This window comes from Spinacia oleracea, chromosome 6, assembly GCF_020520425.1.
Source record: "Spinacia oleracea cultivar Varoflay chromosome 6, BTI_SOV_V1, whole genome shotgun sequence".
Lineage (NCBI taxonomy): Eukaryota > Viridiplantae > Streptophyta > Magnoliopsida > Caryophyllales > Amaranthaceae > Spinacia > Spinacia oleracea.
The window spans coordinates 141,919,624-142,167,310 of record NC_079492.1 but is presented as its reverse complement, the minus strand read 5'-3'; the positions used below and the strand labels follow the sequence as shown (position 1 = coordinate 142,167,310).

At 35.1% G+C, this 247,687-nt stretch overlaps 21 protein-coding genes, 1 long non-coding RNA gene and 1 pseudogene across 26 annotated transcripts; 11 read left to right on the top strand and 12 right to left on the bottom strand.

The window, feature by feature from the left end:
* Window positions 1-14,760: 14,760 nt before the first annotated feature.
* LOC130463666 (uncharacterized) lies at window positions 14,761-15,378 on the bottom strand. Its single transcript, XM_056832868.1, has one exon. It carries the CDS (start codon window positions 15,376-15,378, stop codon window positions 14,761-14,763), a length of 618 nt encoding a protein of 205 aa, XP_056688846.1.
* Window positions 15,379-24,698: 9,320 nt separating this feature from the next.
* On the bottom strand, window positions 24,699-26,377 carry LOC110784374 (probable sugar phosphate/phosphate translocator At1g12500). The gene has a single exon (XM_021988826.2). It carries the CDS (start codon window positions 26,154-26,156, stop codon window positions 25,065-25,067), a length of 1,092 nt encoding a protein of 363 aa, XP_021844518.1. The 5' UTR covers window positions 26,157-26,377; the 3' UTR covers window positions 24,699-25,064.
* A 3,323-nt stretch (window positions 26,378-29,700) lies between these two features.
* Window positions 29,701-32,735, top strand: LOC110784375 (guard cell S-type anion channel SLAC1). Its single transcript, XM_021988827.2, has 3 exons — window positions 29,701-30,519; window positions 31,069-31,874; window positions 32,245-32,735. Exons 1-3 carry the CDS (start codon window positions 29,908-29,910, stop codon window positions 32,588-32,590), a joined length of 1,764 nt encoding a protein of 587 aa, XP_021844519.2. The 5' UTR covers window positions 29,701-29,907; the 3' UTR covers window positions 32,591-32,735.
* A 91-nt stretch (window positions 32,736-32,826) lies between these two features.
* On the bottom strand, window positions 32,827-41,331 carry LOC110784376 (protein TPX2). Of its 2 annotated transcripts, none has more exons than XM_021988828.2 (18): window positions 41,060-41,330; window positions 39,811-39,957; window positions 38,743-38,826; window positions 37,943-38,111; window positions 37,692-37,782; window positions 37,175-37,225; window positions 36,455-36,552; window positions 36,211-36,286; window positions 36,068-36,130; window positions 35,867-35,947; window positions 34,767-34,825; window positions 34,287-34,365; window positions 33,977-34,042; window positions 33,820-33,882; window positions 33,616-33,693; window positions 33,489-33,536; window positions 33,254-33,360; window positions 32,827-33,150 (listed from the first exon to the last, which is right to left on the bottom strand). In XM_021988828.2, the coding sequence occupies exons 1-18, from the start codon at window positions 41,235-41,237 to the stop codon at window positions 33,120-33,122; spliced, it is 1,569 nt and encodes a 522-aa protein (XP_021844520.2). In that variant the 5' UTR covers window positions 41,238-41,330; the 3' UTR covers window positions 32,827-33,119. The 2 variants fall into 2 exon arrangements, 1 of the variants encoding a protein (XP_021844520.2); XR_008923420.1 differs by having other exon boundaries at window positions 33,118-33,150; window positions 33,489-33,526; window positions 41,060-41,331.
* A 4,580-nt stretch (window positions 41,332-45,911) lies between these two features.
* LOC110784378 (probable aminotransferase ACS12) lies at window positions 45,912-49,075 on the top strand. Its single transcript, XM_021988831.2, has 4 exons — window positions 45,912-46,647; window positions 46,882-47,037; window positions 47,802-47,962; window positions 48,042-49,075. Exons 1-4 carry the CDS (start codon window positions 46,186-46,188, stop codon window positions 48,892-48,894), a joined length of 1,632 nt encoding a protein of 543 aa, XP_021844523.2. The 5' UTR covers window positions 45,912-46,185; the 3' UTR covers window positions 48,895-49,075.
* Window positions 49,076-49,154: 79 nt separating this feature from the next.
* Window positions 49,155-53,008, bottom strand: LOC110784377 (probable LRR receptor-like serine/threonine-protein kinase At1g12460). Its single transcript, XM_021988830.2, has 2 exons — window positions 51,148-53,008; window positions 49,155-50,852 (listed from the first exon to the last, which is right to left on the bottom strand). Exons 1-2 carry the CDS (start codon window positions 52,329-52,331, stop codon window positions 49,385-49,387), a joined length of 2,652 nt encoding a protein of 883 aa, XP_021844522.1. The 5' UTR covers window positions 52,332-53,008; the 3' UTR covers window positions 49,155-49,384.
* A 1,604-nt stretch (window positions 53,009-54,612) lies between these two features.
* LOC110784314 (uncharacterized) lies at window positions 54,613-62,058 on the top strand (annotated as a pseudogene).
* A 210-nt stretch (window positions 62,059-62,268) lies between these two features.
* LOC110784380 (DNA-directed RNA polymerase II subunit RPB7) lies at window positions 62,269-64,026 on the bottom strand. The gene is made up of 5 exons (XM_021988832.2): window positions 63,493-64,026; window positions 63,329-63,379; window positions 63,128-63,193; window positions 62,927-62,995; window positions 62,269-62,605 (listed from the first exon to the last, which is right to left on the bottom strand). The coding sequence occupies exons 1-5, from the start codon at window positions 63,826-63,828 to the stop codon at window positions 62,561-62,563; spliced, it is 567 nt and encodes a 188-aa protein (XP_021844524.2). The 5' UTR covers window positions 63,829-64,026; the 3' UTR covers window positions 62,269-62,560.
* Window positions 64,027-67,766: 3,740 nt separating this feature from the next.
* Window positions 67,767-72,543, bottom strand: LOC110784381 (uncharacterized). Its single transcript, XM_021988833.2, has 4 exons — window positions 72,048-72,543; window positions 70,676-70,912; window positions 70,345-70,562; window positions 67,767-68,305 (listed from the first exon to the last, which is right to left on the bottom strand). The coding sequence occupies exons 1-4, from the start codon at window positions 72,330-72,332 to the stop codon at window positions 68,125-68,127; spliced, it is 921 nt and encodes a 306-aa protein (XP_021844525.1). The 5' UTR covers window positions 72,333-72,543; the 3' UTR covers window positions 67,767-68,124.
* A 6,475-nt stretch (window positions 72,544-79,018) lies between these two features.
* Window positions 79,019-88,166, top strand: LOC130463745 (DNA-directed RNA polymerase II subunit RPB7-like). The gene is made up of 7 exons (XM_056832968.1): window positions 79,019-79,239; window positions 81,549-81,644; window positions 83,663-83,684; window positions 83,773-83,823; window positions 83,957-84,022; window positions 87,371-87,439; window positions 87,715-88,166. The coding sequence occupies exons 1-7, from the start codon at window positions 79,055-79,057 to the stop codon at window positions 87,757-87,759; spliced, it is 534 nt and encodes a 177-aa protein (XP_056688946.1). The 5' UTR covers window positions 79,019-79,054; the 3' UTR covers window positions 87,760-88,166.
* LOC130463746 (uncharacterized) lies at window positions 85,003-86,762 on the bottom strand. The gene is made up of 3 exons (XR_008923882.1): window positions 86,126-86,762; window positions 85,860-85,926; window positions 85,003-85,233 (listed from the first exon to the last, which is right to left on the bottom strand). It is a non-coding gene; the product is annotated as an uncharacterized lncRNA (long non-coding RNA).
* A 1,933-nt stretch (window positions 88,167-90,099) lies between the features above and the next one.
* On the top strand, window positions 90,100-97,654 carry LOC110784382 (probable sodium/metabolite cotransporter BASS6, chloroplastic). The gene is made up of 9 exons (XM_021988835.2): window positions 90,100-90,438; window positions 90,520-90,558; window positions 90,656-90,729; window positions 92,021-92,148; window positions 95,250-95,443; window positions 95,517-95,769; window positions 95,876-96,129; window positions 96,243-96,325; window positions 97,199-97,654. Exons 1-9 carry the CDS (start codon window positions 90,288-90,290, stop codon window positions 97,259-97,261), a joined length of 1,239 nt encoding a protein of 412 aa, XP_021844527.2. The 5' UTR covers window positions 90,100-90,287; the 3' UTR covers window positions 97,262-97,654.
* Window positions 97,655-98,372: 718 nt separating this feature from the next.
* Window positions 98,373-101,807, bottom strand: LOC110784384 (uncharacterized). The gene is made up of 5 exons (XM_021988838.2): window positions 101,626-101,807; window positions 101,054-101,192; window positions 100,833-100,961; window positions 100,671-100,761; window positions 98,373-98,994 (listed from the first exon to the last, which is right to left on the bottom strand). The coding sequence occupies exons 1-5, from the start codon at window positions 101,691-101,693 to the stop codon at window positions 98,822-98,824; spliced, it is 600 nt and encodes a 199-aa protein (XP_021844530.2). The 5' UTR covers window positions 101,694-101,807; the 3' UTR covers window positions 98,373-98,821.
* Window positions 101,808-103,145: 1,338 nt separating this feature from the next.
* On the top strand, window positions 103,146-113,694 carry LOC110784383 (uncharacterized). Of its 3 annotated transcripts, none has more exons than XR_002532291.2 (5): window positions 103,146-103,578; window positions 103,811-103,889; window positions 106,165-106,233; window positions 106,354-106,512; window positions 113,351-113,694. XR_002532291.2 is itself a non-coding variant. In XM_021988837.2 (4 exons), the coding sequence occupies exons 1-4, from the start codon at window positions 103,172-103,174 to the stop codon at window positions 106,456-106,458; spliced, it is 660 nt and encodes a 219-aa protein (XP_021844529.2). In that variant the 5' UTR covers window positions 103,146-103,171; the 3' UTR covers window positions 106,459-106,779. The 3 variants fall into 3 exon arrangements, 1 of the variants encoding a protein (XP_021844529.2); XR_002532292.2 differs by having other exon boundaries at window positions 103,447-103,586; XM_021988837.2 differs by lacking the exon at window positions 113,351-113,694 and having other exon boundaries at window positions 106,354-106,779.
* Window positions 113,695-117,646: 3,952 nt separating this feature from the next.
* LOC110784315 (zinc finger A20 and AN1 domain-containing stress-associated protein 4-like) lies at window positions 117,647-118,348 on the bottom strand. The gene has a single exon (XM_021988754.2). It carries the CDS (start codon window positions 118,258-118,260, stop codon window positions 117,781-117,783), a length of 480 nt encoding a protein of 159 aa, XP_021844446.1. The 5' UTR covers window positions 118,261-118,348; the 3' UTR covers window positions 117,647-117,780.
* Window positions 118,349-126,705: 8,357 nt separating this feature from the next.
* On the bottom strand, window positions 126,706-127,450 carry LOC110784330 (zinc finger A20 and AN1 domain-containing stress-associated protein 4-like). The gene has a single exon (XM_021988768.2). The coding sequence runs from the start codon at window positions 127,379-127,381 to the stop codon at window positions 126,842-126,844; it is 540 nt and encodes a 179-aa protein (XP_021844460.2). The 5' UTR covers window positions 127,382-127,450; the 3' UTR covers window positions 126,706-126,841.
* An 11,943-nt stretch (window positions 127,451-139,393) lies between these two features.
* Window positions 139,394-150,801, top strand: LOC110784385 (kinesin-like protein KIN-UA). The gene is made up of 19 exons (XM_021988839.2): window positions 139,394-139,889; window positions 141,026-141,126; window positions 141,210-141,332; window positions 141,695-141,880; window positions 142,043-142,264; window positions 142,411-142,564; window positions 143,101-143,250; window positions 143,415-143,503; window positions 144,344-144,547; window positions 146,003-146,149; window positions 146,247-146,372; window positions 146,468-146,599; window positions 147,500-147,632; window positions 147,725-147,817; window positions 147,920-148,045; window positions 148,132-148,257; window positions 149,011-149,154; window positions 149,959-150,087; window positions 150,178-150,801. Exons 1-19 carry the CDS (start codon window positions 139,685-139,687, stop codon window positions 150,336-150,338), a joined length of 2,751 nt encoding a protein of 916 aa, XP_021844531.2. The 5' UTR covers window positions 139,394-139,684; the 3' UTR covers window positions 150,339-150,801.
* Window positions 150,802-176,930: 26,129 nt separating this feature from the next.
* Window positions 176,931-179,111, top strand: LOC110784386 (AT-hook motif nuclear-localized protein 22). The gene has a single exon (XM_021988840.2). It carries the CDS (start codon window positions 177,600-177,602, stop codon window positions 178,560-178,562), a length of 963 nt encoding a protein of 320 aa, XP_021844532.1. The 5' UTR covers window positions 176,931-177,599; the 3' UTR covers window positions 178,563-179,111.
* Window positions 179,112-184,150: 5,039 nt separating this feature from the next.
* LOC110784332 (putative cyclic nucleotide-gated ion channel 8) lies at window positions 184,151-191,319 on the bottom strand. The gene is made up of 8 exons (XM_056830792.1): window positions 188,808-191,319; window positions 187,827-188,016; window positions 187,016-187,589; window positions 186,716-186,928; window positions 185,735-186,042; window positions 185,519-185,630; window positions 185,200-185,436; window positions 184,151-185,089 (listed from the first exon to the last, which is right to left on the bottom strand). The coding sequence occupies exons 2-8, from the start codon at window positions 187,877-187,879 to the stop codon at window positions 184,376-184,378; spliced, it is 2,211 nt and encodes a 736-aa protein (XP_056686770.1). The 5' UTR covers window positions 187,880-188,016; window positions 188,808-191,319; the 3' UTR covers window positions 184,151-184,375.
* A 326-nt stretch (window positions 191,320-191,645) lies between these two features.
* LOC110784387 (protein DETOXIFICATION 56) lies at window positions 191,646-193,477 on the top strand. Its single transcript, XM_021988841.2, has one exon. It carries the CDS (start codon window positions 191,858-191,860, stop codon window positions 193,370-193,372), a length of 1,515 nt encoding a protein of 504 aa, XP_021844533.1. The 5' UTR covers window positions 191,646-191,857; the 3' UTR covers window positions 193,373-193,477.
* A 71-nt stretch (window positions 193,478-193,548) lies between these two features.
* On the bottom strand, window positions 193,549-199,865 carry LOC110784388 (ATP-dependent Clp protease ATP-binding subunit CLPT2, chloroplastic). 2 transcript variants are annotated; one of them, XM_021988842.2, is made up of 5 exons: window positions 199,500-199,865; window positions 199,375-199,410; window positions 199,160-199,272; window positions 194,465-194,644; window positions 193,549-193,958 (listed from the first exon to the last, which is right to left on the bottom strand). In XM_021988842.2, exons 1-5 carry the CDS (start codon window positions 199,739-199,741, stop codon window positions 193,798-193,800), a joined length of 732 nt encoding a protein of 243 aa, XP_021844534.1. In that variant the 5' UTR covers window positions 199,742-199,865; the 3' UTR covers window positions 193,549-193,797. The 2 variants fall into 2 exon arrangements, with proteins under 2 accessions (XP_021844534.1, XP_021844535.1); XM_021988843.2 differs by having other exon boundaries at window positions 199,160-199,269; window positions 199,500-199,863.
* A 1,054-nt stretch (window positions 199,866-200,919) lies between these two features.
* Window positions 200,920-202,984, top strand: LOC130462488 (ACT domain-containing protein ACR8-like). Its single transcript, XM_056830793.1, has 5 exons — window positions 200,920-201,176; window positions 201,314-201,338; window positions 201,490-201,598; window positions 202,102-202,169; window positions 202,311-202,984. The coding sequence occupies exons 1-5, from the start codon at window positions 201,163-201,165 to the stop codon at window positions 202,740-202,742; spliced, it is 648 nt and encodes a 215-aa protein (XP_056686771.1). The 5' UTR covers window positions 200,920-201,162; the 3' UTR covers window positions 202,743-202,984.
* Window positions 202,985-216,426: 13,442 nt separating this feature from the next.
* Window positions 216,427-219,732, top strand: LOC110784390 (ACT domain-containing protein ACR8). Its single transcript, XM_021988844.2, has 7 exons — window positions 216,427-216,770; window positions 217,209-217,254; window positions 217,355-217,469; window positions 217,565-217,632; window positions 217,768-218,328; window positions 218,428-218,532; window positions 218,848-219,732. The coding sequence occupies exons 1-7, from the start codon at window positions 216,709-216,711 to the stop codon at window positions 219,205-219,207; spliced, it is 1,317 nt and encodes a 438-aa protein (XP_021844536.1). The 5' UTR covers window positions 216,427-216,708; the 3' UTR covers window positions 219,208-219,732.
* Window positions 219,733-247,687: the final 27,955 nt, after the last annotated feature.

The window sequence follows — 247,687 nt, the reverse complement described above, 5'->3', positions numbered from 1 at the left end:
GATAGTCCACAGCACGTCCGGATCCGCCTTAAGATTGACCAACTAGAATCGCCCTTAAGGTTCTAATATTTTCGGTTAGGTAGGCAAGAATATTGGCTGATTTTTCTGCTTAAAAATCTTAGTTTTGAATACTTAAAACTTGTTGTTTAAATAATGACCCCTAGGCCTTTATTTATAGAGTTATGGAAAAGGAATCGTAATCCTAGTAGGATACGAATTAATTGAAATTAGAATCCTACATGAATTCTATTTAATTAATTTATCCAATTAGGAATAGAAATTTAATCATACACTGACTCTTGTAGATTTAGGAATCACGCATGAGCACAAACTCACACACACACGGCAGCCACAAGGGCTGCCCATGCGCGTGCGAGCAGCAGCCCACGCAGCGCGGCCCACACATCCGTGGCCTTGGCGCGCGCTGGGCCTGCCTTGCGGTAGGCCTGGGCGCTGCCTTGACTGCGCGCGTGCTTGCTGGGCGATGCCCCGGCTTCGTGCTGGGCCTTCGTCCGGCAGGCCTCGTCCGATGCTAATTCGTACGATACGCTTCCGATTAAATTTCCAGTTCCGGAATTTATTTCCGATACGAACAATATTTAATATTTTCGATTCCGGAATTAATTTCCGTTTCGAACAAATATTTAATATTTCCGTTTCCGGAATTATTTTCTGATTCCGGTAATATTTCCGATTCTGACAATATTTCCGTTTCCGGCAATATTTCGGATTCTGACAATATTTCCGTTTCCGGCAATATTTCCGATTCTGGTAATATTTCCATTTCCAATAATATTTTCCGATACGTACCATGTTTCCGTTTCCGGCAACATCTACGACTTGGATAATATTCATATTTCCGATACGATCCATATTTCCGTTTCCGGCAATATCATCGTTTCCGGAGTATTCATTTCTTGCCTGTGACGATCTTAGCTCCCACTGAAACCAAGATCCGTCGGTTCCGAATATTCATAGATGGAGTATTTAATGTCATTAAATACTTGATCCGTTTACGTACTATTTGTGTGACCCTACGGGTTCAGTCAAGAGTAAGCTGTGGATTAATATCATTAATTCCACTTGAACTGAAGCGGCCTCTAGCTAGGCATTCAGCTCACTTGATCTCACTGAATTATTAACTTGTTAATTAATACTGAACCGCATTTATTAGACTTAACATAGAATGCATACTTGGACCAAGGGCATTATTTCCTTCAGTCTCCCACTTGTCCTTAGGGACAAGTGTGCATTTCCTAATTCCTTTGTCGCTCGATGCTTGCTCTTGAACATAAGGTAAGAGTTGTCATCCTTATTATGTCCAGAGGTGTTCCTCGGTTTCAGAGTTCAACTGATCAAATAAACAGATAGTCATAGCCTATGATTCATCCGAGCACGGCCATGCATTTCACAGTTTCTAGCTCTCCGAGTGGCCTTGTACAACTTTTAAGCATCTCTTCCCGATTTATGGGAGGACAATCCCAATCTTGCGATCTTGAGATTAGACTTCGTTTGATAGGTGATTACCTGAGCGTTGCCTTTATAGCCTCCTTTTACGGTGCGACGGTTGGTCAACGTCAAAGCAACCAGTTCTCAAACAAGTAATCTCAAATCACTCAGGTATTGAGGATTTAGTGTCTAATAATTTAATGAAATTTACTTATGACAGACTTTCATCTCTTACAGTAAGTTTCATAGGTCTTGTCCGATACTAGTCTTCCCAAAGTAAGTATCTATGCAAATGATTATGACATTGCCATGTCCACATAGTTCAAGAAACAGAACTACTAGTCATCTTGCATTCTAATCGTCTAACGTTTTCTATGCGTCCAGTTTTATAGAAAACTCCGATTAGGGACCATTTTCAACCTTTGACATTCAAGTTCACTTGATAGACATTTCTTAGTCACAGGACTGGTCCTGACAGTCTATCTTGAATATATCGTCAAGTTGAAGGGACTCATCATTTAATAAACCACAAATTAAATGGAAAAATGAATTCCTTTCATTTATTGTGAATGATTAACCAATAATGTTTTACAAAGATTTAAACTCTAAAACTTTAAAACATTAAACAGAGACATCAAAGCCATTCTCCAATATGCTTGATTCCCATAGCTGCAGTGTGCGAGTTGTGCTTCGCTTGCGGCAGAGGTTTAGTTAATGGATCTGATATGTTGTCATCAGTTCCAATTTTGCTTATCTCGACTTCTTTTCTTTCAACGAACTCTCGTAGAAGGTGAAATCTACGAAGTACATGCTTGACTCTCTGGTGGTGTCTAGGCTCTTTTGCCTGTGCAATAGCTCCGTTATTATCACAATACAGGGCTATTGGTCCTTTAATGGAGGGGACTACACCAAGTTCTCCTATGAACTTCCTTAGCCATATAGCTTCCTTTGCTGCTTCATGTGCAGCAATGTACTCCGCTTCAGTTGTAGAATCCGCAATGGTGCTTTGCTTAGCACTTTTCCAGCTTACTGCTCCTCCGTTGAGGCAGAAGACAAACCCAGACTGTGATCTGAAATCATCTTTGTCGGTTTGGAAACTTGCGTCCGTATAGCCTTTAACAATTAATTCATCATCTCCACCATAGACCAGGAAGTCATCTTTGTGCCTTTTCAGGTACTTCAGAATATTCTTAGCAGCAGTCCAATGCGCCTCTCCTGGGTCTGACTGGTATCTGCTCGTAGCACTGAGTGCGTACGCAACATCCGGGCGTGTACATATCATAGCATACATTATTGAACCAACCAATGATGCATATGGAATCCCATTCATTCGTCTACGCTCATCAAGTGTTTTTGGGCACTGAGTCTTGCTTAGAGTCATTCCATGAGACATGGGTAGGTAGCCTCGCTTGGAGTCCGCCATCTTGAACCTATCAAGTACCTTATTGATATAAGTGCTTTGACTAAGTCCAATCATCTTTTTAGATCTATCTCTGTAAATCTTGATGCCCAATATGTACTGTGCTTCTCCTAGATCCTTCATCGAAAAACATTTCCCAAGCCAAATCTTGACAGAGTTCAACATAGGAATGTCATTTCCGATAAGCAATATGTCGTCGACATATAATACTAGGAAAGCAATTTTGCTCCCACTGACCTTCTTGTATACACAAGATTCGTCCGCGTTCTTGATGAAACCAAAGTCACTGACTGCTTCATCAAAACGTATTCCAGCTCCTGGATGCCTGCTTCAATCCGTAGATTGACTTCTTTAGCTTGCATACCTTTTTAGCATTCTTTGGATCCTCAAAACCTTCAGGCTGTGTCATAAACACAGTTTCTGTTAAAACGCCGTTTAAGAAAGCAGTTTTGACATCCATCTGCCATATTTCGTAATCGTAATATGCAGCGATTGCTAACATTATTCGAATAGACTTTAGCATTGCAACTGGTGAAAAGGTTTCATCGTAATCCACACCGTGGACTTGCCTGTAACCTTTTGCAACCAATCTAGCTTTGAAAACTTCAAGTTTCCCATCCTTGTCCTTTTTCAGTTTGAAAACCCATTTGCTTCCAATGGCTTGGTAGCCATCTGGCAAATCGACCAAATCCCATACTTGGTTTTCAGACATGGAGTCTAATTCAGATTGCATGGCTTCTTGCCATTGCTTGGAGCTAGGGCTCGTCATAGCTTGCTTGTAAGTCGCAGGTTCATCACTTTCAAGTAATAGAACGTCATAGCTCTCGTTCGTCAAAATACCTAAGTACCTTTCCGGTTGAGATCTATATCTTTGCGATCTACGCGGGTAACATTTCTAGATTGACCATGATTCTCACCAGATTCTTCTAAAGATCTCTGAGTTTCATCCTGAATGTCATCTTGAGCATTCTCTAGAGTTTGTTGTTCGACTCGAATTTCTTCGAGGTCTACTTTTCTCCCACTTGTCATTTTGGAAATGTGATCCTTCTCCAAAAAGACACCATCTCGAGCAACAAACACCTTGTTCTCAGATGTATTGTAGAAGTAATACCCCTTTGTTTCCTTTGGATAGCCCACAAGGATACATTTGTCAGATTTTGGATGAAGTTTGTCTGAAATTAATCGTTTGACGTATACTTCACATCCCCAAATCTTAAGAAAAGACACATTTGGAGGCTTTCCAAACCATAATTCGTATGGAGTCTTTTCGACAGCTTTAGACGGAGCTCTATTTATAGTGAGTGCAGCTGTATTTAGTGCATGTCCCCAAAATTCTAATGGAAGTTCGGCCTGACCCATCATTGACCTGACCATGTCTAGCAAGGTTCTGTTCCTCCGTTCTGACACACCGTTCCATTGTGGTGTTCCAGGAGGAGTCAATTCTGATAGAATTCCACATTCTTTCAGATGGTCATCAAATTCATAGCTCAGATATTCACCGCCTCTATCAGACCGCAGTGCCTTGATCTTCTTGCCTAATTGATTCTCTACTTCACTCTGAAATTCCTTGAATTTGTCAAAGGATTCAGACTTATGCTTCATTAGGTAGACATAACCATACCTACTGAAGTCATCAGTGAAAGTGATAAAGTAGCTGAAACCACCTCTAGCATTTGTACTCATTGGTCCACATACATCTGTATGGATTAAACCCAATAGTTCATTTGCTCTTTCTCCAACTTTAGAGAAAGGTTGCTTTGTCATTTTGCCAAGTAAACATGATTCGCATTTACCATAATCCTCTAAGTCAAATGGTTCTAGAATTCCTTCCCTTTGAAGTCTTTCTAAGCGTTTCAAGTTTATATGGCCTAATCGACAATGCCACAGATAGGTGAGATCTGAATCATCCTTTTTGGCCTTTTTGGTATTTATGTTATATACTTGTTTGTCGTGATCTAATAAATAAAGTCCATTGACTAATCTAGCAGATCCATAAAACATCTCTTTAAAATAAAACGAACAACTATTGTCTTTTATTATAAAGGAAAATCCCTTAGCATCTAAGCAAGAAACTGAAATGATGTTTTTAGTAAGACTTGGAACATGGAAACATTCTTCCAGTTCCAAAACTAGCCCGGAGGGCAACGACAAATAGTAAGTTCCTACAGCTAATGCAGCAATCCGTGCCCCATTTCCCACTCGTAGGTCGACTTCACCCTTGCTTAACTTTCTACTTCTTCTTAGTCCCTGTGGATTGGAACATAAGTGTGAGCCACAACCTGTATCTAATACCCAAGAAGTTGAATTAGCAAGTATACAGTCTATAACGAAAATACCTGAAGATGGAACGACTGTTCCGTTCTTCTGATCTTCCTTTAGCTTTGGACATTCTCTTTTGTAATGGCCTATTCCATCACAATAAAGACAGCTTGATGTGGACTTGTCCTGCTTTGATTTAGCATTGCCCTTGGACTTTCCACCTTTCTTGAATGGTCTCTTTCTAGCCTTGAGTAAATCTTTGGCTTCACAGTCCAGTACTATTTCAGCCTTTCTGACAAGGTGAATAAATTCTGCAATTGTTTCTTCTCTTGGTTCACTTAGGTATTGTTGCTTGAAGCGACCAAACCCACTGTGTAGTGAATTGAGCAAGACAGAGACTGCCATCCTTTCGCTTATTGGTGTTCCTAGTAGACTTAGGCGATCAAAATATGAACACATAAGTTCCACATGGAACCTCAGTGGGACGCCTACCCTCTGTTTAGTGCGAAGGAGCTGAACATGTGTTTCTTGGACCTCCATCCTATAACACCTGTTGGGAGAACTAACCTTTAGACCAGACATTGATTCAATCAACTCATGGACGTTCAGGTCCCTGTCCTCCGTACTTCCACGACAGATATCCCTCAGATTCTTGATGAGCGTAAAAGGTTCATAGGCTATAAACCTTCTAGCCCAATCATCAGGGATATTGTTCAGCATGAGACTCATAACCTTTTTGAGATCCGCATCCCAGGCGTAAAATCTCTCAGGGGTCATGTCTCTGGCATAGTAGCTTGGCATGGGATGTGATAGTACATACTCAAGTCCATTGAGTTTGACTATTTCAACTAGCTTAGCTTCCCATTCAAGAAAATTTGTCAGGTTCATCTTGACCATAAGCTCAGAACCCATGATGATGTTTTGATTGTTGTTTGCCATATTAAAACTACAATTGAAAAGAATAAACAAATAAATAACCATTCACAGTTTCTCTTAATAAACTTAAATTCTAGCATACATGCATAATTCAATGTTTATTAAGCATTTTATTCAAGTTATGTGTTCCGGCAGGTGTGAATAAAATGATTCCAAGATCCTAAAATCATTGAAGAACTAAGCACAGTTTGTCGACTTAATCCTAGAACATCTTAGGTAAGCAAAAGCCTTTTGCTAATAGTCTAGAAACTATTCTTGGTTGATAGGTACGTCTAAGAACTTATTAGGTAAACCTATCGAATTTGCCACGACATAAAAGGACTCCTTACTTATATCGTTGAGTTTCACCAAAACTAACATGTACTCACAATTATTTGTGTACCTTGCCCCTTTAGGACCAATAAGTAACACCTCGCTGAGCGAAAACTATTACTAGATTGATGTAAAGGATATCCAAGCAAGTGTATATTTTGGCATGGCACCTTTTAACTCAATTTTTAAGTTTGGAACTTAAGGCTCTTACTATGTTGGTTAGATTTTAAGTGAACTAAAATCCTTAATCATGCAACATAATCAAGCTTTTGATCTCATGCATTTTAAGACATATTTAAAACAATAAATAACTTAAAACATGCATAAGATATTTGTGATCTAGTATGGCCCGACTTCATCTTGAAGCTTTGACTTCAAAGTCCGTCTTGAAAATCTCCGTGGGAGGCACCATTTTCTTCAAATAGGATAAGCTATAACTAATTACAACTATTTGATGGTTCGCAGACCATATTTGAATTGAAAAATAACTTTGGTACTTTAGACCAATTACATTCAAATTAATGGTACGCAGACCATATTTTCTATCCTATTTGGGCCATACTAGTCACTTCATAACCTGCAAAACAGTACATATACAATATATACCATTCACCCATTCATTATCATGAATGGCCCACATAGCTGGTTAGTAAAACACATTATGCATCACGTAAACATTTGCAGCAATTAATCAAGGGCACCAATAATCTACCAATTATTCAGTCCTTATTAATTCTAATCAAGTTGTTTTAACCTTAAGGATTTGTAGACCTAATCAAGAGTTTATGACTAAAAAGCGCTCCCACTTAAACCAATAAATTCATATGCTTTACCAATTTTAAACATAAAAATGTATTTCTAGTCTAACCGGAAACATACAAATTTAATTAAAATTTAAAGCTCATATCAATTTATAATTGAATCCAAAAATTTAATTCAATTTCAGTCGTATTTAAATTAATTCATGATTTTAATTTTAGTAAAATAATTAGAATAAATAACATTTATTATAATTATAATATTCAAAATTAAAATCCAAGAAAATAATTCAAATTATTAATTTTAAAATTAATTAAAATTACGTGAACTGAAATTTTCAAATTAAACATTCAAAACGATCTAATCGTAACGCAAACACCCTACGCGTTGCACGCCCATGGGCCGTACGCACACAGCCATTGCTGGCCATGTGCGCGCAGCCCATGCGCTCGTCGCATAGCTGCTGCTTCCCTATCGCAAGCCTCCGCACGCACTGATGCTCGCTGCGCGCGCCAGCGCTCATCGCACGCGAGCTATCGCTCGCAGTGCGTGCGCGCGACATCGCTCGCTGGGCGCGCGACATCGCTCGCTGGGCGCGCGAGCCATCGCTCGCTGGGCGGGCGACATCGCGCGCTGTGCGCGCGAGTAATGCTGGGCGCAGCGCTCGTGGCACGCGAGCTTGCGCTCGCTGCGCGCAAGGCTGCGCGCCCTTGTGCGAGGCAGCGCGCGTTGTGGCGCAGCTCGCTTGCTGCCCACACGCGACTGCCTTGGCTCGCCCTTCGCCCATGCCCATTCGTTCATTGCTTGTGGCACACGACACAAGGCAGGGCTGCTGCCTTGTGCTCGTGCACTACGCCCTTGCTCATTGCATTCGTGCCGCACGGGCGACGAGCTCCCTTGCTCGTCGTCGCATGCCCGCATTATACAACACCCCTTAAGGGTAACACGAAGCGTCCATTGCTTCGTGCGTGCAAGTTTTATGAACGAATCGCATAAAAAATTTAAAATTTATATTTAAAATTAATGACAAATTAATAAATAATATTAATTTCATAATTTTAGGGCGAAAAATCGAAAATTTATTATCCAATTGATTTCCGATTGTTATGGATTCAAGTCTAGGTCATAAAAATTTAAAATTTATCGTAAATTTACAATTTTTATGGTGGTTTTTAATCATAGGTTTCTAATTAAATTACAATTAATTATGAAAATCAAATTAATTCTAAATTATTCTAATTTTCAACAAATTAATCATAATTACAAATTAGATTGCATAATTAACAAGACTAGGCATTCAAACTTGTTAAACATATGCATTAGGTCAATCAAAAATTCAAGATTTATCAACAAGAATCGCAAATATTTAATTTAACATCTTAAATTTACGAAATTTTGCATTCGAAAAACTAAAACCTTCGAAAAGTCATAGTTAGGCTTCGAATTTGAGAATTCTGGGTTCGGCAGAAAAATATTATTTTTGTCAAAATTTTAGAATGCCTTTTACATGCGGAATTGACACAAAAATCACTCAATTCGGATGAGTAACGAAGAAACTGCCGAAAAACTGCGTACGTATAATTAAATAAACGCAATTTGCAATTAATTAACAATTACGAAAATTAATCACCCCTTTTAATTCTTGCAAATTTGTAATATTTAACCATGTTCATGCAATTTAGATTATGAAAATAATAAGGGGCTCGTGATACCACTGTTAGGTTATGATTCATATGACAGTTCATAAATCATGCGGAAAAACCATAAAGCCAGGAAACATATTATTTACACATAATCATTTAGCATAGTTTAGATGCATACTCTTTGTTGCGTGCCTTCCCTAGCTGCGCCCGAACCGAACAAGAACAAGTCTTTAGGACTCCAAGTGTCGTCCCTCCGTAGATAGTCCACAGCACGTCCGGATCCGCCTTAAGATTGACCAACTAGAATCGCCCTTAAGGTTCTAATATTTTCGGTTAGGTAGGCAAGAATATTGGCTGATTTTTCTGCTTAAAAATCTTAGTTTTGAATACTTAAAACTTGTTGTTTAAATAATGACCCCTAGGCCTTTATTTATAGAGTTATGGAAAAGGAATCGTAATCCTAGTAGGATACGAATTAATTGAAATTAGAATCCTACATGAATTCTATTTAATTAATTTATCCAATTAGGAATAGAAATTTAATCATACACTGACTCTTGTAGATTTAGGAATCACGCATGAGCACAAACTCACACACACACGGCAGCCACAAGGGCTGCCCATGCGCGTGCGAGCAGCAGCCCACGCAGCGCGGCCCACGCATCCGTGGCCTTGGCGCGCGCTGGGCCTGCCTTGCGGTAGGCCTGGGCGCTGCCTTGGCTGCGCGCGTGCTTGCTGGGCGATGCCCCGGCTTCGTGCTGGGCCTTCGTCCGGCAGGCCTCGTCCGATGCTAATTCGTACGATACGCTTCCGATTAAATTTCCAGTTCCGGAATTTATTTCCGATACGAACAATATTTAATATTTTCGATTCCGGAATTAATTTCCGTTTCGAACAAATATTTAATATTTCCGTTTCCGGAATTATTTTCTGATTCCGGTAATATTTCCGATTCTGACAATATTTCCGTTTCCGGCAATATTTCGGATTCTGACAATATTTCCGTTTCCGGCAATATTTCCGATTCTGGTAATATTTCCATTTCCAATAATATTTTCCGATACGTACCATGTTTCCGTTTCCGGCAACATCTACGACTTGGATAATATTCATATTTCCGATACGATCCATATTTCCGTTTCCGGCAATATCATCGTTTCCGGAGTATTCATTTCTTGCCTGTGACGATCTTAGCTCCCACTGAAACCAAGATCCGTCGGTTCCGAATATTCATAGATGGAGTATTTAATGTCATTAAATACTTGATCCGTTTACGTACTATTTGTGTGACCCTACGGGTTCAGTCAAGAGTAAGCTGTGGATTAATATCATTAATTCCACTTGAACTGAAGCGGCCTCTAGCTAGGCATTCAGCTCACTTGATCTCACTGAATTATTAACTTGTTAATTAATACTGAACCGCATTTATTAGACTTAACATAGAATGCATACTTGGACCAAGGGCATTATTTCCTTCAATCTCTCCATTCACCGAGCCAGGAGTTGATGCTTTTGCTCCTGGGGTTGCCGTCGCTAATGCTGTTGCCAGGAAGAAGAATAAGTATGAAGCGAAGTGCATAGACAACGGATATAGTTTTATCGCTTTTTCTTTCTCCACCTTTGGAGAACTAGGGAGTGATGCCCTCGAGTTCATGGCTAGAGTCTCACGGGTTGCTCAGAGTAACAGGGCTGCTGCTAACATTTGTTCTTTTCTTTTTCATCGTTTGTGTTTTGCTTTGAATAAGGGTGTCGGAGCCCAATTAATGGCTAGGCTCCCATCCAACTTTGTGTAATCGCTTCTTTATAATAATAATAATAATAATAATACTAATAATAATAAAAATAAAAAACAATAATAACAACCATAATAATAATAATAATAAATAATGAAATTTTAAAAATAATGTTTCTTGGGAGGTTTAAACGATTAAAAATTAAATCATTTTTTTTTTGGAAAACACACTACCACCCAAAAAAGGCAGCTTGGACCATGGTTCAACCGCCCACAATTGACGGCGACGACCATGATGCGCGGCTGAGCCATGGTCGGCGTCGCCAATTGTGGGCGGCTGAACCATAGTTTAGGCCGCCTTTTTTGGGCAGCATATGTTCTTAATGAAAAAAAAGTTTGGCCATTGGCTCTGTTCTTAACACCACCACTCCCTCTCTCTCTCTCTCTCTCTCTCCTGTGCGGCGGCTCCACCCCAACAACAGCCACCAATTACCACGCTCCGACGATGTTCCTTTTTCCACCTTCACGCCGCACCTCTCTTACGCAGAGCCGACCAGCAGCCACATCCCAACTCCAAAAAAAGGGGTGCCGCCCAGAATTGGCAGCCCCGCTATAGCTACAATTTAGGTGTTGAAAGAAATGATTTGTCGTGATTATTATCATAATTGTTGGCTACAATTTAGGGATTCTAATGTCTAAATAAAGTAACGTATACCAACCATATATACAAAATCTTTTACTAAAAATATTAACCATATTTACATAGTCTATTACTATGGTTTTTAAAAGAAAATTAATTTTGGAACAAAAATAACAGAGCAAGTGAGGGGGGAGGGGGGTTTGGGACAACCAGGCGACGTGGTGGGGGGCTGGGCCAAAGGCGGCGACAACAAGACTTGGTCAGAGCAACGACTTCTTGAAGGGGTGAAGGGGAAGGGGATTTTTGATTTTTTTTAAAAGGGTAATATCATACTTTTACCATAAATACACGGGCGTTTTTAGCGAACGAGAACGTCGAATAAAAGCCTCCTTTTTCCAATCATATGGACCTTCAATTTGAAGCACTAAAGATACATGTATCTCATAAGAGTTTATGTTACCATAATTTGTATGAACTTATATTATATGAAGAGTTTATTTTTTGTTTTTCCAGTTATACGTACTGTTAGAATAATGCCTTGTACCGGTTAAGACCTCACTGCAACGCCCTAGCACGAGGGACTTTACGGTATATGTTATTTGTACACTAGGGTTATCTGTTTTGGGCCTATTTTCTGGGCTTTTCCGCATCTATCTAGAGAATAATATATAAACTCTCTAGGTCATAACCTAGTTGTATTTTGTAATATGTACCCCTCAAGATCAATAAAACTTGTCTCCCCTCTGACTGTGAACATAGCTAACACATTGTTAGTGAACCACGTTAAATCTCTGTGTCCTTTATTTACGTTATTTAATATTTCTTTGCTTCCATTATAACACGTACTATAATAAAAATGCAAGGCCAAGTTATACATGGAGCAACATCATATCTAACTTACATCTTTTAAAATCATATCCCTCTTGAAAATTGCTTATTTATCTAAAAACAGTATGCAAAAATTAGACATTTGTGACAGAAGTTTTGAGAGAAGTAATAAAACAATGTAGTCCATTTACTCAAAATAGATAAACTGAAAGTGCAGCCGTAAATATAAACCTAAAATTTGACTATACCGGTGTACAATAAATATCGTAAGGCACATATAAAGTTAATCCAAATTAAAGTAACCCGATATATATTATGAGTAACCATGTAACCCTTTAGAAAACATTACGCATATCCTTAAAAAATTACTTCATAGTAGTAATATAAAGAGTTAGACTCTGTTTGGTAACTTATTTCAGTTAGCTTAAATGATCAGCTAGTAGAAATTTAAATTAGCTTAAATAAATACTTCCTCCATTCTTATTTATATGACACAATAGGGTTTTAGCCACTATTCACACAACCTCATTTGACTTCTTTTTGTGGTTTATACTTAAGTAAAAACATAGTTGCGTGGGGTATTGTTAGATTCGTCTCAATAAATATTTTTTAAATATCAACTTTTTATAATTTTTTCTTATCCAAAATTGAAAATATTAATGTTTGAAATCGTGCATTGGCAAACGTGACTAAATAATTGTGTCATTTAAATAAGAACAGAGGAAGTATATGTGTTTGGTATCCATTTGAAATCGTATTTCAGGAGCTGAAATGCTGAGGAAATGACTGAAATGCAGACTCTCCTAAAAGTAACGTTTGTAAATCAGGTGCTGAAATTCTATCACTACATTAGTTTCATCGGTATTTTACTTCGCTTCACAAGGCCATTAATCTGACATTTTGTTGGTATTAAAGCACTAATATATGACACCTGTGTATATTTGACTGTGATGTAGGTAGTAACTAGTAAGTGGGAGCATAATTTCTTGTATCATTGTATCAACAGTGGGCAAATATATTTGTTAGGAAATGTAATTATTTAATACGAATGATCACTAATTATAGAGTTCGGATCCTCTAGAGTTTTAATAAAACTCTACAAGGTAGAGTTTTATCTAAATCCTACATTTTAAAATCAAGGGCTTATATTGATCAGAAAAAATATGGAAATTTTTGGAAGGATAGTATATGAACCATTAATTTTTCATTCAATGGTTGATATGCTCAAACTCTACCTTGTAGAGTTATTTTAGAACTCTAGAGGATCCAAAACCCTAATTATATAATCAATACATCGTATGAGCAAGTATATAAGGAACAACTAGAAACTTAAATAAAAATATGTTAAAAGTAATGGTCTACTAAATTATAATTAAGAGTTACGAAAATAGGTAAAGTACAAAATATATTATAATAAAAAAAATTCAATACAATGCAAATAAATTGTATAATCATCGAATAATTTAAGTTAGCTAAACATTAAACAATTATCGTAATCAGGTAGCTTATTAGTTCATGTAACTTATTGGTTTCAGACATTACCGTATCAATTTATGGTAACTTATCAGTTTCAGCTTCATTTCAGCTGGTGTTGTCAAACATAGCCTTACTCCATAATAAAAACCTGTTAAAATTTATCAAAAAGTGGGTAAAAGTTACTCCGATATACAATAAATTTATCGTACATTGAATACGTGCATGCAAGGACTACCTGCGGTTTGAATAAAAAGTTGTAACCATCTTTTCAAAACGCAATTGCGTGACCTGCTTTAGCATTCGATCATGAGCATAGTGTGTTAGCTAAATAAGTAATTGGAACGACTTAACTGGATATTGCGTAAGACGAACTAAAACAATTGTCGTGCCGTGGCCGGACCACTGCTCTAAAAGACAATTCCGCGCTACCTCCGATGCAGTAGAACGCTTGCGGTTGCCCTCCAGGGTTTACACGACACCGAGAATTATGTGCACTCACAATCCCCGATTGGAGACCAGAATATTTGCCCAGAAAGAGAGGAATTTGAGAGAGAGATGTGATTGTAAGTTTCTGTATATTTTTGTGGAAATGAACGATGAATTTATAGTGAGGCTTTTGGGAAGCTGTAACATCAAAAAACGGCTAGTGGAGAAGTTACGGGAGTAATGGGGAACTGCAACAGTCATAAAACGGCTAGTGGGGAGTAATGACGTGATTAATGGAGCAGTTTCCAAAGTTAGTGGGTTGATTAAGTCTTCTGACTTAATCAAACCGCCCTTGACCAAAAAGAATAACCCGGCCCACAAAACCCACCCCACGCCCGCGAACCGCAAGGCCCACGGCCGAGCCCGGCCCGGCGCGCGCACGCGTGTGTGTTGTGACCACCCATGCCACTCACATGCTTTCTTAAACAAATGTTTCCCTCAAACCCCCAAATATAAACATTGAATATGGTTTATGTTTTTCCCATGTGGGACTTTTCATATTCCCACATTTTCCCACTCATTTTCTTTTGTTTTCTCACTAGGATTTCCAACATAGTGCAAATTATCAAAGTGGTGGTCCGGTCTCCTCTAGTAATAACTAATAAGGCACCTTAAGATTGACTACGTGCAACAATGTATAAAGAAGATTGACAACGTGCATGGTAAAATGTACCCATGCTACCTTTCTTTTTTTTTTTTTTTTCTTTTTTTTTTTTTGGTAAGCAAGTATTAGTATATATTATGCACAACAATTACAGAATAGTATCAAGTGGAACAACCCTCCACTGAAACAAGAAGACAAGCAACAAGCCAAGCAAACCTACCCTTCAACAAGGGTGCAGAACCAACTACTATCCGTAGTGCTAAGAGCTTTAGGCAACACAGAATGTAACCTATTACATGCACTACTCTTAATCATGCTACACACTTTATCAATGCAGCTAATCTGATTGTTCCACAAAGAATTATTCCTTTCTTTCCAAATATGGTAGACAGTACACCATACAAAGGTATAATACACCCCTTTTCTGAACTTTGAGATATTTCTCCTGTGAATCCATCTGATCAACTGAGGCAGGCTGCACTTAGTGAGACTAATGTGCAGAAAACTGGCAATATGAGACCAACACTGATAGCTAAAGTGACAGCCAAAGAACAGATGGTTATGGTTCTCAGTAGCAGCACCACATAGGAGGCATAAATCATCCATAGACAGCCCAAACTGTCTTAATCTGTCTTTAGTGTTCAATCTTTCTAAAACAGCTAGCCAGGTGATGAATCTATGTTTAGCCTGGCCTAAACGACACCACACAGCACTAGCCCAGTAAACTTTTACAGCAGCAGGAAGAATCAATTTGCCATATGCTTTTTTGATTGAGTATTTCTGAATAGAACATAGCTGAGCCTCAGACAAATGCACTTTCATCAAATCGTGCATGGTAAAATGTACGCATGCTACCTTATTATCTTGTAAAATGATGTACGTAAAGAATGATGCAGATAGATAAGATAGTGGAAGTGGTTTGGAATTCGAGTCTGAATCGTCTGTTCACTATAATTTGTGAACTGCTTTTTATAATTGGTCAATATTTGTATTTGGTTAATTATCCATCTTTATTTTCATAATTAAAATTACATTAAAATCGATAAATAGGATAAAGTGGTACACAGATTGTGAAATTGATAATTTTAATTCGGTTTGGAAATTTTTAAGCTTTGACAGTGAATGTGGTCGTGGAAAAAGTTAAGGTTTTGTTTTGTTCACCTTATTTCCACATTTATTGCAAGAAAGTAAGTTTAGATAAGTTCAGTTAAATTCAGATAAGATAATTTTTTTTTTAAAAAAGAAGGTTGACCAAGTACAATTTATAACTAAAAACTTTAAATAAGTTCGAATAAATTCAGGTAAATTTGGTTGCTTGAACAGGTATATATCGAGGAGCTCCAAAGCTGTATTCGGGTCGGTCCAAAGGTAGCTTTTCAAAGGCTGCCAAAGTGCCGATCCTGCCATACCACGTACTTCCTCCGTTTCGGAAAGTTCTTTACGCTTAGGAATATGTGTCCAAAATATGAAAAATTTGACCGTAAATTCTCACTATTATATACATCAAAACGTTACATGTAAAATCTTGTTAGATTGGTCTCGGTATATATTTTCAGAATATCAACTTTTTATATTTTTTCCACATGCGAAGTTGGATATATTAGTAGTTAAATATTGCATTGGAGTCCGTGCAAATAATAATTGTAAAGAACTTTTTGAAACGGAGGTAGTACATATTAGACCACTATTTCAATTGTAAACTGAATAATTGATGGTTGTTACTCTTGTAGTCTTGTTAGGGTTTGTTTTATTGGCTTTTTTGGGTTCCTTTTACTTGGGATAAAGCTGAAGCATAAACACTGATCTAAAAGAAACCGCATGAAGTGAGATCTATTAGAGTGGGCACATTCCTACACCTATTGCACCTTTTGATTATGAATTTATGACATGATCTCATCAGTTGGATCGGGATATTTATACCCTTACAATTTTATAGTGAATGTTGGAAAATATCCTACCCTTTAGTAATAACCATTTCGAGATAGACAATGACGTCAATGAGTGTTAAATTTGAGAGAATATAAAATGGGTTGGACAACTCAATAAGGAAGACGAGAATTTGGTTCACTTATATGCCTAACGGAGATCAATTTTAGTTATTTTTTCATTATTTTTTTTTTCATTTTTCTTAATAATACTTTATTTTAGTTAATTTGTCATTAAATTTTAGACAGTGACCCCACTGCATATAATTGCATGATTTTCCACTGCCAATTAAGTCATTTGGATAGGTAGGTTTAACTGTACAAGTCAATTTGAGTAGGGGGGATTTGAGACAGCAATAAATTATATTACGCCAAGTGCATGGATGGAAATTGAAAAAATCCATTAGAGTGCTTGATTTACTCGGATTTATTTGCAATAGTTTGACTTTTATCGCTAGATAGCTTTTCACAACTGCTTTAAAAATACTGGTAATAAGACTAGTGGGTAGTGAGTAGTGAGTAACTAATGATTATTGAATACTCCAACTTAGTGAGTAGTGACAAATAATAGTCAAAGTTCGCAAGAGTATGACAATCGAGAAAGTCATTGAATTTGGAGTTCGATCGAGAGAATACGAGCAGAAAAAGAGTGTGGGCTATTAATTTTTTACTGGGCTGGGCCTTCGGGATATGGACTACACTTGGCCAGCAGCTCAAGTACTTATTTTAGTTGTTTACTTATTTGAATAGTGACATAGTGTCTTTTAGATAAATGGTCAACGCTAAGATCCCAAAATCTTATGTTTGACTTGAAAATTAATTAGCTTATCCTCTACAAGGACATGTATAATTGTATATACCAATTATCTGTTGATTCAGTGGTGATTGAGGCTGAACTCGGTAGGGAGGATCCGTGTTCGATCCCCCGCAATAACAATTAGGATGGGATTGAAACCTATCCACCCAGAATTCGCCCCGAATCCGGATTACCCCTAAGAGTGAACCAGGTGCTAACACCAAAAATAATAATTATATATAGCCTATAGCCTATAGGGAGTGCTTTTATGGTGCTGATGTGCTACATGCAAAACCTACAACTATCCTACAACTTGTTAGTTGTAACTTGTAAGTAACAACTTGAGACGAATGAATCAACCAAGTTTTGATCTAGTGAATAAAATTGAGAATTTGTGTACAATTAGTCGCAGATTTGAATATTCTTTCCCCTTATTATAATTTGTATTACCCTTATTACACATTTGCACCCAAAAAAAACCTTCATATGAACGAGCAATTACAATCCGGAAAATACATAATTTAGGTGTGTAGATGCTTCTCAGTGTAACGCCACATGATCTACATTCGCAACACCACCTTAGAGCTGGGTGTGTATCCTGCCTACATACTTGTGTGAACTAGGAGGGTAAATAAACCGAATAGAGTTGGGCACTACTATGCTTTTTTTTTTTTGACGGGGCATTACTATGTTTTTGTTCAAACTCGATTAACGTAGTTGAGATTTAGTTCTACCTAATCATTTATCGATCAAACTTCAGTATTTGTTTATGACAATTTAGCTAGATCAATTCAGTAAACAAGTAGCATATCCAGAAATTATACGTAACGGGGTTACTATTTAAAAATTGATGAAACTTTAACTAAAATTATGTTTTTTAAAAAAGAAAATTGATGAATATTTAACTAAAAGTAAGTATTTTTCTTAGGACCGCTCTACTTAACTCATGCCTCCGCCACTGCTGTAAACGTGTCATGTCTAATATATACATGTTGGAAAACCTCAACACTATAATCTTGTAGGAGATAAATATAATTTTGTGCCTTTCATTGATTATGTTTAGTGCAACTATTTCACGGGCAACTTTTTCTCGTACAAAGTGTATGTCCATTTCAATATGTTTAGTGTGTTGGTGTTGAACTGGATTGCCGAAAGATAGATCGCACTAACATTGTCACAATAAACCAATGTATCTTTTTTAATAGGGAAACGGAGCTCCAATAGAAGGTTTCGGAACCAACATGATTCGGATACTACATTAGCCACTCCTCTGTATTCGGCCTCATCACTGGTTTTGGACATAGTAGGTTGCCGTTTAGAGGACCAAGAGAGTAGGTTATAACCAAGAAAAACACAGTAACCGGAGGTGGGACATCGAGTATCTTAACAACCACCCCAATCTGCATCTTATAGGAGACAAGAGAAGCAAGGGTAGACTTATACAGATGGAGTCCGAAATCAATAGTACCTTGTATATAGCGTTCAATGTGCTTGAGAGCATTCATGTAACCAACTTTCGGATCATGCATGTGGAGGCACACCTGTTGAACAACATAAAAGATGTCTGGTCTGGTGAATGTAAGATACTGGAAGGCACCTGCAAGTGCGTGGTAGTGAGTGGGATCAGCACAAGATTCCCCATCTGAGACGCCGAGCTTGGCGTGTGTGTCAACTGGAGTGTGGCTCGATTTGTTGTTAACCATGCCTTCCCGCTCAATGATGTCTGATGCATATTTTTTTCTGAGATAAAAACATACCACTAGAGGTGCGGGTAACAACAATACCCAAAATTTAGCTCAAAGGAACCAGATCTTTCACAGTGAACTCAACACAGAGTAGAGACATGATAGACTTTCTGAGAGTATCAGAGGAGGCTGTGAGAATTATATCATCAACATATAGCAGAATATAAGCAATATCAGCACCATGACAATAAATAAAAAGAGAGTGGTCGGAACGACTGTGAGAGAATCCAATGGTGTAGACATAGTCAACAAAGCGTTGGTACCATGCCCGGGGAGCTTGTTTAAGCTCATACAACGACTTTTTCAACAAGCAAACATAATCCGGATGATTCGGATCTTTGAATCTCAATGGCTGATGCATGTAGACTGTCTCATTAAGATTACCGTGAATAAACGTATTCTTGACATCCAACTGATGAATGGGCCAAGAACGGGATAATCTAATGCTCAAAACAGCCGAATAGTACCCGGTTTTACGACCGGACTAAATGTCTCGTCACAATCAACTTTAACCTGTTGGAACCTACCATCACCTACAAGACGGGCTTTGTGCCTCTCAAAAGAACCACCAAATTTCTTTTTATGACTGAAAATCCACATAAAACGAATAAGATTGACATTAGCAGAACGGGGCACCAACTCCTACGTCTTATTTTTAAGAAAGAGCATCATTATAATCATCAACCATGGAAGATTTTCAATTCGGATCATTTAAAGCACCTACAGGGTTCCCCGAAATAGGCGAAATAGAAGTAGTAGAGGTGCTTTAATTAAATGGGATTTTGGGCTTTTAAATCCCATGTTGGGCTCTAGTGGCCATACGGGTGGGCTACAGAAGAGGTGGGCCAGAAGCAATGGTACTTGCGCTGATGGGGGACAACGATGGGTGGGCTGGGCTTGGCGTGTACACTGGCGGATGGGCTGAAGGTGCAGAAGCCAGTGTTGACTAGGCAGAGGAAGTGGCACGCTAGACACACTGGGTTGGAGAGGAGTCCGTAATGGACTGGGCCAACTGATTTGTGGGCTGAATGAGGGTAGTAGGGTTGTGGGCAGCAGTGTGGGTTGGTGTTGGATTGGACGGAGACAAGAAATGCATGAGATAGAGAGAGAGTTCGTTGTCCAAAAATTCATAAGAGGTGAAATTAGGAGAATGAATTTTTGAAAAAGGAAATTGTTCCTCATTAAATATGACATGCCTTGAAATTGTGATTTTCTTGCTTGACAAGTCATAACATTTGGACCCTCTATGATTTGATGGGTACCACAAAAAGACACAACGTGTTGATCGTGCTTGTAACTTATTGATAGTGGTAGACGGAAAGAGAGGAAAGCACAAACAACCAAAAACCTGAATATGAGAGTAGGAGGGAGTCTTTTGGCAGAGGATTTGAGTGGGAGATTTATAGCTCAAGAATTCGGATGGGAGAAAATTGAGAAGATAGGTTGTCATCTGAAGTGCATGATGCCAAAAAGATGGAGGCGTAGATGCATAGGCTAGTAGCGTATGCACAATGTTGTTAATGGATTTGATTTTTCATTTTGTCTTACCGTCTTGAGGTGAGGTATGAGGGCACGAAAATCGAAAGTTTAAGCCATTGGTTTTGCAAAAGGATTGAAATGGCCCATTGTCAATTCCCGCCCATTATCACATTCTATGTTTTTAATGTACCGTTCGAATTGAGTTCGTACGAATTCCTTAACAGATTGGAAAATGGAGTAAACTTGGGACTTTGTGGAGATAGGGAAAGTCCATAAAAATTACTGTAATTATCCAAGAAAAATACATAATAACGATGCCCATGAGAACTCAAAACGGGAGATGTCCACAAGCCACTGTGAATAATATCAAATGGCATAGCAGTAATAGAATGCGAATCAAGAAAAGGAAGTTTATTGTGCTTTCCCAAAAGACAAGAATTACAAAATGAAGTGTGAGCCTTATTACAATGAATTAAATCACTATTGCGGAGATAGCTAAGGATGGCGTGGCCCGGATGCCCTAGGAGAGATTGCTATAAATCCGGAGAGGAAACTAAGAAGGTAGATGGTGGTGTGGCTCTTTTGTGGCGGTGAGTGGATAAAGTTCCCCGGTGCTCTCACATCTCATGAGTTGAGTCCCCGCCCGTAAATCCTTCACAGAAAAAACAGGGGATCAAATTTAATAGAAATATTATATCACTAGTGAATTTTCGAACGGAAATGAGATTTTTGATGGCTTATGAGCATGTAAGACATTTTTGAGATGCAAGGGGGGGGGGGGGGGGTTAGGTGGGGTGAGGAAAGTGTGACCATAACCACGAAATGGGATAATGGTATCATTACCAACAACAATACCAATATTTTTGCTCAAATTAAAATAAGACGTGAGGGTACATGTATTGGCAGTCATGTGATAGGTAGCTCCAGTATCCATATACCAATTTTCATCCGGTTAGTGAAGAGAAAGAGAATGCATTGCAGATTCGATGTCCGTAGGTGCATAACCAGAAGAAGGGGGAGCCTGCACTGCATAGGCTTGATGAGACCTTGGTGCTGGGCCTAGTACTCCTGTAGAAAGGTTGGGCCTTGGTGCTCGCATAACCTGCCCTGGCCAAACAGAAGTGGGATAGGGACAAGGAGGCAACGCCCAATGCTGTTGGTACTGCCCGGCAGGCCAGGTGGGATAAGGCCACGGTGAAGCTGCTGCCTAGGCCACATCGAGCTGGTGGTTGCTGGTCTGACCACCATCGTGACCGGGGTTGCGCCCCCGATTATGGTTGTTGTTGTTGTTGTTATTTCCCTTTCCGCGATTATTTTTATTCCTCCTGCCACGATTATTGTTATTTGAATTACGACCATTGTTATTGGAATTACCTCTGTGGTGGTGCGACGGCGGCGGTCAGGCATTATCATCATCCACGAGTAGAGTTGTCGTAGACCCAGAATCACGAGCACGCTCTTTGGCAGTTGTGTCGTGCAACTTCAGCCGTGAGCATCGTTGAGTAAAAGTAGGGAGAGTCTTCTTTTGTTGGATGTTGGTGACGAAGTAAGAATATGCCTTGGGCACACCCGCAAGTGTGTGTAATACCAAACGCTGGTCAGACACAAGGGACCCAACGTTGGCTAACTGGTCAGCAATGGATTTGAGTCGATTACAATAGGCAACAACCGACTAGAACTCAACCATTTTTGTGGTTGTAAGTTCTGTTTCAAGAAATGCGGCTCTGTAATTCTAATTGTCTTGGAAATTTTGATGAACTCTCTTCCAAGCATTTGCGGCAAGGTCATCATCAACAAGGATGGAGTTGTGAATGTCTGGGGATACAGTGGCGTAAATCCACTGGAGAACTACATTATCGAGGCGTTTTCAGAGAGGAAGATCAACAGCTTTGGCGGAAACGGAGGCGGCGAGTTCATTTTCCTCCGTAGGAGGGATGATATGATCTAGTACCGAGTGCACCATGGATTGCACTTTGAATAAAGTCACCCATTCGTGATATTGGCCGATTTCCAGGTCAAGTGTGATGGAGATAAGAGACTTGACATTAGTGACTGCAAGGGCGGAATGGAAGGCAGGTTTTTCTGTCGTTGAAGCAGTGTGCACGAAGGAGAAGAAGAAGAAGAGAGGGAGGGAGGAAGAGGGAGACTACTGAATTAGGGTTTAGGGAAGGTAAACCTAGCTGATACCATGTAGGAAATATAATTTTGTGCCTTTCATTCATTTTGTGAGTGTTTATATATACAAGCTACATTAGGGTTAGCAAGGGTACAACAGTAATTAAATAATTAATTACAAACTAATTATTAACATAAATACATTATCTATCAAATCCGACCCGTTTAATTAAATATGTCGTATTGTGTTGACCCGTTTAATTAATCAAGGTAGAAACCCTTAACAGTTAACACTAACCCCTTTTCGTGTCTCGTTCCTGTTGTGTTGTTATTTTGGGTGAGATCTTTCCAACTCTAAATTTTAGCTTTAAATAGGATCCTTAATGAATCAGTTAACTCACAACCAAACAAATCTAAACTTTAATTTACACAAATTAGTGGAGGAATAGAAGTTTAATTAGAGACAATGAGGCATGGGAAATTGGCAATCATGCAATCATGATCGCAGTAGTAGACTATTAATAGTCCCATGACGTTAACGTTAACGTCAAGTTTTTTAGTTTTAATGAATTAGTTGGGGTTGCCGACAAATTGAACCCAAACATAGGCTTTTAAGGTTTAACCTTAATAAGATATAGCCTACTGGAGTACTGTACATTACTTATTTACTTGTACTGAACTACAGCCCTACAGGACCTTCACTAGGTTTGTGAATGATATGCAGATTTCAACAGCTTTTCGTATGTTTCCATTTACACATCCAATAATCCATACAAGGATTCTAGGAGTTAATTTTTACTTTTTCACTGCTAAAGCTTTACCAAAATTACCAACTACTAGTCTCAACTTTGAACTAAGGGTCGTTAAAGATGCCTGTGGGTCGGGCGACCCAGATCGGCACAAGAACTAAGTCGTAGGCCATGGGCCGCATATTTGTGTGGAAAAAGCACAACAAGACACGTCACAACTCAATCTGACACGATAAAACATGCTAAATTTGATAAAATTAGTTTTAGGCATGACGATCTGATCCAGTCAGGCACAAGAACCCATGAGCCGGAGCCCTGTTTTGAAACTTTTGGTCTGATATAGAGTGGGCTTTGATGTTGGTTAGCGGTTAATGCGTGTAACCCAATGGTTTTAGCCTTTTAGGGTTATATTGTAGACTTGTAGTCAAGGTTAAAAGACCTTTTTTTTTTTATTAAAGCTGAGCTTATAATGGGCATATGAAGTAATTTTATTAACCTAAGATCATTACGTGGTAAAAATGATAGCCTAATACTTTCGTAAATGAAAATACTTTGCAAATAAAGTGAAAATCACATGCTTCGTTCTCTTACATTTTCCTTGCTCGTCTATTGATCCATTATCCACTATTAACCCACAATCACATACATATATTTACCCGCCAATTTTAAACTCATAAAAAAAATATTCCTTTTGACTCTACTAGAACCGTCCTGACTTCCGGCCAACAACCAACTCAGTGCACCTAGAATATCAAGGAAATAATATTGGCACATTAAGACGTTCTCTTTACTTGTTCTGGTTTGATTGATCTAATTTCTTGCCTGCTCTGATGTTAATATTTTCTGTGAGTGTTTTTTGATTTATGATCTGGTCTAATAAACAATAAGAATTAGACGAATAGAACAAGAAGCAGTGGCGCCGAAATCACTTTAATTTCCTGATTGCGTTATATGTGTATCATTATGCTCTCACTAGTCACTACCAATGGCAACTACTTGGTATAAGCTACTAAGACTCACATTGATTTTGCCATCTACCAGTTGGCCATAGGCCCCAAATGCCATTAGTCTCGTCCACCCAACTATCACTTTGTTTGGTGGGCTCATAATAACAACTTATTAAAGGAAAAAGTAAATTAACAAAGTAGGAGAATAAAGTCGATGATAAATTGATGATGTTTTAGGGGCAATAAATAATTATCAACGTAAAATATAGTCTAGGTTTTATTATGCCAAACATCCAAATTATAATTATAATTCCAAAGCAAGTTAATTTTTTCCAAAATTATGCTCATTAATCATTATGCTAAAAATAAGATTAAGGAAAAGAATTGTGCTTAAAGAATTGAAAACGAGAAAAAAGAAATAAGACATTACTCTCATTCTTCTTCTTTTTGGCTAACATTATCTTTTAACTATTGGTCTATACAATTACAAGCCAACCAAATTACAAAATTGACAAAAAAATTACAAAATTGACAAAAAAAAATAAAAAAAATTAATCGAATCTTCTTTAGCTTTCCTTTCCTTTCTTGTTCGTCACAAGTTGCTTCTCCCTTTGGAGAACAGCAAAAAATCACAATATAATATTCGAAACAATATGATTTAAGTATGGAAATAAAAAAAAAATCCTTTAAAAAAACTCCTAGTAACAAGAATATAATTTTTTTATTTTATATCTTTATTTACCAAAAAGAAAAAAATCAATGAATTAATGAGATGTAAGTTTAGATCTCCTTTTCGCTTGGGTGTAAAGCACAACACCCATGACTGTTATTCCAAAACCAACCATTCCCATCGCCGTCACCGGATTCCTAAATATCAACACCGAAACCACCGCCGCAACCGCCGCTTTCGCATTTCCAAGCACCTGCAACGTCAGCGGACTCGTATGTTTCGTCACCAAAAAGTTGGTTAAATTCACTAAGTAAGCAACCGTCGCATTCCCAACCAAAAGGAAGACAATAAACCAATCTTCTTTCGCTTTGCGTATCGTAATCCCTGCAACATTCCCTTCAATGTACAGCGAGAACGGCAGTAGAACACCGGCCGCCATGGGAGCCATATACATCAACAAGTTCATCGAGTTAAGCTTCTCCGATTCTGAGCTCAGTAAAATCCCTTGAACAACTGACTTCAACGCCCGACCCGCGGTCGACCCGACACAGAGGATGAACCCGAATAAGTGAAACAGAGGTTCACTATTCGAAGCCAGAACAATGCCGAGAACAACCGGGAGTAATGATAAGTAAACAATTGGCGCTTCTTTATTACACGTGATTACGAATGCAAAAATGGCGGTGAAAAACGGAGTGGTGGCGCCGATTGCTTGATTAAACGAGACGGGGATGTATTTAAGCGAAGAGTTACCGCAGACGACGGAGAAGCAGAAGATGATTGATAAGGAGAAGATTTTAAGGAGTTGTTTCCGAGATTGAATAACTTGCGCCGGAACAAGGCGGAGGGAGTGGACGGCGAAGGAGGAGTAGACTGAACAAGCGAGCATGTGGAGGGTGGTGAGGAAGATAGGGTAACGGTAGCCGTAAATGGTTAGGAGGTATTTGTTTAAGAGGAGGACGCCGATGTTGGAGGAGTACCATGCTAGGACTATTGTAATGGTGGCGATTGAGGTGGTGGAGGATGCAGTGAGGTGGTGGTGATGGTGGCTGTTAATGTTGTTGTTGTTTCGAGCGTCGGAAGGGGGTGTTTGAGGGATTTCGAGGAGGATTTGGTCGGGAGAGGTGTCGAATTTTGGGTTGCTGTTGCGGCGGGGAGTCCATTTTGTTGGAGGTTCAACCACCATTTGTGGTGGAGGAAGGTGAGGGTATTGAGAGAGAGTGGGGGAGGAGAGAGAAAGTGAGAGGGGGGAAGTGAGGTGGAGAGAAGTGATTGGATTGGGGGGAATTAGGATAAAAGGGTGTTGAGCGTCGGTGATGAAGGCTTGTAGATGAAGGTGTCTTTTTCGTAAAAAATAAATGTGTTTAGAAAAAATGGAATGATTAATTTAATGAAAGAAATTCATGATCTGATCTGAAACATTGAATTGTGATCTGTCTTTGTCTATAAACAGTCGTCACTCTTTTATGGGAGTAATTTAGCACGATTAGTGTAAATAAATATGTAGTGTGAATATTAATAAGTAGAAGACTTTTTAGTACGAAGTATAATCCAATTTTGGGAAGGGGAGATCTTTAAATAATTTTGGAAATTTTAGGAATTTAGGGAAATTTCCCACTGATTGATTTTTGAAATAAGTAAACGTACGAAGATATGGATATTTATGAGAACCATAATTGTTAGGATGTGTATGGTTGACTAAGTAACTTTGTTTCAGGGTCGTTAAACTACGAAGCTAGGTGTGGAGGTCTATTAACGAAAGTTAAGAGTCCTGTTCTGTTTGACTTATTTTGACTTATTTCAGATAAAATAAGTTCAGACAATATAAGTTAAACAAAAATAAGTTTTTTTTAGACATTTTCACACACAAATAAGTTTGTTCAGTTAAGTTCAGATAAGTTCAGATAATATAAGTTTAGTCAAAATAAGTCCAATAGAACGGAGCCTTATTCTCTATATTTGACAAACTAAAATTTAGTTTTGGGACACATACAATTATATTCTTATGATAGTTTTCTCCTCAAGACTGTTTCTTAACTTATCTAAAAATATAAAATAAGAAAAATTATTTACATAAGGATCAATATTTTGATGGTACTCATTTGTGAGTAACTTAAATTAAAGTAATTGTATTACCTACGGAGTATGCAATATCTGAAGTACAAGTTGGACGCAAAAATACGAAAAGAGCTAGTGAACGCAATAAGGGGTAGTCAAGAAATGATTTTGGCATATCCATTATGAGATGCGGTTTTTCATGCTCAATTCACAAGATGGTAAATAATATCGATATAAGGCTCCGTTTAGTAGAGCGTAAAACATTTCTGGAAAATAATTTTCCTATATTTTCAATTTTACATTGTTTGGTTTGCAAAGGAGTGTAAAAACATTTTCCCAATGAGTAAAATTGCTCTCCCCAATGATAGAAAGTGGAAACCCATTTTCTCTTCAAAATGAATGGAAATTTATTTTTCTTCCTTTTCCTTATCTCTGTTGTATACTACTCTCACTACATGCTTACTTTCGCTTTCATTTCATATTTTTTCTTACATGAAACCAAACAACGAAAAATTAATTTTGAAAATTATTTTACATTGAAAATGTTTTATACCCAACCAAACAGAGCCTAAGTGTGTCAAAATCAGTAAACAGTATAGACAGTGTAGTAGTATAGAGTTATTGACAATAGTAGTGTGTTAGGTTGACTTGTGTCCACGTTCTGAGTCAAAAAAGGCTTTCAATTATGCTGAAACCCGTTTTCTACGATATTATTCATACTCGTATTTTTAATGGCTCATGATCTTCTTCCGTCTTTACAGATCACATCTTATTCCTTCCACCGTCTTTATATTTTCTTTATCCTTTTGTATTCTAACTTTGGTTTATTACATACCTAGTACTTGTATTGTTGTATTATTGTTTACAAATTAAACTATAACAACTATATTGGTAGAATATAGTCCGCTAATTCTTGTATTGTTGTATTATTGTTTACAAATTAAACTTAACAACTATATTAAATCGTACCGATTAATGCACGCGAGGTTCGAATTCGATAGGGCTCTTTATCATACCTTTAAAAAAAAGTTAAACCCTGTCTTATTGGATTATCAAGCTAAGCTCGATTTAATGAAAATGAAATCATATTTTTCATGGTTAATTAAGTTGAATGTTTAAGCTCTAGGAACACCTAGGGCCTTTAGGTGTGGTGATTCTCTTACTAAATCCTACTTTTTTAATTGTGTATAGTCCGCTAACTCTGGTCAGGTTGGCTCGATGATAAAGATTGCAATCCGAACAATATCCTCCGTGACTTCAACTCATTTTACCATTAAATTAGTTTTAAAAATATCGGAATATTATTATTTATTGAATAAATTTTGATATGGTATAACTTAAATAGAGTATTTGAGATAGTGTGGAAATATTCCCAAGTATAGTGGATCATTTAATTAATGTCGAATCTATCTTCCATTGATCATTAAACAGATACTTCGTACTCCGTATATACTTTTGTTTTATTCTTGGTTGAGCAAGTGATCTATACTCTACACAACTAATGCTAGCTAAGATCTCATTTGTCACTTGTAGAGTTGTAGTTAGGATTTGGGAAGAACTACTCGACTCCCTTATATCCCTCGCCTACAATTTTTATACTAAATCTAAGCCTATAATATATATTTTCAAGATCGGTCATTTTAAATTAAAACTAATGAAGATATAATTTCACCAATTTCATGCATTGCACAATTATTGACTACTGCATATTCTTGTTTGGGATTTTGTTTGAATCTTCTTGATGTATATCTAAAGATATTTTTGATTATTTTCGCACAGTAAACTTTGAAAACAATTACTTCGTAATAAGTTGATCAAGAAATTGAGGAAATATGATTTAAGACCTTGTTTGGTTGACCTTCAACAACGAGGAAATGGAGATTTATGTGAATTTGCAAATGTAGACAATGAAAACTCCCATATGTCATATGACATGAGAAACTTCCTTGGTCACTCAAAACTTTCATAAATTGCAATTTTCATGATATCAACTAAACAAATCTGAGACATTTACTTTATATATATACTTCATGTACCATCCAAATAAACATTGTCTATAACTCTACAAGTCCCTAGAATGTAGAATCCAAAGAACATATATATGAAGGAGTCTTTTTCGTTGCACATTCGAATAAATACTCAACCCATTATACAGAGTATGTAGCATAAAACACATACTCCGTATTAGTATGGTTTACTTCTAAATAAAATGGATTATTTCCTTGTATTTATACTGCGTAATAAAAAAATAAAAAAAGTTGTTCGAACTCTCAAAATCCTAACCAATTAAAAAAAACACAAAATTCTCAAACACTAAGAATTGAAAGAAAATAAACAACCCATTTCTAAATTTATATATTTTCTATTGTTAGAACGAACAAAATGGGACAGAGGATTTTGATTCAGACCGAAAAGAGCGATTTTAAGTTCAACTAAAAATCATTTGTTGTCAACCTTGATTTTATGATTAAGCCTGCCAAATAACCCGTGAAATCTCTTCTATGGTGTTTCTTATCAACCTCATTGAATGATCATCAACAAACAACCTTTTAAACTTTTAAAGTTGGCACCATTAAATCTTCTACACGCTTAAACTTCACGAGGAAATCTTCCAAACCCTACAAAATTTTCTTCTACCCATAACCAAAAACAAATGGTTCACATTTCATCTTACACAATTTGATCCAACTTTTTTACTCCATTTTCTCGTGATCTTCTTCTTCACACTTTAAAACCTACATTTTCGATCTTTGCAACAACAACAACAACAAAAAAAACCAAAACTTTTGCTTGAATTCACATTATCAAACAAGTAATTCACATACTACATTATAATAAGGATATATCAAACAACAATTTTGTAACATTTTATTACTGCAATGGACAAACCTCCACCCCCTCCTAGACCTACCAACACTCATTTGATTGATATACAAGAAGTAATCTCAGAAGAAGATGAAGAAACGACGAATCTAACAACAACAACAACAACACCAACACCAACAACAACAAAAACACAGAGAACGGAGAAACGATGGAGCAAGGCTCAAGAAGCAGAAAGAAGGACAGGAAACAAGAGTAGCCTAAGTAGACAAGTATCCCTCGAAACAGGATTCTCTGTTTTAAAAGGGAAACAAAGAAATGAAAGAGTTTCTCTTAGTAGGAGTGGGAGAAGTCTTGGAGGGTTTGGTGCACGAAGTAGTGGAGCTGTTGTTGGGGAAACAAAGAAGGGAGATTTTAGCATGTTTAGAACTAAATCTACTCTTTCTAAGCAAAATTCTTTGTTGCCCTTGAGAAAGGAAGCTAATAGTGAGACAGATCATAATCCGAAGATTAATAATAATAACAACAATAATAATAATAATAATAATAATAATAATGTTAACAATAATAATGTTAATAATAATAATGGAACTCAAGGGGGAGATGATTCTGTTCCTGCAGGGAGATACTTTGCTGCTCTCAGAGGTCCTGAGCTTGACCAAGTGAAGGTATTGTTAGTTTGTTACACATGTTACTTTGTTGTATGATATTGGGCAAATAATTCTTTTAAGGATAAATTCACTTCTTTTAAGAAATCGCCTTTGAAAAAAAATATGATTTCTTTGGAAGAAGTGGAATTATACCCTGGAAGAATCACCTCAATGTATGCCATTGGTTTTTAAAGTTTTTTTATACCTCCACAAAAATCACGACTTTTCGAGTTCTGATTCTTAACATATCGTTGTTCAAGCTACTATTTAGGTTGTATGTTTCATAGGTACGTCCCTTACATGTTCGGACACTTAAACACGTCCATATATGTACGTCTTGGCCATCTCAAAAGCCACTACTAGTTGATTTAAAGCCTTCAGTGCATACTCGTTTGAGGTCTAGGGTTGACAAAGGGTTAGGGTCTCGAGTTAAACTTAACTAACATCGAGTTTAAGCTTTTCTCGAGTAGGTGTTGTGGTGTCTTCATTTAGTGTCTCACTGTCTATACAAGGTAGCTGATAATAAATTGTGGTAATGAGAATGAATTTTATATGTAATATTTTCAGGACTTTGAGGACATACTTCTACCCAAAGACGAGACATGGCCATTCCTACTCCGATTCCCAATTGGTTGTTTCGGTATATGCCTTGGCTTAAGCAGTCAATCCATCCTATGGAAGGCGCTATCAATCAGCCCGGCAATGAAGTTCCTCAAAGTAACCCCTTACATAAACCTTGTACTATGGATCCTAGCCCTAATCATTCTTCTAATGGTGTGTTTCACTTACATACTCAAATGCATTTTCTACTTTGAAGCAATCAAAAGAGAATACTTCCATCCTGTTAGAGTTAACTTCTTCTTTGCTCCATGGATTGTAGCCATGTTTATGGCCATAGGGGTCCCACCAGCAATAGCACCAAACACCCTTCACCCTGCTGTTTTCTGTGTTTTTGCCATACCAACGTTCATCCTCGAGCTTAAGATCTACGGTCAATGGCTTTCAGGGGGCAAACGGCGTTTAAGCATGGTGGCTAACCCATCTTCACATCTATCAGTTGTTGGCAACTTTGTTGGTGCCATTTTAGGTGCTAGGGTGGGGTGGAAAGAGCCTGCAAAGTTTCTATGGGCAGTTGGTTTCGCGCATTATCTTGTGGTGTTTGTTACTCTTTATCAAAGATTGCCTACAAGTGAAACATTGCCTAAGGAGCTGCACCCTGTTTACTGCATGTTTATTGCAACACCAGCTGCAGCAAGTATTGCATGGGAGTCTATCTATGGTGAGTTTGATGGCTTATCAAGGACTTGCTTCTTCATTGCCTTGTTTCTCTATATCTCGCTTGTCGTTCGACCCAACTTCTTCACCGGATTCAGGTAACCTCTCATTGAAGTTTTACTAATACGTACAGAAAACACGTTTACAAGCAATATTAAACTATTATTCTCTCCACCTGGTCACTCTGATTTATCTAGTCTGGTCTAGTCTGATTGTTTTCTGTGACTGGCTTTTGGTTTGTATAGTCTGGTCTGATTTTTCCTGTCTGACCTGATTCATCTAGTTTTTTGTCTGGTCTGGTAGTTTCATGTGAGTAGTTTTTGTTTTTTCTAGTCTGGTCTGATCTAATAAACAATAAGAATAAGTTGAAAAGAACATAGTCTAATTTTGTTGTGTGGTTTAAGCAGTTTATAGATTTTGAAGTTCTGAATCAATTTGATGTAATCCTCTGTTCTGTTTCTTGTTCAGGTTTTCAGTATCATGGTGGTCATACACTTTCCCAATGACCACCGCATCGATCGCTACAATCAAGTATGCAGAGCAGGCTCCCTCAGTAGGAAGCAAGGGCCTAGCTTTATCTCTCTCATTTATGTCTACAACAATGGTGGCCATTCTATTCGTATCAACCCTTTTACACGGCTTTGTCTGGAAAACTTTGTTCCCGAATGATCTTGCCATCGCCATAGCAAAGAGGAAACAAGGCAAAGAAAATATCAAGAAATCTTCGAAAAAATCTAATGGTATAAGGCGATGGACAAAACAGTCTCCTCTTTCACTGGTTTCGAATATGACTAAGAGTAACAATGAAAACTAAACACCAGATTTTGATATTTTGATCTTGATTATTTATGTAAAAAGTCAAATTGTACTTATGGCATGATTTCCAATACTGGGGTAAATTGTGCCAGATTCTGTATCATGCTTGTATGAATGCTACATGTAGATCCCTGTTCTATAAACCCGGCCGCAATGCTGTGCAGCTATAAGCTTTTGCGAATGTGCAGAGACTGAAGTAATAGAAAAGCATCTTAATACGAAAAAGGTCAAGAATTATAAGCATAAATTTTCCTTGATGAGAATTAATTTGTTCCTTTTGTTTAAGTACATTACTGTATCACCTCCTAATAAACAAGTATTGGATTAATAATCTATGGCTGTAGGGAAAAGAGGAGGTGCACAATTCTGTACAAAGCATGGTTAAATTTAGTGTAGGAACTCGAAAGGCTAAACCTTTTTCCTGCATCTGTTGTTGTGAAACCGATTCCTCGGTTCTGGTATAAACTTCATCTACAGGCATCTATACATCTTGGATCTTAGGACTATTCTAAGATGGAAAGTATGTGCTAATGTTGTTGTCTGCAGCTACCTAAAGTCCTACAATGCCAAAAAAAAAAAAACAAAAAAAAACTCATGATAAACACATAATCATATATAGTTTGAAAACAAAGCACCCACCTAATTTAGGACGTAAACGCACCTGCTCGTGCCATTTCGAGGATTGACTTCACCAATCCTTCTATTAGTAACAGTTAATCTGTCCTTTCCATTATGAGTGTCTTGTTTTCCTTTTGCCTGATGGGTTATCTGTATAAAGCAGCTTATGAGATATATGCAATCTAAACTTCAGCTAATTTAAACTAGCAAAAGATTGTCGTATAACAAAAACAATGGATCAAAAAAGCCATTTGCAACAAGAGAGAATGTTTACTTACATTTTGATTATTCTTTTGACAAGGTTCCCATCTGTTTTCTTTTGATCCCTTAAAGCAAGAAGTGAAAAGTCAGGAAGATTCCAGGATTACGAGAAAAATGCTTAAATTTTTATGTTTAAGACGGAACCTTTGCAGGAATTGATGTTCTTTGGGGTACGTCAATTTGTGCACAGTTTTTTGGACGGGGTTCACCAGCAAGTGAGAGCTGCAAAGTGTACAAGGAGACAATATAAGTAACAGATTGATAATACTGTTATAGTCTAGAGGAGGCACTATATAAATGCAAAATGAAAATAGATATTCTACCAAAAAGCCAGAAAGAGAAAAACACCTTGCTGAAAAGCTCTGTTGGGAGATTTGGCTGAGTCCTCTTTGCTGTATGAAACTCAAACTCCTAGAGAGAAAAAAAAAACAATATTGTGCTTCATAACAATACATACTTGAACCAAATCAAGATTATGAGATATGCCCTACTACGGAGTTACTACCTTAGGAACTGTAACATCACGCTTATTATTTCTGAAAACACCTAGGTCTCCTCTACTTGTCAATATCTGCATCCAGACAATGTAAACAGCATTCAGCAGTATTTCTATGAACCAGTTCAAATTTCGTTTTGAAAGGGATAAGTTGGATTGTAAAGAAAGCTAGCTCATATATGCATGGTGACTAATCTGAAAAGTTTAAAAAGATTATGGGGATAGCTGCTTCCATGATCAGAGTATTCAAAGTAATCAGTATCTTTAATGACTCCCACAAAAAAAAATTATCTTTAATGACAAAGCACCATTCCATTACCTTCCTATCAAGAGGCCGAGCTTTGAAACTATGTACAACTTGGCGTGCAGCCACTTTTGGGACATCCACAGAGTCACTCCTGTACACAGAAAAATCAAACCAATGTGAGACCTCTGGTCCAGAACAATATTGCAAGCTCAATACACAGAATGGAATAGTTAAGTCACCCTTAACAAATAAGCTTGTGATGTGATTGCATATTCAGTAGCATGAAAAATGATACATGATAATTGAGTATGGACATGTGAATTATTCATTATTAACAGAAAACGCAAAACAAAACCGACAGCTGAGAGAACAATCTGAAAAAGGTGGGAAAACAGGTTCCAAATTATTTCACATGATGAGCGTCTGTACTAACTGCAAAGATTTTCAGTTTATCAACCATCAGACTGATATAAAGACGCAGCAATGTGCAGATCCTCATCAAAACACTACTTGTACGATTTTGGAGACAGATTAACAGATCCTAATACATACCTATTTCCATCGTTATTTCCAGTTTCCAGAGAGCTATCAGCCTGAACTTTGGTCAAAACCTGCAGTCGTAGAGACTTTTAGTTGTCGGGGTCAAAACATCGGCACACGGGTATAATTAATGAAAAAACTACAAATGACAACCAAATTTGCAGAAGGTCCTTTCTCAAACTGGCTTGTATTCACTCATCTCAAGGCATATCCCGTTGTTCCCAGACCAACTAATAGATTGATAAGTTCTGAAGCACCAAACTTCATTTTATTCTCCAATCTTCATACAATTTATACAGGAGGGGCTGAAAAAACCCAACCCCTACCACAGTCAAGGGTAGTCGTTCAGGATATCTCTCATTACTAGACTATTAAACACAGATGTAAGCAAAGCTTTGCTTACATTTGACACCCCCCCCCCCCACCCCACAACACTAAGGCAGAATCTCTGCAGGGCTGTAATCGTTGTAGACTTCTAGCACATTTTTATTCAAAGGACATTTTTCGTGTTAGTCATTCATAGCACATTTCCATCCAAATCTAGTGTGTTATTCATTCATAGCACATTTTCCACGTGTTAGTCATTCGTTTACTCCCACCAAAAACTCATACATCAGTTTGACATAAATACTTTGGCCTATGATCCTTCATACGCAGCAGAAAATCTAATGAACCCACGCCACTTGTTAGGATCCCAGTCACACAAAGCCTGAGTCAATTATCCCAAATGGTAGAAGAACATGCTTACAGTATAATCGCTGACACACACACACAGCAGGCAAAAAAAGGGTCAGTGTCAAGTAGTGCACGCATAACAGTTCAAATATTATCAACGTGATTGTGGTGGTAGTCTTGAGAAAATAGTACAAAAAAGAAGTCCTTATTAGAAGTCAGGGAAACCAGTTCTGACACAGAATTAAGATACTAACAAGGCCTAGAGTAGAAGTGTGGAAGTGAGCTTGGGGAGATCTCATAGGATTGTATTTATAGTACCATTGTAAGGCCACCGAAAAGCAATAAAAATGCATTATGGTGGACATACAAACAAAATTCAATAACAGAGATTAAGCTACGGATCTAGAGACAAGTATTAATTAAGCACAACAAGTAACCTTGTCATTTTGACAAACTGGCGCCGATACAGAAGTGGAGGTATGCTGGTTTGTCCGTCCAGTTGATTTAAGGTGAGAGGCCTATGGAGCAAACAACAAAATTTAGTCAGGAACTCAGGATGGTTGAAGACAACATCAACAACTTCAGACAAGCATAAGGAACAAGGAAAGATAGACAAGGGTAAGGCATTGGTCCCTTACTTTAAGATCTGGCAAATGTTGTGTGATTCTCCTGGGGAAAGAGGGCACAGGAGCCTCAAGAATCTGTACATTACAGCAAGAAACATTTTTATTAAAAACTCAAAAAACAACTGAAATTTCCCTCTCAATGCACTGAAATTAACCTTTCTGGTAAACGGTCTTGCTTTAAATCTGCATGTGGTTGCTGTAGGATTTTCCATTTCTTTAGTACTTGTAGATCTGTTTGTTAATTAATGAATGAAGAATAAGAAAACCATAAATCAATTGTAAAGAACATACAGCTTCTAACATGTATTTTAAAGAGGTTGGATGAATTAGTCCTTCTTCCAAAAGGCCAAAAGCTGCAAGCTACTTATGAAAAGAATATAATGAAAAAAAAAAACTAACCTAAACCTCTCTGCCCTATGCGCAGTTGCAAAGTCTGGCTCCCTTGGAATTGTAATTCTAAGCTTAGTATGTGTATTCATGCCATGCACAGCAGCATCCTGAAAGGATAATCGAAGTTAAGAAGGCACTTGATATATGATGTCACTTTCAGGCTTTCAGCATCACGGATGCAATATTAAGACCACAACAATATTCTTTAGCAATAACACTGCACAAGTGGTCATTTCATTAGATATAGGAAATATCACTTCCAATAAAATTGTATTCCCAGATTGTTTGGTTGAACACTGCTTACGTATAGGGGTCTAAGTAAGCAACTATCTTTCCTAGATGGGAAGAACTTCTCAAGAAATAGAATTTCCAGTGTTTTTGACAATCAAACAACATCAGAGATCTCCACTTCCCATAAATTGTCGACCAGACTACCACCAAGTGTAGTACAAATACAAGACAGATGCAGAAACATCAAAATTCTCTACACCAGCATCAAGAGGAAGGACGTTGCGGTTATAGGACTTGCAGGAACCAAAATGCAAATTAAAACAATATTATGAGAATTTTCAATTTTCTGTCCTTTCCCTTGTCCTATTTACCATCAAAAATAAAGATGGAATACCTCCCATGATTTTTGTCCATAATTTTTCAAAATTTAAACGACAGTATTGTTTTGCGGGAGAAAAATCAGAGACGCGATGGAGAAAACAGGGACCCTATCCTTACCTTCTTGGGCTGCTTGTGAGTTAGATTGACCGGTGTCTTCATATCGACAATCTGTCACACAAGAAACCCAATGTTAAACAATAAACGCATACATCTTAACAAAATATCAACAATTAGAGATCACAAAATCAAAATAGACCCCTTGGCGGCTTGGCCCCTTCTAAAAGATGTGATACTATAATTTTCAGAGTAACAATGCAAACATAGTAAGCACTACATTGAAAGCAATGACTGGAAGATCATACAAATAAGACCAAAAAACATTTAAAATCCACAGATACAAAATTTTATTCATATCTGAAGTGCAAACCACCATCGTAAACCAGCAAAGTAGTAGACCAAAATGGAAAAATATGACATCAGAATAAAGCAGGTAATGGTACACAAATTTCATAATTACGTCTAAGATACGTGAAAAGAATTAACAAACAAAGAAGTGAATGACCACAATGTCCACATTACGACAACTAAAAGAAATTCTCTATAAGAAGCTCAAACAAAGAGAAAGTGTACGCACCCTACGGAGACCCCCATCTAGCTTTTGCCTCTTTGAAGCCTGACTTTCAATCCCAGAATGAGCACCTGAAATGACGTCATTTTTCTGCAATCTGGCAGCATAAATTTCTCAATTAGTAAGCAAAAGCACTTCACAGAATCAAACAAACTATTCAGTCTTCTATGGTTATATCTAATATCCAACCCACTCACAACAAAGAAAGATAAGAACATAAGTAGGATGCCAAACTGAATGTTATCTTTCAAAATCACCTTAAAGTGCCAGAAGCTTGATGTTGTTGATTTTGCCTCGCCAACTGACTCGCGGTAGGCTTCATTAAAGTCGAGGTCTTTCGCGTATATGGCTTAGCAAACGGTTTTGGTTTTGTTTTCTTAACATCATAGGCCAAGTGATTAAAGAAAGTAAAACCTGTAGAGGAACCTGGTATAGACAATAGCAGCAGAACGTAATCAACTAGTGAACGCTTCAGACCATTACTAAATCGAAGTAGGGAATATATTGAATTTTGATTATTTGGAGAATAGATTTTCAACAGCGACACTACCACTGTTTTAGTTCCACTTTTACTTTAACGCTATTCATATATCTTACTTTGACCATATTTTTCTATAGTACTCTATATAAGAAGAAAAAAAATGTTACTATGGCTATGGGTGGCTAAATGTGTTTCAAAATATACTGCATAACACTCTATAACTTGTAATTGTAAATAATTACATATATTTATTGTCAAAATGGTGCATTGGAAAACGTGAAAGTCAAAGTGGATCCATTTTAAGAAAATAAAAGGAGTGTTGATTTAAGAAAACTAGCCAGGCCTGAGTGATCGATGCAAATTTGCACAAGTAAATCACATGCGTTCATAAAAAACTAAAAAAAGGGCTGCCGGTATTCCTTGCTACAGAAAATTTTTGTATAGCGTGTTTTATTTCTACAATTAAGGATTAAACTTTTGCAATAGTTGATAAAAAAACTTCAGAGCATCTTTTGACACGAAATATCATCCTTTTTTATTTTGTACAACATACATTTGAAAAGAAGAATAACAAACCTCCTTGAAAACATTTGGCTTGGTTTTGGGAATTTGGGAAACCTTTATCACAAATTGTTTTCGACAAAGCCTGGCTACTGTCTTCTGCAATAAGAAAAAGAGAAGAAATTTGTAAAGTCAGGCTAGCATTTTAACTTACAAATTCCAACAATATTCAATCAAAATATAATGTCCACAACTTTCTGAACAATAATCTCTGACATGCTTTTAGGCATAGCAACTCTAGAACATGTACAAATGAGAAAAAAGTATAAGACAATTCAATTGTTTGGTAATGTAAACAAGGTCTACAGTGAACTTGCTTCTAAAACATCCCACTTTTGTTAAGAGCTTGCCTCTACAGGACAATTGCTTTCAAGTTCCAACATCAAGGAAGTGTCACATTGAAACAAATCATACTCCTACAAAATTATCACCAAGAGTATAATATGCTTGCTTCTTTATTCGGAAGAAAATTTGACGAACATTTGGCAGTTGGCAAAGCAGAGAAGTCAAGAAGTGGGGTTGAAGAGGATATTAAACTCAAACCACACATACAGTTATATCATGCTCCATGCTGATCATAAAATAGCAACAATGAACATAACACCAAATCATTACAAATCTTGCCATTAGGAGGATCTAGAAAAGTAAAACAGTTGTTTCCAAAAGATGTACACGATCTCCTATTCCACAGTCAACACTACACCTTAGTCAAGCATGCAACATGCAAATACAAAGACAATATAGGTGACATACGCTTCTGTCATGTAGCATTAATTCAAATTCTTACCAACCACGTCGCCATGTGATACTTCATTTCAGTATTTATCTTTCTGTTACCCTTTCTTTCAGAATGAAGGTGTAACAAACAAAAATATAATTAAGTTCCAAGTGTCCACAATTGTAAGCTAGCTAAAAGTATAAATAAGTTCCAAGTGTGTGTCTACAACTGTAAGCTAGCTAATATACTCCTAATTCTTCAGAAGAGTTTCGGACATGAAGACTTAGGTAACACACAAGAATTTAGCAAGCTCTACATTCTATAAGACGACCCTAAATAAAATAAAAATAGAAACTAAATAATACCTCTGCGTGCCTCATCTTGATTGCAATACTTCGTGTGCTCATCAATATCAGCATCACCGTCATCCATCGACAATCTGTCATTATATTTAGACATGGGGGACACATCCACGCGCGGGGAGTTCAAACCATTTAGTTGAGCAATAAAAGCTGTGATGTTGAGTCAAAAGCAGAACATGTCAATTTCAGTAACGGAAAATAAAAGGTTTTGCTAACTGATAATCATTCTATGTTTAGCATTTTCCAAAAAGGAAAATTGGAGTAGTGCTTCTACTTTAAGCTCCTTAAGCATTTTCTTTAGGGCCACAATTAGCCCTAAAGAACTGAAATGATGATGCCAACTAATTGAAGGCCCAAACAAGTGAAAAAATCACTTTATAAAGCTAAGGATTCCAATATTCCAATATGCTACATCATGCAAAAGTCTAATTCTAAAGCTAAGGATTCCAATATTCCAGCATCTTATAAGCCATAATTCAGTACAGCTTTAAGCTGCTACAATTAGAAGACACCAATTAACAATGTAACCCACATCTAAACAACAAGCCAATTACTTCACATTTGCAACATGAAAGTTAAAATTATCCATAAAGACCCTAGAATGGCAGCACGCTAGTGTCTAAAATTAACACCTACTCGTTCGTTTCTCAACCATGATAAACCTTAAAATGAAAACCCTAACAGCCATTTTCCGATAGTCAATTCCAGTCCAAATAGCTAAAAAATACATTTGATTTTACAATGGTAGGTCTTCCTTAACATCCATTATCACATAGGATACTTTTGCAAAATTACACTTAAATTCATCCCTATTACCTCCATTTATTACCACCTACCAAAATGGCCATAATTTTATGTTGCCATTACGTCCTTACTCTACTAATCCGTAATCTATAGACTCATAAAAAGGCACATTTGCATACATTTCCGGCTGAACCATATTCCCTCCGTCCAGAATTAGCTCCGTCCAGAATTAGCTGTGGATTGTTAATCCAAGTAGTAACATTTCAAATTTAGAAATTAGAAAATACCACATTTAACGGCAACAATTACTATCTTCTATCCTAAAAACACAAATTTAGATAACAGAACACTCATATCCCCACCTACATTTCCAATTCACTAATTTCCCAATTCAAACACAAATTTGGTATCTTTTCCAACACAAGAAAATCACAATATCAAAGAATCCAATAAGACCACATTTCAAACAAAAAGAAAGAAAATAATTAGGGTTTTCAGAGTGGCTTACGAGAAGGAGGATAACTAGGAGCTTTACCAAACCACGACTCGGAGAATCGCGACTCAGCTTCCGACTCAGGGCGAGTGAAATCAAAGAACCGAGTCGCGTCGAACTCGTAATCGAAATCAATCTCAAAAACCTCATAAACTTGAATTATCTCCTCCTCCATTTCCATTTCTTCATCCATGATTTTTTTTCTGGGTTTTTGCGCACAGTTAGAGAGAGAAGCAGACAGTAAGAGGAGAGAGAAACAGAGAAATGAGAAAAGGGTAATAGAGTCCGAAATTTGAATCCACATTTAATATGTGAGGAAATTTCCGAAGTATTTTGAAATGTTATTTTTTTGGAGTATTGTTAAATCTCGATTTTACCCCTACAACTATGATTTGTTGTGGGAGTGTGTAGGGGTAATACAGTAAAATTGAGTTGAATTAAATTTGTCTTAATATGGGGTGACAATGGTATCGGGTTTCGAACCCTTGATTTTGGGAGGAGGGGAGGCTGGATGACGAAAATGCCCCCTGAGTATTGGGTGAATTACAGGATTATACCTAACGGTTATATTTGTGTGTGTCAGTTGCAGGGACCCGCTTCGTCTTTTTATTCAAAGATGGACAGTCGTTGGGAGTTGCATAACAAGTAGGGAAGGAAGTCAAGAAAATACAGAGAATAGAAACAACAGTACACACTAGAGTTTCTTCGTGTTCCTTAACCTGATTTTGGCATGCCAAATATCATGATGGTCACTCAAATTTAGTACTGACTTTTTTTGGATTTTTTTACGTTATTCACACAAGTTCAATAAAATTTTTTTTTGATTTATATTTAAGAAAAAATATAATCGTATTAGAGCTTATTAAATTCGTATCAATAATTAATTTTTAAATATCAATTTTTTATAACTTTTTCTTATCTACAATTGAAGATATTAATGTTTGAAATCGTGCATTGGCAAACATGCCTAAATAATTGTATCATCTAAAAACAAATAGAGGAATTATATAAAAGATTTTAGCAAATCAACATGATGTGGATATAGTGAAACGTAGGAAGTATGATCAGAAATCTCCGATAACAACAACAAAAAGAAACCCTAAAACGCCATAACAACATAAAGAAACCCTAAAACGCCATAACAGCATAAAGAAACCCTAAAACGCCATGCTCAAACTCGTGACCTTCTATTTATAATATAGAGTTTTAACCAGTAATTCAATAGTACAGCTTGTAACCCAAAAGTAATAAAAACAAATGAAATATTTCGTATATTCTTATTAATATTCTAACGTTAATGCTTTTTAAAAAAAAATAGTAACTACTAGGCTTGTTCTTTTGGACTTTTTTTTCTTCATAATTTAGTTCATTTCAGTTCAGGTCCAATAATTCCAGTTCAGTTTAAAAGAACATGTTATAGTTCAACTTTATTTATGTTATTAATATTTTCATATTATAACTTTTTCAATTAATATAAAATACGTAGTAGTTGTTTTTATTCTTGATAGTGTCATTACTATTATAATCATTATTAGTGTAACCATATTTTATTTTTATTTAATATTGTTATCATTTTTATTATCCATTATTTTAGACTATTATTTATCGTGTTATTATTATTATTATTATTGTTGTTGTTGTTGTTGTTGTTGTTTTTATTATTATTAGTGTAATTATTAGTATTGTTATTTATTATTACATTCATTAATATTATTTCCAATATGATAGTGGAACGAGCTAGACTTCTTTTCTATATAAATTAACTGTTTTCTATTGTACATCATCTTGTTTTTCTAATCATCTTATTTCATTGTTTTATCAACTCATCATTTCTTCCACTTCGATTTCATCATCATCTTCATATTACACCCAGCTGAATAGATCTTCAAATGTGTGTTTATATAGAATTATGAACTTTAGACATGCCATTTTTTTGGTCTCCAATAAGCATCGATGGATCTTCTCTTTCATGACCTTTTGTACGATGTTGTTGTTGTCCCACTGGTATTGTTGGCGTGCCAGTATATTTGTCCCACTGGTAATCCAATTAAGCGTGTGCATTCGTATAAAATTATAAATGAAATGTGAAAGGGCAAATAATTATTGACTATATATACACTTGTGTGACTTTGGTCATATTATATAGACCCTTTCACCATTTCTTTAACTCCCCAAAGATCATTTCAACGGTAATTCTCAATGATCAATTACAATAATTAAAGTGGTCTGAAATTCCTCTATGGTGCATCCATATATCCGGATGAATTATATCTTGTATCTAACTCATTAATTATTATTCGATGACAAATATCCGGTCATATCCAGTTATCTGAATCGATCTACCACTTAGTATTTTTAATATTTGTTTTAAACTACTTTAATTAGTTTTCACATTTTTAATCTATTGGAATATTATCTCTAATAACATTATACTACCTCAATTCTTAAATGATCTTTACGCTTACTATTTGCACGGTAATTAAGAAACTTTGGTGAACATGAGATGGTGAGGCAACAAATGGGAAAATGAGTAGCTATAATTTGTTCAACAATGTGAGTGATAAAAAATAATATTAAAGTATTGTGAATGGTTAAGTTAATTATGCTGGATTTTCATAATAAAATGTTGCAAACTGCATGTTGTAATGGGCCAAATGGGGGTATAAATGTAAAATTTATATGTTAAAATGGAATAAATTAGAGTGCATAGAACTTTCAAGAACGGACTAAAACGAAAAGAGTAAATAACTTTCAAGAACGGAGGTAGTAGTTATTATTGTTGTTATTATTTTAAATTATACTTTATAATTAGGACAAATTGTTTTTACCACCTATACAACAAATCAAAAAATTGTTTTTTACCACCTTAAAAACTATAACTTGTATTTTACCACCTAAAAAAAACTTGTTTTTTACCACTTAAAACGAAAAAGTGGATGAAACCTTTATGTATGGACCTGTAAGCTAAATGAAACCTCTAAATGGACCTGTAAGGCTGTAAGCTAGATGTGTGCCCGACTGCCCGTGCTTTCTAGCCCGCAGGTATTATGAAGCCCAATGTTACGTTCTGAAATGTGTGGGTGGTTGAGACTTGAGAGGCTTTGGACTTTGGGTTTTTGAATTTGGCTGCGTTGGTATTTGTGGTGAGATTGAAAAACATCCAAAAAAGACCAAAGCTGTAATTTTATTTGTCTTGAAATGTCATTATTTATATTTTCCACCAAAATAAAAATTGTCACTATTAGATTGAGCATTTGAGCCCCCAAGTGGCTTTGATTTGAGGCTTCTCTTATCTTATTAATTCAATTTGTGGATACTCTTTTGAGTTCTTACTCATCATACCAACTATCAAAGGGAAGTGTGATTAGTAAACACATGCAAAAGCATGCATGGACAATAATATTGGGTGTCATTGAGAGAGACAAATTTCAGAAATTAATGTACAATTTTTATAATTTTATAACTCCCATTACGTATTCGCCTACTAGTGAAAACTGATGGCATATGTACGATATGTTACAAATTCGAACACTCACTATTCAAAACCATTAATATATGTATGATGTTCACCGTGTAATAAAAGAGTCCGTAAAAGAACGTGACATCATAATGATAACGTAAATACGTACAAGAACCTCTCCGCACGAGAGTCACTCCTAAGTAGTCATTACAAAAAATAGAAGACATGCTTTGGCTAGTACTTAGGTTGTAATAATGGTTTTTGGAACTTTCTTACCCAAAAAATACACAAGTAGATGCTTCTCTATTCTTCAAAGAGTGACAACTGTTAATTGTCATGTTTATCTCCAAAAGAGTTTCAAACATTTTGTATTGTCACGCAGACTTTAAGGGACAACGACACGATTTTTAATTTGTTTCTTGGTTTTAATTTATAGGTGATATATTCAGAGTGTTTCATCTTCATCCTGTTGTGAATATTGAATATGACATGTTCCTTGCAATAATAAAATTATGACAATTAATTAATGTTCTTGTATGATGCCACTAAAACACTTTGATAATTTGGATGACAACATTTGTATGAACGACAATCATTATTAAAGATTAGGCTGCAAAGGATAACGATTTCCATATGTTCTAATATTAGGTTTTAATACTACTAACTACTTCCTCCGTTTCAAAAAAATCTTTACAGTTACTATTTGCACGAACTCCAATGCAATATTTAACTACTAATATATCCTATTTCGTATGTGAAAAAATTATAAAAATATGATATTCTGAAAATACGTAACGTTTTGATGTATATAATAGTGAGAATTTACGGTCAAAGTTTTTATGCTTTGGACACATTTTTCAAAGCGTAAAGAACTTTCAGAAACGGAGGTAGTACGTAGCAGTTTGTCAAACCGATGGTAAGTCATATTGGGTTGATCGTCTGTTGATGGATTTGACCTATTTGGCTTGGCCGATGCCAAGTCTAATGACCCCTAACACCTCGAGGTTCAACCATCTTTATGTCAAGTCCGCTCACCAGATTCAACAATTACCAAGATGGTATTGGTAAGGTTAAATGAAGCTTAAAAGGGTTGAACTTTGGTCTAGAGTCTAGACACAAGTTCACACAACTTCCATGAGTATTTTATTTGATACATAAGAAGAAAAATACATTATGAGCCCTCCGCTCGAAGGTAACTCCTAAGTTATCACTTTTTGCAATCGAAATTAACTGCTGAATACTACAAGGCTGGATACACATAAAATCTGTACGTAACAATATGTCTACATTTGCTATCCAAAATGCCGTTTCGTTTGCATCTTTTGTAAATATGTTGAATATGCATCCCAATTTTAATTATATATGGGTACAATATGAGTGTATTTGTTACTTGTAAAATTCCAAAAAAGTCCCAAACAAATTGATCTTGGCACTAAAAAATTCTCTCCTCAGAAGTCGTTGAAATAAGCAACTGTCCCAGGGTCATCTCCCGCAATCCAAGAGGCTTCCACACCCACAGTCCACACATACCCAAATAAAGAGCGCCAACTGACGTACACTACTCAATCTAAACTAATTCATTTCCTGCATAATTATTTCATTAATCAATCTTAATTCTTCTTCTTCTCTCACGCTAACTCTCAAATCCACCGCAAAATATGCCGAATCACCACCATCAAACATGACCCTTTTCAAACGCACCGCCGAGAAACCCACCGGAAAACCCACAACCACCGGAAGAACATCCATCTCCGGAGACGCTTCCGGTGGAGGTACAGCGATGAGAATAATTGTTCCCTTACAAGGTGTTGTTCAGGGAAGAGGAGGTCTCTTCTTTGGCTCTGTTATTCCTTGTGCTCTCTTTTACTTTCTTCAGCTTTACCTTCGAAGAAATCGCCCCGATGAAGATAATAATAGTGATGATATTAACTCTCCGCCACCGCCACCGGTGTTGGAGAGGTGTCATTCGAGGTTGCTTCTCTCTCCTAGAGGCCCATCTGGCCCGGCACACCTCTCTTCCCGGGCTGTTAAATCTGTTGACACCTCGCCGTATTTTGTTGGTTTGAGTCGGGCTTCTGATGACCCGTTTGATCAGTCGGGTAATCCTGATGGTGTTATTCAGCTTGGCTTGCCTGAAAATCATGTGAGTTTGTGTTTTATTTATTTATAAAGATTTTTTGACACAATCTTCCATAATTGGACCTCATTTATTATACACATAATCTGTGTTGGTACTAAAAATGTTTGTATTGGGTGACTTGTGTCCAATTTGGTCACAAGCTACTTGACGTTTAGAAAACCTTAATTTAGAACGCGTTATGTGTAGGTCTAGGTGCACTCAAAACAACTAAGAATGTGTAACGTTTTGATGTTGCAGGTGTGTGAAGATTTGGTGAGAGAATGGATGGTGGAGAATGGGAGAAAATCCATATTGATGGGTACTAGAAATGAGTACTGTGGTGGAACAGATGAAATGAGTATAAGTGGGACTGCAACTTATCAACCTTTTCATGGAATCATGGAATTGAAAATGGTATATTGCACAACTTTACTAGCTTCCTTTTTTTTGTTACCACAGTTCATGTGAAATGAAATGATTTCTAACTTTTCACCAGTTATTTCTTAATTGGGAAATAAGGACAATCTGCATTTGCTTATGATTGGTTGACTGGTTGTACGGAATAATATAATCATAGAAACTTTTCAGGTCTGATGAACTTTTTGTGTGTTTTTTTTTTTTTAGTGTTGTTAATGTTTCCTCATTTAGTCATTTTCTTAAACAGAATTGTGAAATACTGAAAGTCTGAACTGCTAATTGATGTTGTACAAAAAAGGGTGGTGTTTCTGTGTTTGATGTTCAAGGCTGATAATGGATTTGAGAATGTAGGTTAAAAACCGCGGATTTCACCCCTACGCAGGAAATTCCAAGAAATGTGATATCTACTTTTAAAGAGTTTTGTGGATTGTGATTAACTGAATACAATATACTGCATTATTCAAGATTTTCACCTTTACAGATTGGTGCAGTATGCTTCTGGGCATTGTTCCAGATATGTATCATGCACTAATCATCGGACCGAATGAGTGACCTCTTGGCACCCTTAAGTTCTTTCTTGGGAAGGTGTAAGTTATAGTGAATCCTAGTTATTCAACTCTTTACAATCAATTAGTAAAGAATATGCCTGTCGTTCGTGGAAATTTCTTGACTGTCAATTTACCACTATCAGTATTCAGTACTATTCGAATTACATTTTTTCCTCAAGCTAAGTCTTACTAGTGAGCAAACTTACATTACAGGCAGTAGCAGGATTCATGTCTGAAATGACAGAAAGAAGGGTCCATTTTGATCCGTCCCAAATAGTTATGACTGCAGGTGCAACCCCAGCAATTGAGATCCTCAGCTTCTGCTTAGCAGATCCTGGAAATGCATTTCTTGTTCCTTCTCCATACTACCCTGGGTAATCACACTTTCCCTCTCTCTACTTCAAACTTCTTTTTTGTTAAATGTTCAGAGGATTTGACTCGAAAAGTCTACAGATTCGACAGAGATATAAAGTGGCGAACTGGTGTTGAGATAATTCCCGTCCCTTGCCGTAGTGCTGATAATTTCAGCCCAAGTATTACAGCCCTTGACCGTGCTTTCCACCAGGCAAAGAAGCGTGGCATGAAAGTTCGTGGGATAATCATTTCAAACCCCTCAAATTCCATGGACAACAATCTCAAGCTTAGTAGAGAAACACTTTACAGCCTCATAGATTTTGCTACAGAGAAGAACATCCACATAATATCCAATGAAAATTTCGTGGGGTCCACTCACGGTGGAGAAGAATTCGTCAGCATGGCTGAAATTGTTGAATCAGAAGATCTTGAGCGCAACAGAGTCCATATAGTCTACAATCTATCAGAAGATCTTTCTCTTAGTGGTTTCAGAGCAGGAGTAATCTATTCCTTTAATCAAAATCTTTTGGCTGCTGCTACAAAAATGGTGCGGTTTTCTCCTTTATCATCTGTAATCCAACGTCTGCTATTCTCAATTCTTTCTGATACAAGATTCATTCAGACATTGATACAGACTAATAGAGAGAGGTTACAAAGATTGTATGAGAAATTTGTGGGTGGATTGAGGGAATTGGGTATTGTATCCACAAAAAGCAGTGGAGGTTTCTGTTGTTGGGTTGATATGAGTGGATTAATTCGGTCTTATAGTGAGAAAGGAGAGATTGAGCTTTGGGATAAGTTGTTGAATATAGCCAAGATCAATGTAATTCCTGGATCTTCATGCCACTGCATTGAGCCTGGATGGTTTCAGTTCTGTTTTGCTACTTTGACTGAGGAGGATATTCCTGTAGTTATGGGAAGAATCCGAAGGATTATGGCCGGAAACATGTAAATCTCATTAGTTGGGTTGCTATTCATTCATTGTATTTAAAAGTGTATAGTCTAGTTCAAAAGGAAACTATATTGGTAGGATAAGGATAAGCTATTCATTCATTGTGTTTCTTGTATTGATATCTGAATCTCTTATTGGAGATGAAAATAATAAAAAGCTGGTCGATATCTTCATATGGAAATGAATGATGAAGATCAACAGAAAGAAGTCTGATATGAGAAAGAAGTGTGTATTTCAAGCAAAAGCAAACAGACTGAATATGATGTACAAAAAATCAATGGATTTATTTCAGAAAATAGGGTGTGAACAACAATGGGGGAGATTGAAAACAAAGAAAAAGAATACAAAAGAATCACTGATATTTCCCCTAAACCTACCTGTTTCTTCAGAGAGCATCTCAACTCCCTTCTCTGCTAAACTACATTGCTTCACTGCACATTGAACATACACAAATAGATCCCACTTAAAACCTTCCTCTTTTTTTTCAATTTCAAGTATTGTGATTCCTAATTGACTCAAGAAACTGGACAACTTCAGCCATGTTAGGTCTCCTAGAAGGGACCTGAGCAGTACAGTAAAGCCCCAGTTTCATAACCTGAATTAACTCACTTTCAGAAAAATTCCTCAACCTTCTATCAAAACAATCTGATGCTGAACCTCCTTCCAACAGTTCTCTTACATAATCGCATAAAACAACAATCTCGCTTGAAGAAGGGCTCTCTACAGGCTTCCTCCCTGTAACCAGCTCCAACAACACGACCCCATAGCTATACACATCACACTTGTCACTACCCCTTGAACTTTGAGCTAACTCGGGGGCAACATACCCAACCGCATTGTGAAACTTTGTCAGACCGTAATTATCAAACATGGGAAGCAGCTTCGATAACCCATAATCAGATAATCTGGGTTCGTAATTTGAATCCAGAAGTATGTTGGTGGATTTTATGTTAAGATGAAGAATTGGAGGTTTACAGTCGTGATGAAGGTAAGCGAGTGCTCTTGCAGTTCCAAGGGCAATCTGAAACCTTCTTCCCCAATACAATTCACTGTAGTATCCACCATGAGTGCTAGAGCTAGCAAAGTTTAAGCTATGCAGATTTTCATACAGGTTACCATTAGGAATAAACTCTGACAGAATCAGCTGCATTGTTGAAGACCAGTAATAACCTTGAAAAGTTGCTAAATTGGGGTGCTGAATGTTTCCTAATTTACCTATTTCTTGCTCAAATTCATCTTGGTTTTTTATCCTTCCCAAAGTCTCGAGCTTCTTCACTGCTATTGAAATCCCACCATCAAAGCTGGTTCTGTACACTGTACCCAAAGACCCGCCACCAACAAGGCGCTCTTTGTCAAGCAAAGCTCGGGTACCAGCCTCCCAATCTTCATATTTAGAGGGTAAACTTTTGCTGAACAAAACCAACTTCCCGATTATGATATTTGATTCAGTTGAAGCCAAAGGAGTGCTTTCTAGAATCATGGTCTCTGTTTCTTCCCTATTCTTTCGTGCCCCTTTATTTAATAACGTAACTATGCAAACCCCTATAAGGATAAGAGCAGCAGCAACAATTGCAACAATGGCAGAAACTGTAAGTGCCTTTGCCCTTTTTGACATTGTTCCTGAACAGCTGTCTAGAGGACGGCCACACAGCCGAGGGTTATGAAAAAATGCTGTATTACCGAAGTTTGTGATGTTCGGAATTTGAGGTATATCCCCAGAAAGAGAATTGTATGAAACATTGAAATGAGTTAACCTTCCTAGATTCCCTAGTGAAGTAGGGATTGAACCAGATAGTAAATTTTCTGAAAGATCAAGATACTGGATCCCTGAGAGGTCTCCAATACTTGATGGAATGCTACCCTTGAGTTGGTTCTTATGAAGGTCAAGAATCAAAAGGTATGTCATATTATACAAGGACTGAGGTATTTCACCTTCTAATACATTGTCAGAAACATCCCTGCAAGAGAAAAAAACATCAGAGAATGTGCTTCAACTTCCATGTTCTATTCAAAACAAGACTGAAGGGTTGTTAAGGCTTTATTCTGTTCACCTTATTTCCACTCATTTCAGGAAAATTAAGTTCAGATAAGTTCAGGTAAGATAAGGGTTGACCAAATACAATTTATAACTAAAATACGTTTTAATAAGTTCAAATGAGATAAGTTCATGAAATATAAGTGAAAATCGGGTGAATAGAACGCACCATAAAACTATAAAAGCAGGTGTGAATACTTGTAATAAGGGTGACTCACAGCTCAAGAAGAAATCGACAACGAGCAACTTCACCGGGAATTTGACCATGAAGATTGAGGTTGTGTAAATTGAGAACTTGTAACAGCTCAATCTCCCCAATTTCGGGTGGGATAGTTCCATCTATCGAGTTATTCCCTAACCGAATGCTTGAAAGGCTCTTCAAATTTCCAATCCCCTTTGGGATATTCCCAGTAAGCCTGTTGCTTTCCAAGTCCAAAATTTTAAGATTTGAACAGCTTGTGATCCATGAAGGAATCACCCCATCCAAGTTGTTCCATGAAGCATCAAAAAACCTCATTCTTTGGCTGCATGTTATCATCTCTGGAATCTGACCATGAAAATCATTATGAGAAACATTGAAATAACTCATATTCACCAATCCAAATCGATCAAAAGGCGCCTCCCCAATGAACATATTGCTACTAAGATCCAAAAACTCTAAGCTGTTGCAACCTGATAGCTTCCCTTGAACACTTCCAGCAAACACATTTCGCCTCAAGGAAAAGAATGACAAATTGGGCAACTCGCAAATTCGAGAAGATAGATTACCACCAAGCACATTGTAAGAAACATCAAAACCAATAAGACTTGTACAGGTGATTACAGAATCAGGAATTGAACCAGTAAGATTGTTGCTAGATAAAGAAACAAACTTCATTTTCCCACAATTTGCAAACAAATTGGGTGGTATTTCCCCTGAAAACCCATTTTTCGACAAATCCAAGAACCTTAAATTCCCCAATTGGCCAACAAATTCTGGGATTGACCCAGAAAGAGCATTGGAACTCAAATTCAACTTCCACAGTGACTTAATATTTCCATATTCTTCCGGGATATTTCCAGTAAATCTGTTCCCAAACAAAGTAATTGAACGCAGCGATTTCAACCCAGATAATGCAGGTGATAAAACCCCAGATAGGCTAGTATTCCACAACACAATCCTAGCAACATTTTGGTTAGAATCACAGGTAACACCAGTATAGTTTCTGCACGGATCAGCCGCAGCAACCCAAGAACTCAACACATTCAGTGGGTCATTTGACACATTGCCTTTAAACTGCAGCAAAAACCCTTTCTCTCCGTCAGTTGCTGGGCAAACAAGAACTAATTCCAGAAGCAAGAAAAACAGCAAAACAAGAACCAAATTAAGATTCTGCTTCTTTGATTTTCTCATGCTCAACATTCTAACAATAATAATACAGAAAACCCAGTTCCCTTAATCCACATTATACTTCCTAATTATCATGTTTAACCTAAATAAATTGAAAAGAATTTTGGAATCTGCAAAAGAAAGAGCAAGACAAATATGACAACCATAAAATAGCAACACAACAAACACTGACATTCTTTCTTTTTGTATAAACAAAAGGGCATTAACTAGTCAATTTGAAAGTGGTCCAAAATCATAATTAACGGCAACAACAAGAACATTAATGTGTGCCTGGGTCACTGGGTGGCTACATTTATGAGCTACACAAATTGGGTATTAGGCTTAATTTTGTTCTAGGGGTCTGGGGTGGGCTACATGAACCAAGAATTTATCTCTCGTGGTCGCCCACAAAGATCGGTTTTTTTTTCTTCTTAGGAGAAAAAATTAAATTAAGGGTTAAAAAAGATGGGAGCTTTTTTAAGAACAAGAAATGGGTTTTGTGTGGGATGTGGCTGGAAAGTGAGGTGAAGCAAGAAAAAAAAGCTCAGAAATGCAACAATGGTGGCCACAAGGTGATAAATGCCCACGTGCTCTGCTCACTTTCTCTCTCTAGATACTGTGGAAAATGAAGTAAGAAACAAAAGAGCCATGCTGTAAAATTTGCTGCTTTTGCTCACTTTCATTTCATAGTTAATGAGGAAGATAGCATTTATTTTAATGGGAACATTTTTGCCAACAACCATAGCAAATTGCATTTACATTTTTTGATAGAAACTGCATAACTCATTATTACATTAACTGCTTCACCAACTACTTTATTCAATGTGAGATGAGTAGAGAAAGGTTCGGTTTCATTAAGTTCATACATTCCAGTTTTTACTTTAAAACATACCAGAAATGACACATATAATTTCCTGGGGAAGTGATAAATCCAAGGAAAATTTTACTTCTTCCAAGGAAATCCACATTATTTTAAAGTTGATTTCCTTGGATGAAGTAAAATTCTTTCTTGGATTTATCATTTCCCAATTTCCTGGTGCAAAAAAATTCCGTCAAACCTTCTCTTTAGATCTAACTAATGAAATCAAATATAAATGTATAGGTAAAACATTCCAGTTAAAAAGTAACCACAAGAAACGCATATTATAAAAGTAATGAGAAACTCGAGTATAAAGAACGCGGTAAAAAATATGTCACGATCACGACAGTGCGACAAAGCATTTTAATTTAAAGATCGGGTTAATGATGAGATCTCCAACATGAAACTGAAAAGACTTAACCCGCCAAAGAAAAATAACCAATAATTTAATGTATTTGGGAATATACATTTTTAATGAACATTGGTGCCAATTTTAATGAACAAACACTACACTACAACACGACACGACACGAACCAGACACGAAAAAGAGAGTTATTGCCAAGAGCTTACAACGCGTTTAATTAAGTGTGTCAACATGATACGACATGATTAATCATACAAATAGGGTTATTGACTTAATATTGAGATTTTCTAACCCGTTTATAATTCGACACAAAACCAGCCAACAAGACAAATTTTCCGCTCTAGTAAAAATAATATTATTTCGTATCTGATACAAGACCAACTTAAAGAATATACTTTCGTATTAAGAGCTTTTAAATGCATCACTTGTTTAGTGTGTGTGTTTTTTTAAATAAATGTATATGGGCAATTTGTAGAAATATTGATAGTCCCTTATTTGATACGTACAGTACGTTGATGGAATAAGTTGAGAATAAGTTTCGTCAATTTACAAAAATAACCTTCTCTACTCCTCTTTTCCACCTTTCTCATTAAAGTCGATATACTTCTTCTGTCCCTTAATACTCACACCGGTTTGACCGGTGCTGAGTTTAGATATTTGAATTGACTTATTAATTTAATGAGTATTATTCCCTCCGTCTCTTTTTGTTTTTTACGTTTGGTATTTTTCACGCGTTTTAACGAATAATTAATTTGCATCGGGATTCCTCAATTTTTTTTATTTAAACAAGATAAATTATTTTTATTTATAATGTTTTCACTTTTATCAAAATTCTGATATTGGGAAATGAGAAAAATTTAATGTCCCAATTGAAAAGTGTGAGAGATTAAATGATCCAATGAATTTAATTGGTTAAAATAATAATTAGCACAAATTTTGATACAATACTAAGTTATTTATGTGATAATATAAAAGGAAATGTAAAGACATTTTGAAATACCCAAAAAGTAAAACGTAAAAAACAAAAAGAGACGGAGGGAGTAGTTGATAGTGTGGTATATATATATTTTTTTTAATATAGATAGTGTAAATGTATAAGGGATGGGGAATGGTGAGTGGGGGTGTGAGTATTTAAATGATTTTTTTTTTGTAAGGAGTAGAGATGTAGGTAGGTTAATAAGTAAGTGTGAGAAATAATATAATATCAGTGAAAAAATTATTTATAGAAACAATGTAAATATTACGGGGACCCGAAAAAGAAAGCAGTGCGAGTAGCAAGGGAACGAGGGAGTAGTCATTTTACACTTTCTGCAATGCGCATTTCGGCATTTCTATTCCCACCCTCCCTCTAATTTGATTTCGCTGTTTAAGATTCCCAGAAATACTCGCAGGCTTGCTGGAGCTCTTCCTCAGGTTCTTCTTCTTCCTTCCTTCTCTTTTCTGGAATTAATTTAGTTTTTCATTTTAATCTATGATTTAGGTTTAGTTCTTCATTTTAAGTTGTCATTTTAGGTTTGATTTAGGTTTTATGCCCTAATTTATCGATTATCCATTGCTAGATACTTGCTTTCCATTGCTAATATTTCTTTCATTTCAAATTATTTTCCTCTAGGACAGAAAGATCCACTCGACTCATTTGTCGAGGCGATTCAATTTTTGAGCATGTCATCTTTTAGATTATCTGGATTTGGCTTTGTTTGTCAATTGCTTTTTTTTTTTGAATCTAATTGATGCACTATGCTGCTACTTTGGTTGCTCTCCCATCACTATAATGATGTAATCTGCTTACAACCGGCTTATGCCGAGTAATTGACCAATTTCAACTTACATGGTTATTGGATTGTTGTCATTTGTGGTCACAGAGATGAAGCATTTTTATAAATACTAGTTTAGAGGCCTGCACGTTGCACAAGTCTTTTGCAAATTACAATTCCATTTGTTGTTGGTTAATAAGATAGTAATAGCTAGATTATCGGTACTGCTCACATTGTCAAGAAATTAGCAAAACCCCATTCACAATACAATTAAAAATGAACAAAAATACTATTTACATCACCAATTACATTTTATGGCATATTGGTGCCTTATAACGGTCGTCATCTATAATTTTTCCATGGCTTTGTTTTCTTGGCTTCCACAGGAATCATCACAAAATAAATGTTACATGCAACGTATGTCATAATTAATCACAACTATTAAGTGTTAAAAGAAGAAAAATACACATTAATTCTTCCACTAATAATATACTTGGCAAGTAGAAGTGTAGAACATGTATGAGTGTGACAAAAAGTGTCAAAAAAAATTCATACGAAGAGAATAGCTCTTTTGATCAAAGATGTACGACTTGTAACCTAAGAGGACTGAAACTAATACTTAGAAGAAACATTCTGTCATGCCTAATAAATATTGTATAAATTTTTCATGGGAAAGCATCAATCAAATTAACAGTTTTGGAAGTAGCTTGAACCACATGCAGGGTATGCTTGTATGAATTAAATCAAAGATGTAGCCTTTTGAGAATCTCAAACACTTGCGGTTTACGTGAGAGAGATTTTGAGAGGGAAACTTTCATGGTTTGTTGAAAAGCTTCCAAATATTATTGTTTCATCATCATTATCATGTTCTTTATAGTGAATTGGTGGATTTTCTTCCGTCAATCTGGTTTCCACAGTAAAATCTTCTTGTCTTCTTCATGTTTGGTTGAATTGCTCAATTGTTCTTCATTATCGTTTTGTTATAACAAATTAGTTGTTACCACGTGAGTTCCGCTTCCCCCAAGAGTAAAGAGGTCACAGCTAATCCAATCTTGCATGGCTTAAGATGCTGTAAATTTTTCATGTACGGTCCAACTTCTGCCTTAGTTGGTGAAAAAGGGATCAATCCAATAAATAGAAGAATCGCCAGGACACCCTTTTTCTTCTTTCCTTGTTCAGTTTCTAAACAAATTGCCCTTCCTCCGTTTTGTATTCATGATCCTGTTTGGTGAAGGCAAATCAGTTCCCTTTTAGGCCAGTAGTGTTGTGAGGTTTTGTTACTGTTTCAGTGAAATTATGAAATAGAATCTTGAATTTCATCCTATTGAAATATGGGAGTGAGGCAGCATCGAAGGACCTGTGATGTATGCATTATAGGCTTATAAGTTTTTATGCTCATTACATCAATACGGAGTACTTTGCAAGCGTGTCGTATAGTCTCTCCTGTGTGACTTGAGAATACATATTGGTGGAATTTTTACTTCACAAGCTATTTTGCTGTTTTGGACCTTTGGCCCTTTGGTATTCTTATTTGTATGTGAATTTGTTACGATGTGAGACCTTGTCTTAGCTGCAACATGAAGTATATTATAATAAAGAATCAATCTAATTTTGATTCTTAAATTCATGTATCAGAGTTCTCCTCTTATTAATTTTTGGGCAATTAACAGGTTGCGAAGTGCTTAGAGAAGAGTAACACTACAATTTTCACACAGATGAGCCAGCTAGCTATCAAACACGGAGCAATTAACCTTGGCCAGGGATCTCCGAACTTTGATGGACCTGAGTTTGTGAAAGAAGCTGCTATTCAAGCCATTAATGATGGTAAAAACCAGTATGCTCGTGGTTATGGAGTTTCTGACCTCAACTCTGCTATAGCCGAGAGGTTTAAGAGACACAGGACTGGCAGTTGATCCTGAAAAGGAAGTCACTGTCACCTCAGGTTGCACAGAAGCCATTGCTGCTACCATGTTGGATTGATAAATCCTGGTGATGAGGTCATTCTATTTGCCCCATTTTATGATTCTTATGAAATTAATCTTTCAATGGCTGGTGCTAAAGTTAAAGGCATCACCTTGCGGCCCCCAGAGTTTGCAATACCTCTTGATGAGCTCATGTCCACAATTTCAAAGAACACCCGAGCAATCCTTATAAATACTCCTCATAACCCAACTGGAAAGATGTTTACTCGAGAGGAACTTGATGTCCTTGCATCTTTGTGCATTGAAAATGATGTTTTGGTTTTCTCTGATGAGGTGTACGACAAGTTAGCGTTTGAAACGGATCACATCTCCATAGCATCTCTTCCTGGCATGCATGAGCGTACTGTAACCATAAATTCCCTTGCGAAGACATTCTCTCTAACAGGGTGGAAAATTGGGTGGGCCATAGCACCCCCACATTTGACGTGGGGAGTAAGGCAAGCACAAGCATACCTCACGTTTGCTACTTCGACCCCCATGCAGCATGCCGCAGCAACTGCTCTGAGAGCACCGGACTCATATTACGAGGAGTTGAAGAAGGATTACAAGGTTAAAAAGGGATTTTCGTGGAAGGACTGAAGGAAGCTGGTTTTAAAGTATTCCCATCAAGCGGGACCTACTTTGTGATAGTAGATCACACCCCTTTCGGCCAGATGGATGATGTTGCGTTCTGTGAGTATCTGATCAAGGAAGTTGGGGTAGTGGCAATCCCAACTAGTATTTTCTATTTGAACCCTGAAGAGGGCAAGAATCTTGTGAGATTTACATTTTGCAAAGATGAGGACACCTTGAGAGCTGCTGTTCAGCGAATGAAGGAAAAGCTAGAAAGAATTCTCTAAAAAAATACCCTTTTTTAATTTGGTGAAAGGTGAGACGGAAGTCTTAATGTTCTTGCCAATTGCTTGAAGGATGTGGATGCTCAAATTATACCAAGGGAGTCCCGAGAAGCGGTTGGAAATTACTGGTACGTACTCCTTCCTTAGTTTAATAATATTGCCCGACTTGAACTTGATTGGGACAGGAGGCCCCAGGAGCCACTGCCTACTATTCCCCTACACTAGGCAGTGGTTCGGTTTACATGTATTAGTAGGTTTTACTGGTAATAAGTTAATTACACTTGCTAATTTTCTATTATCATCCATCGTGACCATCAAGAACCTCGTGTAATTTGTAAAGCTTAGGTGATAGTCAAGGAGAAAGGAAAGTACAGTAAGCGGAAAATTAGTTGTTATTTATCTGTGTTTCATGTAAATTATGGCGGGTAGTTGAAATGTATCTCTTCTACCAAATAGTGAAGTATGATTCTTTTTGTAGGCGTCGTATGCTCTAAAGTATTCTAAGTTATATAAAGAGCTCAGATGGAAATAGATATGTCAGATTCCTAATCCTTATAATTGTCTTTCTCGTAATGTGTAAACGATCTTCAAGTCATGTTCTATTCTATTTCTATGGGACTAGGTTCAAGTCTTTCGTGCTCCATTCTTCAACAAGTTTTCACCTCCCAAAAACTATCTTCAATCTGCCATATGAATGTTGATTCAAAATTCCAAAGACTATACCATATGTATCTCATGTGTCGATAGAAAGAGAATGGAAAGCTAAACCCTTAGATTTACCAAGTTGTTTGTTTTAGAAATAAAAAAAAAATCTCAATGTACAACTACCAGCCTACCATATTAACCTTCCTTCTACCACCACCACCACCACCCTTCCCCTCTTCTCTCTTGCTTTTGCCGCCAATTCCTTATTAGCACTGGATTCACACTTCTGGACAAATTAAATAGTGAAGAACCAAGAGAAGTAGAATTAAGCAAAAGGGAGAGACAAACAAGACATGAAATAGCAGTTCGATCTACTTGTTTTACAATTGAGAATCCACTCAACAAGGAAATCTAGATGGTATACATGAGGGAACTTCAATTTCTTCACCCTTTACTTCACCTTATTATCACCATCTTCATCAACATTTACAAATGGGTGGGGTTTCGATTGTTGGATGGTATTTTTGGGGTTTGGGGTGGGCTGTCGGTGTATGGGTTGTGGTTTCCAGTAGTTTTAGTGTTGCCGGGAGGTTTGGTGGGATTTTTGGAGGTTTGGGGTGGTGCTTTCGGTGGTTGGGGTGGGGTTTCATGGTTGGTTAGTGAGATTTTGTGGTGGTTTTGTTGGTTCCGACGAGGGTGCCGGTGAGAATGACGGCGTTATTAGATTGGACAGTAGTTGTATGGTGGTGTATGGGTGGTGGTTGGGAAGTAGGTGGTGGTGTATGGGTTGTGGTGGTGCATTGGTAGTTTAGGGAAAGGGAATGCAAATACCATGGCGGGTGTGGGGAATCAGTTTAGAGGAGTTTGGGGGTAAGAAGAGCCGAAGAGGGTAAAGGGAATGATTAAAATGACATTACAAACAACAACAAAGGGAATCAACCCATCTCATTCTCATTTTCTTTCCCTTTTCTGAATACCCCATACCAAACTCCCCATAAGAGAGTACTATTACCTTACCTAACGGCCTTGTATTCTTTACAATTATTAAGTATTTAGCCGCGTCACTTTGAAACCTAATTATGTAAAATAAAATTAAAAAAATATTGAAACCCAATTAAACTTATGTCATGTGACAATATACTCCAAAATCACCAAAAATATTATTATTCAACTAAAAAACTAAGAGCAGGATAACTGAAGAGATCGGGAACTCCGCAAAAGCAAAGTACTGTCTTTCCTACCGCCTTTCATCTCCTCCATTTACTTTCGACTCTAACGTACCGCCTTTCTCACCGCCTCCCAACCTCCGACGACCGCTGTCTGTCCCATCACTTCCATCAATTCCGAGGTATAATCTTTATGGGTTTTAGTTGCTGAATTTTGTCAAAAGTTGTAATATTATTTGAATTTTGTCAAAAGTTGTAATTTTATTTGAATTTTGTTTTTTGGTGATTGAATTTTGATGTGGGTTATAACACGGGTGTGATTTAAATCGTTCTGATTGATTGAGTTTGGATAATTGAAGTTGAATTAATTTCGCTCATGTTTTGATATTTTGTATGTGGTTGATTGAAATTTGAATTGGGTAATTGTAAAGGTATAATCTAAATTGGTATAAACTTGATTTTGGCAAAGTGTTCTAACCTACCGTAAATTGGGAACTGATATTTTCTTTTAGTAATTGAATATAGTAGACGACAACAAAGTTATTATATTCATAGTTCATGTTTAATGTGGCAAACCAAATTGGGAATTGGATTTCGTAAGTTAAATTTAAATCTGGAAATCTGTCTGAATGTGCCATTGAATCTGGCGATGATGAGATTAATGTGGCAAACCTAATTGGGAATTGGATTTCGTAAGATAATTCTGTTGAACATGTGATTGTGTTCTGTTTTTTGGCGTGCTTATTGAGCACATAGTGAGTATAGATTAATAGTGTTATTATGTTAAATGGTCTACATATATTTTAAGCATTGGTTTTTGTTGTATCGAATGAGAGGGTAAATGATTGCTTTCTGTATGATAGGCATTCCACCCGACCAACAGAGGCTGATCTTTGCTGGAAATCAGTTTGAAGGTGATCGTACTCTTGCTGACTACAACATTCATAAGGGTTAGTTGAATCACTTATCTGTTATTGTTGTTTTGCCTTTTTCTATTGGGTTGATTACTTAATTGTGTATAAGTATGTCAATCGAGTTGAACATCTGATCAAAATAATTTATATTTCTTGAAAATTTGTAGTGATACACTAAGCACAGTAATTAAACATATTTCTGCATGCCAATTAGTTGAGTTGCGATTTTATTCATTCCTTAGATTTATTTTATTAAGTCTTGTGCAATTGCAGAGTCCTCTCTATCTTCATCTGGTTATGGGGATCAGTGGTGAAATTATTGATGATAGATTTGTAGCAAGTAAGTATCTTGGAGTTGTGTGATGTGTTTTTAACAAGCTTTCAATGCTGATCAGCATTGAGATTATCTGTTGTGCATAGTCCTTTTGCTATTCAGTTGGAAATTCTCATATTACTAAAGACTCTTTTAGTCTTGCAATGAGTATAGTAACTGTCGAGCTTAGACTCAATATTGTGAGCATATGTACATTATGTGTTTGGTTATCAATTGTTATTGCATGTAGGACTTTGATGTTTATAAATTTTGTTTGGCTATGATTGTTTACATTCATTATTTCAATCCTAGAACTTAATTGATCCGGTAAATAGTCCTTTCATAACCGACCAAAATGTCATAGTTGAAATAGTTTATGACTATGACCTACAGAGTATTTGCTAAAGTATCTACTCAGTATAACTATTAACTATATTTTAATCTTTTAGATGCTATGCTCGCTTGCACCTCGTGCTGTAGGAAGAAGAGATGTGGCCACAACAACCAGGTTGGTTTGATATTGAAAAATTGTGTTGTTGGTTTGCAGTTAAGGCCAAAGAAGAAGATTAAGTAGAACAGCTGATGTCCGGGCATATACCAGTTTCCTACCGTAGATATACACACAACTCTAGTTTCCTACCGTAGAAGTTACAAAATGTTAATAAAAAAAAGGTTAAAACTTACACAAAAAAAGGTTAAAACTTACAAAAATTAGGTAAAAGTTACCATGATATAAATTTGTATTATTATTATTATTATATACCGGATGCGCACAAGACATTTTGTATCGTTCTATCAGTCAACTATATATGTACTTTGGTGATATATGTGACTTAAATATCACCGATAGAACAACCAATCGTGAAGTAGGAAAGTGTACGTGTTAATATATATGGTCAGTTGAGGTGTTTAGAATCAAAGCAGAACCACTAGTTTACAATTAAAATGGGATATCTCATACCAGCATATCTCTATATAGCACATTAGCACTAATGTATTGAGCTCAATATTCTCATTAGATAATAATTGTATTTATACTAATTACTTACCCTAGATTACACAGGTTTACTCCAATGGCCAAAATGTAGCATGTAATATCTCAAATACACTTAAACATATAGGTGATGCATGAGAAATAAATCTAATATTTTTTATTTCTTTTAGGATAAAAGGTAAGCTTGTAAAGCGTAAAAACATAAACGGAAGCTTATAACAGGCATAAACCCTCTCTTGAAGGGAAAAAGTCTTACTCGTCCTTGGAGGTGTCTCTCAAAAGAGAACTTTTTATGATTCCCAAAGGAACTATACCTTCCAAGTCAAGAGTTTAGCTCCACTTCCACTATTTAGTACTACTGTTTAGTATAAAACATCTAACAACCCGTACATCCATGAATTAAGAGCTCCATGCATTGCGTCATGTGAGGGTTACTATATCACACCCATGTAATCTTCTTTCATTGCGCCTATGCAAAACTGCGAAATGTTAAAAAAGATTGAGGTAAGTATATAGTTGACGTACTTCAAATATCAGTAATTAATTAATTAAGGGAAGATATGAAATATATTGATAAAACTTAGAGCCGAAAGAACATGCATATATGATGAAATTCAACATCATCCCACAATATCACTTATTATATATACTAATTACTTAGAGGCACATATATACTCATCATATAGTCAATAGCCCTAAACCTAAACGTAAGAAAAAATTGCATATTTTATTTGTATTATAACTTAGACATGCACGGTAAGAACGAATTGGATGAAGGGAAAAATTGGAGGGATGCGTACGATTTCTTTGGTGTCAACCCGAGTACCAATAATTTTGAGTCGAACTTCAGTATCCTTCTTAATCTTAACCTGTTAAAACCGAGTATATAGATTATATTATATTAGATCAAATTGGACACAACGATAAAACTAAAGTTACTAAAAGGAAGATAAACATCACAATTAATTACAATCAAATTCAAAGACAACATATATACATACCAAACCATCTGAAGTAGAATAAGTGGGTGTGTCTGCAGATTGGAATTCCATATCATCGGGTATTAACTGCATTAATTAAATTGTAACAAGAACCATTTAAATCATAAGATCGATCGAACTAACCTAATTAATTAAAAACCAATTTTAGAGTTTTCGATTGAAATCAAGAAATCGAAACGAAAGTAATTAGTAGAAACTTACATGATTAGACACGAAAATTTGAACAGGACCAACCTCGGCAAAGAATCCCATCTACAACAAGTCAAGAATCGATCACAAATGAATTAATAAAAGAATTAAAACTTAATCGATTAAATGAAGAAATTTAGGACTCATTTAGGATAGAATCGAATACAATAACATACCTTGTTAACCATAGTAACAACAGCTTGAACGGTCTCACCCTTAAAAGGACGAAAGACGAGACATTTAAACTTGACAGGGAAAATGACAAAGGCAGTTCCATTATCCCTAATTAAACCTTTGCCAATATCCTCGATTCCTGTAACTGCCACCACAAATCCATGACGTTCGCTGCAAGTACCCTCCACGTCTTTAATGAGTTTGGAGATGATGTTGTCTCGAAGACGATGACCAAAGTGACGAGACTCTATCTCTACAGTTTTTTCTAGAGCTATATGGAAATACATGATTGATGATTGTCGAATATCGATCGAGTAGTGTCTCAGTAGTACTACCATTTGAAGAAAATTTAGACCGAATAAAATACAGTCTGGCCCGGGCCCGTTAAGCCCGGTCCAGAATAAAGTTAGACTAGGCCCAGCCCGGCCCAACCCTTAATTTCAGCCCGGCCCGGCCCTAACCCGGCCCGTTGAACATTTCTAAGTCTCACCAATGCAAGAGTATTTAATTTATGGTACAAATAATCCCTAAACCTACTAGTAATAGGAGAGCTAATATAATATAGATAGTTACTAATAGTCCTAATAATTGTACTATATACGTAACTAGCTTGCCGCCCAAGAAACTACATTAACTTAAAATTAAAAATTAAAAAAGAAATAAAAGAAATAGGAGCTATAAAATACCAAATAATAATTAATAATTAATAAAAAATCATTCATAATTAATAACTAAATAATAATAATAATAAAGGATAAATAATAAATTATGGTAATTAATAATAAATTAATAGTAAATAATAAGTTATACAGTATATAATAAATAATAATAATATATTTGATGATCAAGCAATAATAAACCCAAGCTTTCAAGCATTGAATGTTGAAGTTCTCTCATAGTTGTATACTCCTGTTCCTAAATTCAAAGACAACATATGTCGGTTTATAAAGTAAGTGCGAGTATTTGTGTCCTACGTCGGAAAATTAATTAAAGATCTTATAGTTTAAAATCTAAGTGGGTTACTCCTCTTATTGTCAATTAATTTTACGATAAAACCTCCTTTTGATTAGGTTCGTAGACTTATATTTCCTCCTTGATTCCCCCATCGGTTATAACAATAAATGAATCAACACTTTTTGCTATTATTCTTAAATTCGCATATATGACATAAAAACGTAAATAATAAAAATGACGAAGGTAGTACTAAATAAAAAGTATAGTTCTATAATTAAGGTATCATGATCGTTCATACACGTGTAGTTATTAGTTGATCATGTTTACTGCAGTTAATTTGTGATCATATTTTTTCTAGTGCGAATGAGAACGAAAGCAATATTACAAATAATAAATGGATGCGGAGGATTTGAACCTGAGAGACTGAGATCTATCGTATGGGGGTTATCAGTCTTGACCGTTAGGCAAAGAACTCATAAATAATACGTGAGCATGTTTAGTGAACTAGCCAAAGCTTTTTCTCAACCAAAAAAAAGAGTAACGAGAATAGAGATTTCAGAGCACGCACCTATGAATCTATGATCCACATCAATTCGATGTTGTTGCCTAAACTGCAACATCTCCCGATTCGGTTCGTTGGCCTGTTGCATGGAAGAGGCCTATTGAAAATTGCCTAGCTGGGCCGGCCCACGTGCTGACAGAGGAGATGGAACCTCGGCAGTTGTGGGCCGGGGTGGGGGGGTTGGGTGTGTTGGGATGCATTTTGGGCCACGTTTTGGTGTGGGGGGAATGGCTGGAATTATTTGCATCACAATTTTTCCAATGATAAATTCAATATGGTGAAACTGTGAAAGGCCATTATCTAAGGTGATGTTTGGTACTTTGGTTGACATGAAAAACCATGGAAAGTATAACATCCTATAAAGTGGAAGATTTTAGGTTTGTTTGGTTGACAAGATCATGGAAGTCACACTTCCTAGGAAGTTCTACTTCCTACAAAATGGAGGAAGTTGCTTACATAGGTTCTCCTAGGTGAGTGGAACTTCGCATGGGAATTTACTCCCCTTGTTTAACCAAACAATATCACCAAATTCCTAGGAAATGCTTATTCATGAGATTTAGGAGTATGTAAGTTGGAAACCGGAAAAACACCCTCATCGAATATAAACCTGACAACTAATAGTGATTTTTATTAGACGACAAATCATAACATTGGTAGCCTCTATGGTTTGTAGGATACTCAAGAACACACATGGGAGGAGGGTTGATATGATGGAGTACCTTGTGCGAACGGGAATGGATTTTAAAGAGCTTCGCTCATGTCCCGTATGTTGAAATTAATAATAGAGGTGAGAGAGGGGAAAGAATGTAGCAAAATTAAACTACTATTTCATTCAATCCAATTGATTAAGTTACATCAAACAACCTTTTATAGGCTCATAAAACATACTCCTAGATAGTAGTACATTATGTGGAATAACCCATTACTACCCATAAATAATATAACCCATTACTACCTACTAATAATATTCATGTATTTAAAATTAAGAAATATGATTAATCATGATTGTTGGAGTGTGTTCCTCCAAAAGGGATGCTTCAAAAGAAGGAAAATCAATTGTCCCACATTGATAAAAAAAAACCCACATGCTTCCTTATTTAAATATCCCACTACCCTTTAATGATTTGTTAGAAGACTAGAGAGGTGGGTCTAGTAACCACACATGCGCGCGCGCGCACCGGGCTCGGGCGAGGGCGAGTGGTGCGGGTGTGGGTGGGGCACCTTTTTCTTAACCGTTATTATTTTTGGTCATGTAATCTTTGCAAGATTGACGTAACGGTTAATTGATTTCTTTATTGACGTAACGGTTAATTGATTTCTTTGACGATTTGATTTCCGTCAAAGATATTATTCCGATTTATTGCTTCAGTTACGGAATCAATCAAGGACTAATTGATTGAGCTTCCGTTTTTAGCTGAACCGTTTTGGCTATAAAACACTACCTTCCCTTCCAGAAAAATACACACAGAAACATAATCTCTTCCTCTTCTCCGAAATGAAAACACAAAACCACCATTGTTCTGGGCATTGCTTAAGGGTGTTCTCAATCTAGTTCTTCGTCGTACACCGAAGGATTGGAGTCGTGTATCCCTGGGGGTCGGTTGCTACGAGTCCGCGTGTACTTAGCGGGGCAAATTCGACTTTAGGGCAGTGATTAGTGTCACGCCACGACATTGTTACAGATAAGCTTGTTCTAATTATTGTTCTTATTAGTCATAGTTCCTACAATGATCCCATGATCCATTAACCCACTAACTATAATTTTGGGAGCATTTCCAACACCGTATTAAACTGAGAGAGCCGGATGAAAGGGAGACCCGTCGGTAGAGGATTTTCCGTCTGACTTGGAGTTTGTCATGGTGGCGGGCGAGAAGAAGAAGACGACGAAGGGAGGAAGAAAAGCTAGGCCACAGCGGAAGAGGGGAAGAGAAAACCCTAGCAAGCTGATATCATGAAAGAATTATATTATGTGTCTTTCATTTCCTTAACGTTAGGTATTTATGCATAATACAAATTAGGGTAATTTAGATTATTAGCCATGACCCTATATGCATTAGAATTTAGAACCATCTCCATGAGTAACATTAAACTCACAAGAATTTCCTAATTCATGATAACCCGCGTCTGTTTGGAAGTAGACCTCGCTTCAACATCACCCACCTTCATCCTTCAACCATCATAACCTCCTCCATCATTCCATTCCCCCCCCCCCCCCCCCCCCCCCCCCCGTTCTCCATCCTCGTCCTTCATTCGGCATCCAATCATTTCTCCGACTCTCCCGCAGTTAACGTGGTACTAGGAGAAGGTGAAGCCTCGTCTGAATCAAAGGTGAAGTCGCAGAACCTCCATAGAAGAAGGCGATTCCGGAGAACCATCATGAAAGGGAAACGAATGCTGGCCATCGCAGCTCCCCCTCAGTCCCTCACCCCTTCATGACTCCAAAGAAGAGGCACGGCCCACAATCGTCTTCACAGGTGAGAATTTTGTTTTGAACTTTTTTTTTTTGCTGGTACCGGACAAAGATCCCGTGACCACCATGGTGGTACGGTGGTACCGCTGTGGGTTATTTAACCAAATCGTACCGTACACCAAATCCAAGTCATTTTGTCCGGAATTATGCTTGTACCATTTCAAAGAGAGTAAAAATTGTTGTCGTAGTTTCTTACAAGACTCGCCACATTTTCTATCCACCTCCTTCGATAGTAAGATTCAGACTTAATTACAACTGCAAACAAAGATATAGACCGCAAATCTTGGCCACGTGATAATTATATATGCAAATTAAGCATTGATAAAGATCGGAGTAATTTGATACAGAAGACAAAAACATGATCAACCTGCTGCAACTACAGAGTGGAGAGGTGATTCTATGTACAATATTAGTTTCCGAGGCGCAGCAAAGGAAGATGGGAACACCAAGACGACGATGAATCTCGTCTCCTGCAAAAGAATCTATAACAGAAATAACTGTTGGTTTACTATGTTGTTAATAGTTCACTCTTTAGGGTCTTCTCTCTCTGTATTTCCTTCTCCATATTCAAATCTCCATAAACTGTACAAAATACCAACTAAGTGCTGGAGCGTGGCACCTCTCAAACCCTTTGTTAGAATAAACTGCTTACTGCAGAAGTGGCTCATCCTCAATCGGCATTGTCTTGAGCCGTCTTTTTGCAAGAATTGTGCAGATGATTGTAGTAGCAACTGTCGCAGCAAACCCAACCACGTTCATAATAATCTCCTGTGCTGAGAGTGAATGCTTTTGGCCTGATGCATCTGCCAATGTTTTGATCAAAATACCACTGCAAAAACATACAGAAAAACATGTCTCATTCTGCTACTTAATTGGGGAACTGACCCGGAATTCAAATCACAGAACGATTAAAGGACTACAGAAAATCAAATACAAGCATGGTTTAAGCTGAGGTTCACTTCACAGGCAGTAAGCTATATCTTTTGAAAAAAATGGATTCAGCAGGTGCTTTGCAAACTCACTTTTCAAAGCACTTCACATCCTCTTCGAAATGTCTCAATATAATTCATATGATCCTTCCACCTCTAATCCTTTCTCACTAAAATTTTTATCAAAATGCTAAATTCCGTAGTATCCCTTTTGGTAAACATATAAATACAAAAGAGAACTGGAAAGTCTCTGGAACAACTCTTAAAAAAAGAACAAAGCATGACATTTTGTCTATGCACCTAAACACATGATTGCATGTACCAAGATATTCCAATGTTTTCCTCCTAAAGTATACACCTAGTCTCTCTACCTCATATGAAGCTCCATTTTGACCCCACTCACCTCAGACCCTCTTAATATCAGGGCAAAGTACCTTGAAAAAAACCTAACCTAGTGGCGCATTGTCAAAATAATAATCTTTGGCAACCAGAGTACCAGACACACACGCAATACAGATTAGAGAAATTTCCCCGACACACTTTTCAATCTCATGCATATTAAATACATTGTCAAATCAATGTTTCCTCATACAATTTCTAATTCATTAAGCCTTGCAAAATGCAAATCATGTTAAGCATACAGAACTTGAACATAAAACTAATACATGACATGCGTTGCTCATACCAGAAAAAAATTGCAAGTTAATGTCATATATTCTGTAAGAGTGTAAGCTACGAAACTTACAATAGCACTCGAGCTGTTGTGTAATCACTAGTTAATTTCAGACATCAGTCAAAACAAGACGTGAGTAGGATCAATCATGCCTTTTTTTCTTTAATTAACAGTTTGAGGATTACCTTCCCAACGGAAAAAGTATACCATCCAATTCACAAACACGTCTGACGCTTATTTCGTCCAAACATATGTAGGTAATTTACATTCATTCCAGTCAAATCCGTTGAAATACAAAAAGATTTTTCTTTAAATCAAAAGGGACTAAAAATGCTTGTATACTGGCATTTAACCCTTCAAATACATAAACTGATAAACATTGACCTCTTTTTTGTGCAGGTAGCTACGCCAATCAGCCATATACTGGCATAGGTTGGTACCAATATATTATTCTCATTAGAATCCATTAGCTTGCACTTATATTGATATGGGCTCAACATTCCAATATGTAGTAGTCTGGACTAGTTACTAATCAGGCAGCCTACATCTAGACCTCCCTAAACTCTAACAACAGAGGGATTGATATTGGATTGTTGTTGGTTCTGTTTCTTAATTTTCCTGACTTGCTCCCACGAAAGCATGATCAAAATCCAAAAATTGCTGGAAGATCCAGCCTTCTAACGAAAGATGGATTCTGAGGCAAGTTTATAGGATGAAAAACTATGCAATTGGAAGACCTGAAGATTTCAAGAGAGCCTTTCCTGAAAATTGACAATTAAGCAGTTCAATTGCGAAGAAAGCCCCAACGAACTCGCTATGAGTCCTACATTGAATGGAAAAAGTTATCCTGCATTGAAAAAATAAGCTCAAGTATGCTAGCTATTTATTAATGTGTTGGGTCTGCTAGCAACTGAGTGCAAGCGTCATGGACCAGCAGTTGACCCACTTGACCTTTGATAGAGTATATCAACCAACAGATAACCCACTTGACCTTCTGGGTATAAACTGTGTAGATAAGTTAGAAAGGAAGGAACAAATTGTGCCTCAGGATGAGTATGCTCAGGAAGTCAGGTTTACCATTTTTCTTTAAAACATTTCGTTGAAAATCCTACTCATATAACTGAAACACAAAATTCAGGGCTATGAAGAAACTGAGCAACATACACAAACATAATCAGTGAGACGAACATGCAATGATTGATTTCCAATGGAGAGGTGCCTCAACGCACAACCAAAACAAAGATTTTTAGACGAAAAAAAACTTACGTGTATATCGCAACCAAAACGTCAGGCACATTTCCCAACACTGATCCAAATATATAAGGCCCGTATTTGACATTCGTTGCGACAGCACAATAATTGTATATAATGTAGGGGAAAGGAGAAACTCTTATCAATGCCACAGCACGAAACTGGTCAAACCATCCTCCCTCGCCAGCTAATCTAATGATGGAAGCTCTCTTTGGATACTTTTCCATCCAACCCTGTTCAAGCACGAGAAAGCATTAAATACAAATGATATACAAGAATAAACTCCATTTTCAGACATGATATGGAAAAGAAAAATGTACATTATTACATTACAGCTGATACTCACTTGTATTTTGTGGTAGAAGAGGGAACCGACAAGGTATGGAAGAGAAACACCAATCATCATAGCTGGCATAATTATTAGGAAGCCGTATCCATAACCAAAAGTCATCCCAGCCACCCACATGGAAGGGGATGAAGGCAATAGAATGGTAGGGAACAATGCCACTGTAGTAAAGATTATAAGTGCCAAAACAGGGGTGCTAAACGAAGATCTCTCCCAGTTAAGAATCGGAATTATTCCCTGTAGAGACAAAACATATATCTTTGTGAGAACAAAAGATGCAAGAAGGCAAGAACTCAAATCAAGATAAATACAGTAATTTCCGCATCAATGCTCAAAGATATGCTGCTATGCTACAAGAAAAGATTTTGTCACCAAGGCTTTGCCTACTATAAACCTTTTTTTATTACCAAGGTTTTGCAGTTATTATAGAGGTAAATATTTGCAGTTTTTATTAACAAGAGGTCCTATTTTCCAGTTTTCCGTTACTATATCTCCTCCCCTTCAGACTTAAGCACTAACAATAATGATGCATATTGAAGTTTGATCCCAACCATTCAAGAGAGGCTGTATCATGTATCTTATCAAATACTTCCTTTCTGGAGTATCCTCTTCTAATGCAACTATGCAAGCCCTGCCCCTTCACTTGCTAATAGCACTCATATTCCATCGATGTGATCAAAACAAACCACACTCAAAACGGTGCTATGAAATATGTCACCCCTCATAAGTAATTCCTATTCTTTTTCTACAACCTCTCCACAATATCTACTTATCTCCTTGCTCTCTCAGTTAACAGACACCAAAAAGTTACGATCAATTGTACACTGAGTATAAAAATCACAACATTACGATCCAATTTCCCTTTTATGCATCCATTAACTTTCAAAACATCTTCTCTACTACTTTCAGGTCGGCTAACAGGTAAGTTTGTGTATATCCAGAGCTCATAGACTCAGATTCTGGCAGGATATTTCATTTATTTAAAGAAACACCAGTTTTTACCCATAAATTGGATATGATCAATATATGATTACTAGTTGAACTACATCACATAAAAACAAGCTATGAGCATCTATGACAAACTTAATTAATAAACATCGCCCACAAACAAGACATGAAAATCTTATCTATAAGCAAAAGGGGAAGAAAAGGGTAAATCAGCTACAGCTCCTGAGCAGCTGGCAAAATGGCAACAAATCATAACTTTCTTTTTTCTGGAAATCAACAACAAATCAAATCAACAAACAGAAATAATATAATTCATAATTTCCCCAAATTGTAAACAAATTCTAGAACATAATTCACACATTTTAATAAATTAAATGCAATTGACCAAAAAATCAGGGAAAATTAATATTAAAAAAATGAATACCTTGTCCATTAAAAACGGTGCAATCCATTTGAAAACAACAAAAGCGAGACCAGCAACGAAGACGAAAATGAAGAAAAACTTAATCCATTTACAGAAAAAGTGACATCGTATTCTGGGTGTTGAAGGCTCCGACAAACAACGATCCTCCTCCATTGAGTCTTCTTCTTCCTCGTATTGCACTAAATTAACATAAAACTCATCTTTGTCGGAGACCCTTAAGGTTGTTAGCTCCGGCACGGCGACGACGTCGTTTTTATTGTTGTCTCCGTTGCCGACAAAAGTCATGACCTCTGTCGGCGATCGTCCGGTTAATTCGGTTTCCACTTGTAATCAATTGGAAGAAATAGATGAATTTGCGAACCCTAATTTTGAGGAGAGATATTGAATTTGGGGGAACAACCGTTGATAATGTAGAGAAGGATGGAGGAGAGAGACAAGGAGAGTGGAAGAGGAGACAATCAACGGGAGTTTTTTGGAAGTTTTGAGGATATTATTATTTATTTTTGGGGTGAATTTGTTAAAGTAACAAACTAGCTAACCCCCACTTTTCTCACTCGTTTTTTTGTTGCAATTTGGCAATTTGCCTCATATTGCGTTATTTTGTTCTTTTAAGGTAAAATTAATTTGTGTTTTTTTTTATAACGTATTAGAATTTGGAACCCATCAATTTGCAATACAATGCACGGGTTTTCCTCCTAAAAAATAAATAATTGAAAGTTGGTATAGAAGTTATGAGTTTAATAATGTTAAAGAATTTTTAGTTATATAAGTTCAGAAAATGTTGTGAAAGATTTTATTATTTAAATAAAATACTCCGTAGATAATAGTTTAAGAGGAGTTAACCTAATGTTTGGGGACTCACCTTTTGAGTTTTTCACTCTTTGGGATCTGCACCTTTTTTTTCCACCCTTTGGGACCTCAACTTTACTTTCCGGCATGTTAACTCACCTTTAACTCACCTTAACCATAGCATAAAAAAATTTTTAAAAAAAAATGAGATATGTTTGAATGATTTTACTAAGAAATATAGAGTAAATGCATAGCTACAAGCTTACGATTACGTACATAAGGAAAAAAAAATGAGTGGCTTTTGGAAGTTTGGTAAGAAACAAGCTACATGCTTGGTTGTTAAAAATAAATCAAGCTACATGTTGCAACTAATAATTACAGTGCGTTCGATTTACCTGATTTTTACTTATATTTTTCTGAGCTTAACTGAATTTAACAAAATTTGTTAGAATTTATCAAAAATTCAAAACTCATTTTAGTTATAAATTGTACTTGGTTAACCCGTATTTTTTCTGAACTTATCTTATCTGAACTTTAATGAACTTATTTTTCTTGAAATAAGTGGAAATAAGGTGAACATAACACTACTTTAGGGGAGTATATAGGTTCAAAGTAATTAAGAACAGAGATAAACACTAGAAATAACATTATAGTCTTGTTATCGTTGTTTGCAATAATCTGTATGGTATATATAAATTAGACTTAAACACAAACGTAAAAGCGTCTAATTAAAGTTCGATTGTGTAGAAATATAGTAGCATATGAACCTTGTAACTGATTGAAAGACATCCTTTGTTTTGGAACAGGCAAGTTTTATCGTGTTTTTATAGTTTTAGATTGCATTGAGCCAAATTTATTGTAATGGGAAAGAATTTAGTTTAGTGAAATTGTATTTTAAGGTAGTTCCATATTTTGGGATGAGTGGGTAAATCCTACTTGAGCTAATGAGCTACGAGAATACACAATACAAGTTTAAACATCATTAAAGCTAATACGAAAGAATGAGAAAATAAGGTTTAGACTTTTAGAAGGATGCTAATATTATGCCCGATCATGTATTATATGGCCGTACTTAAATGCTTGTGTAAAAGCGTCTAACTAAAGTTCGAATGTATAGCAGTATATGAACCTCGATTTATATTTGATTGAATAAATAAATATATCCAATTGAAGTTCGATTTTACAGTTGTATATGAACCTTCTTAAGTTTAACCGAAATCCAAAATATTAGGTTATTAATTGTTCCCAAGAACCCTGCTAAGCCAATGAACTAAGCTAATACAACAATAAACATTCTTAAAGCAAATATATAAGATAGAAAATGAGGTTTAATTATTTTAGAAGGGTATCAATTTTTTAACTACGGACATTCTGGATTAAAATGTTAGTCTATCTAAAATTTATTAACCTAAACCCTTTTTATTTTTTAATCAAAGAACAAAACTAAATATGGTTCACATTTGTTTTTTTGGGGACTAACCTTTTAACTATGGGGATTAACCTTTTAACCACAGGGGCTAAACTTTCAGATTATAAGTTGATTTTGGCCGGAATATACTTTATGGGTCCTTAACGGTGAAAAAAAAAAGTTTAGGTCCTTAACGGTGAAAAATTGCAAAGGTGAGACCCCATTCTTTATCTTAACTCAGTTTAAGAGGGTGATATGTGGCATTTACCTATTTATGTTTTAAAATATTATTATTATATTATTATAATAATAGGGTATTGCCATATTGGATCTGTGACCTATCGGCTATCATCCACATATATCTGCAATTTTAACCATCATGGACAATATAGATTATAATTGAGGGCGAGAGATTTGAATGTGTGACTTGTCTAATACATGACGTCAATCTAAACCACTAGGTTAAAACACTTTTTCCTAAGCCTAGCCATGTTAGTTTACTATATTAAGTTTTGTAGGGAGTATATATGTCAAAAACTGACCTAACCCGAAAATCAGACTTAAACTGACCGAATCTGTAACCGATCATGATCCGAAATTTTGGTAAAACGGGTAACCCGTAACTTGGCATGTACCCAACTCGAAAAAATAGATAGTCGATTTTAACCCGATGTTGTATGACCCGAACTCGAATCCGACACCCGACCGAAAGATGACTGATAACGAGCTGACCCTACTGAACAACGATCTGAACCCGATTCAATACCCGACCTAAAATTACCATAACCCGATTATTACCTGGCATAACATGTTTTTGACCGACCTATGGAGTAAATATTTTACGCATGAACATTGTGAGATGACCAAATCAGTTATTGACTCGAAATCCATATTAACTTTATACGGAGTATATGTATAAACAAGAGCACACGATGACCTTACTTGAAATACATTGAACATTAATTTTTAAAATATAAGAAAAAATAATCATAGGTTAAAAATTTGATCAAACCCGATAGTTATCGAACCAGATCTTGACCCCGTATATGGGAGTGAACACGACCTAAATTTTGATCGACCCGATAATTATCCAATCCAAACTTGACCGAACTAGAAACTACATGCTACAAAATTGGCTTAACCCGACTAGATAAAACCCGAACCCAAAATTGAACCCAACCTGAACATGACTCGACATGAGCCTGAAAATGTAAAAATAAACCGACATGACCCAACTGAAAAATTAAACCGACTGAACCTGACCTGAACCCGGATGACAAAGTGACCCAACACAACCCGACCTGATTATAACCTCAGATTCGAGGTGACCCGATCCGAGTAAACTTTTTGACAGCTCTACGTCTAGGGAGTATTTACTTGTACTATGCATTAGAAAAAAAATAAATTAAAGTCATGCCTATTCAATTTCAAACCAAAAATAAATAAATTATACTGTAATAGTACTTGTGCAATGCATATATAATCCAACCATTGCAATAGCTTTGACGTGAAAATGACTAGTCAGAACATTTTTTGTTTTTGGTGGTTTTATACTTGCATTAGCTGATTAGCATATATCTTACCGACTCCATATATATATATCGATCTTTATCTTAGCCACATAATTGTGGCTTTAATCTCATTTATGTCGATAGTTTTTTTTTTAATTGTTTTATATTGACTTAAGATGCTATTCATATATTTCTCTCTTACCTTTGTTAGTTTTTATGCTTAAGTTAAAACATAAGTCATACCGAGGCATGTTATATTCGTCATAAAGTATAATTTTCATATGTAATTTTTTTTTCTTTTTAATTTTATCTAATGGGTAATTAGAGTTATTAATGATCAGCCCTTTAAAAGAAAACAGGTCTAAAAAGTTGTGTTATTCTTAGTTAAACGGAAAATCAGCCATATTTAAGCAGATCGATTAAAGGTTGTATTTTTAGAATCAATTTTTCCTAATTATTAATCCAAAACTACAACTATAAAAACATGAATTTATATTAACACATTTTTGTTAGAAAAGACAATTGTTTGTTTATAAAAAAGAGTACTCCGTATTACTATTTGACAATATAAGTGTATTTAATGATAAAGTATACTCCATAACTATTTGATTAATAAAATGTACTCCGTAAATAGTATTTTTTAACTCATGAGACAACGACGAATTATTAATTAAAAGTTCGTATTGTTGCTTTCGAAGCCGACTACTCCGTATAAAATATTTACCTGAAAGCCATACTAGATTTTTTTATAATCAACATAAGTCAAAATATCTACTCGTATGCAAATCCTCTAAAATAAAATAAAATAAAATAGAAGAATATGCTTTCGAATTTCCAATATGGGCAGAAAAGAAAGAGAAGGGAAAACGACGTCGCTTATATACTGCTAGGAATCTAGTACTCCCTCTGTCCCTTAATACTCGAACCATTTTGACTTTTTGCACTATTCACATAATTCACTTTGACCCTATTTTATTTCTAATATATGAAAACAAATATTAGTATATAATATATTGTTGGCTTCATCTTAATATACATTTTCATAATATTAAAAAAAAATTGGGTTTTTATAATATGTAGTTTAAGATATTGGTGGTCAAAGATGTGCATTGGCAAGCGTGTCCAGTCAAAACGGTGCGAGTATTACGAGACGGATGGAGTACTCTGTATATCGTGGACCCGTAGTAATCCTCTGTGTATATGACACGTGGAATAAGAAGAAAAACACAATACACGTGTACTGAAAAGTAAAGTGGGACAATGCATATGAGCTATAGTACTACGGAGTAGCTAACAGACTGTCCCTTTACCGGCACGTTAGGAATGGAGTATACGCGCTCCAAACGACCAAAGTGAACTGTGATTGACTTCGATTTACTAATATGAGTACCAATGTTGTTCATGGTTAGTTGACAGAAAATATGTGGCTAATTCATACGGAATACAGGTTTCTCTTATATAATTGAATATGGCTATGGGCCGGATCGATTCGAGGCCCGACACAGAAAGAGCCATGTCTGGTACGGACATGAAAAGGCACGATATGATCCAGCACAAGCACGGAGTCATAGGCCATGGCGGGGTCTTATTTTTTTGAAAAACACGACAAAACACGCTAAATTTAGTAAAATTAGGCATAGACACGACGATCCGACCCAGTCAGACACGGAGTCTGAGCCGCATTTTTGAAATTTTTAGCACAACTCGGACCGTACTTTACAAGCGGTTTTGGTGTAGAAAAAACCCGATTGGGCCCATGGGCTCAGCCTGGAGCCCGACCCACAACTATCTTTACTTAGAGCCTGCAAATTTAGATGCTAATGAAGAATAATCAACCCATAACCGAGCAGTCTAAACCAACACAAACACTAATATAAATATATAATTATTAGTGTTAGAGCAAGATTAGCGCTGGTCTGAGCAATAGTCTGAGCAATAGTCTTATTGAGTATTAACTTAAGACCTCCTATTTAAGTGGAAGAGTATGACAAAAGTATGAGCAAGAGTCTTTGAATTCCAAGACTCTACTTAAGACGTTTAAATTGTAAATTCAATCTCAATTATTATTTTTTTATTTTTTTATTTTAGGAGTCTTGAATGAGTACGAGGGTGAAGTGGAAAAATTAAGTAAATCTGAAAGGGTCTCGACAAGAATCTGATTAATAAAAAGATGATGTGGAAGTCTTAGCTTATACTAGTGTTAATCTTGTTCTTAGGGTCATATTCCAATCAATACCTAGTATTTAAAAAGCATAACCATCTCCATTTCAAGGACACATAAGCAACATCATTTTGAAGACATGTGGCAGACACGTAAGCAACATCATTTTGAAGACACGTGGCCTTCAATCCTCCCTTTCAGCTTCTATAACCTCCAAATTTAATTCAATTTAATTCAATGAAGTAATGAATTAATTTCTTCAATTCCTAATCTTCTCCTCTTCTCCCTCCACCTTCCCTTCCAATGTAACTGAATTGAGTTTGTCATTTAACTCATAACATCCCTTACAAATTGAACATCCCTGTAAGTACCTCATTTGCAGATACTCACTTGGATTGCATTTCTCATCCAAAACTATCAAGGCACAATTGAACGTTGTCGGCCGCCTCAAGATCTCTGGTGACTTTCTATCTCTTTCACTCTATCTTAAGTTGAATTCCATTTATATGTATGTATGAGCAGTTTTTTTTTTGTTTTGATGCAAGATGGGGACTAATATAACATATAAATGTATGAGCAGTTGATAGTTGATATTTTTACTGCCGGTTCATAATTATTATTGAAATTAAATCAATGTATAAAATTCAGCAATAAGATATTCTATCAAAGGATTGGATTATAAGGTGAAAAGGGACCATGTTAAACAAGGGGGTGATGAGATACTGTTTTAAATTTTTGGAAAATGGTTTCAGTTATGAGAGACTATTTTCTACAATTTTAGACAACAAAATTATTGATCCATCTTAGATGAAACCATTCTTTTACGGGTTTAAATTGGCATTCTCTTTGTAAATATATGCATTCGTAGGTAGATTGCCGTTATTTTTTCTTTTAAGCATTATAATAACAGCTTGTGCAATTGTGCTTAATGTAACTTATCATTCGTTTGAAAAATTGAATTTCTCCCTCAAAAAAATAGTTTCGAGTTTCAAGTGAGTAAAAGCCCGTGCGAAGAACGGGCCCAAAAACTAGTTCTAGTTGATATAAAACGGTAATTTATAGCGGTTTAGGATTAGTTTTGCACTATAAATACGCAATCTTACATTAATTATCAATAATACTCTACTCTATCATAACAATGTATTTTCATATAGTTCTAGAAAAAACTATAGAGATAGAGTCTCGCCACTTTGGCCATCGGTTTCGCGACAACATCATCTCCAAACTCATTATAGACGTTGAGGGTACTTGCAGCGAACGTCATGGATTTGTGGTGGCAGTTACAGGAATCGAGGATATAGGCAAAGGTTTAGGTTGTGTTTGGTTGTTAGAAGATTCACCAAAAATTAGAGGATTTGGTCAATTTAGAGGTTTGACCAATTCAATCCTCTAATATAGGTGTTTGAAAGTTAGAGGATTGAAATAGAGTATTGGGATGAATCATCTAATTCCAAAAAATTGTTCCATATAGCTTTTTCAATTAGAGGATTGTGTTGGGTAAGTTGAAAAGACAATTTAGTCCTCAAGGTGAAATATGGTTGAAATACTTTTTTCTTTTCTTTATTCACTTTAGTACTTAACTTTACTACTTTACTTACCTTTTTATTTTAAAACTAGACATTTTTTCTAAATAGATGATGTAAAATATTATTTTTTTTAGGCAAAATTCATAAAAACAATCCCAACTATTGACCGTCTTCTCTAAACAGTCCTACCTATCAATTAACTCATGATGGGCCAAACTCTACAACCCATTTTACAAAATTGGTCCCTAGGCAAAATTTACCTGGTATAGCAAGTAAACAACACCCATAGACCCTCACGTGCCCTTCTCCTTTCCTTTCCCTTTCTTTGAACCTGCAACAACGATAACACAAAAACAGTTACAAACAATTACAACATTATAACGACAGCTAGCGTCGGCTAAGTACTGGAGAACAAATGTCGAAACGAGATGATGGAGATGGGGTGGCGCGTCACTGAGGGGGTGAATAATGGTGGCAGAAAGAACAAACAACGACAACCAACTCAATTAAGATGGAGATAGAAAACCGAGAAACTCATAGTTTTGGGTGGTGACCGTCAACTAAGGTTGGCCGATTGGGGTTATTTTCCAGCAAAATGAGATAATTAATGGCCGGTGGTTATATAAAGTTAACTCACAAATGAGAACACAACACATATTATCTTCAATCATCAATCTGGCGAAGCTTCTAAATCATGCCAAGTTGACTCACAAATTGGATTTTTAATTTCATTAGTTTAACTAATAAACTTGATCAAATTGGATTCTGAGGAATTCATAAACAGCACAATGGTGTGCCTAAATATGGCAAAGAGAGATAAATTATTATTTTTGCTTCTTCATCAAGGAATTTCTTAATTTACTTTTTTGTTTTTCTTGGTTGAATTTTTACTTAGTATATAGCAAATTATAGAATATAATTATTTTTAATTAAGTCTCTTTGTTCTTGAGCGATATTTTTTCACTTCGGAAATTTTCTTCCACCAGAAAATGGCAGAGCTCAAAGAGACAAAGATGAATGGAAAAAAATATAAAGGAGAAAAAACAGTAAAGTTAAATTAGAGAAAGGAGCACGTGAGGGGCACATGCGAGTGGTTTACCTGCTGTAGCAGGTAAATTTTGGCAAGGGACCGATTTTGTAAAATGGGTTGTATAGTTCGGTCCATTGTGAGTTAATTGATAGTTGGGACTGTTTAAAGAAGATAGATAATAGTTGGGACTGTTTTTATGAATTTTGCCTTAAAAATAAAAATAAAATTTGAGTTTCTTTTATATTATGAATTTATGTAAAAAAGTATTTCTTAGTCAATTATATTTTGTAAATTAGACACTTAATCATTTATTTTTCGTAAAAGTTGTTAATAGGATTAACAAATTTTCAATTTTTTTTTGAAGGAAGCCTAAAAGGCGCTTAATTTTCATTGCTTAAAACATCACCACTTAAACACAAAAGAACATTGGACAGAAGATTACTACCCAACAAACGCCAACCATTGGCCCACGGCAAGCAACGAGCGATCTCGTGGGCAACAATATTACTACTTCTACCAACAAAAGACCAATAAATAATAGAAAAAATAACTCAACAAAAAACCAAGAAATATTAGGAAAAAAAAATTGGTAACATGATATTTAGGCTATCTAAAACAAGGTGGAAATGGCTCCGCCCTTCCTCGTGCTCGCGAATTGCATTGATCTTATTTACACAGTCACTTTCCACTACTACATTGTTATAGCCATGCTCCATCGCCAACTGCAGCCCCAAGAGCACGAGCTTTGCTTCCCACGGGTCTCCACAATTACATTTTCAATTTTATAAGAATGTTGTTTAATAATTTTTCATGTTACTACTTTTAATTCCAAAAAATCTAACCATACATATTCATATATTTAGCAATTACTAATTCTCTATAATTAAATAAGTCAATGTCCTTATTGGTAATTTTACACAATCAAACAGCTATTATATATCAGCTATTTACCAAACACTTTTACAAAATCAGCTAATATATACAATCAACTAGTCAAACAAGCTAATACCAACAGCTAGTCAAAACTGCTAATACAATCCGCTACCGCTAACAGCTAACCGCTAGTTGCCAAACAGGGCCTTAATTAGGGATAATGGAACTGCTTTTGTTACTTTCCCTGTCAAGTTTAAATGTCTCGTCTTTCGTCCTTTTAAGGGTGAGATCGTTGAAGCTGTTATTATAGACTGCGGGCCGGGCCGGGTTCGGGCATAAAAAATCAGCCCGCTATGTTGGGTCGGGCCGGGCCAAGATTCGGGCAAAAAATTGTGCTCAAGCCACTATTTCCGAGCCTAAAATACCGGGCTTTTCGGGCCATTTTCGGGCCGGGTCAAATTTATAACTAAAAAGTAGACCTGATCAAGATGAGCCCGGCCCGGCCCACCCGAAATTTTTGCGGGGTTGGGCAGAAATTTCGGCCCGGTTTCCGGGCCCGGCCCGACCCGACCCGAAATTTTAATTTTTTTGGGCGGGTTTGGGAAACAAAAAAATACACATTTTAGTTATAAATTTGGCCCGGCCCGAAAAGCCCGGTAGGCCCGGCCCGAAAATAACGGGTTTGGACACAAAATTTTGGCCCGAATCTTGGCCCGGCCCGACATAGCGGGCTGCTTTTTAACGCTCAAGCCCGGCCCGGCCCGCCATTTGATCAGGTCTACTAAAAAGTCTAATTTTGTGTTTCCCAAACCCGCCCAAAAAAATAAAATTTTCGGGTGGGGTCGGGCCCGGAAACCGGGCCGGAAAATTCTGCGCAAACCTGCAAAAATTTCGAACGGGCCGGGCTCAACTTGATCAGGTATATGTGTTAGGTTATGATACCTATGAATAAACATAAATCATGCGGAAAAACCATAAAGCCAGGAAACATATTATTTACACATAATCATATAGCATAATTTAGATGCATACACTTTGCAGCGTGCCCTCCCTAACTGCGCCCGAACCGAACAAGAACAAGTCTTTAGGACTCCAAGTGTCGTCCCTCCGTAGATAGTCCACAGCACGTCCGGATCCGCCTTAAGATTGACCAACTAGAATCGCCCTTAAGGTACTATAATTTTCGGCAATTATGGGCAAGAATGTGACTGAATTTTTGCTCTCAAAAATCACTTTGAATACTTCAAAACTCGTTATAAATTGTGAACCCAGGCCACATATTTATAGGGGTATGGAAAGAGAATTTGAATCCTACTAGGATACGAATTAATTAAATTAGAATCCTAGTAGAACTCTTATTTAATTAATTTATCTTTTAGGATTAGGAATTTAATCATTAAATGAATCCTATACGCTTTAGATTTCGTATGTGAACACAAACACACACACGCACGCACAGCAGCCCACGAGGGGCGCCATGCGCGCGCGCGCGCGCAGCCCACGAGCACTCGCAACCCACTGCCACGAAGCCCACACGCTGCCGCAGCCTTGGGCGCCACTGGCCCTGGCGCAGCCTTGGCTGGTGCGTTGTGGCGCGCGTTTCTCTTGCTGGACGTGGGCCTGGCTTCGCGCTGGGCCTTCGTCTAGCAAGCTCGTCCGATGCTAATTCGTACGACGCGCTTCCGATTAATTTCCCGATTCCGGATTTCATTTCCGATACGAACAATATTTAACATTTCCGATTCCGGAATTAATTTCCGTTTCGAACAAATATTTAATATTTCCGTTTCCGGAATTATTTTCCGATTCCGATAATATTTACGATTCAGACAATATTTCCGTTTCCGGCAATATTTCCGATTCCGGCAATATTTCTATTTCCATTAATATTTTCCGATACATACCATGTTTCCGTTTCCGGCAACATCTACGACTTGGATAATATTTATATTTCCGATACGATCCATATTTCCGTTTCCGGCAATATCATCGTTTCCGGAGTATTCATTTCTTGCTTGTGACCATCTCAGCTCCCACTGAAACCAAGATCCGTCGATTCCGAATATCCATAGATGGAGTATTTAATGCCATTAAATACTTGATCCGTTTACGTACTATTTGTGTGACCCTACGGGTTCAGTCAAGAGTAAGCTGTGGATTAATATAATTAATTCCACTTGAACTGAAGCGGCCTCTAGCTAGACATTCAGCTCACTTGATCTCACTGAATTATTAACTTGTTAATTAATACTGAACCGCATTTATTAGACTTAATATTATATGCATACTTGGACCAAGGGCACTATTTCCTTCACTATGTTATTACTATGGTTAACAGGGTATGTATTGTATTAGTTTACTTAATTTCTTCATTGAATTGATAAAGTTTTTATTGGTTTCTTAATTTATTTTCTTGGAATTTCGTAGATGGGTTTCTTTACCGAGGTTAGTCCTGTTCAAGTTTTCGTGTCTAATCATGTAAGTTTTACTCATTAATTTCATTTCGATTTCTTTATTTCAATCAAATATTCTAAATTGATTTTTAATTAATTAGTTTAGTTCGATCGATCTCATGATTTAAATGGTTCATGTTACAATTTAATTAATGCAGCTAATACCCGATGATATGGAATTCCAATCTATAGACACACCCACTTATTCTACTTCAGATGGCTTGGTATGTATATATGTTGTCTTTGAATTTATTGGTCGTATTTAATTGAGATGTGTTGGAAATCCTTGTGAGAAATACAAAACAAAATGAGTGGGAAGTGGGAAAATGTAGAAATATGGAAAGTCCTACATGGGAAAAACACAAACCATATTCAATGTTTATATTTGGGGACTTGAGAGAATCATTTGTTTAAGAAAGCATGTGAGTGACATGGGTGGACACACAACACGCGCGCGTGCCGGGCCGTAGGCCTTGGTACTTGGCGAATGCGGTTCACGGGCGTGGGGTGGGTTTTGTGGTCCGGGTCTTTCTTTTTAGTCAGTGGTGGGTTTAATTAATTCCAATGGGCAGAAAGAATTAATCAAACCACTAATCCCGTAACTGTCCCATTAACCCCACTTAATGCCGTTTTAACTACCCATTAATTACCCAGTAAACGTGGTAACCTCCCACTACTCCACTACTAGCCGTTTATGGTTGTTGCAGCTTCCCTATAAATACCTCACTTCTGTTTTCCATAAACATATCAATCACAGAAAGTATTCTCTGCATTATTCTCTCAAATTCTCAAACACTGTTCTCGTTTTTCTGGGCAAGTATTCTAGTCTCCAATCGAGGTCTTGTGAGTGCACACAAGTCTTGATGTCGTGTTAACCCTGGAGGACAACCGCAAGCGTTCTACTGCACCGGGGTAGCGCGGAATTGTCTTTTAGAGCAGTGGCTCGGCCACGACGCGACAATCGTTTTAAATTGGTCACCTCGTTCATCACGATATTGAGATAAGTTAATTCTAATTATATTCTTATTATGTTATTGTAACGCCCCGACTTCTAAACACCATTAATTAGGTTAATTATCTTTAATTAGCAGCGGAAACCCTAATTTAGTCGGAGCGTCACTTGCCGTATCTCCCTCGTGGGAAATACAAGGTGTCATAACCTTTTTACGTTTACTGACTACTATTGAGTAACAGTAATTATGCTTCACTTCCATTAATTCTTTAAAATTTACATTGAAATCTAAGTAAACCTTAATAAATATTTCTAACAAGTTTAGACATTAATTTAAAAATCTAACTCAAATCGTGAAATCAAACTTAGAGTTTAATTAATACATCCCTTTATTACTAATGACATAGTTATCTTTATTAAACATCGATCGTGAATTTGATGGTTGCATCCTCACTCTAAGGCATCCCATGATCTTCTTCGTACCTAAAACAAAAGCAACATCGTGAGCCGAGGCCCAGTAACATACTACCCTAACAGCGTAAACTCATTTCAATTCATTTTATTTACTTTGCAATCAGGGAGAATAGAACATAGTAAAACATTTTCATAAATGCAATAAAACATCATTTATAACTTGAAACTTTGATAGTTCCCATTATCTTTCATAAAACCTTCTTTTTACTTGGTAACTGACAAGTTAGCCTTGCGGGACGTCTCCCACCTTGCGATAGTCCTCAAGGAGCACTCTCCCTTGTTGGACATACGCCCGTACCTAAATAGTTTCTCTTTTAGCTTGCGGTAACCCTCAAGGAGCACTCTCCCTTGTTGGGTGTCCCGCGGTACGGCGGTACGTGCACGACCTAGAAATAGTAACCCCACTAACTGCCAGAACCGGTTACACTTGTATTTATCATGTTTCGTATCTTATTATTAACTCATAGACATCGTTCTTATAAAATCATACATAAACATGCTTGAATATAATCATTATAAAACATACTTTATAAACACATTTCATATCCCACAATCCAATAAAAACATATCATATTTCATAATCTCATCGAAACACATTTCATAAGGGGATTGTGGGTGTTAGCAATAGATGTTACCTCAACCGTAGTTTATACTTCCTGTTCGATGGATCGTTCTTCCTGAGCTCCAAAATTGAATATTCGTCTATTTATAAATGACCGAATTAGTAAATTATACAAAAATAATTATAATTAAACCTTTTATTAATAGCCTTTATTTTATTAATAATACTAGATTTTAGTAAAACCTTACTTTTTAACAAAAAAAAAAAAAAAAACATTTCAAAAAGTCTTTTATTTAGTTCCATGGCATAAATAAGTACGGAGTACTCCGTATCACTTACCCAACTTGGCTTTCTTGATTGTTATTGGGTTTGACCCTTTTGACTTAGAATATAGGCCCAGTAGTTCCAAAAATTTAGGAAGTTGAAAGACCAAGTTTGGTCTTCACGAACAGAACACGAACCAAGAGAAGAGGAAGGAGGAAGGAAGGCAGCAACTGGGTATGACTCGTATGACCCACGAATGACGGTGAGCAGAGGAAGCACAAGGCGGCAACAAGGAGGTGGTTATGTGGTCGGATAAGTTTTTCGCCGGTGGTTTGGGCGGTGGTGGTCTGTGTCAATGTAGAGAGAGAAAAGAGGTTGTGCGTGAGTTAATGTTCGGTTTCGGCAACGGAATGCTACAATTCGAGCTTGATATGGGTGAGTAGTGAATGAGCATATACCAGGGGTGGAGAACGGAAAATTTTGAGGGTGGTTGTATCAGGTTGGCCGGCGGCAGAGCTGCGGTGGTGACGGTGGTGCGTGCAAAAACAGGGGATGTTTTTGAGGATTTTCATTGCTAATTTCATGTGTATTCTTTTCTGTGAGTTCTTGCTTGCTATGGAGAATTATGACAGCATACTTGGGGTATTTATAGAGGATGAAAAAAAGGATAAAACGTAAGCAATGAGCTCACCTCTAATGGTTTTCCAAAACAATCAAATTTAATACCATGGGAGCTTTAGAGAGGAAAAATAAAACCATGAAATTTGTACTTGCTGAGTAAGGTTGAGAGGGTGAGTAAGCTCATTTGGGAGTGACATTTGGGAGAGAGCTTTCGTGGCTCATGGAGCTGCTTCCACGGCAGAGAATTGAAGAAGAAGAAGTGGACTTTGGCTTTCTTTGGTTGACTTAGGGGCAAAATCATAAATTTCATTAACTTGGACAATTTCTGATTTTGGGTATAAGTAATTGGGCTAATTGGGCTTAAACTTTGAACTTGACATACTATATTACTACTATTGTCCCAATATTAGTTTTTGAAATCATAAATTGATCAATATATCTTTTTTTTTTCATAAAATATTAAATTATTCTACATATAATACTTTCTAAAATAAAATTTGACGGTTTTAAGCTAATAATAATAATTTAGTATTAATAAAATATGTTATGAAAATGTGGGGTGTTACCGTTATTGTTGCAACATTATTGTTTTATCATATTAAATCGCAACAAGATGTTCCATCAGCTTTTTGGTAACGTACTTTAGTTTTATCATTGTGACCAAGACCAATTTGATCTAATTATGTCCGGTTTTAACAGGTAAAGATTCAGAAGGATACCGAAGTCCGACTCAAAATTATTGGTACTCGTGTTGATACCGAAGAAATCGTACGCATTCCTTTAATTTTTCCCTTCATTCGTTTTAAAAAAAATTGTATATCTAAGTTATAAAGCAAATTAAATATGCAAGATCTACGACTACTGAATGTGTGCCTCTAATATAGTTAGTATCTAAGTGTGTGTGCCTACTTACGGAGTAGTATCTAAGTGTGTTATCATGATGTTGAATTTCATCGCATGTACGTTCTTTCAACTCCTAAGTTTTAACGAATACGTCTTCTATATACTTACCTCAATCTTTTATGATACTCCGTACTTTACAGTTTTGCATAGGCGCAATGAAAGAAGATTATATGGGCGTGAGATAGTAACCCGCACATGACGTAACACCATGCATGGGCTCTTAATTATTCAAGGATATATTGTTTATAAGATGTTTAATACCAAACAGTGGAAGTGGATGTTTTACACGTAGTACTAAACAGTGGAAATGGAGCTTAACTCTTGACTTGGAAGGTATAGTTTCTTTAGGAATTACAAAAGTTCTCCTTTGAGAGACACCTCCAAGGGCGATCGAGTAGGGCTTTTTCCCCTCAAAAAGGGGTTTTTGCCTGTTATAAGTTTCTGCTTATGTTTTTGCGCTTTAATATACAAGCTTACCTTTCATCAAAAAAAAAAATAAAAAAAAATCTATTAGATTTATCTCTCATGCATCTTTTATATGTTAAGATATTAGAGATATTATATGCTACATTTTAGCCTTTGTAAACCTATGTAATCCAGGGTAAGTAATTAGCATAAATACAATTATTATCTAATGAAAATATAGAGCTTTCTTATGTCTCAACACATTAGTGAGAGATTGTATTTTGATTAAAACGCCCCCAACTGACCATATATATATATATATTAACACATTTTCCTACTTATAACGTTCATAGTATGAAACACGATTAGTCATTTAGTTGTTCTACCGGTGATGTTTAAGTCACGTAGTCCACCAAATTATAGATAGAGTCATAGAGTGGATTGATAGAATGATACAATAATTGGTTAGCCGTCATATGCCTCATACTTAAAATTGTTTAACAGCAGTTAAATCTCAAAGCCCCATATCTTTCTACGTTTACCTGACTCGACTATCAATAATTTCTCAATTCACGTACTTGACTCGACCTTCCCTGCAACAATGGCTAAAATCATCATTGAGTAGTGGTTGAATGGACTGAAGGTTGATAGAGTTATAGGTAGGAATGACAATGGATCGGATGTAGTAAACTCCAAATCCGATCCATTTAAAATCCGGACTCAAAAAATTGCATCCATATCCAAATCCATTTAAAATCCGGACTCCAAAATTAAATCCATATCCATATCCATTTACTTACATATCCGAATCCATATCCAAATCCAAATTGCATCTATATCCATAATCATGCATTAACTTTACTTACATAGAACTTGTATTTTTTTAATTTTAAATAAATTAGAATCCTATTTCTCATTTACAAAATCTAATGAGTTTCTATTAAATTATTAAAGTACAATATATTAGATTAAATTGAGAACTTTTTTTTTTTTTAAAAAAAGTTATGTACGAAAAATAATACACATTGAAATTATTTTGGGTCGAATTTGCACTCGGATTCGGGTCGGAGTCTCTGCAGACTCCATATTTGATCCATATCTATTCGGATTCGAAATTTTTTAATCGGATTCAGGCTTTTTTTTCTCGGATCAATTTTTTTCCCCCTTCGAATCGGCTCGAACTCGGCTCGAATTCGGATGTGAGGATGCTTGAGAAAAGTTAGGGATGGAATCAGAATAGTCTACTTGAGACTCTAAGGGGGTGTTTGGTTGGGCTTTTTGGAATAGGTTGGAATGGAGTTAAAATCCATTCCATCCATATTATTGTTTGGTTGAGATATTTTGGTATGAAACTCCATACCCAGGGGTTTCTAACTCCATTCCATCCCCCTAGAATCTCATACCCACCTTACCCCCTAAGATTCATAATTCATTCCACCCAAGATACAAACCCTAACTCCAAAAGAAGGAAAAAAAAAAATTCCAACCCAACAGGTTGACGCACATCACCACCGTCACCGGCTAGACTTTCCTCTTTCTCTGGCGACTTGACCGAGGCATGGGTGACGACTGTTCTTTTAGATAGATGGAATGTATCCTCCGTCTTGTCGGCAATTGAGTATTCAAAAACTAAATTTGTAAATTAAAACTCTAAGATACAAAGAGAAATGCAAATGATGAAGGTGTATTGGTCAATCTTGTTCATACAAAATGTTGGCGATGACGTTACATGGGCGGAAACTCGCAGTGATGAAGTTACATGGCATTTCAGATGGAATAAGGTGATAAAGGAAGGGGTATTTTAATGAAAGTCGAATTGATGATGACCATTGACGATGTATTCTCAGTGATTGAATGAACGGCATAGTAGTACATTAATGGGGGATAGGATGAGGATTGAGGACAAAGACGAAGAACTGACATGGTTAGAGAACTGGAGGTGCAAAACATATACATTATATTTTATTAATTTTGATGCATAATGTACAAATTACATTTGTTATGTTTGGATGTTTAGTATTCCACTTTAAAATTAAACCAAACATTATGAATAGGATATAGTATCCATTTCAAAAGTAAATCAAATAACTTCATACTGGGAATTTGAACCCATACCCCTATGGTATGAGATTCCATACCATTCCATTCCATTACAATTTAGTGAACCAAACGACCCAAAAACAATAATTTCGAATCAAAGAACATAAGAGCATGATCTGAGCTCGTAAAGGTTCCCTACCTTATTTTTTACGGAGAAAAAAAAAAGCCAAAACAGAATCAAATCGAATCAAATCGAAAACAAAACCAAATGGGTTTAGCGACGAATCTGCAGCTCGACCATCTCCATCCTCGCCAAATTCAAGTTCAACAACGTCGTCGCTCAATCTTCTCTCACTCTCTTCCTCGCACATCAAATTCTCTTTCTCTCCTCCCCTCAAAATGCACTCCCTCTTTCTCAGGTTGCCCAACAATTCACCTTTCAATTTTACTTTTTAGCAAAATTTGCAATAATGAAATGTTATTATGTTCAATTTTTGCAGGTCCGAATTCTCGTGTCCTAGATTTCAAGATTACAAAATGTGATTGCATTCTCTCTCTCACTTATCCTTGTAATTTTAATTTTTAAATTAAAATGAATGTTGCGTTAATGTTTTTATTTTATTTTTATTTTTATAGGTGGGAGCTTTCGCAACGTGATGGTCAAATGTGTACCAAAAGATAATGAATCAGAATCAATTGCTGTTCCCGAGGTTAGTGTTTCCTTTTTATTATTTAATTGCTGCTTTTTTTTTCCGCTTTTCTTTAAGCTGGTTGCTTAATTTATTAATTTACTGATCATTAGCTGAATGTATAAGATTCACCCTATGATTGTATGGTTCATTTAGTTTCTGTTTGTTTATGCGGAAAGCAATAATTTTTGTGTGTATATAAAAAAGGATCAATTATGGGAGGGATAATGTTAACTGCGTTTGCGTTGACTCTGACCATGGTTGTGTTATATACAGATATACATGTCCTTTAGTTTCTGGGTTGTGAATGAATGTGTTGTTGACGTGAGCTAACAGGTTATCTAATAGAAATTTGAAGTGTTGGTTTTGCTAATAAAGTTGTATTTGTTTGATGGTGCTTAAAGGAATGATAGCTGGTTTTCTTTTGATGAATTTGATTGCTTGAGTTGTCGAGTGGCCTGATTTATACTTATTCTCTAGGGAGAATTATTTTGAAATACGAAGTTGTTAATAATAGAAGGGTTTGGCGGGCAAGTGGGTAGGGCCGTAGGGATAAAGGAAGGAATTGAACTTTGTGTTTGATGATTGAAGTGGAAGAGAAATGGAAAGAACATGAATGTTTATTAAGATTAGATGATTTATGTCCATGATTTGTGGAAGAGAAATGGAAAGAACATGAATGCCATGGAGAATTTGAAACCTACATTGATCAAGAAAAGTCCGTGATGTGATTTGATCACATTCTTGGGTAACCTTCCGTTTAATAAGAATTAGGATCCTGTCATGGCATACAATAGTGTAGTAGAAGCTTCAGATCAATTACCAAGGACGGAAACAGGACCTATTCTGAACCTAATGCCATTCTGGAATATCTGGATTGCAATGGTTTCTCCTATCATGAAAAGACAGATGATCGTAATGATTTCCACATAGAGTGACTTAACTGGCTTGCATTTAATGTAGTGAACATTGTGAATTTGTGATGCTTTATTAGTGAGGGTGATATAACCTTCATTTAGTGTAATGAAAAGAACCTAATGCCTTTCATTGTGCTTCAAATGATTTCTCCTATCATGAAAAGACAGATGATCGTAATGATTTCCACATCGAATGACTTAGCTGGCTTGCATTTAATGTAGTGAACATTGTGAATTTGTGATACTTTATTAGTGAGGGTGATATAGCCTTCATTTAGTGTAATGAAAAGAACCTAATGCCTTTCATTGTGCTTCAATAGATTTGAATTGAACATGGTGCTTTGTTAGTGACGGTGATATAGTAGCTGATTGTTGCTATTTCTCTTTTGTTTTAGGAAGTTGAGAAGAAAGAGGGGATTTCAGATATCTTGAGCAAAGCAAGTTCTTTTTTGCCGCATGTTGTGCTTGCAAGTACGCTGTTGGCTCTTGTTTATCCTCCTTCTTTCACATGGTTTACCAACAGGTGATTGTTTGTCCTGTTTCAAAATTTTGTCTGGAGGAGAAAGGCATTTGCAATGTTTGTTGGGTAATTTTGTATCTATGTTTCTTTCTGTTGCCTTTAATTGCAATTTTTTGTTAGACAACAGATTAAAATGGTTTCTGAAATTTCATTAAGCTAGGCTCCTGCACGTACTTTATAGGCTGGTAGATTGGCTTTCCATTTTCTCTTCTGAAAACGATTTACTAATTTTGTATCGTTCCTCACTATGTTCTGCTGGTTGCTAAAGGATGTTTCTCTTGACAAGAAAAGATGTGCACGTGCTACTGTAAACTAATGATTTATTGTGACAATACAGCCTGAATAAGATGCAAAATAAGTGGGTTATTGTTGAGACTTTTCAACTTGTTTAGTTAATAATTTGGAATTAACTCACCTAATAATTTGAATTGCATTAAATCATCTTAGATCCTCAGTTGCATTGGGATAATTTTAAGCCTGTACTACCTACTAGTGTAAACCATCCATTTTCCCCTCTTGGAAATAGTTAGTATGGCGCCCACGGTCTCTTTGAGTCTTTCTATCTATCTTTCTTTTTTCAAAGGCAAGCTTTTGGCTTGCAACGCCATTTGTGCTCTTTGGCATGTGTAGCCCAAGCTAGACCCTTAGCAATACTATACATAGCATATCAATTGACTTCATTGGCTCAAACATAATGTCAATTATCAATAAGGCAATAACCATAGGCATAACATGGCTCCTTGAATAGTCAAATTTATTCTCTTTTATACTACTTAGATTGTTCAGATCAAGGGCATCTTGAACTAAATGGGTCATAGTTCGTCATAGTGCTTGACACTAATCCAATAAAGTAAGTTGCACAGGTTTGTCAATTGGCTTGTTGATTATGCATTCTCAACACTTATCTACCTTTTCAGTTTCTAGTTTTGTTGTGTCTATCTGTTAGTTCAAGTCTTCTAAACCCTTGTCAGTTCAAGTATTTCAAACTCTTGGTCCACTTTTTACTCCATTCTAGTATAAAAATCCTCGGAACTTATTAACTTAGATTATACAGTATTAAGCTTATAGTTGTTGACGAATTTGAGATGAGATTATCAGAGTCCCTATCAATTGCTTTGCTTTGGTATCAATCTGTTAAGGTAGTTTTAGAAGCGTTGACTTCTAAAACGTTAACTTGTACTTCCTCCGTCTTTTAATACTCGCAACGTTTGGACTTTTGCCACTATTCATATAATCTACTTTGACTATTCGTAGTGTTTTTTATATAAGATAAAACATAGTCATGTGGGATCTTGTTAGATTCGTCTCAATGTGTATTTTCAAAATATCAACTTTTTATAATTTTTGCATAAAGAGAATTTAAGATATAAATGATCAAAGTTGTGCATCGACATGCGTGAAACTAACAAACGTTGCGAGTATTAAAAGACGGAGGAAGTATTTGATAAGCCTTTTTCCGCGCTAAATTGTATTAATTGTAACAGAATTGTTTACTTGTCAGTTTGTTACAAAGTTGTTACATTCATGGTAGTATAAAACAATATACATGGATCATTTGATCATTCAATAAATAATCTTACTCTTCTACTTCTCTCATCTCTCTATTCTGTATATGGAACTTTTTGAGTTGTGGCAGTAGAACCTAGCTCCTGCAACACAATATATTTCATAGTTTCATAATTGAACCGAAATTTCTCCTCCATTTTCTTTTAAAAGATTTTATCTTTTATTCTAAATGTCTTTTCTTTGCATCTTAAATTATAAAACCAACAAAAGTTTGTTAGATTTTATTAGGTTCCAGAATTTTTTTCATTTAATAATTATGAATAAACGACTCATTAATCATAGATCTGGGAGTGTGAAAAGGGAGAGACTAGGCCCATGTCTTGATTCCACCTTCATATGGGAACCGATCCGGTCGCATTAGTGTCACATATTGGACATAACCATTTGCCAACTCTAGTTTTTGAGTATGCATAGCGATTCATTAATGTATTTAGACTGTTTTCAACTGCCATAAGGTAGCAGTTTGGGAGCGATCGTGCATAGAGTCCAGGATGTCACGTGCTGACCTTTTTCCCTCGGCTAACACGCTGCCTACTAGGGTTATATTCCTGTCGGATTAACTAGTCATGGCATTTCGATGTTCGGCTAATGCTGAGTGATGCTACAAAAGCTTAAATGAGGAAAAGGCTAAGGCACAATTGCTTGGCTTTTAAAGAATGCTTTGTATTATTTGAGAGAGTTGTATAAGTGTTTGATGATCTGTACAAATGCATGCCAAAAGCTATTTATAGGCCCTTTTTGAAGCCCAAAGATTTCTAGCCTAGAAGCTTCTACAATGCTCCCTCAAAGGATTCTTCTCTAACTCTTTAGAAAGTTTCCACCTCCAAAGGAACCAGAAAATACAAGGAGGCTTCTTGAAAATACTATACAATCTGTACAAGGGTGTTCGAAAGTCATCCATGCTAGAGCACTCTAGAGAAACCAAGCTAGAATGCCCAGAGCACTCTAGAATCTTCCGGAGGCATCATGAGAAGCTTGCTGCACCATGGGGCCCTTGCGGGCCTCAAAACCCAAACTTGGCCCAAAAATTGTCTTCATTGGGCCAAAATACGTGGGACCCCCCAGTTTGAGCCAATCCATGCTCATTTGGCCCACCAAACAGCCCATTATTACGTTACTGTCAAGTGGGTGTTCACTAGCAATTTATGCCTAATACAAATTAATCCTCTATAGGGGGTGGGTGCTCCTCCTGCAGTCAGCACCCCTGTGGCCCATGCTGCTGCCTTGCTGCCTCGCGATAGCGCCCATGCGATGCCTCTCGTAGCCTAATTGGCTTGGTGGGGGATATTTTAACTGCCATAAGGTAGCAGTTTGGGAGCGGTCGCGCATAGAGTCCAGAAGCTGTTTTGGTTGTGAGTTTGACAACTCTCAACTGTTAGTACTAAAGTCTTTGCTGATAATTTTTCTCTGCCTGGAACTCTAAAAACAGTTCAGTCATTAGTCAACAAGCTTATTTTTTGAATTCAGTGTGCTGAAAATTTGAATTATGGTTCCACACTCTTATTTACTGCGTCATGGTGTTATTTACGTGACTCCAGGTACTATGCACCAGCACTGGGATTTTTGATGTTCGCAGTTGGACTGAATTCAAGTGAAAAAGATTTCCTTGAAGCGTTCAAACAGCCAGCTGCCATTTTTGCTGGCTATATTGGCCAATTTGTAGTTAAACCTATGCTTGGATTTATATTTGGCACTATTGCGGTAACAGTTTTTGGTCTCCCCACTCCAGTTGGTAATAGTCTTCCATCTGTTTCTCAATAGATATGCTATCATGTAGTAAATAATGTTTCAACTTGTGCCTACAGGAGCTGGGATCATGTTGACATCTTGTGTCAGTGGGGCACAACTCTCGAATTATGCAACTTTCTTAACAGACCCTCAAATGGCCCCGTTAAGCATCGTTATGACTTCATTGTCTACAGCCTCTGCAACATTTTTGACGCCTCTTCTATCACTGCTTCTCATTGGAAAGAGATTACCCGTTGACGTAAAAGGAATGATGACTAGTATTATGCAGATTGTAGTGGCGCCTATTGCCACTGGCTTGCTTCTTAAGAGGTGAAGCATGATTCCTTCTTTGCTGTCCTTTCAACTGTCTTCCAAACCCATTGTAATGCTATTCTTGGTGATTAGCTCATGAGTCATGACTCCTACGTCAGTGCAGGTTATTTCCAGAGGTCTGCAAAGCAATACGGCCTTTTCTGCCTCCGCTATCAGTTTTTGTAACATCACTTTGTGTTGGTGCACCCCTTGCCATCAATATAAATGCTGTTATGTCCCCTTTTGGGTTGACCATCCTTTTACTTGTAATTATGTTTCACCTGTCTGCGTTTATTGCTGGTTATATGATGTCTGGCTTGGTATTTCATGATTCACCTGATGCAAAAGCTCTACAAAGAACACTTTCCTATGAGACAGGTGTTGTATTTTCATCCATTTACATTTTTTTCTTCTTTTTATATATTTCGTACATATTATGATTTATGAGTTGAGCAATGCTTTATTCAAGCTAAATTTCTTTTACCATGTAGGCATGCAAAGTAGTCTACTTGGTCTGGCACTTGCTAACAGGTTTTTTGAGGACCCAGTTGTTGGAGTTCCTCCTGCTATTTCTGTAAGTCGTACTGTACTTTCGATGAAATTTGAAATAAGTGCTTGAAGTAGTCCTGTCACCAATAAGAATAGGCAAACATGCATGATGGATGGCATCCTTGACTTAATCCTTCCTCACCCCCAACTTTTATCTTCTCTATTTTATGTCCTGTCCTGGTACTACTCCTTATCATGCCCTTTGGGGTTCCTGTTAACATTTATAATTGCTTTAAACGAGAAATTAGTCCTACCTGAGCATCTAGCAATGAAAATTTGGATTTATATTTGGCAGATAGTTCAAATATTTCATATTTCAACAAAAAGTCATTCAGCTATTGCTCCTTTCAATACTATGTGCAAAGAGCAGATCATAGATTTAGGTTTAGTTATAATCTTTGATGGCATCATCTTAATGCTGCTGTCTGAAGATGAAGCTTTATTGTACAACAAAGATGATGTGCTACTTGAAAGGTCTGAATAGACAGGAGTCCAGTATAGTCAGCTAATTTCCCTTTTATTTTTCCTATTAAAAAGTTGAAATACAAGCCAGTAAAGTTTAGAAACCTGTAATCCTATTTGGAAACAATTTGCTTCTTTGTTCTGTTATATGAGTTTCCAAACTAGAAATGCCTTGTAGAGCCTCCCAATTGTCTACTGCATAAACACCAAGATCACCATGAGGAGTAACACGAATTATCTCATTAAAACTGCAGATACTGTCATGATCTGATTACAATATCTATCCAATAGTTGGAAAAGAATAACTATTCTGAAGGATAGTCTGTCAAAATCAAGTCTCCAGCTACCTAATTCCTGCTTGAGATGCGTAAAATTTAATACAATTGCAAGCAATAGTTGATTTAACAGTCTAACTTGCAGTCCTTTTATTTTGCAGACAGTTATAATGTCTTTGATGGGGTTCTCTCTCGTTATGTTATGGGCTAAGAAGAAGGAATAACGCTTTCATGTACAACAACAAGTGCCATCATAAGTTATGGAGGAATTGGCATATTTGTATCAACATTAGGAATATCAAGAATACAAGTTTATAATCAAGACGAGGACCCTGCTCGATTGCCACTGATAGTTTTTGGAGAACAAGCACAGTGGCACGTTTGAAATTTTGTATCAAACATTAGGAATAGTAAACCTTAATTACACTCATGTAATTGTTGTCTCTAAAGCAGGTTTAATTTGCTAGATGTCTGAAATATTGTGTTATGCACCTAATAGTGTGTAGGTTCAGGCAGTGGCATATTTTTCCTGTACTGGGAGGCTTGCAGCTAGCCTCTTTTGTGTGTCAACAATTTATTTAATACGAAGTATATATATACAACCATATCTCCTACCATTCTGGTTTTTGCATTATGTTGTTGGCATACTATTTGACTCTCTAGTAAAGAGTAGGTCTCTTATGAAACCGTCTTACACATAAGACCGTTGATGTTATGTAAAGAACTGATAATTTTGAGCAGAAAATTAATGACAAAAATATATTTCGTATTTAATTTGCTTGAAAGATGAGGAACACAAAATGGGATACAAAAGGTAGTGACTCGAGGCTACCAACCTCCAGGTTTAGTGATTTGAGGTCACTCACTATTCTCCAAAGCCTAAGCTTTACCAAATTCTCAACATGTCTCTCATAACTTAATGCACACTTATTTATAACCATTTTACTACACCTACCTAATTTGTCTTCTACCTAATATTACTCACTACCTAATATGCCCTTCCCTTACACTTGATTCATTACATGTTATCATTAGAAAACATATTTATGCAATAACAAAATATAACTATTTGATTATAAAGTACTTCGTATAATTATTTTATAAGAAGTTGGTCTTATATATAAGAGCGGCATTAAGTTTTTGTAAACACTGATATTGGAGTTTTACTTCTTTTTATTTTTATTTTATAGAAATGGATAATTTACATCAAAATTGAGCAAATGTTTTCCTTTCACCCTTTCTTGGGGATGGTGAAATAGTCCATGTGACAAGTTAGAAACACAAACATTGAAGTTTTCATAGATGAAAGCCTCTCTTCTGTATGCTATGAAAATCTATGATAAGAGAAAATAATTCATTCATTAATCATATTCAGATGAACAAGATAATGAGACGACGGAAGGAATTTGAAGCCACATTACTTACACAACCAACTGCTCCACATAAAATGAACTTCCCACTATCACCAACTCTGATATCAAGAAAAGGGTTAGCAGCAAAGGCTTACATCTGATGAAAGGAGCTAATAGTATTACAGTCCATAATACTTGATTGAGAGAGGAAAATCTTCTGGTAAGTGCATATCCATAACTTCCTTTCCGTTTCCAACAATTTTAGCCCTATCGTGCTCTATCAGCTCCATGAGTGAACGTCATCACATTTATCCATAGTTTCCCGATTCTGTCTCAGGCAGTTCCTCAGGCTGTTCATTAGTTTCCTGGTTCTGGCAGGGCCACTGCTTAAAAACCTAATTATCAATTACAACTTTAGAAGTGAAGGCCGGGCTAGGAGTCCTTTTCTGTGACCAACTGTCCGGCTCTTTTGATGTCTTGATCCTTTGGCAGAAGAAAAGGTGGAAGAAATCGAGGTACAGAAAAACCCACTACTACGCATAGCAATGCTAAAGCTGCAACCAGCCAAGCTTCGTGAGGAATGCCCAACATCAGCTCATCACAAACTGTCACAGTTAGGAGATAGGATGAGTAATGGGAGCAAAGAACTAAAACAAATACGAAATAATTATTTGAGTACACATGGATGAGTATGGAAGATAACTAGTAACAAAGAAGAATTTTCAACACTGAACCAAATTATCTGGCCAGTTCACTGTCCTGCAGTAACTGAAGCATCTGGTTAATCTCTATAGTGAACAAGATTGTTCACTCCCATGCAGTGAGAAGGTATTCACAAAGATTCAGAACGCTTATCAGAAAAGAAAGACAGATTGAGTTCATATAAGAAATTGCATAACGGGTGCCATAACTCATAAGCCATAATAAGAACTACTCCGTACTATCTAAAAATGAAAAAGGATTTTATAAACTTAGGGAGGATAAGGAAATCTGAAATGAATTATCCAAAACTTAGGCCATATAACAAAAATCATCCCAAGCTTCACTTATTCTGCAATAATTTCAAGTTTACTTCTCTGCCATATGAGTGAACTAATGACAAAAATTAACGACAGAAAATATATACCCCTTCTCCTTCCCCATGGACCCATCCCTGCTTCAAATGGTATGCCCCTTTTGCCACTGGCAATGAAACCAGCACCACCACTACCACCATCAATCTCATCTTATCTTTTTGCAGCTGAATGAGCAAGGGGGTGGGGAGAGGGGGGGGGGGGGGGGGGGATAGTTACTCTTTTGAGCGACAAGAGAAAACTATCAGAACACCTGAGCATCTGAAACACAAACTATCACGAAGTTCAACCATGATTCCAAGACATTAGCTATCTGTTCAATGATGCAGAAGAGCAGGCAAAAGCTAGTTCATGTCCCTTAATTTAGTATCTTTGTTTTCCCCCTGGTTGACCTTCAGTTAAACAAGACATTACTCCATCTGAGATGCTGTTGATTTTATGGCAGTGGGAAATGCAGCCGAAAATGTGTTGCTGTATAAGTTGCATCATTTTCAGCAAGCATTAACATAGCAGGACTGTCTAGATGTACGGCTGTGCTTCCAACTTTTCTTATAAGGTAACTTTTCTCTATTTCCAATTTGTTTGTTACATAAGTAAAGCTTCATGATTTCTCTGCTCTGTGAGCACTATATTACTCCATGATATATCTATATGCATACCCTCAGCTTGCTGATGGATAATTCTTACTGCAATTCTTAGTTTAACGTATACTGTAAAATGCAAACTATTTCTCTAATTAATAGAATTGAATCAAATCAATAAGTCAGATAACTTTCAGTGATTCAGATCATGTGCTTCCAAAAAGGCAATGACTCTTTGCTTTCCATGAGGGTTATATAAATATTGGTCCATTCCTTACAAATTTGGTTGACACAACAAAATCCAGCATACGTAGCTGAAACATAACCATTCGTGTCAAATTTTCCACACAAGGGCCATAAGCACTGGATACCTAGTAAGCACAGTAAGAGAGAATTTCCAAACAAGCATTTATACTATGCTTCCATGTCCGAACATAATCTTCCTCCAAAGAGGTTTGAGCTATTCATTTACATTGTTTTGGAATAGATGCGAACTCTAAACACCCTAAATGAATAACTAAATGAATGTATGTGAACTCTTAACACCCTAAATGAATAACTAAGCATGATTCAATCTATATGACAACGGGCTATGATTTCAAGATAAAAGACGAGAAAGAAGCATACCTATATTGAACAATATATTCTCCCTTTCCTGTACACCGGGTATTGCAACAAATCCCTCCGGCTCCACAGTTATCAGAACATAAAATCCACCCTGTCCATGATCCACAATTAAAAGCCATAAATCATGAGATGACTATTGATAATCAATAAGCATATTCAAACCTGACGATTAACCTCGTCCAGGTTCTCCGCCTTGAAAATCAGTTTCTCAGTATTCAGCAATTTTCTTAGCCTGTTCATTCCAACACCAGAAACACCTCTCTTCAACTGTAAAGAAAACATAGCCGGTATCTGTAACACAAAAAACACCATCAATAAGCTTACGATAAACAACACCTCGCATAAAACCGCAACAGAATTCAAATGATGTTAAAATTACATACAGAAGCAGGGTATGATATCTTCACTTCATACCAAGTATCAGGTTTCAACCCTTGAAGCAAATAATACCGCGATCCCATTTGGAACGGTAGAGTTTCCTTAAACAGCTCATTCCCAACCATCAAGACCTTTTGATCAACTCTGTGTCATTGGTTAATTTATCAGACATCAATTTCACCCAGAAATGTATCAAAATTAGCTTACATTGCACTAACAAGAGATATTCTAGATTAAACTATCTGTTATGAGCAAAAATTGGGTACATTTTTCTTGGGCTAAAATTTCGAGTTTCCAAAACATCCCAAAATTGGTGCAAAAAACTGATGCGGCAACTTTTCTTGATTGATTATTAGAAACTTCCCAATAATGCACAAAATAAAACAAGATTACAAATTTTTATTTTATGGGGTTGAAACTTTACAGTATGCACAAATTTCACTCAACCAACAATAGTATGAGATTCATTTAGAAGCAAATGAAAATAACGAGGTCGAAAAATTAACAAAGAAATTACGAACAGTATCAAATTGAAATTTTCAAAGTTGCGAAAACAAGTTAAAGAAGGAAGACTAACCCATTTCCAGAAGTTAAAGTTGAGAAGCAGAGGAGAGAGAAGACAATAAAGTTGAGAATCCACACCATTGCGCTTCCTGAAATACTCACAGGACGATGGAGAAGCTCCCCAGAAAAGAGGGAGCGATAAATTCTGCTTTGATTAGGGGTTCTGATGGTTCGATCAAATGTTTTGGTTAGACTAACCGCCTTTACCTTCGTCAACTCTATGCTTTTTTTTTTTGTCCTTTTTTTTTTGGGGTGTGTAGGGGTAGAGATGCAATTTGGATTATACACCCAAATGTATAGTGTTCATTGTGTACCCCTATGAATATTCATCGAGGATATAATGAATATGGAGAATAATTTCATTGTACATGTACAAGTGAAATATTTGATCTATATGTTCTTTGGATTTGTACTATATGTTCATTTGTTATATGTTCTTTGGGAATGAACAATATGTTCTTTGTATTTGAATTATATATGTTCATTTAAAAACAGTGAGCATTGTGCACCTGTGTGCACAAACCATATTTTGAGTAGAGAGAGCTACAAATTCTAACTACAGAGTACTATAAAGCAAATTTAATTAATCAAAAGTTTTCTTTATCAGAACTGGATTATTAAGCGGACGTTATAGTGTGTGGAATGTATCTCGTATGTTGCGCGGGAATATATTGCATTTTCGAAGAGAGTGTATGGCAACTCTGTAGACGTGAAAATGATTTCCATTTGATTTATATAAGCGTATTTAAATAAATGATAACTGTTGCGTTCTCGTATGTTTCTTTATCAATTAACATATATCACAACAATCCATCAAGGGGAACCAACAACACAACCCAAATATACTACAGAGTAAAACACACTAAACCATTAAAGGAGACGTAGGATCACGAAGAAATAAACTTATGACACTTAAAATTATTAAATTTAATAGACTACTTAAACTAAGAGGAATGGGAGAGGGGGGAAAGACAACTATTAGTCAAAACTTGATGCAAATGTGAGGTGGGGACAATCAGATTCTGCTTGGTTTCGCTGGATGTACTACCAAAAGTACAGATATGACTTCAATCTAGCACTATGCACTACCCATGAGGCCATGACAACTATGACTTTTGAAGTTTCTAATTGTCCAATATCCTCCAAGTTATGCTCATACTAGTTGTAAATGGGGCAACTGACGTGAATCTGCAAAATTATGTCCACTATCCCCTAAGTTATGCCATACTAGTTCTAAATGGGATAAATGACGCGAATCTGCAAAATTGAATCTACTAATTATCCAATTCAAAATTAAACCCACAAAATGCCCAAAATTGAAGTCCTTACTTTTCCACTATCCCAAAATTGTATATTCATATTAGTTCTAAATTGGACAAATAACGCGAATCTACAAAAGTAAATCCAGTACATAACAGTACATGTCATTTATTGTAGAATTTTCGCAAGATCAAACCCAAAACCCTCCAAACACTTTAACCTAAAATTTACAATATGATTAGAAATTTACAACCCAATATCAACCTAATTCATACCAAGTTCAAATGTAACCAACATCTATGACAGTACACTTGGAAAGTTCAAAAGATCCATGTCCTCTCAACTTTGAAAGGGGGCAAAAAAAACTCCCGGCAAGCCTAACACCAGCCATGTTATCCTTTGTTTCATCACTGTATCCTTCAAATTTAACCACATACCGCCTTTTCTCTCCTCCAAACCGCCCAATTCTCCGTTTACCCGCGGTTTCTTGCTGCAATCAAACCCCCAAACCCTCCAATATTTGCTCCACTCTCAAAAACCAGAAATGGGTTTCCGGTTTGTTGAGCGCTGGTGTTGCTCTGGCTTTGGTGGGTCCCGCCATTGCCGCCGATTCGACGACATTGTTGTCATCAATTGAGTTCCACGAGCCTCCCAATGCTCTCTCCCTCCCCACCTGGGCCATCCACGTGTCCAGTGTTGTTGAATGGTGAGCAGGTCTCAATTTCCGCCCCTTCTTAATCGCCTTTGTTGATTTTGCTGTTGTAATTGTTAATTTTGCTGTTTAGTTGCTGCAATTAGTTTTTGACAAATGATAATCGTAGCCCTAAATTGTGTAATGTTTATAGTTAGCCGTTAGGGTTACGTATATTAAACCCGTTAATTTTCACTTATCGGCTTTGGTTGAATTATTCTGAATTGCTAATTTGTGTGTTTGGAAGGGTGATTGCAATGGCTTTGGTGTGGCAATATGGGGATAAACCTGGGAATGAATCTTGGAAAGGTCTTTCTTGGGGAATGGTGAGTTTGTGTAACGTGCTATTGCCTTCGTTTTTCTAATTATACCATAGTGACTTTCATCGTTTGCTTCGAACAACATTGTTATTAGTATCTTTAATTATCTATTGATATGAATTTGTCACTGAATCCTGTATAAATTTGTACTCTTAAGTAACTACTGCAAGGCCATGATTTGTCATCGAAGCTTAGGTTAACTTATGCTTTTAGTTACTGCAATACTATGATGATATATATATGATTTTGTTGTCATTGAAGATTAGCTAAGCTCGCGCTTTTAACTATTGCAATTTTTTTTAAGCAGAAATAGGAAATATATTATAGGAGGTAACTAATACTTCATTGCCCAGATAACTGTTTTATAAAAGTACCAAAAGCAGCCCATAGTCATACCCAAAAACTCGTAAATAAGACTATGGCTGAGAATTAGCATAACAAGTTTACCATTACACAAAAGCAAAATAGATGAAGTTAGAGCGGTTAGCAATATATTCATTGAACTTCAACCACGACATGAGACTAGGCATCTGGATATGGAGCCAACTCCTTCTCGTAATCTTTTCTGACATTGGGAGGAGGTTGGAAATGATAAGCCTTGGCAATGGACATCTTCCTACCAATATCTGCAAGACCATGAGCAACCTTGTTCGTCTCACGTTTCACATGAAAAAGTGTGACGCACCAGTTTCTCTTCAGAAGCGAGACAACATCAGTGATAATGGGAGCAAGCTGATGATCCTGGTAGCCTTTAGGATTTTCAAGCATATATTTTAAGGCAGCAGAATCAGTTTCCAACTCCAAATGTGATATCTTTCTTTCCCAGGCAATTAGCAGCCCTTCCTTAATGGCAGTGAGTTCAGCCGAAGCAGGACCAAGAGCTTTGAAGTGGATTGAAAAACCAATGTGCCATAGCCCTTTGTCACAATGTATCACTCCACCACCTTCCGCATTATCGATATCAATCCAGGACCCATCAGTGTTCAGCTTGAAGAAAGAGGTTTGCGGAGGAGCCCACTTCCTTGGCGCAGGGAGATTTTCAGAAGAACTAGCTTCAGCTTCAGAGGAATCAGACTGCAATATATTGTTAGAAAAAGTGTAATCTGCCCAGAATTTGTTATAGAAGCTAGCACTGCTTCCCATTTTTAGTTTGAAGACAACATTATTTCTGTAAGACCAGATATGCCAAATTGCTATGGAGAAAACTCTTTGCCATTCATTAGAACCTTTTAAATTATAAGAAACCCGTTCATGCCAGTTTAAAGAAAAAAAATTGTTTAATTCAAGATCGAAAACTGATGCATGGAGCTGAAGGCTGAAGTACTATGGCAATCTCTGAAATGATGTAAATTATCTTCAATATGAATGTTACACGTGGTACAAATAGGGTTGAAGTTTGGAAGTTTATAGGAAAGGGTTTGAGCTACAGGTAAAATGGAGTGACAAACATTCCAAAGTAACATTTTGTCTTTATAGGGAATAGAGAATTTCCAAAGTTTTTTCCAGGTTTAACTATTGCAATGCTATGTCTTGGGGTATGATTTTTTCATTCAAGCTTAGGATAGTTAGGGTGTTGCTATTGCTTTCGTTGATGTTTACATTGACTCTTGGCATGCCAGAACGACAGCATGGCCTAAGTTTCTGATGTGAATATGTATGTTTCTCTGCTTTTGACGTTGTACTGTATTACCAGTAATGATCATGCTTTGAAGGATGCTCTGTACTCTGTAGTAATTTGGAATATTAAGTGAATATAAAAATGTCATAATCAGATGCTTGTTTGCCGTTAGTATGGAGAACTCCATAGGCTTAAAAGATGATAGCTGGTTAATTTGCACATATATTGATCCTTTGTCTGCTTTGGGCTTCTTAACTAGTCAGGCTTGCTTTCACAGGTTATTTGTATTGTTTTGGTATTTAAACAATCTCTATTAGTAACCGAAGGAAAAGGCAGAAAGCAAGTAATGACAAATTGACAAGGCTTCAAGCTACTTCACCATTCCTGTTTTTAGAACACCAGTGATGAGCTATGACCCAGCTTCAATGGGTGATGCAAAGCTCTTAGACCATTCAAAATTGAATTGCAAATTAATTTTTTGAAGTAAAAAAACCTGTACACGTCTTGCTGTACTGACTACTGATGTATGCATATTATGATTCCTGTTCAGTTGCTCTTGTAACTCTTGTTTAATATTAGATGTTCCTTTGGATGCTTTTATCTTAACTTACTGGTTGCAAATTACTGTCCTTTATAATATCTTGATTTTGATATTCGTTTTAGATACCCTTACTCGGCGGAGCAATGTGTGCATGTACATGGCATTTCTTTTACAATGCTGAGTCACTTGAGGTAATGATACTTTTTCGTTTGTGAATTAAGTTCTGGGAAATTGGCAACTACTCTGACTGCTTTTTGAACTATGCTAACTGATGGAATTCTTAATTAGTTTGTACTTTCTAATGTTTGCAGTTACTGGTGGCACTTCAAGCTGCATTGACTGTTTCTGGTAATGCCACTATTTGTATTGCTGCCTACCGCATATACAAGTCACAGAGTCGCTCGGAAAATTCATGAAGATACTTCAACAGAAACAACATTTAAATATACCCAGAAAGGATTGGATTTGAGGTATTTTTTTCCCCTCTCATATTGGTTAGAGTTGCTCTTCCTGTAATATAAGTATTACTTCGTATAAGATACAATGTTTTTTTTTTGTTTGATCCTTCTCCCTCCATTGTGCTGTATCTATTGTCTGAATTTTATCGAGATGAAAGAGACATACTTGTTTCTTTTATCTGTAGTAGCTATTTTTTCTAGAAGTAGGAATGGACGCAATTGACATTTTGACATCTTTTCTGTTTTCATATTGAATTGAGTAGCACGTTTTTCTTTTAATTATTTATGTTTGTATGATGTGTTTATATTTCTTATAATCCGTGGGTCACTATAACAAGTTTTAGGGCAAGTTACAATTTAGTAACTTACACTATGGATGGGGCAACTCATTCCTTTGTAACTGTTGCCGTTTATTAAATAAGTTTGCAGAAGCTTGGTAATTACTAATTAGTGCTGAGGAAGCTGGATATGTGTGCTTTAGATAGATGGAAATCTTAGCTGTATAGATATCTGATACTATTAGCCACAGCTAATCTGTATTATGGCAACTCTGGAATTGGTGTAAGGCAGAGCACTCTGCCCATTGAAAAGCTTATATTATATTCCTCTTAAATTCAGTGACTTCAGTTTATTTGGAAGGTATGGGGAAGAAATTAAAGAGTTTAAAATGTTTAATGTTGGTTTTTCATTTTTGATTCTAGGAATGTGCTGGAAGGTTTTAGGATGTGATATGTCAGTTTTGAAAACAGACAGTGTATCTTTATGAATGTGGTGTATTCTAATTGTAAGCAGCTGTGTTCGGGGGGAGTTATTGTCTATCGTTGTGGGGCTGAGGCACAGTGGTTTACCCTGTGCAGATGTTAGGGGTTCAACTCCATTGATCTCTAACTCGGGAACTTAACTGATATATAAAGCTAAATGATACTCCGTAGACCGTAGTACCCAATTTTTCCAATTTGTTCGTTCAATTTATAATTCATGGATTATTGATAAGACCCTTCCACTTACAATTAGCACCACCTTAAAAAGGCATGACCACAAGCTTTTATTACCAGAAAGAGTTTGTTATGGTTTAAAGAGTACTATTTTAGACAGTAGTTTGTTATAGGACTAACAAATTCTTTTCATATGTCATGACTCATAAGGTTAAAAACGAAGTAAGTGAGTAAACCATCTATCCATGTTAGCGCTTTTGACAGGTTGTTTATATTAGTTTATTAGGTTTGCTGTTATTAAACAGTGAGTAAACCATCTATCTATAGTAGGAGTTGACCGACCTTCCACAGGGAGAAAAAAGAGAGCAAGGGAAGGGGATGAAATTTTAGTCTTTACTAATCAAGGGATTACCAGTAAGTCAAAAGTTACATTACACAAAATTAATAAATAACAAATCCAAGAAAAGAGAAGGAAAGAAAATGAAATATTCAAGAGGCCTGTAGTAAGTGTAGTAGCGATCAAGGGAAAGACGTATGAGATGGTTTGTTCTGTTGACATTATCACCACAATGAAAACTTTTGGTTTTTTAAATCTTTCCTATCTTACAAAAAAAAAGTACTTGTATTTATATTCTACGTATATGAGATTAAGAAGTATTTAATTTTCCATTTTACATGATTGTAGAGCTCAAGTTTGTTGACTTTCTTTGCAATTATTTGCCTTTTTATGAACTTGCGTTATGCAAGGACAAAATACCTTGTTTTTAGTCAATGTCATGAATGTATAAGTTGATTTCTAAAACAAGAAAAAGTTGATTTGAGAATTGAGAGATCTAGGGGCTGGTAATTGACAACTTTGAGGGGATATGTTCAAGTCCTACGAAATGGAAAGTGGAAACTTTGACAAGAGGGTTAATTGTAGAGTATGTAGACTGCCAAAGTTGATATGATTTATAAGAGTTCTTTAATTCTGCTTGAAATTTTGTGATTGTTTGGAACCATTATAGCAGTGAGGACAGCGAAATGTTAGCAGCCGTTCAACATCCCTCAAACAGCGTCTTCCTAATAGCTTATAGCGTGAACTCAGGATGAATTATATTGAACCTATCTTGCATATGAGTGGTCTAGGTTTTCTCAAATAGAGCATTAGCGACAGTTACAAACGCAAAAGTTAGCTACAGTTTGTATAATGAAGTATTTGTCAGGTTAAGCCTCTAGTTTGTATATTGATGGTGTAGGAAGAAGGATGAGGGTTTGTCTTTGATCTGTTTTGTGTCTATTATACCAATCAATATTATTCACAATAATATTCAACTTGGATTAGATCAAGTACTGTTAGGATGTACCATGCAAGTCTAGTAATTTGAATCAGAAATTCGGTATGGATTATTTTTGTCAGATCTAGTTCTAGCGGACGAAGACCACTTCCATGCATGATACCTAACACCTAGACAGAAAGGTTAATTCTTACTACTGGGTGGTTAGATTACAAAGTGGGAAATGGTTTAAGATCATAGTTATAATGTTATATTAACATATGTTTATTATTTCTAAAAGGGGTCAGGGTTAATGATTAATTTGCCGCGTCTGAAGACTAACTGTTTTTTTTACTAGTCATTTTATAGCATCAATCTTTGTGTAGTTCAGTGTATCTCCTACGTCATTTGGTTTTAAGTTTTTTAACTACTATGATTGCTTTGACTGATAAACTTAGATTTTGTGTTTTTTGTTTAATTATTGGGACAACTTGGATACAAATTTGAAACCATTTCCCAGTAAAATTTCTGGGAAGAGTTTTTTTTTTTTTTTTTGGGTTGTTGTTGTAGTCATGATTGCATTTTGACAAGATGCCCCCTTACTATTTCATGAAAAGGTGAGCAAAGAAAGGTGATTATCACTGGATTGCGAAGGTTGTACTGTAGTACCGACGGAAGTTTCGCGATTTAATACTTTTCATCTGAAAATAGTAGTTGCGTATGTATACTACTTTAAGATATACCAAAAACATTGTTATTTCTCCTAAAATAAAACAATTTATTTCCGACATTTTAAAATAGTATACGTAACTAGATTACTTTGTTTTCTTTTAAGAAGAGTAACAAATTCAGCCAAAGAAAAAAAAGGAAATGCTAAAGTTTCAAAGCATTGTTTTAAAGGTTTTTTAGGAAAAAATATTATGGTGAATTTAATCATGGAGGGATGTTATAAGGATGTGTTATTTGGGGACTTGGGTACTTAGTGTCAAACACTATTACATATCCAATGTCTTCGGTTATTCTGTGAAAATCATCCATCCATTTCATCCTAAAATAAAGTATCCAAGTGTCCACATCCATGTCGGATTGTGGAAATGTACGAATGTATGATATATTGATATGGGTACTTGAGGTGAAATGAAGAGTGACTATTTTTTTTATTAGATTATTTTGCAAATTTCTGCTTAGTATAGAAAACCTAAATACTAGTAGTATGACATTGGACCCATTGCTAAGTAGTAAGATGGAGATACAACAAAAATGAAACACATAGGTACAGTTACTGTTGCTACTTAGTTGTAGTAGCTCTACACCCCCAAAACTTATAAACAGTAGCAGTAGAAGTAGCAATAGCAGTTGTACAGAGTACTAAGATTTTACCCCTTGTTATTACTAGTACGGAGTATTATATTTACCTATTATAACCCGTATATTTCTTTTTAGGTTATCCCCTAATAATCTTCCTACGGATTAATGTTAGTGTTAAAAGAAGAAAAAAACCTTATTCTACTAGGAATTATTAACTTTGTTTTTTATTCTATGCACTTAAACAAGCTACTTGAGCTCGACTTCAAACAACGTACAGAGTATTTGTGAAACAAGCTCGAACGACCAAAAACATAAACGAATTAGTTTTATTTAATTTTTGAATGTTGTGTGATGCAAGTCATGCAACATACTCTGTCCTACATATTGAAGGCAGAGCAAAATAATTTACCCCTTTTGCATAAAAAAAAAGCCTTATTCTTTCCAATTACTACCAAACCCAAAGTGCAAGGGACCCTTTTTGTCCCTTTCTTTGATTTTTCACTTTTGATGCTTTTACATCTGAAACACTCCCTTCATTCACTGATAACTCCAAAGCACATTCAGTGTTGTATGGGCTGAATTCTAGGAGATGTTTTAACCATTGTTCATTATGTTTTCATTGCTACTCCTTTTTAGGCGAATTTCCTAGCAAAAACTTACTCCCTACTTCGTATTTACATTATGTTGTAGGGTTAGTTTCTTCTTTTTTTCACTCCTCTTTTGCCATTTTGTCCTGGTTCACCCCATATCATCTTTTTTCAGATACTGTGATTATTCTTTTAAGAGAATTATCCTTTTTGTCCAATAACTCGAATAAAAAAGCGAGTTTTTTTTTTGAAAAAACATAGGTATCTTAGATTCGAAGGCTTGAAAATGTTTGAGGATTGAACCTGAAGATAAAACAATTAAACCAAAATTAAGGCGTCTCTTTTATGTCGATTTAGGTAGTTTTGTTAGCTGTAAATGGATAGATTGAAAAATGGAAATGCATTTGCATGCAATTGTGGATATTCTTGTAACCGTGCACCTGCTTGAATGCTACTTATATTATGCTAAAATAATAATACTTCTGTATATTACATAAAGCTCTTCTAGTACAAACTAAACATTTTACACTTAATACATAAAAAATTATCAGGATCTTTGGATCATGTTACAAGGAGAGATAGTGGCCAATGAAAAAATTCTCTGATTATTTTTTAATCCACCCCTAATTAACCTATATTAAAAATAATACTAATAAATATAACAGTAGGACTTTGGAATACTAGCAGTCTAGCATATAATACTATATTATGCAGCTCATGAAAATTAGATGACGAGCTTAATTCCTGCTAGCTGATTTGAATTTCTTCTGAAACTGAGAAAGGAGAGCTAGGTTTTCTTGTTGAAGGCGGATAGCCTTTTGCCTTAGCTTTTCATTCTCTTCCAAAATACTTCTGTTCTGTAAGTACAACTTCAGGTTCGTCAGCTCCATGTCTTCCTTGTACGTTCCTTCAAACTTCCTCCTGTTCGACCAAATCACACGTTAAAACCCTGTATAGTGTGGAGGATCATACCAAAAGAGAATCGAAAAATAGGTATAGTATATAGTATAGGCTATAGGCTATAGACTATAGAGTTATTACATGTAAAGACCTACCTTACGATAAGGCAATGAACTCGAACTTTTGATTTCCTAGAGGATCGTTGGCCATTGCAAGGAGTTAGAGGAGACTGCAGCCAATCTTTTGCACAGCACATTGTGTGATTGCTAAGTAAGCCTGGTTAAAATGTTTAGGTATAGAGATAAAGGAAGGATGAAGGTGTTGGTGGTGACGTTTGCTGAGATGAATTGGAGTTGAATGGAAGTGGATTGAAGGGGGGGAAGGTGAGGTCCTTTAAATAGAAGGTATTATGGGATGTAGAAGTGGTGAAATGGTGGGCTAGGTAAGAGAGAGAAAACAAGTGTAGAGAGAGAATATGAATACATATTTTCTTCTTCAATGGTAATGATGGCAAGTAGACTCATGATTACAAAGTTTGGCAATCCCATCTTTGGCACCCAAAGAGTTAATAAAAAAAGCCTAAGAAGATGGAAACACACCCTTGTTGCTCCATCCCTTTCTTGCCACCATTTTGTTCTTTGACATCTCCCACCGGCACCCCCTTCTTAGTAGAGGTTTAAAACCCGATCAACAATACCCCTTATCGTTTTTGTCTGAATTTAGTTGTTACATTACTGGTTCAAAATATGTTATCAAGATCGCAATTAATTTAATATTAAAGACGTTTTATTTTATTTTATTGTTGACTTTGACCTAGTTATTGGAGTATCTAATTGTCTAGTTGATGTGAGAATTTGGTTCTTGTTTGTGTTTGCCAATGGTAATCACGAGCCGGGTCTACTTGCAATTTGCTATACTAAGTACTATTCCCTCCGTCCCGGAATACACGCACCGGTATTTTGAGGCTTACCTGTCATAAGGTACAAAGTTTAGGTAATGGTTCTTATCTAAATTTGAAAAATCGTTAATGATTTTGAATGCTCATGGTGTAATTTCTTAGATTTCTAAGGCCCCCATTTGGTTTGATTACCAAAATTTACTATAGAATATCCCATTAAAGGCCAACTATATCTCTGTCAAAATTTTGCTTTTCTTTTTCAAATTTTTATTTTTATTTTTATTTTTATTTTTGTTGTTTTATTGTTTGCTAAACAGAACGAAGTTTCGGGTGGGCATGGGTGGCCCAAAGAAAAAGAGATATCCACAGAAATAGGATTAGTTAATTAGTTAATCCGGGTCCATGCAGGCTATACTTATGCTAGAAATTATGTGATTTGATTTCCACGTGTGATAAGTGTTTCCGTAATGGAATATTATTAGTAATTAATTAATCATAGTACGAGGCTAATTAAGACAATTAATGAAGGGATCATGGTCTTCTCTCTCTAATTAACCCCATTAATTACCTTTCTCATAATTAATCCTTGTTTCATAATTAGGTTTGAACACAAACATTCAACAGTCAAACTTCTTTTTGGGGGGTCGTTATTAGTCTTATTACCCTTTCTCCTTTTATTTTACCGCGTCCTCCTCTGAATTTGTTGACGAATTGCACGTTTGCATTGCCCTACATCGTGTTTCTTCAGTTTTATACTACGTACTTCGTAGGTTGTAGTCTCTTTGTTGAATGAACTTGTTCTCAAAAGAAAACAAAAAGAATATGTATATACCTATACTTTGGATCATGCAATTATAGAGAAAGCTTATATGGGTTCCTTATTTCATTTTAAATTACTCGCAGTAGTTTGACTTTTAATACTATTTATGTGTTCACTTGACATTCTTTTTATTTTTTATTTTTTAGTTTTGCACATTCGGTTCACCGGAGCTTAGTCATCCGGATCCGACCCGGGTTGCACACATTGTTTATGGTGGGTGAGTCTCCCAATAAGAGTTTCTGCATACGGCGAGACTCGAACCCGAGACCTCCCTTAAGCGGCATCAAGTTGTTTACCACTTGAGTCAACTCTATGTTGGTACTTGACATTCTTTTTACTAATATGTGAAAAATATGTTAGTGTGGAAGATGTTGAGTTTGTTTAAGTACTTCAAAATATAAACTATCTGTTATCTTTTTACTAATAGATAATTAAAGATAATTATTGTTTTAAGCTATAATAATTAATAAATAAAAGTATTTTGTCATAATTATATGGACTTATAGAAGAGTAGAATATAATAATTTAAGTTTGAAAAAAGAATGAAAATAGAGAAGGTTTGATGCCTACACCCACCACTTGAATGCTCACTTATTCCTTCGTTTACCAAATTGATATTCCTTCCAAAAAAACAATCAAAATCAAATACGACTAATTAAAATAAACAAATGATGGTTTGATAATAATATTAGTCAACAAAGAAATGAAGTTGCATGCACTCCCTTACCTTGCGTCTATTTATTCTACCCTGCCCTCAAGTGATTTATATGGATTTCTATCTGTTTTTCTCCCTACATTATATATTGTACGTAGTACTTCACCAAATATTAAAGTATATGAATTAATCATGATACTTTGGCAAAATACATGAATATTTTCAAATATATACTTATGTATATATACGGATCGTTTCTATTGAAAACAACTCTCGCAATGCATAAAGTAAAAGGAAAAAAATTGAAGAATAAAAGATAAATGTTTGTCTGACGTTATTGTAGTTTAATACGTAGTATTATATAAAATTATAAATAGTGATCGAACTGAATGTACTGCCCAAATATTGGACGTATTTCATGGGAAGTGATAAATCCAAGGAAATTTTTACTCCTTCCAAGAAAATCCTCATTTTTTCAAAGATGATTTCCTTGGAAGAAGTGAATTATTCCTTGGATTTATCATTTCTCGTATTTCATATAGTGCAATTTCACATGGAAGTTAATGATGATAAATTGGCAAACTCCATGAAATTGTCAAATATATTGATCGGACCTTTTGGGTATAGTTGCACTAGTAGAAAATTGTATGACATTCATCATATATGGGATAGGGGGGTGTCAACAATGTCATGAATATCAAATGTTTGATGGATTCCCTTCTTCTCTTATGAGTTATGATTATAATCATGTATTTCATAATTCATCATGGCAATTCTTGAACTTGTGTGAGAAAATAGGCCACAAGAAATTGATAAATTTCAACTTTATGAATCATGACTTTTGATTTTTTGGGGGTAAACTTGAGGAGCTGTATTTCCCTTTCTTTTTTTTTCTTTTTTTTTGCTTGGTTATACAATAGCCAAATTAGCAATTATACGTCTTTTGTCTGTGCTCCTAGCCTCCTATTGCACTTCATCATACTCCGTATGAGTTTACTTCGATCCCCTTCTTACTTACAAATTAAACATGTGTACATCAAAACATTAATTGATAATACAAACTTTTATATAAGGCGTCTTACACAAAAGACCGTAATTGTAATATATAAGTTAAGTAATGAAACCAATTAGTTAAGCACTGGAACTAATTAGTTAAGTACGGGAACCAATTAGATAAACACTGAAACTAATTAGGTAAACAATCAAGTAGTCTTTTCGATAAGGCGGTCTTACATAAAAGTTGTCGAATTGATAAAGTCTTAAACAAATGGTATCTAAGATCTGAGTCGAATCTCGTACATTATTTGTTTTGTGACTCTATGTACAACAAAAAAAGAAAAAAAAATAAACCTTACAAATTGAACTTGTAGTCGATTTTGCTATGGTGATGGTTTGATATGAATCTTATTGAGTCATCCCTAGACAAGAACATTTGTTTGACATCATAGCCTTATACTTGGGGAGTTAGGGTAGATTTTGTGACTAAATTTGAGAGTTTTACGGAGAGATAAAAAAAAGGTGTTTACATGATTCTTAACCTTATACAATGTGTTTTGCCCTACTACGATTTTATATTGAATTGGATGCATGACTTGTAGTAGTTGTAAATAGTAATATCTAATTAGGTGACATATTGACATGTACGTTTGTGTGATCACAAATTCTTACTCCTTATTTACAAGTGGTGTACAATAAATATTGTACACCGGAGTAAAATTTGACTCAAAATGCTTGAAAATTACCTTTATATATATATATATATATATATATATATATATATATATAAGTTATCTATTTTTTAGTGATAATTTTTTTTCATTTTAATAATAAAAAAAAATCTTCGAAATCACTAATAATGTATAAAATTAATCATTTAACCTTTAAAATGTTTATCTATCAACTTCTTTTTTTTGAATATAAAATTTATAAAAACTAGGTTAAAGTTACAAAAAACTGCTTAAAAGTTGGTGAGACTAGTGACTTTTTTATTTATTAATTTGACATATTATGAGGTGACTTCTGCTGTAATACCAAGTATGGATTACTATTTTTAAACAGAGTAACAATTCCTTTATCTTTTATGTGCCTCTATTTGACCAAAATACCCTCAACCTCTTTTCCCGCCCTCCTCCCTGTCTTTCCCCTCTCTCCTCCTCCCCTCCCTGTTATACTTCACTGCATTTACTCTGCTTCCCCCTTACCGCATCCACAACCTCGCCGCAAACCTTAGCAATCATCACAAAGACGTACAAGAGATCAATGAAGCTTATTGGAATTATAGTGTTGCATCATTCAATTTTGGATTTTGAATTATTGTGAATTCATTCTACATATATTTGAGGCACTCTGTTTTGCAAGCGTTTTTAATACTGGTTGCCAGGAAGGCAAACAATGTCCTTCCTATTGAAAAGCCCTTTGTTTGTGAGACTTGGAAATTCGTTTTTGATTTCGTGGTCAATCAATGTTGGAGAATACAAGGTAAGTAGATGCTTCTAGTGATCCATAGTAATATAATGAAACTCTTTGTTGGATTTAGTTTCAATCAATTACAGGGGAACTTAACCTAGAATGTTTCGATCAATTCTGGTCTGTAGTTTAGAAGTTTAAATTCTTTTAGTCTGATATGAACTTTCTTATCTGGTTTGGTTATGATCTGGTCTAGAATAAGATGAAGAGAATATAGCCTAATTTAGAACATTAGATATAGTAGATCTAATATTACAAACACCATTAGAATTGAAGAGAATATAGTCTAATACAGAACACTGTACGTATAGTAATAAGAATAAGGTGTTCACTTTATAAAAGAATAAGGTGAAGAGAACATAGTCTAACGCAGAGTTGTTTGAGACTAAATAATGGATCTAATCTTACAAACACCATTAAAAACCAGATCACTAGAACAGCATAATCCCATCTCTGTTAACGGAAATCCAGTGTAAAATAAAAGATTACTCAATACATTAGTTAAAGATGACTGAATATATTGCTGATAAATCTGCTTGTACAGCTCTAAAGCTAATTAGTTATGATTAGTTATAATCCTAGAGTAGGGATTAACATGAGATAAGACTTCTGAAATGGTATTGACAGCATGGTTGTAGGCCTTAAGTCACCGTAAGTTCACACGAACAAGTCATACAAAGTACTTGAGGATTATAGCTTTCTGTTTTCTAATAGTCTTCGAATTTTTGTCGAAAACTTATTGTGTGAAACACGCTTATTTGTGTGTGAAAATATCTTAAAATAACCTACGGAGTATTTTATCTAAATTTATCTGAACTTATTTTGTTTGAAAAAGTCAAATAAACCGAACAGAACAGAGTCGTATATCGCAGACATTACATAACCAGAATCAAGCTAAGTCTAATGTTTCATCTTCGATTCTCCATGTTTACTTCTTAGAGAACGGAGGAGTAACCAAAGAATTTCATACTCTCTTTCCAACTACGGACAGTCTTACAACGAACAAGAAGATTGGTTGTTACTCTCTCTTTCCCTATTTGTTTCCCCATATTTTTGGTAAAAGACAAAGAACACAACCAATGCCTTTATACCTAGAATGAATCTAAGATGGAAAAATTCTCGAATCTTCTACCATAGACAGGATAGCCAATTGTTTCCTAGTTTAAACTATTAAAATTTTGTAGTTGCAAATCTTGCAATTGAATTATTACCTGTAATAAGCAGGGCAATCAGAAGTTTCTTGATGCTTAATCAAGAAGTCAAGATCAGTAATTGCATTAAAAGTTTTCTGAAATTAACTATAACATACGATACGAAGAAATATCATGGAAGAAATTAAAGATTTGTTTTTATTTTATAATAAAAAAAATAGTTTCACAATGGGCGAAATAACTAACTGAACATAACCAATATACTTCGTATTATCTGTCTCCGGATTGAAAGTTTGTGTGATGATCAGAATTTCTGTAGTTTGTCAGGTACGACGAGAGGGTTTTCCTTAGCAATGGCGACTTTACCAGCAAGCTTATGACCAAAGGTACACTTATGTTCTTCAGGGTACCTATGAGGCCCACAAAAAGTACTCCCACATTTGCACGTAAACCCTAAAAGTCCAACCTTCTTGTTACAACACTCGCACCTGTTTTTCCGAACAACAACCTCCTTCACAACAACCTCTTTCTCCTCCTCAACCACCGTGTTCGACGACAATGATAGCACGCTCAAGGACTTCTCAATGGCGGCTGTGACGGAGGAGGAGGAGGAGGAGGTGGTGGTGCTGGTGCTGGTGCTGGTTATGCCCTCTTTGACGCAGTATTCTTTGTAACACTTTGAGCATAGATCCATGGTCGCTGCCGAACCGAAAAAACCGCACCCGTTTTCGCAGTACTTTGGGCTGTCGGATTGCTGGAAACTTGCTTCATGGTTGTTCATCATCTTCTCCGTGTTGGAAATTTGGAATCACGGGTTTTGATTTCGACTTTTTTTTTTATAGAGAGGTTTGGAGGATTGAAGGTATACTTGTTTGATAGCCATTAGCACACTTTTTATATAGGTGGAAAAAAAGATAAGTCGAGTAGGACTCGGGTTAATTAGTTAGGTTTGTTTTTGTTACGGATAAGGAGTTTAGGTTCGGGTAATAGAACAAACATAACCTTTTTTTATCCTATAAAGGATTTTATTCTAGGTCAAACAAATTTAACTAGACTTACATATTTTAACCGTACATTAATCTTTTTATTTAGATGACCTTTATTTCTTGAACTTATCAATCCGAACTTCCGAAGTTGTCAAAATAACCTTTTAATTCTTAAATATAATATACTAGGTTTTAAGCACATGCGATGCACGATTTTATGTTTAATAGTTTTCTTATTATACATTTATAGGAAATGAAGTTATCTATTTGACCATCTATTACGTACCTTACTCTAAAAGTCTATTTATACTATTTTTTAAAAAAAATCAATCTATTTAAATTATTTAATTATTGATAATTTATTGTTTCTAAAATTCTATTACGCGCGTATCGTACATAGTACATGTTTATGATCAATGGTAAATGTGACAAATATGATAAGGTCAGAATATCATGAAAATAAATAATTTATACTCCTTCCCTTCCAAATTAGTCTTTACACTTAGTGTGACATAAAGTTCTATTAATTTATTAGAAAAGTAGAGAAATTAGATAGTGGTATATTATTTTAATTGAATGCGAGAAGGTGTGGACTCTTGCTTTTGATAGTGTGAAAAGAGAGGTACTAAAATAATGGCAGGGTCTTTTCTAAAATAGAAATGTAAAAAACTAATCTGTAACATATGAAAATGAAAAGTGTAAAACCTACAGAGTAATATGGGACAGTGGAAGTAATTGCAAACTGAAATAACTTATAATTGCAGCACCTTAAATTTATCATGTACTCCGTACTTGATGAATGTAATGGAAACCGTTTATTCCATTTTGTTGGGGGGAATAAGAAATATTTTATGGAGTACTCCGTATATGACAACTTCTTTTGGTTTATCAATTTCTTTCCCATTAATTAATACAAAATTGTCATCATTCCTGAAGTTATAGTTTATTGTTATACAAACTCATACTTTTTTCTTATCTCAAACTCTACATATTTATTGATCTATTTTATTTATCTCAAACTCTACATGTTTGAGTACCTATTTAGTTAATTTCCTATACATGGTAAATTTTATCTTTATTGAACTATTAATTAATATCCTCTTTAATATAGAGTAGTTTGTTGACCTAATTTTTATATTCTTAAATTTTTAAATTATTATACTCTAAGTATTCCCCTGATCTAATTTTATTATCTTTTACTAATTATTCACCAATTCTTTGATGATTTAACTACTTTAATAAGATAAAATTTCGAATTACATTATAATTTTCCTTTTTGTAAAATTTATTACTTTGTAGGTAGATTGGTGCAAAGTGCGCGCGATACTTTATGTACTTGGTTACAACCGTCCGTCAAAAAAAATGTAATTTAGTAGAAAATATTAGTTTTATAATTACATAAAAGTAACTAATTAAGATTCATGTTCTTATGATAATGAATACATACTTTAAAAAAATTTGTATTACTCCACGTACTCCTAAATTAAACTGAATATTTCATACCAGTCTTACAGGATTCCAAATATAGTTTGTCTTCCGGCTAATTGGGATTATAGTTAAAAGTGATTTCATTATATGAACCATATATGTAATTCTTAATGACTCAATTGTCGGTGTTTTTATCTTCATATCTTGGAAGAACCATAAATACGAAAAAGACGCATCATTGCTTAATTAACACTGGACAAATTAAATATATACAATATTAGTAATTAATTAATAAAATATATATGTGGCACCTAATTACTTATCTACTTGACACTCGGCCTTTTTAATTCAAAAATAATTTCGAAATCTTATTTTTCATTGGCCAAAATCATTATATTTCCTACGTGGCTTAATATTGGATTGGTGTTTGATTTGGAGTGAATTTATTTTAGATTAATGTTTGATTAGGATAAATATATATGTGGCACCTAATTATTTATCTACTTGACACTCGACTTTTTTAATGCAAAAATAATTTCGAAATCTTATTTTTCATTGGCCAAAACCATTATATTTCCTACGTGGCGCTTTAATATTGTATTAGTGTTTGATTTGGAGTGAATTTATTTTAGATTAATGTTTGATTAGGATAAATTTTATTTTAGATTTTTTTAATTATTAAAGTGTTTGATTTTGGATGGAGTTGTATATATTAATAATTAATTAATTAAAATATCTATGTGACACCTAATTAATTATCTACGTGGCAGTCAAATTTTTTAATTCAAAAATAATTTAGAAATCTTATTTTTCATTGGCCGAAACCATTAGTAATCCTAGGTGGCGCTCTAATATTTCAGCAAATATGCCTCCTTTATATAGATATATTAGATTAGATTCGAAGTTATTAATTTTTACTGAAATTGATTGTTACAGATGGTTGTTAATTAATCTTACCTATTTTTATGTTTCTAGTGTATTTAAATGTAAAAAACAACAATATCTTATTTATTTTGTTATTGTTACAACAGACCTTTACTTTGTTGAAAGCTATTAGGCGTCGTGCATGGTGTACCCAAAGCTATTTCTATGTTCATTGATGAATGATGATCCCTTACACGTTTTCTCCTCACATGCAAGGAGAAATTAAATATAAGATAATGCACCTAATATATTATACTCTATAATATTATTAAATTTATGACTCCGTATATTATTTCGTCTGAGATTATACAAAGTACGTATTATAAGCTTAATACAAATGTTTAAAAGATAGTTTGTGATGGGTTGGCCTTGCTATCACGCAGGGATGAAGACGTCGGGTTTTTTTTCGAAGCAAGCGTTAGACTATTTGGTTCATAAGTGCAACTACTTATGTGACTTTGACTACTCTATAAGAAGAACTATTTGTATGTTGTAAATAATTTATGTAATAGCTTAGGACTCCTTCAGTATCGTTTTTTATTTCCAGTTTTCTGTTTTTTATAAAACTAAAATCAAAATATGAAAACCACAAAAAAGTAGTTTTCAATTTTTTGTTATCAGATTTCAAAATTAACATGTTTACAATAGGTATGACTATTTTTTAGTTGATAATTCAATCTAAATCATATGATTTACAACACCAAAAAAAAAATGGAAACTGATAGTTATACTGAACGGACCCTTAACTAATTTGCTAAAAGTGCAATTATTTGTATTATATTTTAAGGATTTTTCATGAAATACCCGCAAGTTTTGGCGTAATTCAACAAATGCCCCTCAACTTTCAGAAATTCATAAAATACCCTTATTTCAATACTTAGTACACGAAGTACCCCTGTGAGGTCACCAACCCTAATTAATCCACTTAACCCACCCATTAACCCATTTTTCCTTAATTACTTTTTCTTTTCTCTCACTGCCTTCCTTCTTCCTTTCCCTCCTCCACTGAAATATGATTTCACCGACAGCCACCCTCATTTCTTTCTCCTCGCCTTCCTCTTCCTCTCCTCCGTTGCCGGCGTAAAAGTCTCCCCACACACCTTCGGCTTCCTCTTTGACCAAACATACTATGATACATCGTCGTCCCTCCTTCCAGCTCCGCCAAGTTTCTCGGATTAATAACCGGCAGTTGGTGGAAATCAGTAGCTCGACCATCACATTAATTATAAACACAAACAACCGTCTGATTTTCAGTAGTTCTCAAGTTTTTCGGCGTCTCTAATCAATTTTCCCGGCAAAAACAATCAAATTTTTGGGCAAAATCAATCAAATTTTAAGGCGAATTAGAAATTGAAATTAGAATTTGGTGAGGAGAAGGAAGATGATGAATTGATGATAGTGAAGATGGTGAAAGCAGCGAAGAGGACATTGATGTTTACTGGCTCCCTCATTTCCCTTTCTTGTTATTTTTTGCAAGTATTATGTTGTCACTTACATTGAGCTGATTATTTGCCCCATTTGTATCCCTCTATAGTTTTGGTCTAGTTTTATGTTGATCTTGAACTCTTGTTGGATCTGATCTGGATTTTGGAGGGACCATTTCTTGTAATCTATGTCGGAAGCTCGGAATTTGGAATTGTGGGATGAAGGGGAAAGTTATATAGGAAGGGAAGGGGTTAATTAATTAGGGAAGGAGGGAGGAGGAGATATGGTGTTGTTATTGTTTCTTGGTGGCGGCTCGCAAGTCGACAGGGCAGCTGGTGGCAGACATCGGAGGAAGAGGAGATATAGTGTTGTTATTGTTGGATATCTTGATTTTTGGGTGGGTTAATTAGGTTTGTTAATGGATGGGTTAATTATGGGTGTTAATTAGGGATTAGCTAGGTTAATTAGATGTTAATTGTTTGATTCTAGGTTTGATGAAGTCATTAAATATATTTGGTGCATTAAGCTTTGAAATAGGGGTATTTGGTACATTAATTATTGAAATATAGGTTTTTTTATGAATTTCTGAAATTCGAGGGGTATTTGGTGAATTACGCCAAAATTCGGGGTATTTCATGAAAAATCTGTATATTTTAACTACACTATTTACGAACTTAATTATTCAGCTCGTGCAATTATTTGTACTATATTATAATCAACTTAAATAATAGGCTAACTATTCAGCTCATAAGAAAAATGATTTATATTATATTATACTTTAACTATGTTTTGACACCGGATTTTTTGCCTTTTGACGGCAAGACTGCAAACCTTGTGCGGACGAGTGTCTCAAAGCCTTGTAGGGGTACGAGCAAGCGTTTGATTTTGAAAAGGCACTATTGCCTTTTGATGACAAGAATGAGGGTCGATCGAGAGTCGGGACACTTGTGTGCGTACAGCATGCACAAGCGAGATAGACGGCGATAATTTATTTAATTGTGGAATTTATGGTGCCTTATAGCAGCTAACAACAATATTAATGCACACAACAAAATACAAGCAATAAACTATTGGTTAGAATGGAAATATATAAATTTATTTATTCATGCCTGTCATAGAGAGGTTTATTTTGGATTAGCTATAAAATACCATTGAAGACTAGATTAAAAATAACTCAGTAACTATATCTAAAACCTGAAATCTAGAAAATTCCTAAACGCATTAGATAAGCAACACAAGTAAAGTAGATTGAATTCTAACCCTTTGTCACAACTCACAACCTTTCATCAATTAGTATAGCAATTTCCTTTGTCACATACGACTAAAGTAGATTGGATTCTAGCCCTTAGTATAGTAGTATAGCAAGGGCATTATTTCCTTCATGCTCCCACTTAGTCGTATGTGACAAAGGAAATTGCTATACTAATATACTAGTATAGCAAATACAAGTAAAGTAGATTGGATTCTAACCTTTTGTCACAATTCCCACTAATTACAACAAACAAAACTCCAGTTTGCTTAAATAACCAGCATACACATATTAAGTATAGCAATTTAGGTGAGCAAATCTATAACTATTACTAAAAGAAATACTGCTGACATCATCCTACCCCAAACCGCACACGTGTCACTTTCACAATGAAAATTTTCCCGCTTAAATATATTGATCACATTATAAATTTCTATCATCATACAGACCATATTGCCCTTATGAAAGACAATTGTCGCGTATGATTTGATTACTCTATATATTGGAAAATATCGCATGTGATTTGACTGGTTAGTCCTTGACTGCTCTCATTCCTCCCATCCGAATATTTTCACCTTATTTTACCAATCCTCCTTCTGCAATCTACTATGGACTTATGGAGTACCCTCTTCGCGCGCTTATTCTCTTCTAAATGGATACCCTCTTCCTTATTCTCCTCTAGATTTCATTTTGATTATTTTTCTATGAAAAATCTATATTTCAAAATCACTTCTGATATAATTTATTTTCTTCTATGGAGTATATATTTTGATTAATCATCCTGAAATAATTAGGGTTTATGATTTATTGAATCGTGTGCTCATGCTCTGCTACTTTTATTTATTTATTTTCAAATAGTGAATTGAAATTGATTAATGGCGGCGCATCAGATAAAATGTCGAGAATTGATAGAAATTTGAGGACGCACACGGAAGTTTTGATAGACCTGAATAATATAACAAAATTGCATTTTTATCATTGACTACGTTGATAAGAATTGTACAACTATATTTACGAGAGTCCATATATCACTCACGTATCTCTTTTATAGAACACTTGTAGGAGCTTTCTTGATTAGCCCAGCTCTCAGTTTATGCACATACTACATATTTATAGTGGTTGTATCCTAGTTTCTAGATTTTTCTACGCTTGTCTAATATTACACATTTTCACATTAAGTGTCTAAGATATTTCAAATATATCATCACTTAATTTCTCATTAGTCATTACCTATCTACATTTTTCTAGATTAATCTCTACTAAGAATTGCATTGTCGTAGAGAAGTTGCAGTTATGGCGGCGGTGGTTAAGCCCGAGGTTGTCATTACGGCTGCGTGCTGACCAAAGTTTCAGATTCATCGTCGCGTTGAAGGTTTTTTCTCAATTTTTTTCTTTATAAAAAATGCTTTTTTCCCAATTATCTCATGCCATCGATGAACAATTGAATGAATTGATGTATCGGTGCTAGTTTATAAGTAATTTCTCTCCTTCTAACTATTTTGTTTTTTATTATTTAGAAAATCTCCATCTCAATACTAATAATTCAGTTTTAGTTAAAACTATGTCTTTTGTAATTTTTTAGTTTTAAGTTTTGAGGAATTTGTTTTCTGGAATGTGATTTTTAAAATTTAGGAATCTAAATTATTCCATTTTCTATAACGATTGATTTATAAAGACTAATCTTTTCTTCTAAACTGTTATGTGACTTCTAAAGGAGTGATTAACATGTTAAAGTAATTTTCTATGAATTGATAATAATCTAGATTTAGAAATAGTGTAGACCACTTTGTTAATTGTTAAACAAAGAGCTTTGCATATACTAGAACTTTCTAAAAGATTTATGTTGCCCATAATTCAATTTTATGTTTTCTCCCTTTAAATTTTCCCTATTAGGGCATGCTTGAATTGAAGGTAATGTATTAAAGGGGTAATAAAAGTCAAACTAAGGTAATTGAAGGTGATGATGAGGGGATGAAGTGGTGGCAAAAGGAACAAGTTAGTGTTGGCAAGAAGAAAATAAAAGGGAAGGGGGAACAAATACCCTCATCATGGGGGGAATAGTTACCCACCATCCCACTAGGGTGATTATTACCCTCATTTGGGGTAATTACTTCTCCCCTTCCTCCCTTCTCCTCACAACACCACCACTACCACAACTTCTCATCACAATACCACCACACCACCCTCCTTGCAACCACCTCAATTCACCATCATTGTCCTTTTATTATGGTGGTTTGACTTTATTACCCCCATAATCCATTACACTCAATCCAAGCGTGCCCTTAGTACTTTATATGTTAATCCTCATCTCACGGGAGCTAATTTTGTGTCTTTAGAACTTGGATAATTATACTCTGGTAGAGGGGTAGTACTCTGTATGGAACCTGGTTGATAGAGGAATATATTTGTGGAAAAGAGCCAAGAAGACAATGGAGATGGAGTACCTTTGGTTTTGGTGTCATATAAATGCATATACTGTTTGGCAGCCCTCGTATATTTGGAGTAGCTAAGGACTCTATTACACATGGAGCATGTTTGCCATTTTCTCTCTTATGTTCTGTTTGGTAGGGCGTAAAACATTTTCATGGAAAATAATTTCCCCCTTTTCAATCATTTTACGTTGTTTAGTTGGGTAAGGAATGGAAAACAATTTTCCATGACTCCCTCAAAAATGAAATCTCATTTCCATTTGAAAGGTTGAGAAACCACTTTTCCTTATTTCCTCCTTACCTCCTTTCCTTCCTTCCCCTCAACCTTTACCATCTTCTCCTATTTTCCTTTAAGATACCGAACAAAGGAAAACTAATTTAGAATTTTCCTTGAAAAATATTTTCCATGAAAAATCATTTTACAATAAAAACGTTTTACGCCTTATCAAACAGAGCCTTAATGTCAACTCCAGTACGGCAAAAATTCGTAGTTCATGTATTTCTTTTCAATTTGGTTATTGGGGCTTTTTTTAATCTTATTTGTGCACTTCAGAGATTATGCATATAGGCTCCAATTTGCATTTGCTAAACTAATTTCAATTCTTGATGTCTCGGCTTATTAATTGGGATTGTCGAGCAAATGTTAAAATTATCATTTTTTTGAACATTTAATTAATTTATATGGACTGTGTCACTGAAGTAGAATTGTTTTGCATCAAATAATTGTTTTTCAACTAATCTAGTTTAAGGTAATAAAATTGAACCAATTTTCAATACTTCAATGAGAATAAAAGAATAGTAACCGAACCGACATTAAAAAAAACCTCAATCAATCATGGAAGTAATCAAAAGGGTAAATCACCCCATCTAAATTATAACAAGGAAAAGAAAAGAAGAGATTCTTAAATTCAAAATTGAAAAACATCAGAGTCTCTGCAACTTTTCAGCTACAACAAGAGGATTAGCTTTAGCAATGGCTTCTTTTCCGGCAACCTTGTAATCATACGTACACTTGTGTTCTTCGGGGTACCTATGGGACCCACAGAAAGTTGTCCCACATTTACAGTTAAACCCCACCAATCCAACCTTCTTCTTACAGCTCCCACACCTATTCGCAGCCTTCCTCGAACTCCCCACCTCCTCCACCGCCGTCACAACCGCCGACGGTTCTACGGACTTCTTCTTCTCAACGACTGGTGAGGACAACGATTTATCAACTGCGGCTCGCACGGTAGCGGATTGTTCTTCCACCGCCTCCCTCACAGCCACCGCTTCATCGGACTGTGAGGAGGATAACGACTTCTTTACGGCGGCTCTCATGGTGGAGGATTGTTCGTCTTTGAGGTGGTGGTCGCGGTAACACTTTGAGCACATGTTCTTCGTTGCCGCCGTGCCGAAAAATCCGCAACCGTTTGCGCAGTACGTGGCGTTCTCTGATTGGTGGCTGTTCATCATGTTCTCCATTTATCAAAGATCTTGAGCAAAATCGAACGATTGTTAGTTTATGTTTTATGGCAATAGATGATGAAGTTAATGGGATTGTGGGGATTATTTATAGGCAGAGAAAACGTGGAAAAGTCAAATATGACAAGGACCAGAACTTTGTGTTATGTGTGTGGCTGGACGGTTTTACCCCGTTGGATGTTTCTAGATTTTAATAGGATGTTCAAACCGTGTACTACTGTAACGTGGTATGGAAATTTATGTGTATGACAGCTCAAGTTTGTCATGTTTTCGTTACGTGGAAAGTAAGGGCAATTTTTATATGGAAAAGGAATATTGGGATATGTTTTTTTTGGTAATAAAATTTACGGATTTTTCATGAAATACCCTCAATTTTCACGAAATTCACCAAATGTCCCTCAACTTTCAGAAATTCACCAAATGCCCCTCACCTTTAATATAATACCCAAACTACCCTTACTAATGACGCGCCGTTAGTCTGCCGTTAGTCTGCCGTTAGCCTACTTTTCTAATTCACCAAATGCCCCTACAATGTAACTTATTTCACCAAATACCCCTATTTTAAAATATAATTCACCAAATGCCCAAATGTAAAAATTACCTTTTTAAAGCCCAACGGCTAGTTTTTTGGGATTGAAAAATAGCCGTAGCTTATTGTTTTAGTATAAATAACCCTGTTCTGAGTGTTTATTTAGTCACCAAATTGTTTTGTTGTAGTTTCATCTCATTTTGTGTCATGAATTATCATTCAAAATCATCATCCACACATAATGAGTCCACATATGTTAGAGTCCCAAATAAAATCTGTTATCGTGGGAGGAAATTTGTCATTCGTAGCTCCGATACAACACTCATTCCACAAAGGGTATACTACAAGTGTGATCCAAGCAACAATGGCGAATATGCTTAAATATGATGTTTTTTATCAATACTACATATTGTTTCAGTATATCTGTCACTATATGAAGTTATTTTTGAATGGTGAATATGATCATTATGATGTTTTTGAATGGTGAATATGATCATTATGATGTTTTTGAATGGTGAATATGCTTAATCTAGTTTGATAAATGATGTTTTTTTGTGTGTTGAATATGCTTAATTTGTTGCTGATATTTTTAGTACACTTTATTTCTGACACATCTGAAAATATTAGCAGCAGAAATGCTAGATTGATTACAATTTCATGAGGAAGCAGTTTAGTTCCCAAATATGGAGTAATTAACAAGAGAAATACGCAACAAGGCAACACAAGTAAGCATCACGAGTAGCTGCTTCAATTTGTTGTAAAGACAACATAGTAGCACCCCAACTTCCTAGAGGTGCTGCAGGACCTTTAAGCACGTACAAAAGCAATTCTTTACCCGGTGTAAATAGATTCGTCAAATATTGCAATCCAAATATTTTGAACTTTTCATTGGTCTGTTTTTTATCCTGTTTAACAGTTACAACCAATTCACGCAAATCAAAAGCATTCCTGCATTGAATCCCATAATCTCTGTTCAACGCTTTAAGACAGTTGTTCATTTTAACAGCAACAAAGGTAAGCTCTTGTCTTTGGAAGAACTAAGCCAGTGAACAAATAGGTTTATTAATCCGCAACAACTGGATAATCAAGCAATTGTCGAAGAAAAACAGCTTCACTATGGCAACTTTTTCAGCAAGTTGGTGTTTGGTGTCATCTTGACAGTAGTGTCTTTCGATGTCTAGTCCTATTATGGACATGTGGTTGTCGCTAGAGCTACGGATTTTTGACATCAACTTCCCCAAACTATGATTAAGCTCAGTTATGGTGTAAACTAATGTTGTATTCGCATCTAATAATAAAAAGACTCTCACTTGTCTTTAAAAAAATGGAGAGAGAGAACCCAACCCCAACCAAACCCCAACCCCAACCAATGGACAATTGTTAGCCGGAGAAATCACAGAAACGCCACCAATAAATTAGCACGGAGAACCTGCTTCATCAATTTCCTCCCCCATAACACCAGCCGACAAGGACTGTTCCTTCTTTTCGGCCGACATACACATGCCCAAAAACTAGCCGTTGGGCTTTAAAAATGTAATTTTTACATTTGGGCATTTGGTGAATTATATTTTAAAATAGGGGTATTTGGTGAAATAAGTTACATTGTAGGGGCATTTGGTGAATTAGAAAAGTAGGCTAACGGCGGACTAACGGCGTGTCATTAGTAAGGGTAGTTTGGGTATTATATTAAAGGTGAGGGGCATTTGGTGAATTTCTGAAAGTTGAGAGGCATTTGGTGAATTTCGTGAAAATTGAGGAGTATTTCATGAAAAATCCGTAAAATTTAAAACACCTCATTGGTGTAAGGAAGGTTAATAAAAAAATTATATGGAAAAGGAATATGGATTTTATGGTAAGTGTTGTTATCGTCTCTAAAGACCCTAGTGTTGGTTTACATTATTATTTGGGAACTATTTTCTCCGTTCTTATTTGTACTCCCTCCGTCTCATAATATAGTGCCTGTTTTCCTACAATGTTGTCCCTAAATGATGTGCCTATTTCTATTTTAAACCATTAATTTTTACTTTGAAAATTGTATTTTTTGACTTTTATTCAACCCATGTGCTTGATTTTTCTCTTTTTTAAGTCTATTTATTATGTACACACCTTTAATCTCTAATTTCTCTCTCCATAAAAGCCAACTAACATGTACTTTATCTTGAAAGTATAAATAATTATTGTTTTTATTATCAATGTTATCCTTTACCTTAATAACCGTGATTTTGGTCAAACGGGCACTATATTATGGGACGGAGGGAGTATGACATAATTGAATTTTGGACACTATTCACACAACCTCATTTGACTTCATTTTGTGGTTTATACTTAAGAAAAAACATAGTCGTGTGGGGTTTTATTGGATTCGTCTCAGTAAATATTTTTTAAATATCAAGTTTTTATAATTTTTTCTTATCTATAATTGAAGATATTAATGTTTGAAATCGTGCATTGGCAAACGTGCCTAAAGAATTGTGTCATTTAAAAAAGAACAGTAGAAGTATGTTTTATTAGTACAAATTTAGCAAATATCAAAAAAGTAAAAATAAAATAAAATTTAGATGCGTGCTTTTTTTCTATACGAAATAATAAAGTTAAGTCGTTAGTAAAAGAGTCGTAGCTATCTATAATTAAAATCATGATAATTGTCGATGAATACCATGTTTCACATTGATGTATAATACTCCATCCGTTTCTTTTTGTTTGTTACGTATTTTTTTTAGGGTGTTTCACAATGTTTGTTACATGGGAGAATCTTTCATTTTATAAACTTATTATACAATCATTTTTTGTGCCAACTTTTGATTTTAATTGGTCCATTTTTTCAACTCATTAAATTTCTTTACAATTTCCCAAGTATGTTAAGTTAACAATCTTTGGGCTTTTCCATTATTAGTTCATTTTGATAAATAAACAATCTTATTGGTTGTTGTATTTATTAGTGGATTGAGTTACTTGGGTTTATTTTTTTAATAAAAAAGAAAAAGAATCTTTATTATATAAACGTGTAAAAGTCCAAACGTAACAAAAAAACGGAAGGAGTAGTACTTTTTTGTTCTTTTAATTATGTTCTACGGAGTACTATGTATTTTATAAAGGTGTTCCAAAAATGAACTCGGATAAACGGTAGCAGGTTTCAGAAATTCAGCTTGGCAATATGTGACAAAAGCCGATCTGTTGAATCTCGAATGGACAACGAGTTTCCCATCTAAAAGCTGAATGAAAATAATTGAATTCATTCATAGCTAGAGCCCTGGGAAGATCTTGTTGCAGCTTGTTGAATCTGTTCCTTGTGAAATCTTTTGGAAATCGGGTTATGAATTCAATATCAATACGAAACCAAAAAGCAATGCATATCTCCCTTGCCCTTAATCTGAAATGATGACGCACCAGTTTCTGAAAGTTAGATGGTGAGTTCTGTAGAATTCTTACCATGGATTTGTAAGTATACAGGAAAACTCTTAGATTGTACTCACTATTTATATGCAGGCCAGTTCTCATTTTTCCCACTTTATAGCTACTTGTCACGGATGGCCTCCCACACCATCGCATGTGGCGGCATGCAAGGCAACAAGCATCGCAAGACAACGCGGTGCACCGCCAAGGGTGGCGGCAAGGTCGTTGGACACCATCGGACAACGTGGTGGTCCATCGGATAGTGGGTCGTTTGGGGGACCAAACGATATCCAAATGGGACGAAACTTGGGGGTCCCACGTATTTTGGCCCAATGAAGACAATGGTCGGGCCAGAATTTGGGTTTGAGGCCCAGATGGGCCCGGTTTGCAGCAGCTATGCACGAGAGTGCACCGGAAACTTCTAGATGGGTCCGGAAGTGTGTAGCTTGCTTGGATGATGATGGTTCTAGATGGGAAAGGTCTAGAACCTTGCTGTACAGATTAGAGGAGATAATTCTAGAGACCTCCTTGTATAGAGGGTTCCCTTGGAGGTGGGAACATTCTAGAGAATTGAAGGCCATTCTTTGTAGGAGTAGTGTAGAATATTCTAGAGTGTAGAATGTTCTAGGCTAGGGACTTGGGTGCCTATAAATAGGCTTCCCCATTCATTTGTGCAAATCAGCCAACACAAGTGATTCTCAAGCAATAGAAAAACCTTTCCAAACTCTCTTGCTTACAAAGTTTCCTTACTTAGCCATTTTCGTAGCACACTTAGCATAGCTAAAGGGGTGAAGTGCCTTGACTAGTGATCCGACGGGACTGTGACGCTAGTAGGCAGCGTGCATAAGGCTTGAAAATAGTCAGCACGTGACATACTGCTAACTTGCTTATTGTTATGACATTGAAATTGGTCTTTCATAACAACGTTTTTGAATATACAGCAATAGCTGAAGCAAAAGCGATTGACCGGCACAGAGTTTAAGGGACTTGAATTGACTTATTTAATTTAATAGGTAATACTCCATAGTTGATAGTGGGGTATTATTTTAATGTAGTTAGTGGGAGGTGGGTTAAGAGGTGGGGTTGGGGGAGAGTAGGGGTTGAATTTTTAATTATTTTTTGTATGGAGTAGGGGGTAGGTGAGTTAATGGAGGTGGAGTGAGAAATAATATAATATTGTTAGAATATTTCCATTTTTAGAAACAAGTCAAGTATTAAGGGACGGCCCGATAAGGAAAACAGGTCAAGTATTCCGGGACAGAGGGAGTATTATTATTATTATTATTATTATTATTATTATTGTTATTATCAATAGTTATAGAGAGGGGTGGCATTAGTTCAGTACGTAACCTCCCTCGTTTGTCCAATAATGGACGTAATAGGTACCCATGATTAGAATTTTGAACCGCTTTTGGTGGTTTTTTTGGGTAATCAAATGGTAGTTTGAAGTCGAACACGAATAATCCATCTTCATAGGGAGTACCAGGTAAACCTTTGATCATTGCCTGATACAAGTCAAGCCGTTTCGAGTATGTCCGTAAGTAGATGGTGTCTGGAAGGTTTTGTAGGAGGAATACATGTTCCTTGTGCAAAGCCTGGTTGTCATCACGATCAGTACCTTTGTATTTCGCCTTACTGTTTTTGAATTTATTTTCAGAGTAATCATTCACTATCTCAAATAAATTGAACTTGTAATTGGGCAACGGCATTTTCATATCATACTCCCATGTTTCAAAGTACTCCTCTTCTGATTCCTTCTTTCCTAACATCAACAAATTAATGGAAACTATCAAATACCAACTACATAACATTATCCCTCTGCCAGAGTATTACTTACGTAGTAGTACGTACGAAGTACTCTCTACGTCCCGGAATACTTGAAACGTTTTCCTTATCAGGCCGTCCCGGATTACTTGAAACGCTTCTAAAAATGGAAACTTTACATAATATTTTATTAATTTCTCACGTTACCTGATGGCCCACCAACAACCCTACTACCCCAAATAAACATTAAAAAATTCATGACCCCCACCACATCCCACTATCTATATTAAAAAAAATACCCCACTACTAACTACCTTTCAATTAAATAAGAAGTCAATTATAATGAATTAAACTCCGTGTCGGTCAAACGGTTTCAAGTATTCCGGGACGGAGGGAGTATTATTTATTTATGTGGGAGCGAATTAGTTACGAGGAATACATACTATAAATGGTCAGGACTGAGGATAAGAACACGTGACTTATTCGTACAAATTTGTTTATAAAATCATGCTTTTTTGTTATAAACTACCTTATAAAAGAATGTTGTACCTTTAAAATGATTTTCACCATTACTATTTGCACAAATATTAAGACAAAAAAAAAATGTGTAAAAAGTTGGTGAATATAATCAAATATGGATAAAGTATGGTAAATGGGTAAAAAATTGAGTGGGCGTAAGAGGAAAAAAGATAATAAAGTAAGAGAAAGTGAGTGAAAAGTTGTAATATGTAAATGTTGTGGGGTAAGAGGATAAGATAGTAAAATTCTCATGTCCAGAATAAAGAAAAGTGTAAAAGACATTCTGAAACGGATTAAAACGGTAAGTGTAATTATCATTTTGAAACGGAAAGTGTAAATATCATTTTGAAATGAAAAGTGGAAATATATAATAAAGTCAACCCTGTCATTTTGATTTTACGTTCATAATCCAGCCAAAGTTAGTGGTGGTGTTTGATTGTTAGAGGATTGGCAAAAAATTAGAGGATTTGGCCAATTTAGAGGTTTGACCAATTCAATCCTCTAATCTAGGTGTTTGGAAGTAAGAGGATTGAGATGAATCCTCTAATTTCAAAAAAGTTGCTCCAATGAGCTTTTTCAATTAGAGGATTGTATTAGGTAAGATAAAAAGACAGTTTAGTCCTCAAGTTGCAAAAATTACACCCATATCAATCATGCACATACATTTATCATTGGATTAACAGATTCGCAATACCTTAATCAAATAATTACATTGAAGGTAACAACCCTTGCAACAACATACAAGATCGATGAAGTTAAACAATGATAGAACAATACAAAATGTCAAAAATATTTTAGATCGACTCGAACTTTTAAACATCTTGATCGTCCAATGAACCTTCTATTACCGCTTAATAAGTCCTTATATTTGTTAAACTTATCTTATTTGAGTTTAACAACCTTGTTAGATGAATCATGAATGATTTATAATGCTCAACCTATTTTGACTTATTACAGCCAAAAAATTAATGTGAAGATAAATTCAAATAAGTTCAGATATATTAGACAAAATATTTTTAGTGCGACTTTAGAGAAATTAAATAAGTAACTTTAGAAGAAAAAAAATATGCACAAAATTATAACACTGTGCTTACCTTTTCTTTATTCACTTTAATACTTAAATTTATTACTTTGTTTACCTTTTATTTTTATATTATTTAACTAGACATTTATTTCTTAAATAGATGATGTATAATATAATAATGAAAAAAAATTCAGTTTCTTAGAAGAGTGTGCAAACCCTTTTTTTTTCTCTTAGTTATTCCTATTTTTCAAATAATACATTTAATGATTTATTATCGTAAAAGTTGTTAGGGGGATTAACAAATTTTCAATTTTATATAAATGTTGTTTAATTATTTTCATGTTAGTACATTTATTCCGATAAAAATCTAACCATACATATCCATGTATTTAGCAATTACTAATTCTCTATAATTAAATAAGTTAATGTCCTTATTGGTAATTTTACACAATCAAACAGCTATTATATATCAGCTATTTACCAAACACTTTTACATAACCAGTTAATATAATCAGCTAGTAAAACAAGCTAATACCAACAGTTAGTCAAAACTGCTAATACAATCCGCTACAGCTAACACCTAACCTCTATTTGCCAAACAGGGTCAGTATCTTACTACGTACTTATAAGGTAGTTAATTAAAACAAGTTTTCATCTATTTTTCCATCTTTAAGGTGGTATAAACAAATTTTAATTTTTTTAGGCAATAAAAACTTATTTATTTTGTACGGAGTAGGTGGTAAAAAAATAATTTTTCCTCTTGATAAATTTGCCAATAAAAATGTCATGTGATTAAAGGTTTTGGATCCTCTAGAGTTCTAAAATAAATCTACAAGGTAGAGTTTGAACATCTCAACCATTGAATGAAAAATCAATGGTTCATCTATTATCTTTCCTAAATCCCCCCTATTTTTTCTCATCAATATGAGCCATTGATTTTAGAATGTATGGTTTAGATACAACTCTACCTTATAGAGTTTTATTAAAACTCTAGAGGATCCGGACTCGTGATTAAAACAAAACAGACAGAGAATTTTAGGTAAGAATAGTAAATAAAAATACTTGCTTTGTTTTTTTTTATAATGCATTATTGCATTGTTTGATGTTTATGTTTGCCAATACAAAATTTTAGCTTTATTCTAATTATATATATATATTTTTTTTCAAAAAAATTATAAAAGGTTAATGTTTTTAAGATATATATCAAGATGAATCTAACAAATGGTGTAACTATTTAAATAATAATAATAATATAAAAAAAACTCAGGTATATAAGGGTTAAATGGTTGTTTGGTGTATAACGCACAAAAAACATGTGAAAACATACCATAAAAGAAAATGATGCACCTAATATGAAACTTCGAAATAAAAAAACATACCATCATCCTTTGTTCCCGGGTCAATGGTTTCCCATACTTTGTGGACCTTGAGTGCCACCTTCATACGGATAGACCAAACTGTATAGTTTGTGTTATTGAGCATTGTACACTTAATGGATGAAGGTCTGACTTCTTTGGCTTTGATTCCCACATCGTTTTCTTCCTTATCGTCCATGGTCGTTTCTCCTAGGGTTTTACTGTGGTCGATTTCTTCTTCTTCAATTCTCAATTCCTCACGATCGGACTTCTTCTTTGGCTCTGATACCAAATATAAAATATCGAGATTAAGAACACACACGTTTAATAAGAATACCTCTCTTATTATCTTTAAGAAAAATCACTCAAAACTTTAAACTCACAACTTGGTATCTCCTTATATATAAGTCTATTAGATAACTCCTAAATAAAACGGGAAAACTAATCATACTTCGTATTAGATAACTCCTAAATAAAACGGGAAAACTAATCATACTTCGTATTAGATAACTCCTAAACTTTAGATATGTATATTTAGATTCTCCTAAATATACTTGGCTTGAATCTCAAGCTATTTCAAGCTTACGGCAACAAGTACATGCATGGGCCAAAATAATAAAGAATGAAAGAACTGAAATGAAAGGGGGGATAGATCATGGACGTACGATGGATAATTTGAACGTAACATCCTAACTTTACTTTTAAGTTGGTGGGGATAAAACTTTACACCCCCTTTAATTTAATCTGTGTGTACTACCTTACTACTATTGCTGAGTATAACATTCAAAGAACACTAATTGTCTAATTACTTACTCCACTTTCTAAGCTTTTCTCGTGGATTTCCTGCCATGTTATGTACTACTTGTTCCTTCTTTCTTTCTTTAATTTTTATTTTTTATCGTGAATTTATTACTCTATGCATGAGTTCTAAAATTACACCGTAATTGAGTTTTCAGTAATCGAATTTAAGTATAGATGTAAATCTTGCAATAAATCACAATCTTTAATAAGGTGATGATAAAGATCGCAAATTGCGACAATTGCAAATGCATCACAATGTTCTACGTGCTACTATTTTGTTGGTACCATAAGGATGCTACATAAGGTCTGACTCATCAAATTATTTTTACTATCTAACGCTATATTTTAGTATGAATAGAAATTACAATCTATTACGGAGTAATATGTTTTATGTAATTAAAAAAATATACGATTATTTGGTATTTAATACCTTAAAAATACACCACCTTTGAATTAATTACCTTATATAGTCCTGTTTTCTAAATCGGACGTCTCATAATTATAGTTCTATTTCCTTATCTGAACACGAAAAATTTCCCATATTATCCTCATTTGGGACCACAAAACAAAAAGAAAATGTACTTTATTCCTTTTAACATGTACTCCCTCCGATCCGTCCCTTTTTGTTCTTTACGTTTGGTATTTTCACGCGTTTTAACGATTATTTAATTTGCATCGAGATTCCTCAATTTTTTTATTTAAACAAGATAAATTACGTTTATTTATAATGTTTTCACTTTTATCAAAGTTCTGATATTGGGAAATGAGAAAATTTTAATGTCCCAATGAAAAAGTGTGAGAAATTAAATGACCCAATGAATTTAATTGGTTAAAATAATAATTTGACACAAATTTTGATAGAATACTAAGTCATTTATGTGATAATATAAAAGAAAATATAAAGAACATTTTGAAATAGCCAAAAAGGAAAAAGTAAAGAACAAAAAAAGACGGAGGGAGTACTATTTTCTCTTCCCCCATGTACTTTATTCTTTTTTACATGTACTATATTCTAATTTTTCATCATCAATGTACTATATTTCAGTTTCTCACACACTTAATTTCACTTTTCTTAAAATCCGTGTTTTTAGTCAAATAGGACTATAATTTTGGGACGGAGGGAGTATCTATTAAAGGATGCTTTTATTTTAGAATAACTATCACTTTACTAAATTTCTATTTTATAAGATATCGATCTCTTTTGTTTCTTAATCGTTTTAATGATTCAAAGTCCATTCTCCTCTTTTATGTGTAAATATTCTAAAGACACCGTGCTTTTGGAATTATGTAATAGATCAAACGAATTAAAAATATATGTGAACTATTAAAATATTAGTGAAGTATCAAACGAGTTGCTTTTTAAATTAACTTTTCTTTTAAATTTATATACTAATAAGACACCGCGTTGAAAATGTAATTATGTTCGCTAAGATGCTTGAATAGGCGATCTCAAGTATTCCTTTGAAGGGATTGCATTTCAATTGATGCATGTTCTAAAATGTCATAGTTTGTAGGTTTTTATCTTCTAAATCACGATGACTTATAAAGCCAATGTTATGTGAATGTAAAGATAAAAATGAAAGTAACATAATGCAAGTTTTTAATAAAGTCGTCTAATTCCAATATATTATTATATGTTTATATACTTTTCACTTTTGAGCACCTTTCTCTTAAGTCACAATTGTAGTCCAATATCAATGGATTGATATAACATTATTGCTTCATAAACACCATAACTTTTAATAATATGGTTGCCTCATAAACATATATGAAGTGACTATTACAATCGAATTGGATTACTCGAGCCATCAACTATGCATTTGAATTGCATGTGCTTTCACTAACATGATTCACATCATCTCTATGCGTATATGATTGAAATAGTTGCTAGTCAAAGTATCAAATGCATAAATAGTTCACAAATTAGTTTTTTTTTTATATAAAAATCGCAAAAGTATTTTTTTAAAATCAACTAATAAGGCAAGCTAGGTTACTGCTGGTTTGAGGCTACTCAATCCCTTCCCCCCCCCCCCCCCCCCCCCCCCCCCCCCCCCCCCTCACATATATCTGAAAAGGTTTCACTTTAGTTGAAAAGACTATATAATCATATTAAGATCAAAATGTACATCATATAAGTTCATAACCTCATACAAGAGGCAATCCAACTCATTTCCAAGTTAATCAGAAAACCAAACTTAAAAAATAGACCATTACCTACAACATCTCTCCCGATTTCTTGGTTAACGAATAACAAAAGTTATTTTCCCTCAAAAAAAAAATAACAAAAGTTCTTGCATTAAGTGTACAATATGTTTATTATACACCGGGTAACTTTTAACCAAATTTTGATAATTTTAACATGTTTTGATTAACTTTTATATTAGAACTTTTTTTTTTATGATGGATAGACATTTTAAAAGGATACATAGTTATTTTATAATGTTAGTGATTTCGAATGAATAATTTTTTATAAAAGCGAAAAATTCATCACTAAATAAATAAATAACCTGTACTTTATATAACGGGATAAATTTTAATCATTTTAAATTAACTCTTATTCCGATATACAAAATTTATTATACACTTTATTTAAATAATTCCATAGTTTATTAGAGGTCCTGTAGTTAACATAGAAAGTAAATTGTGCGGAGAGGCCGCACATTACCATAATCCCCCCTCTCTCGCACTCCCACTCCGGGAACACGATTTGGTCCACTCTCCCTCTCTCTTTTTCTTCTCTTCCTCCCTCCATTACTTCCCCTCCACCACTCTCTCTCCTCCATTTCCAGCTCTCTTTTTGAATTCCCCAAACTTTCTACCTTTTTCCTCCTCAAAAACCCCTTTTTCCAATCACAATCACAATCCCACAAATTCAAATATTAAAGCAATTCATCGTTTGTATCCAAATCATTTCAAAAATGTCGAACAATACTGGAACTTGGAATCACTCCAGAAATGGAACTACCAAATCCTCCTTGAATAAAACTCTTAATTCTTCCATCAATTCAAACCCTAGGTCTTCTCTTTCTTCTTCCTCTTCCTTTAAATCTAATAAGTCTTCGTCTTCTTCACTTCGCCGGAGCTCCCCTGCTTCTCTCTCCTCCGCCAAAAACGACGCCGCTGGTTAGTTCTTTCTTTTTCATTTTAGTTTACTTTTTCAATTGTTGCAAATGTGATGCTGATAATCAATGTAGTTCACCTCAATTTATTAAGTTCGGGTTAATCACGTGTCCATTGGTGTAATTAATGTTTACTTAATGCTTACTTAGCCGTTAGGGCTTCACTTGATTTGATTCGAATTCTGTTGTTTCAGTGGCTTAAATGGACTGGATATGGTTTCAATTAGGTTTCCAATTTAGGAACTGTTTGTTTATCTGGGAATTAATTTATGTGTTGGATAAATTTGTTTGTAGTTTCATATGACTTGGAAAATTTTAGCATTTTTGCTGTTTGGGTTGTTGTACATTGATTATGGAAGTGATATACACCCAATTTACTTGACTTGAGGGCAAATATCAAATGGCTGTGGTGGACTATAGCATGGGACCTATCATCTGCTTTTTTCATGATATCAAGGGATCGAGGGGCCGAACATTGGTTATTGGGTCTAAATGAAGAATCATAGTTACATAGATGCCTTGTTGTTCTCTTCTTACGATGATTCTGAGAATTATTTTACATGATGTGACAATTGCCGTCATTTCCCAATTCTTCTTTTGGTCTTGTCTCAAAGTTTGTTATGAATTATACAGCCTTAGTGCAAGCCTGTAAGAGTGTAAGGTGCTACTTGATAGTTGAAAGTTACCTTTTTGCTGCAATGCGTTCTTAATGTTACGCTTAAATTGCTTGATTTACACAAGATTATAAGTTAAGAAAAATATCAGTGTCCAAGGTAGCGCGTCTCTGTTGTTACACATTTGTTCTCTCCCTCCCTTGAAAAAAATAATCATTAGTTGGTATCACTCTTACCAGATTATAAGGTATAGGTGAGATTAAGTGATAAATAGTTGGAGAAAGATAATCTACATTTGACTTTCCATAGTTAAAAGCTCCCCAATCAAACATCATTGCCCTTAATGGGTAATTGTAAGTATGTACCACAGTGCCAGACGAGTCACACGGGCTCAATGATGTATAGTTTGTTGAGATAAACTGTATATTCTTGAAATAAAAACTTCAGAATATGTGATTCCTCTCCTGTAGTTAAGTTTCATCTGTGCCTAAACACATCTATAATGTTACCTTTTTGTTTTGACTAGTTCTAGGAAGAGTACGAGTTGCTGTGAGATTACGACCTAAGAACACAGAGGAGTTGGTTGCAGATGCTGATTTTGCAGACTGCGTAGAAGTACAACCAGAGGTTCTATTGCTTTTCTAGAATCAATTTCTTCTTGCTGTCCTATAGAATCTGCCTTTGTCAGTTTACTGAGTTTTGTATCGCAGCTCAAAAGATTAAAGCTTCGCAAGAACAACTGGGACTCAGATACTTATGAGTTTGATGAGGTTCTGACCGAATTTGCATCTCAAAAACGTGTTTACGAGGTTGTGGCAAAACCTGTTGTTGAGGTATGTATTCTTTCTTCTCCATAGTTCATTACTGAAACAACTGAAGAATTAATACTTCTGCTCCAGATGCTAGAGGCAAGTTAGAAACTGAATTTATTGATAGTGATTGCTTATGAAATGGCTGTGGCAGGCTGGCCTGGCAGCCTCATATATATGTAGACAGTCCATCTTGCTGCATAGTATTTGTTGCTAGACTGATAGGTGTTGATGGTTTTTCTGTTGAGGTGTCTGCAAGTCTGATTTACACATTATGATTTAAGTTTTTTCATTTCATTTTTTCGTGTGTGATAAGTCTGCTATGGAAATTATCATACTCCGTACAAAGGACTTAATATGTTTATGTATCTTATCATAATCTGCAGAGTGTTTTGGATGGTTATAATGGAACAATTATGGCTTATGGACAAACTGGAACTGGCAAAACTTACACACTAGGACAACTTGGAGAGGAAGACACAGCTGGTCGTGGGATTATGGTGCGGGCAATGGAGGATATTTTGGCCGGTATTCGTCTGGATACTGATACTGTATTGATTTCCTATTTCCAGGTTTGTATCCATGGAAAAGTTTGTGAAAATCTCTAAGTAAAAGTAATGTATATTATATGCTTTGTTTTGAAACTTTTATCCCATGAAAAAGTTTGTCATGTAAGAAGTCTCTGATTCAATGACTTATGACATGAAATCATTTCTCTCATGAACCCCTTGTAGCTTTACATGGAGACAATACAGGATTTACTTAATCCTAGTAATGACAACATCTCCATCATGGAAGACCCAAAGTCTGGAGATGTTTCGCTGCCTGGTGCTAGTTGTGTTGAAATAAAGGATCAAAAGAGCTTCCTAGAGCTGCTGAGATTAGGGGAAGCACACCGATTTGCTGCTAATACCAAGATGAATACGGAATCTTCTCGTAGTCATGCTATCTTGATGGTAATGAAATCTTTCTCTCTCTGTCTTGGATTGTGATGCTATCTTCTCGTAATCTGGTTGGATTGTGATGTTGAACCTCTCTTTCTGGATTGTGATGCTATCTCTTTCTTGGATTGAACCTTAAATTGTTCGTTGCACTCATGTAGGTACATGTGCGGAGATCTGTCAAGGAAAAGGATTCATCCTTACCAAGTGAGAATGGAAATAGCTCTCATGTTAAAATCCTCAAACCTCCGGTTGTGAGGAAGGGAAAACTTGTAGTAGTTGACCTTGCAGGCTCTGAGCGTATTGACAAGTCAGGTGCTTGCCTAAATTACTTTATTGATGGGATTATTTATTTTATTTACTTGCTTGTTCCTATCCTAAAGCACTCTCTCGGAGGTCAATTGGAACTTAAAAGTTTCCACATTGTGTTCCTATATGTTTCTACCTTTTTCTCATCCTATGCACAACATGTATGGCTAATTGAAGGGTATTTCTGAAGCTTCTCTATACAACATTTATGTTTGATAACAAAAGGGTATTTCGAAAGCTTCTGACTGCGTGTTTAGTGTCAAATAAGTAAAAATACAACCTGTTTTGAGAATTTTATCTTATTCGAGTTCAAGCCAGTCTTTCCAATCAAAGAGGAAAACATTACGATTGCATTCTCATTAAAAGTCTTCTCTCTTGTTCTCGATGTTTGTGTTAATACCTATGGATGCACAGTGGCTCAGTATTGGTTATACTTCTCCTGGTTCAATGTTTTATATTTGTGTTGCGTATTTTGCTCCAAGGGTCAGTTTTCCTCTCATTTGTTGAAACGCCCTAGGTTTTCCTTGCTTCTTATTTTCCAGGAAGTGATGGCCATGCCCTTGAGGAAGCTAAATCTATTAATCTCTCATTAAGTGCGTTAGGCAAGTGCATTAATGCTCTTGCAGAAAATAGTGCACATGTTCCAGTTCGTGATTCAAAGCTTACTCGGTTACTTCGAGATTCATTTGGAGGTCAGCTGTGCTCTTGTTTTTTCTTGTTTGATTCCTTTTCAATCTACTAGGCAGCATCTTGCGCTTTGGAAGATTTTTCATGTAATTCTTGTATGATTTAATTCGCGTCACCAACCGATAAAGATAAACTAGAACGTGTTTCTGAGTCTACTTCTCTGCTATAGGCACTGCAAGAACATCATTGGTTGTTACAATTGGGCCATCCACGCGCCACCGAGGTGAAACAGCAAGCACCATAATGTTTGGTCAAAGGGTGAGTAGCAAACCCTTTGCTTACCTTAACCTCTATATTGGATAAATCAGACTCTCTTTTGTATTCTGTCATATGGTATTCATGAAAACAGAATCATGCCCATCAGTTTTTTCCAGTATTTATTTTAGGACAAATTGTTTCTTACCACCTAAAAAAATCGAAAAATTGTTTTTTACCACCTCAAAAACTAAAACTTGTATCTACCACCTAAAAAATTTAAAACTTGTTTTTTACCACCTAAAAATAGATGAAACCGTTATGTGGAGGGCCACAATAACGGTAATATATCTAATATTTTCTCTTCTTCCACGATTTCATGTATTTAGCACCATTCGTCCATTCTCTTCTCCTACTTCATTTTTTTTTATGAATTCACATGATTTTTTTCTCTTATTAATTTACAAAATTACCAAAATTCAATGGAAATGAAGAGAGGAGGGTGAAGGAGTTACAGAAAATCGCAGAGGAAGTGTATAAAATTGGAGGGAAATTGAATTAGTAAGCCCCACATAACGATTTCATCTTTTTTCTGTTTTCAGGTGGTAAAAAACAACTTTTAATTTTTTTTAGGTGGTAAAATACAAGTTTTAATTTTTTAGGTGGTAAAAAATAATTTTTCGATTTTTTTAGGTGGTAAAAAATAATTTGTCCTTTATTGGTGAAAATTTACTCCTTTTAGGAAAGAGTATATTTTACAAGATGGTATATCTGTTTTGAATTACATGTGGGTCCACTGATTGATATTATGTCCTGGTTAGTGTCAATTTCAAGCATCTAGCTATGGCTATTAGTCTATTTGATTTCATCAACACATGATGATAGGATCATATTACTTTACAGGCTATGAAGGTGGAAAACATGTTGAAAATAAAGGAGGAATTTGATTACAAAAGTTTGTCAAGAAAACTTGACATACAACTAGACAAACTAATGGCAGAAAGTGAAAGGCTACAAAAGGCATTCCAGGACAGGATTGATGAGATAGACACAGAGGCACAAAATCGTGTATCTGATGCTGAAAGAAAGTATGCTGATGCTTTGGAGGTAAATTGGTTTACATACAGTGTATAGTTAGTTATATACAATCAATTTCTGATAAAATTACTATGTGAGAAATCAAGTCAAATTCAGAAATGTGCATGTTTCTATTGATTTTGATTGTGCTGATGTCCTGTTTTTTCTTCTCCTGTTATTGTGCCAGTATTGAGATTTATTTTATTGATATTTTAGGATATGTTTAGGCAGAACCCTGAAAAGTAATTTATTTTTATTTGTTATTGACTTATTGGATGTATTTGTTTCCATTTGCTTATGAAAAGTAATAAGGGCCTGCCACTTTTTTTTGGAAAACAGTGATTAAGTTGACTCCTACTTGTTTGCTTATCTACCTTTTTTTGTTTCCCTTTAAGCTATTTTTTACCGTTCGCTACATAATATTCTAGTTCTTCTCCTCACCTCTTTTCCTACATTATTCGGGGGTGCTCTGCCAATCAGAGATGCTAAGTAATGAGCCAGCCTGGAGCTGTAAAGTAATATTCGTCAAAGTAGCAAAAGACACTGATTTGTAAACTTATTTGCTATTTTCTCTTCCTGCTATATGTACGAGCATGTAAGTTTTTGGTACTAGCAACACTAGCAAGTATGATAATATTTGAAGTTGGTCGTGTCCAGTTGGGAGTTTTAAGTGCTATTTTGCATTCTGCTTGTATTATTTTGGGCGATTGAGTCTACTTACCTGGGTCTACTTACCTAGGCCACATGCTAGGCACATGGACACTTAAATTTGACAGGGGAACATCACATTAAGAAAACACCTCCCACTTTTAAAAGATGTGTGATTGTGCCTCGCATGTTTTACATTCATTAATAGATATTCACGTTGACTTGTTTGGCAGTTCTTGTTAAAATCCTTGTCTTTAGCATTGCACAATTCTTTCGTTGCGTTTTTCTCCATTTTACGTAGTATTTATTTCTCTATCAATATGTGGTTCAGGAAAATTGAATTGTCTATGTGAAAAGTTGGTATGTTGAGTCAGGATATCAAATCCATATCCCTTTTTTTGAGCTTTTAAGACATGTTTGTAAGATTAATTGAATAGTGAAATTTGCATAGGCATGGGCAGGGTAATTAGGGGGCCTCGTGAATTTGTGATCTGTATGATCCAAGCATTTTCTGAGGTGGTGGGGTCAGGAAAAAAAACCCAACTTCTCTAGGGTGGGGCCTCAATCTGAGTGGTGTGGAGGAAGCCACCTTAGAGGATAAACTCTGAAAGCACAGTCTATCAATAATTCATACTTCGTATCTTTTTTTTATTCTACCCTTGCACTACTCTGGCTGGCTGGTTATCCACATTGGGTGCGGTTGTTCTGTTGTACACTGTTATGGCTTTACTACAGTTCTGTGGTGTAAACAGCCAAACTATGCTGAAGTTGATATAATGGTTGACTTGTATCTACTTGTTTCTAAATCCAAGTTACTGATGTAATTTCCTTTTCTAGAAAGAGAGACAGAAATACCAGAAAGACTATATGGAGGCAGTAAAAAAGCTTGAGGAGCAATGGGCAATCAATCAGCGAAAGCAAAGTAATGAAGCCAGTACATCAGGTGCCAAGCACGATTTGTCTGACAAATCATCTACGAGAGAGGTATCCATGTTTAAGTTCACGTTATCCACAAACCAAAGTTATTGTTTTACTCTTGCAGTAATGAGCATTTCTAATGCTTATTTAATGGGCATTTCAGGTGCCTGCTGCTGAAGAACTTGCTGAGGTGAAAAGGTTACTTCAGAATGAAAAGCTTCTGAAGAAGGCTGCTGAACAGGAGGCAGCCAATCTTAAAACTCAGCTCGTGCAATCAAAGAAACAAGAGGTATGTCACTTCAATTGAAATTGCCACCTTATGTCTTGTATTTTCTTCCATTGCCTGTTTTTGACTTCTAGACTGACTATATTCTTCATGTTCAGGCAGCTGCAAATTCTGAAATGTTGAAGCTTCATCAGATGTTGAAGGATGAGGCCTATCAAAGGGAGAAACTTGAGCGTGAGATAGCTATGCTGCAAGGGCAATTGTTGCAGTTAAGCTTTGAAGCTGATGAGGTACGGTGCTCTTTTCAGTCTTTGACAATTATAGAAAACATGCACTGTAGGGCCAGACCACAAGTGAAATTAGTAAGAGACTATGTAGTCTATTTGCTTAGTATATTTCCATCTTTAGAAACGGGGTGACGTATGGTAGCTTTTGTTCCCTAATGTAAAGGATCTTTGTGCTTAAGAGTTAAAATCTGTTATCATTGCTTGTCTCCTATTTTTCCGTGTGCTTCTGTCGAGGCCCTTTTTGTTGTTTGATGATGAAAAGTCTTTAGCTTGAGTTGTTTTTCTTTATTCAACCAATCTAGATCTAGAAGTTCCCTCTATCTCATGTGATATTTTCTAGTTGCTATTACTATTAATATTCTTTAGAAAGCCTGGAAACTATCTACCAATCTTGAATATCTTAGGCAAGGCTTCAGACAACAATTCCCTCTTTCATTTCACCACTGCATCTGGAGTTAACAGTACTGTGTATTATCTTCTTCCATGGCGCTGGTGCTACTGTGCTAGTCTTGGCATGGATTTCCATTTTATGCTAAAAGCTGATAGTTTCGTATTTTTGGCCTTGGTTAAGGGTTATTTTTGCCTTCTTTTCATACTACATGCAATAACTTTTTTGTATTGCATAAAGTATGAACCTTGAGGAACAACCGGAGGCATGGTCCTTTTGTTTCTAATTGCCTCATAATCTAATGAACTTTCAGTCCAAAAAGAAAGTTAGATACTTGGACAAGCAATAACATGGATATCAAAGCAATGCATTTCAGTGCCCTGTGCTATCATCAGTTAGACTTTTGGGTTCCAGAAGCTTGTCTAGAACTTGAATGATTTGCCGAATCTCTACTGCATCATAATTTGGGGATGTACCATTTTGGACCTAAAAAGAATTTGCTTTTGGTTGTATAGAGTAGAGAAAGACTTGACAATAGGACATCTGAAGTTCATGTTGATGTTGATACTCAAGTGTCACAAGTTCGGCCACAAATAGATGATGCAGGAAATGAAGATAAGAGTTCAATAGCCAAGCTCTTTGAGCAAGGTAAGAACCCATTACGTGAATTTCCCTTGGTTTATCATATACAGCTTGTTTCTTGCTCTGTTTTGTTCTAACAAGAATTAGTCTCCTTACAGTTGGTTTGCAGAAGATATTGTCGTTGCTTGAAGCAGACGATGCTGACATTAGAATTCATGCTGTGAAAGTTGTTGCAAATTTGGCTGCAGAAGGTAAAGGGCTCCCGTTGTTAATTGAATCAGCTAAGGAATATATCAATTTTTCCACCTACATTGTTAGAAAACTTCATGATTTGACTCTCTATGATCTTGCAGAAACAAATCAGGAGAAGATTGTAGAGGCAGGTGGGCTTACTTCCTTGCTGAATCTTCTAAGAAGCTCGGAGGATGAGACCATACATCGAGTTGCTGCTGGTGCTATTGCAAATTTAGCAATGAATGGTGAGTTTGGCTAACTCTTTTCCTGGCATTCTTCCATTATCTTTTCCTTTTTATGCTATTAAGTTGCTCTTTTCTTGTCACTTCAGAAACCAACCAAGAGCTGATAATGGCCCAAGGAGGTGTCGGTTTACTATCAGTAACTGCTACTAATGCAGAGGATCCCCAAACCCTTCGCATGATTGCTGGAGCAGTTGCTAATCTTTGTGGCAATGGTAAACCATGAATTTCATAAACGTTTGAGTTCTGAAGTGTCTTAATTGAGATTTATTGTTTTTTCTTCTTGTACTGAAGGACATTGGGGGTTAGATGTTGATGTGAAGCAGTTTCAACTGTAGTTTCAGCATGTCAATAACATATCAAGTTTTGATGTCAATACAGCATTACTTATTGCCTGAATTACAGTTCATCACGAGCCATGTCCATATTGAGCTAGTCAATGCTGTCATTTAATATTGGACCTTTTTTTCTTAGTCAACCGCTCCAACGTGCTGACTATAATCAACACGGGGTGGTTTTATACTGTTTTACTTTATGATTCAAGGGTATCTCGTCTTTATCATAATGTGATGTTGAAGATGATTTACTTTTGGTAGGTATACATGCCCCTATATCTTCTTTCTTAAAGGTCGGATCATCAAAGATCTGAGTTGTATTTGGTTTACATAGTTGCAGCCATTGTGCGCTTGTGCTAGTTTCATTTAATCTTGAAACTATAAAAGGCTGTTGAAAGAAAAAAGATCTTATGGTTATCTTCCTATTAAATTTGTCTTTCAGTATACCAACTAAATGAATAATGCTAAATAGTATGAATTGTTTGCTATTGCTAAATCTTTATAGGTCTTGTATGATATCATGAACTTGTCCTACCAAACTACTATTTGTTTCCTCTTAACTTTTTAGTTATTTGTTATTTTGAAGTTTTGGCAAGGACATGGGTAGAAAATATCTGACCATATTTCTATCAGACAAACTACAGGCAAAGCTCAGAGGTGAAGGTGGTATCAAGGCTTTACTGGGGATGGTCAGATTTGGACACCCAGATGTCCTTGCACAAGTTGCTCGTGGGATTGCAAACTTTGCAAAATGTGAATCCAGGGCATCATCTCAAGGTAATTATCAATTTTAAATATTGAACATCTACCTGTCATGCCTGGTTAGCCGTATGATAAATGAGAAATGAATACGCAAGGCATCAACCCAATTACATGCCCTACTATTTGGGTTGGCATGGCTGGATTGTGATGTTAACTACTTAAGGTTTCTAGCGGGTTGAGACTATTTGGGTTGGCTTAGCTGAGATAATATCAACTACTTAGGTCTCTAGGATGTTCAACAGTAAAAACCCGAAATCTATTGGGTTGATTTTGTGGAATACCAACCTGAACATATTCTTTCTGGTCAATTCAGGAACTTTAATTTTTTTGTCATTGATGAATACAATAGGGTTGGTTCCTTAAGTTGTTTTCTTCTGTGTTTTTGCACTTTTTACTTTGACTTGCACATTTCCTTATCCTGAATAATGCCAGCTTGAAGAAACCACAAGTATGGGTTTACATTCATGGTTGGAGTATGGATTTGAGATTTTAGGCTTCCTTAGATACTATAGGTTACTTTTGTTGTGTTCTGTTTCTCTGTGTTTCCTTTATTTTCCATACAGACCAAAGGCATGAAGGGATGAGCACATTTAGTGTCTAATTTCACTTCAAATTTTGGACCAGACCACAATTGCTTGCTGCTTTTTATTATTGTTTCTGCTTAATATTAACAAACGTAGTTTTTCTATGGGGGTTGATTTTAGGATCTTAAAAAACAATTATAATATTATGCAATTTTGATGGAATGCATTGTAGGAAAATAGTATGAGCCTGTAATTTTTGAATAATCTACCATGAACAATGTCCTCTGAATAACAGGATATAGAACCGGAAGATCTTTGCTGATTCAGGACGGTGCACTCCCTTGGATTGTACAGAATGCCAACAATGAAGCGTCTTCAATCCGGCGGCACATTGAACTGGCACTCTGCCACCTTGCTCAACATGGTATGTGCTTCCTATATACCTCAAACTTTTTTTCCCCTGTGATACCTCATCATGCGTGTTATTTACCATTCATTTAATCCCATTACTCAGAGGCAAACGCAACAGACATGATTAGTGGGGGTGCCCTGTGGGAACTTGTTCGTATATCACGTGATTGTTCTCGCGATGACATTAGGAGTCTTGCACGCCGCACACTTGCTTCTAGTCCCACTTTCCTATCTGAGCTCAAGAGGCTGAATGTAGATCACTGATTTCTGCCTCGTATATACTCAAGTATGGACAACAGAAGCTTATGATTTGTATAGTTGGTTTAGGTAGAATGATTTCCTTTATTTATAACCTCTTATTATTCTCCCTCCTTTTTTTTGTTTTGGCTTGTTGATTTTTCCATATTACTCAAGAAATATGGAAATTTTTTGTTAGATAGGGTTATTTATCATCAATATCATAGGGTGATCTTGGTCAATTAAAATTTTTGTAAAGAACGAGCGTTGCAATGGGTTCGTAGTGCTTGTTTTAGCTGAAATCAGTTTCTCAGAGCTGGTCCTTTTCTTTTGCTGTGGTCTTTCAGGCTTCAGGCATGTATGTAAGTTTGTAACTGATTATTGTATAAAAAGATGAGGTATTGTTATAAATAATCTAGTAATGTCAAGTTGGAAAATTATACATTATAATTTTCTGACATCTTTGTTGAAAAGACAGCTTTCTCCTTCACGCCTGTGATATGGTCCTTGTGGTTTAAGATCATTTGACTTCACTGTAGGAACCCAGAGTTCTGCTTGATTACTTCTCATGTTGGTTTCAGGCTTTCAGTTAGTGCGGTTCCAACACAGGAATCCCTTTTTAGTTCTCTTCTCAGGAATATTTATGATTATGGTTGTTTTCTTACGTTATGTTACTCCTTTAAATTTGTCAAACTATCTTTTATCACACGCTTAGCGGTTAGCCCGAGCCGAACCCTTCTCTGGCTTGGGCTAATTCGCAATGAAATTGTGAATTGTGAATTGTGAATTGTGAAAAGTTTGAAGTGGTAGATACTTTTATATCATACTATTACTCCGTACCTCCAAGACTGGAAGTTGAGATTTTCTGAGGAAATAAGTGATAGATACATATATTAGCTCGAATTTGGTATTTTTTATTCATAATGTAAACAACCCCTCGATGTGTGAGTTGATGGTGCACCTATAATTTTCAATGTGTGATCCTTCATATGATAATTTGTCATTTGTTCTGTAATTTTTTTTTTTTTTAAATCCTATTTTTGGAAATGATAATCAAGAAAATCTATACTACGGAGTAATATTTTAGAATAGAGTAACTTACGCATCATGATACCGCGTGTCCTCTTCCTGTTGTATTTCTATTTTTAGAACATTCATGATTCACCTTTCAAAAGGTCTTGTGCGCACAAGGTGTACAATAAATTTATTGTACACCAAGATAACTTTAACCATTTTTTTTTGTAACTTTAACCTAGTTTTGATTAACTTTTATATTAGTAAAAAAAATTGATAGATAAATATTTTAAATGGTTAAATGATTAATTTTATACATTATTTTTGAAGAAATAAGTTTTACTAAAATGAAAAAATTTATCACTGAAAAATAGATAACTTTTACATATATGCTTAACTTTTAAGCATTTTGAGTTCACCTTTTCTTGTACACCCATTGTAAATAAGAATTTATGTTCACCTTTTCTTCTCTCGTCGTGCTTCATTTAAATTAAACTATCTTGTCTTTTCTTTCACTTTTGTTACTTTTGCATTCCAACTTAAGTTGAACAATTAGGGTAAACTCCATACTTATCTTATCGTTGATTCAAAATTTTGATTTTTCTTCTTCTCTATTACATGAAAAAGTGATGACTTTTTAATTAACAAAAAAATATATACATCGAAAAAACCGGTTATGTTCAATACCAAATAGAAAATGGAAAATAAGAAGGTTAAAACTACATTAAAAAATGACTTTCCTCGCAACCAAACAAATCATAATGATAGTGAATCTCAGCATATTTTGTGCCTGATTATTAAAGATTTAAAGGCCATGGAATTCCAAGCTAGAGCCAAAGCCATGTTTGATTGTTTATGCCAAGGTAAAATAGGGAGACCAAAATTGTGATGACCAAGATATGAATCTTCTTTTTGGAAAAACAAATTTGTGATGCACTCCATCTGGTACTAAACGCCTTAGAACCTGGACAACTTGTATACTTGCATCGTACACTCGTTTTAATAAAAAGTGAAATTAAAAATAAAAAAAAAAACACGAGTAACGATGTACATCCTAATTGATCGAGTCCTTAGCTTCACCCTCACTAAAGAACATTAGTGTTGTATAAATTAGTTAAAAGAGTACACGTATATGCTGTTTCTCATGGTATTTTAATCACTAATTAACTAAGTTGTTAAATAATTACTCTAATCTCGTACTACTATTATTAATCACGTCCGTACAACATAGGTGTGTAGTGTTTGGTTAAATAAAAAATGGTTTCTAGAAAGAAAAAGAAATAAATGTAAAAATGGTTGGTTTTAAGGATAAAGAATGAAGTAAAAGATTCAGTCCCAAGTAAGTTGGAATATTGTCTAGTACCTTATAATGATAGTTAGTGCGAAATTAAGTAGTATTCTCGACTAATTATATAATCCGAGTGGTGTGATTTATGCTCCAAGTCTCCAATTATCTCAACTTTTTAATATGATGGTACCATATTATCTTATCTCAATCGCATTTGCAATCTTTGACTGCTTTTTATGCTGTAGCTAGCTAGTTGATGGAGTATTTAAAGTTTTATGGAGATTTTTGACTATTTCCGGCATAAGAAACCTTAATTTTTGTAACCCTGGGGAGAGACGAGAAGGACGAGGGAAGGAGAAAGTTGTGTTAGAGTTTGTACTCCCTCCGTATTTAAATAGGAGTCATACTTACCATTTCCGACGTATCCTAACCCTTTAAAAAGCAAGGAATGCCTTCTAACTTTCCTTAAGAATAGTGAAATTACCTCCTTACCCTTAATCCCTTCTTGAATTTACGGTCTCACCTCTTCCCCACTCACTTTGTTCCAAGGCTTCCAAGCCAACTTTCCTCCTCAGCAACCCATTCTCAACCTAATTTTCTCTCATCCGCCCTCTCTTATTTGTCTCACCTTCCCTCGATCTTGATGGCAGCTACCGTCATTACACGCTAAACTTCACCCATTCATTGTCCTCCTCTAAAGTGGCTTTCCTTCTGTTCTTGGTTAGAGATGGAGTCCAGTTCTTCCTCATACTATTGACGCGATGTTGGTTGTGGCGATTCTCTGATCAATTTAGGCTCAAGCTATGGCGATGTTCCATTTTCGAATCACTTTAGCCTCTAGCTATGGCGATGTTCAAATTCCGAAGGTAAATTTCAAAATTCTTAACAATTTTTCCCTATTCTCGTCTATTTTGAGTGCCCGAGTGAATTCTAGGGTTTCAGTGTTGTTTTTTTTGTTTAGATTGGATTTACTAGATCTTAGAACGGCTGACGGAGGCGAGATTGTATGCAATGTTTTGAATTTAGAGGTTGTTTCCATTTTCTGAAAATTTTAATTGTGCTCTATTTAGTGAATTTCAGGTTCCTGGTGATTTGTTCATGTTTTATTGGAATTTCTGTTGGAGTTAAATCGGCTATTTTCTGTAATATTGATAAACACACTGGTTATGTTGTCAACTTCATGTACAAAGTATAATTTAGATATCTTTGTGTTGGGTAGAATACGAAGGCACATCTTGCACTACGCATGATCAAAAAACGAATATAATTCTTCCGTAACTGCATTGGACATAGGTACAAGAAATTGGATGGATAGAATATATATCTGGCTAAAAGTTCTGCAATGAGAGTTACTCCGAAAGTTGTATTTATAGCTAATTGATATCACATTTGTGAGAGAAAGAGATAGAGAGGAACTAAAACTACCTTAATTTCCAAGTTCCAACTTTCAGGACTGGAAGACTCCCAATGGCAGAAAATATTGGCTCGAATGAACAACTGTATGTGCTGGCTATATGTGAATTTCTCTATTCATCAAGGGATTTCGGTCGGTCTATTATGAGAAGTCCATATTAGAAAATAGCCAAATATCTGCATTTTCCATATTATCATTAGTTATCGTCCTCCATATCAGGTCATAATTTCCTTAAGTGCTGGACATTAACAGATCATTTTGATTATATGAACATTCACATACCGTCCAAAAATAAATCAAACCAGTCTGGTAATTTGAAAATTAGGATACTAGCAGAGATGTTATAGCTAAATTGTACTTCCTCTATTTTCTTTAACTGTAACATTTTGATTTTTACACTATCCCATACCTCGTCTTGACCATATTTTTTTGCTGACACTCCCTCCATTTTTTTTATTCCTATTTACTCACTTTGTTTTTCATTAATACTAATTCTCTCGCACAAGCTAGTTTAACAGAGATAAAAGGTACGTTGTGATGTATGTGAAAAGTGTGTATCATTGCCAATGATACTTGTATTTTTAAATAGTAGGCGACATTTGACCTTTTTGTACTTCCTCTTTCCTTAAATGAAACGTTGCATTTGGTTAAAAGTTATTTTAATTTTCCGTCATGCACTAATGTAGCCTGTTTTTGAACTTAAGTTAGTGTTTGAAAGGTGATTTTGAAAAGTTAATTTGATGCACAACCTAACTGATATTGCCTGTTAAGTCTTTATGTTAGTCGATCTTCAACTAATATTTTACTTCCAATTGGTCCACAATATTGATGAAAAGGTATTAGGAACTATAGAAACTTTAAACCACTGACTGACTTTCTACACAAGTGCAAGGTGATAGTAAGATTATAAAATGTCCAGCTTATAGTGTAAGTGATGCTCCATTATGATTGTCATTTTCATTCCGTTTTTTGTTCAAAGTGTCAATACCATCCTATAAGATAACTTTCTTAAGGGCCCAATAACAAATTGTGTTTTCATAGGCGCAAGCTCAAGAGGTACTCAAGGCAAACAACCTTATAATACTTGTTTTGTCATGGAAATAGCTCTTCTTTTAAATATCACGAGACGAGATCACACCTCATGCCAAATGACAAGGGGGAAGTACTTTTTGTTTCTTAGGTGTATTAGTATTAGGTAATTTAGTTGTAACTGTGATTGTAATATATATATATATATATATATATATATATATATATATATATATATATATATATATATATATATATATATATATATATATATATATATATATATATATGTAACACCCCAAATTTCTCTTTTTTTTAAACCAACATTTATTTGAATAAAACCAACATGGAGAGAAACTTAGGAGTATTACGCCACGTGATTACGTTAAAGGCTAATTAACTCAACTAATGCAGCGGAATAACTCAAATACTTTTCTTTATTGAATAATAATAGTCGAACTAATAATAGTGTATATTCGATAAACCCTTGAAATTTAAATACTAAATCTGAACTCACAAATGAAACCAACTTAGAAAAATAAATCCTAACTAGTGAACTCTCCATTAATCCCGTATGCAAGCATGTCACATCATCACATCAAGTTCCTGAAAACTGCTCACCAAAAGGTGAACAGGGCCAAGCCAAAACAAATAGGAAATACGGGTTAGCAAAAGCTAAGTACGAATATATGCAAGACATGTAAACCATTTGTATATAGTTGAACATACTTTCACAAACCATTTAATTCAAACTTGCTTAATTGAAATCATAGAAAATATATTTTCCAAAATTAGAAACTTTCCATAAATAGTAACTTTCCATAAATAGTAACTTTTCAAAAGTATAAACATTTCAAGAATTAAGATTTCCAAAATAGAAACTTTCCAAAAATAGAAACATTCCACGAAAAGAAATATTCCCAATATATAAAGTTTCCAAATATAACAATATTCCAAAAGTAGAACTTTCCAAAAATAGATTCCAATTAGAATATGAAAATCAAACATCTCTTCTTATCTCCCCTTCCTTCCTAAATGTGCACACCCCCAAGCTAGTATTCCATCACAAATCTATACATTGGGGTACTAACCAAATAATAGTCAACAAGTGACCCTCGACTTACACAACAAGTGATGCGTATGAACATAAAAGTTCCATGAAATCCATTCCACTTTGATACTTTATAAAAGTATAATAATGTCATGAAAGACCATCCAGTTCCAACCATATGATAAACCAACAATCCTCCTTTTATTTAATCAAACGTATTTTTAAAGAAAATAACGTATTTTGAAATAAAGATTTATAACTCATCAAAACCAAACAAACTATTTCAAACACCACTTGAACAAATCCATCATCATATTAAAATCAATAAAAATATTTAACCTTTCAAAAATCCTCAAACAATTTTCACAAATCAAGAAACAATTCAAAATCATTAATTTACAATTTTCAATTTGAAAACAATTAATAATTCGAAGTTAATAATCAAACCATACATAGATTTCAATCTATAACAATCTAGCCACATACACGTACCTTGATTAAATAACACCTCAAACAAAGATTAGTTTGATCCTGCTACGGATCACTCACGAGTTCCTAACAATTAATAAATAAAACCCTAATTAATTCATGATTAAACAATTAAATTAATTAAAATAAATCTAATGGACTTAAATTTAATTCATGAGTTATGCATTCATAATAACAGTATTATAAATCAAAATTTCGAACTCATGATTTAAAAATACTCTTTTAAAAATTACGGCATTAATTTAGAAGATTTTAAATAGTAAAAACTGACCGTAAAAGAGAAGGCTTTGAAAACAATTGGGGTGTGGAAGTCACGACACCAAAAGGTAGACGTCGGCGGCAAGGAGTGCACGACGGGGGTGTCTTAGTGGTGGTATAAGGGTTTTAGGTAAGAAGGTTTAGAGCCAAAGAGGGAGAAGAAGTTTAAGAGCGGGCTTGGGAAAGCACTCAACTTTTGGTGTGAGGAATTATGAATGAAGTAGGGGGTATTTATAGGTGTATGATTAGGGTTAGGGTTATAATGGAACACTAAGGGGTATGGCCGTGGTTGATGTTCAAGTTGTGATAGGATTCTGAATCTAGTCATGATTTTGGTGATATTTGGTTTAGAGTAAAATCGTTTAAAATAGAAATACAAAAGATAAAATCACGAAATTTTAAACAGAGGCTTGAATAATTAATTAAGATTTATCCTGAAAGTTTCAGAATTTATCTCAAAGAATTCGCATTTTTAGGGAATTTTGAATTGGTAAAACTCTTTAAATCCAATTTTAAATAGAATTATCTTATTTTTCCAAAATTAATCCGAAATATATTCTCATAAATATCATATAATATAAAACTAATTTTATAAAATACTAAACATAATTTTAGGATTTATAAAAGGAAAAATTGATGGGAATAAGTCAACCTTTACCTTGTTTATTAAAAATAAGTCTATCTTTCAATTATATCCGATTAAGCCAACCTTTTATACCTATTTATTTTCAACAAGTTTTTTAACCTGTAACCGGTAAGTTAATATGTCAACCGGTAGTGTTTGATAATTCCATCAAAAAAAATGTAAACGTGACATTTAGTTTGGACAACTAGCCACCTACCTCATAAATTTCACAAAAAAATTGGGAAATTTTTGTTTTTTTTTTATAAAAATTACTCCGTATTGAATTAAACTCATTCTCTGTTTTGTTTCCTACTTTTCTCTGCCATATACGAGCTTCACCCACCTTCGTACCTCCGTTTTCATTGATGAAATCAACGAGCAGAAGTGATAGAGATGCATCACTAAATAGAATCAAGCGTAATTAATTCATCCTCCAAGCAAAATTCGCAGGTGTAAGTTGCTAACCCTAATATTTATTGATCATGAATTTTGGGTTTATTTTGTTACTTAAAAAGGCAATTTGGTTAAGTATAGGATTAAAATCTTATTTTTGGGTATGGTGGGATGAATTAGTGCGTAAATCTCATAATTGATTTGGGTTCGTTGGATTGAATTGGGGCTCAATTGAAATTAGCTATATGAAAAATGATAATCATCACTTTCGAAGGGGCTCTTTTTGGATAATTGGATCCCATTGACAACAAAACCTATGCTTGTGAGGATGATGATAATTACAATTTCCACTAACCAAGTAATTAACCATACTATTGCGCATAAAAGTTTGGAGGATTTGGCATATTCATGCCTTACTTTTTACTTCTTTTTATCCTTTTTCCGGCAAAGAGGAGTATACTGTATAATGTTTTCATACTCAAGAACACAAAGTGTAACACTTTATGTAAAATTGTTAATCTAATTATTTTGATGTTAATTGATCAATTGAGGTTTTTGAAGTTTTTGAATTGAATTAGTTGCATAATTAGTTACTAGATTAGGTTGTTAAATGGAAAGGAATTCCCTCAAAAAATAAAGTTAAATGGAACGGAATGCATATATCATATACTTCGTATGACTTATCTGGAAGAATGTGTTGGGCACTTTGAAATAAGAATGGTGGACTTTAACCTTATACAGGAGGAAGTTATCAGTTTAAGAGAAGAAATGGAAAAATGAAACTCGGAGTGTGACTTTTTGATTCAGGATTGGGCACTAAAGAAACGACCGAGTTAACTGAGTCCTTTGGTGAATTCCATATCGAGTTCAAGATGCACAAACCAATATTGAAAAATTAAGATGCACAAACAAATATTGAAAAATTAGAAAACGACGAAATTAAAAGAAGAAATTCCCTACTCCGTATAAGAGGAAGGAATTAATTTTTTTTTTTAAAAAAAAGAAAAAAAAAACCTAAAGTGCCACTGGCCCACTGCCATGTCATACCTCTCACCCGCAATAACCAGTCAAAAATAAATGCAACTTGTTAGAAATAGATGGGTATAAAAGGTAGACTTAATCAGATATAATAAAAAGTTAGACTTATTTTTAATAAATGGGGCAAAGGTTGACTTATTTCCATCAATTTTTCCTTTATAAAATAATTTTAAGTTGATTAAAACTCTTTTTCTCCAAAATTGATTCCTAATAGAATTAGGAATTAATAAAATATGAAAAATATAATTTAATTCAGTTTTGAAAATAATATTCACATTTTAATATTTTTCCTCCAAAATATTTGAATATTTTCCCCTCCAAAATAATTTAATATCAAATATATATTAAAAAAATGCATAAAATAAAATGCCTAAAAATATGGGGTATTACAATGTATATATATTATAATGTACATCCTATATACTCTATGAGGTGTTCTTTGATATCATAATGTATTTCTATGATATCATATTCTATTTTGTGAATTTTTGGATAATAACCGGGTAAACGTTGGTTAATATTTGGGATTTCTATGATATTATATACTTCCTATAAATGTTAGTACAATGGCATCAAGATGATGAGTTTTCTCCATCTCTCCCAATTCCAACTATCTTCTCCTTTTGCTGGTAATTAATAATTATTGTCAAACACTGCCATGCTTTTCTCCCGGTGGTTTATTCAATGATTATTTACATGATCTTTTCGACGATATATAATAAAACTAGAATAGTCACTCTCTCATCATTTCCTCATGGATGTGCACTTCACATGTCCCTTGATACGACAAGGTCGACAACACACTGTTTTTCTTTTACATTTTTAATATTGTGATATTCGGTCTTTTATGTCTAACAGCTCATTGTCAGCCGGTTGCATGGACATTTTGAACCTTCTCTTTTTCTTGTATTGTTGGAAGCCAAATCAGTTGCATAGATGCGTTCTTTTTTAACTTCGGACCGAGTCAAATTTGATTAACAACACAAGCTTACTATATTGATCTCTATAAAAATCTTGCAGGTTGCTTGCTCTTCCTTCTTTAAACATCCACGGGAACGTGCTTCTTACAATGGTACATAGAGTCTATTTATTGAAGTGCGACATAAAAGTATTTATATATCTGTACTTTTCCTTTGCAATTAATATTTGCATTGAGATCATTCCTATCACCTATTTCTAACTCTATTGCATCATTAACTGTAAGAGTTGGTTATGTACCCTATTATCTATCTTTAAACTCTCAATATGGATCTCATTGGTACTTGTTGAGGATAACATAGTTATCATAGAGGATAGAATATCATATGACATAAAAACAGTACTTAAGGGCTCTTGAGATGGTGGTGATTCTTCTTTCTTTTTTTTTAAAATCAAAATTTCCCTATCGAAGGTTCTCGACTAAAAGGCGGGTTTATTGGTGTTTAAGTTGGTATGAATAATCTTCAAAAAAGAAAAAGGGTAAGAATTATCACAATTCTGCAAGTACAGATGTTCCAACTTTCTCTAGGACGGGAAAAAGGAGAAGAATGGGCGAGGTTTTCTAGAACAACTTTTCATTACAAGAACATTTATTTAGGTGTACATTACTTGTCATGAAGGGAAAATGTGTAATATCTACTAATTAAAACAAGTTCAAAGACAAAACATCTCCATACTTCCACTTATATAAGATTTTTTACTATTTATTGTTAATAATTAGCCTATTGATATCTTATTTGTTATATTGTTGTTTGTGAAAACATCTATTTACTTCCATTTATGTATGATTTTTTGGTTATGCTGTAGTCACATTTTTCAAAGAAATTGTGCATTTCGCATATTCCTTTGGGTTCATTTTATAGTGAGTACCAACTATAATGTACTTTGTATTATTTAAGAAATTGACATTCTTCACCATTTGAAAGGACTAGCTGCATTTTAGTTAATTTAGATTTATTTAAGTTGTCTAGGGATATGCTTTAAAGATGATCAGATTGATCCATAAAGGTACGATTTGTCTATAAGAAGAGTTTTTAAATATGCTTTCTTGATATGCCTTGTGTTTAATGTCTGGCCTGTTAATACCTATGCACTGTTGTCTTTGGAGTGAACAGCTAAATAGACGGCTGAGAAGTGAATATGGAGGGCAACATTTTGGAATGATGACACATATGTACTGTTAACTGCATAGTTTGTTGTAGCCATCGCTTGAACATCTATTGAAATGATAAGGTTTATCTATGGACCATGGTTCCTGTTGTAGGTTGGAGTTGTGTATCAGTTTATATGGCTTCTTTCTTATTTTAGGGTCTAGATATGTACTTTTGGAATAAAGATGTGGTTTAGGATTCTTCTTAAATTGTCATCTCCTTTCCCTTGGTGTGTATGAAAGTTTTAAAGAAATATTGAGACTCTTCCTGTTGTAGGTTGGAGTTAATCAGCTGAGACTAGGATTCTCTGTTCTGTAGCATAATATATTGGTTTAGAGGTTTTGTTTGCTTGTAATTGAGCATTCACAGCCACAGTCTTTGCAAGTTGGACAAATCTATGGCTATGTTGCCCCCTTTTGGGCGGAATTCCAGCAATTTTAAGAAGTTGACCTATCCCATACACTTCAACCCGAACACACTGCAATCTAAAAGGTTTTCTTCCAAATCGAATAGTGAACAACATTTCCATCAGGTTTCAAGAAACTCTATAATATGTAAGTAGTTATGTTTCTTAACGTCTATTGTACCTATGTTTGCAAGTTAATTACCATCGTGATTTGCATGATATTTTAGCCGATTAATTTTTATATCTTGGGGGACCGTGCGCGCTAGCGCATGGTCCAACAACTAGTTTAAATAAAACTCACACTTCCAATTTTAGTAACTTTTCAATCTCACCCTCTAATTAAATAATATATCTAATTTACCAATTGAGGTTGGCATGAGTGGTTAAGGGCCTCTTGCTCCTTAACCAAGGTCTCGGGTTCGAGCCTTGGGAATGGAAAAAATCTCAATTGGGAGGGATGCTGCCCATTGAGGTACCCATGCAAACTCCCGCGGGAGATTAGTCCACTCGCCTAAGGCGGTGGGAACTCCTCGTAGTAGAACCAAAAAATAATATATCTAATTTACCTTATGACCTACCACCACATTAAACAAATAATTCCAGAAACGCACCACACCCCCACCCCCAAAATGACATGATCCCCCACTTGTTTTACTTATTAAAATATTTACTCAACCTTACTTGTTTTATTATTTTATTTCGTTCAATTCTTCTTTCATAATACCCGTGTCCGGTCAAGTGTGACTCCTATTTAAATACGGAGAGAGTATTAGGTTATTTACAAAAGTAGGCCTTGTTTGCCTCACATTGAATTTTAATTAATTTCCCAAATAAACAAGAAGATGAAATTAGGTCATGTATTTTTATTTTTATTTTGCACTTTTTATTAAAATTACAGTTGCAAATTTTTTTCATATTAACAAACAAATGATTTAGGAACTTATATGAAGTTTAATAAGATTGAGATGTACAAAATAGGGATGTACTCCCTCCGTTCCGGAATACTCGAAACGCTTTTCTTATAAGGTCGTCCCGGATTACTTGCAACGTTTCTTAAAATGAAAACTTTTATTAATATTATATCAATTTCTCACTTACTCAATGACTCACCTACATCCCTACTTCCTAAAAAAACACATTAAAAAATTTCACTACTCCCTACCCTTTAAAAGTTTAACACACATCCCAATATTTTGGTTGTTTTAATTTGAAGGATGTGGTGAAACATGGCTACCTACTCCTAGCTACTTCAAATTTCGGTTAACAAAAAATGATACTCCGTAGTTAATTACAACATAGGAACTATAACGAAAAATAATTATACTAGTGAATTGTAACAGAAATTGGCGTATCCTCCAAACTTCTGAAAAGTTATATTGATAAGTCGAAACACAAATTAAGTTACACAATTTCAATATTACTAATCTAGTATCATTTTGAAGCGGATAGGAATTGATTATGCCAAAGTGAAATAGAAGTGTGGTACACCAATAATTATGAGGACGGATCGCCACATATAATTGTCTCAAATTGTCTACGTAGTCTATATTAAGCTAGGGCAGTGTCTAATTTGTTTTTTTTTTTTACGGTACGGTAGTGTCTAATTTTTATAACAACTGAAGATCAACAATTTAAACCTATAATTACTATTTCAGTATTTTGACAACCAATCTAAGTTCCGCATTATTCTCAATTTAAATTACAAACAACATTTTATGTCGATCTCATGTATAAAAATTTCCAAACGTACATTAATGAAGTTTTATGACTAAAGATAACATTATACTTTATACAATTGTACTATGTATATTTTTTCAAATACGCCTTAACATATACTCCCTCCGTCCCGGAATACACGCACCGGTTCGAGTCGACACGCTTGCCAATGCACAACTTTGACCACCAGTGGCGGACCTTGAACGGTTTTACGAGGGGGGCCGGTAGAAAAAAATTAAGCAATATACTATGCATGTAATTATACGATTATACACAAATTTTAGGGGGCCGTAACTAAAAATACACTACAAAAATTTTCGGCCGAGGGGGCCAGGCCCACCCCTGCCACAACAAAGATCCGCCATTGTTGACCACCAATATCTTTAACTACATATTATAAAAACTTATGAAATATTAATATTTTGAAAATATATGTTAAGATGAAGCCAACAATATATTATATGCTAACTTTTGTTTTCATATACTAGAAATAAAATAGGGTCAAAGTGAATTATGTGAATAGTGCAAAAAGTCAAACCGGTGCGTGTATTCCGGGACGGAGGGAGTACTCCCTCCGTCCGTCCCGCAATACTCGCACCGCTTTCCTTATAAAGCCACCCCGGATTACTCGCTCCTGATAGAGTATAAAACTAATTTTGGGGCTTCAACCATCAGCTTAAGCTTTTGGTTGAGTTGGTCCTTTGACAGCTCCGTTTCTATAAATGCAAATTTTTATTAATAAACTACAAGAAATTGCACCATTAACGACGGGAAATCCCGTCGCTAAAGGCTAATAATCGTTGATTAATGACCGTCGCGAACCTGTTACAAAGGGGTTGCATTAATGGAAAATCTCGTCGTTAACCCGTCGTAAAAGACATTTGCGACGGTTGTTCCTGTCTTTGTTTGGTTGTTAGACCCATCGCAAAAGGCTTTTGCGACTGGATTTTTGACCCGTTGTTATTAGGTTATCAACTATCATCTAGTTAAACAATAAGTCAATTATATTGCATTAAATTTTGTGCCTATCAAACCGATTCGAGTATTCCGGGACGAAGGGGGATAGTTTTCTCAAAGAATACGCAAGAAAGCACTTTAGATATAACTCTACCTTGTAGAATTTTATTAAAAATCTAGAGGATTCGACTCTTTTGAATTGTATTTGGTCCGAATTTCCATAGTTTTGTTCTTGCACCTTAGTGATAAACTTTTAATCTTTGATGCCCAACTTTGTTGGAGTATTGTGACAACTGACAATATAATGATAAGACTCTTGTAGTGCAACATATGATGAGAGTTCTTAATTACATGGAATTTTTCTTACAACATAGGAACAATCAAGTGGTCTTTAGTTTCCTTAGATAGTTAGACAAAAAGAAAAGCTATGATGAAAATCGTTTAACCTTTTCTCTTGTTAAGAGGAAAGTTACTTTTGCACATAAAATATCCTCTCTTCTGTGCACAAGTTGGTCGAGTCTTATCAACCGTATAATGTTTGATAGTGACTGGAACCTATCCACCCAAAACTCGCCCCGAATCCGGATTAGCCTTAAGGGTGAACCGGGGGCTAACACCAAAAAATAATGTTTGATAGTGGCTTAAATGTTGATCTACGTATTTAAGTTGGCTTATTTGATATAGGTGTTGCTTTGGTAAATTTATTCTCTCTTTAAAGTTTTTTTTTTTATCTGGAAACAAATTACGATCTCTATAACATTTAAGTCATGTATTCTTAGTGTAGATTTCTAGAAAATAACGCGAACTTCAAGCTAAGTTGTGCCCTAACAAGCCATAACCTATAAAATAGCCTTGACCGTAATAAACTCTAGCTAGGATAATGTACATTAATTCTAGCTAAAACTTTGTCCTAAACAATATTTTAGCAAGGATTCCAAAAATTTGATGTTCAAACTTTTGGCTTATATAAGCCAATTAGAAGTCGAAACGTTTCGAGCAATAAGATGGTTGGAATATAGTGATTAGAACAATAATTAATGGAGAAGATCCTAATTGGATTAGCATCTAGTCAATGAAGAAACACAAAGCATGAGAGATGAGACACATGATTAACTCATTAATCGCTAACCTCACATGGGTTACCACACTTAATCTTTTGTCGCTTAGCTTAATCTCTCTTTTAATTCATTTCTATTTTAGTCCCTACTATATTGGGTTACTATGATTGGTTAATTAACCAAAGTGTTAAAAGGGGTAATTAAGGGAATTCCAAGATGATAAAATAAAATTAAGAGGTTGTGAGTTTGCAGGCAGAAAACACAGCACACATAAAATTGGCAGATTCGAGGTTTTGGTTGGTGCATGTCACATGGGGTTGGACTTAAGTCCAATAAAACTGGTCCAGCCTCTATATGGTTTAGTTTCATACTTAGCCTAATTAAATATTATTATTTGATAATCATAATTATAATATTATTGATTTTCACCAAATATTATTAATAATTGACTAGGGTTTTGCTTAAATAATAAGGGGGGAAATACATATGGATTAAGACAAATTACATTGTATTATTGATTCTTAATTAAATTATTCATTAAGCTTATAATTAATTAAAGCAAAATTAATGTATATCGCTTTCAGAAAAGTCTCAATCACTATGATCAATTTGAGCAATTTGGTTGTTAACCCTTTCTTGGAAGGCTTCAAACGTCAAATTTGTTGAAAAGCTTACATCTTTTTAAGTTTTGGGGTTATCAAAACCTTAAAAGTCCAGGTGAATTTTTCTATTTTAGGTGTGACGAAAATATAGTACAGAATATTACCAAACCTTTGAGCAATTCAAGTTCGTCCTTATGTTGGATCTGTCCTCCTTCCATTCAAGGTTGGATTTGTACGTAGGTATTACGTAATACAGTGTAGTTTTGGATTGGAATGATATTTGAATTTGAAATACAAAAACTATACTAAACCCAAAATACTCAACTAATCCCACCATAGAGGAACTTACTACACTCAAACAATATAATGTAGTTTTATTGAATCTGGAGACAAAATCATGGATAATTAAACCAAAAGGGCCGGCAATATCATATTTTTCTGAACTTTGGCTATTTTAGGTCTAAAATTAGCCCCTTTGAGATCGATTTGTAAACCCCGGGGAGAAAAAATGGAGGAGAAAATTTGGAACTTTAATTTGATACAAAAGCTTTGAGATCTACTTCGTATTTATTAATTAAAACTCATAAAATCTTAACTAATTGATCTCATCGCTTAACTAATCAGTTTCATTGTTTGACTAATTGGTTCAGTGTTTAACTAATAGGTTCGGTTGCATAATTAACTGGTTTCATTGCTTAACTATTTGAATTTCAAACTTAACTAATTGGTTTCTAACTAATTAGTTAAAGTGCATGCATAAAAGTGGTTTAACCGTTAGACCGTCTTTCCTAAAAGTTTGTAAATTTGGTAAAAGTGAATGTTGACAATTAATTTTGAAGATTTTAATTTCACAATGTATGTAATTAAAAAAAATTATTGGTTGGGAAATAACACAGCTAGCCAAACTATAAAGTGATCTTGGTTAATTAAAACTCAATCGGTTCATCAAAAAGTAGTTTATTAATTCAGAAGCTTCCCAAAAATAATATACAGCGCAATGATAAGCCTAATTATTGACAAAACAAATTATAAGCTGGTAGCTTAAAAGTGTTATTATTGACAAAGATAATGATTATATTGATAATTAAGCAAAGTTATCATTGATAGAGTCGTAGAGATAAGAATTAACGTGTACCCTGTCAACATTAATTGTTCATTTCACGAGGTATTATAGAATTTGACAAAAATGTCACTATACCATTTGTGCGACATTAAGCACAATCAAATACTATTAATTATACCGCGTGCTCGATCCCCCACAACAATAATTGAGAGGGGATTACAACATATCCACCCAAAACTCGTCCAGAATCCGGATTAGCTGTAAGGGTGAACCCAGTGATAACACCAAAATAAAATAAAAATTATACCAATCGACGCATGAATTAAATGCTATATATATAACCTTTTGGAATGTTACAGAGTATACGATGACCCGTTTATTAAACATGGATTAGGTTATTTTTTCTTTCCGTACAGGAAAAAAAAACTTTTTCCTAAAAAATATAGATTGTTAAGTGTTTAGTGTCCGCATTGAATAGATTGTTAAGTGTTTTGTTTGCTGTTTTAATTTTATCATTGCTAACCTTCCTTTCCCTTAAAAATTAACCTCACAAAAAATTGTCAAAGTATATTTTTTTCAATTCTCCTAAAACTTAGGAGAATTACTCTTTGTTTAAAATTAATCAGTATTTAAAATTTTAAAAAATGTTGTTGTTGAGAATAGATGTCAGTGTCCAGTGGTCACTAATTGATTTTGGAAACATTGATGAGATTTGGAGAGAGAAATTGACCCTCAATTCACGGTTTCATCTCCAGGAAATTGTAAATGTGCTCAATTAATTTCTAATGGAAATCAAGAGAAGGTTAAATTTTAATTGGTGGATAATAAATAATAAGGAATGATATCATAATAATTGGGTGACATTATCATTATCATTATCATTGTATCCTTTCTTTATTGGTTGTGCTCTCCTGAGATTCCGGTATGTTTAGTCAACTCTTGTTCAACCTATTCTAGAGGTATACCATAATTAAGCCCTAACTGCAAATCAAATCATAGGTAAATAAAATACTTAGTCTTACGAATAAGAATCCATTTGATCGTCTTAGTATAAAAAATTTGGGAAAATATTGTGTGAAACTTGTGTTATGTTTAAATTTGACGTGGTATTAAAATGCGATTTATTTTGTGTAAAATTGTCTTATGCGAAATATTTATACGTATTTTTTTTTACTACCAGTACTTCGTAATTTTTGCTAAAAGACAAAAATATTAATCAACAACCATAGTCCAGCTATATCCATGATCCAGCTTAACATCAATCAGTCTGGCAGGAACATCTTTCAATACATTTTACTTAATTATGCTTAAAGTCGTTGATATTTGACTATAGCCTTTGTTTTTTATACACAATATATATCAATTAATACTCTCTCCGTCTTTATTTTTTCTTTACGTTTGGTAATTTTCACGCGTTTTAACGATTAATTAATTTGTATTGAGATTTCTCAATTTTTTTATTTAAATAAGATAAGTTACGTTTATTTATAATGTTTTCACTTTTATCACAATTCTGATATTGGGAAATGAGAAAAATTTAATGTCCCAATAAAAAATTGTGAGAGATTAAATGACCCAATGAGTTTAATTGGTTAAAATAATAATTTGACACAAATTATGATAGAGTCATTTATGTGATAATATAAAAGGAAATGTAAAGAACATTTGGAAATTCCCAAACAAGAAAACGTAAATAACAAAAACAGACGGAGGGAGTAGCTAAAAAGAATGGTAACAACCTAACAACTAAAAAATTTACCTAGAGACACTAAAAAATATTAAAGGGATTAAGGGACAAGTTTAGCTTTTTCCATTAAAAAAGTGGCTTTCTATAATAAGCTTTAAGCTTTTCTATCTTGTTAAAATGTGTGAATTTTGTCCTAATTAGATGCTTTATCCTTAAAGGTCATTACTAATTTATGTAGCCCTAGACCGTCTCAGATTCTTATTTAAAGGAGATATACATTGTATATCACAGTAAAAGTTAACTAAAAATATTTAAAAATTAAAAGTTATTCTGATTTATATATATACTACGTATAAGTTATCTATTTTTTAGTAAAAAAATTTAATTGAAAATTATTATTTCAAAATCAATAATAATGTACAGAAGTACCATTTAACCGTTTAAAATGTTAATCCACCAATTTTTTCATATATAATATAAAATTTAATAAAAATAATTTTTTTTGTGCACCTTGTACGTGCAAGACCTTTTGTTAGACCGTAAATAAGCTCATTTTAAAAAAATAAACTTAATTTAATAAAGTTTACCACGATCACACATCAATCTATGTAATCGATGTATAGTTGAATCCAATTTTAATTGTTTTTTTTTTTACCTTCTTATATTCAGTCTTAGCTTAAGTTTGTATATAGAAAAAACATACTAGTACTTCTTGTATCGGATTATAATGTTAATGGACTTATATGGAATATAATACTTTGATATTTTAACATGCATGAATATAATTATGAAAAAAAACAAATAATGAACCAAAAAAGTTGCAATGCTTATCCAAGTGAATTGTTAGCATACATGCACATATTATCCATATCCATATGCATGTTTGATGTAGGGAGCAAAAGTCCATGACCTTCATTTGAGGCATACTTAATTTTTATCAAAATCAAGAGAGTTTGAGGATAAGATTTGGCTTAAAATGAATGGGGCCCATAATGAAAGGAAATAAGCCAGATTTAAAGGAGAGTCCGACAAACAGCATCTTTATGCATGGGTGTTTGCATTTTTTTTTCATTTCTATCTTTCCTCTTTCGAAGTCAAGATTAAGTCATTCTTCTTTCCCCCTTGACAAATTCAGAGCTTTTTAACAACTCATTCTTTCATAAATATAAATACATGAGAGTTTTTGTTTGATTTTCAATGTATTTGACCTGAATTTTGTGTAATCCGTACCAAGTGTTGACGTAATTGGTTGAGGTTTCTATCTTATAACCTAATGTGATGGGTTCGATACCTAACTACTAATCAATTGATTGTGAAATTTGGAGGTGATGATTCTCTTATCATTTTCCCTTCTCTAAGACTTTGAACAACGCTGCTAGATTGATTTATCTACAATTTTTTCGATGTGATGTCGATTTTTTTTTTTTTATCCAACCATTAATTGGTTGTGTATTAGCAGATGATAAATAGGTTTGTGGTGCATTGCCCCCGAAATAAAAATATTGGGTTGTTAAACTATAGAGAATAATATTGATTGATGACAATATCACTCAACCGCTTAATCATAACTTGGTTGCATCGTTGGTTTATAATTAATTATAATAAGTTTAGGACTCTATTAGATTTCTAAACTAACGCAACTCTGCTTTCCTAAACATACTACAACCCTAGATATACCATAACTCTAACACTTCCCCGCAATCGTAACGACAGTAACATGAACGGTTCGATTTGAGTGTAAAATCATGATGATCGAAACTTTGATATCTTCAATCAGCAAGAAGATCATCAACAAAAAGAAATTAATCACCCAAATTTGTGGCAGCACCATAATGCACCATGAGACAAACATGTATGCTCATGTTCCTTTGTTGCGGTACATTCTACAATAACTGGTGAAGTGTTCGGCGATGCTAGGAGACGGAACACCAACACAAACGCATGTACACTCTTATTCCTTTGTTGCGGTGTCTGCAATATGGTGAGGATTTTGGCAATGCTAGGACACGTCGAGCACCAACACAAATGCAGGTACACTCCTGCTTTGGATTAAGTGCAAAACCAACGAACAGGTACACTCCTTGTCCGATTAAAACTTGTGCACCACAACAACGATTAGTCACACTAGCGCAGATACACTCATACACACGCGATTGCAAGTACACTCTTGCACGCGCACAAAAACCAACTTATCCGGCAAATTGCAAGCCACCAAACCAACAATAACAAAGAACAAACCCGTAAGTACCAATAAACAAGACCATCATCGCCAACAATATACCGTGACCATTAAAAAAATCTCAAATTTTGAGAGGCTAACACATCCAGCCGGTGGGTTTTTAGATCATACCCACCGGTCGGAGACTTTTTGCGGAAGGGTATGATCAATCCAAATTTATGGATAGCTCCGATACCATGTTAAATTATAGAGAATAATATTGATTGACGATAATATCACTCAACCGCTTAATCATAACCTGGTTACATTGTTGGTTTACATAGGAAAACATAACATAATTATAATATGTTTAGGACTCTATTAAATTCTTAAACCAACACAACTCTAGTTTCCTTAACATATTATAACCCTAGATATACCATAACTCTAACACGGGCATTTGTTAATCGATATATTTCAAGCAATTTGACTCATCAATTCAAATGGATTGTTCTTCTTACCAAATGAAGAAAGAAGTTTGCATACACTACAAAGTAGCTAGTATTTTTATTTTTTTTAAAATGAAAAGTACACGAAAATTAGGATAGTTTTCTTTCACAACTATATCAAAATTTGTCTAAAGAAATAAAATATGGATATTCACTATCTTGTCTATATACATACAGTCATACAAGTCATATCTTATGGGGTCGAAATGTAGTGATCAATAGTTGCAACATAGGTCGTATTCTCTTCACTCGATCTGGTCTAATTTTTCTAGTTTCTGGTCTAATCGGGTCTAAATATTTTCTGTGAGTACTATTTATTTTATTCTGATCTGGTCTGATTTAATAAACAACAAGGATCATGTAAAGAGAACAAAGTCTATCAATAGGTATAGGCTAGGGTAGCTAGTAGAAGTGTAAGTAGAAGCAAGAAGTAGTAGGGGTGAAGTGCGGTAGTTTGGTAGTGTAGTGGGTAAGAGTGATCACGCACGCACTCACACAATAACTGAGCTTTTGTCAGCGCAACTCACGCGGTTTTCTGATGGATCTGTCATCTGTGAGATCTCTATTCTCAAATCTCAATTCAATACAACTCCTATCTCCTCGTGCTACTGTTGCTACTGCTGCTGCTTCTGCTTCTGCTTCTGCCCTTAATTTGCCTCCTTGCGCGCATTTCCCCTTTGCTTGGGTTTCCAATACAACTTCCCCCCACTCCGATCCTATTCACGCCTTCTTTATATGCGGTCAAACTATGCCGCTCATTTGCCGGCACTATCTTACTCCCTCTGTCCCTAATTGGTTACCCCATTCTCTAACTATGTTTTATTAAGAGTTCGATGGATGGAACAGAAAAGAAACAAAAATAGTGGGACCAAATGTAATTTACGTGAGAGTAAAAATTATAGTATCATGATCATTTTTAGTTATGGATAGACCTGATCAAGATGAGCCCGGCCTGAAATTTTGCGGTTTTGGACAGGATTTTCCGGCCGGGTTTTCGGGCCCGTCCCGGCCCGAAATTGTTAATTTTTTAGGCGGGTTCGGAAAACGCAAAACTACACTTTTAGTTATAAATTTGGCCTGACCGGAATGACCTGAAAGCCCGATATTTTAGACCTGAAATAGTGTGTTCGAATCTTGGCCTGGCCCGACTTAGCGGACTGATTTTTATGCCTCGGCCCGGCCTGAACCCGGCCCAACCCGCCATTTGATCAGGTCTAGTTATGGAGCAATCTTTTAGAGGCCGGGACGAACCAAAATGACAAATGGGGATACCGAATGAGTATTATTTGTGGCCTCAACTAATAATAACTCGGAGTATGAATGATGTACATATCATATCGTGATTGAGGATATACTAGAATGTTTTGACATATATATGAAAGAAGTATTAGCGAAATCAACGAATTAAATAAGAACATGTAGATTACGTTAACACGGTTCACTAAAAAGATAATGCGCTGTCTACCTCCAACGCATAGAAAAGAGGATATTTGTTAATTTAGAGTGACATAGGTTACGTTAATGGTGAAAATATTCCTTCTCACAATTTGTGTGCCATTCTTTCCATTGTTTGATACAAATGTAATTCGAATTATAAAATAAAAATTAATAGGAGAAATTGACATCTAAGTAAAACACAAATCGTAGGGTAGAAGTTTTGTTTTAACCAACATATTTAACAACTAAATAAAAGTCATCCAATCTATAAAAAGTAAATTGACTTTATACCCCGTGTGTTAAGGAAAGAAGTAGGAAGCTTGAAATCTGATAATATGAAAGTCAAAATAAGCACGCATTCGTAGTATTTGGTAGATATATGTAGAGAAATTGGGGGTTTAAAACATTTGACATGTCAATAAATATCTTCAAACTAGTAAAGTAGTACGGCCAGGTACATTGGAGCAGGGTTATAATTATTCTAGGGTCAAATTTTAAGCGCAGAAATTCAAAAATGACAAAATATATACACACAGACTTTAATTTAATTTTCTAGGTATCTTTTTAATGATACGACGTTTGTTTGATTGATGCCTGTTCCTGTCTATCACTATTCACTATTAACTGACTACCAATACCGTACGTACCGACGTACCTTTCGTACTCCTTGTAGATAACTTCTCAACCTCCACTTTTTTTGCCGAGTTTAGCATCCACAATTTTTTCTTTTTAAACTATGTGGAGTACTACCACACTTGTTACATTGTTTTTTTTATGAGATATAGATTGCAAGGATAATGATTAATGAGACATGTTGGTTAAGAAAAAAACTAAAAAACGTTTATGAAATATGATGGATATATATCATTACTACGTGATACTAATGTACAAATATATTCACATAAAACTGCCCCGAACAACTATACTTATTGGAATTCGGACTCAACTTGATCCTAACTGTTCTCATTATTCTTCATCTTCTTCTTTTCCTCTCTATCTCAAAAACTTCATTTACGTTCATATGGAGATTATTGCTTTGTTACAATTAATCTCAGTTTAGGAAAATCTTATAATATCTTAGCCAGTAACCCATAACAAGAAATAGTGGGGGCTAATATTACGTTAAGGACAGTGATAATCACGGCCCTAATTCTTCATCCCGTATATTTATTTCTAACAGTATGACAAATGCAGGATCTCTTGCGAAAGCTAAGAAGAGGCGACCGGAAGTCGAGGTTACAATGTTGGAGGGGTCAGAGCTGGTGGAAGTGGACTTCGTAGCAGGAAAGCGAGGGACTGGCTAAGTCTATTGCATCCAAGGCTTGACATCACTCCTCGTATTTTGAGTATTGATATTTTGGAAACTAATGACATTAGCTTTAAGGAAAGTAATTTTTTGGTAACTTTGGCGCCATGAATAGTTGTTTGTATTTGCCAAGTGATACGAGAGTAAATGTGCTTGTTTCAAGCTCTCCTAACATCGTTGATTTTGATGACCTTTTGACGTAGTACTGTGACGTGACTCTTTATTCCCCCCCCCAAAGTAAGAATGCTCAAAATTACCAAATATAGATCTTCGTCTTCCAACTCATACACATTAAAAACTTATTAAATACGAAGTACTCCGTACCATACTATTTCATTCAACTCACATCACACAATGTATTTAAAGTTAAATACTCTATTAGTTTTCTTAAAAAATTAATTTAAAACTTTGTCAACACACCTCCATTTTTAATTGGTCAACGCCACAATTTTTGTTCCCCTGATTTGAAGGACGAGATGGGGCTAATCATGTTCTAAAGACGAATTAGTGTACTCCGTAATTAGGTAACGGGGGTGAACAAAGAAACGCGATAAGATGATGAAAATAGGAATGAATCGAATGATTGATGAATGACGTGACTCGTATTTGTATGTGGATGTGGGACCCACTTGGAGTTGCTGTTGGTGTATAGACATCCAGAGTTGCAAGTGGGCTCCTTCTGCGTTTTCATCAGCCGTCTTAAAGGGCCCCACCTCCCCTCTTCCTCTCCTTCTCAACATCTCTACGGTACAACTACATTTTATTCGTCTAACTTCATTTTTTGTCATTGACTCGTCATTTTCAATTTACTTAACCATCTTTTTGTCGCGCATTACTTATTTTCATTCAACTACTTGAATATTACAAAACTAGTTATTTTTATTCTAAATCTTGGATGTAATTAGAGGTGATCCTTATTTTGAAAGGACCCTATTGTTTGGTTCGACAAAACTCATGCATGAGTCTCCTAGTTTAAGTTGGGATAATTAAAATTTTGTATTGCCCAAAAGATTTTTTTTTACAAGTTTTACACATATTTTTCTACCATGGAAAGTCAAAACATTCATGATTAACTCTACTGTCTAGGTGAGATTAATAAATTAACGATGAATAGATATTAATGATCAATAATTCTCATGTCTTCTTTTGTTTGATGCACTTTTCTTTTTTCATTATCCCCCTGTATTTATTATTTCCCCCTTATTATAAATGGCTATCATAGACCATCATTTTATTTTCACATTCATTGCCATATATCCCACCGACTTTGCCTTTTATTAATCTCTCCTCGCCTATAATTTAAAAAGTAACAAAAATCCTAATGGAGAAAACAAAAAGGGACAAAGGTATTCACATCAAGCTACATATTAGAACTTCGCCATATGGCTCTTTGTTTTACTACTACAACAGATTAAGTATCACTATAAGAATTTGTATCTTTAATGATAACCTAATTATGAAGGGTCAAAATTCCCGTCGCAATTTTTTTTTGCAACGGGGCTAACAACCAAACAAAGAAGGGAACAACCGTCGCAAGTGTATTTTACGATGGGTTAACGACGGGCCCCTTTTATGACGGGTTCGGGACATGAAATCCCACAATTAATCAACGATTGTTTGCCTTTAGCGACATGATTTCCCGTCGTTAATGGTACGATTTCTTGTAGTGTATGTAGCCTTTAATTAAGTTCATAAGCTATATTGAAGAACTATAGCTTCTAAACATTCACTTTTGGAAATAAATTTTGTAGGTTTAAGGGAAACTAAACTTGAGATTGCTTTGACAAATCAATAATGGAACTAGCTAGTTCTAGAATTTGATAGAATAACTTTTATAAAAGTAAATAAAATCAACTTTATGCCTTCAATAAAAAGTCTATATTAGTCATCTTATCCATTATCAAGGGCATCGAAAGCCAAATAATTGTTACAAAATCAAGCCTATTGTATAAGATTTTAATTCCCATCACGAGACTTTTCTAAGGATAAACACATAATTATAGACTAATAGTTTGATTGTAAAAGAGGGAGATCGAGTCTTATTATTAGTCCCGTCTAAAAGTTGTTGAGTAATAATTATAATATTCAATATTGGTAGCCGAAACAAGGTTAAATGTTGTTTAGTCATCCCTATGAAACTCTATAGTAACATTGACAAAAGTTACTAGGAAATCATCATAAGAAAATCTGTCAAATTTCAAAAGAGTGTTTTAACTTAGAATAGGGCTAGGTCCATGTTTTCAATTTCGTGTTTAATAATAAGTGACATGAACTAGCCCTAATCAATGAATTAGGCAACACGGGTTATATATAACTCTTATTTAACAAATCCGTTAGAGAAAGGAGAAAAATCTTACTGATTCACGGAGGAAAGTTGTTAATAGATCGCTCAATCGATGTCCATTTCATACTATAAACCTATGAAATTTGAAGTTCTAGCTAGATAGGGGGACAATGATGGATCTTTAAAAAAAAATATTGATGTGACACAATTTCTTATAGAAAAATAATTTGATGATCAACAGTATAATTAAATTAAAAAGCATTTGCTTCCATTAAATCAAACCCTATTCCACAAGCTATATATTGACCTTTATTTCAAGGTAAACCTTTTTATATCAATCATCTCAACACATAATTTAACGTTTTGATACGATTTTCTAAACATGAATTGTAAAATTTCTTCTCTACAACCTGGGCTACAAATAATATAATAGCTTCCATCAAAACATAATAACATGATGAAAAAAAGTCAAACGATGTAACAAAAGAAAACAAAAGAACCTTCAAAAATGGAAAATTATTCATAGATAATGGCAAACAAAACCTACTATTATACACACGAGGATAATATAGTTGGGTAATACTAGTAGTTTAGAAACTATTGGCCTATACACTTTGATAATACAACTGACATAGACAGCAATTTTAGACAAGGGAGGCGCAACACACTTGAAACAAATTAGGGGACCCCATTTATTCTTTACTTTTTATTTACCAAATACCCCAACCTCCCCTCCCTTCATTCATTTCTTTCATCTCATTTCTTTTCTTCCTTTCTTCCTTTTCTCTCTTGATCTAACCCTAACCCACCTCTCTCCCAAAACAAAACAAAACAAAAAAACCCAAACTTCCTGCTCTTTCATTAATCTAGCTTCATCTTCTCGGGTTGATCGGGTTTCGGATCGATTGTACGTAATCTAGCTAGCAAGATTAGCTTCAATTTTCAGCTACAAAAAGAAAGAAAGAAAGAAAGAAAGAAAGAAAGAAAGACTATGGTAGGTTGATTATTACCTCCATCTTTTTCCATATTATTTTTCTTCTAAGGTAGCAAGCTAAGCCAGCAAAAAGGTGAAGAAAATTAAAAAAAAAGTAATCTGGGAAAAAGTCTTCATTCGATCTCCTTATTAGCTAGCTAGGTTGTTGTTTGTTGATTGATAGATAATATAGTATACACCCGTTGTACTTCCACTAATCCAATTCCTTTCCGCTCCATTTTCTTAACCTTTACACCTCCACTATCCTTTGCTAATCACCCACTAATTATACTTCCATAACATCATCATTATACTTGGCTTCTTTGATATCTGTTTTTTTACTTTATTCTTCATTCAATTTTAAGTTCATCAACAAGAGGAAAGCTGATCTAAGAGAGTGTTGGATGAATATGGATCCGATATCGGCATCACAACATGGTCACTCCCTTCCACCACCGTTCCATCTTCACCCTCAACAATTCCATCAACTTCAACTCCAAAACCACTCGGAACCCGACCACTCCCCTCGCTTGGGTGTGGGCAAGAGGGAGCGTGATGATGACACTACTAGCACCACCGACAACACCGGTACTGACAATCACGACTCCAAGGACGACGATGGTGGTGGTGGAGATCATCATAATATGATGTCGAGGCGGCCCAGGGGAAGGCCCGCCGGGTCAAAGAATAAGCCTAAGCCACCAATCATTATTACACGAGACAGTGCTAACGCGCTCCGGACTCATGTCATGGAGGTGTCAGATGGGTGTGATATTATGGACAGCGTCGCTACTTTCGCCCGCCTCCGTCAGCGAGGTGTCTGCATCCTTAGCGGAACCGGTACTGTTGCTAACGTCACCATACGTCAGCCTGGCGCAACCTCTACAGGGAACGGTGGACCTCCAGCTGTTGTGACCCTTCATGGGAGGTTTGAGATCTTGTCTTTAGCGGGGTCGTTTCTACCACCACCTGCACCACCAGCTGCGACGGGGTTAAGCATATACTTGGCGGGTGGTCAAGGGCAGGTTGTGGGAGGTAGCGTGGTTGGGCAGTTGCTGGCGTCTGGTCCTGTTGTTATTATGGCTGCTTCTTTTAGTAATGCTGCTTATGAAAGACTACCTTTAGAGGAAGAACAAGAAGGTGGTGGTGGTGGTGGTGGGCCAATGGGAGGAATGCAAGGTGGAGGTCAACTAGGTGGAGGTGGTGGGATGGACCACCAAGGGATGCCGCCATCAGCACAACAACTACTCGGAAACGATCCAAATGGTGGTGGGGCCGGGTTGTTTCAAGGGATGCCGCCTAATCTGCTAAACTCCGTCCAAATGCCTCCTGAGGGGTACTGGGGGTCAGGCCGACCTCCCTTCTAATTACATACTTGATCCCGACCTTAATTAAGGGGGAAATCATTATCTGTAATTTGAACCAGAAATGTGACAACTAATTACGGACGGAGGTGTTGACCGGTTACATGATGTATGAACACAATCAAGATGGTGCAATACAATGAATCACCAAACAAAGAAAGGTCAGTCAAGTATTTCGCTTGGAACAAACTCTTTGGTTAATTGTTGGTAGTGCAAGCTAAGTTAAAGTAGCTAGCAAGAGGTTCATTTAGGAACCTTTTCTTTTCTTTTCTTTTCTTTTTTTACTATCAAATTTTACTTACATTGTAGGTAGAAGATGAGTGTTGATCATGAGAATATGTTAATTAATTGGCAAATGTACGTGTTTTTATTTGAAGGAACTTAAAGGGGGGAGATTTAGGTTTGGTGCAATTTTTTTCTCCTTAATTTGAAGTTTTTGGTAGTTAATTTGTTGGTGGTGGAGAAAGTGGTGTTAAAATTATTGAAGTGAGATTTGATGATGCTTTTTTGATTTTGATTGAGGATAATAATGAATATCATTGTACATTGTTATTCAATGGAGATTATTCTTGGTTCAAAGCTCATTAAGTAACTCACAAATTCCAACAATGAAAATGATTTCAATTTCAAGCAATACTCTTTTATATATTCAAGTTTCTTCTTCTTGTTTTACTTTCCTCCTACCAACCTTAGCTTGTTATATTAATTTGATCATTGTGCGATGATTTGACAAGCTAGTTGACAAAAATCAAATCAAGTAAAAAACACAACTTTATATGAAGTAAAGTCCATTTTGATATTCTCTTTGTAATAGTAATTAAACGTACTACCTCCGTCTAGATTTAATTAGTTGCGATGATAGTATAATTAAGCATTTAAATGAGCTTGAGTACCAACATTCCTTATTGCATACATAAAATGGTGTAAAATAAAAACAAAGTTAATTAGTTAGCATATGATCGATCTCCGAGAAAAGGGGGGTGGAGGGAGAAAGAGAGAGAAGTGCAATAAAAGCAAATTAAGGTGACGATATCAATGGAGATTATTCCATTTACGAGAATGAATGAATGAATGAATGAATGAATGAGATAAGGAGTGCAGTGAGAGTGTGAGAGTGAGTGAGAGTCGACAAGATGGTGAATGAGAATGCTGTTTTGCACGTGCACTGCCGTTAAACTTACACACACAAACAGCTCTTTTTCGAGGCACCACATCAGGCCAGGCCAGGCCAGGCAGGCAACAACAGTACTGTAGCAGACTACCAGTAATAGCAGGTAAAGGGAGAAAGAGGATGCTTCCATCTTAAGTGATTATCACCCCCCCCCCCCTTAAATACTACTCCCTCCGTCCTGGAATACACGCACCGGTTTGACTTTTTGCACTATTCACATAATTCACTTTGACCCTATTTTATTTCTAGTATATGAAAATAAAAATTAGCATATAATATATTGTTCGCTTCATCTTATCATATATTTTTTAAATATTAATATTTCATAAGTTTTTATAATATGTAGTTAAAGATATTGGTGATCAAAATTGTGCATTGGCAAGCGTGTCGACTCGAACCGGTACGAGTATTCTGGGACAGAGGAAGTATCCGATTTATACTCTCTTCGTTCCTTAAAGATTACTCAATAGGGCTCACACAATCATGTATTACTAATAATAACTGGTTTATACTCCCTTCAATTCGTCCCTTAAAGATTACCCAATAGGGCTCATATAATACGGTTATGTATCAATATATGTTCTTTTGGATACCGTTAGGTAACTAGCTAGTAACCACAGTAAGTTTTACATGGGATTATATATATTGTCTATTTGTCTCTATTATTGCAAGATATTCAATGTTAACGAATATACCGTCAACCATCAACCCCATTTATAAGGGTGATGATAAAGGTCGCAAATTGCGACAACATTTAGCTATCGCAATCTTACATGTCGGAGTTTAATTGGTATATATAGGCGCCACATAAGCTATGATCATCATAATATTTTTACTATAAAAATATGTAAATAAGGTAATCGATATATCGAAGGAAACAAATTAGAATATTAAGATTTTCCTTCCTTTTTTTGAAACATGTATAATAGGATATATAAGTTAAATATTGTAGTTTCCAATTTAAATTATGACACATAAGCATGTCATGTCTGATAGAAATTTGAGGACGCACGCGGAAGTTTTGATGGACCTCAATTATATAACAAAATTGCATTGATAAAATTGTACAACAATTTTTGCGAGAGCTCATGTCTCTCACTTATCTCTTTGGTAGAACCCTTGTTTCTACCCCTCATTTTGTGGGAGCTCTCCAGGGTTCTACCAAAGAGATAAGTGAGAGACATGAGCTCTCGCAAAAATTGTTGTACAATTTTATCAATGCAATTTTGTTATATAATTGAGGTACACCAAAACTTCCGCGTGCGTCCTCAAATTTCTATCAATGTCATCATTATGACACGGTTTAAAGGTCGCATGTTGCTACCTTTGTCATTTTCGATTTTATAATTAATACTTGTATGTTATTGTGATGTAGTCTTATACGGAGTAGAAATACACTATGAGATTTTACCCTTTTTTTTTGTTGGAGAGAAATTATGTACTCCGTACTAGCTAAGATACATGTTGGGGAAGTTTTCTCAATCATACAAACGGTTACGCCACCTGAATTTACTACCCTCTCACATTGAAATATAGGGGACTAAGAGGGGGTTATTAGGGTATTTGTTAAAAGAATAAATCGATTTAATTTTTTTAATTGGTTGAGAAGTATATGTTGTACATTTGTACATACGGCTTGTACCACTTAACATTTACAAATATGGGAGGGCATTTTTTTTCTCTTCTCTTATTGAATACTGATAGTACTACCTCCGTTTCAAAATGATATTTACGGTTACTATTTGCACAAGTATTATGACAACAAAGCAAAAATGTGTAAAATGGTGAGTTGATATATAATAAAATATGAACAAAATATGGTATATGGGTGAGTGTAAGAAAAGAATGAATATATTAAGAGAAAGTGAGTGAAAAGTTATAAATGTTGTGGGTAAGATAGTAATTTTTCATGCCCAAAAATAAAATAAAGCAAAATGTAAAGAACATTATATATGAAACAGAGGTAGTAGTACGTAATAATTTTAACTAAAACAATAAGAACTTCATATTGTAGAGATGAATCTACGATTATTGCATATCGAACTTTCTTATGCTCTCTTTTGTATCACTGTGTTTTATATTACTTTTCAAGGAGTGGGTTTATAGATCTATTATAGCCGTGATGCAGATGCATGGTTTATGTTTGATTCATGTGATTGTATACTCGAAGGGTTGACATGTTTTCAATCTCTCATAAATATTTACCAATGAAACAAATTGTACTACTTTGAATTCTTTATTCATAACCGTGCGGTGCACATGACCTAAACTAGTCTCCGGTTATAAGTATCTTAGAGCTTATTCTTGGTAATTTTTGCCATTAGAGATACATGAAAGAAACGAAAAAGTGAGAACAAAATTTAAATTTAAATTTAAATTTGAAATTTTTTGGTTTTATGATTTTGTAAGTCATATGATTTAGATTAAAGCTTGTATTAGAAAATAAATAAGCATACCTATAATGATCATGTGGATTGATATTTGGGCTTTTATTTTTAGTTTTCTAATAAACTTAAAACAAAAAACAATATCGAACTTGAGAATCTGGATATATTAAAATTAATTAATCACATAAGTCAACACTAACTCGTTATATATTAATTGACTTTGTAAGTTATACGAAGTATATAATTACTTTTAACCTATACTCCGTAGAAATAATTTTAACGCAACAAGGTTTATTATGTTTTTTTTTTGCGTTAGTACCCAGTTCACCCTTAGGGTCAATTCGAATTCGGGGCGAGTTTTAGGTGGATGGGTTACAGTTCTCTACCAATTGTTGTTGCGGGGAATCAAACACGGGGTCCTCCCTACAGGTTTATTACGTTTGTGCATGGTTTGGTTTCAAATTCCGTGAAACCAAACCAAACCCTAAAGAGAAGTTTAAAACTTCTCAAATCAAACGGTAATTTTGTAACCACAAATCAAACCAAGCTGCTAAAATAAGATTTTGTTTGCTGTTTGCTGAGGTTTAGACCATACTCCAAACACCCTGCTTAAAACAAATAGCCGATAAATGATTAAATGACGCAATTTGAATTACACTCAGGTGTACACTGCACATTGTGCACCCTGATGAACATGCATTGAACATCTAATGAACATTAAGAATGATTTCAATGTACATGTACAAGTAAAATATTTGAACTATACGTTCAATTACTATATGTTATTTAAATATGCACAATATGTCATTTGTATTTGAACTATATATTCATTTAAAAGGGTGCACGTACATTGAGCATGGTACACCCGGGTACATAAACCATATTTTGCTTGTGATATCACTAAAAACAATATATGGTTTGGTTAGATTCGATCGGTTTACATCCTTTGAGCTAAATTAAAATCAACAGGAAAATCATTTGCAGTAAACTTGAGTTAATTTAGGTTTGGTTTTGGTGATTTTGAGTTTTAAGTCAATTTAAAATTGTGATATTGAGGTTTCAAAACTCAAATAACATTTGAATGGTCAAATAATAATAATAAGGTGTAGAGAGTCACAAATAATAGTGGTGTAGATAAGATTTGACCTTATATTTAGATGTCACCTCCTAACATAAGATTATGGTTTGATAACTTACCTTCCATGTTTTGTTGACGCCATTAATTGAACATAAAATGTAAACATTCATGGTTATTATAACCTTAATTTTATTTGTGTAATTACAGTAAACTGAAACATAATTATAGAACGAGAGGAGTATATCGATATTGACAAAATATTTTTGTCACTACTAAATTGGCACGGTTCAGTGCTTAGCCCAAGTAAAGAATCAAAAGATTGGACGATGTTCTTGAAAGTCAAAGCCCAAAACATGAGTCTGTTTCTCAATGAATATGGGCCCACTCATGAAATATAGGTCCATTGCTAGATCCTCAAGGACAAGTTAGCTTTGTAAAAGACAAAAATCATATCTATTCCTTTGACTTATTTCTTCACTTTCTTAAAAGAAACGTTGAATTTTGTTTATTTCACCCAATGCAAATGTTATAGGCATTATGTACTGTAAAAAAAAAATGTTATAGGCATTATGCAGATGTTGTGAACATACTTCATTCATTCTTTTTTAGTTGATAAATTTTAACTTTTGATACTTTTCATATAATTTATTTTGACTATTAATCCGTATACTTTAAAAAAAAGAAAAATAATTATGTTGAATCTTATTATAATCGTCTCATTATATATATTTATGATCCGTTAATAATTGAAATATTGCATTGACATACGTGATAAAAAGAATGTGTCATCTAAAAAAAACGGATAAAATACATAAACAACCAAAACGTATTTTTACTAGACCAAAGACGTGCTTTCTACAAATCCTGATTGTTTCGCATATACTCCGTAACAAAGAGATATATGGAGTACTACGTAGATAACAAGGGAGAAAATACGAGACGTTTTAGGGAGAAGGGGAAAAAAAAGATAGGAATGGTTTTGAAGTCAAAATCTATATTTCACATAGTATCATATCGAGTTCATATGCTTGTATTCCTTTCATTGATTGCCTATTCAAATGATTTTATTTTCCTAGCAATTTCCTCTATGATTTCACTATGTACATATATTCCATCTAATGTCATCAACCACAATTACTTTAATATATATATCTCAAGATAATTTCCTAGGCTACAAACCTTAATCAATATCAGAGAAGTCAGGTTCCGAAGGCTTCTGCAACGATAAACCAGTAGTGCTACTCCCACTTCGAAGTCTATGAACCCCACGAAGAGCATTCCTAGCAAACTTCGAGGCAAGAAACGCCGTAGCTAAACTAGAACCACCATCATCACAACTACCTTGACGCCGTCTAATCAATCTGCCCCCCTCTTCCGAGTAATCTTCCTCCTCGCCTTCTTCTAACCGCCGGAGCTCAGCTATCTTCCTCCTCATGTGCCGCCTCCAAGCGGCTTGGATAAAGCAAGCCGCCCACGTCCGCCACTGCTGCGAGTAGAAACGGAACGTGTGCTGCACTTGTTTGCTGTGAAGTCTTCTGAACTGTCCTGCAACAAATTTCAGTTCTTCTGCTCGCAATGCAAAGGCCTCTACCTCGGTTAGAGCTTTCACTGTTCTTGTTGATAATGGTAAGTTAATGCTTGATTTTGGGTCTAATGCCCATGTTAGAAGCTCCTCACCACAAAAGTCTCCTTCTTTTAACAAACCTCGGTTGAAGAATCCACTTCTTCCACCATCGGTTGTCACACTTTCTAGGTGTCCCCTTATGATGAAGATCATCTCGTCTACTGGATCTCCTTCTCGGACAATGTAGGTTTGCTCGGTGTATAAACTAGGCTTTAGTCGCTCACATATGGCATCGAGTAAACGCTCGTCCATATTTGCAAATAACGGGACCTAAAGTCATACATAAACTCATTACAGATACATTTCAGTTCAGTAGCATTCAGTTCAGCTCAGCTCAAAAGAACAGGGCCTTAGTGTAGTTTGACAGATAAGACACTTACTCTTCTGACAAGATTTAAGCAGAGATGTCGTTTAATGTCCCGTCTAAGATCTTTTGGTAGACTCTGAACTAAGCTCTCTTCATCAACCCCTCGTGTTTCCAACCACTTGTATTGGTTATATCGTCTAACTCGTTCCCTAAGAACTTGAGGAAGTAGACGATGATGCATCCACTGCTCTGAATCACGCCTCTTTATTCTCATCTCCTCAAGCCTAACAGTAAGCGATTGAAGATATGTCTGTGAACAACAGCATCAGGTTACAGAGTACAGGATAAAAACTGACTCTAATTAGTATCAACAGAAAGTTAGTTTGTAATACCTGCATGTTTCCAATCAGAAGTGCAAACAGAATAAGACCGGAGATAGCGAGACATATAGAAAATATAATCTCTCCTGGATAAGTACTAGTCTGTAACCCTTGACCCAATGTACTGCAGAAAGTTATATATTTTGTAACTATTAGTACAACAATGTTAAGACTTAAGAGTACTCCATAAGTAAGGCTAAATAACGAACATGTTTTGTTGCGAGTGACCTTAGATTTTGAAGACCCCACCAGAGGCAGTAGCAGAACTTATTGACAAACGTTTGAGATTCAACAATTTTAGAAGATTGTGCTTGTGTATATATTCCAAAGTTGAAGTTTGAATCTTCATCCTCAACTGAACACATCTTACCAAGAACTTCCACGCTAACATTTTTCCATGCCTCAAAATTACCCATATTATGACTACCGCAGTACAAAAAATCGTCATCACACTTATCACCTTGACTTTGACATGCGTTTTGCCAACATGTGTCTATCCGTTCGACGGCAAATAAATACCATAGTGCCCCAGCAATCTGCAATGATGCCCAAGATACTTAATATATAGTCTTAAAGCTAAGATAAAAAGTCACTAATTGATGCTATTTTTCGAAGTAGGCGTGTCAAATGGCTTGATCTATCTAATATTTCCGGGTTTAAATAGGTTTTGTTCACTTCACCTGGTCTGGTCTGAATGTTTCATGTGAGTGTTTTTTGCTTTTTCTGTTCTGATTATTCTGGTCTAATCTAATAACAATAAGAATAAGGTGCAAATCTTCTTTTGATAACAGACCTGGTTATTGGACATGGTAGCTCATTGTGTATAGGGTTCTTATTAGGCAGGGCCTTTATTGGAAAAGACATTCATTGGAAAGGGTCAAGAGCCAAACTTATGCTCCGTAACACAATAATTTTGAAAACTAAAATAGTTATGATATAAAAAATTATATGGATAGCTTTGTATTCACTTGTTTTCGCATACGATTCGCTTTTTTATTTATTTTTCTTGTTAGTTTATTGACCTGCCCTCTATCGACCCGCTTTGACCGCCCATTATCGACCCGCTAAAATTGACCATTTCATTACCCGACCCACTTTTGACCCACACCGACTCTGACCCGCAAAGCAATTTGTAATCAAGATGCAGATTGTTTTAGTTTTTGGAGGACTATATCACAAAGACTAGAATAATTTTTCGAATGCACTTACATGACTAGAGAGCAAGTACCATAGCAAGTAATAAGCAGCACCAAGCCAAGCACTTTCAGCAAAGACACCAGCAGTCTTTTTCAGGTCAGAAGTTAGAGGATAAAACCTTCCAAATCTAAATATGTACTGAGCAAACACAATTATTTGCAACCATTTCTTCGTCTCTAGTATACCTTTACCTTGAGCTTTAACAAGGTATTTCAAAACCACAATCTGCACAAACAAAGACGATAATTAATAATTAACAAAAGCCTCAATTTGACAGCAAACTAACTGAAGTTTGTTGTTATATCATACTACCTGTGGTAGGGGCAGAACAGCTAAAAAATCTATGATGAAATACCGCTTAAGGTAACGTTTAGCAATCTCTCTAGTATCAATGACAAGTTCACCTCGTCCAAAAACACGAGAAGACGGTGCAATATACGCAGTACGGAACTGAAAAGCCATGTGAATAAGATAGAAAGCATCAATCATGGTACGTAGAGTTGTGGTTGTAACAGCTAAACCATAGTCCATGCCTAAACAATTCTTCTGTTGTTCAACAATGGGAAGGTAGAAGAACAAAGGATCTATGGAAACTGCAACGATGCAAGATATAACGAAGAGTCGGTTCCAAAGAAGAAGGGATTTATCTTGAGGATCAAATACTTTTTTGTCAGACACTTTCAGATCTTCTGGGAAAACAGCTCGAGTAACTCCTGATTTAAGTGATTTACCAAATGTTTTAAGTCCTTGAGGTCCCATCATTCCTATATGAAAAGACTTTGATGAAGATTGGGATCCGTAAACAGTGCGTTTAAATCCTTCTATGTTGAATGCAAACCGATTAGAAGAGTCGGATGTTGTTGAGAATGAGTCCATTTTATTCAGCCTGTCAGAAACAGAATTAGCAAACTATTTATGTCAATTTTAAGCAAAATTTAGACTAATAAGATTATAATGTCTTGGAACTTTTATTTCTTCATTGTTTTGGGATTCAAACCCACTCAAAAAGAAAGAATGAAAACAGCTTGATGTTAACAAAAATCGACACAAACTATAAGCACACATAAGAATGATGTTTAAATCAGAGCAACCTGTATAACTTAAGGATAACGAGTTTGAATACCTTACGAACTTCTCTCTTTGACCACCCATGACCTGTGACTTGTAACCCGACATATCTAAATTTGTGGAGAAGTTGATCGATAAACTAAAGCATGTCAAGAAGTTAGCTCCTACACTACAAAAGTTAGCCAAAATTTCCAGCTGAATTTGCAACTGCCGGAATCAAATGTCACCAACTTGACAAAGCAATCCTGCACTTGAATTGTACGAGTTAAGCAGAGCACATTCGACTAAAAATCGTAAGGGAGAACCTAAATATAACAATTTAAATCACTCAACACCTAGAAATTTAAATTAACTACTCCGTACATTGTCTTGTTCTTCCCTAGCACACCTAGACTATTCATATTTACGAGACATCTACCAATGAGTTCTTGTCTTAGTGGTAAAAACTGAGGGTCTGTGTTCAATAGGTTTCAAGTTCAAATCCTCCACCCTTTTTGTAATTTATATTGTCCCTCAAGGCTCATTTGCAACAAAAAAATATATTTGCAACGAAGTATTTTTTTTGGCCAAAATTTGTGTAACAACTAGCAATTATGTTGCCAACACATGCATTACATAGTCTTGTGCAATATGTAAAATAAACAACACCAAAGTCCAAAGGCATTGCAAACTGTGAGGTTCTTCATTTGAACCGAGGTCCTAAATTTGTAAGGAAAATGATATAGGCAGCTCTATGAGATATATATAAGAAGCTAAAAATTGAGAAAATAGCTTATGCTAAACATTAATTACACCAATGAATGAGTGATTTAGGCATACATTCCTAAATTAATTCCAATCTAAGAAATGGATTAAATGCTTAGTTGCATCCCTAATTTATTTATTGCAATGATTAAAATTCAGATAATCCGAATTATGTTCAAAGTAAATTGCAATGCATAGGATGTTAAAATCAATATAGAACAACCAACAAATAAATAAATAAATAAATAAATAAAATAAGAGGGTGCGGGAGTTAGAGGGAGCCAAACAAAACCTTAATCTGAAATTGAGAATTGAAATTCGGCCATAATTGATGAACTTTTTATGATTGAAATATTAGGGCACGAAAAATTAAAACAAAAAAATGGAGGATGAAGATTTCTGGAAGTTGAAGGAGGAAGGGAGCCAAGGGAAATTTTGAGAGCATTTTTAGTAAATTAGTTAGGCAATTTATTCCCTCAAAAAAAAAAACAAATTAGGCAAAATTTTAATTAATCTTGTAAAAAAAATGAATATGCTATTAAAAATAATCTAATTTTTTGAATTCGTTTTTTTCCGGGTCCAAGCGAGTTATAAGAGCATTGCAAATTTGAAAGGAGATAGAGGATTCGAACCTACAACATATTAGATCAGATGATCTCATAAATTGTATTATGTTATGAAATTTGTTCTATTATTGTGAATAACGCTTATTGTTCAAGTTTATTCAAACGTGTTTTTTTTAATTCATGTCAACAAAAAAAAATATTACTTCTTCCAAGATGTAAGTACATAAATGATACGTACGTGAATACTAACATTTTTTTAAATAAAATATCCTAAGCACCTAACTTCAAGTACACCGGGATCTGATGTACAACAATTTCATCCTTATATTGGTATCACTTCTTTGTGTTCATGGAGTAATATCATAACCTCATAGATTACGACTTGTATTAAAAAGTACTCCCTCCGTCCCATAATATAGTGCCCGTTTGACCAAAATCACGGTTATTAAGGTAAAGGATAACATTGATAATAAAAACAATAATGATTTGTACTTTCAAGATAAAGTACATGTTAGTTGGCAAAAATGGAGAGATAAATTATAGATTAAAGGTGTGTACATAATAAATAGGCCTAAAAAGGACAAAAATCATAGCACATGGGTTGAATAAAAGTCAAAAAGTACAATTTTCAAAGTAAAAATTAATGGTTTAAAATAGAAATAGGCACATCATTTAGGGACACCATTTTAGGAAAACAGGCACTATATTATGGGACGGAGGGAGTATCATTTAGAAGTGGGCCTTTACATTTGCATTTTTCTAAGATATTTTTTCTCAAACTTTAGTTGTCCCAAATTTGAGCTTTTCTTTTTGTGATTGGAATTTGATTGTCTTAAAAATTAAACAAATGGACAAAACAAAGAGGTCTAGCTCCAATCCCACTAAATATTAAAAGCTAATTTAGTGGCCAAGCAATACAATAATAATGAAGAAGCTTGACAAAAATAATTTACCCTTTTTCCTTTCTCAAAATGTACATTTTCTCCTTTCTTTCTTTTCTTGTCAATGTTTTGATATACAATCATAGATTTTGTGGCTCAAATTCGAAGCAATTATTTGCATGATAGATACTTTTATAGGATTTGATCAAACAAATAAATACTCCTACAATAGCAAAGAACATTTTTCTTACTAACATTGTTTCTTTGCTTTCGTTTGTTTGTTTGTTGGGGGTACTCCCCTCGCTTTCGCGAAAAAAGAAATAGCAAAGAACATAAATAGTTTATACTTCATATAACATTAGTAAAGGCGAGAAATAATTCATATAACATTTAATACGTACTTTAAAAAGTACTTCGTATATAATATTAAAACGCGAGAAATAATTCATATATACTCCGTAGTAGCATAGTACGTAACTACGTACTTTAAAAAATATGCGTATTATAATATAAAAAGGCGAGAGTTATTCATATAGGTACTTTAGAGTTTAAACAACTATATACGGAGTATATGTATCGTAATTGAAGTTATGACGGATATAATAACAATTCATACTTTAATATACCGTACTTATTACTCTTCTAAACTTTTTCGTAGTTTTTTATTAAAAAAAAGTTGATGCATTTGATTTATTTGTTGGAGAGCATATCACTTGTTTAAAAGTTGAATGTGAGTTTAGTAGCTGATAGGGGTACGTACACGATACATCCAACTCCCTAGTGGCCTAAAAAATGAACACGCGTATTATATTGCTAATCTCAACAACTTTCTCCATTAATCCTGTTTTGAGCTTAATTAATCAGCTTGGAATCTCTGTTAAAATGCTTAATTCTGGTAAAGTTGCACCAAACTGAGACTTAATTCGCCCTTTATCTTGTCAAAAATGGCACATTTGGATCAAGCTCTAGCTACATACTATAAGCATGATTTAAATATTTTTATTTAAAATATGCGATTCTTTGGCTGCGAAAAAATGCCAAAATTGATTCATATCCTGTAAGCATTTTAGATCTTATGTTTGGAGAATATTTTATCGTTATAGTACGTATCTTACTCATCATGAAATCGTTACAACTACTTTATGACATTTTTCTTGATCCTTAATAGGACCACCTTTGAGAACGTTCCCCTAGACGGCTATTAATTACTTCATTTGTTCTTATTTATATGAGACAATTGCTAATCACGTTTGTCGATGTATGATTTCAAATATTAATTAATATCTTCAATTATTAAAAGTTGAAATTTAAAAATAAAAAAATTGAGACGAATCTAAAAAGACTCACACGGCTATATTCTTTCTTTAAATATAAAACACATGCTGTCCAAAAAAAAAGAATATAAATCACAAAAGTAAGTCAAATGAGCTTGTATGAATAATGTCCAAAACTCAAATGTGTTATATAAATAAAATTGGAGTAAGTATTACGTAGTATACATTTTACGTGAAAGAAAGAATAAAATCTCCATAACTTAGATAACTATGAATCGAATTGCACTCGAAATCTTTTAACAGAAAGTGTATAACAAATTCTACAACTACATTTAATATTTTACCATATACAAGTAGCTAGTAAAAATTAGCATGTAAAAGAAGTGTTAGCAATGGCCTACTCATGATTCATGAACTCATCACGCACTACACACAATCCTCTCACTTCATGCATTATTGTATGCTCTTTTAAATCCCATTTTTCCTTCATTTTCTTTACACATCTGATCTCCATCACAAAACTCATGCACTCACTTACGCTTAATCAACCTTATCACCTTCTAAGTATAAAACATTAACTTTCTTTACCATACCATCCACTTTTTTCAATCAACCACCACCATGCCTACAACATCACCGCCAAAACCGAAACCAGGGGATCATCAACCTCCACCTCCGCCTGCAGCGGTATCATGGTCAAAATACTTAGTCATAGATGCTACTTCCGAGCTAAGGCAGCAACGAGGGATAGCGGTCCCACTTATGGCAATGAACTTGACATGGTTCATTAAGCAAGCAATCACGACAGCCTTTTTGGGAAGACTCGGTGAGCTACAACTAGCTGGAGGAGCTCTAGGGTTCACGTTTGCTAATGTCACCGGTTACTCAATCTTGACGGGTTTATGTGGGGCCATGGAACCGATATGTGGGCAGGCATATGGCGCGAAGAACTACAGGCTGCTTCATAGGACTCTACTCATGGCAACTCTTTTGCTTCTCCTAGCCACCCTCCCCATATCGATTCTTTGGCTGAATATTGGAAAAATTCTTCCCCTCTTCGGGCAACAACGGGATATGGTAGCTATGGCTGAAAAGTATCTTCTCTATCTGCTACCGGATTTGATGGTGAACGCGTTCCTATGCCCTCTAAAAGCTTACTTGAGTGCTCAGGGAATCACTATTCCGATAATGCTAAGCTCTACTCTTGCAGTAGCTTTCCATGTGCCGATCAACATATTGTTGATACAAGCAAAGGGTTTTGAAGGGGTAGCCATAGCAGTCTGGGTAAGTGATCTTCTAGTAATGTTACTTCTAGCAATCTATGTGTTACACTTAGAACTGAGGGGAAGAGAGAAGTGGCAGGAAAGCGGGTGGTGGGATCACGGGATCAAGGAGTGGCGGGCCTTGCTCGGGTTATGCGGGCCATGCTGCCTGACTACCTGCTTAGAGTGGTGGTGCTACGAGATCCTAGTCCTCCTCACAGGACGACTTCCTAATGCCAAGGAAGCTGTTGGGGTGCTCGTGATTGTGCTCAATTTCGACTACTTGCTGTTCTCGGTGATGCTCTCTCTCTCTGTATGTGCATCCACCCGGGTGTCTAACGAACTTGGGGCGAACCAACCAAAAGCTGCTTACAAATCAGCCTACGTGTCACTCGTTACAGCAGCCTTCTCAGGTTGTGTGGGGGCCGCTGTCATGGTGTCGGCCCGGAGTTGGTGGGGCCCACTATTCAGCCATAGCGAGGGGGTAATTAAAGGGGTCAAGAAAATGATGGTCATAATGGCTATGATTGAAGTGGCTAACTTTCCGTTGACAGTTTCCGGAGGTATTGTCCGAGGAACAGCAAGGCCATGGCTCGGTACGTACGCAAGCCTTGGAGGGTTCTACTTGCTGGCTTTACCCTTGGGTGGTGTCTTGGGTTTCAAAGCAAAGCTAGGGCTTGGGGGCCTTTTCTTAGGGTTCTTGGCTGGGGCATCAACCTGCTTGGTCTTGCTATTGGTGTTTATAGCAAGAATTGACTGGGTAGCAGAAGCAGGCAAGGCTCAAGTACGAGCCTCAGCCGGAGAAGAGTTTTTGTCAGACGAAAGCGAAGTTAAAACCTCGGGAAAAAGCCCGTGTCCTGAACTTACAGCATGACCCGGACACCAAAAATTATACGAGTACGATATTTGTATCTATCGACTGAAGAAGAAAATCAATGAATAGATATGGTTAAGTTTCTATGTCCATGAATCATTACCATATGAAGGATACAAATGTTAACAACAATATAAATATTGTAAGAAATCTCTATACTACACTCAAAAAGAAACTAACAATAATAATTCAAATTTTATAAAGTTCAGAATAAGAGGAAAATCATGGTTTTCCTATCTGGAAATTGTTCCATCGAGGGAATGGTAATACACAAAAAACGTGTGGAGTGAAGAATGGATGAAAGTTTGTGATTCGAGCACATTACATGATTTTCTAACAAGAGCTCGGTCACCATTTACATGCTTTCTATGATAAAAGAATTACAATGTTAGCCATGTCAAAAGAAGGTCTATATGGATTATGGATTACTTATCTTCATCAAAGCCAGGTTTAGAACCTACAGATTTAAGCTTTTTGGCTTTGTCATCATCAAAACCTAGGGCAGCCAATATCTTATGACCAGGAGAATCCTCCTCGGACCATACTCCAAGAAGCAAATCAATTGTTGTAATTTCCCCATTTTCATCTGCGTATAAGACAATGTGTAATGAGTCCCACTGAAGTTCCCTCTTTTATTTGGTTACAAATTACAATGACCAGAATCAGTGGTCTGAATTTTGACAGAGTTTTTAGCAACTTAAGATTAGTAGATTGCCATACCAATACAAAAGGTCAAATCGACATCTAAAAGATAGTGGCTATGTTTTAGTCTCTACTCACCAGGAGTAGTTTTTACGGGCACTATCATACAATAAAAGGATATTGTACTTGGTCCCTTTTTCAATTTGTGTTCATAAATTTTTTCAGAATACACAAACCAAGCAAGGAAATCAACTTCATCCTAAGACCTTACTGGGAATCAAGTCTCAAACTTAAGCATCCAGAGATAAATTTTATCATGATGACCCTAACTATAAGACACAGTGATATCATCATTACAGAAAACAGGAACGTTAATTTTAAGATATTGATAACACAACTAAAACCAAACATGTTGGATAGCTGCAAAATAATATATGGACAAATGAATACCTGGTTTCAGCTTCTGGTCCAATGCCCAGTCAAGTGCTCTTTGAGCTGATTCAGTGATAGGGGGATGTTCTGGGCTGAAGAAGTACAAATCACCTTTTCCAAGTAACTTTATACTTTCCTCTTTGACCTTGGTGAGTGTGATTCCATTTTCCCTTAAAAACCTTGAAGCGGGACTAGTTCCTGCAGAAGAAAGAAAGGTAAAACTCCAGTTGGAAAAGCTAAGGTACGTATTCCAAATTCTCTATGTACCTTAAAAATTACTTCAATCACTGGAGACAGAAGACATAATCTTATGGCTAAATCTCAAGCTAAAACATCATTTTGCAATTTCTCTATATTGCTTCAAATTTTGTATCTGTTTTATAAAAAAAATATTAGGAAGAAACAGATGAAATCTACCAAAAGAGCTCCTCGGCAAGAGAGACAGGGACAACAGAAACAGATACACTAGCAAGTAGATTACTGAGAAGACATAAGAAGTCACACTGTAAAAGAGCAAGCACTTTAAGAAACAACAAACTCGACAATAGCTGGTTCTCTGAAAAGTTTTTGTGCAACATCATCATCCTAAGAATGAATCTTCTAACAATTCTCCTACAACATCATCAAATTTAAGGATCAACGCCCTTAACATTGTGGCGACTGTTGAAAATCTTGCTCATGGATTAGTCTTAATTTTCATGTTTTCCTTGCTTTTTTCCCCTATGTCTACTCTGCTTTCACTTTTTACTGATGTCAACAATAGATTTCCATAATTCCATCTTCCCACCCCTATCCCTCCTTTTTTCCTAATTTCATGTTTTTTTTCTTCCAGATTCCCATCTCGTGCTTTCTTTTGTGGTGTCTTGCTTTCGTTTGCGTTTTCTTGTAGTTGTAGGTCAATAAATGTTCGATGGAGATTGTCAAAGCTCGGGAAGCTGGTCATAGCTTTTGGAACCAATGAGCAACAGACACTATTGAGATTTAGAAACCTCATTAGGAGCGGTCATTCAGAAGTTACACGGAGCGGGCGCTAAGCAATACCCAGAGCAGGCTCTCCTGCTTTGGAACAGAACTTTTGGAGAGGGGCTATGGAGCTACCACGGAGCGACTACTCCAAACTTTAGAAGATACACCAATCGGAACAAGCACCCCACTAGGTTTGGACCCCATATTCTTGCAAGAGAAACTCTTGGTTGGGAGATTTACTGGAGAAATCTTTGAATTTTCAAGCTTCTTAGCGATTTCTTGACTTTATCTTTCCCTCTTTGTATCTTTTCAACAATTACTAGTTAATCTTATTTTTCTTAGTTAGCACTATAGCATAATCTCATGCTTAATGCCTTAATCTGGATTAGTTTTTTTAATCATAGTTCAATCCTTGTTATTACTTGCTTAATCTTAGGTTATTAACAATCTTTTGACTATTAGAGCTTCAACTTTTCCTCACTTTATTTTATATTTACTTGATGAGATTATCTTTCTATCATTAGTAGTTAATTATCTTGCTAGCAGAGATTTGATAAATATAGATTCCTCCTTGCTTGCAAGAATTGAATGTGAAGATTGAGTTCTACTTCACAATATAAGCATTGAATAGTTGCTTAGTATGAGGGTGAAGACTATCAAGCATGGTTTGTGTTGAAAGTTGATTGTCATTGTGTTGGTAGTATGCTTGTGTTTGTATGCCTACATGAATGCTTGCCATGCTACTGCTTTGCTTTTTCATTGGAAGATAAAGGTATAGGTGTAGACTCTTATTTGATAGTTGGATTGGATGCTTACTTCCTTGGCTAGTTTGTGTTTCATTGTCATAAATGCTTTATAAAGTGGTTAAGTTCAGAAATTTCTAAGCTTCCATAGAGGACTAATTGAAAGATCAAATAAAAGACGAACTCCTTTCTAACAATCTTCACATTCTATTCATAATCTTGGGATTAGGAGTTTCTTACGTTAATGCATCCTTGAAAGAGGACTTAAGGCTAGGTTTCCCGATTAGAATCACCTATAGAACTTTTTTTAGTCCCTTGTCTCCCCATTTAATGTGAGTTTGTGTTTAACTTATGTGTTACTCTGGAGCAGTTTACCTATAACTTTGACTTAGCTTAACCAAGTAACCAATAACATTTCCCTACATACTCTGTTAATTAATTTATCAAAACATATATAATTATCAAGCAAATTAAAGGTAGCTAGCTAGGTAGCTTAATTCCCCATGGAAATCCCTATGATCGATCAAGAGTTGTTAGGCAAAGCAGTTGTTAGTTACATTGAATTTTGATCTTTTCAATTACATTCGTAGTTTTTAGTTAATCTTAGTGTCTCTTGCTTGTTGAACTTAAGGTGTAGTTGTTATCCATTCAGCCAACACCTTCCTATCCGCCGCCATTACCTCGACCAAAACTGTCACCACAGACAACCAAGCATCACTACTATCTGTAGTCCCCTCATTGAACACTATGAAACAAGTAGATATAAAACTTTAGAGAGTAATGAGCTAGCCTAATAGGAAGGTGTATTTTAGGTTTAGGCATTGCATAATTAGTTTGTTAAGGGTAGCTTGAATAGGAAAATAGTTGGTTGGTTAAAGGGGAAAGAGACCTAGAAATGCTGTAAATAAGGGAGTGTAGGCAAAGAGAAAGATATCCAGAATATGGAAGTGTCACTTTAACTTCGTTAAGCATTTGGCAATCTTAGGGAGACGAATTTAGACACGTATGCTCCATTTAGTGCCTTTGTGGTCAAATTCGAAGGAAATTTTCCATGGAAAAGAAGAACTGAATTTCAACTAAGAAGAGCTTAACAACAAGAGGAACGAAGTGAGCAACGGCACAATCCCAGAGATCATTAAGATGAATATTGGAGAACCACCATGGAAAGGGCCATGATGCACTTTGTTATGGTTGAAACTTTAGTTACAAACTTATGATAAACAGGATAGGTGAAAGAAGGAGAATAGTTGGTTGAGATGAGGGTTTCAATTCCTTCCTCAAACCAAACACTAACCAAAGAAATTCAAATCTTCCCCCTACCTTAGTTCTAACCAAACAAATTAAGGAAGTTCAGCCCTTTAATAGTCGGTAATAACTTGCGGGAGTGGGAACGAATCTAAGTGTAATCTGGTAGGAAAGTAACATCATAATGTCCATGGTAATGCAATCTCATATCACACTTGTTAATTTTTTTTCCACAAATTTTCATTCTCATCCACTACCACTCACCAAGTGATAATCGATGGTAATGAAGATTTATAAAGAAATGACATAATAGGGTGAAGTAGCATTATCATGGGCATTAATATATGACTTTTCTCACAAATATACAATACAAATTCATTAACACTGTCATCTTTTTCTACCGCCTATCAAAGGGGCAATTAGGAGATTCATAATTTCCTTAAATCTATAAAACACGAGTTAAATTGACAATAACTGACTTTTGGATTATTTTGTTTATTGTTAGGTGGCTAGTAATTAGTCATCTAGCCTTACTCATGACATTAATAAGCTAAATATGCTAACACTTCATATCCTAGGGATTTTCGTGCTTCTGTTTGCTTTCACACAGTTTCCTTAGTTTCTTCTATTGAAACTGATACAATGAGATAAAGTATACTAGTGTCAAGTTGTCTAATTTCACCGTAAGACTTATGTAAGCGTTCTTCCACATCTCTATATTGTCAACTTCAACAACAAGCACTCAACTTCGGTTCTTCAGCCTTTTTGATGCAGGACATAGAATTTGAGTCTAAAATCTAAATTTCTCACTTCTGTTACCCTTGACTACACATTCCCTTAAAAATGCCTATAATAGCTTTTGACTTTTACGAAATAAAATTATATGAGCTCTTATTAATGACATCTTCTTTTTCGCTGAGCCTAAGCAACTTGACAAACTTTATATTGTTTAACACATACATAATCCCCACAAAGCAATATCGTTATTATGTTCCTTACTCATTAATTCACTTATCTATAAACTTCAAGCTAAAAGTAAGTCCCAATATAAGCAAGTTTAACAAAGGAGTGACATTCTAATGATTTAATCAAACTAGCAAGAAAGGTAATAGTGACCAGTAGCACACACAAATTTAACTTGCATCTTTGTAGTACTCACAAGTTCAAATGTAAGAGACACCTTTTACGCAATCTGAAAACAAAGAATGAGTTCAAATAGTAAAGCTTAATTTAGTAATCCTGGTTTTAGAAGGATGAAGAGGCAAACGGTTTGATAGCCTAACCTCCTACAAGGACACACATGAAAGGTCCTTAAAGACATTAACACATAAACAATGCAGAAAAACCTTAACCACGCGTATAAACAACCCTTGGTCTCTCACAGAACTTGAATTCGGCAACAAACACCATCCAATACAGATTCTCTTATTTGCATTTGGCAAGTTAAGTCCAAATGTTCAAATTTTCACCCCCAATAAAAAAAAGAAGCTAGGCTCTTTTCGAGAGATCAATACAACGATGATATTCAAATCAAATAGCCAGCGAAATCATAATATTAATTCATCTTAAACTAGCTTTAAGGAGAACATGAACTCAATGCAAATTCAGTAATTGCCATATTGACAGCAACGAGCATGATGTGTTCAACTGAGCAACATACATAGTAAGTAATAGTATAACTCAAAATTCGAAACAATAACCAAAATAACATTTTCATATACTGAATTATGCCCCCTTCATCAAGGTTCACAAGACTAACCTTCTATAAGAAGTCCCATAAGAAGGGCTTCAGTCCCAGTTGTAGGGTACTTGAGCTTCCTAGCTTCCAATTCACTCATAGCAAATGATTTAATTGCCCTCCCTGACCACCTGCTTCAATTCATTTCCCAACCCATCAACAAAATCCCAATCAACACAAAACCCCATGAAATCAAACTTTAAAATTAATCAATAAATATGCAAATTTCAACTCACTTGGGAATTTTATCACCAACAACCCTATCCGGGATCCTGCCAAACACAGAAATTAAAATCAAAACCCTTAAAATAAGAAAGGGTATTTTTTCAAAATTAAAGAAATGGGTAATACAGAATCTTACCCAGTTGGGAGACTAAAAGAGACGGCGGAAGAAACAGGGTGTCGTTTGGTTGTAATTGAGAGTGCATGAGTTGTTCTTGTTGAAGAAGGGTGGAGGAGAGAGAGTGTAAGATTACCCAGAAATGGATTCTGTGAATTGAGGGAAATGAAAGGCGACGAAATACGTTGTGATGAGTTGATAGATGTTCTGAATTCAGGGAACTGTAAGTGTATTCTGGAGAGAGAGTGAGCATTGGCAGCCATTGTTGAAGGTTGGAGAAGACTTCACAGAGTGTGGGGGTGATTGTGGATTGGTCTTCTCACTTCTGCCTTCCTTACTGAAAACGATACTATACGTCACCGTTATTTCTGATACAGACGGGGTTTGATCTTGGGTTTTGATTTTTGGTTACCATTGAACCGTTATTTATGGGCTCTTGGATGGTTGGACGACTTGGACCCTGGTTGCTCTTCTTGTTGGATAGTCAATCAAGCCCATATTTTCAGTTTTTTTTTATTTTCTTTGAATTCACTTTTTGTTTTCAGATTTTGGTGTATTACCAAAATTTATATTCTGCAATTAAATGTACTTCATATACGGAGTATGGTATTATTCTCAAAAAAATATACGTCATTCGTTTCATGTAGATGGCATAATTGGATTTTTGACACCACTCACAAACTCGTTTGATTTCATTAAGAAAATATATAGTTGTGTGGGGTCTTATTAGATTCGTCATCGTTTGAGCCACTCCCAAGCATTTCGCAGTTGATGGGGTTCGAACTTGTGAAGTCACAAGGTGAGTTCCCCACCAACTCCACCAACTTATGTTGGTTATTTGAAATCGTTTATTGGCGAATGTGTCTAAATCGTGTATTGACAAATGTGATTAACTATTGTCTTAAGATAATAATACATGGATCTGGGGCCTTGGAGCTAGGCCCAGCTCTTGTAGATAATCAGGCTCATCCTACAAACAATTTTGAGCCCTCCGACAACTTGCCTAACTCTCATAGTCTCATGTGATTGTCCCGTACTTGAATCGAACCATTTATCGGGCGAGATCACGAAACCATTTATCGGACAAGAACCGAACCCTTCACTGCAGTGGCGGAGCCACATGCCTCTTTGAGGGGTCCTTGACCCCACTTGATTTTTTTTTTCTTTTTTTATAGTTAAAATTTCATTTAAAAAAAAAACATGACTTTAGTGAAAGTTTTCATCAATTTTTAAATAGTGACTCCACTATCTCGAATTTCTGAATCCGCTACTGCTTCACTGCATGATTTTTATAATTCTTTCATCGCTTTGCTCACTCCATCGTTTCAACTCTTAGATGACAGACTATTTTCCTCCCTCCATCTCCCCTCAATATTAATGCTTTCTAAATTATAAAAAATTAATATTAGGAAAATATTAATCGTTACGAATCTAATAAGAACTCACATTGCTATGTTTTTTTATTAATCATAAATCACAAAAAAAAAAAAAGTCAAATTGAAATTAGCAATAGTGTCGAAATCAAATTGTATCATCAAATAAGAAACGGATGAAGTAACAGCTATAGATGAGAAATAGTAGCACTTAGAATTAATCAACTCTACGAAGTACGAATATATTTCTAGTTTGTGTTGAGTGGCCTACTACGTGTTTTGACGAATTTGATGAGAAGCTTGATTTCCGCATGGACACTCCAAGGTTTTTTTTATTTATTTTTCTATTTTCTTCAAGGTTTTTCGTTTTTGCTTTATAGATTATGCTATGGTATATAAATAAATAGATAAATTAGGAAGAATTAAGAAAATAACCCCTGATGTGATTTATTCATTCTGCAGATTTGCAATTGACAATAGTGTTGAGGTAAGATTTACTAATTCTAATTTTCTAAGTATTTCTGGGTTGTTTGTTTGAGTAATTAAATTTGTTGATAATATAAATCTCAATATTATTAATGATGAATTGCTTTAATTTATACTTACAAAGTATCTTATACTACTACGTATGTGGGTAGGTTGATAGCGTTACAAAATATGGGATTATCTTAGAAGCAGACCAAAAGGTGATCACGGATCATAATCTTTTCATTAAGAAACCTTCCATTTCATCCGATGCCTTGGATGGTGAGTAAACTATTCAATCAAAGTTTTACAGAGTAACATATGTATTAGGGATCGATGATCCTCATTGACATCCATATCGATCCACCGTTGGGAAATCCGAAATCAAAAATTAAATCTAATTTAATGTTTAACTTCTCTAAAATATTGAACATTATTGACATGGTAATTGTTTAGATGAAGTAGCTCTTTGCAACCATTTAGTAGTGTCCAAAAAATAGGATTAGAGTTGAGACTTCCTACATGTTACCATCATACCATGTCTTAACTTTTGCAATATGATCCTATAAACAACAGAGATTGAGGACGCTGCATGTCCTATACTATACGTCATGTTTTTAGCATTTATCGCTTTGCTTTTGTGGTTCTTTCTACACCCAAAAAAAAAAAAAAAAATGGTTAGCATTATGATTTGTGACACATGTATGTACAAGTAGATAAATAGATAATTGTTATTTATTTAAGTAAATAAATCTAACCGCGTGTCAAACTTATTTGTCATGCAGTGTTTTATGTGACTGACCTTAACAGAAACAAATTGGAAGATGAAAACGTTATTAGTCATATGGAGCAGGTAACAATGACTAATTTCACCATTAACCAAAGTCTTAAATACCCTTTTAAATTGGCTAGGCATTTCATTAGGATTTTCTGAAACTAATTAAGCTCTTTTTTCTATATTTATTTGTGGTTGTTGGTAATGTCAATGATAAAGTCACTTGGAACCATCCATTTCACAAGATCCTACGAGTACAAAGGCGTTACAGCTTTGGAATTAACAGGCACGTATAGAATAAACCTGTTATCAAATGTATTGGCCGTATTAGCCGACTTGAATTGCAGTGTAGTAGATGCCAATGTATGGACTCATAATGGAAGAATTGCATCCCATTTATATGTCAAAGACAGTGGTTTTGGGTGCCTAACCAATGACTTATACAGAATTAGCAGAATCGAATCGAGAGTAATGTCAGTTCTGAACGAGGACAACGATAATATTGGGACTGCAAATAATACGAGTACTGTCTCGATGGAAATTACTTATAGTGAACGAAGGCTTCATCAGATGATGTTTGATGACCGCGATTATGAGAGAACTATAACTCCATCGATCACCTCCTTCAAATACGAACCAGTATATAAATAATACTACTATGTAGATCTTGTGGATTTGGGCCTTAGGCATCGGGCCTTGTGTTGTTTGGGCTCATTATTTCCAAAAATATGTTCATTTAATGTTAGCGTGCGTCAAATGGACAAAAGGCACCTAGTCTCCTATTATACCATCTGAGTAGATAATCGAATATTCGATGGGAGGTGAAATGTCCAAATCTTACACAAAAGCATTAATCATATTTCTTGCTCTCTTCACCTAACCTGGTCTAATTTTCTAGTTTTTGTTCTGCTCTAGTCTGCTTTGATAATTGAATGTTAGCGTGCGTCAAACGACATCTAGTCTCCTATTATACCATCTGAGTAGATACTCCATAGGAGGAAAAATGTCCAAATCTCACACAAAAGCATTAATCTGTATTTCTTGCTCTCTTCACTTAACCTGGTCTAATTTTCTAGTTTTTGTTCTGGTCTAGTCTGGTCTGCTTTGATAAGAATGTTTTCTGTAAGTGTTTTTTGAATTTTTATTTTTTTGGTCTGATTTTTCTTATCCGATATAATAAACAATACGAATAAGGTGAAGAGAACAAAACCCGGGAAAAACAGACGTGAGTTAATGTTGAACATTCTAGGGAGGGAATGGTGGAATTTCAGCTCAACTACCTAGTTATTTCCAACTACAAAATCGCAATGATGTCAATTAGGACATTTACAGTGACTTCATTTAATTTATCCCCATTCAATTTTACCAGTAACCTCGTCAAACTTCAATTTCCACTTTTGTTAATAATTACTTCACGATTATGCACTTAATTTGGCAGTAGGATTTTTTTTTTTTTTTTTTGTGTTAGCACCCGTTTCACTCTTAGGGCTAATCTGAATTCGGGGTCATTTCTGGGTGGGTAGATTTCAGTCCCCTCCCAATTGTTGTTGCAGAGGATCGAACACGGATCCTCCCTACCAAGTTCAGCCTCAATCACCACTGAACCAACAGACAATTGGTAGGTAGAATTTTCACTTGAGTGTGATTTGCTAACAAAAATAATGTCTACCATGGAAGAATTTACAAAGTATTTAAGTATAAGTTGACAAAGAAAATAACATTACAATGTCCATGCATAAATATTCCACGAGTATGTTACAACAAATACGAAGTAGACTACTTTAGTAGCATTATTAGTGATGTTGAAGACATAAGTTTTACTAAAATGAAAAAATTTATCACTTAAAAATAGATAACTTTTACATATATATGCTTAACTTTTAAGCATTTTGGGTTAATTTTTACTCAGGTGTACAATATTTATTGTACACCCATTGTAAATAAGAATTTGTGATCTCCAAAAGTAACTGTAGCTTGATTTCCAAGGCAAGTAATTATCACGCAACCCTCTCTAATGACTTTGCCATAATCTTACGCTTATTCATACTCGATCATCTCACGCTGCATACTACGTTACGAGTACTTATTACTACTTTTACATAGTTTCAATTTCTTTTCAAATTTTAAAAAAACATAGTTCAGGTTGATTTAGGTATAATTTTCCTAATTGCATGTCTAGTTAATTACGATACCCTTTAATCATCACGATTTTATAAATTATTAGAAGGATCTAATGTCCTTTTTGAACATTGGACCGCCAAACTTATGGGGCAAAAAGGATCCTAGAAATAATAAAGTAGCTTATCATAATTCATAACTAACTAATACAAATTGAATTCGCCATCTCCATCATTAACGCAAGATTTTGCTTACATTTTCATCAAAATACAATGTCGTTGAGAATTGAGAGAATAATAAAAACACATGATGTACAGTTGTCAGGGGCGGATCTTAGTTAGCCTTGGGGTGGTCCTGGTCCCCCGGTCGAAAAACTTTATAGTGTATTTTTAGTTACCGCTCCCCTAAAATTTGTGTATAAATGTGTAATTATATAGTATATTGGTTAGTTTTTTTTTCTACCGATTCCCCTCGTAAAATTGTTCAAGATTCGCCATTGCGTGTTGTCTTACGTTAAAAAACAAGAGGGGGATGATTAACATATGAAAATGGTTGCTTTATCCCCCCTAATCCGTACATAGTATTGCCAATTGCATTGTTTACAATGAAATTTTGTCCCGTTGTTCTCCATATGATATGTGAATATCAGAATATGTGATCAGAGTCTTCCCGGTTGTCAAATGCTTGTGTTTGGTCCAATAAATTTGCTTTATTTGGAAAGGCTTGATATGGGGAAAATAATTCTCTAAGCAAAGTTAACATGCATGTGACTCATTGTTTATGAATTATGAGTACGTATGACTTAATAATTTCGTTCGTGGAAGTGTGGAACCTCCTAGATTTGGAGAGTTTATGTAACAATGTTTATACGTACATAACATTGTAATTAATTATATTTAGGCCCATGTGTGAACATCAGTACGTCGTGTTGTTGAGCTAAGGTTTCGATTAGTGGCAAATTAACTCTGGAATGAAAAATCAAGGAATTTTTTTTTCCAAAATTCTGAAATGGTATCGAAGCTAGCTGTCTAGCAAATTCTAAATTTACCTAAATTTATCTCACGCGATTACAATTGTTGCCTTATGATTTGATTTTAATCCTCTGTGAATTAATCCATTGTTGCCTTCCGTATAAATTGATATATGTTATTATGACGACATTTATGAGTGGATTTTACATTTTTAAGATAACGATACGTACATATGTTTTTTGCATGCATAATTCATGGCAAACTTTACAAGTTTCATAATTCATGCCAAGCGTTATACACTTAGAGTTGTTTAGTAAGGCACTAAGGTGTCCCCTTTAAAAAAAAAATGGTAAATGTACAAAGCTACCTAAACGTAGTTCTACGTACGTACACATAACGTAGTATATATGTAATCAATTTACTACGTATAAGTGATCCAAAATTTTCTCTAGATTGATATTGCAATAAAGGATATTTACAACTCCACATGAATTTAACATACTGTTAATTCGACGATTTAAATTTTGTTGAACGAGTTATAACATTTCCACAACAATAATGTGTTTAAAAAGCGCATTATATCTAGTTCGGAATACCTAACTCACTTGATCATTGCCATTAATTAAATAATTAGAGAATTGTATTGGAAGAAGATGTCGATACAATAACTAACTAGTTAAAGGTTTATAGAACTGCAATGAGTTGAAGAATGTAGTTCCATAAATGATAGTGAGAATGTCATGAACCCATCATGCCGAATCATGCCAAATGGTGAAATGGCCATATTAAGTTATTAATGAGTCCAACAACAACGTGCGAGCTGACACTCTCACGTGTACCCTGCTTGGCTGCTTTGACCAAATTCAATTAACAACTGTAACATTACATGTACTTCTCACTACTCGATCAACTAGCTAGGTAGCTACTGCCTCACCACTCACATAGTCACATCGACTCATAAATATTATGCGGAGTAGCTAATGTGCACCGGTCCAAGCCAGTCCGGAACACCGTACGGCCTAACACGAAAACGTCTGATTTGGCACGGGGTATAAAGTCGTGGGTTGTGTTTAGGCCGCACTTTTTGCAAAAACACAATAAATCAAATTAAATAGAGTGAATTAGGCTTAGATATTTATAAAGCCTTTTTCATGTCGACTTTTGTCACGTCTCGGCCATCCTTTTAAATCTTTGCATGACACACGACTAGTGGGCAGCCTTGGCATGCGCTGAACCCACTCCGGCCCAAGGCACACTAGATGACGCGGCGGAGTCAACATAAAATCCGACACGACACAAGAACAACAACGTACCATCTTAATTTATTACTATACGCTCATACTCGTATAATTAATAAGTGTATATGATTCGCATATCCCACTATAAAACTAAAATTTAAATTTTAAAATAAAGTGTTGTACTTGGTATGAAATTAAGGAATAATATAAGTAGTGATTAGTGAACTGAATTGGTAGAGCACTAATCACCGCGTATTGTCGTGCAACTACTTTGACATGTCCTAGCATGAATGCATGATTGTTGCACGTCCTACATTAGCTTGCTTATCACTAACAATAACGTAACCCTTCTATATTTCTTTAACCATTTCTTAAGGAATGGGTACGTTATGTATTTTTTGTTTAATAAACTATTCAAAGAATCAAAGGCCGTTATTTCTTTTTTAGCATATTTTAGTCAAATGAATGAACAAGTGAGTGTTCAATGTATGCCACAAACTACGACATAACCCGGGCCCGGCTATTCAGTCCAACTATGCACCCCGTATTTGCTTCCATATTAGATCCAGGTCATCATATCTCGATTGTTTTAAATGATAGGCAAAGTATTCATTGAAAATACTAACTGTATTTCACAATATATGTAAAATTTCTTGTTTACGTATTCCGACATGCTTCCTTGAACAACAGTATCTTTAGTTGTTTATAAGTAAAAAATAAAAATTGATATTGGACTCATCGCATTGATAATTTAGCAATATCTCATTTGAGACCAAGGAATCAATTGTGCAAATCTAACCTATTATTTGAGTATGACAATAAGGAAAGTAGTTCGTTAGAGCAAGATTAGCGTTAGTCTGAGCTCAGACTTCCACATAAGTTTTTTATTTATTTTCAATTTCTTGGATTCTTAGCGAAACTCTTTCGGACTTAATTAATTTTTTCACTTCACCACTCGTACTCATTCAAGACTTCTCAAACTTGTAAAAATAAAAAAATAATAACTAACAAATAATTTATTGTTTAAACGTCTTAAGTAGAGTCTTGATGTTCCAAGACTCTTACTCAGACGTTTGTCATGCTTTCCCACTTAAATGAAAGGTTTTAGAGCAAGATTAGCGCTAGTATGAGCTAAGACTTCCACATCAGCATTTTATTTATTTTCAATTTCTCGGATTCTTGTTGAGACCCTTTAAGACTTACTTAATTTTTTCACTTCACCCCTCGTACTCATTCAAGACTTCTCAAACTTGTGAAAATAATAAAATAATAAAATTATAATTAACAAAGATTTCACTGTTTAAACGTCTTAAGTAGAGTCTTGGTATTTCAAGACTCTTGCTCAGACTTTTGTCATACTCTCCCACTTAAATGGAAGGTCTTAGGTTAATACTCAATAAGATTATTGCTCGTACTAGCGCTAATCTTACTCTTAGGTTAATTCTCAATAAGAATATTGTCCAGACTATTGCTCGTACTAGCGATAGTCTTGCTTTAGTCTTATTAAGTGAATAACTTTTAATCTTTTATTAACATGAGACACTCACATGCGTTGTTTGGAAAAACTTATTTTTAATATTGTGAAAATTGGGGGAAAAAAAATGAAGAACCAAAAAAAAGTCAAAATACGGAGTAAAGATCAGGACTAATCCGTATTTAAATTAGTAACGTACACTGCAGGTCTGCAGCTGCGCAACATATATACGGAGTACTTCCCCCAGCCCATAAAACGAGGTATAAGGATTAAGGGGTGACAAATAAAACGAGGTTAGGACATGCTAGTATGCTACTCCCTCCGTCTCGGAATACTTGACCTGTTTTCTTTATCGGGTCGTCCCTTAATACTTGACATGTTTCTAAAAATGGAAATATTCTAACAATATTATATTATTTCTCACTCCACCCCTATTAACTCACCTACCCTCTACTCCATACAAAAAATAATTAAAAATTCAACCCCTACTCTCCCCCAACCCCACCTCTTAACCCACCTCCCACTAACTACATTAAAATAATACCCCACTATCAACTACTACCTATTAAATTAAATAAGTCAATTCAAGTCCCTTAAACTCTGTGCCGATCAAACCGGGTTGAGTATTCCGGGACGGAGGGAGTACAATGCAAGGCTCGTGATAGGAACGGTTAATTTCATGCTTCCGTTCCGTCCACTATGTACTCTTCATTAATTAAATACCCACTCCACTACGTAGAACGTACTCCCTATTTAATGTATTCATCCTTCTGCCATGTAATTTTATTATTATTCATAATTAAAAAAATGGTTGGCTGGGTTATGGGTTTTAGGTTCAGGTCACGTTGTTGAAGAAAACATGCCCTCATTGTCTCCCGGAAGTTTTTGCGGCGCCTTGTATTTTATACCTCACCCCTACTAAATAAATACGGTATAATCCAAATTATTTCCCTCCCACTAGTCTACCTTTTCGAAATTGGCGCCACAAATTTACTAGTATACGGCCTTTTTCAAACGGTCAATTTCCAAACAAAACCCCCCTTAAAATTCAATTGTTCGATATTATTCTATGAACGATTGGTTGATATTAATGAGGTTTTGACCTAGTAAATAAGACTGATGATCTGTGTACGATAAGTTTTAGGTTCCAAAATTGTTAATTTAACATTGTAAAAGATATTTCTGTCCATAATTACTATTCTTATCTAACAAAATTATAAATATTATAGAAGATAAACGTCTAAATATGTCATTTTACACAATAAAATACTCTGTAGTTAACAACTTTTGGGAACCTATATGTGTATCAAACATCTAGTCAAATATACAGTCAAATCAGCTACGGAGTAAATAAGGATCTAGTCAACTACGTACGTAGTAACTACTAATGCAAATAGTAAACAGTAACGTTAAACTCTCATTGCTAAACATGGCCTAAAAAACGGGTAAAGGTCAATAAAGACAAAAATAGCCTAGATATTTCCGCTTTCTGCTTCTTAACACATGGAGGAATTATAAAAAAGTATCTACATCTGTACAGTTAACCAAGTAGAAATTTGATTTTTTTTTTCTAGAAACTACTCCCTCTGTATTTATTTAAGAGATACACTTGCCTTTTTCGGCCGTATTTATTTAAGAGATACACTTGCCATTTTTAGTAACTTATCAACCCCACCATCTAATTAAATAATCTATCTACACCCCACCCCCACCTCTCACCCCCTAAAATGACATGTTCCCCCTTGTTTTACTTATTAAAATATCAACCCAACCCCACTTGTTTTATTATTTTATTTCATTTAATTCTTTTTCTTAATACCTGTACCCGACCAAGTGTATCTCTTAAATAAATACGGAGGGAATATTTTTTTTCCCCTAAAATTTGGGTTTAATAACTCTATTGATCGGTACAATGTTTACATTATGTTTGTTAGCTAATTTAGAAAATTCAAAAACTCGACTAAACCTTAAATTGACGGTTTTAATTAGTTACAACTAACATATTTATGAAAATAACCCTCATACTACGTTCAATATGTATGTTCTTAAATTACTAATAAAATTCCAATACTCCATAAGGTTCCCCGTTGCCCCCCCCCCCCTCTCTCCCTCTTTTCTCTCTCTTTTTAGGGTTTACAAAAATTAGGGTTTTTTAGGAAGGAAATAACCAATTTTCTTCTGAAATTTGGTTATTACCGCCCCTTCTCTTAATTCTTTTTTGTTTTTTTGCGTTAGATATCAATAAAACTACATAGTTTCAGTTTCAGTGTAGTAAGTACCTCCTAAGGTGGGTTTGATTCTAGTTAAGTTTTGTGTGTTTAGTTTAGTTTAGATGGTTTCTTTGGTAAAGATTTATGCGAGCTCGAAGAGGAGGTCAATCTCTCGACTACAATCAAATGGAAATCACGGCTACAACATATCTATAGACCCCCTCGTCGATAAAGGCTGTAATTCACAGCGATATAAAATAGGGTATACAAAATGTTTGATTTACTACGATCGTAGTTTTGCTAAAGGAATTTTTTTTTGATTTGATTGTTATGCATTTGTTACATTCAAATCATTATGTAGACACTTTTTATCAATGAATTAATTTAATTATAAAAAAAAGTTATTAATAAAACTTTTAATTTAGGTCAATCAAACAAATATCTCAAATACCTAAAGTTGAGCTCCTCAGCTCGTTTCATCAAAACGTTACTCCGTCCTTTTAATTTGGAACACAAATTCTTATTTACAAGGGTTGTACAATAAATATTTTACACCATAGTAAAAGTTAACTCAAAATGTTTAAAAGTTAAGCTTATATATGTAAAAGTTATCCATTTTGCAGTGATAATTTTTTTCATTTTAATAAAACATATTTCTTCAAAATCACTAATAATGTATAAAATTAATCATTTAACTCTTTAAAATGTTTATCTATCAACGTTTTTCTTACTTATATAAAAGTTACAAAAAAATGGTAAAAATTATCTTGGTGTACAATAAATTTATTGTGCACCTAGTGCGCGCAAGACCTTTTGAATTTGGAAACCAATTCTTTTCGTCCTTGTAAAATAACCATTCGGCATCGACTTCAAAAGGTCTAAATTCGGTGGGGCCCAATTTGATTTTATCTCTCCAAACATTCTGGACAATTTAACATTTCCATGATTATAACCGCGTCTCCACCGTCAAATCCGGCGGGAAATTTCAACCGTTTCCCGCCGTAAATACTCCTTTGCCCGAAAACGACATCGTTCATATTTTAACCGTCGCCTAATAAATGAGCTCTGTTTGTTTGTTACTGTATTGCCTACTTTCATTTTTATCTGCCCGGCCATTTCTGGAGGGCGTCAAAATCGCAGCCAGGCATGTATTATGAAATACATGCCATGGGCTTGTTTCTAATTTCCCAGCCATTTTGAAATTGTTGAATAGTCAACCCCGTTTGCCAACTTGGATCCCGTTTGTAATATGAATACCATTTTAAAATATTTAGCACCATTTTTGTGATATTAATACCACTTTATAAAATTTAGTACAAAACGAGTACCATTTAATGAAAATGAATTTCATTTAAAAAAAGTTTAGTACCATTTTTGTAATACCAATACCATTTTTGTAACACCAATACCAACTCAACAATGCCAAATCACCACCCCATTTTACAAATTTACAATTCCGTTATACATTTCCCCCAAAAAATATTTAACATTTACATTTACCTTTTTATTTGGGGTTGGCATGTTTTTGCAAATACATGTCAGGCATGTATTTGGACTTCCTCGCCATTTCTGTGTCTGTCTCAGTAATAGCACGTTGCGGAGAGTAAATTAGAGCTGACACATGTCAACATCATGGGAAGACGTGGTGAAGATCGTGCGGTGAAATGCAAGTTTTATTTGGGGAATAAAATAGGCGATTGATTTGATTCTCTCAAATTTACAGCAAACTTTGATCTTCACAGCGTTGACTTTTCTATAATTATTTGTCCTGTTGTCCATATTATTTGGAAGTCCCATTTAGCATATTCTAATTATAGTTGCCACAATCAAGACTGAAATGTTCAAATATACTCTAATTAAGGCAAAAACGCTAATTGACAGCCTCAACCCCTATTCATAAAACTTAATCCAAAGTAATTAATAGGTCAAAACCCCTATTCATAAAACTTAATCCAAAGTAACTAATAAGGTCTTGACCTATTAATTAAACCTGAGAATATGTATACGATAAGTCTGAAGTCTGAATTTCGAATTTCCTCCAACTTCAGTTGTAATTTATATTCCGCTTTTAACTCATTTGAACACAAAAAAAATACTCCATAATTTAACATGTCTTAAAAATATTGAATAATTGATTAATTTTCAACGTACTTGTAAATAAAATCATTCGGAGTAACTAAAAGGCAAATGATCCTAATACTCGATAATTTAAATCATAAAATAAAGTAATGTTAGCATATTCCCCCTTCTTTTTTATCTTTTGATAGGATAAGCATCAAAATTATTCTTTCCCCGTTAGAAATTAGAATTATGCAGTAAACTTGTGTAGTTGCATTTATGTGGTCGGAGATGGTATCTGGTGCAACGCAGCTCCACTACTTATCACAGAGACGTGTCAAGATCCTGCCACGTAGCACGCAATCAAAGTTAGCTTGTTTAAGTTGGGGTCCCGTTCAGACAAACACAGCATAGAACCAGAATCGTGTTTTCTGATTGGACGCATGTGAACCTTAGGATCAAAGTCATCTTGTATGGGGCCCTTTCTTATAAGAAGGTTTTACAGCAGCAATTTAGGACCGTCTGATGATAAACACAGTCACACCTTAAGCACCAATCAAGGAAAAGAAGGACGGATATGCGGGGTCCACAAACAATTAATTGAAGTTGTTAAGTATGGGTGTATTAGAATTTAAGTAGCTAATTAACTTGTTAGAATGTGTAAGAATGTTTTTGGTGAGCTCATAAGACACACACTTTACAGGTCAATCATTCCACTTTGGGTAAACATTAGTCAATTAGAGTGGTTGGTTTCCATTTCTAATCTCATGTTCTTGTCTTTTTTATCCACAAATCACAATAGAATTGAAGCTTATGTAATTGGGATTAGGGTGTTTTGGATTCATACAACCATCGAATGTAATATCAGTACGTGTATCATGCATTCATCATGAACATGTAATATTGGTTTGGAGGATATGCACATTCATTCAGGAAGGTCGGATTAGGTATACAAGTATTAGTTTTGTTCGGAGGTGCATTGTAATTTAACACAAATATATTATGATCATTACCAGAAAAAAAATACATAGTTTTACAAAGTAAATATGTAGCTTGATGTTGCTGAATACATTAGAAATACTCCAAATATGAATAACACAATAGATATACCCTAGACGAGCTAACACTAAATTATTAAAAATGTACATGATAAATTATACTACGTAAATAATACTCCGTGAGAACTTCTTATGTATTGTATATTATTAAGACTGTAAAAAGACAACTTAGTCCAATTAACCGATTGCTGACAAAAGTCGAAGTGACTCGAAAAAAATTCACACATTCAATTCGCTTAAGCACACTGACCCCACGGGCACATCTACCCAACCCGAATATACTCGACCAATAACTAACCGACCCAATTTGACACCCCTATAACTATATTATATATACTCGTGTTAAAAAAAGTCACAATAGATAAAATCCAATATAATAAGTGAAATTCAATTTAAAACAAATCGGTTTTGATTAAATTAAAAAATGGAGAATGTTGTTAAATGCATACTCCGTATTAAATTTGTACCGTAAATTTTGATCACCCTTACTGTGCAAATTGATAAAAGCATCAAATTACCCAATATTCACTTCACCTCTAAGGTACCTTTAATGGTTTTTCCGCCAACGATGTAAGAGGCCATTCCATGCTCAATGCTGCATGGAATATCTTCATTAACACTCTGAATTCGACTTAACATTTTATTAACTTTATCACTAATTCAAATCACTAGTCTTAACATTAAAGAATTCGACAGTGTAACTAATTACGTGTTAAATCTTATTTTAATCCATAATACTGTAGTAGTTACAACACATGCATATTACAAATTAGTGGTGTAAGGCATAAAAAACAGAATCTTATTCCTAAAAACTTTTCCTTTTGGGGAAAAAATATTATTCCAATAAATATACTTCATAAAAAGTTATAGAGAAATAACTAATCATTTTTAAACATATACGAAGTATAATGACTTAAGGTAAAACGTGTGTTTAATTAAGCCAGAATCTGGCATTTTTTTTTTATTCCGTTTATAAAAGGATCACATTGGATATGAATGCAGAAAAACAATCGTTCCCGATTCCAAACACATTTTATTCCAAAATAAAAGGGTAGATGGTGATATATATGTAAAATTAATACAAATCATTAAGATTCTTGGATAAAAATATTTGATTTAAATTAATGTAGGAATATTTCATTTTTTTTTTTTTTTTTTTTTTGATGCGAATGAGCCACAAGGGCAATATAAATTACAAATGGGGGCGGGGGGATTCGAACCTGAAACCTATCGTACACAGGCCCTCAGTCTTAACCACTAGGCCAAGACATCATTGGTATGTAGGAATATTTCATCAGATTTGATAAAGATGTTCGTTGAATATCAGTGATAAGTGCAAAAATAGGAAAGATACCAGTATAATTATTAAGATACAAAGTACGTACTCGTAGAGTCGTAGTACTTTGTATACTCCGTAGTAATTTTGCAGTAGATCAATATGTCATTGAATTAATAAAACAAAATCCTACTCGATCGATATTAAAAACTGTGTAAAAACTAAAAAGGAAACATAAACCTCTAAAAAGAAATTTAATTTCCTAATTTTTATATCCTTTGAATTTGCCATGATTCTTTTCTTTATTGTTAATTTCCCATAATATGGTAATTTAAGTACTCCATATCTATTTTGAAATTATTGACGGCACAAATTAGAAGAACAAAAATCCCTACGATATGAATATTGAATTATTCTTGCACTACTCCACAATAATATTAGTGTAGATCAAAAATCAATAATCTTCTCTAGCGCCATTTTTACATATATAAGGACCTTTATTGTTTTTTATAGTGACTATAATAAGTTAAAACTAAAATTATTTGATATAATAACCATTTTTTGTATCATTGTAACCCTATATTTTTTAAAAGTGTATTGTGACTTAAAATCACATTATTCAAGCACAACATGTATCAACGATACCAATTTGATATTTTTTCATAATCTAAATAAACATGCCAAAATAAATTAGAAACAAATTGTATTTTTGTATGCATCGTCCACAATAAATTTAGTGTGGACTAGGTCCCATTTAAAAATGAAAACAATTTGGGTTGGGTGATTTTGCGAAAATAATGGCAACCATTCACAATTGATCAATTGTACCTTGTTTCAGAGATTATTTTTTATATATTAATTAATTATTTGCATATCTTAGAGTGGGATATAAGGAAAGTAACATAATTTAAACAGGCCACGTGTCGTCCCAGCTGGAAAATTCAACCAACCTGTAAAACAAAATTCTACCAGCAGGCAACTATTGGGAGATGTCCATCTTTTTCAGGGAGGAGGTTAATTAAGACATGATTATACGTGGATTATACGGAGTACTCCACCATATGAACTTATTTGGCAAGCAAACAATTGTTACCTGAATTAGTTATTTGTATCCACTTAATAAATATAAACAGTTTACAGGATAAATCGAGTTGTTAGATTGAACTGTAAATTGTTTTTCTAGTCACTCATCTTTCTGTATGTGAGAGTAATGTAATTAGAATACTGACTTGAATCAATCAAATACTAAGTTCTTTAATATGCCGTCAACGTTTCCCTACATTTAATGAATTTCCAAAAAAATGTGACTCTCTTTTGAGGAAGTATTTTCGGATATCAGATATGTGTGGGCAAATGCATATCATAACAAAAGACAAAATAAGAAAAATGACATAAAAGAAATTAAATGGTACTTTTTTAAACAAAAATGGTACTTTTTTTAACTGAATGGTACTTTTTTTTACAGAATGATACTTTTTTAACATAAATGGTACTTCCTTTTTTGTCTTTTAGCTATTTGTCTTTTAGCTGATATGTGTGTTGCCACACATATCTGATATCTGAAAAAACAACCTCCTCTCTTTTAGAAACGACCTCCATAATTTTAAATACGATCATATGTATCAAGATTCGAGAAAACACCATATATATCGTTCATTGGTATATGCATTCAAACTACGATAATGAGTATCGATAATTGCATAACTGTCATAACAGTGTATTTAACCAAACAACCACTGAGTTAACTACGGAGTACATAAAGAGGTAACCGGACCCCATACGCTTTGCGAAGAGGTACAATCGTGGCCCACGGATTAGATCAAGAACCCGACCCTAATTAAAAAGAAAATTTCCAAATCTATTGTTGTCTTTTAAAGGAGGTGAGACCATAAATATGAATAATAAATAATTACCTTAAAAAGACGATAGAGAGTGAGATTAGCGAATATAAATAGGCGTGCTTTGCGCTCCTCTTTACAGTGGAGAGAGAAAATTAGAAAAAACTACCCAAATCTTCACATAACGACTATTCTTCTCCTTCCTTCTCCTTCTTCTTCCCAGCCTAGACAGAATACCCCTCCAACTAACTACCGTGTATCATCCTATTTTCCAGACACACCTGCTAAGAAGAGAGAGAATCTCTCTGATTTACCAGCTCTATTACAACCCGTTTCGAGGAGAGAGAAAATTTTCTGAAGAACTTCGATTTTGATCATGGAGTGGCCTGCTTGTTTGAATGAATTTGAGAAGCTTCTTCTCCGTATGGATACTCCTAGGTAATTTGCCCCCTAATTTCCCTGTTTTTCTTTTTTCTTTTCTTTTTCAATTTTTTTTTCTTCTAGAAAATACATACTCCGTGTTATTTATGTAAGAAAATTCCTGATTTTGTTTCCTAAATGTTCAGAAATCACCCAGTTTTCCCCCCGGCAATTAGCTTAAATTTCAAGCGATTTTTTGTTTTTTAAAAAAAAACTTGAACTGCGTATTTTAGTGTAGTTTTTTTAAGACTTTTTGTTGCTTCTTCTTCACGATTTCGGTATTTCCAGAAGCTTGCCTGAAAAAAGTGACCGGCAACCGACCTCTTCGGTTCACATCTCCGAAAATTTTGAATTTCAAAACTCAAAAGAATTTTTTTTAAAAGGCATTTTGAAAATTGCTAATTAATTTTCTGAGGATCTAACCCTTCATTTGATTTTTTTCTAATTCTTCTGCAGAGTTGCAATTGACAATGCTGTTTGCCCTAATTCCACCCTGGTTAAGGTAATTTTAATTTTAAATATTTTTGTGGGTTGTTTTTTTAATTTAATTTTTTTGAAAACATGTTTAACATTAATAATTGGTTTAATTTAATTTCTGGTAGGTTGATAGCGCTAGAAAACATGGGATTCTATTAGAAGCAGTTCAAGTGATTACAGATCTTAATCTTTCAATTAAGAAAGCTTACATATCTTCCGATGGCAGATGGTTCATGGATGGTGAGTAATTATAATTAATTTGAGGTTTTTAAGCCGCCCATTTCACTAATTACTGTAATAAAAACCTAATCATGTTTTAATTGCCTGTCCTGCAGTTTTCCATGTAACTGATCTTAATGGAAACAAATTGAAAGATGAGAGCGTTATTAGCTACATGGAACAGGTAATTAACTAATTTGTCGGGTTTATCGTGTCGTTACTAGTTTAAATTACATTATCAACGTGACTATTAATTCGGGTTTGATTTTATTTTGAAATCAAGCTGATATGTTCCCTTTTTTTGGTTGTTAATTGACAGTCATTGGGCAGTATCCAATTCACAAGATCCTGTGAGTATAAGGGTGTTACAGCTCTTGAACTTACCGGTACAGATAGAATAGGCCTGTTGTCGGAGGTGTTTGCTGTATTAGCCGATTTGAATTGCACAGTGATGGATGCTAAAGTATGGACTCATAATGGAAGAATTGCATCCCTTATTTATGTTAAAGATTGTGATTCCGGGTGCCAAATTGAAGACTCTCACAGAATAAGGAGGATTGAGTCGAGGTTAAGGCCAGTTCTTAAAGGGGACAATGATATTAGGAGTGCAAAGACTACTGTCTCGATGACAGTCACTCATACTGAGCGAAGACTTCATCAAATGATGTTTGATGATCGTGATTATGAGCGAACCCCATCGACAAGTTACGATGCACCAGATGTTAGTGTCCAAAACTGGAACGAGAGAGGGTACTCTGTTGTGAACATTCAATGCAAAGATCGGCCTAAGATTTTGTTTGATGTTGTTTGTACGTTGACGGATATGGAGTATGTTGTTTTTCATGCCACCATCAACACTCAAGGGAGCCGAGCTTATCTGGTATATTTTCCTTACCTTGATGTGTTATTTGCTTTGTAGTAGAAAGAAAGCTTTTGTGAATTTGCGTTGATTTTGGGTCTGTTTGATTCTGTTTTTCAGGAATTTTACATTAGGCATACAGATGGAACTCCAATTAGCTCTGATGCTGAAAAACAACGGGTTGTTCAGTGTTTACAGGCTTCTATTCGAAGGAGAGCATCTCAGGTATATTTCTCTTTCAATTCCAATACCATCACCGTTTACTAAGACTCTGTTTGGTTTGGTGTAAAACATTTTCATTGTAAAATAATTTTCCATGGAAAATATTTTCAAACGGAAAACATTTTCCTCCCTCTCAAAATGGAGAAGGTTTTCCCACGTTCGAGGGAGTTATGAAAAATTGTTTTTCATCTCTTGCCCAACCAAGCAACGTAAAATGATTGAAAAGGGTAAAATCATTTTCCATGAAAATGTTTTACACCCTACCAAACGGAGCCTAAATGACAGTTACTGATGTGATTTTTTATTATGTGAATATAGGTTGCAAGGCTAGAACTATACGCTGAAGATCGTCCAAGTCTACTAGCAGATGTAACAAGAACATTCAGAGAGAATGGGCTAAACGTGGCCAGGGCAGAGATCTCCACAACGGAGAATAAGGCCTTAAACATCTTTTACGTGACAGATGCAGAAGGATACAGTCCGGATTCAAAAACAATCGATGCAGTGATTGAGAAAATCGGGGTGAGTAATTTGAAGGTGAAGGAGTTGCCTTTGATCTATCATCAGAATGCAGAAAGGAAAGAGGCAGTTGGTGCCGGCGGGGCAATGTTGCTATCACTTGGCAGCTTAGTGAGGAAGAATCTATACAACTTGGGACTCATCAGATCATATTCTTAAAGCTAACGCAAAGGCATATATATTTGCTGTATGGAAAGTGATCGATAATCGGAAATCGGAATCGGAAATGCCTATCCCCTTACGGCCTTACCTTTGGCATATACCTTGCTTCTGGTTTGGGGTAATTAGTCACTAGTTTGTACATAAAGGTGGAAGTTTAATTAGTATTAATTAATTAGAATTAGTAGTACTATTTAGATTTTAGGCCGGATTTGGTTAGTAGTAAGTAGTTGGCAAACATGTTAGTGTGGGGTCACCGGACCATTTCAAAAGGGTATGTAATACTCCATATGTATGGTGTTTGAAAGGAAAGAGGTTGAAAAAGGAGGGAAATGAAGTTGGGAAAATTGGGGGGGAAATAGAAATTAATTAAAAAGAATAGTTGGTCAAATTGCTTGAAATTAGGTTTTGGAGGGACAAATTGGATTCATACAACATGATTATCTATCTTTTGTATAGAAAAAAGAATGGGTTTGTTTAGTTGAATTGGTTGACTAGTTTAATCCGACAAATTGACTTCAATTCTGTCTTGCTTCTCATTTTTCTATGTTTAGTGGGGCCTTAATTATTGATTAATGCTCAAGTCGGTTAATGGTGGGGATATATTGGGCTGTGATTAGAAGTTTCTATATGGTCAATTCAAAGGAAAACAAGTTTATACAAATTGAGACAATGTTTAATGATGTCATTACAAACAAGTACGTTTTTGAAGAATTTTTAGGTTTTAAGGCTTTAGAGTAGATAACGTTTGGATATTGGATGGGATCTTTGTCAAACACGCTTTAACAATAAGTTTGGTCATTTGATTTGAAATTATATGCATGGCCCATGGGTGACATATGGGAGTACTAGGTTAGGTCATAAATAATTTGTTAGTTTTTAATTTTACACTAATTTATTAAAAATAAATAAATTACATTAAGGCTCCGTTTGGTAGGGCGTAAAACGTTTTCATGGAAAATAATTTCCCCCTTTTTAATCATTTTACGTTGTTTGGTTGGGTAAGGGATGTAAAACAATTTTCCATTACTCTCTCAAAGATGGAAAACTCTTTTCCATTTGAAAGGGAGTGAAACCACTTTTCCTTCTTTCCTCCTTACCTCCCTCTCCTTTCTTCCCCTCAATCTTCACCATCTTCTCCCATTTTCCTTTAAGTTACCAAACAAAGGAAAACTAGTTTGGAATTGTGTTTTCCCTTGAAAACTATTTTCCATGGAAAATCATTTTACAATGAAAACGTTTTACGCCTTACCAAACGGAGCCTAAGTAAAATAAAATAAGATTTTGTCAAGAGTTAATGGAAAATAAGAGAAAATTACCATATATTTGAATGATATAGTGATTAGTACGAATTACTATTTTAGAAGTTTTAGATTTCAACAAAAAATATTTAGGATGGAAAAGAAGAAGAAAAAAGCTTATCAGGCTCGTTGAATTTCCCGTTGTTTTTAGAATACTATTTGCTAGTTGTTACCGCACCCAATATCCAAATTTCTGGATCAAACATCAGCATCTGATCTGGTACACATACCTTATTTTATAGATCGAATATATGATCAAGTTTCGGATTTTTGAATAATTTTGTTGAGCCGCTATACTTATTAAATGCATAAAATGTAATAAAACACAATACAAAATCTAAGTACTCACCATGATGTGACATGTGTCATTACTGATGTATATTTTAATAGATAGATAGATTGGACTATGGATACTTGAACTTGCCATGTTGAAAGTCGGGTCATGACCAAACGAGTTTGATTGGGTCAAGAACTTAACGATTTGAGTCAAACAACATGAAGTTCAATATTACATAAATAAGTGTGTTCTATTTACATGGTTTTCACTTATCAATTTGTTCAACCTTATACTACGTATGAATTTAAGTAATTTGAGCAACTGAACTTCATTCAAGTCCCTACGTACAATTAAACTTCAAAAGAATTGTATGGTATTTTTTCCGTCTTTAAAATATTTGTTGCTGGTTATTTTTTTGCTTTGTTAAGTTTTGGTTTTGTAATATCGAGAAAAGACAACGGTGGTGAAACCAAATGTATTTGATGGGAGAGGTAAATGTGTGGTTTCCATGGTCATTTTTTATATTAGAGCAATCTTGTAAGTATGAACAAAATCGACAAATAGATCGGACAAACAAAAGGAGACATTATATTACTCCGTACTCCATATTGTATTACGTATGAGAAGTAGCAAGTACGGAGTATTCCACAAAACTCAGAGCGACAACACTAGGGGGAGAAACAGAGATACGAAGTATGTTAGTAAGACGTTATGAATAATAATAATAATAATCATAAAAATGGTAAGATATCGCTTTTGTGTGTAGTAGTGAAATTTGTCCAAGTAGACAAACATTGAAACATAACATCAATAATCCATCATGTTGTCGAAAATGGTTAATACTAATTGCTTTCACTCATTGCGTGATCCAAAACATCTTATTATATGTCATTTTTTGCCTATAATCTTCATCTATCATACATTTTTTTAATTGATTGACAAGGTCATCACAATGTAACTGTTTCATAACGATCGAATTATATTTATTTTCATATATCTTTTACTTGTGTGAAGAAAATTACGAGTGAGTTGTCCATTTCCTCATTTTACTTCTATAGTTAGAAAAGTTCTATCAACCAGAATCAACTTAATTTAAGGGTTTTTTTTGTGTTTTTTTATTGTCATATTATACGGAGTATACGGTGAGTTAGCTACGTACTACGGAAAAATACTCCGTAGTAGATTCTAATAATCACACAAGACATTTCTCTTATGAATATCAAACTAATTAATGTAACTAGGCCCATGAATATGGAGGGTTTGGGGATTCGTAAATTAAAAGAATGGAACTTGGCGTTCATGGCAAAGTTGGGTTGGAAGTTATTAAATAATTCGGATAAATTGTGGGTTCGCCTTTTTAAAGAAAAATATCTTCGCAAAACAGCTTTTTTGGATTGCTTCCCGAACTCAAATCATTCCCCGATTTGGAGAGATATTCTTAAGGGACGAGATGTTTTGAAAAAAGGGCTGATAGTGGGGATAGGAAATGGGAAATCCACTTCTTTGTGGTACCATCATTGGGTTGCGGATAAGCCGTTATATCTTTTAATGGATAAGGAGGTCCCGGAGTCGAAAGCTCATTGGTTCGTTAGTCATATTATTAAAAATGGGGTTTGGGTTCTCGAGGATATAAGACATTTAATTTCAGAGGATATTCAGAATGCTATTTTGGCGGTTCCCTTAGCTAGAAGTCAAGATCAGGAGGATTTTTTAAGATGGAAGTTTACATCAAATGGGGTTTTTAATATAAAATCTGCTTATTTTGCTCAATGTTCTTCTTTTTGGATTAATCATGACTCTAGCTTCTCAGGTTGGAAACAGCTCTGGAAATTAAAATGTCCATTTAAATACAAGATGTTATTATGGAACTGTGTTCATGAGATTTTGCCAGTTGCTCAGAAACTTTATACTTTTATTCGAAATTTGTCTCCAATCTGTGTCAGGTGTGGTTTGCAAAGTGAATTTCATTTACACTTGTTTAGGGATTGTTGTGAATCAGGGATTGTGTGGAATTTTATATTTCAAAGAATCAAACTGGCAAGAAACATTAACTTGCATACTTTCTTCAATCTTGCTTGGCATGACTGGATTTTATTTAACCTGTCACAACCTCAAGAGTGGAGAGTTTTGTTCTGTGTTACTCTTTGGCACTTATGGAGGTCAAGAAACCAGGCGGTTTTTGATTTAAAAATGAAAAACGTTTTCTCAATTTATAACTCCTTCTTTGCAGACTATATGGCTACTAACCATATTTTGCAGGGTAAAGGAAAAGGGAAACTGCCAAGAGCTGATAGATTGATGAGGGCTTGGAAAGCTCCAGCTGATGACTTTATGAAGCTTAATACAGATGGAGCTTGGAAGGCAATTAATTCAGCTGCAGGAGGTGGTGTTTTTAGAAGACCAAGTGGCACCTGGTTTTTGGGATACTCAGGAAGATATCATGCTATCACACCACTGGCTGCTGAGTTACAGGCAATAAGGGATGGCCTTATTCTGCAGAGGAGTATGGCATTAGCAAACTTGATGTGGAAACAGATGCTCTTTCATTGAAAATAATGCTGGATTCGATGGATCAAACTTATCATCATGAATTGTCTCCTCTGTTGAATGATGTGGTTAGTCTGATGACTAAGTTTGAGTCCATTAATCTGATGCATATCCCAAGATCTTACAATACAGTGGCACATAAGATGGCAGCCTTTGGTTTAACCATAGAGGAGAGGCAAAAGGTTTTTCTAGTGGTTCCAGAATGGGCTCAGGAGGTCTATGAGGTAGATTTGAAGATTATTTCTCCAGCTGTGGGAGTAGAGGACCCATTTCCATCTTTGGCGCAATCAAGTGGCACTTCTGGAAATCAGGCAATGGAGGACATGGATACAAGTGAAGATTTCATACTGTTTGGTTCAATTCCAGCTCCAGTAAGGACAGATTTGGGTGGAGCACCAGCAGCAAATACGAAAGGTAAAGCAGTGTTGAGAGATGAAGACAATGCCAGGAAAGGAAAAGACCAGAAAGGTGGAGGCATCACCATTGTGAATGATAGAGAGTAGTTGACTAGTTGTAGCAGGGGTTCTTTTCAGTTTTCACCTAGTTAGTTGGATTTCAATGTCTGATAGTTCAATTATATTTCTGGGTGAAGTTTTTGTAAATCTTTTGTTTGATTTTAAGTGGTGTATGGGTTTAGTAAGTCTATTCTGTTGGGCTTTCAGTTTTTGTAGGAAGGTTGGTTGTATAAAACTATTTCTGAAGCCCATGGGCTAAGTTAATATATTCTCCTCTTTTAAGTTAAAAAAAATATCAAACTAATTAATGGACCGTTGATTGGTAAATTATTAACCTGATAAAGGTATTGAGATCGAGTTTTGTCTACTATCTCCATTTTAAAATAATCTTTACGTTAATTTCTATTTGTAAATATTAAGATAAAATAAAAAAAAGGGTGTACTCCGTAAAAATGTGAGTGAGTGTAAGAAAAAAAATGAATGAAGTAAGAGAAAGTGAATGAAAAGTTGTAAATGTGTTGGGGTTAGAGGAGTAAGGTACTCAATCGTTTCTTTTTATTATTTACGTTTTCCTTTTTGGGTGTTTTAAAATGTTTTTTACATTTCATTTTATATTATCACATAAATGCTTTAATATTTTATCAAAATTTGTGTCCAATGATTATTTTAGCCAATTAAATTCATTGGATCATTTAATTTATCACACTTTTTTATTGGGACATTAAAATTTTCTCAATTTTCCAACATTAGAATTCCAATAAGAGTGAAATCATTATAAATAAACATAATTTTCCTTGTTTAAATATAAAAATAGAAGGATCTCAATGCTCATTAATTAGTCGTTAATAAATGTGCAGAAGACCAAATATAAAGAACAAAAAGAAACAGAGGGAGTAATAAATTTTTATGTCAAAAATTAGAATAAAATAAAGTATAAAAAGTATTATAAAACAAACTAAAAGAGAAAATGTAAAAATCATTTTGAAATGTAAGTGGTATTAACACAATACAGAATAATAATTACGGAGTACTCCCTCCGTCCCGGAATACTCGACCCGGTTTGACCGGCACAGAGTTTAAGGAACTTGAATTGACTTATTTAAATTAATAGGTAGTAGTTGATAGTGGAGTATTATTTTAATGTAGTTAGTGGGAGGTGGGTTAAGAGGTGGGGTTGGGGGAGAGTAGGTGTTGAATTTTTAATTATTTTTTGTATGGAGTAGGGGTAGGTGGGTTAATAGGGGTGGAGTGAGAAATAATATAATATTGTTATAATATTTCCATTTTTATAAACAGGTCAAGTATTAAGGGACGACCCGATAAGAAAAACAGGTCAAGTATTCCGGGACGGAGGGAGTACTCCACACTTCCACTGTTCCACATGGTAGATTTAAATTGAGCATAAGGCAATGGATGGAAGATGTACGGAGTAATTGTAACGAGGATCCAAAATAGAAAAAGGATAAAGGCATGAACAAAGGCGTGGAAATGGACAGGAACACAAATATAGCATGACGCACATCCCCACATATATACTGTATGATCATTCATAAGAAAATAATGAAAGGTATTAATATGGTTATTATTATTATTATTATGTTACTAAAAAGCAGAACCACTAGAATCATCTTTTATGTATTTAACTTGTAAGATTGGACTGAATGCCGAAGATCTTACAAGATATATTGGTCAGGCATGTCTGCCTAACTACAAATTATACTAATCAGTAATCACCCTAGCTACTTGCTTAGTTGCTTGCATGCAAACTTGCATCTATCTTTCTTTCTTTATTTCCTTTTCTTTGTAAGGATATCCATGAATACATGGTTGATCTTTATATACAGAGTATCCACCCTTCAAAGTACCTTTTGAAGGAGTATTTATTTACTGAGTACACAGTATTATAGTTTGAAGGAGTGACTGATAAAAGAGTTGACCACTTAGCTAGTTAGCTTGGCCACGAGTCAGAGTTGTGTTAGATCACTCCAACATAATCTATGTTTTGGCATGTTGATATGAATACCCGTTCTGTGGTGGCGCAGGGTAAAGATGGCCGTGGGGCGGGGCGGGCTTCAATCCGGGCCCAGGAGTCTGGTCCAAGTCGGGCCATTCGACTTTGTGTCAAGTCGAGACGAAAAGTTCAAAACAGGGCCAAGGCCCATGAGATTTCGTGCCGGGCCGGGCTGTCATGCCTAAACCCAATGTTACTAAATTTAGCGGTTTTGTCGTGCTAGGTTGAGTCGTGCCATGTCTTGTCGTGCTTTTTCTCAAAAAAATCGGCTCACGGCCCACGATTTCGTGCTCGTGTCGGGCCGTGCTTTTTTCGTGTTGTGCAAGGCCGGACTTTTTTCCGTGCCGCCCGACCCAACCCACAACCACCCCGGGGTGAGCAACAGAAACATAGTACGTAAATACTCCCTCCGTTCCAAAATACGTGTCCACTTTGGACATGTACACTGTAATTAATAAAATTGAATGGTGTGTAAGAGGTAATGATTGGGAATGTTTTTTTTTGAGAAAGAAAAAAGTAGATAATTGTTTATTGATAAAGTATAAATAAAAGTGGAGGTGGCGATTAAAAAGTGGGAAAAGTGTAGAATGTGTAAGAAAAGCTAATAATGATGTATAGAAAAGTGGAAAAAGTGTATGGAAAAGTGCGAGAAGTGTATAGAAAAGTGGGAAAGGTGTATGTCCAAAAACGGAAAGTGGACACATAAAAGGAAACGCCATAAATGAAAACTGGACACGTATTTAGGAACGGAGGGAGTATTTGATTCCTTTAATGAGTACTATGTGTTGTATTTACGCCAGAACTAGCTATTTACAAATATCAAATTTCCACTACAATTTTCACTAGCACATGCCACATGATCGATTAATTAATAACGGTTGGGAATACTATATGTTGGGAATGCATGAAAAGAAGCTAGGGAAAAAGATAACGGTTAACGAACATGAATGCAGTGAGCCAGTGATGCAGGTATTGAGGTATGTATAGATTGATAGGGTGCAGTGGTGCACCTTCAAATGCAATATTATATTATTGGCACTAAGAAAGGTCAAAAGAAAATACTGTAGAAAAAAGGGCACGTGATATACGCGTGGATAGGAAGGCCAAATACCACCGGACAACTCGGGCCTGCTTAGCTGGCAATTACTCTGTCCAAGCCAGACAGCTCATCACGTGCTCTGCACCTGATTTTCTTCTGAACCGGCTCTTCTTTCTATAAATCGTTGACTTTGACTGTCGTTTTTACTGTTGTACGCTCGAATTTCTTTTCCAAACTCTCATTCGTTACACCTTGGTTTCTTTGCTACACAAGGGCCCATCTTAGTTAAACTGATTTTTAGACGTTTTTTGGGTTTCTTTTGGAACAAAGTGGATAGAAGTCGTTAGAGCTGTCAAAAACTGACCCGACCCGAAAACCCGACCTGAACCGACCGAACCCGTAACTGACCATGACCCGAAATTACGGTAAAACAGGTAACCCGAAACCCGACCTGTACCCGACCCGAAAAAACCGATAACCGATTTTAACCCGATGTTGTAACACCCGAACCCGAACCAGACACCCGACCCGAAAATGACCGATAACCGAACTGACCCGACCGAACAATGACCCGAACCCGATTTGATACCCGACCCGATGTCAACCCGAAACCGATTGTAACTCGATGAAACATGCTATTGACCCGACCTGTGAGAACCCGCTACTCGATTTACCCGAGTTATCAATGACACGACCAAATATTAACTTCATTGATATATCTATTTTAATTATTTATTGCTAAATATTGAAAAATTTAACTCTAAAATAAGTTAAACAAAATTTTTTAGAATATAAAATCCTTAAAATGTATAGGTTAATTATCAGATCCGAGTTTGACCCGTCCCTGAGAGTGACCCGATCTGAATTCTATTTGATCGGATTATTATCCGATCCAAACTAAGACCCGAACCCGAAAATAACTGTATTGCAAACCGACTTAAACCCGACTCGATAAGACCCGAACTCGAAATTATCTGCTACAAACCGACTTAAACCCGACCCGATAAGACCCGAACCCGAAATCAAACCTGACCGAAATGTGACCCGACTCGAACCCGACCTGAACCCGGGATAGGAAAAAACCCGATATGACCCGACCTGAAATCGACCCGACCGAACCCGAACTCAACCCGAATGAAATATTGACCCGACACGACCCGACCTGATCATGACCCGAAACCCGAGATGACCCAACCCAAACCCGACCCGATGACCTGTTTTGACAGCTCTAGAAGTCGTTATATGTCTAGAATTTTTTGGGACAAAGTTACCAAATCAAAAGATATGATCATATGAGAGGGTTAGGAATTCGGAAGTTAAAGGAATGGAATATAGCTTTTATTGCAAAATTAGGTTGGACCATTTTCACTAGGTCAGACAAACTTTGGGGTAGGATCTTTAACGATGAATATTTCAAAAACTCAAAATTTTTAAATTGGTTACCCAATAGCAATCAGTCCCCACTTGGAGGGATATTCTTAAGAGGCGTGAGGCCCTTCAAAAAGGTATGATAGTCGGGATTGGTAACGGCAAAAGTACTTCGTTGTGGTATCATCATTGGATAGGAGATTGTCCCCTTTATTGCTTAGACAATGTTAAAAATCCAGATTTCAAGGCCCATTGGTTTGTTAGCAATATTATCCATAGCGGAAATGGAATCTCTGAGAGGTTGATCATCTTATCCCTAATGACATTAAAACCCTAATCTTATCCTTAATAGTAACAAAGAAGGGGATTTTATTAGATGGAACTTCTCTAAATCAAGGATCTTTGAAATTAAATTAGCTTATTATATTCAATTTCAAAATATTTTCCATCATCCCAACCAACTTTCATGGAAATCTGCATTAAGGTGCCTTACAAATATAAAATTTTTTTGTGGAATTGTTGTCATGAGATTTCCGCTCTGGGTTTTGGAAAGAATTTCCCGGTCCGGTCCGAGTCCGGTCCAAGCATAATCGATTCGTTCTTCGAGTCTTAAATTATCAATATTTCGATCCGATCCGGGTCGGTCCTGTCCGGGTTTGGGCCGATGAACACCCCCTACTTATATACAGTGAAGGGTGAAGATTAAAAAGTTACTACTTTTCATGACTAGCCAAGTACGTAGTACTGCATAGCAGGTACTCCGTATAAGTCAATTTACATACATTGCTATGTGTGAACTAGTTAATGATTAATAGGCTTAGACATAGTTCTCTTCATCTGTTTTGGTCTAATTTATTTAGTTTCTGGTATGATTGCTTTATGTGAATGCCTTTTGTTGTTTTTGATATGGTTTGTTCTAATGTGATCTTATTTTTCTGATCTGATCTAACAAGTAATACTCCGTACGAATAAGGTAAAAGAACAGAGCTTAAGGTAATTTGTGTTCATCAAAGTGAAATTAGAAGTTTAGTTTTGAATTTTGATGTATTGGGCCAACATTCTGAAAACTGTTGGTCAAATGTACTTGTACAATTGAGTCATTAACCAATTTTCTTTTTCAATTTCAGTAAACTAAATAGGTTAGGCACTTAGGCCACACTAAGGAAAGAGTATATTTCCAATTAATCTTTACCTCCAAATCTCCACTCTGCCTCTAATCGGTTTTGATCCCACAAGGCCGCAACATAAACATTGTGAATCGCAAATTAATCTTTCTATTACAATAGGTAACAAAAAACTTATTTTGACATACCTCTTAAGAATTTTTATTTTTTTTGGGAAAACCATTGTAGAAACTTCACTTAGCGACTTTCCTAGCATTGTTATGTTTTGGAAACAAAATGGGGTCAACACTACATTATGGCAACAAACGCATTCAACGAATTTGTTTAGATAGGTAAATGTTTATATTTTCTAGTTTAATTAGGTTTGTAACGAGGAAACTTGTAATGTTTTGGCATGTAGCAATCTCTACAATTGCAGAATTAGAAAATAAGTATAATTTTAGTAGACGAAGGTTTCAATCTATATATTATACTAAAAGAGAGGAAATCAATGTGGTGATGACAAATGTCACTCGTTGATTGGCCTCTCTTTTAATTAAAAAAAAAATTAATAAAAAATGTTAATTTAGGTAAAGTATTATTGATTTTATTATACTCCGTAAATCATAATGATTCTTTTGATAATAACATTCTAAAAATAAATTCTTGCTCTTTCTCCCTTCCTAATCAAACAATTTAATTACGCGGAATATATATACTTTAGTTCAATATCATATTACGTACGAAGTATGTTTTAACTTATAGTTCCATATCATATTACGAAATATGTTTTGAAAGCCTTTTCTAATATTTTTAACGGTTTATGGAATTATTCTCTACAAAAAGTTATTAACGATTTAAAGAAAAAATTTCCAAACTCTTTGCCACCGTAAGATCACCAAACCGATGCAAATCTATCTATGACATAAAAACAAAAAGGTAATTCAATACCAAGAATGACAATAATCCATAAAAGAGCTCTAATGTTCAACATTAAACAACATGAGGAACAAAGAACAAGGTTGAAAGAGGAGTTGATTATTTTTATTAATAGTGTCTTTCTAATATAATCAAACAATTCAGACACTATTTTTTAATAGCGTATGTTTAATAGAATAAAATAACAAAAAGTAATTTAATACGAGTAGTTTCCATTAAGATTCCATGTACGTTTTTTTTTTTTCCAATCTTGATGAGAATAAGGGAAATGTTTTTATTTTTTATTTTTATGGTTATTAACGAATTTTTCTGTTAAGTTTTGATTAAAGTAGATTCATAGTATTTTTTATTTTTAAAATGTAATTATATAGATTTTTTCATCTTTCTAAAAGTCAAATAAAATAAAGGATAAGATTGCTCGATAAAAAGAACCGTTGGGATTTAAAATATTATAAGTAGTAGTAGCTACCGTTTTATTGTAGCCATGTGATATCAAGAATCTAAAAATTATATATAATTATGAATTTATGATTGGTGCTTGACAATAATTTTATTTTTTCTGGTAAATAGTAGAAAGTTATTACCAAAAGGCAGAAAATATTTTTGCGTGAGAATAAAAATATATAACTATGTATATATTTTTGCATTAGACCCTTTTCCATAAAAAAAGATATAAAAATAGTTATATGTGATAATATAATTAGGCAAAATATACAGCCTTATTATGCTATTTTAGACTATAAAAATTGAAACAGAAAACAGATATTCATTTACGCCTTATAATAAATGAGACGTATTAATTTCTATACTATAAAAAACATATTTTTAATCTATATATGTGTACTATACTAAAAGGGACGAAAATTGATATGGAATTCACAAATGTTACTCTCTGATTTGCCTCTCTTATAAATTTAAGAAAATTGTAAATTATAAATTTCTCTATATCCTATAGTTATTCTGTTAATTTCACCTTATAAAAAGATTTTGATTCTGTTTTCCTCAAAAAATAAAAATAATCATGCTATTTATGGGGCATTTTTTTGTAAATTATATTTTCTATATTTTGGTAACAAATGCAGCCAATAAGATTATCTTTTTATAAAAAATAATTCTTTACACGTAGTAGAGTTTTATAAAAATTTAAAAGTAGTCTACAGATTTATACGTAAATTAGAATTTCAAACAAAGTAGGAAATCAATCAAATATGAATAAGAGGGTACTCTGTAATATTTTAACAACTAGAATCGATAATTATCACCGCCATTAATTATACTATTTTATGCTTCTTATATGTTAACAACTGAATTTGATGATTATCAATGTCATTGATGGTAATATTTTACTACTTAAAAAAAATGCGTAACTCCCTTCAACATGAGCAAAGCTTGTGTAACCTAATCTATACTCTACTATGTAATTCCTTAATCTTTAGATGCAATTCTTTGATTTTTAAGATGCAAATATTCCATTTTTTGGTCGTGGCCTAACCTGAACCCGACTCGACCCACTTCTTGATCATGTATGAAGTATAATATATAGATTTTCAAAGCAAAGCCTACAATCTCAAAATATTAATTAGACAAAATGTTTGTAGAAGAATATAATCCTAGCAAATATATATGGCTACCATCAATACATTTGACAACTAATGTCACATGTCATACAAAAATATGGTTGACCCTATCATCAACCCCCAACTAATGTCACAAAAACTCATTGATCGGGGGGTGGAGGAAAGTTTTGACCCTCAGCATCGGCCCCAACATGGTTGACCCTATCATCAACCCCCAAGTGGGCGGGGATGGTCGGATGGGGGTCAACCATGTGGGTTATGGGGATAATAAATGTATATGATGCGGGTGATGGAGTTATCCGCCATGGGTAATAGAGCAATGATGAATTTTGGATTCGACCTGACCGTACGTCTTGCTTATCCTTTATCTAATTGATTTGTATATAAATATTTTTTAATACTAACCTAAATATTATAATTTTGTTTATTTACTCAATCACCCTAATTAAACAACTGAGTTTTCAAACACTTTAGAACAAAGATTTAAATTTCAAAACTCTCATACCAAAAGAAAGAAAAAATTATCGAACCCAGCGTTGAGCTTGAGGCGGGGGTGGATTGTCAGGTGGATGATGGAGAAAGGATGAATTTTATTTTGTACCCCGCTAAAGTGGGATTGATATTGAAATTAAGATTGAGTTTGAGATGAGGATGAGAACCATTCATATCGTGGATGATGGGGATGAGGACAAGATAGGTAGGTACGTTAATGGAGGGACCAATCCTCTACACGTACCCGCCCTGCCTCGAAGTTATCTCTACCTAAATAAAGTAGATTTTGTGTGTGGGTGTTAAGTGATCGGGTAAGGGTAGATGTTGTGTCGAGTATTAAGTGAATATGATTATCGAAGTAAATGGTGTCAAATGACTTTATTTTTTGATACAGATAATGAACAGGGGTGAAAATAATTTTATATACGTACCCTTAGTTGTTATACTTTTTAAAAATAAAATAAAATAAGACACTGAACGGGTTAGGGGTCATAACATATATTTTCATCATTACTTTTAATTAGAAGAATACCTATAAGCTCTATTGATGATAATTGAGACCTATAGTTTAGTTTTCATTCAAAATCAATATGTAGATCATAAATCGTGCATCGCACGGGTACTATACTAGTTTAGTCTATAAAAAGGATTTAAACCTAGCTAGAAAATAAGAGTAAAAAGCAGGTGAGAAAATAGTACTTACGATATATTTCCTCTCTTCCCGCCGTTTTTAATTGTAGAAAAATTTAACATGGGAAATTTCAATGAAATTCCAGAAGACATAGTTAGAAAAATTACAATAGAACATCTAGAAAATCTAGATGATTTTGAAAGTTTTAAAGAGGTTTGTTCTAATTGGAGATCTACAACAAAGGATGTCGATTTTATCTTCCCTTCAACCAACACCCAACTCCGTTGGTTGATGCTAGCCGACTCTCCAACCACTTCTTACCGCAGATTTCACAGCCTCACTAAGCGCATGTTTCGGAAATTCGATCTACCGGAACGAGATAAAGATGACGAAGACGATCACCGACGTTATTTCTCATCGATGGGGTGTGTAATTTCTGCAAGTAGACGAAACCCAAACATCAATCTATTCGATCCTTTTTCCGGTAGATCTATCAAGTTACCAAGTGTAAAACTCGATTTGCTGAATGATATCGGTGAGTTTAATCCATGAAATGACAATACGTATCGTGTCAGCTTTATCAAATTCATATTGTCGGCAAGGCCATCGGAATCGGCATCGTGCGACGACGAGTTTGAAATTGCGATGGTGTACGACAAAACCCAAAGATTGCCAGATTGGCCTTTTGGAGAAGTGGCTAACCAAATTGGATGAAACCCGATGTAGACTTACCTTGGGTGTTCGACCTCTGTTTTTTCAAAGGACAATTCTATTCAGTCGATCATCATGCGAAAGTCATGGCATTCGGGAGTGACGTCACAAAGAAACAACCCAGATTAGTTGCTAACTTGATGGCTCAAGGTCTTATACCGAAGTATCCTATGAATATGTATATAGTCCCCATAGAAAACAAACTTAGTGTTAATTAACAGACGTGTATCAGGGTTTAATGAAAATGCAGTGTATACATATTGGACTCAAACCTTTAATGTGTTTGAATTAAATGTTGATGATGGAAAAGCCAAACGACTTAAGAGTATAGGAGATCGGGCTATATTCGTTGGTCATGGATCTACTTTCTTTGTTGAAGACTTGAAGCTGATGAGGTACAAACATCAAATAAACGTGGTTGTAAGTCTAATTGCATTTATTTTACAGATGACAATTACGAGACTTATTATTGTAACAAAAAGGGAGGGGGAGCTGATATGGGAATTTATAGTTTGACACAAAGAAAAGTCATTGATACATCATTTTATCAAGGTCCATCACAATTTGATAATGTAAATCCACCCATATGGGTGAAACTCCGTCGTCGTTAGAGATTTGTTTTATTATTAATAATAATAGTTTGATCAATTTACAAGATTATTGTGCTTTCTTCATTGGTGGATGATTGTTGCAATGTAACCATTATTTTTAATTTATTTATCAAAAGGTCTTGCACTTATTAGGTGTAGAATAAATTCATTATATATTGAGAAATTTTTTATTCAGTTTTAACGAGAGATGCAATAAACATGTAGGGGTACAAATCAGCCGAGCCGAGTATTATCTTGTTCATGTTTATGTTTATTTAATTTAGGCGCGTTCAAGCCCGAACCTGAGCTTTCAACCAAGCTCAAAATTTGGTTCAAACTCGAATCGTTTAAGAGATTTTGAATTCATGTTTGCGCTTTAGAGTTTAACTTGTTTGAAAACAAAATTTAGAATGTGCACTATTTTAAGTGATGTTCGGTATCAATGTGGTTTCTTTGGAAATTGTCATCCTCAAAGTCCTCCCCTGTTCAATATGGAGTTTCCCGATTCCAATTGAAGTTAGGATTAGGCTTATGAATTAGAGTTATGGTATGTTTGAGTGCCCATTTGACCCCAATTGGGCCAGCAGCCCAAGCCCAATAAGCAACATAACAACACACAAGCCATTCACCCACCAAAGGCTAAACCAGCCAACCACATGGCCCATAGCCCATCAAGTAATAAATAACCTAAGGGCATTTACTACACAAACACTATAAATAAGCCGTCAAGACTCAAACCTCAAGGTACGTCCAATTTATTGCCTTAACACTACTCTCTAGAGAATTCTCTCTCTAGAATCCGAGCATCGTGCTTACTTAGGTATCGGAAGAGCTTTACTCGGAACACCTACGAGGCCAGTTACTTTGCTCATTGTGCAAAAATAGTCGGACACAACTCAATCACACAAACAAGATCTTCCACATCGACAAAAGGGTCTTCAATCCGAAACCCATTGTTTCAACACCGGAACAATTTGGCGCCGTCTGTGGGGAAGATACTTCAAAGCCTTGAAAAATCAATCTTTTTTCCTCCAAAAATGGACATTGTTAGCATTCACACGGATTACAGTCCGAAGCAGAGGTGCGTCCTCAGCCAGAGACACACCCACGGTTAGGGGCACGACCACCGCCGAGCGGGGATAACACCGCGGTAACTTCTAGACCTCTATCCCCTACGTGAGAAGAGCTCGCCGCGACCATAACAATAATGCATAACTTTGTTTTCAATGAAAAGGAACAAAGCTTGGCAAATGACCGCCGCGAACACCGGAGGACGAGGCGACGGATAAATCTGGAGCCACAACCTAGCGGAGAAATCCCCAGATCCGATCAAACACTCCAACCCCTGACGGGAACTCATCTAACGTCAAGGTGGGTAGAGAGAACTTGGGACACTCAAAAGAGAGCTCAGCTAGGGGTGTGCAAAAATTGGTCCGGACTGAAAAAAAGACCTGACCGGACCGACCCAGACCAGACCGAAGACAATCGGTCCGGTCTCCAGGTCGAGAAATTAATTTTCGGTCTTCAGTCCGGTCCGGTCCGGTCCAAGACCCGGTTTTGGACGGGACCGATTTTTTCTTAATAAAATATAACATAAACTATTTAAGAATTTAATTGTCTCCTTCAATGTGTTATAAATATTATTATATTGTGATATATTTTAGTTTAGCTTCAAAAAAGACCTTAAACAATTGGATTTTTTATATATTTTTTTTCTTTTTTACCATAATTTTTAGAAAAAATAAAAATTATATAGAAATAGGTCTACAACCGGTCCAAACCGAACCGTTCCGGGCTTTGGACCGATTTTTCGTTCCGGTCCGGTCCAAACATAATCGGTCCGGTCTTCGAATCTTGAATTATCAAAATTTCGATCTTTGGTCCGATTCAGGTCAATCCGTTCCGATCCGGATTTGGACCGAAGAACACCCCTAGATATAATGACCAATCACCAAGACAAACAAAGCATTAAGCACCACACATCTATATATTATACTAAAAGAGAGGAAATCAATGTGGTGATGACAAATGTCACTCATTGATTGGCCTCTCTTGTAGATATAAAAAAAATTAAAAATAAAATAAAATACTTGATTCTATAATTATTTTGTTAACATTTACCTCAAAAATATATTTGATTCTCTTTTGCGCTAAATAAAAAAAGATTTCATTCTATACATAAGAAATAGATTTTCAAATTATATACTATATCTTTTCTATATTTGGTAACAAATATAATCAATACTCCCTCCGTCCCTTAATACTCGCATCGTTTTGACTGGACACGCTTGCCAATGCACAACTTTGACCACTAATATCTCTTACTACATATTATAAAAATTTATAAAATTACTAATATTTTGAAAATATATATTAAGATGAAGCCAACAATATATTATATACTAACATTTGTTTTCATATACTATAAATAAAATAGGGTCAAAGTGAATTATGTGAATAGTGCAAAAAGTCAAAACGGTGCGAGTATTAAGGGACAGAGGGAGTATAAGATTATCTTTTTATTAAAAAATAATCTATTATACGTAATAATTTATGATTTTTATGAAACAAATCAAGAGTAGTCTACTTATTTGTATTTCGTACTTACATAATTCGAACACAAATACATTAGAAAATCAATCAAGTATGAATAAGAGTGTATAAAAAATTACAATAGTACGCACTCTATAACATTTTAACAGCTAAATGCGATCATTATAAAAAAATTCAAGAGTAGCCTACTTATTTGTATTTCGTACATATATAATTCGAACACAAATAAATTATAAAATCAATCAAGTATGAATAAGAGTGTATAAAAAATTACAATAGTACGTACTCTATAATATTTTAATAGCTAAATGTGATCATTATAAAAAGGCATTGATTGTACTATTTTATACGTAGTATATTTAACAACTAAACGAGATAATTATAACCGTAATTGATTGTACTATTTTGTACATAGTATATTTAACAACTAAATTCAATAATTATCACAGCAATTGATAATAATATTTTACTACTCTAAAAAAATTATGTAACTTCTTTAAATATGAGCAAAACTTGTGTAATCTAATCTATATACTACTTTACTACGTAATTCCAAAATTTTTTAGATGCAAAAAAAAAGGAAGAAGTAGTAAACAAGAAAACATAACTAGCTAACACATAGTCCTCTCTACCTAAAAAAGCTCCTCCAAATATTTTAGTCTAAACAATTGACTTATATTTTAGTCGACTTTTAACAAGCATCTATATAAGAACTGTCATATTAAAGAGAGGCAAAATGATGTGGAGCTGAAAAATATCGCTCTAATTTGTCTCTTTTAAAATATTGGTAACTAACCTATGATAAAATAATTAATATACTTTATATATATTTTACCTAAAATCTTCTAATTACTTATGGTAATAATCGATTATACTACGAATTACTTATTTACCCATGTCAATAAATTTCTTAATTTAAATCTATATACTCTGTACTATACTAAAAAAGTGACAAATGATGTAGAGATGACAAATATTGCTCTCTGATTTGCCTCTCTTATACCATAAATAATAATTAATTGTAAGTATTATCAAGTTTCGTTTAGAAATTGTGTCATATACTAAGTACATATATGTTCGAACGTTCATTTGATTGTTTATTATTGGAGAAATCGACGTAATAATCCCAACTTTGACATGTCTTCTTTTATTAATCCCAACCATGAGTTATTTTTTAATAATACAAACTTTAGGGGTAATTTGCTTTTAACGTGTCAAAATCGGAAACAACCTACTAGACATGTAAAAGTTGTCATGTGTTATTTTTTATTTGTCTCTTTTTAGTAAAAAATAAAATAAAATAAAATAAACTGATTCATCTAAAAAAGCAAACAATAACCTAGATGCCATTAAAGTAACTCAAGTTAGTTTGATTATTGTCAATTATTACGAAGTACGAATTAGTTTACTATCAATGTTGGGAATCAGATATCATTAGATTGCTAAAGAACTTCTTCTTTTCCATTTTATAATTGTAATTTTACTGGAAATGAATAATGAGTAGTGTAGTAGATGTTGCAGGAATTGCGAATGAGACGTTTGAAGTGGTAGTTTCCTACTTAATTAGAAGGAAGGTGCAACTTTAATCTGATAACATAGTATTTTTTTTCGCAAAAAATATGTATTCAATTTTGTTATTTGTCCTACTTTCAAACTTTTTTTTATACTTGGTGTTTGTTGGAATTACTTTTGATTATTAATATCTTTGCAATAACAAAATATTTTTTATATATTAATGTAAATGACTGCAATATCACTTTAAAATTCCGTGCAAAAAAAAAATTATATATGTAAATGGTGAATCACACTTGATGATGGGGCGAGTTTGAATTTTATATTGGTCTGACAACAAAGTTAAACGTAGATGATTGACTAATGTTGACTAACAAAAAGAGATTTTTGGAGGATGGGTATAAGGATAACATATATGTACCCACCTTGGTGATGGGGCGAGTTTGAATTGATCGGATTTGAAAACACTCACCAAATCCTAATTATGTATGTCACTTTTCAACATTATAACTAATACAATCAGTTTGATACTTCGTAATAAACTTATGTCAATATATTTAAAATTTAGTTGAAAAGAAAATTGGATTATTTATCGAATAGAGGGATGTCAGATTGTCATTGGGACGGGTTTTTTGGGAGACCTCTCCGTGCATCCGCCCGCCTCAAGTGGGTGGCGATGAAGGAAAGTTTATTGGGTGATGGAGTTAAAAAATTTATCCACCGCAGGTGAAGGGGCCATGATGGATTTTAGATTGGACCTACCCGCGTCGCTAATCCTTAATTCATCTGATTGATAATGAATATAAAAAAAATGTACTATTAACTTACATATTATACTTTTTTGTTTATTTACTTAATAATTTTAATCATATAAACGAATTTTCAAAGGCTTTATATAATAGAGTTTTAAAATTCAAAACTCTTACAAAAAAAAAAGTCGAGTCTAGGGGTGGGTGTTGATACATGTGAAGGGGGGTGATGAACAGGGGATGGATTTTATTTTGTACCTCTCGAGATGGAGGATGGGAGGGGTGGGTATCGTTCCTATATCGTAGATGGAGGGGATGAAAATGAGAATTGTAGGCGGGTGCGGGTGTGAAAACCATGCCCCGTCTCAAAGTCATCTCTAACTCAATAAAGTAAATGGTCTAGATAGGTGTTAAGTGATCCGATCATGAGGTTGACGGGGCGATTGTGCGAGTATTAAGTGGGTATTAATATCTAAGTGAAGGGCGGGTGAGATAACCTTATGTTTGACACAAGTGGTGAATGAGAATGAAAATAATTTTATCTATGTACCCTTATTTTCTTAATTTTTTTTAATAAATAAGACATTGAATGAGCAATAACAAATTTATCCATCATTAATTTTTTTTTATTTGGAGAATATCTATAAACTTTATTTTGATGATAATTATCTACCAGATTTCATACAAATTTATATTTAGATTATAAATCGTGCATCGCACGGGTATTATACTAGTTTTCAACTACGAGTACTTGTATACGGGGTATCAAATTGTCAAGGCTCCCTAAAAATAAAAATTGTCAATTCTACATTTGCCTTAAAATTTCGATTATTTGTGGCATCTCACTGGGCTAGAGTCTAGAGGATTGTTCTGTGAAAGCCCATCGGATCCTTTTAGAGGCCCAACTTAATCTTGACATAAATGGAGTGAAGTACTACTTATATTATGTTAGGTCCCGTGCAATGAACGGATGAGACTATTTTTTTTTTTTTTTTTTTATATTCTAAATACTTTACTTAAAAGATTTTTTAATAAAACAAAATCAAGTTTTTATCAATGATTGTTGGGAAAATTGGAGAAAATTATTATTTATTTTAATTGTAAAGTAATAAGTGTGGTTTTAGGAGTTTAGCGTTTCGACAAAAATACTTTAGTTGGGAAAACATAAGAAAAAAACTTATCAGACAGTTATTAGGTATCCTTTATTTCTGAAATTAGATAATATCTGTAAACGTAAACATACTCGTATCCTCGATCTATCCATGTTTTTGGATATGGTATTGATTTGATAACCTATTTTCTAGACCGGGTATATAACTGGCTTTCGGGTTTATAAGTAATTTTGTTGAACTCACTTTTTAACACTTGTTTTACATAAATTAAAAAATAAAAAGTTTTTGTTTTTGTTTTTGACCGGGTATATAACTGCCTTTCGGGTTTATAAGTAATTTTGTTGAACCCACTTTTTAATACTTGTTTTACATAAAATAAAAAAATAATTTTTTTTTGTTTTTGTTATTGACCGGGTATATAACTGGCTTTCGGGTTTATAAGTAATATTGTTGAACCCACTTTTTAACACTTGTTTTACATAAAATAAAAAATAATTTGTTTTTGCGTATGGTCGTATAATAACACATTTTAAAGTAATTTATTTATTTACTTATTAACTATTGTAGGTTAAGAGTATAATGATTTTTTTTGAAAATTTTATATGAAAATCAAAAAAATATTTTGCTATTTTGATATTACAGAGTTTCTATAATAGCTTTCAACGTATATTATAGAAACAATAATATGTATAAAATGTGATTTTTTTCCATTCATATCATATATGTTCTTCAAATCAGTATTAATATTTTTTTTTATCCTTGTCGTAATCCATGAAATTGTGATTTATTTTTTCACATGTATTTATATTATATTGAATACTTCCTCCGTTCCGAAAAATATCGCACTATGGTTGACTTTTATTCTTCTAACCATTACGTTGACTATTAATATCTCAAATCGTGTAAAAGTAAAATTTATAAAAAATTAATATTTAGAAAATATTTATCGATACGAATCTAACATGATCTCACATGACTAAAATTTTCTTACCTACAATCACAACAAATGACCAAATTCGTAGTGTGAATAGTGTAAAAAAAAATAGTGCGATATTTCCGGAACGGAGGAAGTATATAGAATGAAAGAATAAGAAAAAAAATAAAAATCAGCAAATCAGATATTTTAAAAGGTTCTTGAATTAATTTTTTTTTTTTTTTAAATAAATACTAAGGACTCACCAGTATATATATATATATATATATATATATATATATATATATATATATATATATATATATATATATATAAAAGTATAAGAAAAAAAAAATCAGGAAATCAGATATTTTAAAAGATTTTTCCAATAAAATATATTTTTTGAAAAAAGAAAAAAAATACTAAGGACTCACCAGGACGTGACACGGATGAGACTAAATATTTTTTTTTTGTTCTGAATAATTTGTTGAAAAGAAGTTTTTAATAAAATAAAATCAATTTTTACCAACGGTTGTTGGGGAAATTAGAGAAAATTGTTATTTATTCAAATTATAAAGTGATTAACGCAATATTGGGTGTTTAGGGTTTCGACAAAACTACTTATGTTGGGCAAAAAAAAAACTTATCATACCTTGATCAGGTAACTGTTTCTTTTAAAATTAAATGATATCCATAACTGTAAAACATTTATTTTGAAAAACTATTACATGTAGGCTAATAGTATAATTAATTTTTTTTTGTAAAAAGGTTTATGAAAATCAAAATACTATCTTGCTATTACAGAGTAGCAACTTAATACGTATATTATTAAAAAAAAAAATTTATTTTTCATTCCTGACATATAATTTTCAAATTTGTATTAATATATTATGTTAGATTCTTACCATAATACATATGAAATTGTAATTTTAGAAAAAAAAATAAGACAAAAATCAGGAAATTAGATTTTTAAGAAGATTTTTTAATTAAAATTTTATTTTCAAAAAAATTCTAAGGACACACAAAGAGATGACATGTGCCATTTTTGGTGTGTATTTTAGTATGTAGTATTGATTGATGATTGATAATATATAGATAGATGGCTATAAGTTTAAACTTCGTAACTAATATCTCTGTCTATATTATTATTGATAAATTTGATACTAATTACCTACCATATTCACCAATGTGTGACTTATAACCTATTCAAACAAATTAACGAGTGATTAATGAATTGAGATTACTAAACAAATTACCATTTCTGATTTTTAGGAGTTTTAGTTATTTTTCGTTTTTTAATTAGAGTTTTCTTAATTTTAGTAACTTTTTTTTTTTTTTTGAAGGGAAAAGCTACGGCTACTAGTTCTCATTAACGTTTAAGCAAAAATCCATAGCTACAATATTCTCCACCTCGCTTGGACAACTCCCTACCCACACCCTAGTAGAAAACTCGAGCGGGTTAAGGTGAGCCATAGCATGAGCAAGTAGATTAGCTTCCCTAAAAATATGAACGACATCAATACTATCAAAGTAACAAGAAATAGAATTAATCTCCCTTACAATCATGCCAAGAAACGAGCCATCTTGGTTCTTTCCATTTACTAGGTTGACAATTTGTAAGCAGTCACTCTCAAGGATGATGTGCTTTGCCCCACATTGTATTGCCAATTTTAAGCCTAGTACCATAGCTTTAGCTTCAACCACATTTGCTTCCCAGATACTACACACTTGCTGACAAGCTATTCTTACTACTTCCCCACTATGGTCCCTAATAACAACCCCCATCCCCACCCCAATATCTTTGAACACAGCCCCATCTACGTTGATCTTCAACACCCCATCTACCGGCGGACACCACCTCGCCTCACCCCTTTGCAGGCCCGTACGCACCACATGACTTGTACCCTTCTCCCTCACCTGGTCAAAGGCCAACAACAGGGAGGCAGTAGCAGCCACCACCTCCGCCGGGTGTTTTGGCAAACACCCATGTATCACTGCGTTCCTCTCATTCCATATGCCCCACGCAAGCATCGCACTAGCATTCCTATCTACCTCCTCCAAATTTGTCGTCCACCAATCCACCCAATCAGTTACATTATTTAACAATGGGACGTCAAAACCCATAAGCCCGGAGCACTCCCAAATTTGCACCGCATAATCACAACTCCACACAGCGTGAAGCTCAGACTCATCGTGTCTCATACATCTTTGGCACAAAGGGGATACACTATCTATTCGTTTATGCAGGCCTCTACTCGTAGGTAATGCACCACTACAAAGTCTCCAAATGAAAACACGTACCTTAGGGGGAACATCGAGTCTCCAAATCCGCTTCCATAAACTTGGCACCATCGACGAGCCAACATTACCTTCTGTGGAGTTCTTAAAAAAAGTAATAAAATGATAGCCTGTACGCACTGTATATTGGCCGGACTTATCATAATGCCAAACAAGAACATCATCCAACGCCATTGAAGACAACGGTATGTTCAAAATCTCATCTGCACTAACCGTTCATTCCAAGTACCTACATTGCGCGCGATCAATTAAATCAGACACTAGTTCACAGTTGCTCCCCTCCTTTTTGGCCGAAATCACACGGAAAGACGGCGGTCTACTTAGCCATGGATCGCTCCAAATTTTAACAGATTGCCCGTCCCCTATGATTCACTTACAACCCTTTTCCAGAACCCACCTACAACTCCAAATACTCCTCCATACATAGCTCGGTCTATTTCCTAAGCTAGCACTCAGGAAACCAGTTGATGGAAAGTGCCTTGCTTTCAAAAGTCGGGAAAATAAGAGTTCAGGATTATTCATAATGCGCCATCCCTGTTTAGCTAACAAAGCCTCATTAAACTCAAATAACCGTCGAAACCCCAACCCTCCTTGTATTTTCGGTACACATAACTTCTCCCATGCCACCCAAAATATTTTCCTTTCCTCCTCTTTACACCCCCACCAGAAACGCACCATCATTTTCTGAATGTCATGGCTGAAACCTGTCGGGAGACGAAACAAACTCATTATATAGGTGGGAACCGCTTGGACTACTGCCTTTAAGAGGACCTCCCTACCAGCGAACGATAAGAGTTGTTGCTTCCACCCTCTAAGTCTCTTCCATACACGTTCCTTCAGAAAATTAAAAGCTCGAGTTTTTTACCTTCCCACCACTGTGGGCATCCCCAAATATTTTCCATGTGCTTGTACCAACTTTACCTCTAGTGCGTTTGCTAACTCTTCTTTCCTGGTCAATTGTACATTTGAGCTCATAGAGACCTCTGACTTACTGAAGTTTACCTGTTGACCAGATGCGCTACTATAGTGATCAAGAATCCTTCAAACCGCTTGCACATCCCTGTCATCAGCTCTACAGAAAATGATACTGTCGTCCGCAAACAAAAGGTGAGATACCACAGGAGCACCCCTACAAACACGAATACCCTGCAAGGACCCTCTATTAACTTCCATCTGGATCAAATGAGAGAAAACTTCGGCACATATGATAAATAGGTATGGGGAAATGGGATCACCCTGCCTCAAGCCTCTTCCCGGCTTGAAAAAATCTGACGGTTCTCCATTAATAATAACTGCGTGTGACACGGACGAAACACACCTCATAATCAATCGGACCCATCTAACGTCAAAGCCCATCTTTCCCATAACCTTCTCCAGAAAACTCCACTCAACACGATCATAAGCTTTACTCATATCAAGTTTTATGGCCATACTCCCTTTTCTCCCCGAACAAACACTATTCATATAGTGAAAGACCTCATAAGCCACGAGTGTATTATCAGTAATAAGTCTTCCAGGAGTAAAAGCACTTTGGTTCAGGGATATAATATCAGACAGGAACAATTTCATTCTATTCGCCAGCATTTTCGAGATTATTTTATATATTACATTGCACAGACTAATGGGTCGGATTTTTAATCTTTGGTATCAAGACAATGTGAGTATTATTAAGATCCACCATATTACCTACGCCATTAATCACCCCAATCACATAATTCGAGACGTCATTACCAATAATGTGCCAATGTTTTTGGTAGAAATTTGCATTCATACCGTCGGGCCCCGGAGCCTTGCTTGGATGCATTTGAAAAATAGCTGCTCTTACCTCTTCGTGCTCGAAAGGCTTCATGAGTTGTTGGTTCATTTCATCTGTCACCCTAGACTCCATATCTCCTAGCGCCATATCAAACTCTTGCGGGTTCATAGTGGTGAAGAGGCCCATAAAGTACTCAATTGCTGCTTCTGTAATCTTGTCATGCTCACTAACCCATTCTCCATTATCCTTCCTTACTCCATGTATCGTGTTCCTCCTCTTCCTACCCGATCGATGCCTTCATATGAAAATATTTTGTATTTCTATCACCCTCTTTCAAATTTGCTACTCTCGACCGTTGCCTCCACATTGTTTCTTCAAGCCCCAACAGATGATCAATTTCCTCACAAACACGCTTCCTTTCTTGAACCATTACTAAATTAGGCTCACTCTCGTCAAGCCTCGCCAGCTCTACACGAGCCTTCTTGATTTTTGTGGTCAAATTTCCAAACTCTCTCTTATTCCAACTTTGAAGAGCTTCACTGCAACATTTTATTTTCACAGGAACATCATCATTATTCCATAGTCCCAAGGAGTTTGTCCACGCATCTTTCACTACATTTTCACAATCAGGTGATGATAACCATAAGTCTTCAAACCTGAATAATTTTTTCTTCTTTCTAGAGCTACTACTACGAGGCATATTGGTAACATTTATCGGAACATGGTCTGACTTATCACTAGGCATATGTATCACACCAATGTGAGGCATCATCTCCATCCATGTATGTGTAGCAACTCCCCTATCAAGTCTCTCAAAAATACGTAGTAGCAAATTGGTCTGTTTGTTTGTTCCACCAAGTAAACGGATTACCGAAGAACCCCAAATCATGTAACCCACAATCATCTAATGCCTCCCTAAACTCAGTCATCTCCACTTGACTCCTCGGCTGCCCTCCCTCCTTCTCGGCCTCAAACAAAATTTGATTCATATCCCCAACTACTAACCATGGGAGATTAGACTCAGCTTTTAATGCTCGCAACAATTCCCAAGACAAATATTTCTCAGTGCTCTCAGGCCACCCATAGAAACAAGTGAGTCTCCATTGAGCCTCACAGAAGAGACCTTTAATTACACAATCAATAAGGTGCAGTGAGGCAGATAACACCTCCACCTCAATATTATCATTCCAAAACATTGCCAAACCTCCAGACCGACCAGCAGAGTCGACAAAATAACTCTCTGAAAAATTCAAATGGGACTTCACCGAAATCATTTCTACAGCACTCCTCTTCGTTTCCATTAAAAACACTAAATCGTAGACACTATTATTAAGCAACTTTTTTAGCCTTCTAACTGCCCGTTGGTTGCCAAGTCCCTGGCAGTTGTAGCTTAACAAACTCATTGGACCCGGCGGGATTGGTCTCCACCAATCACCGCCGATAAATCTGTAACAGTAGCAACCATCTCACCATTAATCATCTGAGAAAGAGAAGTGAACTATTTATTACCAGGATTGTCAGCATAGGGGTATCATATAGTGGCCCCTTCTCTGCACTACTGAATGATGCATTCTTATGGGCTGCTTCCATTCTTACCCGCTTTAGAAACCGCTCTGTATTCCCCCTCTCTCCTTCTACTGCACCTCCTTGGAGTGAGCTGCTGCCATCCTCATTTACCTCGCCCGCAATGGGATTCTCGTACACCATCATTGACCCACGATTAGCCATCTCAATAGTACCAATTCCCGAGCCTATCACCTCCTTCGCAAAGCTGATTTTAGTAACTTTTACAATTTCGCTTTATTCCTTTATGAAATATTTTTATTCATTTTCTATCATCTCATATCTCAACATTCTTTTGGGAGTTACAAAATTATTTCAGAATTTTATATTGAGACTAATATAACAAGATCTCATATGATAATATTTTTACACATCAACCAATAAATAAGGTCTAACTTGACGATTGTTTACAATAGATGGCAACCTATGCAAATTTTACGATGGGATATTGGGACGTTTAACGAGTTGAGCTGAAAATCTGAAATATAACATGTGAAGACAAATGTTTAAAGGGTCAAGCTGAAACAGGCTAGACCTACCTCTACTTATAACCGTATTTTTTTTTAATATTAAGCTTAGCTCGAGCAAGCTGAATTTCGACTCGAATTTGCTCGTTTACACCCCATGAAAGTAGCTATCTCAAATTGACTATAAAATGGAGAGTCCAATGAAGAAGAGTAACCTGTTGTGTTGGCAAGTGCTCCCTAAAATTGTTTTTGTTTAACCACTAAACTTTGAACAATTTGTTAATGCTAAGCATTTATTTTGGATGTTTAAATTAAATATTGTTAATTACATCTTTTCTTCTACTACACCTTACCTAATTTCAATGGGTTACGAATATTAAATTGAACAACTTGAAATTCTATCCCTTGTTTGTTTTAATAATTTAATTAGCAATTTTAAAATGAAAAGTTCCTTTCCACTAAACCCCTTTGCTTATTTTTCTCAATATATTTGAGATTTTTATTAATAAAAAGTAT

What these genes read in the sequence shown, in the direction of transcription:
- LOC130463666 (XM_056832868.1), bottom strand. Translation starts at nt 15,378, where the DNA reads ATGCACGATTTGATGAAAGTGCATTTGTCTGAGGCTCAGCTATGTTCT.
- LOC110784374 (XM_021988826.2), bottom strand. Translation starts at nt 26,156, where the DNA reads ATGGTGGTTGAACCTCCAACAAAATGGACTCCCCGCCGCAACAGCAAC.
- LOC110784375 (XM_021988827.2), top strand. Translation starts at nt 29,908, where the DNA reads ATGGACAAACCTCCACCCCCTCCTAGACCTACCAACACTCATTTGATT. An exon ending in CTGAGCTTGACCAAGTGAAG is followed by an intron (nt 30,520 to 31,068) that starts GTATTGTTAGTT and finishes TAATATTTTCAG; the next exon opens with GACTTTGAGGACATACTTCT. An exon ending in AACTTCTTCACCGGATTCAG is followed by an intron (nt 31,875 to 32,244) that starts GTAACCTCTCAT and finishes TTTCTTGTTCAG; the next exon opens with GTTTTCAGTATCATGGTGGT.
- LOC110784376 (XM_021988828.2), bottom strand. Translation starts at nt 41,237, where the DNA reads ATGGATGAAGAAATGGAAATGGAGGAGGAGATAATTCAAGTTTATGAG. An exon ending in CATAGGGCAGAGAGGTTTAG is followed by an intron (nt 36,287 to 36,454) that starts GTTAGTTTTTTT and finishes ATTAACAAACAG; the next exon opens with ATCTACAAGTACTAAAGAAA. An exon ending in AACATTTGCCAGATCTTAAA is followed by an intron (nt 35,948 to 36,067) that starts GTAAGGGACCAA and finishes TTTGCTCCATAG; the next exon opens with GCCTCTCACCTTAAATCAAC.
- LOC110784378 (XM_021988831.2), top strand. Translation starts at nt 46,186, where the DNA reads ATGACCCTTTTCAAACGCACCGCCGAGAAACCCACCGGAAAACCCACA. An exon ending in GAATCATGGAATTGAAAATG is followed by an intron (nt 47,038 to 47,801) that starts GTATATTGCACA and finishes CTTACATTACAG; the next exon opens with GCAGTAGCAGGATTCATGTC. An exon ending in CCTTCTCCATACTACCCTGG is followed by an intron (nt 47,963 to 48,041) that starts GTAATCACACTT and finishes AAAAGTCTACAG; the next exon opens with ATTCGACAGAGATATAAAGT.
- LOC110784377 (XM_021988830.2), bottom strand. Translation starts at nt 52,331, where the DNA reads ATGTTGAGCATGAGAAAATCAAAGAAGCAGAATCTTAATTTGGTTCTT. An exon ending in TGTCGATTTCTTCTTGAGCT is followed by an intron (nt 50,853 to 51,147) that starts GTGAGTCACCCT and finishes TTTCTCTTGCAG; the next exon opens with GGATGTTTCTGACAATGTAT.
- LOC110784380 (XM_021988832.2), bottom strand. Translation starts at nt 63,828, where the DNA reads ATGGTAGTACTACTGAGACACTACTCGATCGATATTCGACAATCATCA. An exon ending in TTGTTACTATGGTTAACAAG is followed by an intron (nt 63,380 to 63,492) that starts GTATGTTATTGT and finishes GACTTGTTGTAG; the next exon opens with ATGGGATTCTTTGCCGAGGT. An exon ending in GGGTTGACACCAAAGAAATC is followed by an intron (nt 62,606 to 62,926) that starts GTACGCATCCCT and finishes AACATTTCGCAG; the next exon opens with TTTTGCATAGGCGCAATGAA.
- LOC110784381 (XM_021988833.2), bottom strand. Translation starts at nt 72,332, where the DNA reads ATGACTTTTGTCGGCAACGGAGACAACAATAAAAACGACGTCGTCGCC. An exon ending in TCTTCTACCACAAAATACAA is followed by an intron (nt 70,563 to 70,675) that starts GTGAGTATCAGC and finishes GTGCTTGAACAG; the next exon opens with GGTTGGATGGAAAAGTATCC. An exon ending in GTTTTGGTTGCGATATACAC is followed by an intron (nt 68,306 to 70,344) that starts GTAAGTTTTTTT and finishes ATGTTTTTGCAG; the next exon opens with TGGTATTTTGATCAAAACAT.
- LOC130463745 (XM_056832968.1), top strand. Translation starts at nt 79,055, where the DNA reads ATGTATTTTCATATAGTTCTAGAAAAAACTATAGAGATAGAGTCTCGC. An exon ending in AAGTTTTCGTGTCTAATCAT is followed by an intron (nt 83,824 to 83,956) that starts GTAAGTTTTACT and finishes TAATTAATGCAG; the next exon opens with CTAATACCCGATGATATGGA. An exon ending in ATTCTACTTCAGATGGCTTG is followed by an intron (nt 84,023 to 87,370) that starts GTATGTATATAT and finishes CGGTTTTAACAG; the next exon opens with GTAAAGATTCAGAAGGATAC.
- LOC110784382 (XM_021988835.2), top strand. Translation starts at nt 90,288, where the DNA reads ATGGGTTTAGCGACGAATCTGCAGCTCGACCATCTCCATCCTCGCCAA. An exon ending in ATGCACTCCCTCTTTCTCAG is followed by an intron (nt 90,439 to 90,519) that starts GTTGCCCAACAA and finishes CAATTTTTGCAG; the next exon opens with GTCCGAATTCTCGTGTCCTA. An exon ending in AATCAATTGCTGTTCCCGAG is followed by an intron (nt 90,730 to 92,020) that starts GTTAGTGTTTCC and finishes CTTTTGTTTTAG; the next exon opens with GAAGTTGAGAAGAAAGAGGG.
- LOC110784384 (XM_021988838.2), bottom strand. Translation starts at nt 101,693, where the DNA reads ATGGTGTGGATTCTCAACTTTATTGTCTTCTCTCTCCTCTGCTTCTCA. An exon ending in AGATATCATACCCTGCTTCT is followed by an intron (nt 100,962 to 101,053) that starts GTATGTAATTTT and finishes TTTGTGTTACAG; the next exon opens with ATACCGGCTATGTTTTCTTT. An exon ending in TGGACGAGGTTAATCGTCAG is followed by an intron (nt 100,762 to 100,832) that starts GTTTGAATATGC and finishes GATCATGGACAG; the next exon opens with GGTGGATTTTATGTTCTGAT.
- LOC110784383 (XM_021988837.2), top strand. Translation starts at nt 103,172, where the DNA reads ATGACAGTACACTTGGAAAGTTCAAAAGATCCATGTCCTCTCAACTTT. An exon ending in GTGTCCAGTGTTGTTGAATG is followed by an intron (nt 103,579 to 103,810) that starts GTGAGCAGGTCT and finishes TGTGTTTGGAAG; the next exon opens with GGTGATTGCAATGGCTTTGG. An exon ending in AAGGTCTTTCTTGGGGAATG is followed by an intron (nt 103,890 to 106,164) that starts GTGAGTTTGTGT and finishes TATTCGTTTTAG; the next exon opens with ATACCCTTACTCGGCGGAGC.
- LOC110784315 (XM_021988754.2), bottom strand. Translation starts at nt 118,260, where the DNA reads ATGATGAACAACCATGAAGCAAGTTTCCAGCAATCCGACAGCCCAAAG.
- LOC110784330 (XM_021988768.2), bottom strand. Translation starts at nt 127,381, where the DNA reads ATGGAGAACATGATGAACAGCCACCAATCAGAGAACGCCACGTACTGC.
- LOC110784385 (XM_021988839.2), top strand. Translation starts at nt 139,685, where the DNA reads ATGTCGAACAATACTGGAACTTGGAATCACTCCAGAAATGGAACTACC. An exon ending in TATTGATTTCCTATTTCCAG is followed by an intron (nt 141,881 to 142,042) that starts GTTTGTATCCAT and finishes AACCCCTTGTAG; the next exon opens with CTTTACATGGAGACAATACA. An exon ending in TGCAAATTTGGCTGCAGAAG is followed by an intron (nt 147,818 to 147,919) that starts GTAAAGGGCTCC and finishes ATGATCTTGCAG; the next exon opens with AAACAAATCAGGAGAAGATT.
- LOC110784386 (XM_021988840.2), top strand. Translation starts at nt 177,600, where the DNA reads ATGAATATGGATCCGATATCGGCATCACAACATGGTCACTCCCTTCCA.
- LOC110784332 (XM_056830792.1), bottom strand. Translation starts at nt 187,879, where the DNA reads ATGTCGGGTTACAAGTCACAGGTCATGGGTGGTCAAAGAGAGAAGTTC. An exon ending in CAAAGAGAGAAGTTCGTAAG is followed by an intron (nt 187,590 to 187,826) that starts GTATTCAAACTC and finishes TGTTTCTGACAG; the next exon opens with GCTGAATAAAATGGACTCAT. An exon ending in TTCTGATTGGAAACATGCAG is followed by an intron (nt 185,437 to 185,518) that starts GTATTACAAACT and finishes TGTTGTTCACAG; the next exon opens with ACATATCTTCAATCGCTTAC.
- LOC110784387 (XM_021988841.2), top strand. Translation starts at nt 191,858, where the DNA reads ATGCCTACAACATCACCGCCAAAACCGAAACCAGGGGATCATCAACCT.
- LOC110784388 (XM_021988842.2), bottom strand. Translation starts at nt 199,741, where the DNA reads ATGGCTGCCAATGCTCACTCTCTCTCCAGAATACACTTACAGTTCCCT. An exon ending in GTTGGTGATAAAATTCCCAA is followed by an intron (nt 199,273 to 199,374) that starts GTGAGTTGAAAT and finishes AATGAATTGAAG; the next exon opens with CAGGTGGTCAGGGAGGGCAA. An exon ending in GGACCAGAAGCTGAAACCAG is followed by an intron (nt 193,959 to 194,464) that starts GTATTCATTTGT and finishes TCTTATACGCAG; the next exon opens with ATGAAAATGGGGAAATTACA.
- LOC130462488 (XM_056830793.1), top strand. An exon ending in TTCATCCGATGCCTTGGATG is followed by an intron (nt 201,599 to 202,101) that starts GTGAGTAAACTA and finishes TTTGTCATGCAG; the next exon opens with TGTTTTATGTGACTGACCTT. An exon ending in TTATTAGTCATATGGAGCAG is followed by an intron (nt 202,170 to 202,310) that starts GTAACAATGACT and finishes TCAATGATAAAG; the next exon opens with TCACTTGGAACCATCCATTT.
- LOC110784390 (XM_021988844.2), top strand. Translation starts at nt 216,709, where the DNA reads ATGGAGTGGCCTGCTTGTTTGAATGAATTTGAGAAGCTTCTTCTCCGT. An exon ending in TGGCAGATGGTTCATGGATG is followed by an intron (nt 217,470 to 217,564) that starts GTGAGTAATTAT and finishes CCTGTCCTGCAG; the next exon opens with TTTTCCATGTAACTGATCTT. An exon ending in AAGGGAGCCGAGCTTATCTG is followed by an intron (nt 218,329 to 218,427) that starts GTATATTTTCCT and finishes TCTGTTTTTCAG; the next exon opens with GAATTTTACATTAGGCATAC.